Below are 288,358 nucleotides of genomic sequence, written 5' to 3'. Positions count from 1 at the left end.
CCAGAGTGTAATGTGTCAATCTGAACTACAAAAGAAAAAAGTTTGAGGTTCATAACACTTTTGTTTTCTGATGAAATGAGACCGTTAAGTTACAAACTGGCCGGACTGCTGGCCATCAAATATTGAAAATAGACTCCAAATAAGTCCTTCTTTGTTTCCTTTCCTGACTTACCCTCCAGGCTCCTGTTTCCCTGTACTCCTCCATCTCCAGCCTGTTCCCCTCACCCGTGCACATGCGCACCCACATGCACACGCATGTGCAGGTGCACGGGCATGCACACACACATTCCCTCCTGGCCCTCCTGCCCCACATGGCAGGGTGCCTCCACTTTGCCAGGCTACTCTGGGTGGCCGTAAATGGGACTGATTTCTGTCTGAGGTTAACTTTCACAGCTTTGATCCTGGGCTGGCCACCTCGTCCCTCTGCCTTGGCCTCCAAATCTCTGTTTCTTCCTGGGGACAACCTTTAGTACAGACACTGGCAGCTCTGCAATGCGGCAGCAGTTTCCAGCCTGAGGAGAGAGAGGCCCGAGGATGCAGTTCTGCGCTGCCTCCTCATTTAGTTCATTTCATCCAGATGGGTTGCTGAATTAAGCGTCTCCCACGTCCTCTCCAGCTCAGCGAGAAAGGCCACTCAGGGCAGTATGCACAGGGATGACCAAGAGTCTCGAGTGCCTGATGCAGCGTGTGATGGAGGAAGTGAGCTGACCCTTCCGGACCCTCTCCCGCTAAATAGGAAGAATGGCAGTGCATGCCTCCCCTGCAGGGGGCGCTGCAAGAGCAACCAGCTAAATGCATTCATCGGAGTGAACACCTGGAGCCAAAGGGCTAACCGGACCGTAAGAGTAGAAGGGCTCCATCGCAGTGTAAGCACCCAGTGTCACAGAACCTACTCTTCAGAGTATTTAAATAAGGAAAGTGAAGGACCACACACGAAGCTTCGCGCAGCAAGTGATCCATGATGCTTTCAACTGGGCAAGCCCGTGTGCACTGTCAGTACGGCTAGACGCACGTCTCGTCTCCTTGTCTGTCTCTAAATACCTGATTGCAGAGACACTGTGTTCTCCCGGGGGGACCTTCCTGCTCGCGTGTCTTCCCTCTGAGGTCTGCGCATCCTCTGGGGAACAGAAAGATCTCAGCATTTCATTGTTAGGAACGTCCCCGTGCGCTTCCTCCCAGGACAGGGGAACTGGAACACAGCCACGACCACACCAGGGGCAGAGCCTTGGAAAGGCAGCATCCTCTCCCCGCACAATCGTCAGAGTTTTAATAACTCTGCCGTTTTGGAGGTTACCTGGTTCAAAGGTGGCATTACAGACCAGCCTCCTTCTTCACAATAAAGATGCCCATGAGGTTATCCTGGGGTGTCTGTGGGTCCCACGCATACACATAGCTTTTGGAGACACTCTACACTTTCCTAGTTCCCTCTATGCAGTCCCTACCCCCAGCTTCCTCTGACTGCTCCTACAAAAGTGCATGGGCCACAGAATCATCCCACGTGGGGAGTTCTAGGTAGCCGGGACTTTGAGGCTCCAGGCCCTTTTCCCTTGTTGTTAGGGTGGGGAGGGTGGCCCTGCTCCAAAGAAGATTTGGACCTGCTTCAGCTCGCTTACGCTCCCTGGCCCATCCGGAGCATCCTGGCGATTCTGTGCATTACAGAAATCCTTCCTCAGCGCGAGGATTGAGACAAATTGGAGGGGGGCTGGATGTAGTGCAGACAGAAGAAGTGACCCTGGGCCACTGGGCAAAGCTCAAGACCTCTGCTCCCAACATCCCACCCGGGGGCACAGACTACTCATAATGTTCTCTGTGGGTGTTAACTCCTCAGGCTGGTGTTTTCTGCAGCCTGGGATTGGCTTCATATGCGTTGGCACAGGACAGGTGTGGGTCATCACTCAACACAGTGAGGTGAACATAGAGATATTGACATAACTGTGCTTCCATGTAGGTGGCACACATGGCTCTTGTTCCCTCCTAACACCTCCTGGCTCCATGGCCTTCGCCACTTCCAGCCAGCCTTGCGAGGACTGAAGCTACCTGGTCTCCATCTAGACTCACAGGTGCAATCTGGAGACCCCTTTCTTTAGCCTCCCTACCCCACTTCCCTTACACACAGCCCTTGCCCCTCTCCCAACCCCAGAATTTCCCTAGAGACATCGAGGCCCCCGCCAAACATGAACTAAAATTCCCAAGAGGAGAACCTTTGAGATGTGAGATGCACAGCTGAAATCCCCCTCCTCCAGGTTGGGAGCCCTGGAGATGCGGCAGTGTTATATGGGGGGAAATCCGCCCTCAACTCTGAGCGGCTGCCCCGCACTGGCTCTCCTTCGGCCTCTATCTCATGCCCCTCTGTCTTTCCTCCAACCTCCTTAGTAGTGCTTTTGACTGTGCCTCCCAGGCATAAGCCTGGGGGCAGAGTGGGCAGTGACGTCAGTATTACCTGCGTACTTGACTTTGAGTCTTACCTCCAAGAAATCTGGAACGAGATTATTCTACAACAAAATCCTTAGTTACTAAAAAGCCTTGCACTTTATTTCTACCACAATTCCAAGAGCTGAGACCATGAGGTTCAGATCAACGGTCATTCTTCCTTAATTCTCTTGGCAGAGTGTCTGACATCTCAGACCCCGAGGTGTCCAGATAGGAGCAAGTCGTGTGGAGGGAAGCACAGCGAGTTCTTCCTCTGGTTTGGGACTCAGACTTCGGTGAAAGAGGCTCGGGACTGTGTTCAGCTTGGGGATGGATACGGTCCCCTGGATTCTTGATGATTGCTTAAGTCCCTTGCTCTTTTTCCTAACTGTGCTTTTGCAGTTTCAGCTTATTTGTTTGTACCTATGCGTTTCGGTTTGTTAATGTTTGCATTAACCAATTATTCTTGAGTGGCTTTTATACCAACAAGCCCTTCTCCTATGGCCGGGGGTCTTAGGAAAAGAAAGAACAGAAATGTTCCTCCTTCACTGCAAGTTTTTGCCCTATAGTGTTTATCAGGGGTGTGGTGTTCCTCAGATATATAAGAAGAGAAAGCTTTCACTAAACTATTTTAGAATTCCGCATGATGCTAACAATCACTATCAAAAACGTGAAGATCTCATAGCTGAAAACTTCAAGCTGCATTTATTTCTATCTTATGGGTTCTTCACATTCATTAAGTCACCATTGTTCAATACCTTTATATTGTATTGATGTATTTCTCTAGAGGATTTGCAAATAATGCAATCCCAGCAACCTGGGCTTATGTGTTGGAGTAATCCAACACTGATCCTTCTGGCCCAATCTGACCGGTACATATATGTTAGTTATAGATACATATATATATATGTACAACATATGCATATAGTTCATGTACATTCTAAGCAAGATGTGTACACACATCTGCAGGGTGTGAACACTATGTGAATAAGATGTATGCACTGTATCAAAGACAGGCACAGAATCTGTATGACTTGTATACATAAAGTGAGTGCACCTGCCGTGTGCACACTCCCTCAGCAGCAACTTTGCCTATTGATTGCCCGAGGGTAACACCTGACTGCATGGATAACCATGTGCAGGGTTTTCTGAATGAATGAATCACCTTCATGAACCCAACCCCGAGATCAGCTGATCATGAATCCCATCAGATCCTCCCAGGAAAGAACCTAGAATTTTGGAAGGAAGGAGCCATGCACAGCAGGAGCCAAGCATGCTGCAGAGATGCCACCTCTGTCCAAGTCAAGTGTCTTCCGCCTTGCAGTCCTATAAGCTGTCCACCTGAGGATGGCCCCCCTCGGCAACCTTACATCGTGAAGTTGGAAGTAGGATGAATGTCTAACCACTGGGGTCAGGAAATTGTCAAAGACAATCTCACCGACCTGAGACCAAAGACAAGAAAATTAGTGTGTTCTGCTAATTGCATAAATAAGTTTTATCCTATTTTGCAAATAAAATAGAAGATTTATTCCATAAAAATACCGTATTCGTCCAGTATTATCAGGAAATGAAAGGTTTCCTGGGAATCGATTCTTCAGGTAACTGAAGGGCACCCCCTGATCTTTCTTTTCATCTCTTTTTGATATCTCTCTCCAAAAACGTAGTGTGTATTTTCCTGCCTTCTTAGGCAGAAGCTGTTGACCTGGCTTTAATCCCCTAATGCCGCAAGTCCTGCTGATGAAAGTGTTCAAGCAGCACCATGCTTGCTGCTGGGGTCCTTGGTCTCTCCTGCTCAGGCTGGGTGATCACTTACCCCTTCGCTGCCTGTCCTCATGCCTCATGATTTCCACTGCTTTGCTGCTTCTGGTCTGCTCTGAGCCAGGATTCCACACCAAGCTGCATATTAAGAATGGCATACTGAGTAAGACTTGATCAGAATCCGAGTGAGGACTCAGGGCTTGGAGAGCTGATTTAGGGACATCAGAGATCCCTTTGATAACGTTTTGATAATGAACATGCCCCACAGGGATGAGGCTGGGAAGATCTCTGGTTGACAGGATTAGTCTGAACTAGTGGCCATCAGCCTTCACTGTACATCTGAGAAACTTTAATACTTCAAGAAAAACCACCTTGCATGATCATCATTTAATTGGTTTAAGATGCAACCTGAGAATCAGGACTTTTTAAAGCCCATCAGGCAAATACAACATGCAGTCAATGTTGAGAACCTCATTTCTAAAACATGTCTTATGTGGAAACCAGGCTCTGCTAATGGCAGTCAATTTGGCCTAAGGAAGTGGCTGTTCTTCATAGGTATTATGAGTTGAGTTGTGTCCCCCACCCCGACAAATACGTAGAAATTTTAATACCTAGGGCTTCAGAATGTGACCTTATTTGGACATGGTGTTGCTGCAGATGTAATTAGTTGAGATACGGTTGTAATGGAGTGGATGGGCCTCTAATCCAATGATTGGCATCCTAATAAAAAGGGGAAGTTTGAACACAGATACACAGGGAGAATGAAGGGTGAGGTTGAAGGCAGAGATTGGGTGATGCTTCCACAAGCCAAGGAAAGCCAAGGATGGCCAGCAGATCCCTGGGAGCCAGGAAAGTGGCCTGGAGCTGACTGTGTCTCCCAGCCTCAGAAGGAACCAGCCCTGCCGACACCTTGACCTTGTCCTTCTAGCCTCCAGAGCTGTGAGACAATAAATTTCTGTTGTTGAAGGACCCGGTTTGTAGTACTTTGTTATGGTAACCCTAAAACATAGAATATGAGACATGACTATAAATTCTCAGAACTTCCATCTTGAGTGTGCTTGAGAAAAACCCTTCCCCAGCATCTGCTATAGATCAGACCCAATGAGGTATTGAGAGAAGATGCTGGGCATTCAGGAATAAGAGAGGGAGCTTTGCTCTTAAGCCTACCTGGTAATTTTTGTCTTACATTATCAAGTCACATTGCTCTGCAGAGAGGCAGGCAACTCACACTGAGATCAGGGGCCCCAAACGCAGGATCCCTGTAGGAACATTCCTCTCTCTGATTTGCATGTGCAAATAGCATGGGGATCTGTATGTTTAACTGATTCAGAGGCATAAATGTAAAATGTACAAAAATTTGCATTGCAAAATATTCTTGCTCCAGATGCTGAGTTTACAAGAATTTCCCTTGCTTTATAAATTATAACAGTACAACGATTTTATGAGATCAAATACTTTGGGGATTTTTTAAGGATCAATTCAAAATAGGATTTCTTATCTATGAAAGAAAGATAATTGTGTGTAGTTTCTAATATAACCACTGGCCTTTAGTAAAATGCATTTTGCATGGATGCCTCTACTTATTAATCTTTTCTGGAAGTCAGTTTATAGATGCAATTCTCAAGGGTCTTTGAAAACAGGAACTGCTTTGGGCAAATTAAAATAAAATATCTTTTCTCAAGAAAAGAAAAAAAATGACATTTCATAGGCAGTGATACTTTTACTACTTTCTCTAGACATTTTATTATATCAGAGATATAAAATAAACAAAATATGTTGCTGAAATCCAAATGACTTTATTTTATAATAGTTGCTGCTGAAGCTTTTCCAGACCATACTGTTTGAATGAAGGAAGATACTCAGCTTATTAAGAAAAGGCAAGATGAGGAAACTTTTTGATACGCTGATCCCTGGGCTGGTCTCTGGAGACTGAGACGGTCTGGACAGTGGGGACAGAGGAGAGGGAGGAGATGGTGACGGGGCGCTGCAGGAAGTCACAGGGAATGGGCCTTAAGTTGTTGTGAAGTAGAGAGAAGACGCATCCTTGGACTTGGAGTCAGGTGTGAGAGTGAAGCTGGCCACGTGGTGCCACGGAGAGAAAGCAGACTCTGAGGTCCGACCCACCCACTTCAATGGCTGGTCCTGCTACCACCTACCACGTGCACTTGAGCACAAATCTCTATTTGCTTCTCTCACTGATGGGGATAGAGCCCCACATACATAGCCCCTGAGATTTACGGAGAGACAGCAAATGCCAGCATGCTTTCTAGAGAGTAAATGCTCAGTGAACATTAGTTCCTATCTTTCCATTTGTCTGTCTGTCTTTCTTGTCTTCCTTCTTTCAACATTCATTTCCTCTCCCTTCTTAACTTTTCCTCCCCTCTTTTCTTCCTCCTTCCACAGAAAGTAAAGGTTTGGGACAGACACTGTGGGGAATATCAGAGAGAATCAGCGTTCTCCTTTATGTGTCTTCCCACAAGCCCTGCCCTCCCAACCAAAGCCCCAGGGCTACTGAGCTGTCCCACCTCCCGTGCCTTTATATTTCCCATGTATTCATCCACAGCCTTCCTGCTAGCTCAGTTTCATAAAGAAAATTCCAGCATCTAAAGGATTCGTTAAGTACGCACTTATGTAAATGAGCTTAGCTATGCCATTGCAGGCACCCTGTTGCCTTTGGGAAGAATCTCAATAAAATGTTCCAAGCAAATTAAAATCTATTCTCCTTTTAAAGATGTCCCGAAAATCTTAATTAAGAATTTATCCTGGTGTTTAATAACTGTATATGTGAAGAAATCTTCCCAGTAAATTCTAACTCCCATTGCTGAGGTGGGCGTGGGGACTTCTGAGGAGTTGTCCATTACCCAGAGCATCAGCTTCTACTGAGATCCCTTTGGCCGTGTTATCAAATGTGTGATCGAGATACACGTATCAAGTTAATGAGTCCCCTTCTGCATTTTGTTTCTCCTCTTCGACAAAAGAAAATGAGACAGCTTCCCACAAGGCATCCCAGCGCTGTGCAGGTCTTCATGACATTCGTACACACACCTCAACCTTGAACTCTGCCCACTGTGGAGGAAAATTCCCTGAGTTTTTTGAGAGTAAACAGCTCAGTGGTATCATCCCACATGAAAAAAAGTCAAAATGTGAGTGTTTTAGATTTACTTGACATGGACTCTGCCAAGCCTTCTACTCTGCATTTGGGCCATACTGTAGGCCCATCTCCACATATCAGGCAGTGACTCCAACAAGGACATGAATCATTCCATAAAAAGCAGCCCCGCCTGGGACAGCATCAATTCATGGTTCAGAAGGTGATGCATTCAAGGTATGTTTCTTTAACTTTGTCAGTTATCTCAAGCTACCATCCAAGGGAATGGGGGACACAGGCAGGATGAAAAGCGGCCCAGTATGTGGTGAGCAGGTCAGGAGGAACTCCAACCAAATCTGGGCTTTTTGCTTGGGTCTTCCACAGTGAACAAGCATTGGGTTTGAGTTGGCCAGTCTCGTACTTTGAAACACGTTCGGAAACACCAGCCACACGCTCCCATTCTTGGAAGCACCACAGCAACAAAGTCCAAGTCCAGAACCCCCTCAATGTTCTCCTGAACACACCCTGTCTACTGTGTGCCATGCTGTCCTGCAAATGAGGCTCTCAGGGTTGCCTATGTGCGGGCCTCGCCAGCCCTACTGGGTTCACCATCCTCTTCAGATTCTGCATTCTCTTTTCTTTTCTTTGTCTCTCTCTCTCTCTCTTTTTTTGGCATGAGGAAACATTTTAATAGAATTATTTACATTAGTAGACAAAGGGAGAAAATTTGAAATGATCAAAGGATTTTTTGTTTCTGATGAACTCCCAGGTGATGGTGATGCTGTTAGGTTTGGTCCACAAGCTGAATAGCCAGGCTCTAGATGCTCCAATTAGACCAAACAACATGGAAAATGCATTTATGATACAGGCCTTTGAAACATGTTTTTAGGGAATACCAGACATGTTCATATAAAATTTGGCTTTCGTGCTGCAAAGCTAGCATCAAATAAACCATGGTTGTATGAACACCATAGCAATGCTAGCTGACCGGTACAGGCACTGGAGGGTTGCTGGGAAGAGAGGGGAGACTTCTGAAAGCAAAGATGCCCCGGCCACCCTCCTAGACAAATTCAGGTAGAATACCTGGGGGTGGGACACAGGTTTCAGCCTGGTGGAAGCTTCCTAGGTGACCTCGATGTGCAGCCAAGGTGCTGATCCCTGGGCATGACCTGGCACGTGTTACCACTATACACTCCACATGAGATATTAAGACCAAAGTAACTTCCCAGCGTTAGTTCCCCAAAACACTCAGAAACTGGTCAACTTTTTCTTAATAATTCCCAATGGCCACTATTTCTGAAAAGTCTGTCCCTATTAATAGCTGAAGGAGAAATCTTGCCTAGAAGTCCCAATATCTAGTTTTGGCCGTGAAACATAGGATAAAATAAATCAACTGAGTTGCAATTTGCAGGCACATGTCCTTATTTTAATCTTGCAATTTTCTATTTCCTAACATCATTTGAATATTCTTTCCTCTACTTGGAAGTGAGACGCTCATTTTAAAAGGACCTCATTGGTAATGAGCTTGAGTCTATCCATCAACGACTTCTCTAAGTGGTCCCAGGAGAAAGTATGATGGATGACTAAGTGCATCGATCCCTGCAATCTTCAGAAGTTCAGCCAGGATCGACTGAAAGCGAAACGTGGCCCCGACAAGTACAGTTCAAACAAAAGGATGAGTCACCATTAAGCTGCCAGAGCTTTGGAGCAAGAGCACCATGTTGGTTTTTTGAAGGAAGGAACAAAGGTAGCCGGAGAAGCGGAGAGCTGATGGACAGAAGCTCTCAATTCCACTCCTACTTGCACACCCCAGAGAAATGAAACCCCAAGCAGGTGTACCCGCACACTTATAACAGCACTTTTCACAAAAGCCAAAACATGGAAACAACCCAAATGTCCAACAATCTATGAATGAATAAACAAATTTTGGGCTCACCACACGATGGAATGCTCTTCAGCTTTAAGAAGGAATAAAGTCCTGGTCACGTGACAACATGGATGAAACTCAAAGCCATTATATTAAAATGTGAAAGAAACCAGAATCAAAAGCCATGTATGGATGGTCCCATGTATAGGAAATACCCAGAATAAAGAACCTCATAGAGACAGAATGTACCCTGGAGCCTGCCAAGAGCAGGAGAGGAGGATGAAATGGGGGAAACCTGCTTAGCGGGGAAGGGGTCTTACTCGGGAGTGATGGAAATGCTTTGAAATGACATAGAGGTAGTGGTTGAGCATTGCGAGTGCACTAAATGCCACTGAATTGTTCGTTGTAAAAGCGTTGATTTTATTAAGTGAGTGGTGATAGGTTATTTTTTAACTATGGAAAACATTTGGTTTACCTGATGGCAGTATGGCTATGGAGAAAAACAAAGCTAGAAAAAAGCAGATGGGGAATGGCGGTGAGGGCGACATTTTTTAAATGCAGTCCCTGGGGAGGCATCTCTAAAACCTGAATTTGGGCAGATCCTAAGGGACGAGGGCATGAACCCCATGCATGTGTCTGAAAAGACCCCTCGAGGCAGGAAACCCCCCAGCAGAGGGTCCCGGAGCGCGGAAGGCAGGGCAGCTGGGTCGGCTGGGCACACACGCCTGGAGTCGGATCCTAAGAGGCTCAAAGGGAGTTACAAGGGCTGCTGGGAACCGCAAGAAGTCCAGAAGGAATCAGACAGAGGCCGGAGACAGTGGGGAGATGAGAAATACAGCAAATATGTAAAGCGTTGAATTTAAGCCTTGTTTTTAAAAGCCTTGTTCTTTAAGTGGGTTACAATGCTTTCACAGCTTGATTAAAACTTATTACCTACTTTAATAACGACCTAATAATTATAGAAACGGCTTAATTAGGTTATAAGCACTTTAATATATGTTGTTAACTTACTGTGTTTATTAGGAATCAGTCTGTTAGGGCTCGGCCCCCCCCCCCCGCCAGGCAGTGACGTCCCCAAAACCCGGGCTCTATGGGGCCAGCGCACAGCACAGCGGGACAGACAGAGCAGCCCGCGGGGCAGAGGGGGTGGCTCAGTGTGCAGCCCTGGGGGTGTATGGGGCCAGGCTTTCCTAGAGAAGCCTGACCGGCTTCCCAGGGGAGGGGCGTGGGCTTCAAAGCCATGAGTCCGGGTTCAACAACGGGGCGTGGCATCCGCCGCCTGAGCAGCCCTCGCAGGGGGCCCCACCTCACTGAGCCCCAGACATCTTACCTGTGAAATAAAGCCATTTCCACGTGTGCAGATTGTGCAGTAAACCTCCTGCAGGCTGAGCACCATCCTCTCTCACCTGCCCCCACCAGCTTCTCTATTCCTGCTCCTTCCCTCACCTTAGCTCCTCTGCCAAGGTCATCCTCCATCACCTCAAGACCTGCCCCTGCATTTCCAGCCGCTCCCACTCCACTCCTGTTTCAGGTGCACGCCCCCGCCTCGGCCCCTCTTGGGGAGCTGCTCCTCTCTGCCCACCGTGCCCAGATCCTCAGTCCCTCTTCCATAGACCTCTCTTGTTCTCCCGGCTGCTCCCTGTGCCAGGGACCAGTTCTGTGTGGAGGCGTTTCTCCTGCTGCCCTGCTTACTTTGCAGACTCGGAGAAGCCGGGAGTGGGTCGGCTGGAATGCTGGGACGGCCGACAACTGGTCTGATTCCACCCCTGATGGTCCAGGGAGGTGAGATGTATTCAGGCAACGGTCAGATTCAAGATAGCTTTAAAAACCGAAAACCGGTATTTTATTTTTCAAAAACAACACAAAATAAAATAAAAAGCAAATTACATGGTACTTCCTACTGTTAGCCAGATATATTTTTTTTTTTTGTCTTTACCTATTTATCACTTTGCATACTTTTCTCAGAGCCATGTGTCCCCTACTGCTCTGATGGTAAGCATGTGTAAGCTCTATACCCACAGAACTTTTGACAGCCGGGGACCTAAGGGATTTACTGGGCAGGTGTCCGGCACCTCGGGGCTTCCCCTGTGTGCCTCAGAGGGGGACCCTGCTGGCCTGTCCCTGAAGACCATCCTGTGAACCCAAATCCCGACTGCAGGCTCGCTCCCTGCAGTCTGGGTCCACAGAGAATACTCCACTGAGCCTCCAAGAAACTTGCTCTTTGTACAAAAACAGCATCACAGAGCAACGTGCAGAAACTACCCTACCAGCCTCCATCTTTGGAGATGGTGAGCACACTCCGTCTCCAGCCCTGTCCACTGCCAGAAATGCCCTTCCCACAGCTATCTCCAGGGCTCCTCCTTCTCTGCCCTCAGGCTTGTTGGCAACAAAACGGACGGACTCTTCCGCCCCTCACCTGGCCTTGCTCAGATCACAGCATTTGGCACCACGGGACATGCAATGCCATCGATGTCTGCTTAAACCTACACCTGTGTGTGCGTCCAGGTCTTTGTCTGTGTGACCCACACATGCACGTACATTTACTCCACTATACAGTTGAGCCCTGAACAACCTGGGGACAGCGGCACCGACCCCCACCCCCCGCACAGTCAAAAATCCACATGCAATTTTGGCTTCCCAAAAGTAAAGTAAAACGATGTCAAGTAAAAAGGTAAAAAGAATACAGTAAAAAAGTATTGCACTCTTATAATAAAGTAAGCTAAAGAAAATTATTAAGAAAATTATAAGGAAGAGGAATACACTCACAGCACTGTCCTGCATTGATTGGAAAAATTCTGCATGGTCCTGGATCTGCACAGTTCCAACCAGTGTTGTTCAAGGATCGACTGTTAGACAATGTTACATATATGACATATAACATGTATACACATAGAGGTACATTTATTACACTATGTGTACCTATACATGTATATTAGGTGGACTATGTATACACATATATTTATTTATTGATTTTCTCCCTCCTTTAAAATGCAAGCTCCATGAGGAAATCTTGTTTTGCTCATTGCCAAGGTCCCAACACTTAGAATAGGTTCTGAGACACAGCAGACCCTCAGTCAATATTTGAAGAAAGAAAGAGAGAAAGGAGGAAGGGATGAGAGGCAAGGAAGGAGGGGGAGAGGGAGGGAGGGAGAAAGAGAGAGAGAGAGAGAGAGAGATTGGCTCTGGTTTGCAGCCTGAGGTACGTTGGCTCCCCAGTGATTAGCACCAAAACTCATTTCTGTAATGTCAGAAAAAAGGTTATCTCTGACAGACAGCCAAGATAAAAAGATACCTCAAATGGATAGCCTGGCTTCTAAATGGTGACAACCGGGGGAACAGTTAGGAAGTAATTCGGAGGGGTTTTCAATTGGATGGGAGAGATTTTAGTTAGAACAGATGGATGTGAAATGTCTGAAGCTACAAACCACAGAAGACCGAGGAACAATTAACAAGTGCGTAAGTGGTAAATGGCTTGAAACCCCATGATAGACGTTCATAAATGGGCACGCGTGAAAAATAAAGAACGCCCTGGAAAGAGAGTGAAAACAGCCCCTTGCACCACTCCTATTAAAAGCCATCGTCCAAAGCCGGTGATGACGCTGTTGTGTTAAGACAGGCCGCTGTAATTGCCTGATTGTGTACAGCCCATTGAAAAGCTTCTGGAGCAGAGGAAGGAGGCTAATTTGGAGCAGCGAGTGGGTTAGCATTCATTTCACAAAGTCTTCTCCCAGACCCACACGCTACATCAAAATGGACAGCCTTGTTCTAGCCCCACTATTCTCTTAGATAAATTGCTCACATTTGCATATGTGCTTTTTAGCTCCAGGCAGAGAAATATTTGCAAGTAGCACCTGGTGCCCTGAAAGATACACACTGCCTACTCTATCCTACGAACTTTATATTTTCTTTGCTTCCAAGTTCAATTAAAACACTCCCTAGTGAGGCTTCATTGATTTACTGTAATATATGCCTAAAACACAGCCAGGGCATAACTGATTTCTAAAGCACAATATCCTGTTGATGAACAAAAGATGCCATAAAGTAACTGTCAAGTTCTGCTGACAAATCATTTTGCTCATATTCTGGGAGATTTTTCTTTTTTGTAGTTTTCTCCCCAAGTGTCTTCAAGATTGCTGGTATTGTGGGATAATCGATCATGTAATGTGTGCCATCAAAAGAATTGGGGAAAAATACATCCTTTTAAGAAATCACGTTGAAATTTAAAATCTGTACAATTTTTCTTCAAAGAAACTAATAGGTCTATCCTTCCAAGATAAAGTTCTTTCTACGAGCTGTGGGGGGTGCGGGATGGGGGTGGAATGTGTCCCTTACAGATCCGGTCATATCAGAGAGAACATCAGAGTTCCCTTCCTTTGACCCACAGCTCCAGAACCATGGACAGAACCTCCACTTCCGGGGAGCCCTGAGCCCTGACAGGCAGGTGATGAACACCACCTGCCCTCCACAGGCAGGGGGCAGGGGGCGGGGGGCGGGGGGGAGGGGCGCTGTTACATCCAAGTGCAGAACCCACAGCTAATATCTTATGGAGGCCTTTATGGTCAACGCACCACATGGGCATTCCATCCAACCAATGGGATTTTTTTTTCTTTTAAAGAAATCAGGAAGTCAGAGGACTTTCAGGACAAATCCTGAACTAAATGATTCTGAGAACTTTGCATTGGTTCAGAGCCTTGCTGGGTTTTTGGTTTTGATAAGCACACACAGACACCAGCCTTCCAGGAAGGTCAACCACTCACACTGGAAGTTAGAAGGAATCCAGGGGAGATCAGCCACCAATTGTGAATGTCATGGGAAAAGCAGAAAGGATGGACCACTCATATTAAGGAAAAGCCCAAGAAGAAGCTTCTCAGGCCCCCATGGACAGACGCTTTCCTCCCCTTTAGAGATGGACCACATGGACTTCTGACAATGTGGGTCTGCCATCACTATAGCCACAAAATGACTATGATGCCCCTAGAAATGTGGATGCCCTTTGCCAACCTTCCTCAGTTCACACCTTGTGTGCTGCCCCTCCCCCGCCCAAGGTGGCTGGCGGGCCATGCTTGCGTCAAGTCGACGCTGTGCCAACATTCACCGTAAGGTGTCCAACACGGCATTGCCACCTTGTGCTTTGTGGTCATCTCTCCACCTGGGCTGGAGTTAATTGGAAGGCAGCACGTGGATCTTCACAGCTTTGTGCCCATGGATTGATCAAAGAGCGAGGCCACTGGTTGGCTTACAATGAACAAACAGTCCCTTAACATTTTTCCACACTGCCCGTGTGTTTGCTCTATCCCATGATCTCGCAGGACTATCATGCCAACTAACATGATAATGCGGTTGTATGCTGTGGACTGTGTGAGGCAGCATACACCACGCACTTTTCTTGCAGGAGTCAGTGTGGGTCCTGGGGAGAAGACATCCTCTCCCGAGGCAGGCTGTCCAGGCTGGTGGAAGGAGCGCATGCACACTCAGTTTGGTTCTTTGAGAGGGGCCTGATGAGAATGGGCAGCAACACTGTTCCTGCTTCTGTCCTGGATACCCCAGCCAGGACAAGAAGTCCTGCCACGCCCAGCTCCGGCCCTGATGGGGCCAGGAGATCAAGAGGCTCCAGCACAGCTTGCTCTGCTGATTTCTGTGTGTGATCTCGCATCCCCCCTTGGAAAACGGGCTCCTGCCTGCCCCAAGTCTTAAGCATCTCCTTGAGCCAGATTGGTTCCCAGGCTTCCGTCTGCTCCGTGAGACTGAATTTCCAGTTCGGTTCACGAGCATTCTCCAGTTTCCTCTTCAGCAGCTGGGGCTCTGTGTCTCACCACTCACCCAGTGGTGGGGGTCCCCAGCCCATCATCTGACAGCCACTTCCCTGGAGCTGACCATAGCCCTGGATTTCTGTCAGAGTCACCCACCACCATCTGATCTCAGACACTCTCAGTTGACCTGGTGTGCACCCCATAATTGTTACCATGCTCCCCTGACCATCTATGGATCTCCAGGCCCCTTTCTCATTTTTCTGGGTAAACCTCATTGGTTTGCGCTTTCTCCAGCTAATTCCCACATAGGACACAAGACTCAAAACACTTAGAATTTCTGTGTCAAATGTGAAAAAAAAAACAAAACAAGCAAATAGAAATAAATAAAATAATCCAAATGCTTGCCCTGGTGATCTTCCAGTGGACAACGGGACCTGCTTATACAGATTGGGCTGAACCCTGTGGGCCATGGATACACTGGACCCTTTGCCCACACCAAGATGACCAAAAGCCTTTGCTGTTAGAATCACACTAGATAAAAAAGTATATTATTTTAATGTATTATGTTATTTCATTTATAACCATTTATATTAACATTTTACCAAATGTCATTTTTAGCTACAGATCTTATTTATTGCAAAATTATAAAATCTCTCCTTGTCCAAGTCCTTCACACTCTGCACGCCTTTCCTGTCTTCTGTCACCTGACTTACTTGCACACACGCGCGCACACACAGCACACACTTCCCTTGTCCTGTGCACTCCTCATTCTTTATAAAAGAGACATCTGGAGGCAGTGCTCAGACACGGCCTCTGTACCATGGTGGACGTGGCAACAAATGATATGGTCGCAGAAAGGACACTGGACAAAAAAAGACAACTCAGTACAAGAAGTTAAGGGAGAATAAAAATCCAACTCAGACACAATCCAAGAATGAACAGGGGAGTTGCACAAAGTGAACGTCCGCTCCTGAAGGAAAGAAAGGATAATTCTTTGGAGATCCAAGCAAGAACTTGCAAGGCCACTGGGAAGCCCACGCAGGACTAGGTGTTTTGCCGTGAGAAAGCCCAGGGGCTGGGGGAACCTTCATGGGGCGAGGGTTCCATTCACCACCTCCGAAATTAGATGTGGACGGGCCAGAGCAGCAGGTACCCGAGGAACCCCCCCTCCACCAGGTCTGGCATGATGGGCAGGGCAGCTGGATGAGGCCCATCCTGCAGGGGGACTCCAAGGGCTCTGGTCCAGGGCTGCCCCTCACTATCTACGTGCAACCCACCGCCTCAGGGGAGGTGTCACCTTTGTTTTTGGAATCCTCAGAAACTGTATAGAAAGAGCCCTAATAAATGCATCTCACACAGCATTTAAATGCCACGTGTTTCTATTTCATGACTTTTTGGAGCGACATTACAGAAGGATTAAAACGAGTCCTTTTAAATCACAAGCATGACTCTTGAATATAGAGCAGAATTCCCGACATAGCCCGTTTCCACATGGACTCCACTATTCCACCGTCAACCTGTGACCTCTGCAACACTCTTTGCCTTGATCCTGTTTCCCGATGCCCGGTTTATACAGGGTTTGATGTGAGGAGCATGTCTAACTTTAACAAAACCTGGTATCTATAGAAATATTCTATTGAAACGAAGACAGAGCATACATATCCTTAATATGGGCTGCCGTATCTATACGAAAATAAGATAAAGAGAAAATAGTCGGGCACCCTCTGCGTAGCCAAGCTCAAAATTCAGAAAGCATAAACGGAAGCTAAAATTTGGAACTGCCCTTCCCTAATGACTGTCTGTCCTCCGTGCCTGGGACTCAGAGCACCTTCTGGCAATGACAATACAGTTGTCCCATCACAGGAAGTGATGGGGTGTTAGATTATATTCTATCAGCTGGTGCCGCTGTCTCTGTTCTACCCTCCCCTTTCCATCTGGGTGTGGAGTGAAGCAAGGAGACACCGCTCTCAAGAAACTGGGCTCTGGTGGGAACCATCAGTGATTGATATTAATTAGCCCCCTTTCTCCACATCCACAGAGGAGAGAACTTACAATTCCCTTCATCTCTGTCCCCTTCACTTGTCCCCACAAAGGAGGGTGACCTGTCCAGGCAGCTGATCTGGAGTTGTTATTGCAATGCCTGACCCTGTCATGTTAGCACAGACTCCCTCCGGGGCCACATGCCTGAGAGAGACCAGCATTCTCCTCTCCATCTCCAGCGACCTCGGGGCATGCCCTGCCGAGTTCAGGGAGACCTGCCTCCCGCAGCTGCTCTGCCCAGGGCTGGCTCGGCCAGAGCGGTGGAGAGATAAAGGAAGACAACAAACCCTGACCTTTAGATCCAGGGTCATTCTGCACCTGTGTGGCCTTGTGTGGGCCACTCACCTGTCCACACCTGGGTATATCCACATTGGCAAAATGGGTTCCATAACCATATCGACTCTGTGCAACCAGTGACTTCTCCATGCCCTGGTGTTCCCATCGGTGAGATGGGGAGAGTGCCCATATCTAATTCACGGATGGCTGTTGTATGGACAATGAGTCTGTAAGCCCGTCAGGAATGCCTGGCCTTTACGAGCTCTGCATAAGTGCTTGCAATTATTATTATCTTACATAACGATATGTTTTGTGTTCTTTCTGGCTCCTGAGGCCATCAGTAAGTTCATAACACAGTGGGGAAGGGACACTGGTGCTGAAGCCCCTGGCACCCAGCTGGCATGGTTAATAACCATGGGCATGTCAGCCATGCCTGGGCAAGGAAGTCAATAAGGGAAGGCTGTAGTGTACACAGAGACGGGAAGGGACCAGGGTTCAAGGAGTCAAAACTGAAGGGTGAGTAGTTGCAACACTGTGGGGTCTGCAAAGCCTCAACTGTTTATTGTCTGGCCCTTTGCAGAGAGTCTGCTGACTCCCGCTCTAACTAGGCAACACCTTGTAGGCCCCTGTACTCCTCAGAAGACTTCCCGCCCCATCTATCTACCCAGATGTGCTCTCCTTCAAGGCCTGGGTCTAACAACCGCCTTCCCTCTGAACCCTTGGCTTCACTGATGCCCCTTCTGTACCTAGCACAGTGTCTGCCTGACCTCTGCCAGCTCACAGCAAATGTCTCCTAGCTGCAAAAAGTGCACAAGTGAATGCAACACACTGGACAATTACTTCAGATCTTCATTCAAGTGGAACTTTCTGAAACGTATTACCCCTGTTATTAGTGATCTAATTCCAGCTAGCATTTCAGCAGAAATATAAAAGAACTACAATATGCCAACTCTTCCTTAAGCAGAAAGTCTGGTCTCTCTTGGTGCATGAATTGCCAGCCTTGTATGCGTTGACCACACTGATACGTGTGCATAAATGGTGTGCACTTCAGGGGAGCCTGGGAACATCTGACTCTCTCGGTTTCAGCTCAGGTCCTGATCTCATGGCGTGTGAGATGGAGCCCAGCATTGGGCTCCATGCTCAGTGGGAATCTGCTTGGATATTCTCCCTCTGCCCCTTCCCTTGCTTGTGTGCATGCTGTCTCTCAAATATATATATATATATATATTTTAAATGGTGTGTACTTCAGGTAGACAGGAGAAGGAGACGGTTGGGGCTTCTAGAACCTTCCTCAGCACTTCTATGTTCAGTTACTGTCTCCATAGACCTGGTCCCTGAGAAGAATACTATATAGTTTTCCAGATCTTCTGACAGATGACTATAATGTACACAAATAAGATGGAATTTGGTGTTTCCCTATCTCAACTTTATCTGCAATCCACAGACAGACTTAAAAGCTAGTAGGTGGTAATCGGACTTAAGTCAAAAAAGGGATGAATCCATGACAACAACAAAACAACAATAAACCAGTCTGGGCACATTTCAAAGCCTTCACAAATCAGTGGGAGAAAAAGATTAACCCAGCCACAGATGATCCTCGCAAGATCTGACTCCCATTTGTAACCTAAAAGACAAGCTTCCGGAAGTGACAGCAGACATTCCAAGACATCCTCAGTTCTACTGGTTTTTCATTTTGATCATAAAGATGTGGTATTTAGTAACAAATAATCCTGCTACCTCTTGAAGCCATCCCTTCAATGATTATATATAGCGTGGATCTACCTGTCATTTTACCTCATATAAAATGTACCCTGGGCTTCCGCAAAGGCTTAATTCATCACTATTTTCCCTGAATCCAAGTGATTACAAGTTGTGGTGACTGATCTCCAAAGACGAACCCAGATCAACCAGTTTCCCGACATGGGGACCGTTGTATAGTCTTCCCCCCGCGAGTCTGGGCTGGCCTATAATTCATTTCATCCAAAATAATGTTTTGTAAGTGATGTCACAAATCTGTGCCTAAATCTTAGGGAGGCCTGGTAGCTGTTGCTTTTCTGCTCCTGGGAGTTCTGAAAGTCATATAGGAAGTTTGACTACCTGGCTGGCACTGTAGAGGGACCATGGGCTGCATGGAGGAAACCTGGGGCTACACAGTGACACCTTGGGGCTGCATGCAGGACCCTGAGGCTCATGCTGGGACCCTGCGGCTGCATGCAGGGACCCGGGGGCTGCATGCAGGGATCCTGGGGCTGCATGCAGGGATCCTGGGGCTACATGCAGGGATCCTGGGGCTACATGCAGGGACCCTGGGGCTACATGCAGGGATCCTGCGGCTGCATGCAGGGACCCTGCGGCTGCATGCAGGGATCCTGGGGCTGCATGAAGAGCTTGAAAGGCCCACCAGTCCCAGCATCAGAGGTGAGCTTCCCTATGACTCCAGCCCTGGCCACTCCCAAACTGCAACTACGTGAAAGACTGAAGTGAGACCAACAGCAGAACCAGCCCCTAGTCAATGTGTAGAACCACAAGAGATAATCAAATAGCTGTGGTTTTCGTGTTTGCACTAAAAGTTTGTTACACAGCAGGATGATCAAAACAGCAGCAGGTGACCACAATAGTGTGGATAGCTAGTTTGCACCCGATAAAGTGTTTTTTCCTGGATTCTCTGAAAAAGAAACTCCCCTGAATGCTCCATGAGAGCATGGAATTACTACCTGCAAACACTTTTCTGCTTGTGGGAATTAAGATAAGAAAGACATTTAGTGAGCAATGAGTAAAGATAAGATAACTACAGAGCCAGTTTCTGTGAAGGTTATGGTTCTCGTTCTCTCAGGCCAGCCTCTCAGGGACAGGTCCCCCAGTAGGACCCCTATAGCCCAAAGTTGGTCCTCAGCTTTGACAGCTTGTCTCCCCACTGTTAAGGCACGTGTAAAATCCCAAGTAAACTGGTAAGCACAGGATCAGAAAACAGATCTAATGATGTAATTGAAGGCTTCTCAAGCCTGCATATCTAGAAACTTTTGGATCACATTCCACATGGATGAGACATGTTTGTGTATCACTAATGCATGTGTGTGTGTGTTTGTGTTGGCACTAGTGCATTAATGTGTTACATATACTACAAATAAATATTAAAATGAATGTTTTCCTCACACACTCCGCCATATTGTTGTGCATCCTTGCTGTGGAGCTCTGCCCCAGACCAGAGGATCCTTCTGCTCCAGGCACAAGCACTGTGCATGTTTCAAGTGACCAAGACATCCATCAACATCAACAGTAGGCTTCTTTTCACCAGCTTGATGAAAAATGATAAAGTTTGACTTCTAAATTCCTTTTTCCAAATCCCTTCTTTATTAACATCAGAATATTCAGCCCATTATTTGGGATTCCATGGGCTTTGCTCCAGCTGAGCTGATGGTATTTGCTCCTTCCCCATGACTGGCTCCACACCATAGCAGTCAGGTCTCAACATTGTGGAACCCCAAATCACACTCCCCAGAGGAGTCCTGGGATCGAGCCTGGAGGGGTGGGTGCCACATTCATGCCTAGGGCGGGACAGTGCTATCTACCATACATGCAATGCCTCAGATGGTACACAAAACTTCCTACTGTTGGGAATCAGGATGGACTCAGAATGTGAGTCGGGTCCTTCTGTTTGCTACTCCTGCCTGTCACCTCCCTGCCCTCACTTCCCTGTTCTATGCCCCTCATGCTGACTGGGTGCGGAACAAAGGAAGCAAGGAGAGACTTCTCTTTAAAGAAACTGCTCTGATCTGAATAATCAGTTATTGAGACTTGTTAGCAGAATGTTAATTAACCCCATTCCTCCTACGTCCATAGAAGGGAGAGAACTCACTGCCCCCTCCCAGGAACCCTGAGGTTTAGCATCCTGAAACAAAGATGTTCTTAGTAAAGAAAAAGACAAAACACTACCAAATAAATCATCATCATCCAAACCAAAAAATCATTATTCAACAATGTAAAATGATCTCATATTTATTTTTTTTATTTTTTTATTTTATTTTTTTTAAAGATTTTATTTATTTATTTGAGAGAGAGAGAGAATGAGAGATAGAAAGCACGAGAGGGAAGAGGGTCAGAGGGAGAAGCAGACTCCCTGCTGAGCAGGGAGCCCGATGCAGGACTCGATCCCGGGACTCCAGGATCATGACCTGAGCCGAAGGCAGTCGCTTAACCAACTGAGCCACCCAGGCGCCCAAAATGATCTCATATTTAAAAAATTTTAATTAACCTACCAAATAAGGTTGTAGGATAAATGAATATACTTTAAAAGTCAATTGAATGTTGTATACTAGCCCCGAAAACTTGGATACAGAAATTAATATAATAATATCAATTACAAGGTCATCCAAATATGTAATGCATGAGGATAAATCTCATAAAACTTTTATAAAATCTTTAAACTGAAAAGTACAAAATACCACTGAGAAAAATAAAGAAGCCCTCAATAAATAGAGCTATATTCCATGTTCATGGATCAGAAAGGCTCGAAATGTTACCACCTCAATTATCCAGAAGTTGATCTACAGATTCAATGTAACTCCAATCAAAAAACAACATGATGCTTTGTAAAGTTGACAACCTGACTGTAAAATTGATATGGAAAAGCAAATAGCCTAGAAGATCTAAAACAATTTTGAGAAAAACACAATTGAATTTCCCACAGCACTTGATTTAAACACTTATTATAAAATGACATTAGTCAAGACAGTTACTGGCATAAATATAGACATATAGAACAGTGAAACAGAAGATAAACTTGAGAAACAGAACATATACATATGACCACTTAATTTTCAACAACATACTAGGGCAATTCCATGAGAGAGAACATAATCTTTTCAATGAATGGTGCTAAGAGACTTGGACATTCGTATAAAATAAATAAATAAACCTGGTCCTTAACTCATAAAAAATGAAGGCAAAAGGATAATAGGCCTAGTTATAATAGCTACATTTATGAAATCTGTAGAAGAAAACACAGGGAAAAAATCTTTGTACCTTTGGGTAAGGCAAGGATTTTATTTTTTTATTTATTTTTTTAAAGATTTTATTTATTAATTTGACAGAGAGAGACACAGTGAGAGAGGGAACACAAGCAGGGGGAGAGGGAGAGGGAGAAACAGGCTTCCCGCTGAGCAGGGAGCCCGATGCGGGGCTCGATCCCAGGACCCTGGGATCATGACCTGAGCCGAAGGTAGATGCTTAACGACTGAGCCACCCAGGGGCCCCAAGGCAAGGATTTTAAATAGAATACAGAACACACAAACTGTAAAGGAAAATGATATATGTTAGACTTTTATAAAAACTAACAACTTTTGCACTTCAAAAAACACCATTAAGAAAACAAAAAGGTAAGACACAGACTAGGAGAACATGTTTGAAAAATATATATTCAGGGGCGCCTGGGTGGCTCAGTTGGTTAAGCATCCAACTTGATTTCGGCTTGGGTCATGATCTCAGGGTCATGAGATCTAGCCCCATGCTTGGCTCTGTGATGGGCATGGAGCCGGCTTGGGATTCTGCCTCTCCCTGTCTCTCTCCCTCCCTCTTGCTTGCATGCACTGTGCTCTCACTCTCTAAAATATACATATATTTTATATATTTTATTTATATATTCAATGAAGTATTTCTATGCAGATCTCTCTCTCTCTCTCTCACACACACACACACACAATTTCAAAAATTAGGGGGAAAATCTAAATTTTTTAATTGGATAAAAGATTTGGACATTTTGACAAAGAATATATACAGATAGCAACTACAAACATGAAAAGATTCCTATCGTTTTGATTCATTAAGGAAATGTATATTAAACCACAGAACTAACAATTAAAAAAAAAAAACCACAGAACGGTTAAAATTTAAAACACTGACAATACCAAGTGGTGTCAAGGATTTGGAACATTTGGAACTCTGCTACTGGTGGATGGAGAATGGCATAGCCATTTTGGTGAACAGTCTGGAAGTATCTTACCAAGTTAAATATACACTTACCATAAGACACAGAAATTCCACTACTAGGTAATTCCCCAAGAGAAATAAAGCACAGGTCTGCATAAAACTTTGTATATCTTCCTACTAGTTTTATTCATTATAGGCAAAACCTTAGAAGAATCCAAATGTCCATTAACCAGTGAATAGATAAACATGTAGACCATCCATACAATGATATACTCCTCGGTAATAATGAATACATTACTGATGCACTACAACATGTTTGAATCTCCAGAGTAGTATGCTAAGTGAAAAAAGACAGGCACAAGGCTACATACTAGAAGATACAATTTACCTGAAAATCTAGAAAAAGCAAAACCATAGAGATAAAATCCAGATCACTGTTTACCACGTGTTGGAGGTCGGAGAGGGATTGATTGATCACTAAAGGCCGCTGAGAAACATTTCGGGGGGAAAAATGTTTTCCATACCATGATTGTGGCAGTAGCTGAACAATTGCATACTTTCGTCAAAACTCACCAAATTGTACACTCAACACTGGTAATTTTATGATATATACTTCTCCTAAGCTGACAATAATAATAATAACAATAGTAATAAGGCAGCAAGTGGAATTTGATCTATTTTATTATCACATTTTAAAGAATCTGGAAAATAAACTTCAGACTGTCAACAGTAATTCTCTCTCCCACCCCAGTGGATTTTTGTTTGTTCTTGGTTTTCTTTTTTGTTTTTGTCTTTTGGCTAAATGTATTTCCCCCCCAGATTTCCAAATAATACTTAATCTTAAATATTATTATGGTTTTTCATTTATCATAAATCTTAATTAATTATATTTTGGATTGAAAGTGGGCAAGAAGGTTGCTCCCATTTTCCTTGACCATCTTTCTCTGTCAGTAAATATGTCCCCTAGTGACCAGGATAATGGAAACAGCACAACTCCGCCCTCCCACCTTCTGCGTGTTAGCAGGCCCCTGCCAAAACCTTCTTTCTTTCTCTGTGGCTCCTTGCCTGGAGCTTTAGAAAATACCAAAAATTAGAGAGAGTGTCAGCAAAGGATCACCCCATTCATGACCTTCCTACCACATAAACCACTCCATCCATGGACCATTCCACCCTAAGGACTCTCTACCATATAAACCTCCCCACCACGTGGACTGCCCTGCTCTGTGGACAACCCCTACCATATGGACCTGCCCAACCATGGATCACTCCCACCGCATGGACCTCCCCACCCCATGGACCTCCCCACCTCATGGACCTCCCCACTCTATGAACAGCTCCCACCAAATGGACCTGCCCAACCATGGATCACTCCCACCGCATGGACCTTCTCACCCCATGGACCACCCCCACCCCTTGGGCCTCCCCACTGATGGACCTCCCTTCTACGTGTGTGACCCCACACCATGGACCACCCCACACCATGGACCACCCCACTGATGGACCTCCCTTCTACGTGTGTGACCCCACTCCATGGACCACCCCACACCATGGACCACCCCACACCATGGACCGCCCCACTGATGGACCTCCCTTCTACATGTGTGACCCCACTCCATGGACCACCCCACACCATGGACCACCCCACACCATGGACCACCCCACTGATGGACCTCCCTTCTACGTGTGTGACCCCACTCCATGGACCCCCCCACTCTATGAACAGCTCCCACCAAATGAACCTCCCCAACCATGGATCACTCCCACCGTATGGACCTTCCTACCCCAAGGACCTCCCCATCCAAGGACCTCCCTGCTGCTTTGGCCATTTGAAGCCTCAGTCCGTTTAGGATCTGTGTTCTCTTAAGTCTTCATGAGTTTTGCCTCTCCCTTGATGTTCCAAATGCTAACACGTAAAGGCTAATCCTCGGGACAAAGCAGTAGTCCAATTTATTACTCTTTATGTTGTGAACAATACCACATAGAAAGTTATTTCACAGAAACCTATTTAGGAAAATAAGGTTGGCGGTGAGCAGAGAGAGATTTCTCTCATGAGGCAGCAGGGAGACAGTATAAAAGGGCACCCAGGGGTGTGGGGTTTGCAGTGGAACTGGTGGCCCCACTAATGAGCTCCATGCTTGATCTGAGTTGACATCTCCGTGGTCTGATGCCACATTACCCTGGGAGCTGAAGCCACCGAGAGAAGTGAGGAGGTAACCCAGATATGAAGGTTCAAAGTTATTTTCTTCCTGGACTTTCATCCAGACCTAAAATTATTCTGTGGAACCATGGGACTCCAAGTGGTGGTTTCCCCCATCCTGTCTGGGTTCTTCAGGAAGTGCCTTTCACCCAATCCAAGATTTATATTTCTCATCTCATACTTAAAGCAGAAAATGCTATTATCTTCACTTGAAATATAGAAAATCTATGGCTGTGATGAATTATAGAACTAGCCTCTTCATACAATAATGAATTAATTTTGATTCAGCATTCACTGTGTACTCTTTATGTGAAATATGGCCTACTATTGAAGGTGTGGAGAATTTAGAAGGAGCGGAGAGACTCTCAGAGCACACACTCACAGACACACACACAGATGCAAACTCACTCACAGACACACTCACACACAGACACACTTCACAGAAACACGCCCACTCACAGATGCACACTCACTCACAGACACACACAGATACTCATACAGACACACTCACACATGGATGCATACTCACACACACATGCACCCTCACCGATGCACACTCCCTCACAAATGCACGCAGCCACAGACTCACACCCACTCACAGACACACACTCATAGGTTCACGCATAGATGCACACTCACTCAGACACACTCACACACAAACATACTTCAACAGATACATACTCACAGATGCATACACTCACAGACCTACATCTACGCACAGACACACACTCACAGGTGCATACATAGATGCACACTCACTCAGACACGCTCACACACAGACACACTTCACAGAAACACACTCACTCCCAAATGCACACAGTCACAGATTCAAACCCACTCATAGGCACTCACTCACAGGTGCACACATAGATGCACACTCACTTAGACACACTCACACAGAGACACACTCACTCGCAGAGGCACACACTCGCAGAGGCACGCGTGGAGGCACACACTCGCAGAGGCATACACTCGCAGAGGCACGCGTGGAGGCACACACTCGCAGAGGCACACGTGGAGGCACACACTCGCAGAGGCACGCGTGGAGGCACACACTCGCAGAGGCACACACTCGCAGAGGCACGCGTGGAGGCACACACTCGCAGAGGCACACACTCGCAGAGGCACACACTCGCAGAGGCACGCGTGGAGGCACACTCATTCATCAGAGGCAAACATGAGGCTCTGTCCTAATCCCCTGCAGACTTGGGAGGAGAGGGTAGGAGTTGTGGGCTCAAGGGCTGGCCACCTGGGGTTGCAGCCCGGGTCACCTACTTATTGGCTCTGCAACTCACCCAGAGAAAACTTCCTGAGCTCCCTGGACCTCTGCTTTCTCATCTGTCAAGTGGGGCAATGGATTTGGGCAGACTGCAGTTAGAGACGCCAACCCCGCAGACCTGGCCTGAGAGCCCCTGGGTGTAACCATGCAGAGACGAGGCTCTGGACACTCTTCGCGGGACACACGCTCAGTAACTGTCACGGGAAGTCAAATTCAAGAGCTGGAGGAATGGCTGGGCCCTTGCAGGTGCAAATCCGGGAGCCGGCGCTGGGATCGCCAGCTGTCCCCGCACTGAACCCTGCACTGCTCTGAGCCATTCTCCCATCTCCCCTCCAGACACCAGAAAGCCGCCGACAGAGAGCATGGAGCCTTCCACACGGGACCAGTTCACAACCGTCTTCCTCCCCGCTCCGGTCTTCAGGCCTCAGTTGTAGGGCAGAAGGAACCGGGCCCCATGCATTTTGTACTACGGACCTCCAGAGCTGTGAGAGAATACAGATCTGTTGCGTGTTGTCACCACCTCCGTGGTTATTTGTTACGGTGGCCCCTGGAGGAAATGCTCCAGGGGACATGCTGTGCTTCCCAGTGCGGCCCATTTGGGGCAAGGACACTGCAGCCTAACCTAAACGCAGGCGGGAGCCGCTGTGTTTCTGAACTATAGCACATGCTCTCAGTCCCTGGGAAATCATGGGCACTGCGGCCGCCTTTGTTCCTGGAGGTGGGAAGAGCTACTGCCCTCCATGCCTGCCACGTCACGTGGCCTTTGCGCCCTCAGAGGTGGCATCCCCACGGTGCAGGAGGAGGGAGGGGGCTTTTGAGTGGGAGCCACACCAGGGTGGTCAGAACCCTGCCTCTGTAGTCTCCTGAGTGTGGGCTCTGTGTGTATGTTAGTGCGCTGTCAACCATCCCATTATCCTGTTTCCAAATCACTCCCTGCCCCTTTCCTGTCACCCAAACCTTGTGGCTCTCACGTCCAGGCATCACCTTCTCTTCTAGGGTGTGTTCTCTTAGCTTCTCAGCCTGGGTTACTGCTTTCCGCCCTGGCAACTGCAGTGCCCACGCGTGCCATCGAGCAGATGCAGATAAAAACCACAGGCTGAGCAGGGACATCATTACTTTGCCAAAGGAGACCCACGGTGGCCCCAGACTTCCTAGTTCCTTGCTGGCTGTGAATCTCTGCAAACCAACAACATCTCTGAGGGGATCTTCTGTTAACAGTCTCATCTCCCAGCCTGGTCCACCTCCACCTCATCCGTACCTGCAGCCCTCCTGAAGATAATGGCTAATCTCTGCAAAAACTGACTGTGAGAGTCAGGCGTGTTGAACCGGTTCAGGGATAGAAACACGCCGTCCAAACCCGCAGCACAGCCTGGATTCAGTTCACCCATGTCAGGGTCAGTGTTCCCTCAGCATGGCTACTAATTAGGTAACCAATCTGTAGAAGCAACAAGGGAGTAATACTTAAATTGCTGGCAGGTGATTCTAATGAAATAACGCAGAAGTTAAAGAAATAAAGTAGCAAACAAATCTAATGGTTTTGGGGAACTAGGTTTCAGAACGGTTGCGTGCCCTTCTAGTGCTGTGGCCACACCAGAGCCTAAGAGCACCTCGCCACCCTTGCAGGACTTGGTTTGTCCACCCATACAATGGGCACACTCATGGCCACCATCTCAGACCAAAGTTGGGCTAAGAAAGTTGCTTGGGCAATAACTATAAAAAGTTTAGAAAACCAAAATGCTCTGATAAAGGAATCATAATAATCTGTTAAATATTTTCAAATCACCAAAAATAAATCCAAGTGCTGCTTTTAAAGTCCCATTGACAGGAGTGCTGGATCCATGGAAACGGGGCATTTTCAGGAAGAGGGGTATACTATGGCTTCATCCCACCACCAACATTAACCCACACATACACTTAAAGTGTTGGTTGACAACTGGACATGATTTTACCCTAGGGGACAACATCTGGAAACATTTTTTTAACGATTTTATTCATTGATTGATTGATAGATATGGAGGGTGGGGGATGGGCTGGGGCTGAGGGGGAGAGAAAATCCCAAGCGGACTCCATGCTGAGTGTGTAGCCCAATGCAGGGCCCAATCCCTGGGCCCTAAGATCAATACCTGGGCCAAAATTGGGAGTTGGCTGCTTAACTGATGGAGTCACCTAGGCTCCCCTGGAGACCTTTTTGATTGTCATTTGCTTTGGTGGGGGGGCTGCTAGTAGCCTGGACTGGTGGAGACGAGGGATGTTGCTAAGCATTCTACAACACACAGGACAGTCCCACAGCAAAGATTTATCTGGCTCACAACGGCAATAGTGCCACAGTGGAGAAAGTCTGACTAGAGTGATCTTACATTCCATTAGCCTTTTGCTCCTCAAGGGTCCTGCTCAATCCTTGGGTTGTGCTGGAGGCCAGGCTCCCGAGCTGGACCAAGAGAAACACCAGACCCACCCAGTACCAGAGAGATGACATCCTGCCAGTCTTTGAACTTAAGAGATTCCATATTCATGCTACATCAGCTGTAAACTATAGAGAAATGTCTTGGGAAATACCAAATAAGCAGTGGAGTAGAATGGAATATTCTTTCCAAACACGAACTGTCTCCCATTCTGGAACTCTGCTCTACCAAGTAACACCCGCTCCATCTGTGTGCTCATGCAGATGAGGGGAGGAGGGGATTGGAGACAGGAACCTCTGTGACCCCAACAAGATGGCGGCCAAGGTAGGGTCTGGAGTTTTGCAGAGGACTTGGAACACCCCTTACTCAGCCTTCATTTATCAAGCACCAACTATGCGTGACCTAGGTCCTGAGGAAGAACCAGACATGGTTCCCCTCTGTCAGGGAGCTTGCAGGCTAGTGGGGAGAGATCATAAACCTCGAGTGTACCATAATGGCCCCGAGAAACCAAGCTGGGTGAGGGGTCCTGGGAGGGACGTGTGTGGTTATGCAGTCTCCTCAGATACGGTGAGATTCAGTCTGCTAGGGACAGGGGCATCGATTTACGAGGTCAGCCTGAAGGAAGGTCCGATGTCGCAGGCTACTGGCATGAAGCACCCCATTATTCAATTAACCTGAGTCCACTTCCCACCCTAGTTGCGCCCACCTCCACGTCGTGTAAAGCCGATACATACCCATACTATCTCCCAACCTTCTGCTCAGTGCTGAAGCATCTGCAAACCCAGCCGCCAGGGCCCGGTGGGCTTCACTCCATTGTGAGGACCCAGTCTACAGTCACCCAGCAGCCACCCAGCAGGTCCCCGCCAGCTCTTTGCCAATGGCGGCATTTAGCTCATGGCTTTTCCTGCTCCCCAAAAGCAACACTGAACTTGGAGCCTGGCCAGATCACTTCACTAGGGGGGAAAAAAAAAAAACACACACAGCTAAAAGAAAAGAAAAGAATTAAAAATTGAGAAGAGTTTAAATAGGCAGCCATCCATGGGGCTGTGTATGTTTCAAGACAGCTTTATCTCTGCAGTTCACGCCCTTTGGTTGTGAGCAATTTCAAGGTTGATGGGGTAGCAACTGCCAGACATTCTTCCCGGCTGGTGTTGATCACTCCCTCTGTTGTAACAGGTCCGCACCGGTGCTTTGGGAGGGAGACAGCTCACGTTCTTCTCCCTCCTCATTAGGTCAAATCAAGCTTTTCCAGGGCCAGGGCCTGGATCCCAGCTAGAAAGTAAGCACGTCCTCCACGCCACTGTGCCATTCTGATGCACGATGCTCATGTTTCCGAGGAACCCGCCAGAACAGAAAGTCTCTGTTAGGGGGAGAGAGAGAGCTGAAACCGCCAGGTGGTCCCCAAAACTCGCCCACCTTGCTAGAATGTGATAGATTCGTGGCATTGCTTCTTCCTGCCTCTGTACTGTCACCTTTCCAAACCTTCAGCCCTGGGACTAAAAGGTGTCGGTGACCTAGGCAGGGAGAGCGGTGGGTGGGCCCTGGCTGTCTCTGCCCCGGGGGTGGGGCCCCACATGAGCTCCCAGCCTCCCTGGTCCCCACTTCCCTAGCTGCCAGCCCGAGGTGATCAATTGGGAGGACTCAGGTCGGTCCCAGAACTCTGTAGATACGTAAAGTCCTTTCATCATATACACCAATTCCTCCCTCAAAGCCAGCGGTGAGGGCTCCTCTATGTGAGGGCCTGCCCCCTCGGTCCCTGAGCCCAGATTGACAACGACTGCGTGTTTCTGACTTCCACCATGACCCGCTCTCTGTGATAACCCTGTGCCCATACTGAGTCCTATTGCACACAAACCTCAGACGTCACTGGTGTCCTTATAATAATATATGGTGATCTGCCGTTTACTGGGCACTTCCTGTGATAGTGAAGTTTTTATTGAGAGGAATTCCAAGCGACAGAAATTGTACACATAGAGAGAAAGGTCTCTGAGGAGGTACGAGTGGAGGACAGTTTTCCTCGGGGCCTCAGGCTGGGGACAAAGAGCAGTTTTCACTCTCTATCTCCTTGCAGGGTGGATTTTTAGGAAGAAGACAGGGCTCATGTATCATTATGTATGTGTCTCATATGCACACATAGAAACACACACACACGTGTATATTCTATATATCATCTCATGTATGGCATGGCCATTTAAAAGAAAGTAGCTCTGCCACATTCTGACTGCTCCACCAATAGAAATAAGTGAGGAGACAGCCCCTCATCCCAGGAAGTGACAATGACAAGATGTCAGAGGCAGCCTTTCCCACTTAGGTACACAGTACAAGGGATCATTTCCTTGGCTTCCCCTTGGATCCTCCAGGGGAATCAGGGGATGGGCAGTGGCCGGTGCTCTGCCGCCTGCTGGACAGCTGGACCCCGGGACCTCAGTGAGGGGGAGTCAGCTCCACGGGGGCCCGGCTCGTGGACCCCACCCCGAGCTCCCACAGCGGGTGCTCCGCTGCATCCTGTGTGCAGGACTCTGAGTCCCTGACAACCTGCTGGGTGCTCGGCCTTTCCCTTCTCCCTGAACCCAAGGCCTGTTCCCTCTGCCTGCCCTCCAGGCTCCGGGGGGACCTTCTCTGGGGGACCTTGTCCGACCTCAGCACGGTGCATTCCATGCCTGTCTTTGCCACCAGCTGGCTGGGAGCCTCAGGCCAACCAAGCGACCTCTCTGAGCCACATCCCATGGTGAGAAACGGCAGCCATGTACCACGTCCTCTGCCTCCCACAGCAACAGCTAACAGCCAAGAGCTGACCAGGCGAAGGCAGTTCCAGAACCCTCGGGAGGATGGCAAGGAGCCATAGATAATCATCGCCCACATTTGTCTACACCTCACTTTTCAAAGGACATCTACGATCTCTCCTTAATCCTACTACGTGCTTGTCCCCTGGGTGGGATCACAGTGACTCATCTCCTCGTCGTCTGTCTGCCCCCAACCACCATGGGCGCCAACTGGAAAAGCCCCTTCCCCGTTCTTTTTCAAGGACAAAATAAATGCAGACCAGGGCTTAAGCTAGCCCCAAATCCCAAAGGAGATGATAAATATTTGTGGAAGGAACCAATTAATAAGAGAGTGAGTCAAAGTGCCCAATACTGGCTGAGCTGTGTTTTATCATCAAGCTGCTGGGGGCACAAGGGCTCTGGAACTGATCAGGACAGACCTCGGGGGACACTTGGAATTCCAGACCAAGTCTAGACTTCATTGTCCACTTGAGAATATGAAACAGCCCTCACCTGGGGACTCAAGCACAAGCCCATACTCATCTGATATTTACCGAATCCCTTCTGTGCTGGACGCTGGAAACACAGCGCAGACGCAGATAAAGGCAGAAGCATGGACAGATAAAGGCAGACAGTGCATTTCATGCCAGGTAACGTTGAAGAGCCTGTGGGCATCGATTGATTGATTGATTGAATGATCATTCATTCATCAGAGTTCTCATTCGGAGCCTATGGACCAAGCATCAGCTCCCCTTTTATTCTGCTGTATTTCTGTCTTTTTCCATAGGACAGATCATCTTCTAAAATACAGACTAATTTTTTTTTTTAACCAATGAGCCACCCAGGTGCCCCTGAGCCATATATATTTTTTTTTGATGTAGTGTTCCATGATTCATTGTTTGTGCATAACACCCAGTGCTCCACGCAGAACGTGCCCTCTTTAATACCCATCACCAGGCTAACCCATTCCCCCAACCCCTCCCCTCTAGAACCCTCAGTTTGTTTCTCAGAGTCCATCGTCTCTCATGGTTCATCTCCCCCTCCGATTTAATCACAGATCTGTACTTCTGAAACAAATAATGCAACATATGTTAAGAAAAAAGGAAAAGAAGAAGATAGCAGGAGAGGAAGAATGAAGGGGAGTAAATCAGACTAATTTTTTTCATTTATTGTGTCTCCTTCAACTGTCCGTGTTTCTCTGCTGGAGCCTAAGACCCCAGAAGATAGGAGCCTTTGTCTGATTCACTCACTGATGTTCCCCCAGAACCTAGAGTGTGGCACATAGAAGGTGCGGGTAAATATTTCCTAACAAATTCAGTCCCTCTCCAAGGCTACAACCACAGACACATTCTTCAACACACCTGTATTGCAGGGGTCTCTTCCTTTCCACCCTGGCCAGGTCTCTTTGACGCAGGGGATTTGCTCCTGAGTTCTGCAACTCTGCTCAGCCCTTTTGGACGGACACATAGGGAGGACACCTCCTGAACGGGATCCATCCTCATGGTGCCGCCTCTGTCTGTGGTCTCCTGGGGCCAGCATTCCGCACTGCCAGTCTGAGACGAGCATGCACATGCCTCCCTGGTGTGTCTTTCTAAACCTCCCCTCCACTTCCTGCCAGCTTCCCTGGAGGCTTTGAGCCCCTGGAGGAGAGGAAACGGGCAGGGAAGTGGAGAGAAAGGTAATGGGAGAACCAAGGAGCGGCATTTGTGGGAAGTCTGCCCGGTCGTGGGCAGGCAGTGAAATGTGGGCTTACAGAGGGCAGGAACTCCTCCTGGCTCCCAACTGCATGTTGCCGAGGAGCTCCCCTCTCCCCCCGTCTTTGAAGGCACGTAGAACACAAGGCCACTTTGTCTCCTGTCACCAGCCCCTTGCCGACTTGTTCTTTGGTCCGTATTTCTGCCTTGCTGATTAGCCAGTGTATGCTAAGCTCTGGTCGGGGAAGAGAGTTGCACAAATACAAGGCATCGGCTGTGCTACTCTGACTCCAGGTCTAGGAAGGGCCACAGGCAAAAACCGACAGGTACACCTGGGAGGAAGGCGCAGAAAGCAGCCTTGCTCTGGCCAGGCACCTGCCCAGAATGGAGGGTGGGGAAGAGCCGTGTGTTGATGACTGAAGAGAAGAGAACGAAGGCCACTCATGGTGGAGAAAAGAAGGACCCAGGTCTCGGTCCGCGCCCAGAGCCCCACCGAGCTGAGCACGTCTGAGATGAAGCTCCCAAGCAGACCAGGGAGAGACGAGCCTCCCAGAGGCCAGGGGAGCCGGGCATGAAGAGTGCCCTCACTGAGGAATTTGGATGTTATCCTGGAAAGGCTTTCATGTTTAGAGGCACGTGATCGGAGTGGGCACAGAGGCCTGGAGCAGGGATGCCTCAGGCGAAGGAGATCTCGTGTCTTGTCACCTTCCTGCCCATAGATAGAGGGAGAAATGAAAGACCTTCTGCCTACTTTCAGGACCGGGAGGCACTGGTTATGCGTTGTGTGTAGTGTTGCAGGAAAAGGGGAGGGATGTACAAATATATTCTAGTCTCCTGTCTCACGATGTTAAGCACAATTCATAAAGAACTGTTTTATTTATTTATCTGAGGGAGAAGGAGCAGACTGAGAGCAAGCGAGCACGAGCGGGGAAGGAGGGGCAGAGGGAGAGGGAGAAGCAGGGGCCCCGACGCGGGACTCGATCCCAGGACCCCAAGATCATGACCCAAGCCCAAGGCAGACACTTAACCATCTGAGTTGCCCAAGCACCCCATAAAGAACATTTTTGATAAATGAAAAAAGAATTGTGCTTTTGGGACCAGAGGCAGCTACCCGCTCAGGATGAGCCAGGTACATCTGACGCCTGAGAGCCAAAAAATGGCCTGGACCCTCAGTGGCCTCTTCAGATGTATCTCCCCACCTCATTGCCACACACATGGATTCGGAAAACTTTACATTATGCAAGAAGTAAGCCACTTACTTAATAAAACCCTGTATCTTGTGGACTGATATACTATGATTGCACCTTTGGATTGTCTTAGATGTTTGTTTGTTTGTTTGTTTGTTTGTTTCCCCTTAATGCAGCTCAAGTTCTACCAAAAGGTTCTGCTATCAGACTGTTATTCTAAAACCTACCCTTGAGGCAGTAAAGACAAAAAAATCTACAAATTAAATCCTAGCATGGACCGTTCACACTAACCTGCCTGCTCTCCTTTCAAATAACAACAACAACAAAAATGTAAAACCCACCACAAGCGTCACTTATATGCAGTACCTTATGTTATAAACTCCCAGGGTGATTCATTTAATCCTCTCAGAAACTTGGCCTGTAGTAGTATACACTACTGGGATGAATGAAAGTCCTTTGTTAATATTTGCTGGGTCTGATTTGGGGGCCTGATACCAAGAGCTGACCAATGTCTCCAGCGGATCGGTGGCTCCATTTGGTAACATAGACTCTTATTCCCTTAATCAATGCATTCTGTTAAATTCATATTTATTAAGGTGTATACATATTTCAACCATTCTTTCTCCTTCTCTTATCATTTATATCACATAATTTTGAAACGAGATTTTACAGAGGGGACTTGGATGGAAGATGACTTCTTCGTAATGGGCTTCAGGTCCAGCATTCAGGAAAAAAAAAATATATTCAGGGGCACCTGGGTGACTCAGCTGGTTAAGCGTCTGCCTTTGGCTCAGGTCATGATCCCAAAGTCCTGGGATCAAGCCCCACATCATCGGGTTCCCTGCTCAGCGGGGAGTCTGCTTCTACCTCTCCCTCTGTCTGCTGGGTCATGCTCTCACTCTCTCTCTGTCTCAAATAAATAAATAAAATCTTTCAAAAAGAGAAAATATATTCAGCATCACAAGGGAAATTCAAAAACAACTTGTCTGTAATTTGGTACAAAGAAAGTGGTGGTACCTAGAGCATTTCGACTCAACCAGACACCTCCTCTATTAGGTTTCCGAGCATTCTGGGAATGAGGCTGAGGCGGATTTGCTCCACCATATGCTTATCCTATGAGCAGATGGATCTGAGGTGGGGGAGGGTCACCTCGGCTGAGAGCAGCCTCAGAAATCTTGCTCCCCATACAGCCGTAGAGTTGAAGACTAAGAGGAAGGGTTCATCAATCAACAACAACAACATGATGTTGCTCATAACAAATCAGCCTTGACTGGTTGTCAAGGGCCATCTGAAGGCCAGCTGGGTGGAAGGCCTTTCTAGAGGTCCCGGGTGTGAGTCATAATGACAGTGCTATGGAGCCCTAATTCAAAACCTTACCTCAACATCCTTGAATTTGTTTGTGTGTTCGGTGTGTGCTCAGGTGACATGACGTGGAGGACCAGGTGTTGTTAATGTCAGGAGCATGACCCCTGCAGTTAGACTGCCCAGGGCAAGTCCCTGTGTGACCACTGCCCTGTGACCTCAGGCAAGTTGTTACTTCACCTCCATTTGCCTTATTTTCTCATCTATAAAATGGGAACATGACAGCACCTACTTCCTAGGTTGCTTTGAGGATTAGAGTTTACGACAATGTTGGGCACACAGCAAACACTGTCCACATCTGCAGTTCTTAGGATGAAGGAAACTTGGGAAGACATTTTGAGAAGTCCTTTATTTTTTGAAAGTATATTATTAAAAAAAAAAAACAAGATGGATGCTGAGAAGGTGATAAGGAATCAGGTAATGACAGAATAATGTCCACGGGATCAGATGTTTAACCCTGCATAATACTGAGATTTTCTGGATTCCCCCTGAAGAACCTAGCCTCGTGTTAATGAGCTAGCACGTCAGCAATTGAAAATGATCAATCACAGTTGATTGATTGTCTCAAGAAGTCAAGCCTGGGAAAATTCTGCTTTGGAGAAACAATTGGGTCTTGGGGTTACAAATCACTAACAACGGTGCGAGCTGAAGTGCCTTACGAGGACAGTGGCTCCCCTGCCCCCTCCTGCTTCATGGGCTTTGCCTTCACCTTCCAACATCCAGCCATACAATAGTCACATACAATCTTCACCCAACATTCTATTTTCAGGGTCTTCACCCTTGCCAGCCCTCCTGTTGGGGAACTGCTGCCCTGTATTGTTTGTCTAGCTAAGACACCCATATGTAAGTCTCAGAAATGGCATCACTTTGTCTAAAAAGAGCTCTCACAGACCAGCTCAGTCCCATTGCTGCCACCTCTTCTGCCCCTCTGCTTGTCCCCTTTGCAGATACTTTTCAGTAGACTGTGAACCAACAATGATGGGATTGTGTCTCGCCAAGATGGTACACTCGACACAACATGTGAATATTTGTGAAATAAACTGTGAGTGCTCTCCAGCCAAAATTCACCAGGAATGAGCAGAGTTGAGTTACTGACTTGTTTCAACAAGGAAGAACATGCACCGTGGGGAGCAGTGGGGTTTCTCAGAAAGAGGGGATTAGGAAGGATTTATAGGATTTGAGCTTTTGTTGGGTGATTCTGGGGAAGTTTCAAGAAGGTTGGATTTTGCTCTAGACTGAATGCTGTCAGGATGGAGTAATTCTATGATGGGTGACTTAATAAAGCTTGTGCAGATGGTAGAAGGGATTCAACACAGCTAGCCCTATAATTGTCAAGCTCAGTCACACCTATCAGCCGGGGATGGGGGCTCTGTGGTCACATCCATGGTTGGACAGTGTTCATGCTGGTGTCTGTGCTCAGACGTGGTTATGGAGTGATCTTGTTTTTTCTGGCACCGCCGTGGTCACAAAGCAGCCTTTTCTAATGCTGCCGTTCTGGAAGATTCGTATCCAGCAAGGGAATACCAATGCCTGGCTGGTGGATCAGGCCAGCTTCCTGGGCACGGTCTTCCTCTCTCTTTCTCAGAATAAAGCACCAAAGGTCTGTGCTGTCTTTCTTGTTCTGTTTCCTCCCTATCTTCAGTTCGCTGCGAGCTCATCCGCAGACCTCGGACCGCTGATGCTGCTTTGAGTTTCTGAATTCTGGCTCCAGTGGACACTGAGCTTTCTACTCCACTCCCTTGTGGGGGCTGAGCTTACCTTCCACTGTTCTGACCTTTTCGCTCCTTCGGTCACTGCCTTTTGCTGTGTGGAAACCAACCTCATTGGTGTCAAAGGGTAAATTGTAGAGCTCTTCCTTGTGAACAATTCCACCACCTCTTAATTGATGTGACACAATAGTCCTCACTTTAGGTAAAGCCAGGCTCTCCTCAACCATCTAGGGTGGGTTTTCTAATGCGGAAAGGGCACAGCAGGACCTCTGTGGGCACAGTGGTGTTGCACCAGCTTTCACCGCGCTTGTTTGCTCTTTATCTCTTATACAAGTTCATTGAATTCGAGAAAAGTAATTTATTTCTTAAGAATGAAGGGAAAAACAGCTGCCCCATCCACCCCACCCCTGGCTGGCTAAGGCTGAATCGAGCAGCTTGCTCCACACCCAGGGCCCGAAGTCACACACGGAGATGTCAGCGATGCTGGTGTGACTGGCGTAAGCACGCAGTCCCGAGTACAGGGGGAGATGGTCGAAGGAGCAGAAATCCCAACAGAGTGTGGGCTGCTCACAAAGGTGCACTGCAAACCGTCCCACGCCACACACTACCTTCTCCGCCAGACACCTAACAACAGACCCGAGCCCTCCAGCTACTATCTGCTAGAGAGCTGGCGAGTCCATGCTAGGGTCACCCTGTCGGGGCCAGGCCAGTGTGTGTGTGTATCAAATGAGGGGAGGCCGGGGAGGATTTCACTGGGTGTTCTTCCTCCACAGCAGTCACACACGCCCCACAAACCTGGGCCCCTGGAAGGGGTGCTTTCATGGCTCCAAACACCCCGTGTCTAACGTCCCCTCGTTGCCACCGACAATGATCTTATGAATGGGCGAAGAAGTTAAGAAGACACCCCTAGTGGCCCAGGGGGACAGCTTCCTCCATGTCACCAACCAGGGTTGTCGAGTATTAGCAAATGCTTTCCACGGAAGGCAGGAAGGATGGCGCAAGGAAAGCAGGAGAGATGGCACGGGGAAGGCAGGGGCCTGCTCACTTTGGACGCAAACTTGGATTTGCTGCTTGGAGGCAAGCTCCATCCTGGAAGTGCAGGCGGGTGAAGGTACATCCTCCCTCCTCTGGACAGGTTTAATTGGAATGTCACTCCTTTGTGAGGGGCAGGACACGTGGGAGCAGGCTGACTCCTCCTTCAACCTCGCTGTTCTCCGTCCAGACCAGGGGAGGCTGGAGAGGGTGGGGGAGGCCAAGCAGAGCTGCGGGGAGCAGGGGCCCCACGTGTGTCCTAGACCCTCTCCTCCTCAGCTCGAGCCCACAGCAATCCACTAGGGACCCTGCACATACCGCCTTCCCCAAGGACTTGAGGGCATGGCCCCGAGGGGGTGTCTGTGGAGTGGGGCCCTGGCCAGGGCAGAGAAGGCCACAAAACGGACTGCCGCTACCTAAAGAAAGAGCTGGACAGGCAGCTCTGGCTTCGCTGGGACCATCCAGAAGGAAAGACCACTACAGCAATGATACTACGCCCATTTGGAATCCAAGTGTGGGTCAAGCACATTCATTTGAGGTTGTCCCTCTCCAATTTTCTGAATTTTACAAGCAAGAGTGAACTACTTTAAAGAATCTGAATAACTTCACGATTTGCAAGAGAATAGAGTACCTTAACAACAGCACTCTGAGACACAGGGAAGGCTCCTCTTCCCAGATTCATTACGATGTCAGATGAGGTTCTCTGCACAGTAGCACCCTGCACACTGCAATGACAAGATAAAATTAATTTATGGAGGTTTGTCCCCACTCTTGAAATTCAGAGCAGCTGCGTTTCTCTGTAAGCCTTCCAGAAGGCCTTCGCTGATTCAGGTTGGAAACCACCTTTGATGTGGCTGGTGCCTGACCCAGAGTGGAGGGAAGTGATTTGGCTCCAGTCTAAGATGAGCTCTGGGTATAGGAGAGAGAAAGCTCACTTAAAGTCACGAGTCCCATATGCTGTTCCTTCCAAGCTACTCGCTTCAAATGTAAAAGATGGAATTTCCCGATATGCTGACCGGGCGTGATGCTTCTGCTTCTGTTCAGTATTAAACTGCTTGGTGCTGAACTTCACAGAAAACAAAACAAACAAAACCGCTTCCTGTAATCAGATGAGACTCGCATCCTGCTCATCCCTCAAGGGGCAGAGTTGTTTTCACTGAAATTTCTGTTCATCAGATTGGCTTCAGCAAAATATCTTGGTTTCAATAACCACAACGCAGTTAGTTACACTTCGGCAAACTAATGCACACACCATTCACGTGTTCTATCAATTTTTATTATCGATTACTCCACTCATTGTGTAGGAAAAGTAAAGTGATGAGACCAGCATTGTGTTACCCTAGTGATACTCAAATATGATGGGATGTTTCCAGTGAAGTGGACATTTCAGTAACCTGGAATGTGCCCTCCAGTGTTTTGTTCTGTTTTGTTCTTTGATTTGGAGACAGGTCTTTGAATTCTCAAGCGAGCATACGGCACCTGTCCTGCCCACATCAGTGCAGCTGACCTTGTGTGCTTTTCAGGAAGGAGCTAGCCTTCTGTTATTTGGTTCACAACCATTTTCATTAATTAAACACACCAGGCTCTGGGGAGAAATCCACATCCTTTTCATAAAAAAACAGTCCAAAAGGTCAAGACAGAAGGACTTTGGATTTATGCCCTAACTATCCACTCAAGCAAAACAGAGCATCCTCATTAAATAAATCCGTTGAGATGATTAAAAAACATTTAACATGAAAAGTCTATGATGTTAAGCAAAACCAAACAAAAAAAAATAGACATTCTGTTGTAAACTAAAGTCAAACTCTATTCATAAGTATTGATTTATACACAGTTCTCGCTGTAACACTTTTTAAATGTAAGTAATGCACCACTGTTTTCTTGCTAACTGGAGATACTCATATTTTGAAATAGATGTTGCATAAGGGCTGCTTCAAGAACATAGAAAAAAAAAAGGAGATACATCTCCCCTCACAGACTATCTGTATTTTTATCCTATTTCTTCAAGAAAACCCATTTCTCCTTATATGCTCAGAACTCCAATCCCAAACCCCAGGGCTTTCCCAAGCCTGAGGCAGAAGAAACGTGCACTGTCCCTCAATGTCTTCAGGATGGAGCCCGTCTTCCTGTTCTCTGATTTGTTCTGTGATCCTGCATCCCAGCTTTCAGAAGACAGAACAGAATATCTCCTTGGCTCTGCCCGGCCATGGGATCTCTGACCCACACTCGAGAGCACACTTTGGGAGGAACGCAGTGACTTACTAGCTATTGACATGACCACGTGCAGGGAAAGTTCCCAATATCTTCATCTCATAGAGTCTGGTCATCTTTATGGAAAGATTTAATCCAATTTGGTGAAGGAAGCTGGAAATTCAATCTATCCAGCATCTTCTATTGCTTAACTGAGAGAACTCAAGAGGAATTTGGGGTGATGTGAGGGTATGCCCTGGGGTACAGTACCTGTTCTGCCTGGGAAAGCTAAGGTCATTTATGGGTTGGAGGATGGGGCTGGATGAGAAATGCATCTCTTTGGAGAAAAAGACAAGGCAATAATCCAAGGCCTGAAGGCAGAAGTGGCCAGCGAGGCGTCCCCTGAGGTCATAAGGGCCAAAGCTGCTTTGAGGCCTGTGGAACTTGTTTGCTGGACTTTGGAGTCTTTCTTCCTCTTATTAAGTCTAACATTGATTTCATTTCTACAAAAAAATTCACATGCTTGTAAGATTCAGGGGATGTGTTTCCAGCTACATGAACAATTGAGGGTACACAAGCAAACACAGGAACGCCCTGCATACAACATAGTGGACACACACACACTCACAACCATACAACACTCTCATGCACACTCACTCACATATCACATAAGCACAACCACACACATACACCCTCACAAGTCACACTCATTCTCACACTCAGACACGCACATGCTCAGACACACACCCAACAGCATTCACACACACACACACACACATACACACACACACACACACACCCCAGCTACTATCATCGTCACATCGTCTTAACCGTATACAAAACCCCTGGAGCCCTGGTCGTGCGCGTCAAGAGCCCATCCTACAGGCCGGGAGCTTGAGACCACGGGGGAGGGAAAGTCTCACGTGAGTTTAGGCAGCAGGTCAAGGGGGATCTGGAACCAGTCCCTTGTCCTGCTCCACCCAACACAGCCTGCCCTCAAATCACAGGTCAGGGAAGTGTGATTGTGTTGTGTGAGCATACACCTAATATAGAGTCAGAGATCAGAGATGGCACTGTGACTGCCACCAAGGAAAGAGAAGGCTGCTAGCCAATTTTCGAATGTTTGGTGGCAGGGATGCCCTGTTTTGCACCTCACCTCTCCTCAGAGACAAAGAACTCTGTGCCTGGGAATGAGGGTCAAAGGGCAAAGTCAGTGGGGTCCAGGGGCTGAGCGATACCTGAGATCACATGAGAGCAGCAACTTCCCAAGAGAATCCAGACAGTCAGCCCTGAGGTGCGTGCACAACTCACAGCGACAATCTGCCACCCCGGAGCCCCCAGAGTCTCCTTCCTACACGAGGCAGTCTCTGGTGCACCTGGGAACAAGCAAGCACCTGGAGGAGCCAATGATGATGGGCAGCTCTGCCCTCCCGCCTCCCCCCCACCCCAACCCCCATCTCCACCCTCACACCCCCACATCCCTACACCGCCATCCCCAACTCCCCCAACATCCCCCCACCCCTACACCGCCACCCAACTCCCCCAACCCCCCACAGCTCCAACTCCCCACACCCCCTACACCCCGGCCCCCTACACTCCACCTCCCCACCCAGACTGCTGGCCTCGCTGGGTCCTTGCTGGATGTTCGGAGCCTGCATCAACACGCCAAGGCACAAGCCGTCCATCCTACTGCCTCAAATTAAAGATGAGAAGATTAGCGAGTCTCTGCCCATAATTACCTGTAAATCACTTTTATTCCTCTGGTTCTCATTACCTTAATATCATGCAGGATAAATCCAGAGTGATCAATAACTATAGGCACAGCCCTGCTTTTCCTGCACCGCTGAGAGGCCCTGACTTTCGAATTCATCACTGTTGCTCCATGATTGTCTTTCACTTCTCACTGCCTCGTCAGGGAGGGAAGAAACCATGGTCCCCTATCCATCACCTGCTCATGGTCCCCTATCCATCACCTGCTCAGTCACCTCGTGAGCCCCCCAGATGCTCCCCTCCAGAAGCTGAGAGTCTCTCTGACAGTGTCTCTCTGGCATTCGGTCAGACGCCTGATCTCCTCCGGTCCAAACCTCTCCGTCACCTGCAGGTGTGAAAGCAGAGCTACCTGCGTGGCCTCTCCAAGGAGGGATGAGGACCAGAGCCTGTCCATAAAGTGCCAGGTGCCTGCGATGGTGGCATCATTGCTCCCACTCCCAGACTCAGAGAGGGCGAGTCATCGCCCCCAGGTCACACAGAGGTGTGATTTGATGCCTGTCTATGTAACTGCAGTTTGCTCCCTAGCAACGCTTCCTGGACCCCCATTCCTTCGGTGACACTGCTTCCAAAGCAGCTGAGAGGAAGCATGCGTGGACCAGAGCCCCGGCTTGGTTCTCTGGGCAGCCTCCTGCATTTATGATTTATGATTTATGATTTATGATTTATGATGAGCAGCTGCTCAGAAGCACACTCACGCCAGTGGGCAGACGTCTTAGAGCTCCGGGCCACCTTTCCCCACCAGCTGTCCGCCTCAGGGAAGCAACGCTCCGGGGAGGACGGGGCTCCCTTATTCAAAGTCACTGTCACAGGCACACGGCCCAGGTTACGGCAGCAGCAGAACAAAAGTGCACAATAATGGCAAGAATCTCTCTTTTCAAAATGTTACAATAAGACTCAATAAATTTCTAGTGCAGTTCTGTCACGATGGACACCCCTTGGGAGAACGGCAGGAGTCTTTTGTTAATACTTGCAAAAGGTCTAGCTCAGCAAGAAGAAGTTCAGCCTTGTCTGAGAGATAGCAAGTTTGTGATGTATTTTCAGAGCGGAAAGGAAATGTGAGTCCGTTTTCACCATGACTAGATAGTTTATGTGGAGCAGCTAACTTCCAATCCAACCTCACTGTTCTGAATGAAGAAACAAATTCAAGAGATCATAGCCAGCGAGACCATGCCCTGGGTGGTCTTCCAGACCCAACTACGCATTGCTCACAGGCGCTGAGGCTTGCAAGTTGGACCCAAAACAGGTATGTACATGTGTGTGATTGTGTAGGTGTGTGTGTGAGAGAGAGAGGCAGAGAGACAGTGAGGTGTGTGTGTGGGGTGGGGGGGAGGTTGCTCCTTAACTCTTCAACTTTCCATTAGACTCAATAGCTTATTAGACTGATTCTCCTAGACACCTTCCCTGGGACCCAACTCAGGAGCTCCTGCAGACGCAGACTGTCAGGTGTGTTAGCATTCACTCAGTACCTATGGTGTTCCATGCAGCAGGCTAGGTTCTGGAGACACGACAGGAGCGAGACCGCACCTGTGTTCTCAGGAGGTCCAAAGCATGCAAACTGAAAAATGCTCTAATACCTAGAGTTTTTGGAATTAGATTCTTAACAAATCAGAGACCTTTTTGATATAAAGCTTAAGAGAAAAAAATCAGATGCTCTTATAATAGCTTTTAATTCAAGATTCAATAGAATAATTTTGTTGGTATCGTTTTGTCCAAAACTTGCTCCTTTAGCAGTCAAGATCATAACTCCTCTGCTCCATGCTGCTAGTGAAGGCCTTGTTTCTGGAGGCAAATTACTATCCTGTCTGCCGCGAGTCCCTCTGCGCTCCAGGGTGTGGGGGCGGTCCCTGGTTGTCCACTACCTGGCCTCAGGGGTGATTCAGCAGAGGAATATTGCCTCCTGAGTATAAACCTCAGAGAGAGAGAGAACGTAATTAGGACTATGGGCTCTGGATTGTGTAGTTTGCACATGAAAAACATGCTGCCAAGGGAGTCATTTGCTATTTCTAAGAATTGGCAAACCCTGGGAAGGGTTTCTCTCCCTCGCCAGCCAGGTCCCCTAAAAAAGCATCATAAAAAACAAAACCATGGTTAGTAGAGCTAAGAATTGAATGTGTGGGGAGCTACACGATGAACTGGCTGGGAGACATTATTGAACTCTTCCTGGAGGACACAGTATTTAAGCTGAGTCTCAAAGACTGAGTCAGCCTCGAGAAGGCAAACACTGGGAGGAAAGGAATTCTAGATTTAGGGAACAGCTGATAGGATTTCCAGGGTAGACTGGAGAGGGTAAAGAGGTTGTGTGATGGGGCCACAGGCTAGTTGCTCCTGGAGGACTTGGGGCAGGTGAATGTTCCTCACACGTTTTATTTGCTTCTATTTTTGTGTCATTTCTTTGTGCTTATTTATAACAATTTGACTGAAGTACAAAGTACATGCTGAAAAGTGAGATCATAGGTGTACACTGGACAAGCATTTACACAGTGACCGTACCCACCGTGACCACCACCCCAGTCAAAATACTCAACAAGGCCAGCACCCCAAAAGCCTCCTAGGTGTCCCTGCCATGACTTACTCCCCTTAAGGTTCACCAACCGCTGCCTTCCAGCCCATAGATTCACTTTACTTGCTTTTTTTTTTTTTTAATTAGCACAAATCAGTTCATGCACTATGCGTACTTTCGTGTCCAATTGTGTCATCCAAAGTTCTGTGTATGCCTGGAGCAGTGCTTTTCCCCTTTGCTTTGCTGTTTCAGATTGCATTGTGTGGATATGCACCAATTTAGCCAATCTGTTGTTGATGGACTTGTAAGGTGTCTCCAGTTTTTAGCTGGTGGAGACAAGGCCGCTATGAACATTCTTTTATATGTCTTCTGTGCACGTAGATTCTCATTTCTGCTGTGTTGATTTCCCGACAGTTCAGATGTTTCTGGGTCATGAGGCATGTGCAGGTAGATGCCCTAACGGCATTTGAAAGATGCTGCCAAGGAACCAGTGTTCAAATTCTTGCGACACTTTCCACTCCCATCAGCAGTATCTCAGGAAGGATGTATTTTTCTACATGCTTGCCAACACTTAGTGTTGTCTCATTGGTTTATTTTTAGTCATTTCAGGGGGGTGTGGTGCAGGACCATATTGTGGGTATATGTTCAATTTCCCAAATGGATTGATCTGTTCAAGGGTCATTTAGATATGCTTCACCCATTTATAAAGTGCCTGTGCAAGACTTGAACCCAATAACTTGAGTTATTGGTCTTTGGCTTATTACTTTGTAAGATTTCTTTATATATTCTGGCTCTGAGTCTTATCAATATCTTCTCCCTGTATCTTTCTTTCTTACTCTCTCTGGGGTGTCTTTTGGTGAAAAAAATTTCTTAATCTTTACTTAGCACCATCTCTGGATCTTTCATGTATTGGTTAATATTTATAGTATCCTGTTTAGGAAACCTTGCCTGCCCTAAGGACAGCTGTTTCCTTATATTATTTCTCATGATTTATTATTTTACCTTTCACATTTAAGTCTTTGAACCATATGTAATTTTTTTCTTCTATAAGATTTGATTTAGGGGTCAGGTTTCATTGTTGTTTTCCATATGGATCCCCAGTGGATCCACACCACTTATTGAGAAGTCTATTCTTTCCCAGACCATATTTCATGGACACCTTTGCCATAAAGCAAGTCTGTTCATACCTGTGGGTCTGTCTCGTGCTCTCTCCAGTCTGGTCCATTGTACCACATTGTCTGAATTACTCAAGCTTTAAAATAGTTCTTACCATGCAGTACATGGTGCTTCACTCTTCTTCCAGATGGTTTTCTCTGGAATCAGTCCTTTGCGTGTGTTTCTCAAGTACTACCAACAAATTAAAACACACACGTCAATAAAATATGCATATTAGCTTTCAAGCACAACTGGAACATTTATCGGAGTTGGCCCTATATTGAATCATAAGGCAGGTTTCAATAAATTTCAAAGGAGGGAATCCAGAATCTGTTTGCTGATGACTTTGGAATACAACCGGAATATAACGACAGAAATATAGCTAGAATTTCTCATGTCTGTAATTTGAGCAATGCGCTGATATACTCCACAAGTCAAAAAAGAAATTGAAATGGAAAATGGAAATATTTTTGACAAAATGATATTAAATTCACAACATACCACAACTTGGGAGATGCATAAAAGGTTGTATGTAGAGGGAAATTTATGGGCTTAAATGCATGGTTTGGAAAATAAAGTCAGATGAAGACCAGTTATGTAATTATCTATTTCAATATGTGAAAAATGAACACATTAAATGTCCAAACATAGAAGCAAATTAGTATTTAGATAAGATAAGATAAGATAAAACATAAATCAATATGATGGAATCACAAAGCAAAAGTTGATTCATTTTAGAACAATAAAAGTTAATTTCTGGGAAGAATATTAAGAAAAAGAAAGACTATGTGAGAGCAAACCTATTTGGTTTAGGTAACCCATGCACTTTGATATCAAACTCTGACCAGGACATGGCAATTACAGAACAATTGTTCTTGAACATAAATGCAAAAGTCCTAAATAAAATATCAACAAATAAATGATAGTGATGTATTAAAAGCTTAATACATCACAACGAAGTTTGGGTTATTCCAAGATTCCTGGATTAATTTAGCCTAAGAAAATGTGTTTGGTGAATTTCACAAAATTAATAGAATACAGTGAAAAAAAGAACTATGAGCTCAGTGGTTGCAGGAAAAAATATTTGTTAAAAATTGATGTATGTTTATGATAAACTACTAGCATTCTAAAAATAGAAGACTATTTCCTTAACTTGATAAGATTTATCTACAACAAGCCTCCAGCAAACACCCATTCTTTGTGGTAAAAAGATGTATCCTTGCGGTCAGAAATAGGACAATCATTAAATTAATAAATTAAATTAAATTAAATATTTTATTATAATTTTAACTAGTTAAATTAAAAATAAATAAATATAAGGTTTGAAGAAGAACTAACCTGTCATTTCATTAATCAAAGAGGATGTGTTTTTTTTTAAATAGAAAGTCTAAAAGGGGCTATAGAAAATTAGTGTCAAAATTAGTAAACAAATTCAGTAAATTTGCTGGATACTATACCAGCAGCAGATGATTAGAAAAAAAAATGAAGATATTATTTACAATTATCTCAAAAACATAAGACCTCAAGGCAGAAAACTACAAAATTGCTACTGAAAAAAAAAAAAGAAAGAAAACTTAAATAGTAGGCTATACCTTCTCACAGACTCAAAGACTTGGTATATTATGATGTCAACTTTCCCCCAAAATCTAAGAATTTGATGTAAATCCAATTATGATTAAATAAGTATATATTTTATTATTTATTTATCCTGCTGATTTTTTTTTATTATATAGTAAACCATTTTATTTTGTTTTGCAGCCTGATTTTCCTGTTTGGGGGGATACTTTAGAATTTCAATTAAAAAATATTTTTTTAATTATTATGTTGTTAGTCACCATACAGTACTTCATTTGTTTTTGATGTAGTGTTCCATGATTCATTGTTTGCATATAACACCCAGTGCTCATTGCAATATGTGCCCTCCTTAATACCCATCACTGAGCTAACCCATCCCCCCACCCCCTTCCCCTCTGAAACCTTCAGTTTATTTCCCGGAGTCCATAGTCTCTCATGGTTCATCTCCCCCTCTGATTTCCCCCCTTTCATGTTTCCCTTCCTTCTCCTAATGTCCTCCATGCTATTGCTTATGTTCCACATATAAGTGAAACCATATGATAATTGTCTTTCTCCGCCTGACTTATTTCACTTAGCAAAATCCCCTCCAGTTCCATCCATGTCAATGCAAATGGTGGGTATTCATCCTTTCTGATGGCTGAGTAATATTCCACTGTATATATAAGACCACATCTTCTTTATCCATTCATCTGTTGAAGGGCATCTCAGCTCTTTCCACGGTTTGGCTACTGTGGACATGGCTGCTATGAACATTGGGGTGCATGTGCCCCTTCTTTTCACTACATCTGTGTCTTTGGGGTAAATACCTAGTAGTGCAATTGCTGGGTCATAGGGTAGCTCTATTTTAAATTTTTGAGGAACCTCCATACTGTTTTCCAGTAGCAACCTGCATTCCCACCAACAGTATAAGAGGGTTCCCCTTTCTCTGCATCCTCTCCAACATTTGTTGTTTCCTGTCTTGTTAATTTTTGCCATTCTGACTGGTGTAAGGTGGTATCTCAATGTGGTTTTGATTTGAATTTCCCTGATAGCTAATGATGTTGAACAAAATTTTGATTGAGATACTACAAACTTAATAAATCAGTTTGGAGAGAACATCTTAGCAATGTTTAATTTCGTGCCCACAAATCTAGTTTACATCTTCATTGACTATCAGTTACCTTTAATTTCTTTCAGCAAATGTTTTAGGGGTTTTTAGTATACAGATCCTCCACATATTTGTTAAACTTGTCCCTAGATCTTTCACATCTTTCTATGCTATTTTAAATGTTATTGTGTATTTTTTTAAATTTTCTAGAAGAAAGTGAAAAGCTGAATTAATAACAAAATTACCCACACCTGGTCAATGAAGAAATTCTTTACTACCTGAGAAGACTTGCTAAAAAATTTCTTTTGTGTTGGCAAAAAAAAAAAAAAAATGCACAAAATTTATTTCACTCAATTTAATTATTATTGTTATTATTTTTATTATTATCCTTTATAAAAATTAGATCTCTAAAATTGACCTTGGCAGAAATAATGGCCACAAAAAATAACTCTCAATGACAGAAGGCTAATTGGGTAAATATCATACGTGCAATAAATTATTGATGGATCAAACCTTAAACATAAAATTTTCACAGAACAAAATTTATTGGAGCATAATTCTGTAAAAAAATTATACAGTTTTATAAAAAGACAACATACAATTGGAAAAATTCATAAATTGCAGTATGACAGATCTGATCAAGGTTTCGGAAGTAAACTCTAGGGAACACCTCACCAATAAGACTTCTTCAGTGTTGGTGAGAACCTGATAAGAATTTCTTATCCTGAACATGAAGTCCACATACTCTTAAGAGGAAAACCTTGGGTTGGAAGTGTCTGTAATCCTCCTCCTGACGCCATTGCTGATTCCATGAAGGAGCTGCAACCACAAGCCAGCAAGCAAGGAAAGCAGAGACAGTTGACCTTATTCTACAACGGGGAAATCACACCTCTAACTCAAATGAGGTGCAATTTTGATGGTCAAATGCATACACAGAGCAGAGAGGAAATCAGAGAAATAGAACACAAGACCGTGGGTTCCCAGAGGAGGTCTAAAATGAGCCGGCAGGGAGGGATGATTAATGGCCTCATCAATGACCACCAGCCAAGCCAAGGAATTGTGGGCTGAGGACCCTCCTGGGGACCAGGCGCTGGCCATTACTGCCACATGGACAGACACTTCCTTGGTTAATTGAATGTTCACAGGAGTCCTGATCCCTGCTGGTATTCTCATTAGTTATCCTGGGGCAGAGAGGAGGGCAGTCAGCAGTTTATTCACACAGCAGGTGAAAAGAGCTCTTCGGCATTGGAAAATTGCTGCATGCAAAAGGCCATGCACCTGAAACTTCGAAGAGACCACGGGAGGCCACACTGAAAAGAACAGATCTGGTCAAGCCAGCACTCTGTGTTGCAGGGGAGGAAGAAGCAACAACTGAAAGGTGGAATTGCCCAAGTCCCCTGCCTCACCAGTGAGTGAGAGCCAGGGCAGGGGACAGCCATGGTCCCTCCTCCTTTGCCATCCTGAGGCCTCAGAATCCCAGGGCAGCACTGGAGTTCCTGTGTCACCAATGCATTTGCAGTGACCTGAATAAACACACACACACAAACACACACACACACATGCTCTATTTCTCAACTATATAGATGCTACTATGATTCATAAAATACAAAGTCATTTCACGGTGTTACTGAATTCGTATCTTTTATCATAATGCATTTCCTCAATCAATGTTTATTAAAAGTACAACCATCTCTGGAATTCCCCCCAAATCGGTGATATTACAAAAGGGTTCTGCTGCAAAGGTGCAGGAACCACTACCCTGCACGATGCTTCTAAGTCTTACACATTTCGAGCTAGAAATGTGAAAGAAACAAGACAAAGCTGGGTGATAAGCACAAATATTTGAGAATCCCTCGCTTTTCTCAGTCTTGGATGATAAGAATGTCTGTGGATTCTGTTCACTAGCCCATCTGTATGGTAAACCACGAATGCCCCACACTTCTTCCTGAAAGGTAGCAATTGCTACATTGACTTGTAAGCACTAGCATTGTCCCTGTGAATTACAGTATAAATGAGCACAAAGATGCACAGGGGAAAGCAGTCATTCTATTAGGGAGGAAATCTGGCACTCCAAACCATTCAAATGCTTTTTCAAATCACAAATTACTTTAAATGCATCTTTAAAATAGAACAAACTAAAGAACAAAATCATGGGTGTTTTAATCATTTGCCGCTTAGACTCTATTGTCCTCTACTCCAACCAGAACGACACCCGTGTCCAGATAGAACGTCCTCTGTATTTTCAGCGAACAGCATTTAGTCCTATTGTATCAGGCATTCTCCTTGGATTGTGCAGTCTTAGATGGGTGGGTATGTATGCTAGCTGAGTCCATCCCCAGGCAAGTTTACAACTGAGAACATAACCTTTAAATCCGCCAAAACCACAGACCGAGAATCTGCTGTTTCTTAAATAGAATTAAAATGCTTCTGAAGTCGGGGCCAGGCAGACAATGAAAGCAGCAAGTTGCTCACATTGCTGAACAAACAGTGTGGAGCCATCAGGTGAACGAATCATTATATAAAATCACAAGAATATCTGTAGGGTCAGTTCTCCCCCCATGGACCCCATACTTGTGCAAATTTCACTTTGAAAAACCTAACTGCAGGCTTCATGTGTACTTTAAGGGACCAGATGCACCAGGGAGATGGACTTGGAGACAGGGTGTGTGTGCAGTGGTTTTGGGGAGCACACCTGGGAGGGTGAGGGATGAGGGACTGTGCAGAGACAGACGGTGAACTGCCAGTGTCACTGTCACGGGGCCTCAACAGAACCTCGGGAAGCACCGGAGCAGGGATGGCCCTTCAGAGAGGTCCCTCTGCTTAGGTATCATTAAGGAGCAGCCCACAGGTAACCCCCAAAGCCTGCTCCTGCTGCAAGGCTCCTCAGCAGCTGAATCAAAGACAAAGAGCAAGCCAAGCACAGTCTGCAAGAATGAGCTGTAATAGTCACATTCATGGTGATGGGAATAGATGCCTTTCGGTGAGAATGGTCCCATGTTAGGCACTGAGCCTGGCACTCTCCTGTGGTTATTTATTCTCCACAAGCATCCTGTAAGGTAGCATACTCCCAGGACTGATGTAACCAAGGACCACTAACTGGAGGGGGGAGCTTAAAACAACAGAAGTTTATCATCTCACGGATCTGGAGGCTGGAAGTCCAAAATCAGGGTGTCAGTAGGACTAGTTCCTTGTGAGCACTCGAGGAAGAATTGCTCCACACTGCTCTCCTGCTTCTGCTGACATCTGGCAATGCTTGGCGGGTCTTGCCTTGTAGACACATCACTCCAGTCTCTGCTCTGTTGTCAGTTGATGTCCTAATCTCCTTTTCATATAAGGACACCAGTGATATTGGATTAGGGCCCACACAACTCCAGCATGACCTCACTTAGCTTAGCTGAGTACATCTGCAGTGATCTTATTTCTAAATACGTCCACATTCTGAGGTACTGGGGGTTAGGACCTTGTGTGAATTTGGAGGTGACACAATTCAACCCACAGCAATAGGTATTCATTCTTATTGCCATTCTATATATAAAGAGCTTGACATAATTAGCTGGGGTTCATTCAGGAATATAGAAACCACATCAGTTATTTTAACGAGAGAATTTAACACAGAGAATGAGTTAAGTAGGTGTTCATCCTTGAAAAGGTACAAAAAGATCCTATCACAGAGAAGGAATCACAGAACCCATGCAGGAAACTGCTACCTCCCCGGGGGATGGGGAAACAAGGGCACTCTATAAGACCATTACAATTTAGAGACTGGGATGCCCGGGTGGCCCAGTCTGTTAAGCGTCTGCCTTCGGCTCAGGTCATGATCCCAGGGTCCTGGGATCCAGCCCCACATCAGGCTCCTTGCTTAGCAGGGAGTCGGCTTCTCCCTTGGCCTGCTGCTCCCCCTGCTTGTGCTCTCGCTCTCTCTGACAAATAAACAAAACAAAACAAAATAAAATAAAATAAATAAAATAAAAAGAAATTTAGAGACTCAGATGAGGATGTGGAGAACCTGGACCCACAGTTGAGCATAGCTCTGGAGTTTGAAGGTGGGGCCTCATGACTGACACTTAAAGCTTAGAAGTGGGGTGCTTCTCTCTCTGGGGGGGGGGTGCACTGGGTCTGGCTTGGGGAAAGGAGGTAGAAACCAGAAACTGGAATGAACAGGCAGAGTCGTGGTCAAGGTGTGTTGCCAGGATGGGCACACTGCAAGGCCTTGGCCCCCACATCTTACAGCCTGCACGACCCCTCCCACCATTGTCTTTGGCAGAACATCACAGGGAGAAACCAGCAGAGCAGAAGGGTGGTTTGCAGAGCTCTGGCTTGCAAAGTCCAGAGCATGAGACAACAGCTTGATCACAACAACCCACCGAGATTCAAAAAGTCTCAGCAGGTGGGGAGGGCCAAGGTCTACACCCAGGTCTACACCCAGGTCTGAGCCACTCCAAACTCAGATCCTGGCCCTTTGATTTACTTCCCCTTCAGACAGATATTTAAGAATGGGTAAATGTGAACTGCTTTCATTAATTACATCATAATCCAAGAAATAATCCTAGAAGGACAGCAATTTATTAAACAGAAAAGCAAAGCCATCTACTCAGTGACCAGGCTTATTAACCAACCTTGGATCAGAAATGAAAAGTCGGCTGTGGTCTGTAATATCGATTACGTTCAATGGCAGGGCTGAGGGGAAGAAATTCACTAACAGAAGAACAGCAGCTAGAAACCTGCCTGCTGGCCTCAGAATTAGGGGAGGCATAGAGCCCCAGTAAAGTCAATTCACTGTTCTCAGTCAAATAAAGATCAGAAAAATGGGATTTAGATGGCAATATGTGAAATTAAGTTAATAATCTAGGAGAAGGTGAACTGTTCTTCTGATAGGAAGCCAACTAAATGAGTCCTTTTGTAAAAACTGAGGGGACATCAGCATTCCAAATCACAAGAGGGGCTTCTTAATGTCGGTTACACCGCTATCTTTCTAGGACAGACTTACCTTTGATCCATTAGCAGATATTTTCTTGAAATGGTGAAGCTGAATGTTCGTAAATCAAATCATCTTTTGCTTTCACTTCTGTTCTGTCTCCTGAGCTCTCTATAGTAAATGAATGAGAAATAAGGCCATCCTTAGTGTCTTTGCAAGCATGTTTAAAGAATCACTAGAATTATTTACTCTTTCTGTATTGGTGACCTTAAAACAGGACTTTTGTGTGACTGCCACAATTTCCCATTGTTTCCTGCATGTTGTAAGTCTTAGAGACACTTCATTCTTCTTTTCTGAGTTTGCAGGACCATGACAGAGTCTATCCGGAACCTACTCATTTATATCATTTAAACCACAACAGCAAAACAGCACTATCTTTGTGCACAGGAGATGAGAGGCACTAATAGAGGGGGGCAAGAAAACGGGCCCTCTGCTTGATTTCCCGCCTTCTGAGTGTGGTGAACCCTCAGTCTTGACAATCCACAGAATTTCCAACTTCTGCTTATTTCTGTCTCAAGACATAAACCCAGACCATCAACCACTCATGTGTGGCCAACAGGGTCCATAAACCCAGACACTCTCTAGGTCATCTCTGGGCCCCTGACTCCACCAGCCTCCTCCACAGAGAGCTCACCCCTACACACCCTTCCTCTCTTCTGAGCCCCTGACGCCATTACCTTCTTCCTCGGGGGGTACTCTGCTGCATTCTTCCTTCCCGTGGCATGCTGACTTGGTACTCTGAGCATACTTGAGAAGAAGGAACATTGGTTCCAGAGTTGGGTAGAACAGGGCTCAAACTCTTGCTCTATCACTTTCTCCCCATGAGGCCTCTCTTCGCTGCATCCATCTGCACCGAGAGACTTGGATCACACCTGCCTTGGAGGGTTTTTGTTTAGGTGGAGGGCTGCAGACTTCTCACTGTCCTCAGGTGGTGAGAAGAGCTGAGTGAGAGCCTCTGCTCTCCTCTCCCCTAATCAGGGCACTAATCCCACTCACAGGGGCCCAGCCTTGTGACCCGATCACCTCCTAGAGGCCCTGCCCCCTGATAGTAATCCTACCATCACATTGGGATTCGGGGGTCGACATATGAATTTAAGGGACACAATTAGTCCATTGCACCATGAGCTGGGCAAGTGCTGATCATAAATGATCTTATTTAGTTCTTGCAGCTACTCCAAAAAGGAAGAATCATCCCCAGAGTACATGTGGTAAAACTGTGCTCTGGATCATCCAACCAGTCAGTAGCAAAACCAGGACCAATGTGGTCCAGGGCTCTTTCCCCCTTATTGCACTGAATCCTTCAAGACTTCTGTGAGCTCCAGACAGAGCTGCCCTCATCATTATTTTCCATGGCTAGAAATGGAGTACCTAAGCCTGCCTGGTGTTTCTGGTCATCTAACAGAGGATCAGATGACAATGTGAGGCTACTCCTATGCACATCAGCTGCCTGACTGCAAAACAGACAGCCAGACAAATGCATGTGTGCCAGATGCACACAAGCATACACACATACATATATACACAGTCACATGCACGCATGCACACAAGCAGACACACATATACACACATTCACATGCACGCATGCACACAAGCAGACACACATATACACACATTCACATGCACACATGCACACAAGCAGACACACATATACACACATTCCCATGCACACATGCACATATTTATATGCATGCATATACACATACATTAGAGATAAATCTGTGTCAGTTGTAAACCTGTGGGTGGCTGATCCTGTGGAATACCCTTGTGGCAAGAAAGCCTTAAAATGTGGTTCCTGGTGGGTTTGGGTCTACACAAGCCTTCTTTGTCTGCCAGTATCAGGGACTTGAGATTGACATCCTCTCTGACAGCAAGTATAGTTTCAGGAGAAAGAGATCAATCCAAGGAAGAGCAAGAAAGACAGGAAGAAAGGATGCTGCAAGCCTGGTTAGCTGAGCCAGCCTTGGGGTCTACGGGGTGAAAGGGTCACCAAGCTCCCCCTCTCTGATGGAGAATGAGCTGTGAGAACATTTGTCTGTCTGAGAGCTAATGGTTTCAGTGAATTTTAGTGGCCTGGGAAATATAAGTGAATGAAGAGATAAGGATAGTAGACAGGGAGAAACTTGACAGACTGTGAAAGCCCCAAGGCTCTTATTTCTTCCAGATTAAATAGGAAAATAGTCAATCACCAGAGTGCAGACAAATGGAACACAGGTCAGAATGCCAACATTTTGGGAAATCAAATACGGGTTGGCTGCAACAACAGGGTGTGTATGGATTGATGTATTAAAATTGCTCCCCATGGGTACATTTTCACCGCCTTGTATACATCCCGGAAATCGATGGCACTATACCACTCACCAGGCTGTCTTTAAGCATAATTAATTAACCAGAGCAGTAAGCTACTGGAATGAAATCTACTTTTCATTACTTGTGCTCTTAAAAAAAATTATGACTCAAAGGTATTTAACAATCATAAGGTGACTATATTTTATATGAAGAAGAATTGATTTCATCTATTTGAGGTTCTCATTTTTATACTAATTTCCAAAAAACATGCTCAGATCATATGATAAACCTGAAAAGCCAATTTTTTTTAATTTCAGAAAAAATTCAGGTTTCAATTGTGATGTCACAGGTTTATTCTTCAGAGTTCTGACCATGGTTATAAACTTTTAAGAATTATATTAGAAATCTTATGCTATAGGGTTCTCCTTTTTAACTTCTGTACTCAGCATTCACTGAGAGGTTGAAAAGAAAGGTCATTTACTCACATTTCATGGAGAGTCTGAGCTCCATTCAGGTGTGACCACCATCAGCCCCAAATCTACTCCCCTACACTGCCACACTCACCAAGGCTCCTCTTCTAAGCATCGGGCCCTGAAAGCATGTTTCCATCTTCTGCCTCTCCCTCCCACACCTTCTGAATCTGCTCCTTTCTTTGTGACGTCATTTCCCATAACTCTCCCTAGCTTCACAATTGGTTTGATCATAACTTTTCTATCTATTCAGGCTCAAAAGTGTCATCAATTTCAAGCAGGAAAAATAGATATAAATCCACACTAAGATTATAATAAAAACTTTAAAATCCCCAAAGAGGTAAATCCTAAAACAGATAGAAAAAAATACATCTACATATATACACAGCATGTGTAGAAAGAGAGACAGAGAGAGTCCTTCCAGTGAGTGAGAATAATAGTTGACTTCCTGTTAATAGCCACAAAATCTAGAAGACATAAAACTGACATCTGCGATGAGGGAGAGAAATAATTCTACACCCAGTGAACATATCTTTCAAGAATAAGGGCTAAATAAATACTCTTTACACAACAACAGAAAGTGAAAGCACTGGGAACAGCACAGTAAAAGAAATTAAGTGTGAATTCAGGTAGAGTCAAAATTTTCCCAGATAGTAGGTTTGAAATACAAGGAGAAAGTAAGTGCAAAAAAATAAAAAGAAAAGAAAGTAAGTGCAGATAATGCAGCAATATATGTATAAACCTACTAAAATTTACTGTACAAATCTAATATCTCTGAAGAATTAAAACAAAATAAAATCTTAAAAAGCAACAGTGATAGTAAATATATCGGGAGAGGATAAAAGAGTTAAAGTGCTCTCAGTTCCTGCCGTTGTTCAAAAAGAGGGTAACATAATTATTTTAGAAGTGGTAAGTTGAGCACGTATGGTACAATTTCTGGGATAAGTATTAAGAGCGCAGAAGCAAAGTGCACGACTTTAAACCAATGAACAGGAAGGACAGGTTTGAAAAACAGTTAATCTAAAGGAAGTAATAAAAAGAGAGAAAAATATATAGAACTGATGGGGAAAATCCAAATCACAAAGTAAGATGTTACATTTAAACTCAAGTATGCCAGTAAACCCAGTAAATGAATTAAATGTCAACAGAATTTTTCCATAATAAAGAACTCAAAAATCTCTTCCTAAGGAAAACATTAGGTCCAAGTGTCTTAACTCACATTTCTTTTCTCTAACATTCAAAAAAAAAATCAAGGGGCGCCTGGGTGGCTCAGTCGTTAAGCGTCTGCCTTCGGCTCAGGTCGTGATCCCAAGGTCCTGGGATCGAGCCCCGCATCGGGCTCCCTGCTCTGCGGGAAGCCTGCTTCTCCCTCTCCCACTCCCCCTGCTTGTGTTCCCTCTCTCGCTGTGTCTCTCTCTGTCAAATAAATAAAATCTTTAAAAAAAATCAAAATATAAATAAATTCATTTGGAGAACAGGAAATGTCTCATGTCATTTTCTGAAATGAGTATAACATTAATGAAAAATCTGACAAGAACAATAGGCAAAAGAAAATCACATGCCAGTCTCTCTTGAACATATATGCAAAAAGTCTAAACAGAATAGGGACAAACTGAATCCAGCTAAAAGTACAGATATCATTACTAAATTAGGTTTAACTCCACAATGCAAGGTTGGTTTGATGGTGGAAAATCAGTGTAATCCAAAATGTTAACAAGTGAAAAGTCACAGATGCAGAAATAGCACTTGATAAAGCTTTTTGTAATAAAAATGACAAACTATCTAATAAATTAAGAATAGAAGAGATCTCCCTCGGGCTAATAAAGAGAGTCTACCAAAATTATGCAAAGCATATTTAATGGTTAAAAAGTTGAAATCTTTTGATATCAGGAACAAAACAAAAATGTCTTATACTGCACATTTCTTTCAACATTGTAGCAGAGGGCTCGCCACCAGTAAGACAAGAATTACAAAGAAAGGGAAAATACAAGACCTGGAAATGGAAGTGATGTGATTTTGGAGAGGATATGAATTTTTTTTTATGTAAAAAGAATCCATAAAATTTTATTAGAATTAAAAGGAAAATTTAGCAAAATTGAAAGATTATTAAAATTCAACATATAAAAATAAATTTCATTTTTATATGTCAATAATAAAAGTCTACAAAACAAATATTAAAAAATGCCAATTATAATAGCATTAGGAAAACTGGACAGCTACTTGAAAAATAATGAATCTGGACCACTTTCTTACACCATACACAAAAATAAACTCAAGATGGATTAAAGAAAGACCCACATATAAGACCTGAAACCATAAAACTCCTCAAAGAACACATCAGCAGTAAACTATTAGACATTAGTCTTAGCAATAAGCAAAAATGAAACACAGTTGTCCCCCAAAAAACCTTAAAAATATGTAAGGGTTTTATAGAGAAAATATAAAATGTCAATAGGAGATATTAAAGAAGACTCTAATGGATGGCATTGGTTGATAGACCCAATTTTGTAAAGATTTCAATTCTTCTCAGATGTACAGTTAATGAAATCTCAACTAACAATACAGCAGGGTTTGGGAAAACCTGACAAACTGGTTGCAAAATTTATTTGGAAATACAGAGGGACTTGGATACCCAAGTCATTCTTTTTTTTTTTTTTTTAAGATTTTATTTATTTATTTGAGAGAGAGCACAGCAGGGGGAGCAGAGACAGAGGGAGAGGGAGAAGCTGGCTTGCCAAGCAGGGAGCCTGATGTGGGGCTCCATCCCAGGACCTTGGGACCATGACCCAAGTCGAAGGCAGACACTTGACCGACGGAGCCACCCGGGTGCCCCTATCCAAGTCATTCTTGAATAATAATTGGAAATGGGAAAATTGTTCACTATGTCTGAAGCATATTATCAAGTGTAGCAACCAAGACTGTATGATACTTGTTTGTGCAGAGACTAATGGATGAAAGGGAACAAGGTAGGGCCTAGAAGCAAATCTCTACCTGCATGAACTCTTTAGAAAAATTATGGCTCCATTTCCTTTAAGTTTTTAACTTGATGGGTGGAAGTATCTTTTTTTTTTTAATTCAAGTATAATTAACATACAGTGTTAATTAGTTTCAGGTGTACAATATAACAATTCAACAATTTTATACATTACTCAGTGCCCTTGATGATAGTCCTTAATTCCCATCACCTATGTCACCCATTCCCACCAGCACCCCCTTCTGGTAAACCATCAGTTTGTTCTCTGTGTAAGAGTCTGTTTTCTAGTTTGTCTCTTTTTTACTTTGTTTGTTTTGTTTCTTCAGTTTCACGTACGAGAGAAATCGTGTGGCGCTCGTCTTTCTCTTACTGACTTATTTAACTTAGTATTGGTAGTAGAATCTCTAGGTTCATCCATGTTCTTATAGGGTTATGTTCTTTGTGGGAATGCAAACTGGTGCAGCCACTGTGGAAAACATTGTGGAGGTTCTTCATAATGTTAAAAATAGAATTCCATATGAACCAATAATGCCACCAGTAGGTATTTACCGAAAGAAAAGAAAAACCCTAGTTTGAAAAGATGTATACACACCCATATTTACTGCAACAATTTACAATAGCTAAGATATGGAAGTAACCCAAGTGTCCCGATATATATATATTACTCGGCCATAAAAAAATAATGAAATCTTGTACATGCATGAGCGTCTTGGCATAAATCCAGAGGGACACTTAAGACTAGTGGAGGTGTCCTTTTGATAAATACTGTTGAGAGAGTTATCCATATGGAAAAAGCATAGATGAAATCAGAGTACTACTTCATATACCACGTATCAGAAACATTTGCAGGTAGATTAATGCCATGAATGTTAAAGTTAAAGGATAAAGCATGTAAACAATTATATAGAAGAACATATGCAGGACTTTAGGTAGAGTTATTTAACAAGACCAAAAAAAGCCCCGCTAGTCCTAAATTTAACTATATTACATTTAAGTACTCACAATTTACTAAAAGACAGGATGAAGACAGTGAAAAGAGGGTTTCCAAGGTTTCCCATTTGCTTGCTGACTTGCTATTGGCACCACAACGGAGATAAGGCCAGAGGGTGACCAAAAAGAGGAGGCCAAGTGGACACGATGAATTTGGTTTGAACATATTGAACTGGAGGTGACATGAGATGCCCAAGTGGAGCCCAAACTCTTGTAACTCTTACAACAGGAAGAGTTCACTCATGGGCCTCCCATCGCCTTTGGAGTAAAAGCTTTCCCAAAGTTGTTACTTTTCGCCAACTTCCTTCCCATGATCTCACTCACGCTTGTAGCTTTCACTACACCTGCAAAAGGGCAACTCCCTAAATCCACTTTTGCTATTACCCATCTCTCACTATGCACACTTTGCATCCGCTTATTGGAACTTTAGCTCCTGGAATTCATCACCTGTAAACACACACAGTAATTTTCTCTCTCAAACCACATCCTCCTCCTGACTTCATGTTTAATCACATTTCCAATCATGCAGACATAAAACCCTCAAGTTCTTTTCGGTTCTTTCCTCTCCTTTCCTGCCTCCCTCGGTAGCCAATCGATCAATCAATCAATCACCAAGTCCTAGGAGGTTTTCTTTGTAAGGTTAAGTTTGCATTTTCTATCCCCTCCTTTCTATTCCTGCCATACCCACTGGACTGCCACATCTTCAATCTCTCATTCTTAAACTCCCGTAAGATGCTTCTAAGCCATCACTCTGCCTCCGGTTCATCCATTCTCAATCATTTCTCCCATGACTGTATCACTTCAGTGCTCAGAAATGATGAAGGGCAGCCATTGCCCGGAGCAGACTCTGGGGAGTCTGGCCACAGCCTGCCATGCTCCTAGTGTGTTCTGTGTTTTGTGCTGTCATCAGTCATCATTGGATGCTGGTCCCTCCTTTTGCCGCCCCTCCACTTTTCCACATATACACCTCCTGAATGTTCTCCCTCATTTCTGCTTTCTTAAATTCCGTTATTTTTTTTTTTACAATCTCATTTAAATGTGACCTGCACTTGAATGACCCAAGCTAAATTAGCCCACATCTGAAATGCTAGTCTATGTCATCTCTGCTTACAAGACTGGTGTCACAGTGATTTGGTCACAGTTTCTTGTGCATGTTTTAATCTTGACTCACTAGATAATGAGATGGCTGTGATCAGAGACACAAGGTCATGTTACTTTGTATCCTTGGTGATACTTAACAAGGTATTTTCCACATAATAGATGATAGGTAATTATTTAGTGAAGAGTCCATGCTTTTAACTACTATCTCATACAAAATACTCACTTAATCTGGAAGGGTAACTTTTTCTAAAGGTTCAGCGGCAATTTGCCTTCCATGGAAAAGAAAGAGGGTAAATATGTTACGAGTTCCTGTGAGCACCATATTTGACACATATGGAGATGACTAGTTTTAAAGCATCTTTATTATGGATTTCCCCATCTTGGACATGTATATATGTCACTGATAGCATATGTCCTCCCCTACATAATTAAAGGTTTTAAGAAATTATTTAAGAAAATCCAACTTACTCTCAATGTGCAGAGAGGTTCAAAATTGAGGTATTTGTTGCCAAAAAAATTACTAAGTCCAACAAGAAAATATGATTTACAGTGGTTTTGAGGCTATTCATTTTTTGATTTTCTATAGTTGAGGATAATACCTACTTTGAAAATTAGGAAATAAAGTATTATTTGGTACAACCAAGAAGAAGAGGAGGGAAGAAGGAGCAGCAGGGGGAGGGAACAGGGAAGGTGGAGAGGATGAAGCCCTGAAAGGTGAGTTCTAACTACACCTTACATCAAATTTTGCCTTCATTCTTCCTTCTTTGAAACAAAATGCTTCCTGCAGCAGAGCAGGCTTTGCAATGACAGGCAACTTGAGATGTCCCTGTTTAATTATCTGAGGAATCAGGATAGGGAGATAACAAACAGAAAGTCATAGCTTATCCAGAACACTCATTTCAGTTGGTAGCTTGGATTTGATCACATCTCAGACCGTCACCTGGCAACAGCCAAGTGTCTACGTGTCTATGATCAGTTCAGCAGAAGTTACCTCTTACACAGTGAACAAAACCAGGTACAGAAGTCATATTCTTACATTTTTAAGCTCCCCTTGTCTATTCCCAAGCAAGGGGCCCATGCGTACCCACTTTTACATCTAGAAATCAGTGCATAACTGGGTCATCTTGGGGTTTCAGACTCTCCTACCACAGTAGTGAACTCAGCACTCTCTGAGGCCTCTAGGGCCTTGAGGGGAGGCTCCAAGAGCAGTAAGACAGTCGGGACACCTCAAGATTCTTCTGGAAGAGTTCACATGTCCTGGGTTATTTACCAGGGAAACCCCACAGCCCAACCGAGAACAACTCTACATTGTTCACTACATCAAGAACAGGTTCTTGAGCTTCCGGGCAGTCCAGACTCGCCAGTACTCACAGCATGACATGGCTGCTCTCAGAAGGCACACTGCTGGCTGCATGAGTCTAGTCTTGCCCCAGCAACCCAGCATCACCCGGGGTACTATTCCCAGTCTCCAGGGAGAAGACCAACATCCCGGCCTTGAAGTTCTGGAGTTTCTCAGAACAGTCCTGCAACCTAGCTGTCCTGGGCTTGGATGTGGCTTGAGAGACCATTGCCAACTGGGGTTGGTTGATCATGAATGGATGCACCAGATCCAATCCCACTAGATGCAGACCGTCTTATGCCCAGTCCTCAGTGGACACGCTATAAAGACATCTGGGTCTCTTATTCTAGCATCCTTTTGTGTTAGGCTCTTACTAAAGCCTTCTGAGGATCCTGGGCTACAAAGTACACGAATGACTAACTCCATTATCTGTTCCCACCAATGGTCCCCAACCACTCTCTTCCTAGAGGAAAAAAAACAAGTGAGACATCCAATAATGGAGTCTGTAGAAGTTACCGGAGAGAGAGAAGGGACAAAAGCACTTCACCTCTGAGGAAGATAAAAGGAGCCAACCCATAAGCCCTGTCCCTTAAGAAATCCCCAGTCTCATGGCCCCTTAGACCAAGTCTGCATGGACAGATATTAGAGGTGAAGGTTCACGGCATTGTACGTGATTTCAGTTCATAGACACTGTAGGATAATTCAGAACAAAAATAAAGTTTTGTCATTATAGAAACGAGGCACTTTGGAGCCCTGCATAAAGTGACAGCTACTGTCTAGAGTTTATACATACACTTATCCATTGGCCTCTCTCTTAAGAATTTTTCTAACTAAGAATAGCAAAAAGACCCAGTTGCTAACTGAATAAAAAAAAAAAAAAAAAGACCTAATTAAACCATAGCACCCTCTCCACCAGTGTAGTGCAGATTTGGGGTCAGTGTCTCCAGGACAGTGTAGAGCATACTCCTAGGGCTACTCGTTGGCCCTGATTGCTCATCTTGCTGTACTAGTCAGTCACCTAGAATGGCTACACCTTCAAATCCCACTGGGCCACCTTTCTCACTGGGCTGGCTGTTCCCAGCTTCCTCGAAGGCCATTTCACCTTAACCTGCCTTATACTGCTTGTCCACCTCATGGTGGTCCCAGGGCCCTTCATCACTCACCTGACTTGCTGTTTGCAGCCTTCAAGGGACCCACATGTCTGATTCTAAATATAGCTAGGTTGGTCCTGACCTCTGATTTTCTCCCTTAAGTCACCTAGCTTCTACACTAGCATCATTTCCAACACTTTGGGAAAATACTCTTTTTCCTGATTCCAACCTAGCTGTCCAGGGCCTAGCCCAGGGATCTGACAGAAAGTAACCCCAACTCCATGAATGCCACCCATATGTGACCAGGGACACATAGCAAAATAAAACCATCAGGAAGTTATTCTAACAAAGCACATACATCACTTCTTTTAGATGAAGAGACACACAAATGTCAAGGAGTCAGTAGGTGTCAAATCCACGCTGGTGGACAATACCAAGCTAGACTTTGCAATGGAATAAAAAGAGGTCTTTAAGACATTGTCAGCATAGAACCCTCAAATCAAGTTGGAGGAAGTAAGATTTACGTTGGTATTCCAAGTATTTATCCAGTGCCAGTGACGTGTATTATGTGAACATAAAAGCAAGCCAGGACTGGCAGATCGAAACCCAGCTATAAACCCATACCATATGATTAAGCAATAAGTTGTGTAAACTGAACAACTGTTGGAAATGTTCTGAGGCACTGTTAGCAGTCTGAGGTCCCAGACTGCCCAGGGAGGGAATAATAAAACCACTGGTGCCTTTATATTCAATCTGTAAAGGTTTAGCTGAGAAAGATCACGTATGGCCTAAGGAAGTAGAGAATGTCTCTGGGCTGGACAGGGTCTGGAGTTCCCAAGGAGATTAACTCACACAGACAGTGGGCTCAAGTCTCTTTCCCAACCTCACCTAAGTTTAGGTAAAGAGCGATAGCTCTGACCTCATTTCTGCATTCTCAGTGAAAATGGGGTGCCAGGTGCTCCCCAAGAGAACAATTGATTGTTGGAGGAAAATAAATATTTTTTTAAAGATTTTATTTACTTACTTGAGAGAGTGAGAGAGAAAGAGAGCACAGAGGCAGAGGGAGAAGCAGACTCCCCGCTGAGCAGGGAGCCCGATGCGGGACTCGATCCCAGGACCCCAAGATCATGATGTGAGCTGAAGGCAGACACTTAACTAACTGAGCCGCCCAGGTGCCCCTGAAGGAAAATAAATCTTATATGTTGCAGTGGTTTGTGGCCCTTCAAAGCTCGATGCTATTTGACAAAATTCACTCCTTAATATTTAATTTATCTCATTAAAAAAATTAGAATTTACTTCTTAGGGGTTTGATATTGAAAACAAGTTTAGAAACACAGACCTAAGTCTTTTGATTAACATCAACTAAGGTTTCATCAAAATTAAAAACTTACATACATCAAAAGACACTACAAAGGAAGTAAAAAAATAATCTAGAGGACGGGAGGAAAATATTTGCAAATCATGTGTCTGGGTCAAATCATGATATGGGTCTTGTATCCAACATATATAAAGAACATGTAAAACTCCATGATAAAAAAGACAAATGGCCCAATTAAAACGTGGGCAAAATTTTTGAATAGACATTTTTCCAAAGGAGACATTTGTCCAAAATGGCCAACAAGTACACACACACACACACACACACACACACACACACACACACACACATATGTTCAACATCATTAATAGTTGAGTAACTGCAAATCAAAACTGAAATGAGGTATGATTCCACACCTGCTTAGGATGGTCATCATCCGAGAAGGGAAAAGACAAGTATTGGCAAGGATGTAGAGAAAGGAGAACACTCCCGACCGCTGTTAGGAATGTGGAGTGTCGTACACACTGTGGAAAGCATCAGGCAGTTCTTCTGAAATTAAATGCAGAATTACCATACGATCCAGCAATTCTACTCTTAAGTAATACATCTGAGAGAATTGAAAATGTGTCATGCAAAAACTTGTATATATAAGGTCAAAACCATATTATTCAAACAAAACAATGGTGGTAAACCCAAATTTCCATGAATTGGTGAATGGATAAACAAAATGTGCTCTATCCGTAAAATGGAGTGTTACTCAGACATAAAAAGCTTGAAGGCATTACGCTAACTGAAAGATGCCAGACACAAAAAGGTTATCTATTGTATGATTGTGCTTGCGTGAAATGCCTTGAGTAGGTAGATCTACAGAGATAGCATATGGATCAGTGATTGCCGGGGGCTGGGGAGGAAGGAAGTGGAGAGCGACCGTGAAGGGGTATTGGATCGTTCTGGAGTGGTGACAACATTCTGGAATTAAATAACAGTTATGGTTGTACAACCACGCAAATACACTTGCTGGCCATATTTACTCTCTGCCCATCCTCAGCAAAGGTCCAGTAAGTGAAGTTTCATTTTGCATGATATTGCTCCAAAACAAGCAGTACTCAGACAAGAAAAGTGCTGGGAGAATGCAGTAGCTCTCAAGACCCAGGAGGACCCTCCGCGGATCCCAGCCTCTCTGAGGCAGCAACTTTGCAGCGTTGCATGAGCTGGATTTATAGCCTCTGTTCTCAAAAGATTTGAGAGAGATTATTCCAACTATAATCAGCAGCCATCACCTCTAGAATCTGAGAACTCCACACTTGTTCCTTCAAAAGTGATCCTGAAAATGGGTCTGCGGCTCCATTTTTTTTCCACTCTAACGACGGTATTTGTTTGTTTTGTGGAGGTTGCTGACATTGCAGACTTACTAGGAAGTGTGTTCCAGGGAGCTGGGCTGGTAGAAACAGGCGGTGTGAATTGAAAAGGACCTTGTCTTAGAAGCGGGGTGGGAAGGAGGTGGAAACACAGGTGAAAACCCCAGTGTTAGGTCTGGGCTTCACCTGCAGTGGGACATGGGGAGGTCTGTGCTGTGCCTCCCGCTGCCACAGTTGTGCCGGCCCTGGGGGCTCTGAGAGCCACCCCCCGGGGTCCTGCGTCCTGAGAGCAGTGGAGGCCTTGAACCCTAGTGGGTGCCCTGCCCCCCTGCCATGAGCCTCCATTTTCCCCAGTGAGCCTTCCTGGAGGGCGCTGGTCAGGTGTTTGCTAAGATCAGTCAGGCTATTTTGCAGGTCCACGCTGAGAACTACCTCCAGGGCGCACGGCTTTTATAGCTGCCATGTTCACCCCCGCAGTTCCCGCCCCCTGTCCCCCACACGCCACCCCCTCTTGCTGGCCCCTCCTCTCCCTGCCTTTGTTCCTGCCTCACTGGAAAGAAGGGACAGCTGGTCACCATCCTCAGCATAGCAGCCCCTTTTATTCTCGAAAGTCGTTATTCCATCACTTGACTAAATCTTCCTATTCCATCTTTCCCTCAAATTCTCAGTTCAAGTGCTAAAGCCTTGTAACTGCTCTCTGCAGGACCCTCCCCATCTAAATTGCCCCTCGAACTCTATTTGTGGACTCTCGGGTGGGGCGTTTCTATTTGTTGGCCTCTCATTATGGGCATGAGTATAATGATTTAGCTGAAGCCTGTCTGCATTTTAATAACGATTCGTCACTAATTCCTTGTTTCTTCCCTTTAAAGGGGCTGCTGCCTGCTCAGCTTCCCGGCAGACGCCCCTCACCACTAATGAGCTGGCTCTTTGTGCTAATTAAGCCCCACCTGCTCCTTCCCTGCCATCTGACTCCCGGCCTGAGAGATGTTGGCGGGTCCCTACAGATGCGCGGAGGCTGTTGCCTCTTCACCCAGGGGAGTCAGCTGGCCACCTCACCGAGATCCCTAGACAGAATGACAGCTAAAGGTGACAGCAAACTCTCAGCTTCAAACCGCACACCCAAAAATCTCCCAAGAGAGAAGAAAAGCGAAAAATCAGCAAGAACTATCCATCCATATTTCAAAAGTAGTTTAACAATAATAATAGACGTACAAGAGTTGTAAGGGGCAAGAAAAAGTCTTGATTTCTTTTACAATCATTAGAATTATTTCTCCTGGTATTATCGAGAGAGTGTGTGCCATCTACTCTCGGCCCCCTTACACTCAACAGAGTCATCTGAGAAGCTGCCTGGTTCATTCTATCCACCATGATGCACCGAGGATTCTGCACCCGCTACGAGTGTCCTGTTTTGACCATTGCCTCTTCTTCCTCAGCGTGATTTCCAGCACATATTCCTTACGACACACAAGGAGCCTCTTCACACTCAGTCTATACTGATATTCTGTCTTATAATCTAATGCTTTTCCCAATGATGTATTGTTCAATTTCAGGCTCATGACTTTTTTCTAATGTTTACCTAAATCTATGTAACGACAGATCTGTAATGTGACCAATCTATGTAATGTGTCTTTAGATAGCCAATGCTCTTCAGCCTTCAGAAGAACATTCCCTACCTTTTCTTTATTTTCTCAATTCCCAATAAGAGCTGCAAGCTGGTATGTCCAATCAGCACCTATTTTTCCAAAGACTTGAGGATTGCAACCTCTTTCTTCCTAAAGACTTCTGCTCAGGGCTTTCCTCTGTATACAGATAAGATCACCAGGATGATACATCCATCATTCACAAGGACAAAGCCCTGGGGTAAGGTCTGCCTGAAAGGGATAGTTAATTTGGGCTGGTTTATATACCTTCTCTTGCTTTACTGAAACTGAACACATCGACTGACAATCAACAGACCAGGGGTGAAGAGCTTTCTTTGGACTGAAGGCAAAAAGAAAATATAACTGACCCCAAAAGGTTGGTACTGGATGGCCCACACTCCAGCCAATTAGCAGAACTGGCACTGAGCCCGGCTTTGTCTCAGATGCTAAAAAAGGCGTTACAATTAGATTTCCCTGTCCTTGTGGAAAAATAAGGGTCAATTGTCTTGCATGCCCAATCATGAGCGTGCCACCCTTATTGCAGGCTTAATCCATATGCCAAGAAATTATATGGGGATCAAATGCATGCTGGCATTGGAGAATGACTCCAGATTGTTCTCAATAGTAGGATTTCATCTGAAAATAAGTGCTGATTTACATGAATTTACATCTAAAATGCAAATTACAGGATTCCCCAATGGAGAGCAGAAGGAAAGTTGAAGGCAGCAAGCTTCCCCCTTTATCTCAAAAGCAGAGGTCCCATTGGTCTTTAGAGTGGAAAACCCCCAAAGATGTCTCCAGAGGCAGCCCCATACACAAAGTGTAAAATACCTGATTATGTGCCCTTGGGCCCCTTTCCGTTCCCCAGTGGTGATTCTGAGCCTCTTTCTTCCATCTGCACTGATTTCCATGGCAGATGCAGTTGGTGCTTTCTCCATTGCCTGGTAACCGTGCAAGAGAGAGAGCAGGGCCGGTACTGCCTGCTCCATTTTCAAAGAAAGAATGAGAGCTATGGGGGCGATGTTAACAGTTGGCCGGGGGCAGCTGGTCACTTCTGGGAGAGGAGCAGGCAATGTGTGTTGGGTGTCTTTAGTTCAACACTCACAGAACAGCGTAGGAAGAGGCTACGGTGTCTGGAGTCGGAATTGACATGCAAAGTAAGGGAAGGATGAGTGTGTGTGTGTGTGTGTGTGTGTGTGTGTGTGTGTGTGAGACTGTATGTATATATGTGTACACATGTGACAGTCTGCTGTGTATTAAGTAACATGCTGAACTTTCCGTGCCAATTGAAAAGAAAATCTAATTATTAAAAAAAATCTGCTTTTTGGGGCGCCGGGGTGGCTCAGTCAGTTAAGCGTCTGCCTTCGGCTCGGGTCATGATCCCAGGGTCCCGGGATTGAGCCCCGCATCGGGCTCCCTGCTCGGCGGGGAGTCAGCTTGAGATTCTCTCTCTGCCTCTCCTTCTGCTCCCCTGCTCCTGCTCTCTCACTGGCTCTCTCTCTCTCTCAAATAAATAAATAAAATCTTTGAAAAAAAGGTAGTCCATACATATGAATAGGTAGCAAGTTATATTCACACCTCCTGCCTTGGGCCTATTGTTATGGCCCTCTGGACATGGAACACGGGCTCACTCGAGAAGTCAGCTAAGCCTTGCTGGGTGATACGGGAAGCAGAAATGGGGGGTGCAAGGGTGCCTTATTATTCCAGCAACCACACAGGGGAAGGGGAGGCGCCTTATTAGTTAGGCACCATTTCTTCTTCAGTACAAATTTAATTTTAGACAGAATATCTATAACTGACCTTGAAAGGTTGTGTATGGGCTTGTTCCTACAGGCTGCAGAGGTACAAGCGGATGGGCTCTGGTCTCCAGCAACGGGAATTGTCCCGTGGCAGCACCAAGAGCTGTGTGAACAGGTAGGGCTGCCCTTCTCACGTCATCCCTCTCAGGACTGTGTCTACCCTGGTGTCTCCAGAGCTGGGATGCCGGGAGTTCTTCCTGCTTCGCCCAAATTTCAGAGACAGCCACCCGCTAAGAAGAGGAGGAATCCGATGTTTGGAATGCACGTGCCTAAGAAAAGGATAGGATGACCTATAGCAAAATTTCTTTTTTTAGGAGTTACAGCATCGCCACGATTTTCTGGCCAGAGCTGCTGTTATTAAAAAGTAAACATATCATTAAAAATACCGATGTTCTTCTGGCACTTTAAGTAATCGGAAGCATATCATCTTCCTTCCCACATGCTCTAGGATACCAGCCTGACCCAGCACGTGTTCATTTCAGCCCTCAGCATCCCGGAGGACCAGCTCTTCTTCTAAGTTGGTGCCTTTCTCTGGCGAGTGAGCCTCCGTACTTTCTGCTCAGTTGCCTGGAGTTCACGGGTCCTATCCTGAGCCTGGCGAGACCAGACAGCCTACCACAGCCGTGCAGCGTAGGGCTCAGGGCTCTGCAGTCACAGGGTCACACAGGGCTTCCTTCTGGGGGAAGACCAAAATCGCGGGCTTTGGCCAGGGGAGCCCTGGGGGTGTCTATCTGCGGTTATCCAAGATCACCAAGGGGCGTTTGACTGAGGGACAGGAGCTGATTCATGGGGGACATTTTATGGGTATGATTTTGAAATGCAGGTGTTGACCTTTTCCTTTCTTTTGAAATGTATCTTTCAGTTTTGAAATTACAGAGTGGATGTTCCTGTATTCCCAGTGGAATAAAACAATGAAAAGCTGTTGTTCTGCCTCATCTGCCCTCACCTAGTCTGGGGGCACCAGCCTCCAGGCTCCACCCCAGCAGATGCACACACGGATAGGGAAGTGGTGTTTCTTGTTAACAAAATATGATCCTGTATGTGTGTTCATCCACACCACGTGGTTTATTCCCTTATCGTGGGCATCCCTTGTGGTCAGCGCCCGGAAAAGGGGCTAGATAGAGATCTAACACTATGTTTGTACATTTCTTCACAGACTCACAGGTTTACTTTACATAAATTGGATACATTATTATTCTATTTTGAAGCTGCATGCAGCCTCTTTCTTTTTCCTTGCATTTTACTCTTCTTATCTTTCCTCCCCTCCCCATTCCAGGGCATGGAAGCCTTCTCCCCGCCTCCCACCTAAGGAGCCCTGTCGCAACAGTGTACACATTCTCACTGAGTCACGCAAACATGTGCACATACACACGGTTCCTTTTACAGGAATAAAGGCGCCGTGGGTGCTACTCTGCAGCTCACCTTCCAGCTCAGCAGTACTATGTAGAAATCTTCCCAGCCATCCAATGGGGCTTCTGCTGCATTCAGTGGATAACTGCATGCTCATTTGTGCACCAGGTGCATCATGGGTTACCCAGCCTTCCAGCAGTTTCCCTGCTGATGGGCAATTAAATGGTTATCATTTTTGCCATCTGGAAATTATGTATTTGTCCAGATGTGCCTGCAAAAGTCTTGCGCTCCTCTCAGTGAAATGGGTTCCCACCCGGGAAATGGCTAGGGAGACCAACATGGTATTGCCGACTGTAATAGCCGTTGCCCAAGGAGATCCCAGTTCCCATCCTGCCAGAAGTGTCGCTTCCTGCATTCTCCTGAACAGCCCTGAAGCCTGTGCCTGCCTGCCTCCCTGAGGCTCCCAGGCAAAGTTGGTCCCTTTCCCTTAATTTGCATTCCCTGATGCTCCTGAATTTGATCTTCCAAATGTTTATGAATCATTTGGATTTACTCTTCCCTGGATTTGCTATTCAAATTTTTGCCATTTCTGTTTTGAATTGTCTTTCTTCAGTGATTTATAAAGCTCGTTATTTTTTGAACACTGTACTGGTTAAACTCCCAGTTCAGGAGCCCCACCGGGAGGGTGTGGATCTCAGCTCTGCTGCTCGGTAGCCAATAGCCTAACAACAGCCTACCTCCCCAGTCCTCGATTTTCTCATCTGTTGGCTGGGGATAGGTATCCCTGTGTCACAGGGATATGGAAAGACATTTTAGGTAAAAAAAAAAAAATATTTATAGCACGGGGGTTGATTAGTTAAAACCATCCTTTCTATTTATTTGGTTTGTGATTCTTAGAATTGGCATAGGTTTTTAATTTTGCGTTAAAAATGTGTGTTCATTTTGAATGTTAAAAGCTTTCATTGTTTCTGCCACGGTTAGAGAAATGCCCATCTCCGTTCAATCTGTAATGCACCTGTCCCAGCAGGGCCACAGACGTCTTAACCCCAGAAGTGCGGTTTCCTCTTAAAGGTGGGAGTCCCCTCCAGTTCCCTCCTGCTTGTGGTTCTGCCCTACAGTCAGTTTCCATACTTTGTCCAGAGATGACCACACTTTCTTGTGGCTGGGTTCACGGAACCCAGTCTACCCCTTCGCAGCCAGGGTCCTGGGGCACGATGAACCCCTGAGAGCCTAAGGCCCTCTTCATGTGCAACACAGTAAATTCCTTCCTATGATGTGGGCAGCTTACAGTATAAAGTGTCTGCAATTGGAAGTAATTTAAATGATAGTTTTGATTTGTTTAATACTGCCAATAGTTTGCTCTTGGTTTAAAGTTTTGCTTTCAAAAACAGTAAATGATCACTGTTACTTTTTCAAGTATTTGAATGGAAGATTGCATTTGTACAGAGCTTTCCAATTATTATCACGAGCTCTCCTTTCTAGTATTTGCATGAGATAGGCAGTATGAAGAACCCTTGTTTTGCCATAAAAATAAATTACCTAAATGTTAATATCATTGATTTGCCTTTTAGCAAGGCCTTTGTCACGTCCTTCCTCACCGCCACTCATACTTTGATTTGTATCAATTTCTGACTAGTCTTTGTAATTAACTGCTTTGGTAAGTAAAAGCAATGCAAATTAATGGAGTTTCTTTGTATTTAATTGCTGAATTACTGTTTTCACTGAGATTGCAAATCGTTTTGGCAAATATACATTGTTATGCTTTTTATTGCCAATGACTCAAGAAATTAATGATTTAATTGATTAACTCTAATTAATGATGGTAATTGATATTGGCTGCCCCAGTCTACAGATGAATGGAAAGCACATCTTTCCATTTCATTGGGTTTCATCATATTCTTTTCCATATTCAACGTGAAAAATAAAAAATACCCTGTCTCCAAAACAAAAGCCACTAATCGGTCATTCTGCCAAGACTGTGTTGCCAACTCTTTTTAGACCAGACATATTTATCTGCAATCCACACCTATTTTGTATATAGTTCTTCATGACTTCAGGAGATACAGTGAAAACACTTTATAAAATGGCATTTTCTGTCAAGGCCAGCGTCTATAATACATTCTTTAGTACCCTCACGGCACTCAAGCAGAGTCTTAAAAAGCACTTGCTGATCTGTCATTGGAGTGGGGCTAGAGCTTTCTGACGGGCTAGATGGCTCTGACAGGTGTTGACGCTCCCACCCCCATTTTCGGTCACGCTCTTTTGTGGCACCCCAGATCCCAAAACCGAAACCAGTGCTCCTTGGGGAATCAAATATTAACTCCAAACTGCTCAGTCTGGCACTTGAGATGCTCTGCCACGGAGTGCCCTCCCCCCTGACCCAGTCGGTCCAGCTCTGTTTTACCCTGTTTAAAGAGGCAGACTTCTCACCTGGGCTTCCGGAACCACCAGGTAGCTGGTCTCTCTACCTCTCCCCTCTCCAAGGGCTGAGGCTCAGCTCTGCTCACACCATTTCAGCCTGAGTTAATGAGATATATCCATAGTTTTGAGAAAGAAGTCCGAAAGCTGAGCCAACCTTTCATGCCTCTCTGTAACCTGGTCTCAGCCTGGTGTCTCTCACCTGGTCTCAACGCCTCTCCATAACCTGGTCTGAGCCACGGAGATGACTATCTCTTCACCTCCACTTTCCCGACAGACAGAACTGCTCCTCACTTTTACCCAAACTTGTCCCATATGCCTTCGAGGCTCTGACATCTCCAGATGATCAGGCACCCCCAGTGCATATAATGTATAAGATAATTTCCACGGTCCTGAGCCCATTTCAGAAGCTAGGCCTCATTGAGCCTTCCCTGGGAAATTCTTTTCTGGGTGGGAGGTCCCCTAGAGCTTCTCCTGTAGATCCTATGGTACTCAGGTGTACGTGCACCGTAATGGCATGCACAGCCGTGAACAGCTCAGCCCTCACCCCCGAGCTGTCGGCAACCGGCGGCTCTCAGCTCAGTACCACTTTGGAATTTGCTCTTGGTTGAAGAGAGCTGCCTAGCCAAAGGTCCTTTGCCATTCAAAGGCCCAGCCCCCTCACATCAGTAGGGGAACACTCAGAGGGACGGTCTTAGCTCTAGAGCCACCCCCCCTCCAGGGATCAGCTGAGGCCTTTCTTGTGCCAGCACAATAGCTCAGCTCCCTATTCTGCCCCACCCTGCTGCCCTCCCGCCCAGTCGGGTGTGGTGCATCCCGAGAGCACTTCCCAATTAACTTTTTGCACACAAATCTCCTTCTCAGAACTGCTTCCTGGGAAACTCAACCTGGAACATGGGACTGAGTGTAGCCCCTCGGGGTCAGGGACCATCTCATGGTCCATGTTACATGCTATAGAGAAAGTTTTGCCTTAGGTGTTGGAATTGTCTATTGATGTCTGTTAAATTGAGTAGATTCATTGTGTAGTGAACAAAGATGGAGTACTTTATGAAGCAAACACAGACTGTGTTCTCTCTTTACACCGAAAAACCAACAGAGTCAACAAAGAGCTGGAAAGATCTAGCGACGCTAAATGATGGCACTTGAGAGGCTCTGCCACGGAGTGCCCTCCCCCCGACCCGGTTGGCCTCCACCTCCCACAAGCCAAGACTCAGAGTGTTTATAGTTGACAGCTTTTCCAATGTCACCATAAAGCAAGGTGGCTTCCTCAAAATTCACAGATAAGCCAGAAACCCTCATTAAGAGATAGAGCCCATGCACTGACTGTTGCACGCTCATCTCCTTTTCTGTTTTTATGTCTGAAAGACGGTAGGTGGCCTATACAAGTTCATTTTCATCTCAGCCTGAGAGACAGGCTGGACCGGATCACAGTGTTCCCCGGGGCTAACTACCCTCCAGGTTACAGGACTAAAAAAAAAATGCATGCTGGCTCCAGAGTCCTATAATGAAATATGGTATATGCAGGATCCAAAGGCAATTGTGGAATTCCCCACTTGCACTGACATGTCTCTGGGGGTTCAGGAGAACATGCCCTAGACAGAGCTGCCATCACACAAGAAAACACTGGAGGTCTCCAATGCACAGAGGACAAGGAACTGTTTAGACAAAAGTACCTACCCCTCTTTGGCCTCAGCGACAACAGGTACCAGTCTCCCTCCTTTCCACAAAGTGGGCAGGTGAACACACTCAGCTGGTGCCCCTCCTCCAGCAGCAATATGTTCTGTTGTAATTATTTACCACTGCCGTGCCCAGCACTTTCTGAGGGCCAGGAACGGTGCTGAGTGCTACGTGCATCTACCTTGGCTCATTTAATTCTCACAAAAGCCCCATGAGATTAGTATAATTATTGCTACTTTACAGAAAAGAAAATTGGGGCTTAGAGATATCAAGTAATTGACTCCAGCCCACACTGCCAACAGGTGGAACAAGGTGATGCCCGTGATACCTGGAAGCTCGGCGGCACTGCCTCCCTGCTACTAAGTCCCCCTTCAACCCCAGATCCTAACATCCAGCAAGATTGTATTCCTTGTGCCAGGTCGTTTTCATGACAGCTCCTCCATATCAGGTGCCTAACCCAGTGGGAGAAAGCCAGGGTCATGTAGGGGTGAGGAAGGAGTGAAGGAAAGGAAGATGATGAGGGGTTTCTGTCTGTGTCCTAGTCTAGTTTTAGGAGAAAGCCCCATTGAGGGTAGATATTATCAGGCATCTATGGTCATCATAATACTGTGCAACCAGCACAAAAATCAGAGCTCATATGACAATAAGCATTTATTTAGCTTACACACCTGTGGGTCCCAGCTGGGCATGGTGCAGGTGTCTGCTCCATGTGTCTCTCCCCTCCTCCTGACCCAGATGTTCCTCTCACAGCGATGGTGGAAGGGGCAGGGAGCCAGCGCCATGGCATGGCACAGGCATTTTCCAAGTCTTTGTCCATATTGGTTCTACCAGTGTTCCACTGGTCAAGAGAAAAGTCCAGGGGTGTGAGGCCAAGGGGGGGTGGGAGGCAGGTGGGAGGTGTGGTTCTGGATGGTACTCAGATCTGCCAAGATGGGTCAGCTGTGTCCAAGCACGTTGACAACGGGGCTGCTGTCAGTCCCAGACGCACATTATTCATCCACCAGACTACTCCCACAACCTCCTTGGGCTGCCCCTACCTTCTGGCATCTTTAGTCACAGTGGGGTCAATACTCCACTTTAAATAGAGCAGCGTGAGAAACATGCTCTGATTGCAAATGCAAAATAAGTATTTCAATTTTTTTTTAAAGATTTTATTTATTTATTCATGAGAGAGAGAGAGACAGAGGCAGAGGGAGAAGCAGGCTCCCAAGGAGCAGGGAGCCCGGTGCGGGACTCGATCCCAGGACTCCGGGATCATGACCTGAGCCGAAGGCGGACGCTTAACCATCTGAGCCACCCAGGCACCCAAGTATTTCAATTTAAAGCATAAAATCATTTTTATTATTTACTGTTTTAAACCATCCATGCTTCTGCTCCCCCTTTATTTATACGATTAGTCAAGATCTGTCCTAGTTTTGAATTATGCCTTTGTTACATTTGAAAGGCCAGTCCCCTCTCATACATTTGGTTATCATCATCCTTGCCAGACTGAACTAATAAAAATCGATGGGGCTTATTTATAGTGTCATTTTTACAGCATCAAACTCTCCCTATTTTGACAGGTCTAAAATGTTAATGATGGATACACAGTGAACATAGAGAAAAGAATTATTAAGTGCCATAGAGAATAGACCATGATATTTGTGTAGATTTGTTAGCATGGTTACTTTTATAAATATTTTAGTGTCTTGAGTTTACATAAGGGAAATGTTTATGACACACCTAGTAAAGAAGAGGAAAAAATATAACCCTGCTACCTTAGGGCCAGAACCACAGAAAGTAGCAAATGACTTCCTGGGAGGTTCTTTCAAAATACTCTTATGTCAGCTGGTAACTTCAGTCCGCGTCGGTAAGAAAGACGGCCCATTTCTCACAAGGCAAGGAGGTCATGAGTGAGAGCCAGACAGACAAAAGACAAACCTGGGACCTAAGAGGACCACCTCGCGAGCTAGTGCAGCCAGGAAACAGAACATGCTCGCAAAGGCAGGGCCAGGCTGACTCCGGGGCTCACGGAAGGGGGACCCGAGGAGGGACCGCGAGCCTACCTGCCAAGAGAGGGTCGGGAGCCCTGGAGCTAGGCTGGAGGCAGCTGTGTGGTCCTGTCACCTGACTGCAGCCCAGATTCCCAGAGGACAAACCCCCTGGGTTCGAACTTGAGATTGTGAAGGTTTGGGGAGCAACAGAGAGCTATTTGGGATTTTCTGAAGTGAAGTAGCAGGGAGTTACTGCAACACTGCGGTGGTCATGGGTGATGTCCAGTCTCCTTTTACCTTCCTCTACCTGCAAAGGCATAGTTGTGCGGGTGTTTGCTTTTGTTCTATTTGTGACGCTTCCTTACACAACATTGCAGAAAAGAAAATGCCCCTCCGTTCCTCTGCCCCACCACACCTCCCTCAACCATGAGGGATCCATTTTTTAGTATTTTCCTTTTTTTTTTAAGATTTTATTTATTTATTTGAGACAAAGAGAGAGACCCGAGGGGGGGTGCGGTGAGGAGCAGAAGGAGAGGGAGAAGCAGACTCCCCGCTGAGCAGGGACCCTGACGTGGGGCTCGATCCCAGGACCCCGAGATCATGACCTGAGCCTAAGGCACTTAACCGACTGAGCCACCCAGGCCCCCATAGTTATTTTCTATTTTATAGTAATGACTTATGCTTTTCTGGAGCACCATTAACCAGGGTCTCTAGATCTCTGGGCAAAGAGAGGCGAAGATCCAAGAAGTGAGTGAGTGTGATCAGGCATTTGTCTGTGAGGAAAGCCTCACGGCCCCCAGGAGAGCCAGAGAGTTATTTGCATAGCATCTGAAGCCATGGCCCAGGATTGCCAACCCCACACACACATCTCTAGCAGGGGGACACAGGAGGCTATTGGAACGAACGTGGACAAAAGCATGAATCGTTGCCATTGCCAGGAAGGCAAGAGGAGAGAGGCTGGAAGCACGGCTCTGCTGGTCCCACATTCACACTGCAACATGACGAGATGCAGCGCAAACCAGCTACTCCCCAGTCCCCGTGTGCAGAAGTTTGAGTCTGTGCAACAAATAAGATGGGTACAGGATCTCTGGGGCAAAATGATGTCTTGCACAAATACAAGGTAGTAGGCATGCATGTGATCTTAAGATGGAAAGAAATTTGGATGGGAGAGAGAACAGATGAGGAGACACTTGATCCTGCAATGTTTTGGGATATAAATTCTGGGCAATGAAATCCGATATGCCAGTTTCACGAAGGGGTGAGCCTGGGGGCCCACGTGTAAGCACGATGCTGGGACCCCTTCCTCAGGAGACCCCAAGCCTCCACACTGAAGGCTGGCAGGGCTCGGCGGCATCCGATGATTTGTGACTCCTACCCCGAAACTCATCTAAGCAACATTGACAGGGGCCATTTCTTATCTGGTAACAAAACAGATAAATCTAAATTTCAGACATGGACAGATACAAAGGAGAGAAGATTTGATGTGGATAAATATGTGGCAAAATAGCCAGAGGGAAATGATCAGCCTTGGTATAGAAAGAGGCCCTGCCATTTGGAAGAAAACAACACAGAAGACGCCCTGGCAGGTCGGGAGGGTAATGAATTGTGTGGGAATACAGCTCAGCTCCACCACCACGGATGATGAATTCCCTCCCGAGGCAGAGGAGGGAAGGCATTTAGAATTAATGTGCAGTGCGAGCCCCTTATTGGGTCTTGGTAAGTCCATTTTGAAATGGTTTGTTCTCTCTTGAATCTCCCATTATCAAAGGGAGCTTCAAACATTAGCGGGAAGGCCAGTATCATAGGAGATTATGTGATTCTTGGATCCGGCTGGAACAAAGTTTCCCCAGAAAAAGGCTCAATCAAGGGGGAAGACACAGAGGTGGACAGGAACGAAATTGCTCTTTTGGAGCAAAGATAATGTAAGGTGGCCAGGGACCCCGGTCTGGTTTAATTAGGACCTGAGTCTTAGCTGTTGCACAACAGAGTCTGGCCGTCAGCTTGGTGGCATCCTATGCCTTGAGGAATATTGAGAAATGAGGTTAGCAGGTTTCAGGGCACCAGAGAAACACAGTCCTAGCAAACACTTAAGGACATACTCCACATTGGCTCTTTGCTCTGCTCTAACAAACCACCTAGAGCAATTGTTCCCACGCCGGCTTGCACACTGGAGTCACCGGAGGAGCTTCAAAACCACTGATGTTTGAGTCCCAAACCCAGAGACTGAGATTTCATTGGTGGGGGGACTAGCCAAGCTCTGGAACTTTCAGAAGATTTACAAGAGATTCCAAGGTGCAGAAAACTTGGGAACCACTGCCCTAGACCCATCCTTTCTTTCTTCCTTTATTCCCCGCAGTTTGCTAGGTGTAGGCAGCAGGACGTCTCCGGAAGGAGTGGTGAGAGCAGGCGTAGCAGTGGGGACAGCAGGAGGACCAGCAGCAACAGTGAGACCATTGTTGAGGGAATGACTCACACCGGCCAGGTGCTCCTGCTGGATCTCTACCTATTTAGACAGTTATTGTAGTGTTCTTATTAATAATCCTCAAGTTACAGGTGAGCAGACTGAGGCAGAGGATGGTCTGCCACCTGTCAGAGATCACCGAGCCAGGAAACGGCAGAGCTGGGTTCCCTTCCCACCTGGATGCTGATCCCCAGATGGTTCTATTCCCTCAGCAGGGCAAGCTGGAGCCAGGCACCCTGCTTGCTGGAAGGCAGCTCCAGCACAACCTCTCCTTAGTTACACTCCACTTGTAGCCACCATCGTCTCTTCCAGGGTGACCCACACCCTACCCTGGCTTTGCTTCCTCCATGCTCCCCTTCTCCTTCCCCTACTGAGGGAGGTCTGCGCAGCCCTGCTCTTAGGTGAGCACAGAGGATGTGGCTCTGTGCAGCTCCTGCGGAGACCAGGCCCTTCCCATCTGCTGCCTCTGCTTCTCTTGAGGAGGGTGGGACCCTGAGGTCTCAGCTGCCTAATCTACTGGCCATGCCTCCTGTTTCCATTTGTTTAAACCACCTCTGCCTCCATCTCTGGGCCCCACGTGGGCTCCGGGGCTGTGGTCTCTGGCCTGTGCCCAGTGGCATCTGTGGGCAGCGAGGTGATGCTCGCTCCATATCCCAGGGCTAGAGCCACCGGGGCCTGACCATGAGCATTCTCTACACACCAGGACCGCTCTTCCTCCACTGGGATGGAGCACCTGCCCTAACAAGAGCCTCTTTACTTGTGGGGGTCCTTTTGTCTAACCGGAGGAGAGAATCTTTTAGTCTTTGATGAATTACTATTCAGGGCTGGATTACGTCATTTTGTGGTTGCATAGCCCATTAGAAAATTGAAATCCGGCCCTTGCATTTGGCATGCTGTCCTCCCTGCTGGAAGCAATTTACGCTCCTTGAAGCTCCATCTACTACACGACAGAACCTTGTGAGGAGCACAAGGTGTGGAGCCCCCGTGGCTTCCCCAGCAGTGGGGATGGACAGAGCCAACAATCCAGAGCAGCGGGTGGGTGGCATCCTGGCACAGAGCGTGCAATGGTGACCAGCTCACTTTGAAAAGTGCAGATGCCATCTTTGGAACAGAAACCCACCCCACATCTGGGACTGGATTCCAGAACTGGAGAAGACCCTAGAAGGAGGTGTTCATCTACTAACTGAACACAGTGTGTGTGCTAGCATTTCACAAGCTTCTTCCACATTGAAGTTTCTCTGATTTTCTGAGGCTGGAGGGTGGTATGGACCATGCTGGTGGGAGAGAGAAGGAGCATAGAACCCCCCGGGATACCCAGAAGCTTGCTCAGAATGAGCTGTGAAATCTGACCAAATGCCAAACCCCACTCTCCTTAAAGCCACCTCCTCCATGTAGCAAACACCTGGGCACTCCTGCCCCAGCCCACCGCCCACTCTGCCCCCTGCCCCTCCTCCTGGCCTTTCCCCTAGGCTCAAGTGCCTGGGGAGGAAAGAGTGGTAGGCAGGCCCGGCCACATCCCCCTGAACAGGAAGCATGCAATGCTCTCCCAGGCTTCGAGAAGACCCCGAGTGCTTATGTCTGGCCACTGACAGCGACGTGCCTGAACCCTATGTCAGGCTCAGGTGGTAGAGCAAGGCCAGCTGGGCCTGTGTCTCAGATGGTGAAGGATGCCCACATTCCAGAGCCTGGAGGAAATGCCAGGCGTGCAGCTCTTCTTTTCTCTCTGAAAAAATGCACGTCTCTGCCTTCAGAGCGCAGAAGTGTGTTTGGGGCGAACAGCTGGAAAAGGAGGAATAGGTGGGGTCCACGTGCTCCCCTCCAGGGAGTCTCCCCTGGTTCCGTTTTCACCCCTTCCCACTGCTCCGAGAGGACACGGAAGAAAAGATGAGACCCCGAGCCTCAGGTCTACTGTTCTCTCACCTCTGAGGTCTCAATCCTAAAAAAATAAAAATAAAGAAAAGCTAAAGCACGTCATGAAGTGTTGCAACAGTAATTGTGTGGAAAATTCACTGTAACCAAGAAGTACCATGTGTCCTTTAGCAGTTACTCCATAAATCACGTAGAAAATAATAAGACTCTGCATGTGCTTGTATGCAAGCATGATGTGAGAATTTTCTTTTCTTCTTTTTTTTCGCCTTTTATTAATGTGACAGAAACAAATATTCAGTGTTCTTTCTTCTCAGTTTCCAATTTGGAGCTGAAATCTAGGATCAGCCCGCCTGCATTGCCCTGATCTCACTGGTGTCACGGCCCAGCAGTGGGTGCACGTGGGCACAGCCCGGACAAGGTGGGCCAGCCCTGATGTCACCCTGGGAAGGGGGGGATGGCATCAGAAAACAAACTTATCTTTCCCTTCATCTCATAATGTACAGTAGGAGATTGGTCAAGAGCAGAAAACTATGAGCAGATTTGGTCACTGGAAACCAATGTGCTGGTTGCTTCTCTTCATGAGAAGGCTGCACAGTTAGATCCCGCAGCAGAGCTCTGGGCTAGCTCTGCTTCTACTTACAGTTCAGGAATTGCTCTGGGATGGGGAGATCCCTGGTGCAGAAAGTGCTGCATTAAATAGCTCAAGCCAAAGGAAGAGGTTCTCTCTCACCTGGAGAGCTGATCGAATCCCCCAACCCCTGGATTGGAAATGGAAGCTTCCTACAAGGTGGAAGGAGGCTCAGAGCTTCCAGGACAGTTCCACCAAGGACATGCCCCTTAGCCAGCGACCAAAGGCATGCATCCCTCCTGTAACCTGGAGGAACAGGAGCCGAAGGAGCTAGCCTTTCCAGGCATGCCCTTTAGGGTTCCACCTGGGAGGGAGCCCCCACGCAAGGGTCTCCACTAGGCAGCAAGGCCCCCCTCAAGGCTGGAGACTGGAATCCCCATCCCACCACACTCTTGACTTTCCCTGTCAAAATCAGAGGCTGTCCCTTAACTCCGGGATGGAAGGTAGCCCAGGCCATCTCTCAGTGCTTCTCCTCTGGGATAGGTTGACAATGACCTGGCACAACCCATGGACCCAGCTTTCTGGAAGGGAGTCACTAGGTACCCACCAGCCATCCATGGCCAACCAGCGAAAGTGCTGCCTGTCCCCGCTCTGGTCACAGAGGACATCCTGCGTTGCCTTCTGTTCTCCTTCTCCCTCTTGGAACCCTGCCCCCTCCCCAACGGCAAGCCCCCCCTGCAACCTTGCAGCTCTTCCAGTCCCCTCGCAATGACCTCTCCCCTGCGCTCCCACTCCAGCAAAGCCCCAGGGCTCCGGCCCAGGACACATCAACCCAGAGAGCCTTGGTGATTTCTGGAACCACAGGCTGGGAGTAGGGGTTAAGAAGGGCTCGAGCTTCAGGTATCATAACTACACAGCGTAGTTCCAAGCAGTTGCTTTCCCAACGGCCCCTGGAGTCCATGCCCCGTCCGTCATGGGCCCCTGGCTGAGCTGTGCAGACAGGGGACAGCAGGTGTCCATCCTGTGGAAACAGGGACATAGGCCATAGGACCAACTTCATTCTTGCCAGGATTGTTCGTTTTTCATTCCACTGATACCCAGAGAGCAAGAGGAAGCCGTTTTTAGTCAACACCTTGAGAGTATCTGGATCAACCCAGAGTGTTGTAAAGTACAGTCCTCTACGAAGTATGTTGAAATTGTACCCAGGCTGTGTGTTCACATGGGGTACTTCTGTTGTCTCCTGGGATGCCCCCCGGCTTTCCTGCCAGCTACTGAGATGAAGCTTTTCACCTTGACTTTAGAGAAGCTGACGCCGATCCAGGGAGCTTCCTAAAGTCACTCCAATAGCACAGGGAGCCACGTCGTCTAGGGAGGCTGGGGGTCCAAGGGGAGGGATAGAAGACCAAGGCATATGCTGTTCTGACAAACAGCAGAGAGCAATGCCTTTTTAAAGAAAATTGGATTATTTGTTCTTTGGGTGTTGAGTTTGATAAGTTCTTTATAGATTTTGGATACTAGCCCTTTATCTGATACGTCAGAGAAAGACATGTATCATATGACCTCACTGATATGAGGAATTCTTAATCTCAGGAAACAAACTGAGGGTTGCTGGAGTGGTGGGGGGTGGGAGGGATGGGGTGGCTGGGTGATAGACATTGGGGAGGGTATGTGCTACGGTGAGCGCTGTGAATTGTGCAAGACTGTTGAATCACAGATCTGTACCTCTGAAACAAATAATGCAATATATGTTAAGAAAAGAAAAGAAGAAGAAGAAGACAGCAGGAGGGGAAGAATGAAGGGGGGGAAATCAGAGGGGGAGACGAACCATGAGAGACGATGGACTCTGAGAAACAAACTGAGGGTTCTAGAGGGGAGGGGGGTGGGGGGGTGGGTTAGCCTGGTGATGGGTATTAAAGAGGGCATGTTCTGCGTGGAGCACTGGGTGTTATGCACAAACAATGAATCATGGAACACTACATCAAAAACTAATGATGTAATGTATTGTGATAACATAACAATAAAAAATTAAAGAAAAAATAAAGAAAATTGGCCTTTGTCAATAAAAAGGAGAAAAGATCTCAAGGTAAGTGGATTGTATTTCCTAAAATGACTGCAGTAATATTTCCAGTTCTTTCAGAACCTCCTGCTTCATTGAGAGTTGGAGTCTATTCTCCCTTCTCTCTGTACCTGGGTGTGTTTTCCCAAATGCATCAGAAAATAAAACGTGGCAGGAAACGCCTGGGTGACTTCCGGGGCTGGGTCACAAAAAGTGATAAGGGTTGCACTGGACTCCCTCTCCCTCTCTCTCCTTCTCTCGCTCTCTCCCCTTCATGAGAGGTGCTTTGGAGTCCTAACCCCACACTCAGGGAATCAGCTAAACCGTGCTAGAAAGACCATGTGGAGAGACCACGGACACCCGAGGCCCCCAGCTGTTGGGGTGTCCCCGGCCCAGGCAGCACACACAGGATCAAAGAAGCCTTGGAGATGACTCCACCACAGAAACTCGAACTATAATCTCTTGAGGGACCCCAAGCCCAGAATTCCCTGGACTATCCTGAATTCCTGACCCAAGGAACCAGGGGAGATGATGAATAGTCACTGTTGTTTTGAATCACTTTGTCATTCAGGAATAGATAACAAACGCAAGGCAGAAGTCCACACACACTCTCTGCTGATTCATTCCTTGTCTGTTGAGGGAAAGCAAAACATTCAGCTCCTCAGCACCATCCTTCCCCTTTAACCACCCCACTCATGGAAGAAGGCCATTCTCCCAACAGAAGTTCATCACCGTACAATAAACAGTTTTTACATAGAAGTATCATGGATGGGGGTTCAGAGGAACCATGCACACGGACAGACATCCTGCTGCCGACACACAGGGCAAGATCCTGACCTGGTAACTACGGGCCTCACCACAGGGAGAGCTCAAGCAGCTATATCTGCTGGGCGCTGGGTGCTGGTGAGGTCCTTGCGCGGGGCTGAGGGACGGAGCACCGCTGGGGAAGCGGCCATGATGCGGTGGTTGAGGAGAGGCACTCAGCCATTATCAGAGAATGAAGTGCGTTTCATTCACGTATTTCTGTATCCAGTGTGGTTATGGTGTGATGCTAAGCACCCGGGGATCCTAACCTGCCTTTCTTTTAGGAAATCTCACCAAGACTCAGCAAATCAGTAGTAAGAATGATCATTTTTCCTTCTCAGCTAAAAGTTACGGAATAAGGAATGGGTTGCTGCCACGAAATCCCTTACCCTGTGAATGGGAGTCGTGATGTGCGGAGCAAGTGACCACCTGTTACTTGCCACCATTTCGTGCAGAGTTATTATTTGTAGCGGGCAGTTAGTATTGTAATTTAGCCTTCAAGTTAGTAATGAAAAAGCTATACTGTAGAAAATGCTTTGGGCTCCCGGAGAGACACTAACATAAGTTTCAGTGATCTGTGGGCCCAGGAGAAACAGCTGACACCAGGTGATAGCTGCCCTGAAGCTCAGACACGCAGAGCGAGGGGCACTTATTGAACTGTTGAGTCAGGATTCTGTTGTTAAAGAGCTCAGTGCCCTGGGCATCAAACCGCCTCAAAGGAAAGCTACTTTGTCTTTTAAATAGAATGGACCCCATCATCTTAGGTGATTTGGAAACTCTCAAAAACAAGAAGAGAAAAGGTGACCTAGCACGCACCTTTGTCTCTCCTCTTCCTGCTGAGACACCAATGGAGTTAGAGTAAAATGATTACTAGAGAGAGAACAGAGAGGATGGAGGAATGAATTCATAATGGCAAAAAGAACAGGAAGAGATTCATCAACAAGTGAGAAATTTAACAAATTTCAGGAAGCTTAAAAAGTGGTAACTTAGAACAAAACATCGTGATCTGAAATGCACAGAAAGAGGGTAAGGACCACGACGGCACTAATGACGGTGATGGCAAAGACCGTATCAATGACATGCATCCAGTGAGGGTCATGTCTATGCCCAGTGGGACCTCTGACGCATTGTCTCACATCCGGAGCTCACAACAACCCTGAAAGATAAGCACAGTTACTATCTCCATTTATAGTTGAGAAGATGGAGGCACAGAGGGGTTACATAACTTGCCAAAAGTCATAGGGCATAGGAAGCATGGAAGCCAGGATGGGTGCCCAGAAGGTCTGGCTTCCATGCTCATGTTATACCCATAAGAGGAAAATAAACTGTCATGCTCAGAACCTAAGAGAAGCTCTAGATCCAGAGGTGACAGGCATTGTGGGTAGGTATGGAAGGAAAAATGACAACAGAAAAAAGGATGGAAGATGGAGGAATCGAAAGTCCAGCTGTGAAATGTCTGCCTGAGTTGGCCCTCCAATTCCCTGCCCCCAACCCCAGATTTTGGTGAAAACAGAGCTCCAACATTCCAGAGTCCTCCAGGCAAAGTAGATAAGACAGATGCTTGGATGGATGGATGGATGGATGGATGGATGGATGGATGGATGGATAGATAGATAATGAACAGACAGACAGGTGAATTAAACCTTACCCCAAATCAGCCATCCACTCATTTACCAAAAGTAAGCTCTCTTTGTCAAAAAGCCTCCCCCACATACACAGAACTCTGGAAGTTTTCAAATTCAGAAGCCAGATTTCTACACATAATAGCAAAGGAAACTTATACCAGCTATCTGGATGGATTAACCCATCCTGCCATCCTTAAAATATCAGACTGTAAAGATTATGAGGCATATAAAGAAAACCTTCAGAAGGAAAGAAAAGGGACAGACAAGAGAGCCTAATAATTCAACTGACATTTCAGGAGAGGTGTGGGGGAACATGATATTTCAGAGAACATTTTCCCCAAAATAAAGCCCCTCTAAATTTCTCAGAGTGATTTGAAAAGTCATTGCACGCATCAAATATGCTGTCCCAGCTCGCTCCCTCCTTTCCTTCGGTTCTGTGTTCCAATGTCACCATATGAGCAAGGCACAAGAGGTCAAGATCGTGAAACGTAGGGAAAAAGCAGAGTGATAGGCAGATCCTAAAGGCCATTTGAAACTAGCACTAAGGAGGTTGGTTGTGACTCTCATAAGGGTGATTTCCAGAAGCCTTGAAGTTCTACCACAAACCCAGGCAAGATCTAAACCCAAAGCACAGTCTGTTGACTCTCCCTTTGAAATGCATGTCACCTGTCCCTTCCCTCCGTGCCTCCTGCCACAACTGTCATGCAGAACCCTTACCTCTTCCTCTGCTGGGTGGCCTCAGGATACCCCCAGCCCCAGGCTCTGCCCTTCCTCTGCCAGTCCCCTCTTTGGCCAGAAGGAGATCCCATCCCCTCCACAGCCCCGACCTTCCCTCCCCAGGTCGTCACCATTGCCACTCCCCTCACAGGGTCCCAGAGGCTGAAATGTCCTCCCTCCTTCCTGCCCCGTGCATGTCCCTGGATGCCTGCAGCCCACACAAGTTGAGCCACCCCACCGACGGTTCTCCCATGTGTGCAGCGCAGTACTCTCTAACTGTGCATGCCTGTGAGGTGCTGGTAGAGATTTAGTCTCACACACTTGGTATGCAGGCAGTTATCCAATTAAGATTTGTTAACCAGAGGAGCAACAGAAATAGAAAAGATGAAGTATTTCATCTTTATGTTTCAGTTTAATCATGTGTCAATACATTAGATGAATGTATATTTTCTATTTTAATTACAGGTTCCACCACTAATTTCTACGATTTTGCATTCCTGCGATTTTTATAGCCATACTTAGATGTTATTCAGGTGTTACTAAATTACTAAGTCCCCTAAAATGATACAACTTATTTAAGTGTTTTTAGATGGTCAGGAAACACACAGTAGCCGGGGGGAAATGGAAGGGAAATTCAGGCGGCCCAGAGAGGCTCGCCTGGCTGGGTCTGGCCAGCAGGTGCGCGAGGGGAAGTGCTGTGTGAGGAGCATGGCAGAGTGATTCTGAGATTCAAATGTCAGCCTCATGATTTTCCCCATTAGTGCAAGCTGAGCAGGCTCTCTGTGGCCCCCGCTTGTAAGTCTTACATCAAAGATGTTGACAGCAGTCGGTTCCTCCCCGGGTCTAATGAGCAGCTCTGGGAACGGGAAAGGGAAGTCCTGGTAATTCTCACCATCGCCTCCAGGGCTTTTAATCAGTGCTAAGAAGCTTCCTGTGAAAATTGGCACTAATTACACATCCCTCAGAAAGGGGATTGGGTTTACTGCAGCTCTGCACCAACCAGGCTGTAAACAAGAGTGTTACTTCCTTCTGCACAGAGAGGATACCTGCCTTAGAAGTTGAACAAAGCAGGGGTGTGAGGGTCGCACAGGAGAGGACTCTAACCAAGCTGAGAAGCCAGAGGTCATCAGGCAATGCAGTGCAGCAACGCTGGGGGGCAGCTCTCACAACCCCACTGTGCCCCCCCAAAACAGCCCAGCCTCGCCAATCACCAGAACCAAACGCAACCCCATGACAGAGTCTTCTTGGGGGCCCAGCCCTACAAACTACTGTAGCTTTTCCCTGCCCCTGAAGCTTACATCTGAGAGACAAAACTCTCTGCTTCTGATGTCAGTGGAACTTTTCATGTGCTGGCCTGCCTCCCAGAGACCCTGGGTCACCCTTTAGAGCAGTTGGCTCTCCAGTTCCTTGCCCGGACAGTCGCTGGGTGCATCCTAGAGGCTGGCATGGTCGCGAGACCCCGTTCGAGACTGTTCTGTAGTCCCAGCAGCAGGGCGTGCCAACCTGGAAGATTAGCTCTGCCAACCTCACCTGAACCTGGGTGACTTCCAGTCCAGCAACACTGCATGGAAGACAAGACAGAGGCATCTCCCGACCTCTTTGTCATTTCAGACCCTCCTCATTTCGTGCCATTTACAACTGACTCACTAATTATCCCAGGGACCAAGTCTCAATACAACTGCTTGTTGAGATACAGACCAACTCCTCCCTGAGAGGGCCAATGACCTCTAGATGGGGACCCCAATTACATCATGTTTTGGACTGAATTGCGTTCCCCAATTGTGTTCACATGTCAAAGCCCTGACTCCGAGTACCTCAGAATGTGAATGTATTTGGAGATAGGGTCTTGAACGAGGCAATTAGTTGGGGCTCTAGGCCAGCATGACAGACAGGTGTCCTCGAAAGGAGAGGAGATTAGGGCATGCAGAGGAGATGCCAGGGGCCAGAGCACACAGAGACAGGACCCTGTGGGGAGGCAACAAGAGGGTGTCCCTCTGCATACCCTGGAGGGGGCCTCAGGAGAAGCCAGCCCGGACAACACCTCTACCCAGGACTTGCAGCCTTCAGGAGAGAGGCTGAGAGAACGGAATGGTCTGTGTTGAAGCCGCCCAGCCTCGCTGCTTCGTGATGGCTGTCAGCAGACTGGGACACGTCCTTGCACATACACACCCGAACGCCAGCAAACCAGGCTGTGTGTCCTTTCCAGGTGACGTCAGACTTCTCTCCTCCTCTCACCCTTTCTTGAACCATTAATCCCTATCGATGGCCCTCTTCTCTGCTAGAACCTCTGTCCCCAAAGTGTGTCACAGTTGTTGCTTCATGTTGTCCAATCGTCCCAGGAGCTGTCTCACCCCCACGCAGGATGCCCTTGTAACCTGGAAGGATCTCACGCTAATGCATTCCTGGAACAAACGTATTTACTCACTCACTGGCGTGACAGGTGTTCATGGAGCCCACATCCGGGCTCGGATCCATGTCTTGGATTAAAGATATAAGTTATTGGTTCACGTGGTTCATGCCACCCCTCAGCTCTTACGTGGACCCTGGGCTTCACACTCCCTTCCACACAGCTGGTCCCCAGCACTGTGCTCTGCACCAAGGCGGGCATGCATGCAGTAGGCACCTATCATCTTCATCATCCAGGACCTCCTTCTTCTGAGAGCAGCATCCCCTTGAGGGATCTCTTCCTCCCATTTCCCCAGACAGTTCTTACAGGAATGGCCCTGTTTCCAAGTGCCCCTGTCCCACTCTCGCACCTACAAGTTACATCCTGGGCTTCTTGATCCAGGACCAGAGGTCACATCTAGATGGCCTCTCTCAGTGACTAAAACAGTAAAATGTGCAGGCCAGGTGCCCTCATCCGCCATGATGAGCAGAGGCAGAAGTCCTGGGAGAGAAGAAAGAAGAGGGAGGAGGAGGGGTCAGGGGAGGGAGAGACACGAGCCCCCCGGGCAAGCAGTGGAGGGGAGGGGCTGGAAGAGAACGTCCTGGAGGGTGCGATGCTCTCAGCCCACCACGTCCTCAGTTCCTGCTGCCTTTCTGCTTCTCCCACGTCTCCGTTTCTCCTCGGCATCTGAGACCTCATCCTTATACCCCCAAGGATTTGTTCTTTATCGTAAGCTAGTTGTGTGGGATTTCTATCATGTGTAGCCTTTCCTATGACAAAGCACTCGATATATTCTCTGAAGTGGATCTAATTATGGTTGTTTTAGAATACATGCAGTGGTGAATTTCAAAATAATGAAATGCAGTTGTGTTACTTTTACTTACGCACACAATTCTGCTAGCCAGAAGTCTCAGCATGTAGGTCCCACTAGGTGGCATCCATGAAAGTCTGATGCACCAACAATTTATATACAAACGGTGGTCCTAAAATGCTTGGAAGTCTGTAAATAGACACCTCACCCGTTTGATCTACACCATCAAATTGTTTAACAGCACCTCCCCGATGGGTGATACAAAGGCAAACTTCTAGCGCCCTAGACTTGTTACCCGCACCCTAGGCTTGGAATAGGAAGGCAGCTCATTTCTCCTTCCTCGTCCACTTCCTGCTCAGGCAAGCTGGAGTGGTCTTTTTTCCCAGCTCCCCACATTGCAGAGGAGTGGGCAAAACTGAACTCTTATCTGTGAACCATGTCAGAGCCCCTTGATAAAAAGTTAATAAATACATGTTGCTCTTTGTGTTTTGAATCCTCAGAGGGAAGTTGGATTCAAGGGACGCCCCTCACCTCTCCCGTGAGATCTGGAGTGGTTTCCCTAAAGCTGTGCCTGGTGGGGAGAATGCAGAGGAGGGGGCATGAGGAAAGTGGGCTGGGCAGCTCCTACAGACCCCGTGGATATAACAGCAGGCTGAGTCTCCTGCGTCTGGCCAGATGCCAATCCATTTAGAGCAAAGAGCAAAGATTTATTCCTCTGCTTGTATTATATCCATGCATAAAATTTGGCCCTGTAACTACAGATCAGTGCCAAAATCTGTTTAGTTCATTTAAATTTTTGTATTTATTTTAATTAAGCACTAGCAGAATGCCATTTGCAGTGGCATATTGAATACCTTTGTAATTAACAGTACCAAACCAGAGAGATGGGCTTCCTTCACATTCTTTTAATTAACTGAAATAGTTCAAGGACAGAATCAGCGATGATTTCTTTATGGATGCAGAATGTGGGGGTTAGAGAATATGCCACTTATTGGCAATAACTGTAATTTAAAAAATTCAAGGATCTATCAGAATATATTTCTGTTTTTATAGTCATTATCAGAAGAATGCTAAGCAGATGCAATGTGTTCAATATTTAGAGCAAAAAAAAAAATCCTCATTCTATGGCAAAAAGATAAGAGATTCAGATTTGCTTGATTGGGGTAAATGAGAGTAATGATTCAACCTGTTATAAGTCACATGGGTCCCGATAGCCACCTGAAACCCAAAATGCTGGTCCCAAGTCTATTCCGAAGGCTCCCTATAGCCTGACAAGAGGCATTCACAGCCTCATCCCTTTTCCCCTTGCCAATGTTCCTTTTTTGCTAACTTCCACCTCTACCACCCTCACAAAAAAAAAAGGCTCCCAACATTTTGAAGGAAATATGTATTTCTTTCTGTGGATCATCTGAGCTGGAATTCCTTCCCCTGTGCACACGGGATGCCGTTGCAAGTTAGTCCAAAGCTCAGCTCAGGCAGTTGGGAGGGCCCAGGCTGCTTTCCCTTTACTGGGGGCAGAGGCACATCTCCCGTGCTGCTGGTGGTCACAGGGAAGCAGTAAGTTCACATTAGCACACGGAACCTAAAGTGCAGTGGGACCCTTCTTCCCCGTCAAAGCATCCACTCAGGGCCCCAGCCCAGCCACACTGCCTCCTCATTTCACTTGGAAGACATAGGTACAGCCTTATTGAATATCATCAGCTGTGGCTGAACACAAAGAAACTAGCCTGTTCATCCGCTAAGCACAGCCTCCGCACCAGCAAGGCACCAGTGCATCAGCATTCCTGCTCTCTGGGAGGACCCATCGCTGGCTCCGGGGGGGGGGGGGCTCTGATTCATGCTGTCTGTGCTCCCCATAAACTCTTGAGATTCACTAAAATTCCTTTTTTCATTTGCTGAGTTGAATGACCCCGTCTTTTTCTCCCTTTGATGCACAACTCTGAACTGGCATTTCGCAGATGCGAGCTGCCAAGTAAGATCCCTTCAATATTAGATTCTTCGTCCATCGTAAGAAAGGGGAATCATCTGCTGTGCTAAGGAAATGATATATATTCTGCACCGAAAAGACTCATGAATATGCTGTCAAGTCCCAGACATTTAATAATAATAACAGATCTTGTCTTCTCATGGCCCCTCCCCCCAGTACAGACTGACCCGCTCAGAAGAGAAACGGAGAACAGGCTCACCCTATTTTATAAACAAGAGGAGGAAAACCATCTATCCACCTGAGACAGGCTGCAAGCACCACCAGTTTGTTCATTTGGGCTCTCAACATAACAGCGCCAAGGCTTTGTTTGCACGGAGGCAGCTTGCCCTGTTTAGTTTAGGAAGCACTTCCACCGGGCCTTGCTGATCTAATTTTCATGACCGCTGCCCTGGGAACAACAGAGTGTCTGCCGGGCGACCCGCAACCTGGCAATAAAGAAGCTACCATCACCTCTCCCAGGCCTCTTGCCAAGGATGGGACCAGGTCTCGGCTCAGCTCAGCAGACTACTCGGAGGGAAGACAGCCCCCACCCGCGTCCTCCACCCTCCTCCAGGCAGACCTCCTGGGTCTGGTGCACCCACACTGCTCGAATCTGAGCCAGAGGAAGTCACGGGGGCAGAAAGGGTAGAGCCATAGGCAGGAAAATTCAAAACAGAAAGGACTCAGTTAGCCCTAAAGAAAGGGCCTGGGGTAGTGCCAGGCCTAAGGCAGGTATTAGGCTGCTCCTGAGCCTCATTCCAGCATGACCTCACAGCCACCAGGATCACCCCAGAGGGCGGGGACGCGCTGCAGGACAGAAGCAGACCTTCTGGGAACAACCCTATGGGGTCTTCTTGGGCATGGTCTCTCTTCAATGGAAAAGTGTGTAGAATGAACAGAGTGAGTGAATGAATGAATGAATGAGTAGACCAGCCTGGAGGGATGCTCTAGCAGACTCTTCGGCTCATTGCCTCACTGAGGTTTCAAGAAGTCCTCAATTTCTGATGTCGGCAGAGCAGAAGCTACCATCTCTACTGGGGCCCCGGCTCCTGGCTAACTCCCGGGCACACACTCGGCTCTGGGTCCTCCCGTCACCCCCGCCTGCCCTCTGTGGAGGCAGAAACCCTCTGCCCATTGCCCCAGCTGCAAGACAGGAGGCGGTATTCACAACCAAGCCAGCAGAGTTCCACTGGTGATAATTCGTCAGCATGTCAATCTGCTTTTCATTTTGGGAAGAAAAGAGAAACCCAACTGAAGACGGCTGTGAGCTTTCCGGCAGGAGGACACACTTTGTGGTGTGACCTGTAACTGCATGTCACAATTTCCTCCCAAGCAGTTTGTACGTGATTGTACGGAAGCATGTGATTCAGAGACAGGAGGAGAGAGAAGCAGATGGAGAGAGATTATTACAGAGACAGAGCGATATTCCCAGGGTATTCCTCTCCGTTTCGTATTTCTTACCACCGAGATGGTCCAGGTCCAGAGTCGGCCATTTTGATGGCAGAAAGACAGAGGGGTTGCAGGACCGAAATCCTGCCATCTATGAAAATACCCCACCAGCTCTGAAGGTAGAGAGACAGGGGAACGGGTCTAATACCCCACCCGCGGGATGGTGGAAAGGTCCTGCCCTCGAGGCCGGAATCCTTTTGCCTTGAGGCCACTCTGCTCCTTCTCAGAAGCCCACAGCCTACAGTATAAAAACACGAGTGCAGAGCCTGGCCCTTCCCATGGCACGTCACTGTGGCTGATTTCTAACAAAGCCAGCCTGCCCTGCTCTCCCTTCTGACTCCTCCCTGGAGGCTTCGAGGCTGGCCTTTGTGCACGATGGGAGGGGACGGGCCACCCAGCACAGCCTGAGAGAGCTTACCTTCTCCTTTGGTTTCCGGCGGGGCCTCATTAAGAGCTCGGCACACCGCGGCAAATAACAGACATAGATGAACAGTTTTGCTTGAGCAGTGAGGATGTGCTGGGCATCTGGTGGGCCTGACAGATGCAGACGCCTTACAATACCCCAAATAAGGCCATTCAGGCCCCAGAAGGCAGCCTGTGCAATTAATGAGGCACATACCTCCTCCCCGGGCACACTTCATTCCCATTTGGTGCACCTCATTAGACCTATTCTGGGGTCACCATCAGTCACCACAGGGGTGTGCCAGGGTCGCCAGGGCAACGGATGCAAACATGACCCAGCTGTAGGAAGGGGCAGGGAGCAGGCGGGTACTGTGTGAGTGCTGGACATTTGTCTGGCACTGCACTGAGAGGTGTCCCTTGGAAACTAAGAAGCAGGCACCCCTGACCTTTCTGCCTAAAAAAACCAAGATCATTCATACTGCACATCTCATCAAAACTTCTCCTGCTGGTGTCATACATTTTAAAAGATGCGATTTATTTAGCAGATCCAGATATCCTCATTTCTAAGGGAGCAGCTTCACTGTGGCATTTTGGGGCTGCAGTGGACTCTAAAAGGGGGCCAGCTATAGGGGCCTCTGAGCCTCTGTCGCTAGCTGCCTTTCATGCACTGCTCCTCAGTCCACAGGCATGTGTGGCCTCATCACAGGGGCTGGAAGTATTTTGACCTTGGACAGTGGAACACCAGGGCCACCTGCAGGGTTACCTTGTGATGATTCTGGGATCTGACTGGTCCATCTGTGAAAGCGGATAAGGAAGCCTCCCGCCTCCGCGCTCACAGGCACAGCAGTGAGAAGGTTAACAAGCTCCTTGTCCAGCACCGAGTCAGAGGAGCGCCAGGTAACACGGGGCCCCCGGGCTCCCAGCAAAAAGGTTTCCTGTGTTAGAGCGAGCTATGGATAAACGGCCATCCTACTCGACTTCTTTTTTCATTACTCTTAATCCACTGCAATTTTGTGACAAAGGTTAGGAAGACATCTATTACTAGTTTTGCACAAACAAATCTCTGATTTTGTTCCACAGTCGCCCACTAAGTGTGCAGATTTGACTGCTGCTATCTATAGTCATTCACCATATTAGCATGTTCTTACACCACAGCAGAATGCCTTGGTCCTGATAGACAAGGAAAGGGTTGCTTCTTTTATTCTATTGCTTTTGCATCCTAAGACTTTATGTAAATTTGTAGCTCAGCTATAAGTAATTAGAAATACCAGTGTAAGTTCCAGAGCCAGGATCTGAGCTGCCTTACTTAAATAGAGGGTCATCTCAGATCCCGCCGATGACTTGCATAATTGCAACTCCAGCACAAGATGTGGCCTTAGGTTCTGTTCTTCCCTGGATTCTAGGAAGCTGAGACATGAGACATGGACTTAGGAGGGTGTCCTCAGGTGCTTTGTTCTGTGTTGAAGAAGAATCTAAGGTCTATCGGCTCATGGGCTCGTTCAAGATCAACATGCATTGAAGAGACTGATGAGCCCTCACAGCTGGTCTACAGCCTGCCCCTGGGGGGGGGGGGTGTCAGGAATGTTTACGGGAATAAACAGCATCTCCAAGGAGATCCTGAGTCCTCACAACTCAAGGGAGAAGCTGAGCCAACGGGGTTCTCCTGGAACAAATCTGGACCCCTTGAGTCAACTCTGGGCCATATTGAACTCCAAGCCTATTGAGAGCAGTAGTAAGGAGCATCTGGTCCTTTGGAATCTGATGATTCCAAACTGGCAGAACAAGCAAAGAAAATTTGAACATGGATAAAGCCTGATTACACTTCCCCTGTACCTCAGAAAACTTCCATACTTTCTCCCATATTCTTTTCCCATTCTCTGCAATGGGATATCAAGAGGCCATTGCTGGGAACCGATCCAAGAACCAAACCTTTTATCAAGGGAGCTCTCCTAAATTCTTAACTCTGATAGTACATAGTCAATGTTCTGGGAGACAGACTATGTCCAGAGCCATGGGTTCATGAAGCACGGCCACGACTGACTATTTTTCCCTCCCAGGTCTAAATTGTGACCTGAATTTTTGTTTTGGTTTGGTTTGCAGCTTGGCTTATTTTGCTTTGCTTTACCTTTTGCGTTAAGTTGTTTGTAAAAATAATAACTGTTACTGTTTTGCCTGTATCTCTGTGCTTTGCAATAGGATTTTTTAACCTCTTTCATCGATAGGTAGAATTTATTTCCCTAATCTTTGGATCTGAACTACCTTGTGATGTTTCTTGGGCAACAAAACGTGGCAGCTCCAAGCCTAGTACTCAGCCCCTTGTGTCTCTGTACAAACACTCTGTGAGCAAGCCCACACTCAACTGGCAAGGATGAGAGACCATGTGGAAGTCAGCTGCATTGGATAAGGCCATCCTGCACTGGTGAGTCTTTGGACCATGTACACGGGGAAGGCCAGCCAAGATCAGCCATGCCTGGCCCAAGCTAGAAAAATAGCCCAGACAAGCAAAATGGTTTGACTGAAGTCACCCCCTTAGTAGGTGAGATTGCCAGACACTGGAGCTCAAATTACTTTGATTCTGTGGTAAAATGGTTCTGCATCCAATTGCAAACATGGAGGCTCCCACACTAACAAACAATTCTCAGACACTAGCTAGGTGTCCTACTATTCAATTCAATTCTGAATTGGCATTCATAACCTGGAGAGATCATCAGGTTCCACAGGTTGAGGGCTCAGTCCTACAAAACTGCCTCCCCACACACACTTCAGGTGCCACTCACAAGCTCAGGCCACTCATGCTTCTGACCAACCTGTTATACAGATGGAGGTTCCCACAACCCGCTCCTTAAGTTCGGCTAATTTGCTGGAGCCACCCACAGAACTTAGAGAAACATTTTACTTACTAGAGTACTAGCTTATCATAAAAGTACACAACTCAGAAACAGACAAATGGAAGAGATTCATAGAGTAAGGCATGAGGACATGGTGCAGAGCTCCCATGCCCTCTCTGAGTGCCCACTGTCCCCAAATCTCCACATGCTCATTAACTCCGAAGGTCTCCCAGGTCCATCCTTTTGGGATTTTATGGAGGCTTCCTTCCCTCAGTATGGTTGATTGAATCATTGGCCATTGGTGATTGATGCAGCCTCTGCCACCTCTCCCTCCCGGGAGGTTGGGGCTGGGACCAAAACTTCCAACCCTCAGCACTTGGTTGGTTCCCCTGAGCAACCAGCCCCACCCTTGGGTGGGGTCCAAAAGTCACCTCATTAACATAACAAAAGACACCTTTATTGCTGGAATCACTTAGGAAATTCCAAGGGTTTTAAGAGCTCTGTGCTAGAACTGGGACAGAGACCAAATGTATATTTACTGTAAACCACAGCATCACACATGGGGTACATTCTTTCCTTTTACTACAAATTATAGACATCTGGACCTCAGTTCTACACATGAGTCGGATCTAGAGCTTTTACTGAATTACCAGATTCCAAAGACAATAATTTTAGTGAACCATCTTACTTCTAGAAATTGAAATAGGGACGTGTCCTAGGAAATCTTATTTCTGAATACTTCTCTTCGGATAAGCACCCCCCCATCTATACATCACATTTGTGTGTCTGTGGCTTATTTCAGTTCGGGTGAGATCCTCTTCTTTAAATTCTCTCTGCCAAAGTAATTTCCCGAATTACATGGAAACAATGGTAGTGTCTGATGGGACTCAAAGTGGTGACCTTGTGTTTTCCTGAAAATAGAGTTTAGCTACTATTTCAACAAAAGTAAAAGGCTTGGCCTTGGCAACAGTAAAACTAGAAGGAACCAGTGGACTTCTCAGCAAGGGGGTACTTTGAGAAACACCAGCACCTAAGAGTTTTCATTCCAAGAACTCATGGCTGTGCATTGAGACTGGGCTCCCTTTCCAGGTCTCCGGGGCCCACTGCTCTTCTAAAAGGTAAGACCTTGACGGAGCTACGGTCCTGGAGGTCTCCAGAGCAGGACACCCCTGCCTGTGCCAGTGTGCCCCTGGTAACCACGACAAGCATGGGTCTCTTCTGAGATGTAAACATCTGACATGACTCCAGCTCATGTTGATGGGAAGGGATGCTGTCACATAGGGATGGAGCCCAGAGAAGCTGTAACATAGGGATGGAGCCCAGAGAAGCTGTAACATAGGGATGGAGCCCAGAGAAGCTATAACATAGGGATGGAGCCCAGAGAAGCTGTAACATAGGGATGGAGCCCAGAGAAGCTGTAACATAGGGATGGAGCCCAGAGAAGCAGCAGGCGGTTTGGAGATGCAGTCCTGCCACAGGCGCGACCATCAAGCTCTGACTGAGAAAGTAAAATAGTACATTTGTCAAATTCTGAAGAGTTTATGAAACACCTTCTCAGAAATGTTCTCTTGGATCCTGCTAATGACCCTAAAGGTAAGTGTGATTACAATTACTCTCACATTACCTGGAAGAAAACAGCCTTAGTGAGGTCAGGCAACTTTGTTATGGCAAGAAAAGAGCAGAACCTGGGGCCACACACACACACACCCTGCAGATTCAGCGTTCTTTCTGGTAATATCACACTTAAAGCAGATTTCCTGTTGACACAACCTGAAATTAACTCCACAGAACAAAAAGTAAGGAACAGCCACATTTCTCTGTACCAGGAGTCCAACCCACCAGTGAGAAGGTGAGGAACAAATACGTTGGCAGGTAAGCACACGACTGGGAGATGTTTGAGAGCTTCTCCAAGGGAAAGGTGTGGCTTTCTCCAGTTGCTGAGCAGTGTGTTTGATTTGGTAAATGCCCTTGGCATGACAAGGCTGCTTCCATTTGTAAATCTGGCCACATAAATCCAAGTCACTGCAGGCCTCATGGTGAGCTACCAGCATCTGGCATCCACCTGCCATCATGAGTTTTAAAGCACTAACTCTATATCTACTATGTTCTTTTGTGTTCGAGAAAATCCCTCTTCTTACCATCTTTCTTTCAATCTTCTAGATCAACTGTAGGGGAAATACAGTCACAGAGTAATTGAGAATGATCCTTCTTTCATTCTCGTGAATCAGTCTTGCGAAGACTGAACGCCTTCTGTAATAGCTCACCGAGGAGTTGGCCAACAGCGGCCAGCTGGAGAAGACTGTGACTCTTTTACCCTATAATGACTGTTCTTCTTCTCCTGAGTGCCCCGGCCTGTCCCAATGCCCTTTGTGCCAACACTATCAAAATTGCAGCCACACTGCCATCAAAGGGATCAGGATCTCTAGCATCTTCATAGCCACCATTTATGTTGATCCAAAGGGAGCAGATATGAGGAGCCCTTCCTTCACCTTCTCCATGAGCTGGTTCCTCTGGGTCACAAAGCTCCCTTCGAAACCAACTTGCATCTAAAACGGAAACTCTGTATACGGTTCGTGTTCACAGCTGGATCTTTGAGCTCTTTCTCTGTGGAAGAAATTAAATCTCCCAAGGACTGTCATCGTTACCTGGCACAGCTGTTCTACTCATGCACCCGTGAGTCTTACATCATGTCAGTATCTGTAAGCCTCACACCTTTTCCCCTAAGATACAACCAGAATCCTTACTCCCAGTTGCTTTGAATGCATTCTGTTTTGAGTATCGATGCTCTAAATCCTCATACCACTCCAGAAGGGATAGCTCATCAAGCAGAGCATGTGTGTTTTAGGTTCCTGTTAGCTGCTAAGGCAGACCCACTAATATCACCGTAGCGTAGTAAGCAAAAGCTCCCCTCCATCCCAACCCATCTCTTATTCATGTTTCCCTTCTCCCATGGGCCCCGTGTGCTTCATGAGACATATGTTACCTTCAAAGAGTATTAATGGTGTCTGCCAGCTTTCAAGTCAGGCTTGTTCAGCATCCCAGGGTGGGGCAATTTGGGGTCACATCCACCTGCTCCCTAGCCACATGGGGGTGCACACCATCCTGCCCTTGGGCTCTGAGCTCCGTTGAGGGCAAGGGTGGGCTTCCTCATCCTACAGCCTCACCTTGCACAGCTCCCAGCCCAGAGCAGGTTTTCAAAAACATTTTCTGAATTGTCCCTGAATCAGCCACCCAACCTGGAACAGTTCTGAAGATCCAGGGGGCAACAAGAGGTCTCTATGGGGCCCCACGAGGTGATCATGCAGAGGACGTCTAGGAGGGCCTGGGGAGGACAGAAACACCATGCCATTCCAGCACAAGGAGTCCTGTTGCCACCACCTCCTGCCAGCCTGTGGCCCACTGCCCCAGGAGAGGCAGGAGCCCAAAGAGAGACGCGGTGGGACCTGCGCCTTCACAGCGGCAGTCTTGTGGCGTTCCGTCGCATTCCGTGACAGTCCATACCACCTGGATGTCACAGGCCCTGGGCGCCTCTGGGGACTAAGCCGTTCCCGGGACATGTCCGAGGCAGGGGTAGAAGACCAGGGGTGGTTTGATCTGTGAAGACAAGTCCGGCTCAGGGGTGGAGAAAACTGGCAACAACTGAATGCCTTAACATTTTTTTCTTTGACCTGTAATTACAATCTCACATTAAATTTTAAAAAAGAAAGGTTGGTTTCCTTCAATTTCACAAGTTCACTCCTGAGATAACTATACTGGCCACTTAAAATACCAAGGTGGAGAAGAAAAACTAGCACAAGGTAGTCCTACTGACAGCGTCGGCTGCCCCCCGCACACAAGCCAGGACACCCCAACAAGCCAGGTCCTCGGCTGGTCTCAGGCTCCTTCTCCCTCACCTGGGGCCCTGGCCACTGGTCTCCCCACAACGCCTTCATCAGATCGAATGGCCTGCCCGTGAACAATGCTTTGATGACAGTGAGGGGCCAAAGCAAGTTTGTATTACCGGCAGTGGACAGCTCCTTCCCCATGGCCAAGTTCGCATGGACTGATACACACTCGTAGGCGGTGTCAGGTCCTCCTGAAGCTGCCACACGAGGGGGCAGGGCAACAGAGCTGTGGGAACCGTGAGGCTTCCCGGTCTGCAAGGAGAACCACCCTACGTGCAGGGCTCACCCTGCCCCAGACTCACTGAGGTTTTAACCAGTGAGCAATCAGCAAACAGACACAGTCCTTGCATATTCTGCCAAGTACAGGCCGGAGTATAATTCCACTGGCATTCAACCCTTTAGAAGAGAGTAAGGAACTGGAATTGTGCATGAGAGTACAGGCTCTGCTCACTGGGAAAACACTATTTCGTAAAGTCACAACCTTGACCACAATAATAACAGTAATCAATGTGCCCCGAGCTCCGCTTTACAGACCAGGCCCGGGGCCAGGTGTCCAGTGTCACAGGGAGACTTCCGCTGTAGAGGACACGTGCTGCTGCTGGTGGGGAGCACGGTGAGGTGTGAGATTGAAGGTGGCCCCAGTCACAGTCGATGTGGGTCAGTGTCTCCCTCTTTCTTGTTTAAATATACAGAAGTACATGTTACTATCCTATCAGTAAACTGTATGAAGATGCTGACTACATGGATAATTTCATGCTTTGGGGAAAAACAGTATACTGACTATGTTTCTTGCTTTCATTCTGGAAAAGAGAGTCCTGGGAAAATTTGTGAAGGCCCTACTCCCTTCCACTAGCTCTTCTTTCATGTGTGGGCACCGGCAGCTGATCCCCTCACCCATACTCCCCTCAGGGCGTGCTCTCCCTGCGGTCCCCTCTTGCCACCTCAACAGAAACTACCTCTCCTAAGCCCACAATGACGGCCACACACCGTAGCTTTGATATCTTTGAATGATGTTCACAGGCCCTGTCGACTGCCGGTGACACGTCTCCGGCAACACCTGTCATTTATTATAGCTTTCTGGGCTTGGGGAGCCCCAGAAACTCCTTTCTTTGACCCAGATATTTGTTAAGTCAATGGAATGTTCCGAATAGGCAAAATCTGGCCAGGGGAGAGACATCAGATTCCTGGCAAAGAAGCATCGGTGACTTGGGGAGCACTGAGACCTGCTAACGCCCCCCCCCCAGGATGCGGCGTGAGCCCCCCTGTGTGCAGCACAGCTGTTGTGGAGTCGGGGTCCTGGTGAGCTGGAGCAAAGAGAGACCTCTGTCACGGTGAGCGTCACCGGTGGAGCTAGGACACGTTGAGGAGCACGATGGAGTGAACAGCACCAGCCGTGGGGACGGGCTTTTCCCACGTGCTGCTAGGTGATCACGTGTGAACGTCCCTCCAGTAAGTGCAGACCCCCAGTCTGCGTCCTGGCTCCCACGATGCCCATCCATATGCAATCAGAGACCAAAGGAGGGCAGAACATGCACTAGGTCCTCAGCAGGTGACAAGGCAGGGACTTGAACCCATGCCTCCAGCTCTTTGTCCAGTGCTCCTGTCACTGCATTGGATTATGATTCATTACTACATGGGCTTGGGGGATGTTTGCTAGCAAGGACTCTGTCTTCATCCTCACACAATGTTCCGGTTAACAAAGTCCTAGAATAGCTCTGTGTTAAGTGTGCTTCCTCAGAAAAGTTTACATGACAATGATCTGCATGGTAACAGTCAGCTGAGATTTTATCGAAGTAAAAAATCCACGTTTAAGGTAAAAATCATTTTTAGAGATGAGGTAAAAAATTGTTTTCTTGCATGTTTAAGAAAACTATAACATATATGACTTGAAATTTTATATTGTAAGATGCAAGAACAAAAAGTTATTCTCAAAGTCCAAATGGGGGGGGGTGCCTCGGTGGCTCAGTCAGTTAAGCTTCTGCTCAGGTCACGATCCCAGGTTCCTGGGATCGAGTCCCATGTCGGCCTCCCTGCTTGGTGGGAGAGCCTGCTTCTCCCTCTCCCCCTGCTTGTGCTCTCTCTCACGATCTCTCTCTCTCTCTCTCTCTCAAATAAATAAATCAAATCTAAAATAAATAAATACATAAATAAATAAAAGTCCAAATGGGGGAGGGAGACAAAAAGATGCAGGAATCCAAATAAACATAGAAATGACCAAGTTAATGTGCAGTTTTATGGTATATCTATTCTGGACGGGGGATAAATGTCAATAACACAGAGCGGCCCAACACAATTTATTTAATTGGACAAAGCTTCCAGCATCCAGCCAGTAATGAAAACTGAATTTAGACTAGTCAGGAGCTCTCTAAGCTTCTAGCAAAGCTAGGAAGATGGATATTTTGATGCCCTCCTTGAGGCCAGTACACCCCATCGCCCAGTTGCTAGGGATGGCACCTCCCGGTGAGTCACAGCTGTGACCTTCCTGGGTGCTCTGGGTTAAAGTGTGTTCTCTGCAAATTCATGAGTCAAAGTTCTAGCCCCTCAGGACCTCAGAATATGACTTTATTTGGAAATAGGGTTATTGCAGATGGAATTAGATCATACAATTTGGTTCGTGAGGGTGGGCCCCACCATCTGACTTCAACCCCAATGTGTGGTTTTTATCCCCACACACCCAAGCGATTCTGGGACACACCTGGGTGTCATACAATTCAACTCGATTCTGACACTATGTACCTGGAGCTTCCATCAGAGCCCAGAGGTACACGGCTCAGTCCGACAGACGGCCCCCTCCCTGCCCACCACAGACACCGATGCAAGCCTGGCTGTTGCCTGTGCCTCTGGCTGACCAGCTGTGGACTCTGCTATTCCTACAACTCCGTCCTTGGGGTTGGTAACGTGCTAGAGCGCCTCACAGAACTCGGGAAACCAGTCACTTATGAGATTACTGGTTTATTACAAAGGACAAAACTTAGGAGGGGCCAGATGGAAGTGAGGTGTGGGGCAAGTGTTAGAAGCACACTGTGAAAGCACACACACCAGTTGTGTCCTTCTCGGTCACGTAGCAAAGTTAACATAATCGTAAAGCAGGATTCCAAACCCAAGGACATCTCACCACGTGGTAACTTGGCTTCTCCTGTGGCCCACGAAACAGAACACGAGACAGGCCACACAACAAACGAGAGAACGGGGGGGGGGGGGAAGATAAGCAACTGAAAGCAAAGTCAGCCTGTGGGCTCACGGCTAAGATGAGGCTTCAGTCCGGTGCGGTCAGCTCTCAGCACTCACTGTGTTCAAGCAAGGAAGGATCGCAGTTCTGTGCAGAGGTCAGCTGGGCAGCGCCTTCAGCGGCAGCTGGCTTCTTGAAATGGTCACACATAGCAAAGAAGGGTCAGTGTCTGAGGAGTCTAACAGTTTGCTGCAAAAAGCCTCCCCTTTCAGAGAGATTTAATCAGTTGTGGGTCCCTGCGGACCTTCTCCGCTTCTGCTTGCCGTCAGTCCCGGGGTGTGGCCTGCTGGTGCTGAGATCTGATTGCGGTAGTGCCCTCACTGCTTTGCCCCATTGCACGACGCGGACCCCTGCTTGGCATGAGTGACTCCATCTTGCTCTCCACAGCAAGGTCTGGGGAAAGGGTATGGGGCCTCCATGATCCCTCTAGGCCATTACTCTCCCACATGTTCACCCACCCAGAAGCTCTTTGACCTCCATCCTTTTGGGTTTTATGGAGGATTCATTATACAGACATGACTGATTAAATCATTGGCCATTGGTGATTGATCCATTCAACCTCTAGCCCTCCTTCTCTCCCCAGAGGTCGGGGCATAGGGATGACACTTTAAGCACCTGCTTTTCTCCTGGCAACCAGCCCCATCTTTAGGTGCTTTCCAAAAGCCACATCATTAATATAGCAAAAAACAAAACAAAAAAATACTTTTAATGCTCTCAGCACTTAGGAAATTCCAAGGGATTTAGAAGTCCTGTGCCAGAACCAGAGACAAAAAGCAAATAAATATTTCTTATTATAAATCACAATAGCATAGCCCTAGTCCAATATGCCTGTGTCCTTATGAAAAGGAGAAATTTGGACTTGGAGACAGACACACAGGGAGGAAAGATGATGTGAGGAGACACAGGATGTCTACAAGCCAAGGAGTGAAACCTGGAACAGATTCTCCCAGACGCAGAAGGAACCAGCCTGATGACAACTTGACCTTGGGCTTCCAGCCTCCACACTCTGTGAGCCAAAAAGTGTCTGTTCAAGCCCCCAAGGTAGCTGGCAATTTAACGCACTGGGTGTTGCCCTTCGCCACAGAGAACAGCAGTTCTGCCCAAGGCTAGCATCCCCAGGGATGGCCAGTGGTGACAATGGGCCGCCGCAAGGAGGAAGAGGCTCAGGCACCCACCTCCCTGCCTCCCTCTGTGACAACTCAGAGGGACCACCCAGGGCTCAGTGGAACCCACCCTGAGAGTCAGCACCAGCTGCTTCCCCCAACCCCCCACGGCCAGGCCTGAGCCCTCACTTCCAAGAGCCTCACTCCCAGGGGCAGAGAGCTCTGCAGACAGCCCCCCCTTCAGCGTCTGTCTCCCAGAGCAGCTATAACACCACACTTGATCATTATGGATATTGGTCTCTACTGGGAGCTGGACTTATTAGATTTACATAGACACCACTGCCCTGAAGCAAAACTACACTGGAACAGGTCTGGCGCTAGGCGGGATGAGTCCCAAGGCTGCGTGGACACCCTCCCATGTCTGAACCCCGGAGGATTTGGCCGTGACTGGCACCCTAAGGACAGCCATGCATCAGCAGCTCAAGAAGCTGGAACACGAAGACTAATATTTCTGGCGGCTAATCGGGGGGGGGGGGGAGCGCCTCAGCTGGCGGGGCTGACACCATTGCTCCCCATTAGCAGAGGTTCTGTGAAGAAGGGATGCCCAGGCTCCCCCTGACCTAACACGAGCACGCAGGCAGCACAGAACTCCACCAGCATCACTCCCTGGGGAGAACTGGGGAGGGCAGCAGGGGGGCCAGGGACCCCCACGGGGAGCTGCTCCCACGCTGGGGCTTCGCCAGCTGGTCATTCACAGGAGGCCACTCAAACCATTGGTTTGCCTGCACCCAGCTCAGCACCCACCCTTGTGAAGGGACACTGGGTCCTCGTTTTGTGTCCTCACGCGCCGAGGAGCCACGCAGTGTCTTAGGGGTCGGGGGCGAGGGGCCAGAGGGATGAAGGAAGGACCGATGGAGGGTGGGTGACCTGACCAGGGACTGGCCCCCTCACACTCTTCTCTCCACACTGGAGCTCTGGAACCAAGCCCTCTGGTTCCCCAGTTCTAAGGCCCGTGTAGAAGGAAGAAAAGCACAGACGGGCGGATGTGAGAGGTTGGTGCCCTTGCTGATAACCATGGTTTTCTGGGGGTGCTGGCGATTCTGCCTTCGTAAGCAATGTTGCTTACTGTCTGTCTTTCATGACAAGCATGAATCAGCGATATTCCCAGAAAAGCAAAAGAAAGCCATTTCCTCACAGGGGAGAAGAAAGCATTCAGGGGCTCCAAGGCTACCGTCCCGTGGCTGCACAAAAGGGGCCATCAGATACTCTATACCCTGCCCAGGTGTGAGGGTTTTGTCCCCAAGGCCTGCCTCACACTCGTAGGTGGGGTGGGGGGGTGGTCAGGATTTAAAGCCAGAGGGGACCAGGGTGAGGGCACTGACCAGCCAGCCACATGGGGGGGGGGGGGGGCGGTGGGCAGGCACTGCAGAAAGCGCTTCCAAGCTGGGGGGCTATTCTGCGTGGGTGGGAGCTCCAAAACCCCACATACTCTCTGTGATTTGGAAGCCAACTCCCAGGGCCCCACGCAGGGCCCCAGGCGCTGTGCACTGTATAGGACACCTCTGGGGGGCTGCCCAGCAGGTGGCATCTGCTGCCTGCAGCAGAAGCAGACATGGGAGCGCTTCTGCCCGCTGCATCACTCCACAGGAATCACCACGGAAACACAGCGAAGCTCCAGGCACGGCTACACGGCGCTCACACAGGTGAGCCGGCAAGATCAGCCTCGGTGTGAGACTGGTCACCGGAGCTGGTAGGTCCCTCCTGCAGGCAATGCAGGACACCTGGCCTGCCTCACCTTCCCTGTGCCTCGGCAGCAGGGTCCGCATCCCCACCGACAGGGGACAGAGAGGGCAGTGAGGCTGGCCAGGTCCCATCTGGCCCACACACTTAGGCAGAGCGAGGCAGCAGACACGGAGTCGAAAGCAGGAAATACTCCCCCCGGCCACGGTGACAAGCCTGGCCCAGCTGTGAGGGCTCCATCTCATGATGACAAGTCTCCAGGCCTAAGGCTCATTCTAAGGTGGCCCAAGAGGGGGGTCTCGAGACTGAGCGAAGGAGACTGTCTCTCCCATTAAGGGCTTTTACCTTCATCGTGTCTCTGCAGCCTGCCCCCGACCCAGGACTGTACAAATACCCTCTCAGAGACAGGATCTCATCAGTCTGTTCCTGTGGAAAGGGCCCTGGGGGTGCTGTGCTGCTGGGTGGGGGGGGGCAAGTTCAGGTCCCCCAGGGTGCTTGGCACAGTGCCTGCCGAGAGCCATGTTCAAGCGCTGGGAGACATGAAGTGAGCGTAGGCCCGCACAGGCCTGCAGGTGGGAAGAAGGACAACCAGTTAGGTTGGTTGTGTTGCCCAGAAAGGGGCTGTTTGATTCAAAGGCACCCAGACCTCTAACACTGATGACGATTGGCTCACGGCTGGAAAGAGACAGGATGACAGTGGCTTTTGAGGAAAAGGACCCTCACCCAGAACCCGGGGTTCTGCCTGGCTCTTGACACACCTGTTGGCCTCCATCCCCTAGCCACCAGAGGCTTCCGAACATGTCTCGCAGTAGAGAGGATGAGCTACCGGCCAAAAGGCTTCCTCAGCGCTCTCTGTGGGCCTGCAGCCTCCCTGGCCTGGCCCGCACCCCTGGGCCCCTCTGGGGCCGACCTCCACCTGAGCTCCCGGGTGCCGCCATCACTGTGGTTGCTTTACCCCATTTCACTTCCTCTAAGCGCTGGCAGGGGGCCAATCTTCTCAAGTCCCGACCAGGCGGGCTGGGTGGGAAAGAGAAGACATGGGGAAACCTTCAACGCAGGCTTTCCACGCTCACATTTGCTACCACTGAGAATTCGGTTATTGGCGGTAGAAGCGTGGCTCGGAGGACCGGTGAGCCTGGCTGGCGGGCCACTTGCCGGGCAGCCAGCTGGCGTCCTGCGCATTCCTCATTGACAAAGCGCTTGAGCACAGCCCAGCTGTCTGCTGCCCTAAGCCGTCCCCGCTAGCACGGAGGGAAAGAACACGGGGGCAGCGAACAAATCAGCTCTGACACCAAGGAGATAGAAGATGAATTGAAATGATGACTTGCTGGTGTCGGCGCAAAATCAAGTAGGAGGGATCATTTATCACATTTCCAGCACAGCATACAGTGGGAAGATCTTTGAGGATTTCGGTTGGTTGATAGAGAAATCGAGACCTTAACCAAGGGTTAAGGGTTTAGATAAAAATCCAGTGCGAGGTGTTAATTTAGTAACCCATGCTTAAGGAGTGATTGAGCTGATTTGTTTCATCCAAGTGGTATTCCTTTATATTTGTGGTGCCACATAAACTGTTTATCACATTCCGGGACATGCTGACATGTCATTTGGTACAGCACAACCTGGCTTCCCAACAGGTGGAATTCGCTGTAAGCTACCAAGTGATGCCTGCCTCAGAGGGGCTATTTCCACGGCAGGTTGAGCACGTGGCGTGATGCTGGAAACTGGGATTGCAGAGGGGCTTGAGCGAGCCAGGCGGCCCGCCCACCCCTGTTCAGTGCCTGTCCCGACTCCACCCGGCAGCTGCCCACAGACTCCGGCGATCACACACCTGGGCTGCAGGTGTTGGGGGGACAGCCAAGGCGCTGGCATGCAGTTCTGCACAGCGGGGTCCCCACCACTGCGTGCCCCGGTAGGAGCATGCCCCTGCCCGGTCAGGACTCGGTCTTCCAGTCACAATTAACTGCCACCTGAGGACACAAAGATGTGTCTCTTGGTAGTGTGTCCAGAGCGCAGCTCAGAGAGCAACAAGCGTGTCATAAAACCATGCGATGTTACACGGGAAGTGGTCTGGTCATGTAGCTGGGTAAACCATGCCCAGCGAGGCCGTGTGATGTTTCCTGAGTTACGGGAGGCTCGTGGGCTGGAGCTCACGTCTCTGACTTTGGTCAACTCTCCGTTCCTAAAGGTCTCAAGACCTCACATGGTACAACCTTCCGTTAGTGTGTATTGGTGTCCAGCACTGGACGAACTCAATCCAATGCAGGCAGTCACCTCCCTGATGAACTCAAAATCCCCTGTATCTGACTTCAGAAAGAGAGAACAGGACATATGGAATCTGTACATTTGGCAAGTCACTTCCGTCTGTCTGCTCTGGGCTCTGGGAACCATGTAGCCCCTGCAAGGCCCCCCGGCGCCGCTTGGCTCCCCCTGAGTCTCGGGGCCCCAGTGCATCTGCAGGGACATTCGCTGTACAGCGTCGGGCCACCATGCCTCCTGCCACCCTTGTAGGGGCTCCCGTGAGACCTCAGGCTCCCTGACACTGCATTTGGCAGGAGCTGAATCGTGGTTTCCAGAGGAAAGCTAGAGCACCACTGAGGCCTGGCTCAGTGTCCACATGACCTCTTCCTCCTTGCCGGGCACGCCGGGCCCACGATGAGCTCCCCCCATGGCTGCTCCTCAGCCCGGACCCCGCCAGGTCCCCCAGAGTCTGGAAGTGCCTGGACACACCATCCCGCAGGCACAGGCCGGGGTCCTCATGCCCTGCCCATTGGGGATGACACACTTTCCCCCCTGCCCTGAAGCCTCGCTTGCCCTTCCCATGTCTTAGTCCCCTCGGGCTGCCTAGCCAAGCACCCATACTGAGCGGGTGAACACCAGAGTGTGCCCTCTCCCAGCTCCAGAGGACAGAGGTCGGAGACGGAGGGGTGGACACGGTCAGGTCCTCCTGAGGCCCCAAGGAGAGTGTGTTCCAAGATTCTCCCGGCTGCCCGTGCTCATCCAATCCTTGACATTGGCCTCTACATGCATCTCCCTGATCCCTGGCTTTACCTTCAAGTGACGTTCTTCCTGTGTGCACATCTGTGTTCAAATCACCCCTTTTCATAAGGATACGCATCGTATTGGATGAAGGCCACCTTACCGGCCTCATTTGAACTGGTTACCTTCGTACAGAACTGATCTCCAAATAAAGTCACACTGAGCTGAGGTACTGAGGATTAGGACTTTCAACATACTTTTTTGGGTGGAGGAGCACCATTCAATCCGTAACAGCTAGTATTAGCGGGAAGGGATAGAGACCCCCCACCCTCAGGGCGGTACCAGCACAGGTGGGCCCTGAGAAGGAAGCTGTCTCTTGTACTGGGTGTCTGGTCACCTCCCTGGCCTCACCCTAACCCGAGCCCTGCTGCTTGTTTTAATAAAAGAGCTCCTAGGAGCCCTGGGTAGCTCTGTTGTTAAGTGTCCAGCTCTTGATCTCAGCTCAGGTCTTAATCTCAGGATCGTGAGTTCAAGCCCCACGTTGGGCTCCATGCTGGGCATGGAACTTACTTAAAAAAAAAAAAAAAAAAAAAAATTAAAAAGAGCTCTTACTCATGAAGCAACCCCCACCCTCTCTTTAGACCCTGTCCATGGGGAAGGAGACTCAGGGCTTTTTGGAGGGACAAAGCAAGGTGGAGTCAGAGCTCCTGAACCCTCAAGGGACTGAGGCCTTCCTCCTGGAGCCCTCAGGCAGCCACACCCCTCATCCCTCAAGGCATTTTCTCTTTCAGGCGACACCACAGTCCTTTGGGCAGCCCTGGTGACTCCCTGCTGGCCAGGCCAGTGACCGCATACACAGCAGAGTCCACACTGTGGCAGCGTGGTCTCCAAGTGGAACCCTGCTGCCCTGGCTCAACCTCAGGACAAGCAAGTGTGAGATCAGTCATTGGTCATCAGAAAGGTGCCCCTGTTCCTTGGTGTGGTGAGCGGAGGAGGGATGTGTAGAAAAGTCCAAGGAGATCAAGTCATCCTTCCAGGCAGCCGAGAAAGGTCTTCATGGAGGCACGTCATTGTCCACATGACCAAGAGGAGAAGGAAAAGAAAAAAAAAAATACAAGCACAAAGAACTGTGGAAACACTTCAGTGAGTCTTTCCCCAGAAATTACCATAGAAGGAATGAGTAGGGATATCAGAGCGTGCTTGAGAAAAAAGATTATTTGGAGCATTCCATCAGCGTTCCCTGAGGATCATCACCTTGCCCAGCATCGTGAAGATCAAACAGGAGTCATTGCTGCGCTGATGTGTCAAGGAGCTGGTGCTCTGGAGCCAAATGGCCCCAAACTCCAGTTCTGCCTGTTACTCACGATGTGGTCTTACTCACAACCTGCCCCTTCTCTGGGCTCCAATTTCCTTAGCTTTGAAATCTGGGTGATAATAACTCCTGTCTCACTGGTTAGTTATGAGGGTCCCGTGACGTCAGTGCACTCCACGTGTAGAAATGCAATGTTCCTGTTTACTCTTCTTTAGCCCTCAAACAATTATAAAGGAGAAGATTTTTATGTTTCATTGTATTTTTAATATCACATACTCTATAGCCAATGTTCAACTCCTTCTGGAAAGAGAATCCACGCAGGGCAACCTGCAGGGACCCGGCAGTGAGATTCTGAGGACGTGCCTCCCGAGGAGCTTGGCCGGGGATCTGTCCAGACTCTGACGTTGCTGGGCTGATGTCCCTTTGTCTGAAGAACAGGTGGGGACAGGCAGTGCTGCCTTGCCCCGGGGACCAGGGAGATGGTGCCCTCCCCCAGCCATTCACTTCTCCATCTGCTCACCTGGGGGTTGTTTTTTAACACAAATCCACGAAAGCAAAACTTCCCACAAGAAGGCCACAAGGACATAAAGCGCTGGTATCCAAGATCTATAAAGGACTTCTCAAACACAACACCCAAAAATCAGATAATCAAGTCAAAATATGTGCAGAAGATATGAACAGACACTTCTCCGAAGAAGACATACAAATGGCTAACGGACACATGAAAAAATGTTCATCATCATTAGCCATCAGGGAAATTCAACACATTGAGATACCACCTTTCACCAGTTAGAATTGCAAAAGTTGACAAGGCAAGAAACAACAAATGTTGGAGAGGTTGCGGAGAAAGGGGAACCCTCTTACACTGTTGGAGGGAATGCAAGTTGGTACAGCCACTATGGAAAACAGTGTGGAGGTGCCTTAAAATATTAAAAATAGAGCTACCCTATGACTCAGCAATTGCACTCCTGGGTATTTACCACAAAGACACAGATGTAGTGAAAAGAAGGGCCATATGCACCCCAATGTTCATAGCAGCCATGTCCGCAATAGTCAAACTGTGGAAAGAGCTGAGATGCCCTTCAACACATGAATGGATAAAGAAGATGGGGCCATATATACGATGGAATATTACTCAGCCATCAGAAAGGATGAATACCCAACTTTTACATCAACTTGGATGGGACTGGAGGAGATGATGCCAAGTGAAATAAGTCAAGCAGAGAAAGTCAATTATCATATGGTTTCACTTCTTTGTGGAACATGAGGAATAGCAGGGAGGACGTTAGGAGAAGGAAGGGAAAAAATAACGGGGGGGGTATCAGAGGGGGAGATGAACCATGAGAGACTATGGGCTCTGAGAAACAAACAGGGTTCTAGAGGGGGGTGGGGGGATGGGTGAGCGCGGTGATGGGTATTAAGGAGGGCACGTACTGCACGGAGCACCGGGTGTTATACGAAAACAACGGATCGTGGATCAGCACATCAAAAACTAATGATGTGCTGTAGGGTGACTGACATGACATAATGAGCAGTATTAGCCATGCGCTCTTTCCCTCACCTGTCCTCCAGGAAGAAAGTCTCATGGCAAAATTTCCTCCGGGAAATCGTCCACTCCAAGTAAACATTTTGGATCCAGGATAAACTATCCTTAAATCACAGAAAAATACTGTACTGCCTCATTTCTTAGAATCCTCAAGAAAGAAGGATGGATTTATTTAGTGCATGAATTACCCATTTTTAAAAATAATTCTAACCCACTAACTAAAAGTTAGTTGAATAATGACCCCGGACAGAATAAAGGTATTAGCTTTTGAAATTATTTTCTGAACTTGCCTTTCAGGGGAATGGATTTCAGAATATTTCTAAAAAATCCTTTCCAACTCAAACACAATTTCTTAGATTAATACAATGCCTACCTGAAAGTTAAATATTTTGAATAAATAATAAGTAGCTTATGGTCTTAAAAAACAAAATGGAGAAAAAAAACTATGACTGCTAAATTTCAGTCTGTGCTTGGACAGAAGCCAACGCTCAGTCATTCACATTGACTTATTCATTGCATCCCCTGCTAGAAGCCACACACAAATGTGTATTTCTAAATTGGATGTTACCAAAACATCCATTTTGCATTTAGAGATTTGGTTTTACGTAAAATGAGGGGACACTCAGTCGTGTTAGAAGAACATGAAGGGTGGCTCTGCTAACCTCAGCTCTCAGCTGCAGGGTCTCTGGTTCTTGTTCTCATGAGGAGTCTGGTCAGCATCTCCCAGTGTCTCCCCTCCAGGTGCCCCAGGGTGCGGCCGGGCCCTCTGCAGCCTCGGGAGCCCTGCGGCCCTTTGCATCCTAAAGTGCCCTCGCCGCAGAAACAGCTGGAACTTAGATGCAGCCTGGCAGCAACAGCTGCCAATAAAGTCCGATCTCAGAGCAGGAGTAGCTCGTGTGTGCCCAGCGTACCAAGGCACGTGCATCCCATCATGAATGTTTCCAGACACCGTGACCAGGAACGAACCCATGAACTCCCATCTCAGGCTCTAAGCCTCCTTGTGGCCTCTCCCCATAGGTGCCGCACTGAGACCCTCATCCCAGGCCAGCAGGAACACAGATGGAATCAGTGCATAGTGATGGATGGATGAATGAAGGAATGGACCAAGTATGCGTTCCTGAAAACAACAGGATTTCCCATCACCTCTTATCTCAGCCTTCATAACGGTTTTCCAGAAACTCACTTAAAAATCCCAATACTCACACTCTCCAAATTTTAATCAGATATTTTGTCTAGCTCTGACCATTCTAGTGAAATACACAGACAGACACAAAACAAGCCTTAGAATTTATTGGTAGAGAACAAAAGTGATGTTGGGGACAAGTTCACAAGTAGCTGAAAACCACTTACGGTGACGATTCTGCATCCCCACCACACCCAGCAGACCCTTCCTCTGCCCAGCTCTGTGCCCTGGGGGCAGAAGTCCTTGGATTACATCTTCAAGGTTGCCTCAACTGACCTCTGGCTTGATAGTAGGTTCAGCCAGGGAGTTACTGACGGATTTGGGACTAGGAAAGAGAGAAAGGTCAAGGTGTTTCTTCTTCACTCTCTCCCTGCTCCACGCATATTGCCCCGCTGAGTGTGATCCTGCCACCTTCCACCCCTCTGCTCCCCTCTGTAGCTCCAGCCGCCAGCGAAACGGAGCAGAGCTTGGGAACTGCTCCAGTGTTCCTCCCCTCTAGGAGCCCGAGCAGCAGGTGCTGATTCTCTCAACCCGGCTGCACCTCTGTACTCTACTGACTAAGGGGTTCCTGATGGACGCAGATCCCTCTGTCTCTCCCATGATATCTACATGAACCCAAGATTTCAGTACGAAACTTTAGACTATGTGGTCTAAAATAAAACAAGTAACTGTTTGGGGATCTTAGGCATCAAGACTTTCAAGCTAGAACCGGAAACCATGAAGGAAAACAGAGCTATGTCTAAAAACAATTTGACTTCTGTAGTCTAAAAACGCCATATGCAACAAAGGTAACAAGAGCCTGTAGCAGACACTTCTGCCTTTTTACTCAGCGTCTATGTTCTATCCCTCTCTATTCTTGATTTTTAATTGAATATGTGTTCTTCGGGAATTAATTTAGCCAGATGTTCCTGGGGAAACAGCTCACTCCCAGTCCCTGGTATAGGCACTCATAGGTCTATACCCATTACCCTCCTCCATCACCCTGGCCAGCGCTTCGTTTCGACATGGCCCTGTACTTGGCCTATGAGAACTTTGGGAGGTTGGCCCCTCCTTGCCTCAAAGTTAGTTTCCTCTCTCTTAGTCCCTTTGCTCAAAATGATGCTGTTCATTCACTCTTCACTCACTCATTCATTTATTGATTCCATCTGTACCTATTATCAGGTCAACAAGGGCTTCATGTCTATATCCAAGACAAAATATATTGAGAACTGTTTAAGAGCAGATTTGACTTGAGACAAAGCCATTCTCCACTAACGGAAATCAGTCTTCTAAAAGGAAAGCAGCCTGAAACATCAGTGAAAATCCCTAGCATCTTTCTTGAGTGTGGTTGTCTGGGTCAGGGGATCCTCAAAATTATTTAACAAGATCAAAGTATAAAGAAAGGACGACCAGAAAACAAAGAGATGCTCAGATTCATGATGTCTGTTTAATACGATAAGAAAAAAGGAAGAGAGATATTTTCTATTATTTATTAGCATCCCTCAGGCAGCCAGATCAAAGCTCCAGCTTTCTTTAACGAGACCACATGTGTTAGCAGCAAACTTCCTGAGCCACAGAAGTGGCTGTGGACATTTGACTGCCAAACAACTTTTCACCTATGTTCAGTATGGAGGCATTGGGAATACCATGGTTTCCCCCATTGGTGGAAACACAGTCTGTCCTACTTAAGAGCACCTCTAGCTTTTGAACAGCAGAAACAAACAAAACAAAACAAAACAAAACACAAACAAAAAAAATCAGAGTGCCTCACTGATGTCAGATGATGGTAAGTCATACTCACCTACTGGCCAATCAGACCGAACGAAACCTGCCAACTGCACACCAAGTGTCCTATGGGAAAACACAGGGCTCTCCATTCTTTTCTTGCCTGCCCTTCTTCGGGTTGGCTTTTGTGGGTAAGGTCCCTCACCCACCCCCTTACCACTAACTCCCCGTCTTTCTGATCACTTCCCCATTGTCACCTAAAACATTAGCCCATCCTGGATTTACTGAAACTTCCTGCTTTCAACTTGCGTATCTATGGCATATACTTGGACAAAGAATTCAGAATAGTTTATAACTAGGAGACAATTTTATAAAAGCTGTAAATAATTAAAATAGATATATTTTCATAAATTATGAATCTGTGTGTCTTCACTCAACCATAGCAATTATTACTTATTTATTTTTATGTTATTAACATGTCTAGATATTTTAAATATTCATTTTAGGTTATTTTATTGAAAGATTGGTATTTGTGGTCTTGAGCTTACATCTACTGCTTTGCTTGTCTCTTCCTGGGAAGAGCATCCACCTCTTGGCAAACTTATCCCCAGCTCCACATGGTTCTATTGGAGATCATCAGAGTGAAGCAGAACACAGCACAATGGGTAGAGGGTGAGCTCTGAGGCAGACCTTACAAGGTTAGTACTATTATTATTAGTTAGTTAGTACTATTATTCTTTCCGTTAAACAGAGGAAGAAATTGAGACGTTGAGAGGCTCTTTGTCCCCTAAGTTCGGACAAATCCTTCCTATATTCATGAGAAATTAATACAGACCCTGCTTCTCCCAGTTTTCAATTATCAAGGTCCATTCAAAACATACCTCTCCATGCTCAATCAGAGGGGAAAAAAAAAAAAAAAAGCCTTACTTTTCTGTAATGCCGAGTTATTTTCCAAGACTGCCTTAACAAATTACCACAAAACCAGTGGCTTGATAAAACAGGTACTTATTTTCTTATATTCAGTTCTTGTGGACAGAAGTCGGAATGTAGGCATCAGCAGGGATATGTTCTGTGCAAAAGCACGAGGGAAGAATCTTCCATGCCTCTTCCAGCTGCTGGTGGCGTCCAGGGATCTGTGGCCTCTCTGGTTCTTGCAGATGCATCACTCGAAGCTCCGTCCCCATCTACACATCACCTTCTCTGCCTCCCTATGTGGTCTTTCCTGTTATTATAAGGACAACAGTCATTGGATTTAGGGCCCACCCTCAATCCAAGATAAGCTTCTCTCAAGATCCTTACGTTCACCTATAAACACCGTATTTCCAGTAAAGTCATATTCTGACGTTCCAGGAGGATGTGACTTCTAGGGGAACAGTATTCAACCCACTACAAATGCTTACAGCTAAAAGAGAGATTTCACATTCACTTATTTGCTACAGCTCACCAAACTCAGCTGCAGTGACATGCCACTTCCTTGAACTCAAGTCAACTTTTGGGGCCCTTCTATGACCCACATTGTTTCATGTGTACCCCAATATTTGTCTAATTTTGCCAATCTGACTGTGCCTGATGTCAGTCCCCCACAGGGAAGATGAGGCATTCTTAGCTGTGTAGACCTGTGTAACTTCTTCAATTGCATACTGAGTTGAATCATCTATGTCTTTGTACATCTCAGTGTAATACACAGAATTCTCCCTTAGGTTAAGAATCAAACTACAGGTAATAAAAACAGTGGAGGGTGCAAAGAATATATGGAGGCTGTCAGTCTACCTATCTACCTATCTCACCTACTTACCAATCTACATATTTATTTGTCCATCCAACCATCCATGTGCCCCTTTCTCCATCCATCTATTCATCCATTCACACACACACACATTTATCTGTCTATGTGTCTAAGCTGTGTACCACTTACCTTTCTATGAAAGAAATGAATGAATTATTTTGTAGGAAAAAAACTATAAGCTCCACGCGAGCAGGGATTTCTGTTTATAACAGTGCCTGGATCACAGAAGTTGCTTAATAAATGTTGATTGCATGAGCATGATATTTCAGATTTGTACATTTTATAAACCTTTTTTTTTAGCTACTCTATCTAACCCACACCCCCCAATATAAATATTAATGTCCATTAAAAGTCAAATGAAAAAAAGCCTTAGATAGGGATAAAAATCATAATTGTATATCAAAGTTAATGACTTCATTATTTAAAAAAATTTAAAACACCTCTAAATAAAACATAAAAGCTTGAAGTGGTTGTTTAAGAAATTATTTTAAAAGAAACAAATACATCCAAAAACATTATTCATCTGGAAGAGTCCCTTTGAAAGTAGACTGGCTTCAGATGGCATTATTTAATTTCATGGGAATTAAACTGAAGAGGAGAAAATAAACCCATTCTGTTTATTTTATTTTTGACATTCCGTTGAATGAAATGAGGCTCTGATTAACAATAAGCAATCAAAATCCATGAGTCAGGGATGGAACTAAGTAACACATTTTTTGAAAAGCTACTAACTGTAGGATGTCTGAAAATTACATGAGGATTGCAGGATCAGAACAGCCAGTCTTTCAGCTGATGATCCCGATTCTTGGAGGAGCCATTCTTTCTATTTATCCTGAGTTCTATGGGTGTAGTGACACTCCAGTCTCTTCCTAAAAGAACAGACAGCATCAGCCGGTTGAGGAATAAAGTCACGGTCTGTGTGTTTCTGCCCCATCACCTAACAAACTATCTATAACCCGGTGTTTTATTCCCTTAACCCCTTTTTACTGAGCCTCAGTATGCCGAGGCCCGGTTCTAAGCCTAGACGTCTATTAAATCATTTGAACTCCGTAATAGACCTATTAGGTGGATAACTTTCTAATTTCAGTTTTCAGACAAGGAAACCTAGACCAAGGGGGACTGAGACATTTGCTGGGAACTTGAAAAAGCCACAGGTGGAGACAGGGGTGGGAAGCGGCAGATAAGCAGAGGGAAGGCGTGGGAGCCAGAGGCTGGCCCTTACGGGGGACTCTTCAAGAACAGCAGACGGCCCAGCTGGGATGGACAGGGGCAGTAGGACGTGTGGCCACGGTGTCCGGGAGCTCCCCTGGGAGGGCTGCTGTGACTGCCTCCTCCCTGTCAGCCATAGTCTCTGGGTTTTATTTCTACCCATCCAGTCAGCTTGATAGAGTCTTCCTTAGCTAATTTCTCAGGAAAGAATTTTTCCATCTTGACTGTCTCTCTTACCTCAGCTCCTCATTTTAGTTGCAATAATCAACTAAATTGTTAGAGGTGAAATAGATGGACTTTGAGGTGGCTGCAGTTATGTTTCCATATTAAAGTGGTCTGAAGTGTCATTTCCTGCCATAGGTGAGATATTTTAGGGCAATATGAGCATCAATTGAGTGACTAGAGTGAGCTGGAGAGTTTCTAGTGCATGGAGATTTTGCAATTATGAAGGATTGCTTTATTAAAGGCATTTTAACTCCTAGTCTCTTTTTTCTATTAAAAACTGTCCAAAACAGTATTTTTTTTTTATTTTGCAAGTTTGCATGGACTGTCATTCTGATATTGTTTAGGATTAGTGTACTGTGTAATAAAATACTTGAAATAGCACCTCTTAGAGATCCGAGGCCCATCCCACATCTTCTCTCCTTCTCTGTGAAGCAGAAAAGGACACCCAATGAAAACGACCCTGGGGGGGGGGGCGGTCAAGGCACTTACTCTGGCCACAACAAATGTCACAGTAAAACCATTCACTGAGCCTAGGAATTCTGACTTTAGGCCAGTAAAACACTAATGTGTTCTAAAATTCTAAATGTCTAATGTCTTCTAAAATTCAGTGCAACAATTTGCCCTTTAGAACTCTTGAGCAATTTCAAAATCATACAGAGCCAATCAGTTGATAGAAATTAAAAAATGTATTGTTTAAAGAATCCTCATATACATACACACACGCACTTGCTCATAAGCTGCGGGGCCACTTCCTCAACACCCAGCACAACACTGGCCACGCAGTTGGCATTCAAAATATCAATGCCTGAATGAATACATGAGTAGGGGCTCAAAGTTTTAGAAGCTCAAAGTTTTAGTTGCTTAAATATTACATTTTTTTACCCAAAATGCAAGTTTGTGGGATGACAAATTACAGAACACACTAAGGAATACATATGAAAAGAATTCACTAGAACATATAGGATTGTGTTTCTTTCATCAACTTGTCAAAATATGTACCCAGCTTATTCCCCAAATAAGGTTAAAACCAAAATGAAATACTGTGTTCAGTCCAGACCAGACAGATTTACTCCTGAGTCTCCAAAAATATCTTCAAAAACAGAGAAAGGGAAAAGCCGAAAGCAAAAGTAGTTCAATCTATTTTCACCCTAAATGTTAACCAGGTCTTTGGTTTGGTTTGGAGAAGCTTTCAGGAGGCCAGCATTATAAACAGTATGCGAACCACGGAGCCATATACTTATCCATTCAACAGACCTTATCAAGCAGCCACCATGTGCACAGCAGTGTCCTAGGCACTTGAACACATCAGCAAACATTGGGAAATTCTTGCTTGTGGAGTTCCTATCCTCCCAGGGTGAGATACAATATGTGAGAATTTATATGAAATATTAGGAAGGCGAAAAATGCAATGGAATAATGAAAAGTGTAGACATTTAAGAGACCTGAGTACAATTTTAGGAGGGTGGTCAGGGTACACTTCATTGAGAAGGTAGTGTTTAAGCAAACCCTTGACAGAAGGAAGGGAATCAGACACACAGCTAGGCTGACTCATGAAAGGGCATAATACATTCAGGAAGCACATGGAGAGAACTGCTTTGTACTGTGAAATCATCTCTTCAGGAGAATTTTAGACCTTACCCCATTAACAACCCAGAAGAGGGGATATCTGCTTCCACCAAAAGTTGATGTATAGTCAGCGATCCCCAAGTATCATGCAGTGAATTGATTTCATTAATTTCCCTAAGGGACCTTTTTAGAAAGACTTTTGGTACCTACACTGTGAAATTCAGAAGTCTGGACATCAGTCCTGGAATCTGTTTTTTTTTTTTTAAGCACCAGAGGTTGCAGATACAGAACAAGTTTGGGAGGTGACTGGACCCAGTGACTTCTGAAGGCTCCTTCATGTTGCATGGATCTTCTTCCTTAAAACTCAATGGCTTCACACAAGTAAAGTTTACTTCTTGCTGTTATCACATCCATGAAGTAGGAGCAGAGGGGTTCCATGCAGTCAGGGACAGGCATTCCTTCTACAAAATGTTATACCAACTTATAGGACCTCATCCTCCTTAGCATTCCCCTGGTGAGTGGGGAAAGGGGGCCCCTGGAGAAAGCACATCCACATATACTGGCCTTGACCTGGATATTTCACATCTCATTTTGTCTCACAAAGTCATGTGGCCCCACTTAGATGCAACATCTGGAAAATATTTGTGGACCTAGAAAGAGAACATGGATGCTGGTAAGTACACAGGGAGAGTTGTAAGGAGGGTCTCCTCCCAGTGTTTGAGAGCTGATTGATAATCATCACCATCATCACTGTCATCATCATCATTTGCTAATACTTACTGAGCATCATCATGCTGAGGCACTGTTTTAAGCCTAAAGTTCTGTTAATTCATTTGAACTGCACAATAGCCCTATGAAGTAGATACCTTTCTAATTTCAATTTCCAAATTAGGAAACAAGACCAAGAGGCACTGAGACATGGCCAGAGGTGGTGGAGCTGGAGGATGAAGCCAGACAGGGTTCACAATGTCATCCCACAAACTGATCTCTGGCTTTTCCATGGGTTGTCTCTGAAACTCCCAATAATATGCATTCAACTTAACTTCCTGTTCATTGACCACCACTAGAAAATAATATTTGCATTAACTTAGGAGATGGAAAAAAAAAAAACAGGTAACATATAGGAAATAAACAGGAAGGTTAGAAAAAACAGACAGAAATATAGAAAAGAGCATGCAATCAAAACCTGATGTATTAAAGATTATTAAGATAGGCCACTGGCAAACTGATCCAGTGTAAAAATTAAAAGATGCAAAATTTTACAAAGTGTGGAACAGTGAAGGGGACATGATCACGGATACAAGAGAGATTTAAAACAACAATAATAACATAGAATAGTGTCAGTGTCAGCACTTATGCAGTAACAAACTTGAAAACCTAGTTATGCAATAAAAACTTAAAAACTTAATTCAAATTTTTACATCCCTAGAAATATATGAAATGCCAATTGGCACAAGAAAAATAGGTATCTTGTATATATCCATAAATTTTAAGCAAACTGGCCTCTCTTTTAAAAAAATGAGCACAACAAACCAAAATAGGCTTAGCTTTCTTTCTAAGTGTTCTCCACCACACCTGGAAACAGTTGTTACAGAACAAATAGAAAGCTCTAAACATGCATATATTCACTCCAAAACTAAGGAGACCAATGTTAAGTTATAAAATGTATAGTCTCATTCACTCATGAATGTAGATACAAAGATCCCTAAATAAAATAATGGCTAACCAAATCCAATAGTATATTAATGAAAATAAAAAATCATTAGCAGGGGGATGGGTTAGGCCGGTGATGGGTATTAAAGAGGGCACGTTCTACATGGAGCACTGGGTGTTATACGCAAACAATGAATCATGGATCACTACATCAAAAACTAATGATGTAATGTATGGTGATTAACATAATAAAAAATTTAAGAATTATGTGTATACATACATGTGTGCATATATATTTTATATAAGTATGTATACAAAAAAAAAATCATTAGGGAGAATTGATCCTACAAATGCAAAAATGGTTCACTATTTTAAAAGTTACCAACATAACATCAATAGACTAAAAGAGAAAAAAAATCAAATGAGCACCCCAATCAAGAAAAGCATAATTATTGGGGCGCCCGGGTGGCTCAGTTGGTTACGCGACTGCCTTCGGCTCAGGTCATGATCCTGGAGTCCCGGGATCGAGTCCCACGTCAGGCTCCCTGCTCAACAGGGAGTCTGCTTCTCCCTCTGACCCTCCCCCCTCTCATGTGCTCTCTCTCTCTCATTCTCGCTCTCTCAAATAAATAAATAAAATCTTTAAAAAAATCTTTAAAAAAAAAGAAAAGCATAATTATAACTAGGTGTTAAAACATATCAAATAAAAATCTAACAAAAATATAAGACTAGAAAGGAAAAGTCTACAAGCATTCAATTTCAGATCAGGAAAAAAACCCCACTGTCATCTCTACAGTTGAACATACTTCCTGATAAGGAAGAAAAATAAATATAAAAATGGGGGAAGGACGGAATATCATTGTAATTATTTCAAGAAGCCATGAACATCTACCCACAGAAGCCAACATAATCAGCAATCTATTAGAACAAATCTATTAGAACAAGAGTGTTCAGGAAGGTGGAAAAAATAGGGTAAATCTAAAAAATTATGTAATTCATCTCCAAAAAAAATGTTAAAAACAAGTACCATTCATAAACCACAATTTTATAGAGCATCTAAGAAATATCTCAACCATTAAGGCATTCAAAAAGACCTAGTAATAACAACCATAAGTTATTGGTGCAATCAAAGGCAAAAGAAGACCAAGAAAAGAAAACAGAGAGGTCATATGTGGGAACTTATGTGATAGTAATGGTCCCAGGAACCCTGGAGAAACATTGTTCAGTAGGATTGTTGGTAACCCGTTCAATATATGGTGAAAAATAAAACTGGATCCATACTTCACCTCATACATGGACTAGAGACTCAAATGTGGCAGGTGAAACTAGCAAGTTACAAGAACAATGGTGAGAAGTACTCTTTGATCTAGAGATGGGAAAAGCTGCTTGAACAAAGCTGCAGCATCACCTGTTTGTCTTTTCCTCTACACAGTAGACAATTTCCTTGATTTCATTTAGTCATTCAACTGGAATTTTTATTTTAACAATTCACATTTTAGAAGAAGATAGAGTTAAAGGTAGACTGTGAAACTAGTTATGACAGAAAGACTACAACTCTGTGCCTCAGTTTTGTAATCTTTAATAAGTGAGGAGAGAAACTGTACCTACTTCTGATGATTGTCATGGGAATTAAATGAGGATGGATGGACGGATGGATGGGGGGATGGGTGGAGACAGACAGACAGACATGTGCCTGAAACAATGTCCAGCACATAGTAAGCATTATGAAAATACTATTATTTATTATTATTTTATATCCTAAAAGTGATTTACTACTCTTGAGTATTTCCATTGCAAGACTTTGGTTTGGTTTTATGGGTATAATATGTCTAGGATGATTTGAAGGGACTAATGAATGTCACTCTTTTTTCCTCACCCACATTCTAAACCATCTAGGAGAAAACACCAGGGGAAATTATTGATATGAAGATAGTGTTTTTACCATTAAGTCGACATTGAAGACCATGGTTTCAGTCATCTTGCCAGGTGGGTCTTAATTCCTAGCCTCAGAATTAGCCAGATTCACCTACCTCCCATCATTGGCAGGGCTGGGCCACACAGAGCTCCCCTGGAAAAGACAGAACCTGTGCCCTGAGCTTGGCCCATGACTAGGAGAGGAGAGGACACAGGTCTTCAAGCATTCTAATCTGAAAGAAGGGGGTGGGCCATACCTGCTCCACAGGGCCCTCAACCTCCTCAACCTGAGGAGTTGCTCCTCTGCCCCTGGCTGGCTTAACATAGCTCACATTTGTTTTTCACTCATTCTTACAATGTCCAGTGCAAGTCCAGGTAACCATCCAGTGTAACTCTCTTCTGCAGAGCCTCTGCCATCCTGTAATTGCCCCACCTGGAGCATGCAACTTCCATGGTAGACTTAGCAAAAGAGGGCACTAGAGGGCCTTGCACCCAACTAAGTGCCTCAGCTCAGAAATGACACACATTAATTCCACCTAAGCCCACTGTCAAGAACAAGATATGTGGCCTGTAGTGGGCTGAACATTATCCCTTCAAAATTAATGTCTCCAGGAACCTGTGAATTTGATCTTATTTGGAAAAAAAAGCCTTGGTCTATTTACAATTTTTTAAACATTTATTTATTTATTTGAGAGAGAGGGGGAGAGAGGGAGAGGGGGATAGAGACTGTGAGCAGCAGGGAGGAGCAGAGGGAGAGAGAGAATCCCAAGCAGACTCCCCACTGAGCGTGGAGCCCTACTCCGGACTTGATCTCACAACTTGAGATCATGACTTGAGCCGAAATCAAGAGTCAGATGCTCAGTGAGGCTGAATCACCCAGGTGCCGCCCCTCCCCCCGGTCTATTTATGATTTTGGTTAAAGTGAACAAGGTTAGCAAACCCTTAGCTTGACTTTGCTTGGCTCATAGGGTGTTTACATTTTCAACTTTTTGAGGAATCTCTGTATTCTTTTTCATGGCAGCTGCATAATTTGACGTTTCCACAAGCAGTGTACAATTTCTCTGCATCCTTGACAATTTTTATCTTCTTTTTGATAACATCTATCCTAACAGGTATGCTGTGACATTTTGTTGTAGTTTTGATTTGCATTTCCCTCATGATGAGTGATGTTGAGCATCTTTTCGTTCACACAGCTGTTCTGCTGTGTGTCTTCTTTGGCTATCTATTCAGGTCCTTTACCCATTTTCAAAATTAGATTTTGTTTTTGTTTTTGTTTTTGTTTCACTATTGAATTGTAGGAGTTCCTTGTATATTTTGGAAATTAATCCCTTATAAGGTATACAGGTTGTAAATATTTTCTCCCATTCTGTAGATTGCCTTTTTACTTTGTTGTTTCCTTTGCTGTTCAGAAGCTTTTTAGATTAACACAGTTCCACTTGTCTAATTTTTCTTTTATTGCTTGTGCTTTTGGTGTCATACTCCAGAAGTCATTGCCAAGCCCACTGTCATGAAACTTTCCCCTGTGTTTTCTCCTCGGCATTTTTAGTTTCAGGTCTTCCATTTACATCTTTAACCATTTTGAAGTGGGGTTTTGGGGTTTTTTGTTTTTGTTTTTTTTGTACAGAGTAAAATAAGGATCCAATTTCATTCTTTCACATTAGATATCTAGTTTTCCCAACACCATTTTTTGAACAGACTGTTCTTTCCCCATTATGTATTCTTGGCACCCTGGTTGAAAAGCAGTTGACCGTATATGCATCATTTATTTCTGGACTCTCTATTCTGTTCCACTGGTCTTCTGGGCATATACCCAACAGAACTGAAATCTGAATCTCAAAGAGATATCTGTGCTCCCATGGTCTTTGCAGCATTACTCACAATAGGCAAGATATGGAAACAACCCAAATGTCCCAAATTAACAGATGAATGGATAAAGAAAATGTGGTCTATACATACAAGGGGATATTATTCAGCCTTTAAAAGGGAAATCCCATCATTTGCAACAACATGGATGAACCTGAAAGACATCATGCTAAGTGAAATAAGCCAGTCACAGAAGACAAATCCTGCATGGTTCCATTCTATGAGATGTCTGGGGTAGTCAAACGCACAGAAGCAGAGAATAGAACGGTGGATATTAGGGACTGCAGGGAGAGAGGAAAATGGGGAATTATTCCATTGGTATAAAGTTTCAGTTACACAAGATGAATACACCCTAGAGATCTCCCGTACACATAGCACCTATAGTCAACAATGCTGTGTTGTACACTTAAACACTTGTTAAGAGAGTAGATCCCATGATAAGAGTTCTTACCACAAAAAAGGGAGGGGGCACAAGGAAAATTTTGGAGGTGATAGGTATGTATATGTTTTGTGTGGTGGTAACATGGGTGTTCATGTATTTCCAAAGTCATAATATGTGCAGTGTTTTACCTCAATTTTGCCTCAAAAATGCTGCTAAAAATTTGGGGGGGGGGAGTTTTAAAATTTCAACCGATAACATGAGTAGAAGCAGATGGTGATGGTGGATGTATCCGTGGGAGGGAGGGTCATTGTAATTTAGTTAAGATGAGGTCAGACTGAGTTAGTCCCTAACACAATGATTATTCCTAGAAAGCAGAAATTTGGGCACGCACGTACACACACACACATACACACACAAACACCATGTGAAGACTCAAGCAGAAATTGCAGTGATGTGACCCCAAGTAAGGACACCAAGTATCCCCAAGGATGGCTAGCAGCCCACAGTGGTGCTACTCTGTGTTATTTTGTATGGCGGCCACAGGAAACCAATCCGCATCTCTGTGGCTCTGCTCAGCTTTAAGGCACTTAGATGGGCGATATGCATGGAATCAGTTAGCCAGTTATCTCTAGCATTAGCCTTCTGTTGCACTCCTGGGGCAACCCATGTGATCCTGCCACTGTCCTTCTTCCTAGACTCACTGTAGTTCACCAAAACTCCCCTTCACAACCATGGGTCCATATCCGTGCAACATGAATGTATGTTCTAGGGTTCAAACTAGTGACAGCTGCAAATGTAGCTCATCTCCACAGGGAGAAACAAAAGCATCACAAGGGTGCCATGGAAACTGCACAGTCAAATTAAACATGAATCACAGGCTTGTCATGCACAGCACACGTGCACGCACGCACACACACACACACACACACACACACTCACCCACTTGACTTACCAATTGTCATACAGAGTTCAACTGCATTTACATAGGACGTGGCCATCATTTGGGTTCACAGCCCCCCTGAGCCAAGTTCAACAAATACGATATGGGCTAGTGGCCCAAGCCAAAGGCAACAGCCAACAGGTTGTCTGCAATTTGGGGCTTTGGGATTGCTGGATGCACACTATTACCACCCATTGATTCATGCCTTGCTGCAGCAAACTGTTTTGAATTGACGCTTAGTATAAAGGCTTTTAAGACTGCAATCCGTATTTCATTTCTTGCCATAAAATAATAATTTGAGAAATGCAGAGAAATACACTGTTAGCAATTTAACATTTACTTTCAATAAATAGGAAGTATTTTACAGGGAATTGCAGCCCATTATAGAAATCATAATTCATGCTCCGTACCAAGAAAATGTATTCTCAATCTCATTGCACCCTGTGTCCAGCTACAAAACCCAAAACTCCCTCTGCATTATAGATTCTCATTATGATAGGTTAACAAATCTAGGGTAAAAAGTCCTATGAACACAGCCTACACATTTCAAATGAAGACGCCAAAACATGTCAGCCTTTCCTGCAGGGATGGCAGAACTGAAATTGCCCTTCATTTATATGAGGCAACTATAAATGCTGAAATGCAGATTATCATACATGCAAAATGACCCTGCCTGTGTAGTTCCCCACTAATTTATGCATTCTGCAGTTCCAGTACAGCAAGCTTCTTTCCTTCCTCTGAACTTTTTAGAAAATACCAATATTTGAATCTTGAAATTAATTGCCTATAAGCAACACCACAAATTCTGCACTTAAGATCTTTTCCAGTGCACTTAAGATTTGCATTTATGATAATCTGCACCGATCCGTCATCATTCTGGAATTTGGACCTCCTAAGACATAAGCCTCCAATGGTACAAAGGCAGCAGCCTCATTCGTCTTAGAGTTAAAGCAGTAACAAAAAGATGTCAGGTGATACAAATACAGTATTTCAATGAATTACGATTAGAGAGGAGGAATGAGTTAGCTGTTTATTTTACTTATTAAAGAAAAAGCATTTTTCCTACATCCACATAAAAGGTGCTATTCATATACTAGATGGTCATCACCAGAAAAAAATGTGAATTTTACCTTTAAAAGTATCATTACACCTACAAAGAAATTCCCAGATCAAGTCATACTCTGTATGAATGAAGGGTCTAACGCATATGGAATTTTCCTATCTTCCAGATCACACTTGGAGAAAGAAAATAAAAAACATATTTTGAAAAAACAATGCATTCCCTGAAAAGAGAAATGGTTATTTCATATTTCTTCACAGTTGAGAAATAAAACAGGAAGAGTGAGAGAAGATGGGGCGCAGTCGGGCTTATTAGTTCCTGAGGCAATATACACATAGCATTTCTATACCTAGATATTAGAGCAAAAATACACTTGATTCGTTGAATGCCCTTAAAACTGTGAAACCAAGGTCGAGGCATCTTATGCATTCTTGCTAATATCTGTGTGAGTTAAATCAGCCTGTCCACTTTCTGCCTCTCAATATTGAGATTGTGTAATGGAACCCACCGGGATGCGAAGGGCAACAATAGAAAGTTAAGAAGTCAAACAGGCATGGAACTTAGGGAGAGTCTAGGCCAGCTGCGGGAGGCTGGAACAAGACCTCTCACATCTTGATTTAAGGATGAACTTGAATTTGGCTGTCTTGTACACATAGCCCCCCTCCCCTTACTCATCTTGTATATTCGGTGAGTTGAAATTATAGGACTCTAAGCAAGCTTGTGCAAACGGTACTTATCTGTGCTCACTGAAACTGAGTTCTTAATTCAAAGCTCAGTTAGGATGTTCACCTCAGCACATGAGACACAGCAGAGGACACCTGAGGAACATCTTGAACCTTATGGCCAAAAATCCATCTAACTGCTAGGTAGTGGAGAGCGGCATTATTCTGTGTGATTATAAAAGCAGAACAGCTATTAACGAGAGGAAATACCGGGAAGGGAGTTTCACCTGACCATAAAGGAAGAGCTTCCTCACACTTAGAGATGCTGAAAAGAAAGTGGGCTATTGAGGGACTGGGCTCTCTGGCTCCAGAAGTGAGATAGTGTTTCCATCTTCAGTGTGATGTGAGTTCCAAGATGCCAGCATCCTACAGGGGAATTTCTGCATGTTGACAAGTGCCGTGGGGGTTGTTATGAATCCCAGGATGTCCTGTAGCAGACATTCTTTTATCAAGTTGGGTGTAGCAGGTAATAGAGCTAGAATGTCCACTGGCGACAAACGCCATCTCTTAGGTGAAGGAAAAAGAGCTTTGACTTCAACATTTGGCTCTATCCTTGTTTGTGTCATCACCACAGAGACTTCTAATAGCTAAAGCAGGCCCTTCTGGAAGATGGTCAACAACATCTGCCAGGTGGTTTAAACAATACTGAGTGGCTGAGCTGGAATTTCCCCATGCTGAGTCAGAGCGGGGGGAAGACTATGGAAGGCGTGCTGAAAACCACATCGGCTTTGGAGTTCACCAGAGAGATGGAATCTCTACTTTATCCTCACTATACACAGCACCTTAGGAAAGTCACTTAGCCTCTGTGAGCCTCCCTTTCTCATTTGTAAGAGGGAGGATGGTACTTTCCCACTCAGTTTGATAAAAAATATCCCTGGTACGTAGGAGGCACTCAATAAATTATAGCCATTATAACCAGGTGAATTGAGGCTGCTATATATTGAATATAATTGAAAATTTTTCTACAGAAAAATTTCTTCAGCACTTTCTAGGTGTCTCTTGATTTAATGCTGGCCTCTCATGCCAATCACAGGAGAAACCATTCACTCTGCCCAGGGAACAGACGCCCAGAGATGATGTGGAAAGATGCTCTCCTTTCTTGAGTTTGAAACTTCCACAGTAATCTTTCTTCCAGATCTTGCTGACCAACAGAACCCAAGAGCACTTGAAAACTCCGTCATGATCTGGCCCAAGCCCTCAGCCAGCGTCGTGATTTTTCTAGCAGCCTCACAAGAAGTGAAAAGAAGCTGGCTCACCATTGGGTCCTCACCTGCGTATACACTCATCTTACATGATCAGTCCTGAGCCTTGGTCCGCTCTCTGCAAAGAGCCACAAACATGTAGCTATACACAACAAAAGGGGATGATTCTTCAGTAATCTTGAAGTCTCAATTGTAATTTTGTTCAGTTACATGCCTTTTCTCTTGTGTATTATTTTTTTGTAATTAGTAAGCCTTATTTTTATGAGTTTTAGGGTCGCAGAACAATTGTGTGGGAAGTATGGCGTTCCCACATAGCCCCTGCCCTGACACATGTATAACGCACCCCCCCCACCCCGATCAACATCCTGCACCAGAGCAGTCACATTTTTTGGAATGATGAACCTGCAGTGACTCACCACCATCATCAGGGGTCATAGTTTACATTAAGGTTCACTCTTAATGTTGCACCTCTATGGGTTTTTGCAGTGTGTAATGATGTGTATCCACCATTATAGCACCGTACAGGGTTGTTTCACTGTCCTAGACATTCTCTGTGCTTCTCTTATTCCCCCAGTCCGTGGCAACCATTGATTTTTATCGTCTCATAGTTTTGCCTTTTCCAGAATATCATATAGTTGGGAATCATACTGTATCTGGTCTTTTCAGATTGGCCTCTTTCACTCAGTAGTATCCATTTAGGGCTCCCCATGTCTTTTCATGGCTTGATAGTTCATTTTTTTTTTAAACACTGAATAATATTTCATTTTCTGGATGTATCACAGTTCACTTATCCATTCACCTACTGAAGGCATCTTGCTTGTTCCCAAGTTTTGGCAATTATGAATAAAGCTGCTATAAACATTTGTGTGCAGATTTTTGTGTGGACATAAATTTACAACTTCTTTGGGCAGATACCAAGGATCACAAATTCCAGAACATATGGTAAGAGTATGTTCAGTTTTGTAAGAAACTGCCAAAGTGTCTTCCAAAGTGGTTCTGCCATGCTGTATTCCCACTAGCGATGAGTGAGAGTTCCTGTTGCTCCACATCCTCGCCAGCATTTGGTGCTGTCAGGGCTCTGGATGTTGGCCCTTCTAATAGGTGTACAGTGGTATCTCATTGTTGCTTTGTTTGCATTTCCCTGATGATACATGATGTGGAGCATCTTTTCACATGCTTGTTAGCCATCTGTGTATCATCTTTGGTGAGGTGTCTTTTCAAGTCTTTGGCCCATTTTTTAATCAGGCTGTTCATTTTCTTATTGTTCAATTTTACGAGTTCTTTGTATATTTTGGATATATCATATGTGTCTTTTGCAAATATTTTCTTCTAATGTGTGGCTTGTCTTCTCATTCTCTTGACAGTTTCTTTCACAGAACGGGTGTTTTAAAATTTATCAGCTTTTCCCTTCAAGCAATACTAGCCTACTGGAAAATTTAAAATATGGCTTTGCTTTTCTACCTCCCACAGCCTTGACCAGCCATGGGCTTCCACTGTGACATTCACTGCGGAAGATGCTCCTGACCCTTCCATCCAGAGGCACTAGAAACAGCACCAGGATCAGCCGGCAGTGTCCCCCCTGAGACCTGGAGATACGCTTTGAGTGGCTCCCCGCAGGTGCCCTGCCAACACCCAGCCCACGTTCGTCTGGATCTGGAGGATCCAATGAGCTGATGGGAACGTGGCCTCCAGCTGTTAGACCACATCAGACTGAGAGAAAGAACGGCAGTGTGTCATTACCAGCACAGAGCTCAGTGATTATGTCTGTCCTCTAAATGACAGCACTGATTAAACAGAAATTAATTCCTTAACAGGTTGAATTAAATAATCAAGTAATCTGCAGGTAATGTAATTACAATAGTTACTTTATACTTAACGAAACACTCGTGTAAGTATTGATGTGGCAAGTCTTTTCAATCTATCTTGAAGCTCTCCCATTACTATGGAATGACTTTCCCATGAGGATCTAAGGACCCAACTGGCAATTTATGATTCCCTCATGGAACTAAATTTTCAGGTGAAAGGAAGCCCAGTTTCTCAGCCTCTGGCCCAGACTGCACTGGGCATCGGCACCAGTACTGCCCTGCCAACCAGCAGTGGGACCCACCAGCACCTGACAGCCCTCTAGGAATCCAAGACCCTAGTGACCAGAGGACAGAGAAAGGTTTTACCTGAATTTCCCTGTGACCAGTTGATGTTACTTCTCTTCTGGAACTATCTGAAAGATGAGCATCTGCAGTGTGTTGGAGGAGCAGATTTTTTTTCATAGACATAGCATCGACCCTCAGATTTGTTCATCCTGAAGTGTCCTCACAGGAAGGTATAAATATGTTCATAAGACCAGAGCAGCTTGAATGTGCCCATACTGCTCAGAAGACTATTAATTACACGTTGACTGGATCTCAACTTTTTAATCACATTCCCTTGTGACTCAGTATTATTAAACAAATAGATGGGCAAGACACTATTACAGTAATATTACTTGTCAATAAAGATAATCCCATATTCTTTCTACCTCCATGGAAATATTTGATATTAATAAAGAAGACAAGACACAACGGCTGAGGAATGTTCACACTTTCTGGGTGATTTTTTGAGTTTGGTACTTTTGCTTCTGTGTTTTAGCCTTAGAGTAAACAAGCTCCCTTTCTCTACCCCGCCCCCAGCACTGCATAATGCTGACCCCGAATCATAAAACTCATCGGCAATGCAGTTTTTAACCTCGCAGTCTTATCATGAATATTTACTATCTGGCTGGGAGCTGGCACAGGGCTGCCTGCCTCTCTGCTGCCCCTCTGCTGCCTGATCCATTGTTGGGAGAGTGTTGCCATAGCAACAGAAGGCCGCAGAAGGCAAAGAAACTGACAGTCACCCACACAAAGCGCGCCGGATCTGTGGGCTAATTAAAAGGTTCTGTGCTCAGGTCACCTTGTAAACCAGAAATGTCAGTCAGAAACCCGCGGTCACAAGCAGCTCTGCCAAGAAGCCCCTGGAACTCCCCACCACCCTGCAGGTGCCGGCTCTTCCCAGAGTCACGCCTGCTTCTCCTGAGTGAGGAACTCACAGGTCATGCTAACTCCTTGGCTGAGCCATCTTATTAAGCGGCCTGAATCTATTTTTTGCCAGTACGCGCATAAAGCAGTGAACTGGAGTGATTGATTAATAGCAGGCTGCTTTCCTCAGATCCTGATTTAGATCTGATGTCATTTGTAATTGAAACTGCTTTCAAAGCTTATGGGCTGGAAGGTGGGATGTGGGGGCAGTGGGCAACTTGGTGGTGGTAGAACATTATCATCTAAACAAGGCTAGAACACACTCTTCCCTTGGGCGTTAATCAGTAGGTGCCATCTTTACAGTGGGTTCTTGGAGCAAGCTGACTCTGAGCATCTCCGATGTCCCAACTAGCCTCAAGAAAATGGAGTGAGGATCTTGTCCCAAATGGCCCATTGCTGTCCATTAGGATTTCAGGGGCTCTCTGTTATCCAGCTCCTGTGGAACTCTGCAGTCACATCACTACACACCCCACATGGTGTACTCACCTCCAAGTAGCTCCACTACAAACAGAAGAGCCTGGATTCCTGAAGCTAAACTCTGACCCTTTAGATACCCATCCATGGGCACTTGGCAGAAACAGAAAGGGAAGCTTCCAGAGAAACAGAGATGGCCACAAGGAGAGGCCAGACGTTACACAAGAGCCTACTACCACTTACAAAGAAAGTCCACATCCACAGGGAAGCAACCAGACACAAGATGGAGAACTTCACTGTGGCCTGCCTGGGGCTCCCAAAAGACCAAAGTCGGGCGCTCCTGGTCCACTCACCTCGGTTAGCACATGCATATTGGAATATTGGCCTCTCAGAGCAAAGCAGTCCCATGTCTCAAGTCATCAAGGAGTAGTCAGTGGGGCACAGGATCCCCAGGGACAGGCTTGTCTTCCTGCCTCTCTTCTTCCTAATGGCCAGAGCTCCATTCTGAGAGATAGAAAAGACCACACAGTGCAGGTTCTGGATACACACACAAGGGCTCACCTCTAGTCTGTGTGACCTGGAGCATTACTTCATACTTCTGCACCCCTGTTTCATTACCCTATGTAGGGGCAGCAAGAGTATTTCCTTCATGAAGTCACCATGATAACGAAATAAGGTAATCTGTATAAGTGCTCAGAGAGATGCCTGGAGCACCATAAGGCCTCAGTAAACACACCTCAGGTGTGTGTGATGGGCTGAACTGTGTCTCCCAAAAGAAATGTAGGAGTCCCAACCCCCAGTACCTCAGAATGTGACCGTATTTGGAGATGGGGTCTTTACAGAGGTAATCAAGTAAAGATGAAGTCATTAGGATGGGCTCCAAACCAATACAACTGGTGCCTTTAACAAAATGGGAAATTTGGGCACAGAGGCCAACATGTATAGAGCGAAGACAATGTGAGGACACAGGGAAAGCACCAGGTGAAGATGGAGGTCATGCATCTACAAGCCAAGGAGCACCAAAGACTGCCAGGGGCCCCCCAGAACCTGAGAGGAAAGGAAGACTTCCCTTTCCCGGCCATGACCTTCTGCGGGGGAGATTTCAGAAGGTCATGGCCATGCTGACACCTTGATTTTGCCTTTTGCCTCTAAAACTATGGTAACAAATTTCTGTTGTATAAGCCCCCCAGTTTGTGGTGCTTTGTCACAGAACCCTTAGGAACTGATTCAGTGTGTTCATTAGAGTACATGTGAATAAGTTCTAGCCTGAGAAACCCCAAATGCAGTACCTTCAAAAGGAAGTTCCTTATGAGCCCACCATGTTGTGTCCATCCCTGGGCAGATGGAACCGTTCTGCTCCACAGGCTCCTGCGGGAATCCAGGTTTGTTCCACCTTGTGGCTCCATCAGCTACATTCCAATCAGTGGGAAGGGATGGGAGAGAGTCTGGGACACATGATGTCGGGGCTTCTAAGTTCATGAAGGACAAAACCTAGAGGGGCAGCCTCACTTCCCATCAGCACAGCCTGTCATATGGCCACTCCTGGCTGCATGTAGGGTAGAAAGTGGAGTCTTCCGTTTTCCTAGTTGTGATTTTTTATTAATACTATTTAGTGGGGAGTGCTGAGGTGCCACGATCAGTTAAGCATCCAACTCTTGGTTTCTGCTCAGGTCATGATCTCAGGGTCCTAGGATCGAGACCCGCATGGGGCTCCACACTCAGCATAGAGCTGCTTGATATTCTCTCTCTCTCCCTCTCCCCCTGCCCCTCCTACTCATGCTGTCTCTCCCTCTCTAAAATAAATAAATAAAATCTTTAAAAAAAATACTATTTAGGGGCGCCTGAGTGGCTCAGTTGGTTAAGCAACTGCCTTCGGCTCGGGTCATGATCCTGGAGTCTCTGGATCGAGTCCCGCTTCGGGCTCCCTGCTCAGTGGGGGGTCTGCTTCTCCCTCTGACCCACCCCCATCTTGTGCTCTCAATCTCTCTCTCAAACAAATAAACAAAATCTTTATAAAATACTAAATAGTATTTAGTAAGTGGGAAACCTGATACTACATTTGAAGAGAAAAGAATGCAGGGATTAGTTCATGCCAAAACCAAGAACATAAGCATGTACCTTGTACCTTGCAATGGTTAAGGTTTGACAGTCAGTGCATTCAGAAGAAGCAGTCTTCCTATAGTATCCCGGGCAGAGTCTCCCAAGAGAGACTCACTGGGGACACTCCCAAATGAGCCCACTATAGCTGCCCTGCACTTCCAGGCTCTTTATTGGAGAAGTAAGCCTCCCAGCAACCAGGTTAATTGTTCCATGAATTGTCATTTCTTTAATGGCTACAAGGTTTGGGTCATCTGTCCGGTGGCTTTCAATTTTTACTAATAAATATGACAAATTGGCAAGTGTTTCATGACTGATGTAAGCTTCTTTGTTAAAGGTAGCCATTCATCACTAACCACCTTAGAAATTGCAGGCAACCCATGCACCTTCTGAAATAATCTGAAACATAAAGATGCAAGTATTTATCAATTAATTTAAACTCTAGTGAGAGTTTTGCATACGCAGGGACTTTAGGATTTGGCTTAATGAATTGAATTTAGACTACTCCACAAATGAATTCTGAGATTGGGTTATATATATTCACAAAGCTGAGACTTTGTGAAGTTTTCTTGGCAGAAGGAAAGAATATATTAAAATCTGGACTCCTTATGCGTTTCCCAGAAGAAATCAGCAGTCAGTTTCTTCCACCATAAAATTAATCCAGAAAGTAAATGAACATAATGTAAGAAATAATTCTGTTGGGCCACGCAGGTACTTTACTGGCAACAATATCCAAAAAGTTTTGGTCCTGTCATTCTGAGGCCCTTTGAAAATTATGTCAAAGATGCTGGTGAGGATGCGGAGAAAGGGGAACCCTCCTACACTGTTGGTGGGAATGCAAGCTGGTGTAGCCACTCTGGAAAACAATATGAAAGTTCCTCAAAAAGTTGAAAATAGAGCTACCCCATGACCCAGCAATTGCATTACTCACATGTCCCACCCAGAGATAGAGGGAGGGGGCTTCACCAGAAGCAATCAGAGACCACCCAGCCCAGAGCCCGAAGGCTGCAGGCTCTTCAAATCCTGGAGGGAAAAATGCCTGACCTTGATGACCACACTCTAGGTCTACCCCAGGATCCCTGCACCTGAGCAATGAGGCCTCTTGCACTGACCACACAAGGAAGACTTCTTTAATCTATAGGTGCCCAGCTCATGGTTTGTTCCATTCTTTTCAAAAGGAGACATTGGATCTGGCCTCAGCCCAACTGGCAAGTTTTCTGGACTGGAAATTATCAACCACTTGCTGGGACCGTATACTATCTAATATGTCTTTGTGTGGTGTAGAACAAACCCAGCTTGGCTCCCTGCAGGAGGCGTCAATACAGCCAGCCCTCCAGGGAAGTTACATCATGACTCTAGAGAAATGTGACATCCGGGAACCCAACCAATTAAAACACAGCTGATCAGGAGGTCACAGGCCACTCCTGCCATCTCTACATCCTGATTATCATGAGAGCTAAGAGATATTTTACAATAAGCACGGGTCACAAATTTACAAGTAACTACATTTTTACCCAACACAGAGAACCTCTTGATCCAGAAAGATCAGACAGAACATGTGCATTAAGGTCCATGAAAAGAGAAGAGAAACAGCCTAGGGAAACACATTGGCCACCTCTATGAACTTTCCGTAAAGCCCCTCACCTCTCATGGGTCCTGTGGGGAAAATCCAGAGTTCTGGGACAGAATCAAGCTGGTTGTTAGGACAGTATGAGTGGTTGAGTTGGGATGTCCATACAGAGAGTAGAATATTTCTTGAGGTAATGGCAAGAAGACTCTGAAAAGCAGCTGGCCACAGCAGCCAACAGGCAGACTGTTTAAGGTACAGAAAGAGTGATTCGGACTGTGTCTTTATCAGCTCCAAGATTTCCCAAAGATCAAGCAGCTCTTTAATCAGTTAAATAAGGCCACTTGGCAGGGCCATGCTCAGAGCTTTGGTAGAACGTTTTCACTCCCCGCTGGGCAGAGGCTTATGACAAGGCCAGTCCTTTCTGGCCCTTGGCCTCCCTGTCAGATAACTTAGAAGGACAAGGGATGAAGGAACTAACAGTATTAATGGAAACATTCAAGTCTGCTTTGGCCTTCTTTTCAACTTCATTTATCTGAATAATCATGTGTGCATGGAGCCAGGAAGAAAGGGAGAGAGACCTAAGACTGGAGACCCATACCTCTCTTCCCAGTCCCAAAGTCAGCATCTCAGAGGACAGGGAGTCACCAACAACTATAATCCCAATTGTCAACACCCTCTCCTTCCTTCAGATGTCCCTTGTGTCCTGAGTTACCCAAGAAGCCAGTCATTCCTCCTCAGGAACAGACTCCAAAAGCCAGCCTTCTCCTTGACACTCCCACTTGATGTAAACATGGGTGTCTCAAACATGGCACACACCTTCCCAAACCTGCTGCCCTTCCAGTCTCCCCCATCTGTGTGCCCTGGAGCACCATAGTCCTAGTTGCTCAGATAAAACATCTAAGAACTATTATTGATTTCTGTCTTTTTCTCACATCCTATATCCTACCCATAAGCAAATCCTATTAGCTCCACCTGCAAAACATAACCAAAGCCACCCTGCTCCCTCTCCCCGCCCTCACCAGGAATCCCCAACTACAACATCTCTCATTCAGATTATCAGAACAGCATCATACTTGGGCTCCCCACTTGCACTGGCACTCCTCTTCTCCACCTCCTCGTGGCAGAGTGGTCTTTAAGAAACACAAATCCTATCATATTCCTCTCCTCCTCAGGCCCTCATTCATAGAAATGCTGGGTCCAGTGGATCTGGTAACTAAAACAATGAACGTGATGATGATAAATGATGCAGACTCTGGAGGCAACTTTAAGCATGGCAGCAATACCCCCCCAAAGATTCCCAAGTGAACCTTCCAGGCATAGACCTGCCTATGGAGCTCTAGACCCCCATGCCTAAGTGCTTACTCAGTGTCTTCACTAGGATGTCTCAAGGAGATCTCAAACTCAACACAACACACACCAGACACAATGCATCACCTCCAGCCCTACCCCTCCCACCATGAGCATGGCCCCAAATGTTTCCCTCCTCAGTGAATGGCACCACCATCCACCAACTGCCCAAGCCACAGCCTAGGCATGACACTTAGCATCTCCCTCTTCTCTCCCAGTTGTCAACTCAGCACCAATTCCTGTCTGTTTCAGCTGCCAAATACCTGTCAAATCAATCCACTGCTCACCATTGCCACACACACCTCACTGTTCTACAAGAGCATATCTTTCACTTAATTGGTCTTCTCAGGTCCAGTGTGGTCTCCCAGCCCATCTATTCCCAGAGTCTAGGCATCTCAACAAGTGGACCTTCCCCTATTTACAGGAAATTCCAGTTCTGGGCTACATGTTCTCAGTATAGTGTCTTCTCTTTCTCCAAAGAGCACATCTAATATATTCTTCAATGTGATTGATTAGTGAGTATTTCCTCACCAAAGTGTGAGCTCCAAGATGGTGGGACCAACCCCAATTTCCCCCACCCTTGTACCCAATGGTACCAATAACCAATTTTTGAATGAATGTCTCTTCACTGGCAACATATTTTCATAGAGAATCAAAAGTCTGAACCCAATAACTCATGCTGCCCTTGGAGGGCTAGCAGCTTGGCAGAGTAGATATTTTGGTGCAGGTATGCCCTGCCCTTGTGAGAACAGCTTTGGGCACTGACATCAACAGCATCTGATAAAGTTCCTTGCTAGACTTAAGGAGATGACCAGGACCAATGAAAACAGTAGTAATAATAATTATTGCTGGTATTATTCTGGAACTTTTGAGTTCCCAAGGCATTTTACATACATTCCTGAATGCTGCAAAGATGTTTGTGGGAAGTCACAGCCACCAAGCCTAGTTGACACAGATATCCTCCCTAATCGATTTGTAATCTTGATTGGAAAAGGAGTAGAAATGTTCCATGGAACGCACTGAGCCAACTCAGGTCCAACACACAGCCTCAGACAAGCAGAGTGAATTGTAAGAGTTGTATGGTTCAGCAAAAGATGACACTACCTTCCAAAGATGGATTAGAACTGGTCCAGAGAAAGACAATAGCTTCTCCTTCACACGTTTCTACCCACCTTTCCATGGTCCTGAGTCCTACAACATCCTAGACGTCACTGTCAGGACCCTCCTTCCATCATTGCTTGAGCCCTGATTACCATCCCCTTATAAATAGCCCCTGGAGAGAACACACATCATAGATGCACATGTCTCAGGTCTGTGAGGAAGCAAGACCAGTGGAGGCAATGTATTGCCAAGTAACATGTAAGGTGCTGTGCGTTGTGAGTGATGCACTCTGTATCCTGAACAGCCCTCACCCAAACATGGTCACCTAAACAGGAGGCCCAGTAATGAGGGCTACATCCTCAACAAAGTCAGAAGGGATCTTGTTCCACCTGAAATTGGCCCCTGCCCACAAGAGAGCTGCCTATCTTCCTCACGGTGAATTGTGCCTTACATGCCTGATTTTGACCTTAGAGGGCTACAGATTAGCCCTGCTCAATGTCTTGTTAATCCAAACTGCTTCTGCTCTTCTGATCCTTTTATTTGAGCTGTTCTGGTTTGCTTCCTTTTGCTTCCCCAGGGAAACAGTCTTGGTTTCATTTAGCAGATGCTCAAGGGTTTCATAGGAAATAGTCTTATGCACACACATTTTTATAGCTAGGGAATACTACCTTGCAAAATAACCAAGATGTTGCTCTACTTAGAATAAGGTCAAAAATAACAAAGAGAAAAAGAGAGACAGGGCAGGGAAAGTCTTTGCTAGCAACTTCTTCGTTACTCCTCCAGACACCTGATCAATGATTCTTAATCCCCGGTGTGTCTCCAAATTGCTTAGAGAGCTTGTTAAAAATTTAGATTCCTGGCTTCTACCCCAGGAAGTCTGATTTAGTAGGTCTCGCGTGTGGCTACAAATCCAATTTTTAGCCACTGCCTTGCTTGATTCAGAAGCTGTTGGTCCATGGAGCAAACTGGAATCTGACCCTGAACGTGACATTCTGCGGCTCAGCACCTTCAGTCACGCTCCGAGGAGAAAGATTAAAATCCCCAGGCCGAGCCAGGGTGCTCTGGGCCCAACTCCCCAGGTGCATCTCAGGCTCCACTCACAGGGTCTGCTGCCTTCACAACACAGCCGAGCTCATTCCTCCTGACCCTGTAGCGTAGCTCAAGCTAGAAGTCCTCCCACCACCCACCCTCTCAGACCAGCTTGCAAATCTGCTCAGCTATGTCCCTGATTTCCTGGACCTTCTCCTGCCTCCAGGGTGGCCCTGCCAGGTCAACTTCATGGCTACCCCAGCGCTGTCCTTTCTCACCCCAGCACTGCTGCTTATTTGGGGTTGACCCCCACCCAAGTGGAACCAATCCAAGTCCTGCCCTAGGGGACTCTGAAACTCAGGCTGGGTGGAGGACACTGGTGTTCTCTCTGGATATAGCTAGAGCTCCACCTGTGAAACATGGGACTTCCCAAAGGCATGTTTTGCGCTGCATGACAGAGATAAGAGAAGGGGGTGAGATAAGCAACCAAAGAGATGGATACCAGCTAGACTCTCCTTCCTCCCCACCTTCTCCTCTCCCTGCACGCCTTTCCTGAGGCCAGCTCATTCCTGTCTTCATGTCTCCATCATGCATCATGCATTAGCTTCCCAGGGCCGCCATAATAAGATATCAAGTCTCAGTGGCTTAAACAACAGAAATGTACTTATTTTCTCACAATTCTGAAGACTAGAAGTCCAAGATCCAGATGTTGACAGTGTTGCTTCTTTCTGACGCCTCCTCCTGGGCTGCAGATGGAGCCCTCACGTGGTCCTCCCTGTCTACCTCTGGGTCCTGATCCCCTCTTCGGCATGACACCAGTCATACTGGAGTAGAGCCCACCTAGATGACTTCACTTTAACTTAATCCCCTCTATAAAAACACTCCCTACAAACACAGTCACATTCTGGGACACTGGGGGATTAGAACTTCAACATACGCTTTTATGGGCACTGTTCAGCCCATAGAACACCTCACTATTGTCATAATAGATTGCTTTGTTTGGTCAAAAGGTCTCCTGAAAACCATGGGCATCCTCACCTTCTCTGTGTCCTAGGCAGGTCACCAGGCAGGACAGCACAGGAACTGCTGATTTGGTGCTTTTTGCCCCCCAGGGGTCTGGGAACACCTCATCTACTGGATCCAGTCTCCGCAGGGAGGGCATGGCCCCCAACCCACACTTCATAATATCCTTCAAGCACATGAGTAGGCGTCACACACCCACTCCACTGACACAGGCCATTCAGGGAAAGGAGCCCCTTTAGAAATCCTCACAGAGATTTGTAGAACATTTACTTTTGTGCCTGGTATTCTTCAGCCAAAAAAGGAAGTATTGTTAAGAATTATTACTTAGATATTTGGAGTTTTTATTGGAGTTCTAGGAAGCCAGGGATTTCTGACTAGTGTATGAGTCACAGGAAGAAACCCTGATTATTTTTTTACCCAGAAACTGGCAGTATTTGATGATGGATAAACGTAATAGATCATGAAGTGTAACTTCCTTTGATGCTGTTTCAGTGTTACCCAGAGCATCCCTGCCAGAGATGGAAATGGGTGGGGAGGACAGCCCCTGCCCTGTCTCTTCTGTCTGTCCTGAGCCTGCACAGGCTGCTTCCAGCAGTTCTGAGTCCTTGCTCTGTTCGTTCCTGACTCCCCAGGTATACATATCCCTCACTCATGGTAATTAAGGGCCCCCCGCCTTTTCGTTCTAATCAGATCAGTAAAAAAGCCTGACAGTGCCAAGCCTTGGTGAGCGGGGAAGGAAATGAGTGCTCAAGACGCATTCTGGTGGAATCATAAGGTAGGCACAGTTTGGAACGTACTGTGGTTGCACCCAGCAAAGTTGAAGACATGCACACACTACAGTCCAGAGATGCGTGCATAGATGTCCAAGAAGACATTTAAAAGGATGGTTGTTGCATATTATTTGCAACTCTGAAAAAATAGGGAATAATTTAAATGTTCATCAGTAAAATACTGTAAAAATTCAATAAGCTAACCAGAATTAATGTATCAACTAGATGAATCTTAAAACCATAATGCTGAATTTAAAAAAAAAAAAAGCTGGGGTGCCTGGGTGGCTCGGTCATTAAGCATCTGCCTTCGGCTCAGGTCATGATCCCAGGGTCCTGGGATTGAGCCCCGAGTCGGGCTCCCTGCTCAGCAGGAAGCCTACTTCTCCCTCTCCCACTCCCCCTGCTTCTGTTCCCTCTCTCACTGTGTCTCTCTGTCAAATAAATAAAATCTTAAAAAAAAAAAAGTTGCCACAATATGGATACTATGCAAAAAAGCATCAACACAGCCAATCTGGGCCTGTTGTCCTTAGAAAGACCCACCTGCATCTGGAAACTCAGATTTCCAGAGGGTTCCCGCCATTCCCTAAGGACAACAAAGGCTCAGTATGACAAAACTATCTGTGCAAACAATGCAGTTTATTCTGGAAACTGCTTCCTTTGGGGAGTCTGGAGTCTAGGTACCATGCCAGGCAGGAGTACTGATGTGAGTAGCCCCCAAAGAAGACCCTGGGTCCTGACGCGTTCCCAGCAGACAACACTCCCCACATGGAGGAACTGAGCGTGTTCTGCGTGACTGCTGGGGGAAGACTGGTGCAAGCTTGTGCCCAGCTTCCTCCTGACTGCACCCCCATGCCTTTCCCTTTGCTGACTGCACTCTGCATCTCTGACTGTAACAAATCACAGCAGCGAGCAGGACCACATGCCAAATCCTTGGGGAAGCGCTGAAACTTGGGTGGTCTGGGAACCCTCAAAGTGAACACAAACAGAATGATATCACTTGTTTTAAGAACATGCAAAACAAGATTATTCATTGTTTATGGAGACACATGTTTGATATGAAAAGATAAAAAAATGTCCAGGAGGGGTGCCTGGCTGGCTCAGTTGGAAGAGCAAGTGATTCTTGATCTCGGTGTTGTGAGTTCAAGCCCCAAAGCCCCACGTTGGGTGCAGAGATTACTTAAAAAAATAAAATAAAATTTTTAAAAAATTAAAAAATAAAAGTGCCCAGGAGTAGTAAGCGAGCGGAGGGGATCAGGAATGTTCACAAGATTCCCCTGCAATACTTTGTACCTTTAAAGGGATGAAGAGAAGTTGGTGAAGTACTAAGATTTGACACAGCTGTGTCACGGTTTGTGGTGGACTCTCATATTGTTGTCTATATTTTTCTATGTGTTTCCTCACTCTTAAAGTGACTACCTTGAAAAGGGATGAACTACAAGGGAGACACCCCTGAGGTGACTCAGGGGAGTGTATTTCAAGTATAGCTCTCCTTCCCCGGTGCTCTCCTACCAGACGGCAAACAGCCCTGGGAGAGGAAGCCCAGAGGTTGGAATCCCAGGAGGTGGCCACATAAGTCTGATGTCCAATTTTTTCTTGAGTAGGGATTTTATTGGGGGAGTGAAACCCTTCATACCCGCAGACTGTTGGAGGCAAATGGCAGGAATAATGGAAAAAGCCCAAGTCAGCAAGCAAGGAGATCCAGGCGAAGGGAAGAGATCTGTCCTCTATTTCATTACATGTGGCCAGCCATTATTTTACAAATTACACTGAGCCGTGAGCGGCCCTTCCATGAGGCAGTGATTCTCTTGTTCCCTAAAAGGATTCCCTGGGAGAGATGATATGGAATGGAGATGGGGTTTGGGACAACCGTGATGGTGATCATGATAATGATGTATCACTGTCTTGAAATTTTGCTCATCGACAATGAGAACAAATCTATAAAGTGCCTACAAGGCACTGCGCATGGGAATGCAGAGAAACTACATTATCATCTCTGTCTTCGAAGAGCTTGCAATCTAGCAAAGGCACCATGGGTGGACAGATTCGAAGGCCCCAGAGTTTGTGTGTGGGAAGGCTGGCAGGGATGGCCCTCCATCTGTCTCGGTCACTCAGCCCCACACCGTGTTCCTTGGTGCTGGGACACTATGTGCCCTCAACAAGCATACACTGAATTGAACGAACACACTGGATCCTGCCAATAATAATCATGTGCTACTGTACCAAGTAAGTTTTTTATTCGTCAAGTATTTGTTCCCAAAGCCATGAAAATGGTTATTTCCCACTTGCCTACACAGGCACCCTGGACATGCCCCCAAGGAAGTGACCATACTCCGTATCCCAACCATGCTGTAAGTTTCTTGAAATAGAAGACTGGGTCCTGGTGCAGGTTGTTTGGCCCCCATGCTAATGCACTGCTATGCTAACCCGCTGGGGGGAGCAATACTGACTAAGGACGCAGCGGGTGGCCCTCTGCATCCGTCACTGCCTTCACACCAAGGCCATGTTTCCCAGGGATTCTCTCAGTCTCTGCCTGCCCACTCCTGACAAACCAGGGACTCTCCCAAAGGGCAGTGTGAGCTAGAGAATACCTCATCAATCTGGTCCTTCTCTGACCTGCATGGTGGTGCAAAGCTTTTCTGCTCAACCTTTCTTTCCCCTCTCTGTTCACTGGTGTCAGGCCTGCCTCACAGTCGGAAGGCTGTCCCTGCCTCCTTGTGCCCCCCACTATTCTCTTTTATGGGAATTGTCCTGATAACCTCTTACATGTCTAATCCCATCTAGTGTCTCCTTCTCAGCATGGTTGTATTTCCAACACTAACACAGGACAAAAATACAATAGAAGCTAAATAGTTACCGTTCAGTGAATATAAGTAATACACTGAGAAAAAAATAATGATGGTGAAAATTAAGATCTCTACAAGGAAAATAGAAACTATTCACTGATTATAATTAAAGAACAACATTAGTCTAAATATCTTGTGTGATCAGTGCATTGTTTGTAAATTCAATATTTGTCAACATTTCTATATTTATGATTAGAAATCAATATGATATCATGCTCAAAACTACCAAACTATAGAAATAATTTACAAGTTAACTTTTGCTTTGTTAACTGAGTCATTCTGGATGCACAGGGGTCCCAAACTCAGCAGCAGCTAAGGACTACTCTAAAAAAGAGACGGGCCAAATCTGTGTCAACTTATGCTCATAGTGGCATTATTTGGGAGCTAAACTTCTTTATATTTGCAATCATCAGCATATGGATTCCTAGTTTTTATTCTGATAGTCATATGTATGAACTTTCTAACCTCTGAACAGTTGTTGAAGACAAGCATACTAGATCAGTCCAGAGTCGATGATGCTTGATGTAACTGGAGGGTAGGAGCTCAAACTTGCTCCCTAGAAAATCCCAAGTGAAGAACCAGTGGCAGCAGGCAGCTACTTGCGGTCCTGCAAATGGGTGATGTGATTCTGATTCTGTATTAGCCCGGTTTACCAGCTGTGCACTGTGCTAAGACACAACAGTGAACGTGTTTCTTCAGTAATCTTAAATACATTGTCCAGCACGTTTGTTTGAATCTAGGATTGTTCTCCTTATCTACCTTAAGCAAGAAATGACAATTACTACCAAAAATATCTATTGAGTATTTGTTATATGCTAATGTTAACTTTTTAAGTTCTTAAAGCAACCCAAGGAGGCAAGAACTACTACCATTGCCATTCTCAGATGAGAAAACAAGACTCAGAGAAGTTACATAATTTGCGCAAGGCCGCACAGCAAAACTAGCCAGGGCAGGGTATGAAACTAAGCCATCAAACTCAACTATCTTGACACTCTTCTGTATTTCGACTTTATTTTTTTAAAAGCAATAACTTAAAGTGAATTTTTAAAATATTCTTCATAATTCAAATGGAAGGAAAAAATCATTTGAGGTATAATTCTAATCTGAATGATGTCATCATGGGAAAAAAAGCTGCCAACACACGCCTTTCTGAGGAAGTCGATGCCTTCCCAGTAACGTTCTCTTCCTTTGACAAAGAGATTTTTTTCTAAAAGCAGACAGCCTGCTGCTCAGAATTTATTAAAAACATGTTTATGTTCTGCTCAAATCCTTTTTCTGAATCCAAATGTGAAAATATTTTTCTTGTCCGCAAGATCACCAGACTGATAACCAAGCTTGGAGTCAGGAAGGAGTGGTCAAGGTTTACTCTCTTGGCAGCAAGAAGTGACATTTGGAAAGCTTAGAAAGGCTAATAGACTGTATAAGTCAAGGTAGGACATGTAAAATGTGATAAAGATAGTCATCAATCAACTCCTTATATCACAAATTTTAATTGGAGGGGTAGTAATATTTTTCAGCATTTAAGGTTTTTTTTTTTTTTTTTAATTAGATTACTTGGCAATACAACCATTAGTCATGGCATATTTGCTCACCATGCCTAAGGGTCCTGAGCTCTTCCTGCAGCTAGAGAGGAGTTCATAGCAAGAGGCAGTGGGAAACAGAGGACTGCATCTCTCAGAAAGCTCTAGCTTCATTTAACCTTGGATTTCATTTTTTTTTATTTAAGTAATCAGGCCTCTGAGAATCATGCACAGCAGATACCACATGTACAGCATCAAACTCAAACATCTCCATGTCTTGTCCCCATATTCTCAGTCCAGTGACTGATCTGGACCTTATGAGTAGAGTCCTGGCAGGTCTCTTAAGTTCTAGGAAAAAGCATTTTCCTCTTCTATAAAATGGAATAACTGAACCCTGAGGGCTTAAAATAGATAACAGGTGTCAAGTGCCTATCAAGAAGCCCAGAAAAGAGAGTGATGCTCAACATCACCGATCATCAGGGAAATACAAATAAAAACTACAATGAGATATCACCTCACACCTGTCAAAGTGTCAACACCATAAGAAACAACAGGTGTTGGTGAGGATGTGGAGAAAGGGGAACCCTCTAGCATTGTCGGTGGGAATGCAAACTGTTGCAGCCACTCTAGAAAACAGTACAGAGTTTCCTCAAAAAGTGAAAAATAGAACTAACCTACAATCCAGCAATTGCATTACTAGGTATTTATCCAAAAGATACAGAAATAGTGATTCAAAAGGGTACATGCATCCCAATGTTTATAGCAGCATATCAACAATAGCCAAATTATGGAAACAGCCTAAGTGTCCTTCAACTGATGAATGGATCAAGAAGATACGGTGTGTATGTGTGTACGTGTATTGTGTGTGTGTGTGTGTGTGTGTGTGTGTGTGTGTGTGTATCACACAATGGTATGGATACGGTATATATACACACAATAGACTATTACTCAGCCATAAAAAGGAATGAAATCTTGCCATTTGTAATGACATGGATGGAGCTAGAGGGTATTATGCTAAGTGAAATAAGTCAGAAAAAGACAAATACCATATGATTTCACTCATAAGTGGAATTTAATAAATGAAAGAAATGAGCAAATGGTAAAAAGAGAGAGAGAGAGAGAGAGAGAAACCAAGAAACAGACTCTTAACCTTAGAGAACACACTGATGGTTACCAGAGGGGAGGGGGATAGGGGAGGGGTGACCTAGGTGATGGGGATGAAGGAGTGCACCTGTCGTGATGAGCACTGGATGTTGTATGGACATGTTGAATCTCTATGTTGTACACCCGAAACTAATATTACACTGTATGTTAACTAACTGGAATTTAAATAAAAACTTAAAAAAATAAAAGACTTTCAGTTGGAACGCTGATTGGAACTTAATCTGGAAGGTGTGAATGGCACAGGGAAGGGCTGTTTTTGTTTCCTATTTCTGAGTAAGCTGGCATTTCACATTTTTCACATAAATGGGAGAAAGACTGTCCACTGGTAATTATTTTGTTCTCAGTGTTTTAGAAGAGGAGTGCCTTGGTGAGTAAATCTATGTCTTCCCCAAAATTGTAGCTAAAAGCAAAGATGAGAATTTGATAGGAGAAACAAAGATTCAACAGAGCTCGTGAGGACAGTGGTTACTGGGCCAGGGCTCCACGATATTTCTGATGACCCTAGACAGGGACTGTGTGACATTTTCTGAGGAGCATGCTCAGCATTTAGTACTCATAGTGGAGTTGGTAAAGAGAATCACTCAGTCTTGTGCTGAAGGAATCATGAGTTCAAACACAATCTTCTTTATGGTTGAAGAAGCCAAAGTCCAGAGAAATTTTTAAGAAATGTTTCTAGGTCATGCAGCCATTCAGAAAGGAACATGCAAGTCTCATGCCCTCCATCTAAGGCTTCCCCGCTGGACACCATTAGTGACTTTATCGGAATTTCCTGTGCACGTTGGGGGTGGAACTCCTACACTGCTATGTTATCCTAACCTAGATGTATTTTTTTTTAATTCTAAATACGTCCAATTGGAAGAAGGAAAAGTTATGATTTTAGCTAACAAAATTGTGTAAAACAGAATCATTATGTTGCTAAGATCAGATGTATTTAATTACATATGAATTCAATGTAGAAAAATGTAAGCATGTTAACTTCATTGGCAAACTTTATGTGCGGTATTAAAGCTGAGTCCAGAGGTAGCGTTTAAAATATAGTGTCAGGAGAAAGCACAAAAGGCTTTGAAGTGAGCAAATATGACTGCTCCCAAGTGATCTCTGCCTGAGCAATTGCACAACTATGTAGGTGACAGAGGAGTGACAGTAACGCCAGTGATTCTTGCCCATATGAAGCAAGTTGTATCAGGTAGAGATGCACTTGATTACTGCCAGTTGATTACTTACCAATTATAACATCATACTGATTTCCTCATTAATTAAAGAGTGAAAGAAAATCTTTGATGTGTGTTAATTTTATGTTTATGAGAATCATTATTTTACCGTTTCCTAAAATTATCATTTAAGAGCACATACAACAGATAATGGCCAGTTGTCATCCAAAAGGCTCGAATCCAAGCCTTATGTCCAATTAATAAATGAAACACTATCTCCCCCCAGAGCCAATAGAGCCTAAAGTTAATTCAGGTACAGGTGTGCTCACCTCCCAAGCAATGACCGCAGACTTGCACAGGTGCAGGGCAGAGGCAATGGACAACAAGGGCATTTCTGCAATGGCATAGTTTTAACATTCTAACTGGAGGAATCTGGAATTGAAATATAACACAGTGCAACATAAAGGAAGCCCTGGGCAGAGGGGGGAGTGGTTGAGTCCACCCATGGGCCCTGCTGTCTGGCACCAGGGAAACCCAAGACCCTAAACTGGGCACTTGCTGTTTTCTCCCCATTATTGCCTCCATGCACAACACGAAATGCTATCTTCACCACCGAAAAGGAATCTACTGCACGTAAAATGATTATAAAACTGGTGAGCATAGAGTCGTGAGGTGTTGGTAACTTTAAACTCCAAGGTCCTTATTTCGTCCGTTTGTTAAAGTAATCTCAAATAAAATAACCTCAACTCTAACTACTCACAATTAATTCTATGGTTATATATAAATGGCCATGGTCATGCACGTTTTATTTGGTTTTTAAATCTGTTTAAAAAAATATCTGATGTGAACGAGGATTAATCCGATTTCATTATAGTGCACAGAGAAATCATTTCTAACGAGTAGTTACAGATGCACTTCTGCATGGAAGCTCCATGAAACACTTACCAATCTGAAGTTCATGTTAGAGAATATCTTCAATGGAAATAGAAAGTTAAGCTGGAGTAATAAAATCCAGAGGATGGAAGTAATATCACTCCTGATTGACATTTCCATGGAGCGTCACATCACCCTGGGAGGCAACTGCAATTCCTCTTTCATCCACGTGTTTAAGGTTGTAAATGTCACTCATTCTGGCAGAGGCAACAGGAAGTTGACAGCAGAAGCCCCCTGAGAACTGGCATAGATAATGACTGTCTCAAACTCTGTTAATACACAGTGTCAGCTCTGTGTTTAAACAATTAGAGAATCATTTTGACCTCCCTTGGAATCTTACTGATAAGTTTTATTTGGAATATGAAAATGCTTTCTGGTTTTACCTTAGTCTCTTTAAATGTGACTTGATGCACTAAGCAGAATGGATCAAGTCTGACAGCAAATTGCCTATTTGAATCTCAAGGAGGCTGGATGTTCTCAGAAACATCTCAAGGACAGAGCTTCCAAAGACCTTTACTCTCGGGTTTCTGAGTTGGGATGCTTAGGATTATTGAAAAAAAAACCCCAAAACGACCCTACCCCCAAAATATCTCCAATCCCCGTATCAGAGGTCTGAACCTCAGAGCCACCAGAAGGGGCTAACCTACCAAAGTCACTTTTCCTGGACAAGTGGGGGCCTAAAACTGGTGGGGGTCCCCCCTGTATCTTCCCAGGGGGGGCACCATTTCCTAGCTCATATATGGTGGACATGAAGGTCTCTACTGAACCTCCCCACCCAAGATCATGCCTTCCCCAGAGCAGGACCACATCTAACGCCTGGTGGAGGCAGGGGTATAAAGGACCCTGGCTACTTCAGCTAATTCAGGACAAATTTGAAGGGGCATTTTTGCTTCAGAGCTCTCGTGGAGTTGGCCAAGGCCATCCTCAGGCTGCCACTCAGCCCAGCTTCTCCCTCTGCCCAATCCTGCTTCCTCCTTTACCCTTCCAAGGACTACTGATCCCAGGGGGCTCCCTTAATAAATGTCCTTCACACTAAACTCTTACTCGGAGTCTGCTTCTGGAGAGCCCAACCTGCAAAAGGAGTAGGAGAGGTGGGAGCACACATGCCCAGACCTCAACCTTGGGACACTGGGGGAATTGGCCTGAACAAGAGCCAGGCCAAGCTCTCGTTTCTTGCAGATCCCCCACTTGTCATCACTCTAGGGGTGACCTGGAACAACTTTCCACTCAGCACAGGCTCTGGCGCACAAAGATATTCTTTTTGGCAGAAAATATCTTGGCATCACTGCTCCAGTTTCTTCCTGATAATGGAGCTGGGCTAGGAGAGATCCCTCTTCGCCGTCATGGCCCTGAAATGGGAGTAACTGTTATGGTGGCTGGCAACAGGCTCTCTTAGATTCTCCAACATAGGTAACTAATGTGGCAACTTAGGCAGGTTCTACAGATTTGTTTTTCATTCTTTATCAAACAGAGATGTAGAGAAAAAAATTAATCTTTAATTCCGATAACATTAGTCAATAATATAAGGGAAAAACCAATTTCTCCTTAATTAAAGACCACAAAGGGTCATCGGTCTCAAGAGCCATGCTATTCATTGAGTAACACTAATAAATGGAAGCCATGGGTTTCTTCTATCTCAAATGTAAACAGCCATGGTCAAAGATACATTCATTTCAGAAAAAAATATATGTTGAGTAAAGGCTCACGCATCATGTGGCACACACACGGATTTTGTATGTGTGTAGATCTGTTAGCCATGGTTAGTAAAAAACAAACAGTAAACATCCATGATATTGTATGTTGTTTGTGTTATTTATGATGCATAATAAGGAAGGCTTTATAATCCCATCAATGTTAGGGCTGTAGGAAACTGATTACTACAAATGCTATTCCTACATATTATTCACATTTACACAAATCTCACAGGACAGTATTAAGAGCATCAAACAAAAGAGCTTCGGCTAAAACGCCTTAGTGACCATAAAACACAGCAAATGTGGATTCTAACTGAGAGCATGTGTGAGGGTGAATAGCCCTATGTCGTGTGAGAAAGCACAGCATAATTATAACCCGGCAAGACTAGGGGAGTGCTGACACTTGAATATATCAGTCTGTTGATGCCATGATGTCTCAGGTCCTATTTTCAAAGCCCCAAGAGAAGCAAAGAACCTCTCCTGTCCTTGGTGACACGCAACATTCAGAGACCTATGGCAACTCCCTAATGACTCCAATTCAACAAATACTTACTAAATATGGGCACAGAAAAGGCACAGGAGTGCTACCTGGTGGGAGTCAGACCATATGGAAACATAAAGTAGGGGAAGGAAGTCTCTCTCCACCTTAACAGGGAAAAAATTATGTCTCTTTAGGAAAAATTTCAAAAGTTTTGTGAACCACAAATGATCTAGCAAGGTGCTTATAGGATGAGTTCTATTTCAGTGGACAGAGATGGGGGAAGCAATTTAGGAAGAAAACTTGGATTAAACATAGTAAAGATGAAAGCAAGCTCAGAAGGGGCGACTGGGTGGCTCAGTCGTTAAGCGTCTGCCTTCGGCTTGGGTCATGATCCCAGGGTCCTGGGATCGAGCCCCACATCAGGCTCCTTGCTCGCAGGAAGACTGTTTCTCCCTCTCCCACTCCCCCTGCTTGTGTTTCCTCTCTCACTGTGTCTCTCTCCATCAAATAAATAAATAAAATCTTTTTTTTTTTTAAAGCAAGCTCAGGGAATCCGATCCTTCTGAAAGGGCAGTGGGCTGGGAGTTGGGGATCAGACATGAAAGGTGGTTTGGAACCATGCTGGAGAAGGCTGGTTCTTGCCCACTAGGATTTTGAACCACAGAAGGCACAGGAGAAATACTAAAGGGTTTTGATCAATAACCTGACATTATTACTTAAAATTATCAGAATGCAGAATTAACTGGAGTAGGCCTAGCCTGGGAGACAGAATCCAAATAAGCCAAAAAGGCAAGTCTTAAGCCAGAGGTAATTAGGATGGTGGCTGGCACGTGGTATAAAGTCAAGAAATAGTCGTTGGTAGAGTGGACTGTGAAGTGGCAGTAGAAAAGGGGAAACAGATCCAAGAGAGAAGAAAGGAAAATCTATAGGGCTCATCAATGAATTGGATTAGGAGGACCCCCCAAAAAATAATGCAGTCAGAGCTATTTTGACTTGGGGAGTGATCAGCCTATCCAAATACCACATCAATCTTGCAGAACCCAGTATTGACAGTGATGTGATGGGTTTAATTTTCATCAAGCAGCCACAGAAAAACTCTTCTAGAATCATTTTCTCTTCCAAAGCCTAAGCCCCAGCCCTCTGTTATTGATGTCATTTAAAAGATGCTTTTTTTTTCCCCCTTGGGTTCCCAGAGTCCACTTATATGCTATCTAAAAATGGTCACTTCATACAAAGACAGGTAAAAATTTTGCCTAAAGCATAACCTGGAAGTATTCTGGAGGCAGACGGAATGTAATTATAATTCAGTAAAAAGAAATCTAATCTATGGTATAGTGTTCTCTCTTGAGAAACCATGTGGTCAGGAGCAATTATTGTGCAGGACTCTCCCTCATATCATGAGTGTGTCCTGCAGCTCTGGCCAAAGCCGGCCAAGTTGCTGGTAGCTCCCTCAGAAGTGAGGAAAATAAAAATCACCCCTCTATTTTCCAAATACCTCCTAAGACAGCAATAACTCTCCAAATAAGAATCAGGAGCACTCAAGAGGTGCCTGGGTGGCTCAGTTGTTTGTGCGACTGCCTTCGGCTCAGGTCATGATCCTGGAGTCCCGGAATCGAGTCCCACATCGGGCTCCCTGCTCAGCAGGGAGTCTGCTTCTCCCTCTGATCCTCTCCCCTCTCATGCTCTCTCTCTCTCTCTCTCTCTCTCTCATTCTCTCAAATAAATAAATAAAATCTTTAAAAAAAAAAAGAATCAGGAGCACTCCAAAGCTAGGACAAAGATTCAGAAGGTAACAGGGTTTATCCATAGTTTTCCAAGGAAAAGACTCGAAATCCAAGGGATACATATATTATTGTTACTGGAGAAATGAGCAGTTCATGATCCATCAAGACTCATCAAGTCTGTGGTGTGCAGATTTCTAAAATGACCCAGTAATGGCTCACAAACACCCTACAGAACCCCGTCCTCTTGAGTTGGGAGGGCCCTATGACCACAGTGGAACATCACCCAAAAAATTTTACTAAGGACAAAAATACTTTAAAGAAAAATTTAAGTTTAAAGAAATTAAAATGGAAAAGGGTTGGCGTTTGTAATGGCACAGTTAACCTAATCAGATAAGCCATTAAAACGGATACGTTTCTTCCTGGAGAAGGATGTTCAAAGCTGAGCTGGATTTGATGCAAGAGGTATTCTTTACTGCCGACTTTGAAGATGGAGAGGGTCACATGCGCTGCTTCTGAGCCAGTAACCCCCAGCTGACAGTCTGCAAAAGAATGGAGACCTCAGTCCCACAACCACGAAGAACTGGATTCTGCCATCACTCAGAATGAGCTTGGAAGGAGGTCTTGCCCACCTGCTGGCATGTGTCAACAGCTCTTTTTTTCCGTGATGACCCAGCTGAGCCTGGAATTCGGACTTACAGAACTATGATGTAATAAATGGGTGTTGTTCTAAAGTGCCAAGTTTAGTTTGCCATGCAACAATGGAAAACTAAAACAAAGCTCCTCAAGACAATTCACCTCATTTTGCTGTAATTATTATTGTTATTTTTAAAAGATTTTGTTTTTTTGAGAAAGAGAAAGAAAGGGAAAATGACTGGGGGGGAGAGGGAGAAGCAGACTCCCCGCTGAGCTGGGAGCCAGACATAACTCGGGGCTAGATCCCAGAACCCTTAGATCTTGACCTAAGCCAAAGTCAGATGCTTAACTGACTGAGCCACCCAGGCACCACTGTAACTATTATTATTATTATTAGGCTTCTCAAATATCTTGGTCTGGGTCCCAACAAGAAGCAGCATGTCAACGAGTACCCTAAGGAAAGTTGGTAGGGAGGTGTTTGCAGAGATGTGGACAGAGGTAAGAAAAGCCAACAAGGAAAAGATACAGCCCCTTGCAGGTGGTAGCACCAGGATGCCCTAATGACTAGACCCACAGGCAAAGGGGTGGGGGACTTCCAGAACCCAGAGAGAAGTTAGCCGAGATTCTGAGACCTCCTAAATGGGAACCAGAAGATCATCTGCCAGTGCCACCAACCAAATCCATTGGGAAGACAGAGCAGAGCTGGCCTATGCGGGTCCGTCTTCTATAGCACACAGCAGGTGGAGAAGGGTGGAGAGAGGACACGGAAAAGCAAGTAATCGTCACCAACAGAGCAGAGACGTCGCTGCCCAAAAAGGGACCTGAACAGAAGCAGTCAGAGGATGTCCGGCCCCCGAAGAGAGAGGCGACTCATTATAAACTAAGAAATCAGCAATGCCTGTGATAGACGTTATTCCTCTTGAGCTCAGACAACCTTGGCCAAGGGCAGAGTTGAAGGCCAGGCCCCAAGAAGGACAAGGCCAAGGGCATGCGGGGCTGCGGGGTCACAGTAGACACCTCACAGCAGGACTCCCCATTTCCGCATATGGGGGAGGTGTGCAAGAGTGGCTGAGAGAGGAGAGGAGCGGTGAGTCACAGGAGAGAAGTGATATTTTCGATGAGCCTCGAGTTTGCAAGACAGAGGAGGAGGGCAAGGTCCTCCAGAGAGAGGGGGCGGTGTGGGCCAGGGCACGCGGTAGGCCTCTTCAGGCAACGTGGGGTCCAGGGTGACGGGAGCAGAGAACATGTGTGTGTGAGTGTGTGTGCCCCTCAGTGGAGAGGACCACGACGTCAGAACAGGGGGAGGCCTGATGGCGCGGAGAGCTGAAGTGACAATGAAAACAATCAAATAATAAAATGCCTGCAGTCCACAGATGCCTCCAATTTGAATATAAACCCTCTCATGGAACAACTTCTCAGGATTAACTTCTCTAGAGATGAAATTCTCTTTTACTCATCAGTTAAAACCCAGAGAAATGAAAGTGAAAAATGTCTAAACCAAAGGAATTAAAATCCAAAATCTACTATCTAAGAAAAATTTTACTAAGGACAAAAGCACTAGAAAGAAAAATTTAAGTTTAAAGAAATTAAAATGGAAAAAAAAAGTACTGTAATTTGCTGCATTCCCTCCCAAATGCAAGCATCGTGAGGCTCCTTCAGAAGCTGGGCCGGAGTCGTCTGCCCTCTAAGTTACCACGGGTCCCGCAAGACCTCAGAGATCTGGTTCGTTCAACATCAACGTGCTCATAATCCTCACTCTTTAGAGAATCTAAAGACTTAACCAAAACTAGACGACAATCTCAGCCCTGGAGGCACACCACAAAATTTAGAAAATTCAGATCCCACACGCAGAGAGCCCATGGGAATTCTGGGCTCGCGGGGCTCGCCAACACCACATGGGATTAAGGTGGTAGGGATGGTGGCCCTGCTCATTGCTCGGATCTTCTCTGTTCATATGCATGCTTCATCATCCCACCAGACTTCATGCACAAAGCACGCATTCAAAGATAAATTTATTAATAATTTCAAACTGGTGACCACACGGAGCATGAGAACGAGTATGGGGCCCTGCTGAGTGCGGGGCATGTAGCCAGCCCTGCATGTGGTCTGCAGCCTGTGACGTGAGCCCGCATGAATCCAGCCTCCCATCGTGCCTGCTCTTGGCACTCCTCTTACCAAATGTAGGGGGAAAATGTGTCCCAGCCCTTCATTTCAGAGAGTCATATTTCAGACACTGTCCCTCCAGCAAAGATTAGAAATTTGCAGCAGCGGGGTGCTGTTCTCCGGGTCTCATTGAGAGGCTCCTTCCCTTTCCACGTATACAAATGCTTTCCATCTCCCATTTCTTCCTGACTTCCCTCTCTCCTTCCTGTCCCAGGGCTCCTGGGACCATGGGCTCTTTCCAATGTTTAATGGTTTCTCTTATGAGTCCAGCTGGGCCATGGTGATGGCCACTGTCCCTTCCTGCTGTGGAATTAAGAGGACTGCCAGACACGCCCCATTGGACACCTTCCCCTGGTTCCCACCTGTCTTCCCCCTGAAGCACCATCCCCAGCAGTCTCATGAACAAGTTACCATCCGTACCTCCGGAGTCCGTCACCTGTAAGCCTGTAGACGCCCTGCGCTTCTAGAGACGCATCTTCAGCTCACCTGTGTTCCAGGCTCTGCTTGTCTCTGTTACAGCCGTCTTCTTCCTGAAATGGGGGAGTATGCGTCTTGTGTTTTCTTTCCAGCTTCTCTTTGCCACTACTTCCAGGAAGGCTCAGCCGAGTTCTAACACTTCAACCTGCTTCTTATTTTGTGCCTTCTCCATGAAATGGAAAGTCAGCCCGATTTGCTGGAATTCCAAATCTTCCTTCCTTTCATCTTCTTTTAGCGTTCCAACCACTAACATTTGTTTTTCAAGCATATCCCACCAGATTTCATCTAGTGAAGTACTCCACAGTGGCAGAGATGAAATCAGGAAGTTCAGAATATGCCAAAGGCAGAGGCCGCTCAGAGGAATACTGCCTATGTGTTCTTGCGTTGGATAATCCTACCTGGGGACAGTACCCATCAGAGCCAATCCAATCCATTCCTAATGTCGTGTTACACATCCTGGCGCACCTTGAACGGCTCATGTTCAGTGTGCCTTCTCTTGGGGTCCTAATTCCATCACTGCCTGGCATATGCTATTGTGGAGTAAACTCCCGCCGAGACCTTCTCAGAGATTCTGTGCATACTTTGTTCTGACCTCCCCAGGCTCGCCCTCTTCAATGCCCACTTTCTGGTCTCCCAGGCTGACCCAGTCCTCAGCAGCCATCACCCGAGCGGCTCTGCCAGGACCTCCCCGCGGTGCCTCTGAGACCTTGGCCCAGGTCCCCAGTGTCTCCTGGGGGTTTCCCCAGGCTATTTCCTGAGACCCTCTGCCTCCCTTCCTCTGTCAGATTTCTCTGGTCCCCTGTCACCCTTACTGATCTAACAAAAGCAAGAAATCTTATTTTAAATATTCTCCTTAAGAGAAGTTAGATGGAAGGCATCTTGTTTTCCCTTTTCCTGCCTCACATGGCTCTGCTTCTGTCCCCCGCTGCTCTTCTTCTGAATGCAAGTCCCAGGGACAGGCCCAGTGTCACTGCGGGTCCTCCTTGGTCCCAGAGACAAGGGACTATGGGCATGTCAGCTACTTCTTAGCCTTTGGTTTTGCAATAATTTTATTCCATTTTTTGTCTCCATCTTAACCCGGGTAGATGGGATGACTATCGGGAGGTGGGAATTTAGTTCTTTATTGGATAATTGTTAGCCTTTTTTCAAAAGTTGTCTGAGAGAGTTTTAAGAAGTTTATAAATAAGTTTAAAAATAAGAATTAAAAAATAAGTCTAAATAATATATAGAATGGGACTTATTCCAAAAAATTATAGTTTTCTATTCAATTACAGAAATACATAATATCGATTATAAAATACGTGTGTGTGAGTGTGTGTGTGTGTGTGTACTGCACAGAGAGATCGTGTTTTCTCTGTTGGCTTAGCATTTTAAATCCACTTTAGTTTTTTAACATGTATGCCTAGAAGACCCATATTCAATACGCATGCTTTTTCGATATGGGCCCATGTTCGGGTGTCTGTTTGAAGGGTTTTGTTTTGTTTGTTTCTCCTCTGACTGGCTGCACAGGAAGCTCCGTCCTGCATTGTGAGTTTAGCTTTTCCTTCGTTGTGTCCCACGCATCCCATTGTCTGTGCCCTCACAGCACGGCCAGCACCACATCTGCCCCCGTTACCGTGCCACCACTCCGCACTCACAGAGCAGCATGAAACCTGCATTGGATGCTGTAACAGAAGAGGACACACGTGGGAAACTGATGAAATCTTACTCGTCTGTAGTTGAGTTAGTAATATTACATCAGTGTTAATTTCTGATTTTGTCTAATGTGCCAGAGTCGCATATATATTAACATTGGAGGAAGTCAGAGGAAGGGTGTGCAGGAACTCTGTGTGCTATCTTGGCAACTCTCTTGTTAAGTCCAAAATTATTTCAAGTAAAAAGTTAAAAAAAAATGTTAAAGGCCATTAGCCAGCTTGCCAAGGTCATTAGAATAGAGTCTAAATTGTTTGCTGTGGCACTGAAGCCCCCCGGGGTCTCAGCTTCTGCTGCTGTCTGTCTGGTTCCACACATCACGATCGCTGAGGAAACACCCCTCCCCCTCACACACATGCACGCGCCATCCCTGCCCAACCACACTACACTAGTCCCAGGCTCCCAAGGCAGCACATGCTTCCTACCCACCACGGCCCTGGACCTTCATCGTTGCTTCATCTTGGGTCCTGTTTCTCAACGAACTCCTTTATCATAATTCAAACCGAAAGTCACTTCTGTGTAACTTTCCCAAGCCTCACTTCCATCAAAGGCAGAATTGACTACTCGTCCCCATGGCCCCCATCCCCATAGACCCCGTGCTTACTTCTGCCATGGCCCCTACTGCATCATCTGCACAAGCCCCCCCCCCCCCTCCGCCCCACAACCCCGCCGCCTCCACCAACTAGACTCTTGGTGCCGGCGGACAGGACTGTTGTATATCTATCTCTAGAGTCCTCAATCAATGCTAACTGTATATGTGGGGTTAATTGGGAAGGAGGGTCTTCTGGGAGCTGGATAAACCTGTCAGGTTAATCAGCATCTGCAGACAGGCCTTCAGGGGGTTTCTGACGGTGTGTCCTGGGAGCTGGTGCCCATCCATCACTGTCCTCTCCATCCAGAACACGGGACATTCTAGCAGCCATCTTCAAAGGGCCAGTGCAAAAGTCACGTCCTTGCAATCTGAAAAACCAGTGTCTAAGCTAGAATGTGTAAATTATGAAGAAAAGCTTACTAGTCAAGACAATAACTTGTTTTTAGACATATCTGAACAGATCCTGCATGTAAACAGGGTTACCGAAATATGAACAAGAATTAAAATGATTCCTTATTAAGGCAAGCCCTTTAAATGGGTAGCCCTTTTAACCCTAGCCAGGATTAGTCCATATATTTAAAAGTAATAAAACTGAATTATTTTTATCAAAGTCTAAAGTTCACTTTTCCCCCCAATTTTGCTACACCTGCTCCTTCATGCTCCCATGAACGCCAACAACTGGGGATTCTGGACTGACAAGGCTTATGCCCATAGCGGGCTTGGAGGATCTGAAAGGAGGATGGGCATCTCGTGGCTCAGGGTGGATAGTGGCACTGTGCCTGAACCACACACTAACAGGGAGGAGGCCTTCAAGTCTGGCTTTTTGAGGTGAGTGAAGACATTTTTTTCAAAGTTGCTCCTAGCATATATACGTTTTCATGTTGATTTCTCACAATTCCAAAATAGATTCAAGTAGAAGCGGATCTGGGATTGTGAAGCCTGCTCGTGATTTGAGGTGCAGAATGTTTCATTCCTGTGGCCCATAGGGGACTCTGTGGTTCCACCTGGGCATCAGTTGCCTCAAGTGCACTTTCAATATTTGATCACAGGGATGTGGACAACTGTATCTATCACTGTAGCCTTGGGCACGAGGCTCAACCTTAATTCTGTTTCCTGTTAGTGCAGGGAAAGGAAGGAAAGAAGGAAGGGAGGGAGGAAAAAAGAAAGAAAGAAAGAAAAGAAAGAAAGAAAGAAAGAAAAGAAAGAAAGAAAGAAAGAAAGAAAGAAAGAAAGAAAGAAAGAAAGAAAGAAAGAAAGAAAGAAAGAAAGAAAGAAAGGAGAGAAAGAAAAAAAAAGAAAGAAAAAGAAAGAAAGAAACATTTATTTCTCAGAAGAGAAGCCTACTGTTTTTTGAAAATGAAGCTTTTATTGAGTTTCTTTTCATAGCAAAGCACTGCAAGGAGATCTATGAGCAACTTTGTTGTTTGCTTCCATCTCCTGCTTGGCCTCAGCACTGGCCCATCCCCTCTGGGTCTCCGTCAAGGAGAAGGGAGACAGGAGAAGTCTGGCATCTACCTGCCCGCAATATATGTCCCAACGACCTGCCACCACGGGTCCTTTTTACACCCTCCTGAGGTCTCCCTGTAAAAGCACAGATGTGATCACAGCAATTCTTCTGCTTCGGGTGCAACAGCTGGCTTGACTTTCCCATCATCGTGGGAATATCTATCTATTTATTAGATATGTTCAGGGCATACCTAACCAGTGATTAATCCACCCAGTCACACAGCCTAAAATTGCGCTATCCTTTCTCCTACCTCTTCCTCCACCCCCTCACCCGCATCCCACCCCGCTGGTCACCAAGGCCCATGGTGGTCCCTCAGAAAGACCTCTGTGCTGTATCCCCTTTTCCCATTTTCAATCCACTGATGCAGGATCAGCTTTGCTTTTTCTACCCTGGAACTGCAGTTAAGAATGGCTTTTACATCCCTTTCCAGAAGGCTACAAGGGAGAGGGGACTAGGGAGAGGAAACAGACGGGCCCCAGCCCCAGAAGCAAAAGGAAGCTAATGAAGGAGTAAAGACAAGGAGAAATGGGAGAGAAACAGGTGCAGGCTGGTCTCATTTGCATCACACCTGAAATCCAGAGTAAAAAGTGGCCCAAATTTGGTGCAACTGTGCAGCTTTCTCCTTTGCTGAAAATCAAAAACTTTTCTTGGACCTCACAGAAAAATTGAGCTTGAAGGGCAGACCAACACCCCCAAATCTGGAGAGATGCACACAACCAGCAAGATAGGCAACCAAGATCTGCTTGCCAGGAGCAGAAGTCCCTGGAGACGTCAACTGGTAGCAACACTTACACAGCAATTTGAACTGCTGGAGGCTAAGGGTGGACTAGCAAGAGAATAAGAAATTCCTGGGAACCGCACCTCTGGGCGCGGGTGCGCACATTCTCATGGGGTTACAACCAGGAGCCACACCGGGTTTTCATGAAGACCTAAGAAAGATCCCCTCATGGCCACGGCAGGGAGAAGGCAAGAATAATCATCAAGAAATATGCCCAGGCCCTCTCCATAACAAAGGCTTACGCCTCGGGGAGAAACAGATGGCCAGAACCTTATCCCAGGTGGGTCAGGGGCTTTCATCCTGCTCCAGCCCCTGCCAGCCTTTCTGTCTCGCCTAAGGAGAAAAACAGTCAACAGAGCCAGCCTTCAAGGAAATAAAAGGAGGGAAGCAAAGAAGGGCTATGGGGGTAACCTGGGCCAATGGAGAGACACTGGTGAAAGTCACAGCCCCAAGACCCAGGCTCCAATCACTGCAATCAGATTACAGAACACTGGAACGCTCCCCGGCCCCTACGCCTTGTCACCAACTCCACCAGGACTCCAGTATAAGCATGGGACAGAGCCAAGACCACCGCAAAGCACACTCTAAGAAGAGCTCTAAGGGAAGTTAAAGACTACAGGAGAGACAAAAACACTGAAACCAGAGGAATTGTAAGCCCCTTCCATCTACAGTTTATAGCAAACATTAAAACAAACAAGTCCACAAAAAACAGCCCAACTCCTACCCTGATTAACATAAATCTTTAGCTCCATTCTTCTTACTCAGCCTTCAAAACACAGATAACGTATGCAAAGGGGCAAGAGAGAAATAGTCTATAAACAGGCAGTGCAGCATCAGGATCAGACTCAGATGTGACAAAGATGTTGGAATTAGCAGCCAGAGAAATTTAAATAACTATGATTAGTATGTTAAGTATTAGCATGTTTAAATAACCATGATTAGTATGTTAAGTGGGTAAAGAGGCAACATGCAAAAACAGATGGTTCTATGGACTGAATGTGTTCTCTCAAAAATCCTATGTTGACATCTTAACCCTCAGTGTGATGGTGTTTGGAGAAGGGGCCTCTGGAATGTGATCAGGTCTTTAGGACAGAGCCCTCATAAGGGGTAGTTGTGCCCTGATAAAAAATACCTTAAAAATCTCCCTTGCTCCTTCCACTATATGAGGTCATAGCAAAAAGACAGCCATCTAGGGGGCAGGCTCTCATCAGACCCCAAATCTGCTGGTGCCTTGATCTCAGACGCCTAGCTTCCACAACTGTGAGCAATACATTTCTATTGTTTAAAAGCCACCCAGTCTGTGGCATTTTGGCATAACAGCCTGAAAAGACTAAGACAAATGGCTAACGTAAGCAGGGAGATGGAAACACTCAGAAAGAACTGAAAGGAAATGCTAGAAATCAGAAACACGGTAACAGAAATGAAAAACACTTTCGATGTCTCATCAGTAAACTAGACACAGCCAAGGAAAGAGTCAGAGAGCTTGAGGATATGCCAACAGCAAAAGGAGAAGATAGAAGTGGGCACAAGAAATATAGAAAGCAATAATGGCTCAGACTTTTTCAAAATTAATGACAACACCAACCCACACATCTAGAAAGCTCAGAAAACACCAAGCAGTATTACTAACCAAAACACACGTTTACACACACATATACATGCACACTCACTTAGACCCATCACATCCAATGTGTGGAAAACCAAAGACAAAGAGAAAATCTTGAAAGAAGTCAGGGAAGAACATCTTGTCTATACAAAAACATGGATAAGAATTTCAGTGTTTTTCATCAGAAAACAGAACTGAAATATTTCAAAAAAAAAAAACAACCTAGAATTCTATCCCTCAAGGAAATAATCCTCCAAAAATGAAGGAAAAATAAAGACTTCCTTAGACAAACAAAAATCGAGGGAATTCATTGTCAGTGGATCAGCCCTGGAAGAAATGCTAAAAGGAGTTCTCTCTCCTGGAAGAAGGAAAACAATAGAGATTAGAAACTTGGGTCTACCTTTTTTAAAAAGGACGAGTGTCAGAGAAGGAATAAAGGAAAGTAAAATATTTGTATTGTTCTGATTTTTGATTGATCTGGAAGATAATTATTTGCTTAAGGGAATAACAGTAATGTGGTGTTGTGTGATTACAGCACATAAATGACAGGGATGTATCGAGGGAGAGAAGAGAGGAATTGCACTACACATAAAAAGTACCTGCCCTACACATATAAAATACTTGCACTATACATGGTAGGATATAGTGCTATTAGAAGATTGATTTAGTTTACTTAAAAATGTATATTGTAAATGCTAAGGCAGCCACTAAAAATTCTTAAAAGAGGTAAAATTGACATGCTCAGAAATAAAATGGAATTACATAAAATGCTCAATGAAAACCAGAGATGGCAGGAAAGGAGAGAAATAAAATGAATAATTAATGAATATAAATTGGTTAAGAACAGTAGATATCAATCCAAATATATCAATAATCACTTTAAAGTGTATAGCCTCAGAAACTCCTTAAATCATAGAGATTCTCATGTGGTATTAAAAAAAAATCAACACTATATTGTCTACAAAAAAAAAAACCCACATGAAATATAAAGAAAGACTCAGACAAAATTGAAGGGATGGGAGCAAGTTATATTGTGCTAACACTAATGGGTGAAAAAAGCTGGAGTAGCTATAATAATTTCAGAGAAAGTAGATTTCAGAACAAAGAAGATTAACAGAAATAAAGAGGGACATTAAATAATGATAAAGGAGTTAATTCTCCAGGAAGACATAATGATCAACATGAATGTGCCACATGACGGAGCATCAAAATATGTGAGAAGAGAAAGAAATGAAAGGAGGAATAGACAACTTCACTATTATATTTGGAGACTTGAACAACCTCTGCCAGTAACTGATACATCAAGTGGGCAGAAAATCAGTAAATATATAGATAACCTGAACAGCACCATCAATCAACTTGATCTAATTGACACATTCTAGAATACTTCATTCAGTGATAATAGAACACACATTCTTCTCAAGCTCACGTGGAACATGCACCAAGATAAACCATGTTCTGAGCCATGAAAAATACCTTAACAAGTTTAAAAGAATAGAAATCATACAAAGTATATTCTTAGACCACAACAAAATGAAATTAGAAATCAGCAACAGAAAGATAGCTGGAAAACCCCCAAATATTTGGAAATTAAACAGCATACTTCCAAAAACCCATAGGCCAAAAGGAAGTTCAGCAAATGTTTTAAATATTTAGAACTAAATAACAATGAGAATACAACTCAGCAAAATTTGTGGGATTCAGAGAAAGTATAAAAGAACGAAAATCAAAGGACTGAAAAGCTAGTTCTTGAAAAGATAAATAAAATTGATAAATCTTTAGTCAGAATGAGAGAGAGAGACAGAGAGAGAGAGAGAAAGGGAGGGAAGGAGAAAAGATAGAATTCAAGTCACCAATATAAGAAATGAAAGAGAGGTCAACATTACTGATTCCTTGGGCATTAAAAGGATAATAAAGGAATGCTATTAACAACTCTGCCCCAAAATTTGATAATGTGGATGAAATTAATGAATTTCTTGAGAGGAACAAAATAACAAAACTCACACAAAGAGAAGTAGGCAACATAATTATCCCTATATCTACTAAAGAAATTGAATCAATAATTAATAACCTTCCAAAAAAGAAAGCCCTGGGTCCAGATGGTTTCATTGGTAAATTCTACCAAACATTTAAGGTAGAAATAATATTAATTCTCCATAATATCTTTTAGAAAATAAAATCAGAAGGAACATTTCCTAACTTGTCTATGAGGTCAGCATTACTTTAATATTCAAACCAGGTAAAAGACATTTTTAAAAAAGAAAATTATAGATGAATATCTCTTATGCATTTAGATGCAAAAATCCTCAACAAAATGTTAGTGAATCAAATCCATCAATGTATAAAAAGAACTACTTACCAAAACCAAGTGGGATTTATTCCAAGCATATGAGGCTTGTTCAACTTTCAAAAATCTATCAATGAGTTGATATAATTCTCATATCAACAAGCTAAAGAAGAAAAACCATTTAATCATAATTTAACAAACTCCAATGCCTATTTATGACAAAATTCTCAGCAAACTAGGAAGAGAGAGGAATATCCTCAAATTGATAAAGGACATCTACTAAAAACCTAAAGCTCACATCCTACTTAAGGATGAGAGACTAGACACTTCCCCCCAAGATCAGGAACCAGGCAGTGATGTCCTCTCTCACCACTCCTATTCAGCATGGCACTGGAAATTTTAGCTAGTGCAATAATGAAAGAAATAGAAATAGTTACATTCACAATGGGAAGAAATAAGTAAAACTGTCTTTTTTCACAGATAATAATTGTGTATGAAGAAAAGCCCAACAAAAAACAGTCCTAGAACTAATAAGCAAGTTAAACAAAGTCCCACAGTACATGCTTAAAACACAAAAGTCAATTGCTTTCTTATAAACCGTCAATAAACGATTGGAATCTGAAGCTTAAAAATACTCTGATAGTTAATCCTATGTGTCCACTTGACTGGGCCACAGTGTTTATATATTTGGTCAAACATTATACTGGATGTTTCTGTGAAGGTGTTTTTTGGATGACATTAGCACTTAAGTCATTGCACTTTATGAAAAGCAGATTAGGGCGCCTGGGTGGCTCAGTTGGTTGAGCGACTGCCTTCGGCTCAGGTCATGATCCTGGAGTCCCGGGATTGAGTCCCACATCGGGCTCCCTGCTCAGCAGGGAGTCTGCTTCTCCCTCTGACCCTCTTCCCTCTCGTGCTCTCTATCTCTCATTCTCTCTCTCTCAAATAAATAAAATCTTTTAAAATAAAAAAAAAAAAACAGATTACCCCCCATAAGATGGGTGGGTCTCATCCAATTAGCTGCAGATTTTAATAGAACAAAGTCTAGGCTTCTCTAAGGAAAAAGGAATTCTAGAAGCAGACTGTCTTTGGACTCAAACTACAACTCTTCCCTGGGTTCCCAGCCTGCCAGCCTACCCTTCAGAATTTGGACTTAACAAGCCTCCACAATCATGTGAGCCAATTCCTTAAAATAAACCTCTCTCAATAGATGATAGAAAAATAGGTAGATGATAGATAGATGGACAGATGATAGATCGATCGATAGATCGATAGATAGGTAGATGATAGATAGATAGATAGATAGATAGATAGATAGATAGATAGATATAGACACACACATTCTGTTGGTTCTATTCCTCTGCAGAACTCTGACTAGTACAAATACCAACTAATACAATACCAACATAAAATGAAATTATCATGTATAAATTTAACAAAAATATATACAGGGTCTGCATGTAAAAAGCTACAAAATACTGATGAAGGGAATCAAAGAAGATCAAAATAAATGGAGAGATATCCCATGTTCATGGATAGGAGGTCTCAATATTGTTGTCAATTCTTCCCAAATCAATCCATAGATTGAAGGTACTTTCAGTCAAAGTCCCACAAGACTCTTTCATGAATATCAACAAACTAATTGTAAAGTACATATAAAAAGGCAAAAAACCTAGAATGGGCAATACAATACTGAAGAAGAAGAAGAATGAAGTTGGAGGACTCATGCTATTTGATTTCAAGGTTTACTATAAAACCACACAAATTAAGACAGCATAGTATTGACAAAAAAGCAGACAAACAGGTCAATGGAACAGAATAGAGAGACCATAAATAGAGCACAAAAATATAGTTACCTGATTTTTGACAAAAAAGAAAGGGAAATTCAATATTAAAAAAATAGCTTTTTTTTTCAAAAATGATGCTAGAACAATTAAATGTCAATATGAAAAAAAAGATCTAGACGCAGAACTTACACCTTTAACAATAATTAACTCAAATTAGCTCTAAATGTAAAATGCAAAACCATAAAACTTCTAGAAGAGATTTTAGGAGGAAAACCATGAAAACTTGAATTTGATGATTAGGTTTTAGATTCAACTGGAAAAGTATGATCCATGAAAGAAAAAGCTGAATTCATAATTTGCATTTATTAAAACTAAAATCTTCTGCTGTGTAAAAAACACTGTTAAGAGAATAGAAATACAATGCACAGGCTGGGAGGAAATATTTCAAGACACATATCTAATAAAGGATTTATATTGAAAATCCACAAAGAAGCTTAAAACTCAAAAATTAGAAAATAAAGAACCCAATTTTTAAAATGGATAAAAGATGCAGACACTTCCCCAAGAAAGATTTACAGATGGCAAGTAAGCATATGAAAAATCCTCAACATCATTTTTCATTAGGGAAATGCAAATCCAAACAATAATGAGATATCCTGACATACCTATTAGAATGGCTAAGATGGCTAGAATTGGTTAAAATACGAAACAAAAAACTGATAATATCAAATGCTGACAAAAATGTGGAGCAACGGTAATTCCCATTTATTATTACTGAGAATGAGAAGCGGTACAGACACTTTGGTAGACAGTTTCACAGCTTCATATATAGCTAAACTGTTTGGACCACATGATTCAGCAACCATGTTCCTAGGTATTTACCCAACCATTTGAAAACTTTGGTCCACACAAAAACCTGCATTGAAACTCTAGCCATAATCATCCCAAACTGGAAGCAACCAAGATGTCCTTCAATAGGTGAGTGAATAACCAAACTGTGGCACTTCCATACAATGTGATTCCATTCTGCAATTAAAATAAATGAAATCTCAAGTCACACAAATGCATGGATAAAACTTAAATGCATACTGTTAAATTAAAGATACGAATCTGAAAAGGATAGATAGATACTTTATGATTCTGATTATATGATATTCTGGAAAAGGAAAAATTTACATAAAGACATTAAACAAATTAGTGGCTGCCAAAGGTTTAAACTGGGAGTGGGGGAATGTATGTGAAGCAAAGGGTTTTTTATAGTAGCAAAAGTATTCTGTATGATACTGTAATGGTGTATACATGATGCTTTACAGTTCTCAAAACCCATAGAATTTGTGTAAATAGGGAGCTTTAATGAATACAAAAAATATTAATCACTTAAGAGGTCATGGGATCCCAGGATGGAATGCAGACTGTGACAGAAGAATCTAACTGTATTACAGGTGAAACATCTTCACTTAAGAGGCAAGAGGAAAGGGGCTGAAATCAGCCACTCCAGAAATGAGTGGGGCCTGTAAGACTGAGGACAATGGAAACTGTACATAAGCACTGTGCTCTAGTTGATAACGTGTTTCCCACCAGGGTACACATTACCAGTTCTGAAACCACTGGACATCTAGCCTGGAACAGAATAATTAAGGAAATGGGTGGGGATGGTAGCAGCCAGGTTTCTCACTGTTGGAGTGGGAGGCTGGAGATAAGCACAGGGAAGAGGCTAGAATGACCCAGGTAGTAACAGATTAGAGCTGAGATACAAACCCATGTTTGTTTGTTTGTTTTAATATTTTATTTATTTATTTGAGAGAGAGAGAGAGAGAGTGAGAGCGAGAAAGAGAGAGAGAGAGCATGAGCTGGGGGAGTGGCGGAGGGAGAGGGAGAAGCAGTCTCCCCATTGGGCAGGGAGCCCCATGCGGGGCTCGATCCCAGGACTCTGGGACCATGACCTGAGCTGAAGGCAGACACTTAACTGACTGAGCTAACCAAGTGCCCTCATAAACCCATATTTAGCTTAATATAGATACAGATGGCTTCATCAAGAAATATTTATAGCCAAATGTTTATGCATAAGTTAATATTCTCATATATATTTCCTTGTTCCATCAGATGAGAGCACCTAAGAACAACACCACCCTGTAGCAATAAACACATCTAGCACTCACATCCTGGTTTCTAATACTGCTCTGCAATGAGAGGATGCACAAGAGGGGCCTTGAGCATCTGGTAGAGTACAAGAGGCAAGGAAGTGCTAAATAATAATATAATATAATATAATTAATTAATTAATTAAACACTATGACCAGGGAATATATCAAAAAGTCAAGGGAGACAATTAAAAGAGCTCCCAATGGTCAAAGCTGAACCAATTTGAGCAAAAAGTGAGTAAAGTCTTACTAGATTATGACCCAAAGTATAAAATAAATATCCATGACTCCATAGTGAAATAAATGATTGAATACCTAAATTAATGGGAGAGAATAGACAAGTGTCGCATGCAGAAGAATTTCAAATAACTTATAGGGATACTCTCTTCTCAAAGAGATGGAGCATGACTCAGCACTCTAAAGCAAGTGACTTCCTTCCAAGAGAACAGTATGAAGGGGTGGGAGTAACTTTACAGTAAAGAAATTCAATTATGACCTCCCCAGGTATTCAAAGTTACTGTCTGCTGTGACAAGTCACGTTGACAGTGTGTCCCCTTGATATGATATGGTGCAAATGGTACTTAACACCTGTGGTCTGTCTCCCCAGAACCTATAACCCCAGTCTGATCACGAGAAAAACATCAGACAAATCCCAGTTGAAAGACATTCTGCAAAATACCCAACTAGCATCCCTCAAAACTGTCAAGGTCATCAAAAACAAGGAAAGTCTGAAAAGACAGTACTGCCTAGCAGAGCCTAAGGAGGTAAGACAACTAAATGAAATGCAATATCCTGAACAGGATCCTGGAACGGAAAAGGGGCATTTGGTAAAAACTAAGAAAATCTGAATAAAGTTTGGGCTTCAGCTAACAATAACATATCAATATTGGTTTGCTTAAATAAGCTATAAAAATATACAATCAATGAATGCCTTAATCTGTCATTTGCTTTATTTACTTAATTCTTACTGAAGTGAATCGTGTAAGTTCTTCTTTTAAAGAAGAAAATTCTTCCCGAATCCAGAAAATTCTGGAACATTATAAAGAACACCCAACTGATAGAAAGCTGCCCAACTTACTCACAAGTCTCTTCATTTGAGACTGTGTCCTAAGTCACAATGGGTATAATTCATTTCAGAATCATTAATACACACTCTTCTTCATAGGCATGCAGACATTTTCATTTCCTGGTTCTAAGTTTTCAAGGTTCATTGGAATGGCACCTTCAGTGCATATTCTACATGAGCAAAATCCCCTTTTTTTAAACAAAAACATTTCAAATTATTTTAATCCTATTTTGGGTTGGCTTTTGTGTAAGCTTTTTGCTACATAGCCTTAGCAAACAAGAGTTCATACCCCATGACTGTGAATAGTACAGACTCAACATTTATTTCATTTGTATGCTAAGGACCATATTAAATTTTATTTGAGGGTCATCTGTTGTTTCACGTAATTCTCCCAGTAAATATTTCTCTTTTGTCAAAATAAGATCTGATTTCTCTAACAGCAACTATCTGCTATTCCCTTCCAGTATTTGAGAATGATTGAAAGGTCCAGTTTGATAGGATATTCCATCTTCGGGAAGATCCAGAAAACAGTGTGCATAATTATTGCTTCCATTGCTCCAAAAAATGTCACTATGGGTATAATTGAGCCATGACTCCCAGTTTGGACTTTCACCCAAAATTCTGGTTTGTAAGCTCTCCTCTTTACTAATACAGAATTATGAGTGCCTTTACCATAGGCCCTCAACTATCATTTAAATCAATGTCTAAAATTGAAAGTGGCTTATCTTGTCTTTTCTGTAAGTCAAAACCCATACATATTACGATGGATTTAAACCAATGACATAGCCACTTCTTTTGATGTCCCTGTTTTCTTTTGTATGGTAGTTAACACCACATATAATAAATGTTAGTTTTCAACAGAGAATTAGTCCTAGGTACAATGTAGTTTGAGTAATATTTACTTTTGTAAACATTTATGTATGATTCTTCCTCTCACTTTATTAGTCATTAAAATATGGATCTCACTTGAATTTTCCATCCTTGATAATGTTCATATGCTTCAATTTTGGTCTATATTCCATGTTCAACCATTCTATCATTTAATTTTGAAATCACATCTACAAAAGTAGGACATTTCTATTGTTTTCTTTAAATATTATACTAGTGGCATCATGCTAACAAAACACATGATCATGCTTGCTAAGTATTGAACTTAATATGCTTTAAGAACATTACCTCAATGTATTTCAATGTTCACATAGCTTTCTTGAACACTGCTGGTTGTTTGCTCTTTATGCAGACTTCTTTACATGGTAATAATTACACTTGTGGGGCGCCTGGGTGGCTCAGTCCTTAAGCGTCTGCCTTTGGCTCAGGTCATGGTCCCAGGGTCCTGGGATTGAGCCCCACATTGGGCTCCCTGCTCAGCGGGGAAGCCTGCTTCTCCCTCTCCTACTCCCCCCTGCTTGTGTTCCCTGTCTCGCTGTGTCTCTCTCTGTCAAATAAATAAAATCTTAAAAAAAAAAATAATTACACTTGTGTGATTTTTATGTGCAAGGGACGTTTTGTGTTCTTATAATTAAGAACTTGGATGTTTCCAGGCACAGATAGCATCTTGGCCAAAGCTAAGTCACAAAATATAGAAAAGTTACAAAACAAAATTTGCCTTCTTTTTTTTTAGTTTTTATTTAAATTCCAGTTAGTTAACATAATATTAGTTTCAGGTGTACAATTTAGTGATTCAACACTGTCACAGTACTAGAGTCCTAGCCACAGCAGTCTGACAAAAATAAAAAGAAATACAGGGCATCCAAATCAGTAAGGAAGAAGTCAAACTTCCACTATTTATAGATGACATGATATTCTATATTGAAAATCTAAAAGACTCCACCAAAAAATTGCTAGAACTGATACACAAATTTGGTAAAGTCACAGGATACAAAATCAATCTACAGAAATCTGTTGCATTTCTCTACACCAAGAATGAAGCAGCAGAAAGAGATACCAAGGAATCATCCCATTTACAATTGTGCCAAACCATAAAATACCTAGGAATAAACCTAAACAAAGAGGTGAAAGAGGTACTCTGAAAACTATAAAACACTGATGAAAGAAATTGAAGAGGACACAAAGAAATGGAAACATAATTCCATGCTCATGGACTGGAAGAACAAATACTGTAAAATGTCTATGCTACCCAAAGCCATCTAGAGATTTAATGCAATCCCTATCAAAATACCAACAGCATTTTTCACAGAGTTAGAACAAATAATCCAAAAATTTATATGGAACCAAAAATGACCTTGAATAGCCAAAGCAGTCTTGAAAAAGAAAAGCAAAGCTGGCGGCATCACAATTCCGGACTTCCAGCTCTATTACAAAGCTGTCATCATCAAGACAGTATGGTACTGGCACAAAAACAGACACATTGATCAATGGAACAGAATAGAGACCCAGAAACAGACCCTCAACTCTATGGTCAACTGATCTTCGACAAAGCAGGAAAGAATATCCAATGGAAAAAAGACAGTCTCTTCAACAAATGGTGTTGGGAAAACTGGACAGCTATACACAGAAGAATGAAACTGGACCACTTCTTTACACCATCCACAAAAATAAAATACTTTGCCTTTAAACCTGAAGTATAAAAGTTGGTTTCTGTACTTTCTTTTTCCACTTGAAATAATTTTGATGTAAAATACTGAGTTTTCTGTCACAGACTTACCAAAGGGAAAATCAGAATCATCAGTTTGATCAGACTGCGTTTGCTAGAAACACTTGCACACTGTCAAGACAACGTGCTGAGGTCACCACCTTCTTGCCCAGTTTACTAATGTCACAAAATGTCACTCTGTCTTCTAGCAGCAGGCTGGGGTCCATCTGTGGCTTCTAGTTGTGGATGCGATAAGAATTGGTCCTTTCTATTTTCAGTATTTGATCAAAACCACAATCTTCCCTTAATATGAATATAAAGAGATTCTATCTGACCTCTTTAAGTTTTCTATTTGCTGGGAAATAATTTTCTTGCTCATTTTCATTATTTTTTCAGTAATTAAATCTGACTATAAAATTTATAATATCCTGTTTGCAAATTTCATGGGAGTCACAGTTGACAAAAGTCTGTTTAATTTCCCTGTTTCCAGATTATTTTTTAATCTAAGCAGAGCTCCCTCTTTGAAAAATTTATTTCTTTTTAAGCTCTTCATTTCTGAGCCCCACTTATGTATTTTCTGTTTCCACACACACACATACACACACACACACACACACACAAATTAACTTACATTTACTCTGCATGATCTAAAGTAACCCACTACTTTATAATACATATTTCAGATTAAAATACACAATGAAATGTTATCTGAATGTGTACATTTGAATAAACTTCCATCAAAATATAAATTAAATAATGAAATGTGGAAGTCTATAAATGTATTGAAATAATATTAAGAATTTACAATTCTAAAATACTTGTATTCTCTCAAAAAAAGTTATTTTTCTTCTGTTTACACCAATTTTTTAATTAAAGGTCAAACACAAGTCATAATAAATTCAAGAATTTTATATCAAAGTTATATAAATAAAGCTATAATTATGTCAATTTTTAAAACTATAATTTAATTGTATTAAATGTTTTTTTCTTTTCTTATTAACATATAATGTATTATTTGTTTCAGGGGTACAGGTCTGTGATTCATCAGTCTTACACAATTCACAGCGCTCACCATAGTACATACCCTCCCCAATGTCCATCACCCAGCCACCCCATCCCTCCCACCCCCCTCTAGGTTTTACAGATATCTAGAAAGTTACTCACAATCTTGCCATTTGCAACGACGTGGATGGAACTGGAGGGTGTTATGCTGAGTGAAATAAGTCAATCAGAGAAAGACATGTATCCTATGACCTCACTGATATGAGGAATTCTTAATCTCAGGAAACAAACTGAGTGTTGCTGGAGTGGTGGGGGGTGGGAGGGATGAGGTGGCTGGGTGATAGACATTGGGGAGGGTATGTGCTATGGTGAGCGCTGTGAATTGTGCAAGACTGTTGAATCACAGACCTGTACCTCTGAAACAAATAATGCAATATATGTTAAGAAAAAAAAAAGAAGAAGAAGACAGCAGGAGGGGAAGAATGAAGGAGGGGAAATTGGAGGGGGAGACCAATCATGAGAGAGGATGGACTCTGAAAAACAAGCTGAGGGCTCTAGAGGGGAGGAGGGTGGGGGGATGGGTTAGCCTGGTGATGGGTATTAAAGAGGGCACGTTCTGCGTGGAGCACTGGGTGTTACGCACAAACAATGAATCATGGAACACTACATCAAAAACTAATGGTGTAATATATGGTGATTAACATAACAATAAAAAAATTTAAAAAAAAAGAAAGATACTCACAGTTCTAATGTTGAAATCGTTCTAGATGCCAATGAGAAGACTTGCCATCATGCTTCCCATCATGGCCCAGTATACTCCTACACTTCCCTAACTCCTCAACCCCAACTAGCTCCCACACTGCAAAGTCTGGGGCAACTCAAACCCCTCTTTTGGCACTCAGAGACTCCTTTGCTCTGAAAACACACAGCCGATGTGGAGAAGCTTATTTAGGGGCCTGATGGTGTCAGCCACCAGGTAAGAGGTCCAGGGTTAAGGGCCAAGCTGTGCAGAGCCAAGGGACAGGTGCTGAATGGGAGAGGTGCCATGTGTGTCTGTCTGTGGTTGTTCCATGCACAGCCCAGCATAGGGCACTCTTGCCCTGGTCCAGGTGCAGCACTCTCTAGGTGTACCCCCTACAGAGCCACATGCACAGGTGACGAGGGGCCATGCACAGTGATGCTCAGGGAGGGATCTTTATAAGAGCCAAAGCCATGATGTCCACAGCCCAGATGTCTATTGAGAGTAGGATAGCCTAAGAATTTGTTGTGCATAGAACAGAATACCAAGAAGCCAAGGAAATTCAAGAACCACTGGCAACAATGCAGCGACCATCACTCACGTAAGGGGAACAGAAGAAGCCAGACACAGAGGGAAACATACTGATGGACTCCATTTACCAAGAACAGTGCTTGGGCTTAGGATGCTGCCTGTCAGGTGGAACTGTAAAGAGAAGCCAGGAAGGGGTCTCCACAAAGGTCAGCATGTTGATGGTCTTTATGGGGAGGGGAAGGCAGTGATTTGGAGGGGACATGGGGGCTTTCAGAGGGCTGGAAATGTTCTTGCTGTGGTCTGCACATTTGCGATCCGCCCAAATTCATATGTTAGAAATGAACAAGGTGATGTTATTAGGGGGTGGGGCATTTGGAAGGTGATTAAGTTCCTAAGGTGGAGCTTGTAAGTCACCCGGTTGGTACTTTGTTATAGCGGCCTGAGCAGACGAAGACACTCTCTTTTTGAATTCACTGGGCAGTGACCAGGTGTTTCATGGGCCTGTTTCACAGTGTAATTTCGTAAACACCACATTTATGCTTGTGCACTTCTCTGTGCATAATACTTCAAGAGAAAATGTTTTTTTAAGTGAACGGAGGGTTAAAAAAAAAAGGAGAGACGCTCTAGACAATTGATTTAATCATTCATTCAGCAAATATTTATCGACACTGTGTGCCAGGCTCTTTGCAAAATGTTCAGAAGCAAATTCAGCATCAGAGGCTCTACTCTGTCTGGTAAGCCGATGTCCCTGGACAGTCCCTCATCTCTTCCCAGCTGTGGCCAGAAACACAGCCAAGGCAAGACACCCGAATCCACACCTTGCGACCCAGAGCCTGCCCTTCCTGAGAGTGGCCAGGATCTGTGTTCTTTCTAATCAGACCCTAAACAGAAAATGCAGGCATGCGTCAGTCACCCTGTCAGCATCCTTCATTAAGTAACCTGCAGCCTCATGGCCCTCATTCCCCACAGGGGCAGGGGATGTGAGGAACACACGGCCGCCATCTAGAACTGGCCTGGTGCAGAACCCCCTAGAATGAGGTGAGGAACGCTGGATTTCTCAGATCTCCCTTGTTCTTAAAAATCTGTCAGTTTTGGGTGGAGTTTCTACCATCTTAATTTTGAATTTATTATTTAAGCAAGTGATCTTGGTGATGAAATTTATTCTTTATTGTTTTTAAAGATCTTATTTATGTATTTGAGAGAAAGAGAGCAAGCACGGGGTGGGGGGGGGGGCGGAGAGTGACAGAGGGAGAAGGAGAAGCAGACTGCCCACTGAGCACGGAGCCTGCCTTGGGGCCCGACCCCAGGACCCTGAGATCATGACCTGAGCCGAAGGCAGACTCTCAACCAACTGAGCCACCCAGGTGCCCCCAAATTTAAAATACAATATAAGAAATCATTGCTCATACTTCCAGTGGGACAAAACACCACACATCACTACTCTTCTTAAATCAATATGACGGACAACTTACTTTCTAATGGAACAAGCTTCTTGATAATCCCAAATGGACACCAAAAGCCAGGTTTATATCACAATCCCCACAATCCTATTATATTCAGGAAATACAGAAAGACTGTAGGCTGTGTGTAGCTGAAATTCCAGATCCAGTGCAGGAGATCAGTTTGCCCTCTGCCAGAGAGGCAGATGAGATGAATTCAAATCCTCTAAAACACCATGGATGGGTAAATTTCATAAAGCAGCTCAATTGTAAACAATCACTTTTTGACTCTAGCACTGAAACATCCTGCAAATTCCTTCTGCTCAGGAAAGTCCAAATACAAAGAAAACTTACTAAAAAATGAACCATACTTGAATCTTTGTAGACTATCTGGTATTATTAATTTTTTTTTCTTCTAATTCTCAATATCTTTCTCCATTTCTCAATATCTTTCTACAGCATTTAGAGAATGCTTCAAAACCCCCTTGTAGCTAATTTAATACCTACGAATACCCCCACGGACATTATAAAAAGATTGTGCACTTTAGGGGGTTAAGTACATTTTATTACAAAGATACAGGCTCAAATGTCTATAAAGGTCTATTATCTGAAGAACACTTGCCCTGTTTAAAACTCTGCACCTATAACAGGTGATTTTAAAAGAGCACATTATTAAGTTAAAGCCTGCCACCATCAATAAAATAATGTTTAAGTACAATTCAAAGATTTAAAAGTCAAGAGAATTAGAAAGAAAGCTCTAATTTCAGATTTGTATTTATAGAAAGCCCCTTTTAATGGAATTATTATTCACATAATCTCAGATTTCTTTCATTGCCGTTCACTAATATTATCCCAATTAGAAGTCCTGTTCTTGCTCTTTTGTATAAGTTAAAACCACTCCTCGGAGGAACTCAAAGTAAATAAGATTAGTTAAAACTAATCTTCGCAATCCCCACTGAAGTCAAACTGAAGCGGACATTTTGCTTCTTTGCATGTAAGAATGCGAATCATGACAGGAACCTCAGGGGAAGACGGTGACCTGAACAAGGCGAACCTGTCAAGGTGTTTGTGGCTCACGTGTTCCTGGGTGTTTCCCACTCGCTGTGTCAGCGCTCCTTGGCTGTGTGTTGGCAGGTCGCTGGCAAGTAGGCTTTAACCCCAGTGCGAGGGTCCCCCCCTGGTCAGAGGTCTCTCAGAAGCTTGCATATCACCCCCTAAAGCCATGCACTAGACCAGCCCTGCTCACTGGCATCCTGGCGTCCGGGCAGGAGGAGGGCAGGGAAGGGAAGGTGAGTAGGAGGGGAAAAGAAACAGAAAAAGGAGCAGAGCCGCAGGGGGAGGGGAGAGATGGGAGTGTGCAAGAGGAGGGGGGAGGGGAGAAGCCCTCAGCACCCTGCCCATTCCCAGCGAAGTTCCGGAAGCCTAATCCCAGAGAACAGTTTGCTTAATGGGCAGCCAGCCTGTCTCAGTGGCTTATATGTAGTGATTTAAAAAAATGTATACATCATCAACCTGGTCATCCTTATTATAAATTCTAACAATCCATTTATGTACACAATCATGTTATCTGGAAAGAAATTCCTATTTTCCTATTTTCACATCTTTGTAATTTTAAAATTCTCATTACTATGACTACTTTTAGTATCATCGTTACTGAAATTCAAGTGCAATAGTGTATATAAAATCCCGAATGCAGCACCTTGAATAAGAAGGCATTCACTTATGTGAATTAATGGATCACCAGTGAGGGGCAGGTTCATTCGGCCAGTGCTGTTCTCACAGACCAGTCACTGGTACCATGCCCATGAGCCCGAGGAGAGTCTTGGTGTTCCAGAGCCAACAGTTGTTCCACCAACCCCAGGAAGTTACAAAGCAAAAGATGATCCTCAGAGGACCAGGTCATCATTGGGAGCACTCACCCAACATTATGTGGTTACTTGGTACGTTATCATTTGAGAAGACTCCACAAAAGGTACCATCCCTGTCACTCAAAGGAGGCTCCACGTCACACCACTAGCAGGATTTGGTGCCACAGGAAATAGGGTTTATTGGAAAATCTCAAAGGTGGAAGTGATGGAGCATGTGTGATGCTTTGAGTTCATCACATGCAGAGGTGTGTGTTTCCCATGCAGTAGGCAGGGACCTCACCCCTAGAAAGCTCCATGCTTTCACCAAACAGGGACCAAGGGACATCTATGCCACCCTAACAGTGGAAGCAACCTGGCTGGGGAAGGGTGGACCTCTGAGCGCTCGGGACCTAATAGCTTGTTCATCCATTCAGCTGCCGGACCTGCTAGAGCCGCTCTCTCCAAAAGCATGAGGAAATGAGTGTCCAAGTTGCCCAGATTTGATGGGGGAGAATGGTGAGCAGGCACAACAACAGAAATTTCCATCAACTAAGCCTTCTTCTAACTAGAGTTTCTTTCTGTATCACAAGACATAATATCGCCTAATGTCTTGTTTTGAAAAATAAATACTCCTTAGAAGCACTGACATGGTAGCCAGGAGGCAGGGCTACCATTGGAAACACTTTGAAAAGACCCTTTCTAGGATGCCGTCCCAGGAAAATAGTCAAAAACACAGACAAACATTTGTGTACAAAATGATCACAATGGGATGGCTCCTGAAAGGGAAAATGAGACAGTTTGAACGTATAACCCTGGGTTGGAAGCCCTGCAGTTTGCCCTCAAGATGAAGACCGTGTGGCCGTGGCATTTCCAAACAGTACTGAAGAATGTAACCATGCTCAGAACAAACTGCAAAGTGGGAGAGAGGATGAAAGATAAGCTTAATATGAAATGACCTTGTATATACTTTGGAAAGATATAATAGGACATCTAGAAGAAAATTAAGGATTTCAAGATTAATAATGATTTTTTTGTGTGATGGGAAAAGCGTTGGTGTTTGTGTTCTTTTTGCACCCTTACATATCTTCCGACTTTTCAATAATGAACATTTATAATTTTATCACCAAGGAAATGATATTTCTAAAAGGCTCTGTGGATTAATGAGATGTTCTGTGTGAGGGGAGAGAGCACCTGCCCTGGATCCAGTCTCTGCTCACATCGCGGCTCAGCCCCTTACCAGGATTGTCTTGCCCACAGGCTTGCCCCACTGCACTGTCAACTACAAAGCAGGGATGAAAAGCATTCCACCTCATGGGGTGCTCAGGAGGCACAAAAGAATATACACGGAAGTATGAGGGAAAGGGTGGTCATTCAGCTGTATACCCTGAATAGGAGTGCATTATTCTAACAGAGATGAAGAAGTCCTTTTTTTCAGCAAGAGTCTCACAATGGAATCGAACCAGTAATTCTAAACACATGTCTCACTGCACGTGCACAGGACCATGAAGATTTCCTGAAGACGTGAAGAGGAGCAGGTGAGCCATGTGCTGGGGTGTGGGCGCATCATGGAAAGGAGAGAGAAGAGGAAAGTGGCAAACCCAGGTGGCCCCAAGTCAGACCCAAAATGGGCTCTGAGCCTTTCTAGGAGCATTGAGGGTGTGATGGTGAGTGCTGTGTCTCCTGCCCCCTGGCTTCCCCATCTGCATGGCTCAATCAACATAAATCTATTTTCTATTCGTTCTGGAAACCAGGTGTCCAAAATCCATGTGTCAACAAGGTGTGTTCCTTTCTGAGGGGTCTGAAGGAGAGTCTGTTCCACACTGTCCTGCAGCTTCTGGTGTCTCCAGCAGTCTTTGGGGGGGCCTTGGTTTCCAGATGCATCATTCTCGTCTCTGCCTGTCTTCTCAGGGCCTCCTCCTCCCTGTTTATGTCTCTTGCTCTTCTCTGTTCAAAGGACACTGCCATTGGATGCAGGGTCGACTTGAATCCAGGGCGATCTCATCTTGAGATCTTAGCTACACCTGCAAAGACTTTTAGTCCAAATAAGGTCACATTCTGAGGTTTCCAGTTGGCCATGAATTTTTAGGGGGGATAAGGGGGCACCATCCCACCCACTGTGCTGAAAAGCACCCATGCTTCAAGAGGAGGCAGAGAAGCGGCACACAAGCAGTGGCCCCAGCCCCTGACCTCAGCATCCCCAACCCCCCAACAGCTGCCCTCTTCTGGGCTCAGTGAGAACATTCTGCTGATCCCTTCCCTTTTGGGTCCAGCCTTCTGGAAGCCCCTTGCAAATCATTCCCCCAGGGCAGCTTCCAGGCCCTAAATTTGCCCCAGCGCAGAAGCCAGTGAGGAGAGAAGAGGAAGGATGGAGACAGGAAATGCCTTGCCTTCTGTGCAGCAGTGCATGCTCTCCCTTGGTCCCCCTCCTCTGTCACACAGGCTGAATACCACTGACCAGAGCTGATGCTGGCTTGAATCGTCAAACTGCATTCACTGGAAATGCAATGGCATGGTTGATTTCATGCTGAGTGAAAATTCACCGTAACTCTATCTACTGTGCTGCCAAACTGGGAGTTACACAGCCTCCCTAATTAAAGAAATTTACCCCATAAAGGCCTTATTTATAACTTTTCTAGAGTCCTTTGGCATTAACCCTAAGCACAATGTTAGAATCCAATTCTTCAATGTCAAAATATTAGAGTAATAATGAAGTTTGGAAAACTCTGTTGACCCAAAGGTATATCCACTTACAGTTGTAAGTGTAATTATTTTTCTTGGATACACTTCTGCAAGGTGGGGGATGGTTCCAAGGTGTCAAAATGAGTGATTTTAATGCTAGAGCCTTAAGAACATCCCTTGGCTTAGAGAGCGTGTGCTGTGGGGAGCGAAAATCATCCAAACAGATCGATAGGGCTCAGCGCCAGCATCCTGAAGCCTCACTGCTCCTGTAGAAGCAAATCCAATCTCCAACAATAATGCTGACATGTGAGCCCCGGAACTAAATCACAGGAAAGTTTCCAGGCAGCCTATTCAGCTGCCACTTAGTGCAGGGAAGTCCATTCCTTGAGTCTGGTTCCTCAGCCAGCACACATTTAAATCTTTCCATTTTCCCAACTTTGTCTTGAGAAGGATTTTTGATGGGATTCTTTCTTATCATTGCTTTTCATGCATTCAGTGCAAATAAAAATGTATGATGACAATTAGATACGTTAGAGACAATGCAGTGTTGATAACTGGACTAAGCATGTTCGGGAAAGATGCTTCTGGAATCTTATTTTAAGAGGCTACTCACTTCCTGGGATGAACGTGACTCTGTTCCACATGTTGAAAGCAAAAGTTAAATAGAATAATTATTTCAGACAAAAAGGGAGAAGGTACTTTAAAAGAAGTCAGCTCAAGCTCTTCCCTGCACCTTTCAAACTAACTGTAGCTGAGTAAAACTTTTATCATTTGGGTAGCTGGCACCAGACTCTTTTAGAAACGAAAGTGTGTTTAGGAAAACATTTTGATAAGCTACTTGGAAGAAATGTAAGGCTTTGAGAGAGAAGTCTTTAGGAGATGCAGCAGAAATGAACAGGAATTTGAGACCCAGAGTGAGAAAAAGAAAGAAAGAAGAAAAGGTGACTATCGGAGACGGTATGGCGGAAGAGTGCGGGACGAGTTGAAAGAGTGGAGAGGAGCTTTGTGAATAGAACTATGGAAAATTCAGTTTGCATTGATACAATATTAACTCTCAATACTCCCCAAGTTTCTATAAAGTCATCTACATATTGAAATGCTCCAGTGAGTGATGAATTTCACGTCAAGATCAAAGCTACACAGATGGAGGATCCCATATGCTAACCGGTAAGGTAATTGCTACACTCAACTTAGTCAGGGGAAGCAGGTTCCTGCTGGACCAAAGGCAGCCCTGAGAAGATATGCCTCTAGAGAATTTATCAAAATGTTGGCAAAAGCACTGTACTCCCACAACAGTGAAATAAGGATTTAAACAACTCAATCCAGGTTCTAAGAGGCAGGTGGCAGGAAAGGGGGGCTGAGGGAATGGAGGCATATGGGTAATATGGGTATCTATGAGTAGTATGGGTAAAACGATGATGATGGCGATGATAATGAACATGATTTTACAATGATGATGGTGATGATGGTTATGACAGTGATGACAATGGTGGTGATGATGATAATGATGATGCTGGGATGGTGTTGGTGATGGTGGGACGGTGATGATGATGGTGATAATGGAGGTGACGGTGATGATGATGGGGATGTTAATGATGATGCTGCTGATGATGGTGATACTGGATACAATGGTGGTGATGACAGGAATGATGATGATGGTAGTGGGATGGTGTTGGTGATGGTGGGATGGTGATGGTGATAATGGAGGTGATGGCAATGATGATGGGGATGTTGATGATGATGCTGCTGATGACGGTGATATTGGATATGATGGTGGTGATGACAGGAATGATGATGATGGTGGTGGGGTGGTGATGGTGATAATGGAGGTGATGGTGATGATGATGGGGATGTTGATGATGATGATGGTAATATTAGAGATGATGGTTGTGTTGATGGGAATGATGGTGATGGTGGGGTGGTGATATTGGAGATGATGGTGGTGGTGTTGGGAATGATGGCGATGGTGGGATGGTGATGACAGTGATGTTAATGATAATGGAGATGGTGGTGATGATGATAACCATAGCTAATATCTTTAAACGCTGATTATGTGTTAGATCCATGGCACCTTAATTCAGCTATTGGATTTAATGCTCACAATGTATGAGATTTGTCTATTGTTATTGCCATTTTGTAGATGAGAATTATAATAGGCCTAAGTCACCTAGCTAGGAAGAGACAGAGAGGATATTCAGATCCAGATGAGCCTTGAGTCTGGAGAATTTGCAGTCTTCCACCACCAGTGAGAGGTCAGTACCCGTGGGCACACGCCCTGGAGGTCACAAGTGAGCACGGGGCCTCTGATGGGAGGCCAGCTACATGCCAAGCAGAAAACCCTACAACTGTTCAGGCAGTACCCAGTGTAAGCCCTATATAGGCCCACACTGCTTACTGTCTAAGGAAGACCATCACCTTAGAGGAAACAGGGAAGAGGCAGAAGGGGGAGACATGGGACAAAGGAGAGGGGAAGGTGGTGAGTGAGAAGGTGCTCCCGAGCTGTCTGTACCCAGCGAGGAGGAGCCTGATATGGCAGAACTCAGCCACAGCAGATCGACCTGGAGCTCGGCCCTCCTTGCCTCTCCTCACTCAGAGTCCTCATCCTCTGCCTTCCTACTCTGATTTCCAGAGGAATCTCCTGCAATTTTCAAAAATCTAATGCACCACCTAGATGGCAACCACAGCAGGGCTGCCAGACCAAACACAAGGTCCCCAGTGAAGTTTGGATTTCAAATAGATGTTGAATACTTTTAGTAGAAGTAGGTCTTACACAATATTTGGGAAACTCACACTTAACTGGGCAGCCTACATTTTTATCTGCTAAATCTGCCAAGCCTACCCTTTACCAGGACCAAACTCTTTCTCTGTACCTTTCGTTAATCCGGGGGTGAGGAGAAAAGAGCAAATTCACTGCGTTTTCCCACAAGTTCAGATTCTCAAACATCGGGACTGGAAAAAAAAGGCAGGATAGATTGGGTGATCTGCCTGATTCTTGTGTGGTTGGGGCTGTCTCAAGATACCTGTGAGCAGTTGTTGCTTCAAGGCTGCCACATGTGCCTGTGGGCAGTGGGGGTGATCCTAGAGAATCAGCTTTCATTCATTCTTTCTTAAATCATACATTCAGCAATAGCTATTAGGCACTCCCCCTGTGCCAGACAGGATGCTAGGCTCAGAGGCTACCCTGAAAGTAACAACAAACAAGTTCCCTGCCTTCATGGAGGCAACACACTATCGGCTGACTTCTGTCCCCTAAAAATTCCTATGTTGACATCCTAACATCCAGTACCTAGAATGTGACCTGATTTGGAAATAGGGTCTCTGTGAGATAGACAACTTAAGATAAGTCCATTAGGTTTGGGCCCTAATTCACTATGACTGGTGACCTTATAAAATGGGAGATTTGGACACAGACAGACAAGCACACAGAGAGGACAAGGTGAAGCGCCCTATGAAGAGGGTGGAGTGATGCATCTACATGCCAAGGAACACCCGAGGCCACTGGAAGCCAGGAGAGAGGCCTGGACCAGTCCCCTCCTTGGTGCCTTCAGAGGGAGCACAGCCCTGCTGCCACCTTCATCTCAGACTTCTGGCCTCCGTAACCGTGAAACAATACATTTTTGTTGTTCTAAGCCACACAGTTTGTGGTACTTTGTTACAACAGCCCTAGGAGACTAATACACACATTAACCAAATAAAACCAAATGTGGGTAAAATTATCACTGCTGAGCACTCTGATGGGGAGCAGGGGACAATGCTGTATAGGTCAAATCAGAGGGTCTTTCCTGGTCAGAAGACTCAGGGACCACCTCTCTGAGGAAGCCACACTTGTCTTGGGAGCTAACAGGCAGAGGGGCAGGGGCAGGGCCCGTGATCCCAAGGGGAACAGACCACCTGTCCCCCTCCAGGTTGTGAACTTGGGTTAGCAAGTGTCACTCTCCATTGGGAAATCCAGGACTTGACACTGGGGATCAGATTCACTCATCAGCAAAAATCTTTGCAGAAGCAACCCGCTGAATGACAAGATCTGTGAATGCATCACTAATGCGATTAAGGCTCCTCCTCAAGATGTCATGCCAAGGGGAAGAAGTGAGGTCCTAAACCTGTAATTTGAACTCTGTAACTGCCATGGTCCTGGGGTCAACGCTGGAATATTGTAAAAGGAGGCGGGAGAGGGAGGTGTTCATTCACGCTCTTCTGGCCCTATTAGGGAGGATGGATGCCCCAATTTCAGATGTCCCTTCCCAGGCCTTCTTTTGCTAATAGCCCCAGAGGTGGAAAGGGCACTGTATCTTACTACCACAGCACATTGGACACATCCCTTAAGAATATCCAGCTCTCTCAGCTCCAATTTTATGCTCACTAAGCAACTTTGTGAGTTGTTCTGTTGGGGTTCTGACTCGATGATTTTTTTCCAGGCCCTGAGCCAGGATTATTGTCAGAACCAGCGTTCAGGCTGCAAAGGAACAGAGTGGATGGGAGGCCAGCGCTTTGACACCAGACAGGGCCATGCAAGCCAGAAAAGGGCAAGAAGAAAGCACTGAGTCAATTAGGAAGAGCAGGGGAGCCTAGAGTATCCCCCAGAACACAGAGGTCCAGCCAGCCCAACTGGCAGCCAAGGGGAGGGCTTAGCTGACATCCCCAGGTGTGTGAATGGGACCAAAGCCGACCACGGGAAGCAGGTAGAGCAGCCCTGGGGAGGGGTGGGTAGCTAGCAGGAGACAAGGCCACTGTCTTCAATCAATAAGGATGGGGCCCTGTGGTTGGTGGGGCCCTGAAGGCAAAGGGGGCGTCTGTCAAGCCTGCAGGGCTGCTTCCAGAAGACTAGTGGCCGTCCCCACTCTCCACAGCCAAAGCCCTCTGGTACTCGAACGTCTGCCTCGGACACCACAGACGTGTGTTGCTACAGCTTGGTTAGTGCCACACAGCCACTGAGAGTCACGCTTGCTTTTCCTTGAGCCGAGCACCACTGATGTCCACGGTGAGTACGCTTGAGGCAAACGTATCCTACATCAAACTAATCGATAATTCTCCCGCAAGACTCAACTGGAAGACTCTAGTGTCGATTGAAAATTTTGTCCGATGGCAGATAAAGTAGTTGTGTGTCAATTCATAATGCAGTAAGTTCAATATTTGTGGTCACAAACTTGGAAGCTCAAAAGTGAATGGTTCTGGCTCCATCATGGACTTCCACTGACTTTACACTCTGTCCAGAGCACCTGTGTAGTCCACCCCCCATCCACCTCATTCCACCCACATCCCTTTCCTTCCCATGTGAGTGACACCTGGGCTCAGATGAACTTATGGAATGACATCATGGTGCCAAGGAAGAAGGATAATTTGTTTGGTCTGTGACTATTTTGTTTCCTGGCAGGTGTCCGTAGCAGAGTGCCTTCTGCACCGTGGTGGGAGCATCCAGTGATGCTCCCGTGCCCTCCACAGCTCCCTCTCCTGTGCTCCTGCTTCAGCAGGTGTTCCCTCATGGGTGCTCCCATGGCCTCTGGTCCTGAGGCCCGAATGCCTGATCCTGGCCATTCTCCATCAGTACCTGTGTCTCTCCCGAGGTGACAGATGTTTGTGGGTAAACTTCAAGCTCTCCTCTGTGCCCATTTGAGGTCTTGAGAGCTGAGTCAGGGGTAGGGGGCATGATGTCACCTGTTTCTGCTTAGATCTGCCTTGCTCAGTGGTGGTTGTGCCACATCAATGAGAGGCTCTTGGAGCCCTTCTCCAACGGGGACTTCCCCTTCAGGGGGTGGGGTCAGGTGCTCTCGTCAGGTCCAGCTCCCTCCGCTGTGCCTGCCAATGTCCCTTAGGCCTTAAGGTCTGGGCCTTCTCCATGCAGGGGAACTGCTCTCACACCCCCTGACTCCTGCCGTCTTTATGGTAGATGGCACAGCCTTGACGCTCTGAGTCTTCTCGACGTCACTCTTAATAGTGACAGCCAAGATTTGGCGTCCAAAACCCAAAACCCAATAAACAAGTAAACACATAAAATACGTCCCTGTCCTTGCAACCTCTTGCAATCTAAAGCTAGAATTCCCCGAGACCATTTCTGAGCACAAAGCCACAAATGTAAATCTATGTGTCCTCTGTTCCCGAGACCATGAGCCTTGGTCTCACTGTCCAGACTAATGGCAGAAGAATCACAGGGTGAGAGAGAATTACAAGGAAAAAACGTGTCAGGTAAGATTTCCAAATACTATTCCGCTTGTCTCACCTGCCCCGGTCGGAGGGTGAACGTCCGTGTTTAATGAGGTATGAGTTTTACTCTACTGGACAGGATGGTGACCCACCAAGAGGCCTGAGCCTGAGATGGCCCGGATTTGCTCTGATGGGCATTGTCCCCATCCCCCCCCCTTCTTTGTTCCCCCAGGACGGGAAAAGTAGACACCTTGAGGACGGAGCTCCAGGAAGGCTGGCTACCATGGCCTCCCTCAACCCGGAAACAGACCCAGGGACACAGCTGGACCACCTCAGCCCACACCTGCCCCTAAGTGTTCCCTTTACCAGCATCTGTCACCCACTCCAGCAGCAGCAAGAAGCGTGAACTAGATTTCCCTCGCCCCCGTGCTTGAAAACAGGTTCTCAACCAGGGCACCTCCCTGACAGACAGCTCATTACTCGCCTTTCCTTCCCACTGCCCATTGCTTCAGATGCTATTTCCAAAACAAAACAAAACATAACAAAACAGCCTGACCTGCTCTGTAGTTAAAAATAACAAGAAAATCTTATAAAGAGACAAGGGACAGTTCAATTTGAAATGATGAAATCACCCGGAGCACTTTGGCTGATCAGAACTCGCACCACCTGAAGCCCCAGGAAGGGATTATGCTCGATCAAATGGCATGAAAATGGCTCAGTGCCTCGGCATGCTGGGGCTCCCAGCCACCACCCTCACGGGCTCATCTACCTGGGCAGCCACTTTCCTAAATCAAAAGGTGACCGCTCTGCGGCGAGTCAACTGGAGGTTTGTAGAACTCAAGCGCGTCTCTCTGGGATTCTGTTCCCCTCTGCTTGTGACCCGTAGATAGAAACTCATGGTGGGTCTTGAGGAAACGCCAAGCTAGCACTCGCACATTGACTCGCGGCTCTTCATTGGGAGCTTGGAGAAAACATCCTGTCACTTGAGCAGGCGGCCCACCACCCAGACGGGAAAGCCCACCACATGCCCCCCCCGGCCTCAGGCGCACATCTCTGGGAGCCCCAAAAATGACAATGCTGCTGGAGTCACAGCTATCCTGCCACTTTCCAAATTGACAACCTCGTGATTTATTCCTCCCGTATTCAGAGAAAGAATAAAGCTATTCCAGTGTTGCTGTAAATTATTTTGCTTACACAGAGGGGCTTTAATCTAGCCACTTCCATCTGCTCTTTCTCCCAAGATGCTAACAAAATCATTCTCTGCCTGAAAGAAATAACTTCAGAGGAAAGGAAAGTCCTGCGTAACATTCAAAAGCCATTTGAATGATTTTGTATTTTCCCAGGAAGATCTCAGAGTTGTGTTTAGCTGGTTTGAGGGATTGTGAGCAGTTCTTAATCCAATGTCCTGAGGGAGGGGCAGAGGCTCGCTGAGGGCCTGTCTCTCCTTTCCTTGCCAAGCTCAGAAGCTCACTCTACGCCAGATTTCATAATTCCTCCTAACGAGAGGGCGGTGCCTGTCAGGTATTTTAGGGAGCTCTGGGAGAAAGCTGCTGCATGAGACAGAAGACCAATGAAGCACAGAGAAATGAACCTCTCATCTCTGGAGCTCTCCACACACAGGCCAAGGAGACGTTTTGAGAAAGAGGGATGTCTGAGGAGTACCATGCATGGCACCTCCACACATCACCCTCAGTGCCTCAGCACCACCAACAGCACCCAATCACTCAGACGCAGGAATAAGGACAAAGGTGTTGGTAACTGTCCTTCAGGCAAATTGCATGGCAGTCCCAGACTCTAGTGAGGCTGTGTGTGTGTGTGTGTGTGTGTGTGTGTGCCTGGATTAAAGCTGTTCTCATTTCCCATTTTCCGCCCAGGACCCTGTATTTCCTTTTCTATTCAGTCAATAACCTGCGTTCACTTTTGTCCAAGAATATGTTAGCTTCACTTTGCCCCTCAACATTATTCATTATCTAAGCAATGATATTTTTCCAGTCAGCAGATACTGACCATTTAGTGGATGCTGAGCAATTGCATCTGTGCTGAAATGTTGGATCATGCCAGAAACACATGGTGCACATGGGCAGAGAATGACAAAGACCAAGACATACCAGAGCAAACACATCATGATGAAGACAGAAGGTTCCGGGAACCAGCTGAGTCTTCCGCATCTCCTTGTGTCTCCGGGACCTGGTGGCGTCAGATGTAGGTTGCTGGGACACTGGGAAGGAACGGAAGTGGGGAAGAGACTGTGACATGTTGCAGTGGTGGAAGGGGGAGTTCTCTTTCTTTTAGAAAGTGAAAGAATTCTTAAGAAAGAATTTCAGAATGTTCTTTTTGAAGCCAAACCAGAGATGAATTTTCCCAGCTCCTATGGAGTCCCAATAGACAAAATGCAATATTCTATTTATAAAGCTGGTACGTATTTTCCCTTAGTTACCCAGAATACACGGGGCCTCCTATGGCAGACGGTGGCATTGATGCAGGGTGGCATTTCCCGGGATGGGTGAGAGCAATAGAAGGAGAGGCTTACAAGGAGTCAGGGCACTGAAGGCAGAGAGGTATGGAAGCTTACAGTACTATTGCCACTCCCTTTGTACAGGACACCTGGTGCCCTCTGGGTGGAGACCCCGGGGTGACCCACTCCTTGCTGCATGATTATGGTCGCACGCCACTCGTTTCGGCTAAAGAACTGTGGAAAAATTTGCATTCCCCTTTCATTTTTTTTAAGATTTTATGTATTTATTTATTTGGGAGAGAGAGAGAGAGATAGCAAGATAGAGCATGAGCAGGGAGGAAAGGGAGAAGCAGGCGCCCCGCTGAGCAGGGAACCTGACGTGGGGCTCAATCCCAGGACCCTAGGATCATGACTCGAGCTGAAGGCAGACGCTTAACCGACTGAGCCACCCAGGTGCCCCTGCATCCCCGTTTCATTTGATGACACAGACAGACAACATAAGCAAGCACCTATGTCTAGCTCTTCAATGCAGAGGGTGTAACTCAGCCCCACAGGTAAGCAGCATACCCGGGGCGTTACATCCGGCCTTGCTACTGGTATCTGCTGATGGCCAACTTCTCTGCCTTCAGAATGGGTCAATTCCAATGGATTCGTGTGTGTGCCTTTGCTGATGGAGCTGTTCCTCCTCACCGACAGGTGCTTGAAAAATGTTCCAAGAGGGAGAGTGTTACACGATCATGCCCCCTATTAAAATAAGCCCTGTGCAGGGGAGGATGTCACACGAATGGTCTGGGAACTTAGTTTCCAAGAAAGTTTCTTCAGAGTCTAGAGGTCCCTGCCCCCTCCCCCCTCTTCCTTTCTTTTCTTTCTTTCTTTCTTTTCTTTTTTTTTTTTTTTTTCCAGCACAACAGCGTTTTACAGGCTCCCTTTGCTTAGGGAGAAAAAACATGGCCCATTTAACAAGTTGATTTCTTCCATGGCTGTGCAAGTTCTTTGTAGTTTATGAACAAATTTTGTCCACAGAGACGGCAGCAAATATTGGTTACAATGTAATCAGATGGATAGAGCTAGAGCAGAAAAAGAAATCCTTTGAATTATTGTCACAGCTTAATTACAGACCTTGTGATTCTGAGCAATTCGTGAGCCTGTGATGGCTAAAGGTCAAACTCGTCCACACAAAAGAAACATTAATAGGAAATTCAGAAACTGTGTCTCAGCACTATTGTTGCTTCCAAAATCTAATTGTGGGAATAAATGGCTTCCCCCCAAGTGCACGGAGCCCTCACTTGTTGAATGAACGTTGAATGATTTTTACCATGGATAGTATATTAGTCAGCTCAGGCAACCATAACAAATACCACAGACCAGAACAACAGAGATTTACCTCTCACAGTTCTGGAGGCTGGGAGTCTGAGACCAGGGTGCCGGCGTGGTTGGGTGTGGCCAGGGATCTCTTGTTGGCTTACAGATGGCCACCTCCTTACTGTGTCCTCACATGGCCTTTCCTTGGTGTATCGGTGTGGGGAGAGAAACAAAGAGCACTTTCTCCTCCTCTTCCTTTATTTTAAGATTTATTTGTTTATTTATTATTTGGGGGGGTGCAGAGGGAGAAGGAGAGAAATTAAGTGGACCATCCGCTGAGCTCAGAGCTCGATCCCACAACCCTGAGATCATGACCTGAGCCGAAACCAAGAGTTGGCCACTTAACCGACAGAGCCACCCAGGCCCCTCCTCCTCTTCTTATAAGGCCACCAATTTTATTGGATTAGGACCCCACCCTTATGACCTCATTTAAAGTTAATTGTGTCCTAAAAGCCCTATCTCCAAATACAATGACAGTGGTGGTTAAGGCTCCACCATATGAATTTGGGGAGGACACAATTCAGCCCATAACATATGGCCACTCTAGGTAATGTCCAGAGCTCTGAGCTCACAGACTTTGAAAAGTTACTCTATGCATATAATATCCTATACTATATACATACAATACATATATATGGGTAGACATAGATACAGATATGGATAAATAGATCCGGATGTACAAAATGGTAGGGAGGTGAGGAAATGCAACAAAATAACCATGGAGATTCCATGGAGAATGAGCTGGCCTAGTGTATATGGTGTGGCATCACTGGGGACGTATCGAAGAAGGCACTGAACGGACTCCCAGGGAATCAGTAGGATTCCACACCAGATTGAGGTGGCTGGAAGTGAGCACTGGGTGCTGTCCAAGGCACCCAGGTGGGTGAGGACACGCCCAGGTGTGTGAGGAAGTTCAGAGACCAAGTGGGTGGGAGCATGGGTGCCCTTGAGTTACAAGCTAAGGATTTTGGAAAGAACCATTGTAAATAAGTGAGCTATTATAATCCTGGGGAGGAACCACATGTGGTCAGAGGGGCACTTTGAGATCAGGGATCTCCCAGAAGCCTGGAGAATGAGCTGGAAGGGAGCATCTCAGCACTATTCCAACAACCCAGGGAAGAAGGAGGGTGGGGAAGGCAAGGGTGGCATGGGTGAGCATTTTAACTGCTATATTCTTATGCTTGAGCTCATAACTCTTACATTCCACACCAGGGTGTCGGATTCAGGAAGAAACACGTTCTTCGCGCATTAACACTGCTGATCCGTTCCAAAATCCTTCCAAACGATCAATAAAAAGATAGAACGGCAAATGGAAATAGAACTTATCTACCTGAAGTTTTCCCTTGTAGCAAACATCAGAGGTAATTAAATATTTATGTCTGGCCAATCCATGATAGGGATTCTTGGATCAAATAAGTTAATGGTTATGATTCTACATGAAATAAATATAATTTTCTATGCTAATGAAAATGGTTGGACGTTCAGAGTGCTTTGAAGGCTAAGTATAGCTACTATGATGTACTGATGTTTTTACATCAAAAGTAAAAGAGTGAAAACAGTTTTTATTCCTATGATCACAATGCTCAAAAAGCCATGTTATAGATCTTGAATATTATCATGATTCACCACTATAGAAATGAAAATAAGAGTAGATGTATACCCTCAGAACTTTTGGTCTATGTCAAAAGCTACTTTCTACTGAAATTTCAGAAGCAGAAAAGCTGGTTGAGAACTAGCCCTAGCCCCACCCCCACCCCAGTAATGGCGGCTCCATCACTCATCCTGCTGTTTGCAAAGCCAAGGCCTGTTACTGGGTTTTGTTTCATATGTTGGGGAGGGGGACAATGGGTGAAGGGGAAATTGATTTTTGCTAAGTTGAAGAAAAAGCGATGTTAAAAGAAAAGGCATATGCTCATTAAAGTGTTTATAGGGCAGGTACAAATGATTTAAAGAAAGAAACACTGAACTCTTAAAGTAAAACAATACAAAACAAAACAAAGTGGTGTCTGGCCTTGGGAACACACTCCTGGGGAGGTGAACCACACACCGTTTCACCTCTGCTATGGATGGCAAATGCTCCAGATGTCCAACAACCTATCAGAGACACTGTAATTAATAATAATGAGGACCAAGGATGTCAGTTGAGGTCACCCTGGAGAAATATCCCTGGGGATACTGAATAGAGGCATCTCCCTTAGAGCACAGTGAGCAAATTTCCTTTGCTCAGACAATTCAGAAGGAAAAAAAAAGTGTGTGAACCACTTTTTTAAATTGAAAATGAAAGGAGCTCTATGAAGGCATCCAAGGAGGGTAGAAATACATCCCCTTAAAGTCAGATTACCTCATCTACTGGATGGCAGAATATAAAGAAAAAATTAAAATGGGTTTTTAATCATGGAAAGCAAGTAACAGAACACTTTTGAGAAGCGCCAACATGGTCAACTTCCTCCAGGCTAATCCCGTCACACGGGCTCACTTGATGGCCGCTCCCGGCACCCTCGCTCCTCCGTCACCCAGCCTGAGCCGGGACTGGAGAGAAGCCCCTGGAGCTGCCTCCTGCAAGGCCTCCACCTCCTCGGTGAACCACTTTGTTCTGTTCCTCTGTAGTTCTGTGCTCTCCAGCCCTCTGACACATTAGGGCGCCCATGAATGCACTAGCAATACTCATGATTATTTTCAGACAGCAATGCACGGGAGGATGTGAACTCACCATGGCATCCACCTAGGAAAGAAATTTGTCAATGAATAAGCAGCACATGCACAAAGGCATTTCAACGCCGTGTGTTGTTTCGCTACTCACCGTTCCCTACTTCCTCAACCCCCAGGACTGGCGCACCTGTGCTGAGAGATCTTCATTTTAACTGAAGCATCCGCCAGTACCTGAGAACTAGACAGGCCCATGAGGTCTCACCACAAGGTCTGTAATGCCCGCAGTGAATAGAGCAGAGAGGCTGGAATCACCTTGAAGAGCAGAAGCTCCCAAGCCACGGGCCTCCTAGAGCCAACTGGGAGCAGGTGAGCAGATGTGAGAAGGATCGCAGCATGCCAGTCAGAAGGCAGGCAGGAAAGAGACCCAGAGAGAAGCTGGCCCACGTCAGTGAAAGGCCCCGGCAAGTTGTTTGGCCTCCCTCTCAGTGGTGAGGGGACTCCTGGTATAAAATGATGCTAAGCTTGGCACCATTAAACTACTCAGCCAACCAGCTTTGGATTCCACTGCCTGTGGATATAATGTGTGCTGACCTCAACTTCAAACCACCCACACCGTGCGCCTGCCGTGCCGGAGGTGCTGTAAATTAAACAAAGCAGCCTGCTGGTTCTACAGATCAGTCTTGCTAGCTTGGCTAACGCGAGTCTACCTCTGAAAGATGGAGCCACTCCCAGCATGGCTGAGCTGATCCTAGGAGCCACCCTTCTGATCCTAGGAGGTTTCTTGGGAGACTGAATAGCAAGACAGACCAAGAGGGAGACTGGTCAACTACATCCCCACGTGGCTGCAGGGACAAGAGCAGGGTGATCTCTTCTTGAGATGGTTACCACGGTTCTGATCTCAGACTTTGGAACAGGAGAAGATAGAGAACACACTGGGCCTCCACCTGGATAGTAAATGGGCCAAGGACACAGCTTTTGAGGGACCTCCACACTGTCTTCCATAGTCAAGCCCAGCTCTTTATTCAGTGGCAGCCAATCTGTGGGACTCTACACCCTGTATGTCTCTATTTTGGTTTTCCCACTGACCTTGGCCTCTGGGCCTAATTTGCATTTTGCCTGACCATTGTATATCCTTTGTTTCTTTGTGTGTGTGTTTGTTTTAATTTTACTTTATTATGTTATGTTAGTCACCATACAATACATCATTAGTTTTTGATGTAGTGATCCACGATTCATTGTTTTCGTATAACACCCAGTGCTCCATGCAGTACGTGCCCTCCTTAATCCCCATCACCGGGCTCACCCATCCCCCCACCCCCCTCCCCGCTAAAACCCTGTTTGTTTCTCAGAGTCCATCGTCTCTCATGGTTCGTCTCCCCCTCTGATTCCCCCCCCTTCATTTTTCCCTTCCTTCTCCTAACGCCCTTCATGGAATTCCTTATGTTCCACAAATAAATGAAACCATATGATAATTGACTTGTCCATGATCTCTGCAAACTGTTTCAGATTTCGATTTAGTCATGCATTTCCTGCTTACTCCCTAAAGATTGTCTGCCCTTCCCCCATGTCTTCACAAGTCTGTCCCAATCCCAGCCTGCACAGGTGACTCAGTGCACTGCCCCGTGAGTGTGGCCAATCTTACCAGCACTTGGGAGAGTCTCACTACACTAAAGAACGGGCGCTCCTCCTTGTCCCTTCTTGGAAAATGGGAATTGTGAACATCAGGAAGAACAGTGCCTGACATGAAGGAGCCACTCACTATTGAAGGGATGAGGAAGGAAGGCATGAGTGAGTGAACAAAGAGTGAAGGAAGGCCACCAACCTGCTCCAGGGCACAAGTGTCTGCCTCACTCCTCATGGAGGCACTGGTGAAACTGCTCAGGAATCCATCTCCTTCTGTGGACGAATTCTCCTGGGGCCCTGGACTGCCCCAGAGACAGCTGCGCGTAAATCAGGAAGAGAAATTCTGCCATAGGAAAGATTCCCATTCACCAACCGCCCCTCTGATCTCTGCCTGTCAAACAGACAACCATGTGGAAGTTTATGCAAACTTAAACTTCATCGTAGCAGTGGCAGTAAACCATAATAGTGATAGGGATAAAAATAATAACAATAATAACAGGCATCTAAATTTGAGTAGCACTTCATAGCTTTCAGAGTGCTTTCAAATGCATTTGCTGCTCCCCTCAGCACCTCCACTGACCCTGCCATATACAGGTAATCACTACAGTGGCCACATCTTTAAAAGCTCCTGTGATTTTAAATCAAGATTCATTGGCACAGGGAAAAGGAAGCTTTTATCAGCATATAGGAGATTTATACAATCCACTCACTGGATCACCCAAGGAAGGGCAGGCGCCATCCTTCGTGGCCAGTGGCCCTGGGTATAGGGATGACGATCAGGACTGCCACCCCCACCGTCCACAACTGCCACGGGTGCTCAGTGAGCACCTTGGTAACAATCAGCAAGTGAGACTTTATTGGCTCAGGACTACCAGGGAGCAAGTGACCTCCTAAGGCTGTGTCACAATCTCATTTCCATTCCCTCTCACTGGAACTTCAATCAGCCTGAGCATCAGTTAATGACTCTTTCTTATCCATTTGATTAAAACACAAAGACATTGAGGCAGCAGCAAATTGGATTTTTTCCCTGGCCCTCAATGCACTGCAGTAATGAAATCCATGACTTCCAACCTCCACTAGTGAAGAGCCAACATGTACAGTATGAAAAGCAGGAAGGCTCATTTGTCTCCTGGCTGATGTCCCTCCTGGAGGAAGGCCCTCTGGGAGCCATGCATCTCTAGAAGAGAGCACCTGTGCGGTAGGGCTGAAGACTGAACGTCATGTGCAATACAATTTCATTTCTTTAAAAGCAGCTGCAGCTTCTATTATGTGGATGAAATCATATCCCACGTACTAATTTAATAAGTTCTTTTAAGCTTACGCAGAGTCTTTTCTTGAGAAAGGCCGCATTCATATCCCACTGGCCTGTGCACTGAAAGATTTCCATCTATGACCCAAGGGAGAAAGAATAGTGAAGATTGAAAACAAGGCAAAGCTACTCCAATTCATATTCTGATTAACATTTACAGATGCTGATTATCACAAAAGTGGATTGTAAAAGTTAAATAGCAAGGTGAGCATCCAAACCCTTTTCACTCTAATATATAAAGAAAGTGGCTCCCCATTACCCTAGGTTAGGCCTTTCCAATGACCCCTCTTGTCCTGTATCTCAATGCCTCAGGTTCCAAGATCACCACCTGCAAAGACTGTCTTGTCAGAGCTCAGCACTAGTCCTGCTGGTGGGGATGGTTTAGAGTAGTTGCCCCAGGTGAGCACAAGAACCTGTGACGTATCTTTCCCACCTCTTTTCCTTTTCAGGAAGAAAAGAAATCCAGTGACAAAGAATTGGAGACAAACAAACTGTTGAAGTAGACTTCTTCTTAGCAATACATAGAAAAGCCTTATTATTTGCTTCATAAGAGAATAAATGTTAGTTCAAACCTCTGATTTTGTATCAACTCATTCAATAAAATTTATTGTTTTTTAAGTGTCAGGCACTGGAAACACATCCATAAACAAAAATTTTGTTTTTTGTCCTTGTCCTAACAGAGCTTCCCATTGTATTATAAAACCATGTGCTATAACTTTGAAGTAACCAGGTAGTTTATTAAACCTGTGTCATATAGATCCTCTGGACGGACAACCCACCACATCCTCCTGTGCCAGGAAACTTCAGCACCTTAGTGCTGGACAGCTCTTCATTTCATTACAGGTGCTCCCAGGCGAAGAGCACTAGCATCTCAGCATCTGACTTCTCTGCATCCCAAAGCTGCAGAAGGTGCTGAGCTACACGCAGACATAGCTTGGAAGTGGGGAAAAAAATCCATGTCCCAGGGGAAACCCTCGGGAGATGCAAATCCATGGATAAATGTCCTAGTGTCATTGTCCTCCTGTAAAACAAATGTAAAAACATGGTTCCTCAAGTCTCCAGCGGGCTGACGTTCAGCCTTTCTCAGTGGTAACCCACGTAGTAAGGAAACCTGTGTTGATGTTTCTACTTTCCCTAAAGGACATTTTCACTCTCTCACTTCTATTGCCCTGAGATGGTCCCTTTACTAGCCATGGTTCTCCAGAGGAACGGAACCAAATGGAGATATAGATAGAGATGATATTGATATAGCTATTTGTTTATAAAACAGTAACATGAGATAGAGATGGAGGAAAAGAGCAAGTGACAGAAAGAGATGGACTTATTATCAATCAATCTTCCATGTGATTATGGAAGCTGAGAAGTTCCATCATCTGTAGTCAAGAAGCTGGAGACCCAGGAGAGCCAGTGGCGTAAATTTCAATCCCAGGGCAGGAGAAAACTAATGTCCAGCTCAGTCAGGAAGGCAAAAATCCACCTTTTTCAACCATTTTGTGCTATTCATACCCTCAGTTGATTGGATAAGGTCCACCCACATTAGGGATGGCAAACTGACCTGTTTTATTCAGTCTACCCTATTGAAATGTTAATCTATCAAAAAACACCCTCACAGACACATTCAAAAAAATGCTTGATCAAAAAAGAAAAATCCTTGACCACGTCAGCATCCCATGGTCAGGAAAAGATTAGGGAATACCATTTAAACTGTAGTGCATGTGTCCTTAAGTTTCCATACTGGATTTTTTTTTTAAATAAGAATTATTTTTTATTATTTTTATTCTTATGTTAATCACCGTACATTACATCATTAGTTCTTGATGTAGTGTTCCATGATTCATTGTTTGTGCATGACACCCAGTGCTCCATGCAGAATGTGCCCTCTTTAATACCCATCACCAGGCTAACCCATCCCCTCATCCGCCTCCCCTCTAGAACCCTGAGTTTCTTTTTCAGAGTCCATCGTCTCTCAAGGTTCGTCTCCCCCTCCGACTTACTCCCCTTCATTCTTCCCATCCTGCTAGCTTCTTCTTTTTCTTTCTTCTTAACATATGTTGCATTATTTGTTTCAGAAGTACAGATCAGTGATTCAACAGTCTTGCACAATTCACAGCGCTCACCATAGCACATACGCTACCCAATGTCTATCACCCAGGCACCCCATCCCTCCCACCCCCCACCACTCCAGCAACCCTCAGTTTGTGTCCTGAGATTAAGAATTCCTCATATCAGTGAGGTCACATGACACATGTCTTCCTCTGACTGACTTATTTCACTCAGCATAACACCCTCCAGTTCCAACCACGTCGTTGCAAATGGCAAGATCCCATTCCCTTTGATGGCTGCATAATATTACTTTGTGTATATATACCACATCTTCTTTATCCATTCATCTTTCGATGGACATCTTGGCTCTTTCCACAGTTCAGCTATTGTGGACATTGCTGCTATAAACATTGGGGTGCACGTACCCCTTCGGATCCCTACATTTGTATCCTTGAGGTAAATACCCACTAGTGCAATTGCTGGATCGTATGGTAGCTCTATTTTCAACTGTTTGAGGAACCTCCATACTGTTTTACAGAGGGGTTGCACCAGCTTGCATTCCCACCAACAGTGTAGGAGGGTTCCCCTTTCTCCGCATCCCCGCCAACATCTGTCGTTTCCTGACTTGTTAATTTTAGCCATTCTGACGGGTGTGAGGTGGTATCTCATTGAGGTTTTGATTTGGATTTCCCTGATGCCGAGTGATGTTGAGCACTTTTTCATGTGTCTGTTGGCCATTTGGATGTCTTCTTTGGAAAAAGGTCTGTTCATGTCTTCTGCCCATTTCTTTATTGGATTATTTGTTCTTGGGGTGTTGACTTTGATAAGTACTTTATAGATTTTGGATACTAGTCCTTTATCTGATATGTCATTTGCAAATATTTTCTCCCATTCTGCCGGTTGTCTTTTGGTTTTGTGGACTGTTTCTTTTGCTGTGCAAAAGCTTTTTATCTTGATGAAATCCCAATAGTTCATTTTTGCCCTTGCTTCCCTTGCCTTTGGCGATGGTTCTAGGAAGAAGTTGCTTTGGCTGAGGTCGAAGAGGTTGCTGCCTGTGTTCTCCTTTAGGATTTTGATGGACTCCTGTCTCACGTTTAGGTCTTTCAACCATTTGGAGTCTATTTTTGTGTGTGGTGTAAGGAAATGGTCCAGATTCATTCTTCTGCATGTGGCTGTCCAATTTTCCCAACACCATTTGTTGAAGAGACTGTCTTTTGTCCATTGGACATTCTTTCCTGCTCTGTCAAAGATAAGTTGACCATAGAGTTGAGGGTCCATTTTTGGGCTCTCTATTCTGTTCCATTGATCTATGTGTCTGTTTTTGTGCCAGTACCATACTGTCTTGATGATGACAGCTTTGTAATAGAGCTGGAAGTCCGGAATTGTGATGCCACCAGCTTTGCTTTTCTTTTTCAAGATTCCTCTGGCTATTCGGGGTCTCTTCTGGTTCCATACAAATTTTAGGATTATTTGTTCCATTTCTTTGAAAAAAGTGCATGGTATTTTGATGGGGATTGCACTGAATGTGTAGATTGCTCTAGGTAGCATTGACATCTTCACAATGTTTGTTCTCCCAATACATGAGCATGGAACATTTTTCCATTTCTTTGTGTCTCCTTCAATTTCATTCATGAGTATTTTATAGTTTTCTGAGTACAGATCCTTTGCCTCTTTGGTTAAATTTATTCCTAGGTATCTTATGGTTTTGGGTGCAATTGTAAATGGGATCGATTCCTTGATTTGTCTCTCTTCTGTCTTGTTGCTGGTGTATAGGAATGCCACTGATTTCTGGGCATTGATTTTATATCCTGCTACTTGACTGAATTCCTGTATGAGTTCTAGCAGTTTTGGGGTGGAGTCTTTTGGGTTTTCCACATACAGTATCATATCATCTGCAAAGAGTGAGAGTTTGACTTCCTCTTTGCCGATTTGGATGCCTTTGATTTCTTTTTGTTGTCTGATTGCTGTGGCTAGGACTTCTGATACTATGTTGAATAGCAGTGGTGAGAGTGGACATCCCTGCCACGTTCCTGACCTTAGGGGAAAAGCTCTCAGCTTTTCCCCATTGAGAATGATATTGGCTGTAGGTTTTTCATAGATGGCTTTTATGATATTGAGGTATGTACCCTCTATCCCTATACTCTGAAGAGTTTTGATCAAGAAAGGAGGCTGTACTTTGTCAAATGCTTTTTCTGCATCTATTGAGAGGATCATATGATTCTTGTTCTTTCTTTTGTTAAGGTATTGTATCACGTTGATTGATTTGCGGATGTTGAACCAATCTTGCAGCCCAGGGATAAATCCCACTTGGTCATGGTGAATAATCTTTTAATGTACTCTTGGATCCTATTGGCTAGTATTTGGGTGAGAATTTTTGCATCCATGTTCATCAAGGATACTGGTCTGTAATTCTCCTTTTTGATGGGGTCTTTGTCTGGTTTGGGGATCAAGGTAATGGTGGCCTCATAAAAGAAGTTTGGAAGTTTTCCTTCCATTTCTATCTTTTTGAACAGTTTCAGGAGAATAGGTATTGATTCTTCTTTAAATGTCTGATAGAATTCCCCTGGGAAGCCATCTGGCCCTGGGCTTTTGTTTGTTGGGAGATTTTTGATGACTGCTTCAATTTCCTTAGTGGTTATAGGTCCGTTCAGGTTTTCTATTTCTTCCTGGTTCAATTTTGGTAGTTGATTCCTGGTAGTTGATACATCTCTAGGAATGCACCCATTTCTTCCAGGTTCTCTAATTTGCTGGCATAGAGTTGCTCATAATATGTTCTTATAATTGTTTGTATTTCTTTGGTGTTGGTTGTGGTCTCTCCTCTTTCATTCATGATTATGTTGATTTGGGTCATTTCTCTTTTCTTTTTGATAAGTCTGGCCAGGGGTTTATCAATCTTGTTAATTCTTTCAAAGAACCAGCTCCTAGTTTCGTTGATCTGTTCTACTGTTCTTTTGGTTTCTAGGTCATTGATTTCTGCTCTGATCTTTATTATTTCTCTTCTCCTGCTGGGTTTAGGCTTTATTTGCTGCTCTTTCTCCAGCTCCTTTAAGGTGTAGGGTTAAGTTGTGTATTTGAGACCTTTCTTATTTCTTGAGAAAGGCTTGTATTGCTATATACTTTCCTCTCAGGACTGCCTTTGCGGTATCCCAAAGATTTTGAACAGTTGTGTTTTCATTTTCATTGGTTTCCATGAATTTTTTTAATTCTTCTTTAATTTCCTGGTTGACCCATTCATTCTTTAGTCGGATGCTCTTTAGCCTCCATGTATCTGAGTTCTTTCCGACTTTCCTCTTGTGCTTGAGTTCTAGTTTCAAAGCATTGTGGTCTGAAAACATGCAGGGAATAATCCCAATCTTTTGGTACCGGTTCAGACCTGATTTGTGACCTAGGATGTGATCAATTCTGGAGAATGTTCCATGGGCACTAGAGAAGAATGTGTATTCCGTTGCTTTGGGATGGAATGTTCTGAATATGTCTGTGAAGTCCATTTAGTCCAGTGTGTCATTTAGTCTTTATTTCCTTGTTGATCTTTTGCTTCGATGATCTGTCCATTTCAGTCAGGGGGGTGTTAAAGTCCCCCACTATTATTGTATTGTTGTCAATGTGTTTCTTCGCTTTTGTTATGAATTGCCTTATATAATTGGCTGCTCCCATATTAGGGGCATAGATATTTACAATTGTTAGATTTTCTTGTTGGATAGGCCCTTTAAGTAGGATATAGTGTCCTTCCTCATCTCTTATTACAGACTTTGGTTTAAAATCTAATTTGTGTGATATAAGGATTGCCACCCCAGCTTTCTTTTGGTGTCCGTTAGCATGGTAAATGGTTTTCCACCCCCTCACTTTCAATCTGGGGGTGTCTTTGGGTCTAAAATGAGTCTCTTGCAGACAGCATATCGATGGGTCTTGTTTTTTTAATTCAATCTGATAGCCTGTGTCTTTTGATTGGGGCATTTAGCCCATTTACATGCAGGGTAACTATTGAAAGGTATGAATTTAGTGCCATTGTATTGCCTGTAAGGTGACTGTGACTGTCTATTGTCTGTGTTCCTTTGTGATCTATGCTGTTTTTAGGCTATCTCTTTGCTTAGAGGACCCCTTTCAATATTTCTTGGAGGGCTGATTTCGTGTTTGCAAATTCCTTTAGTTTTTGTTTGTCCTGGAAGCTTTTTATCTCTCCTTCAATTTTCAATGCGAGCCTAGCTGGATATAATATTCTTGGCTGCATATTTTTCTCGTTTAGTGCTCTGAAGATATCATGCCAGTCCTTTCTGGCCTGCCAGGTCTCTGTGGATAGGTCTGTTGCCAGTCTAATATTTCTACCATTGTAGGTTACATATCTCTTCTCCCGAGCTGCTTTCAGAATTTTCTCTTTGTCTCTGAGACTCGTAAGTTTTACTATTAGATGTCGGGGTGTTGACCTATTTTTGTTGATTTTGAGAGGGGTTCTCTGTGCCTCCTGGATTTTGATGCCTGTTTCCTTCCTCACATTAGGGAAGTTCTCTGCTATTATTTGCTCCAATATACCTTCTGCCCCTCTCTCTCTTTTTCTTCTTCTGGGATCCCAATTATTCTAATGTTGTTTCGTCTTATCGTATCACTTATCTCTCGAATTCTGCCCTCATGATCCCGTAGTTGTTTCTCTCTTTTTCTCAGCCTCTTTATTTTCCATCATTTTGTCTTCTATATCGCTGATTCTCTCTTCTGCCTCATTTATCCTAGCAGGTAGTGCCCCCATTTTTGATTGCACGTCATTAATGGCCTTTTTGATTTCGAATTGGTTAGATTTTCGTTCTTTTATTTCTCCAGAAAGGGTTTCTCTAATACCTTCCACGCTTTTTTCAAGCCCAGCTAGTATCTTTAAAGTCATGATTCTGAACTCTAGGTCCGACATCGTACTAATGTCCGTATTGAGTAGGTCCCTGGCTGACGGTACTATCTCTTGTTCTTTTTGCTGAGGTGATTTTTTTCATCTTGTCATTTTGTCCAGAGGAGAATAGATGAAGGAGAGAACAAAATGCTAACAGGTTAACTACGTCCCCAGCCAATATACTCTATACAAATCAGAAAAGACCTGAAACCAGGGGAAAAGAAAGGGAAAGAAAGAAAAAAGAAAGAGAAAAGAAAGAGAAAAAAAACAAAAAGAAAAAGATAAAAACAAAAACAGAACAATACAAAAAAAACCGAATATGATCAAATATGATCAGGCTAGTGCATAGATCAGTGCCACACACTAGATTTTGGGCGTATTTTGGTCTGTTAGAAAAAAGTGCCTCCTAAAATTTTAAAGGAAGACTTATATATGTACAAAATAAGTGTTGATACAATGAAGGGATGGAAGATGACTGTAAAGATGAAAATTATAAAAGATTTTATAAGAGAAATTGATAAGATAAGAAGTTGTTTGAAAAAAGAAAGAAGATTTAAAAAAAGAAAAAGGAAAAAAAAGGGAGAGAATGTGATCAGGCAGGAGACTAGAACAGAGCCATACACTAGTGATTTAGGGTATATTTTGATCTGTTAGAAGAAACTGTATCTCAAAATTTTAAAGAGAGAACAACTTATATATACATATATATATATATATGCCAAAAACAAGGGTAACTACTATGAAGGGATAAAATACGACTCTAAAAATGAAAAATAAAAAATGTTTTTTTTAAAAAAAGGGATTGATAAGATGTTGGTTGAAAAAGGGAAAAAGAAAAATTAAAAAAAAGTTAAAAAAATTAACTTTGAAAAACTAATGCATCATGGAAAAAAAGCCATGAATTCTATATGCAGTATTCGCCTAGCGCTGGAGTTCTCCCGTTCTCCTTGATCGGTAAACTTGGTCTTGGCTTGCTGGCTGTTCCTGCTGATCTTCTGGGGGAGGGGCCTGTTGCCGTGGTTCCCAAATGTCTTTGCCGGAGGCGGAATTGCCCCGCCCTTGTCGGTCCGGGCTAAGCAAGCTGCTCGGGTTTGCTCTCAGGAGCTTTTGCTCCCTGCAAGCTCTCGGTACAGCTTTGGAGGACCAGGGTTAAAATGGTGGCCTCCCAATCTCCACCCGGAGGAGCTGAGAACTCGGGGGCCCCGCTCCTCAGTGCGCCCCCAGAGAAAAGCAGTCACTCCCGTGTCCCCGGTCTCCGGCCGCACTCCGTGCTCACCTGGCCTGTGACCGAGCGTTTCTATCTCTGGCCCCCGACCCCGTGTGGAGTCTCCAAACCCAGCAGATCCCTGCGGTGCGCTCCCGCACCGCTCCTCCCGGGGGAGGAAGGGGAGTCTCCCCGGCTCTGCCGCTTGTTGGGTCCCTGCTGGAGGAGCAGTGGCCCGACTGGGCCGCGGATCACAGTTTATGGCCACCCCGAGCTGAGAGCCCGCGCCTCGGCTCCGTCTCTGCAGCCGGCTTCCCCGCTCCGATCCCTGGGAGCTCTGCCGCACTCAGGCACCCCCGGTCTTTCTGTGACCCCGAGGGTCCTGAGACCACACTGTCCTGGGAGGGTTCCACCCCCCGCTTAGCCACTGGAGCGACGTCCCTCCGCGGAGCCAACTTCTAAAAGGTCCGATTTTGTGCTCCGCGGCTCTAGCACTTGCCAGAAGCGGCCGACGGAGGCCCCCTCCCCGCCGTCTATCCTCCCGAATATCGCCTCGGATTCACTTCTCCGCACGTCCTACCTTCCAGTAAGTGGTCGCTTCTCTGTTCAGAGAGTTGTTGCTACTCTCCTCTTCGGTCTCCTGTTGAGTTCGTAGGTGTTCAGAATGGTTTGATCCCTATTCGGCTGAATTCCTGAGACCAGACGAAATCCAGGTCTCCTACTCCTCCGCCATCTTGCTCTGCCTCCCTCCATACTGGATTTTAAGGAAATAATATACATAATTAATTTTAACGGCAACACTACATACTGACAAGTTAACAAAAGGAGTTATGGAATAACACCTCTATTAATAAGGATAAATCTAAATAAATAGTATTTTATCATTGAAGTGGAGAAGAGTAGCCAGTAAAAACATTGAGCAGCTCAAGAGACATGAAAGAATGCACCATCGTCTTGAGCATTTCACCTGCAGAAGGAGATGGTCACGGTGCCCAGCTGTGTGGACCAGCCAGGTTTCTCACAGAACCTATATTAGTTGTCAGTAAACTAGGTAGAAGCCTCAGCATTTGGCCAAAATCTGCTATTTGACTCATGTTTGGCCTTTAGAAGGAAATTGGTCAAATGTCTGTGTCCAGGCCATTGCTGGATCCCAAATCTGTGAATGCTCGACAGTCACATGAGTCATAGGCCACCATCATATCCCGTCAGCAGTATGGACAAATCATATTACTTAGATTTATTGTCAATATCTGAATATCGTCTCTCAAAATCATGTATAATAGAGAAATCCTGGAGTTAAAATCTCCTAGTGGTTTTCATATGTTAAAATTCTGCCATTCATATGTTAAAATCTGCTGAGCTGTAAATTTACATTTGTAATCATAAAACACAACACAGGCAGCATCACCCTCAGCACAGGACCACCATACCACCTTCACCTCAGTGGTTGTGGTCAGCAGCACCTCATGCTGGTCACACTTACGCTCTGTCATTGTCAGCAGAGAGCAAGCAAGCCACTTCACATCACAAATGCACACTTTTAGAAGGATCGCAAAAGCAATCTATCAAACTTAAAACCTGACCACCAAGAAATAACAACGATCACATTTTTAACAAAATTCAGACTTATTCTTATATCCTAGAAATTTATTCTGTGATGGCAATACTCAGCAGATGGTTGAGATTCAACATTTGGTGTGTTGTCATTTGATGCCTCTCTGATTTAAACACCAGATTTTACTGGCCCTTAATAACTTAGTAGGGTACTAGCAAGCAGGCCTTAATCCCATGTAAAAGTAAAAGTCTACCAAATTACTTTCCCTTCATCCATAGCAGCAAAGAAACGTCGTGCGTTCAGGGATGGGTATACAGCTCATGAGCGTGTCTTATAGTCCATCTCTGGGCCATAGACCAGATGCTGAGCACCATGCCAACCTGTCCCACCCAGGTAACGTGACATTCACCTGCCCCTTGTTGGGAAATAGTTCTTTATGGGTCTTTCATGTTTCCACTTGCCTTATGATCAGAGACACTGACTTCCCTTTGTTCTAAGAATGCCCTTTCTTCTCAAGTATATTTAAATAGTGAGTATATGTTTGTACATAGTACAGAGCAGTGGTAAGCCATCAGGGGCAATTTTGCCCAGCAGTGGACATTTGGCAATGTCTGGAGACATTTTTGCTTGTCATAATTGGGATGAGGATGCTAATGGCACCTGGCACGTAGATGCCAGGAACGCTGCCAAGCAAACATCCTATGATGCACAGGAAAGTCCCCAACCACAAAGAATTATCCAGCCCAAAATGCTCAGGAAGCCTAGGTTGAGAAACTCTCTGCAGAAGTAGTCTCTCCCTCCAGAGCAAAGAGCAGGCATGCTTACTGCCATTACTAAAAGATTCAGGTCCCCGAAGCTCAAGTTCCTCAGCTGTAACACACTGGACTGTGTGAACAGGCATCCACCATCCCTCCAGACCTACTTGCCCCGAGCACATGGGACTTGCAGGCAAGGGCAACTGCTCTGCCACATTTCACAAACTCCTTTGTCCCTAAGCCAGGGGCGTTGCATCTTATACCAACTGTGCCAGGCTAACTTGTGAGCTTGCCAATAGGGTAAAACTCAGACCCTTCACATTCTTGACTATATTCTGGGGACAACTGTTGTTCTTTGGATCCAATCTATTGATGTCCACCAGCTGGGATTGCTTAGATGGGCTGAAGAGCAACTTCAGAACAAACCAGCCCCATGCAGGGTCAGCAGGGGCAACAAAAGAGCTTTGTGCCCCGTGTGTCTCCACCCTACCTCACATATACCATTCACTAGGGATGCAGAGGGTGACAGGCTCTCAGGGCCGAGAAGCAGTCCCTGGAGCAAGAAAGGATTCTGTGACAGCTCACTCCAAAGCTAATAAGCAGCTGGACAAAGTTGAGGCTGTGGCTGCCAGGTGTGGCTGTATCAGGCTTCGGAGTCTGTCAAAATAGTTCAATAGCTCAATACTATATTCCCAGTTTCAATTCATTTTCCAACAGGCATTGATTTCTATTTGGTCAGGCAGAGGGAATTAAGTAAGACAAGTTAGCACCAGGCACGGCAAGCTGCAGCAGCCAAGGGGCGAATCCGCACAGGAAGAGGTTGGGAGTGAGGGGGAAGGAAGCCAGGCTTTGAATCCATGTCAGAAGGTCAGGCACCGGAACTGCCTTCAGAGCCTGTCAAAGTCCATCTGTAATTTCCAGAACAAAGTCACCTGAAACCGTTGCTTGGTGACCCGCCCATGTCAGGGTACTGACCCCCTCACTCATGGTCTCCCAAATGAGCCACCACTGATTGACAGTCCGAAGTGTTAGAATACTGCATCCAAACCTCCCTATCCATGTCCACTCACTGGCCCTCAACAACCAGCCGGAAGCCAAGACCTTATACCTTAGGGTTTGAGTTCAGCCTCAGGTTCCAATCCTTGGGTGAAATAAATATGTAAATCAAGTTCTATAGCTTATTATCCAGCCTGTGGCTGGGAGGGAAAATAATAATTTGGTGAATGTTCAGATGCTCCAAGGGGACCCACGATACATCACAGAGCCAGGATAGGCAAACTATGGTGCTCAGGACAAATGTGGCCATGCCCACTCCTTTACCTACTGCCTGTGGTCCCTTCCCACTGCTGTAGCAGAGCTGAGTGGTTGCAATAGAGACCAGATGGCCATCAGAGCTGAAAATATGGACTATCTGGCCCTTTACAGAAAAAGACTCATAAATTCCCAAACCCTTGGGTCCAAGGAGAGAAAAGGTGAGCCTCCGGCTGCAGATCTTCAGTGGCTCCACATGGGTAGATTCCAGAATGCCGGAGCAGACACAGAGATACCAAAGTCCCCCCGCCACAATGGTGAGGGACATCTTTGAAGTCTTGGGGAGAAATCAGCAGGTGGAGTCAGGCTCTGAGGCAATGAGGTGTAAGGGAATAAATGTTTGATGGAGCAGTTGGTGAAGGGACAGGTCATTTGGGTTAGGGTCCTCCCAGCAGAGGAGAAACCTGAGCCAGGAGGAAGAGCACCCATGCCCAGGTAGCATGGAAAGAGGGGAGCAGGAGTCCCTGAGGCCAATTAGGAGAGCTGTGAAGGACAAAGAGGAGGTGAAAAATAAACCTGATGCTCTCTGTATTTTTTTTTTAATTTAATACCATCTCAGACCCTAGAGATTAGGGTTGCCCAACTGATAACCATGAGGCCCCCAGTCCTTCAAGTCATACCCAGAGATTGATCATGGAAATCTGGGTCAACATGAACATGATACACCACTGGATTTAAAGGCTCTGAAAAGTCCTGCAGCGAAGAGGGCCACAGGACCTGTCCACCTGGGAACTGCCCTCTACCCTCCGGCACTGGCGTTCCTGAGATTATCCTTTGGGGAATGTTGTATTCCAGCCCAACCCCAACCTTCACAGATCAGATAACTCCCTCCACACTTTGTATGGCCCTCGGTGTTCACAGCACACAGCCATTCATGAATGAGCGGGCACCCACTGGTAGGATGGGGGAGAGTTAGAAGCCAGCACTGGCACACACTCATGAGTCCCTCCCTATACCCTCTTGTTTGAAAGGTGGTGCAAATTGTTAACTGAAAAGTGTCCAAACTACAGAAGACTGTTCTCACCCAGGCCTGAACCCTATCCCTCCCCTTGCTCTTCTCTGAGACAATGACTCTCACCAGGGTACCTAACTAGGTCACTTCTGAAAACAAACCAAAAAATTAATCACTGATCACCTAGGGGTGGGAAATGGGGTTGGGCAGAAAAGAAGGAACCACCATTGTTGAGGAGTGCTCTCTGGTGAGGGCATTGCTCAACACTCTGTACATGGACCCTCATGCTCACAACATAAGCGGAAGATGGACAGCTCTCTCCACAGATAAGGAGACTGAGGTGCTAACCTCTGGTTGCATCTGACTACCGGGGGCCATGTAGCCTGTACTCCGGTAATAAAATATCTGTGAAAACTGCAGTTAAGCCACAGATCTAGATCATAACACTTTTTCCTATAGCATAAAACTTATTCATAAATCAGATTTAGTGATCTGTGGGTGCAGAACAAATTAGCCCAAAGCTTAGTATCTTAAAACAACACTTACTTAATTTTGTTCACTCTTTAGCTGAGCAGAGGCTTAGCCGGGGAGCTTGGTTCTGCTCCACGTGACATTGGTTGGGACAACTCAACAGGACCTGCTTCTGAGGTGACGCACCCCAGGGCCAGGGAGCGGGGATCCACTCCGTGTGGGTTTCTCCACAAGGTGGCTTGACTGCCTCACAGAACAGCGGCTGGGGTCCCACACGACGTGTCCCAAGTCCCAAGTGGGAAGTAGAAGTTACCACTTTCTGAGAAGTGAGACTGCCATCCCCACTGCTTGTCCAAGCAGAACAAACCCAGATCCAAGGGGCGGGGTCACCACCACCATCTCTGTCCGAAGTGTCGACAAGTCGAGGAATTTTCGGAAAATGTTCCAAGCTTCCGCAGTTACTTATTTGTTGTATCTTTTATCAGTTCATTTACTTATTCTCTAAGAGCTACTTTGAACATAAGTAAAACTGTCGTTCAGCTCAGGTACCACGCTTCGTTAGACCACCCTCAAATGTTTGCCAGAGCAGCTCTGCGTGTTTATCAGGAGACAGACGCAAATCGTCCCAAAAGCCTGCCCCTGAGGTTTGGGGGGTTCCCTTTCACATCATTGCCTCAGAGCCTGACAGAGAGGAGACCAAAGCTGGAGAAAATCGTTTCTTCTTCCGAAGACTAAGGAGGAGGGAGAATCCCGTGCGGTGGTGATGGTGGTGGAGCTCACTGCTGAGACACGGTCCCCGCGACGGGCTCTGAGCCTGATTCCTGGCGGCCCGGACCTCTGATTCAGCAGCTCCGAGCCCTTTGCCGTGTGACAAGTGGCTCTGCGCCCCTCTCTGCTCCCTGTCTAACCTCCTCCGGCACCCGGCACCCGGGAGTTTCCTTTCAGCCTTCCCGCCTACTTGACCTCCCCTCAGATGGTGTGTTAATGGTTGTTCCCTGTTCCCTGTTTCCTTCACTCTGACACACGGCTCAGCCTTTCTAACTTTAAGATACTATATACTACACACACACACGCACACACACACGAAGTGAGCTGGAATTAGATGAGCTGTGGAAAGAGGGGGTGCCACCTGGGAGGGGCTGCGGAGCCCCAGACCGCCCGCTCCAAAGACCAGCTGCCTCGAACTAGTAAACATTCAAGGACTGTTTTTGAGAATCACAGGCCTTTTGATCCAGCTGTCACCTTGCACCGATACCATTTACAAGCAGGTGATTGTCACAGGATCACAGGGCCATTATGCACACGGTGGCTGAAGGGAGCCCGGAAACCTTCTACGCTGAACCGCAGACTCAGACACAAGCACTTCCTAGAGCGCTGCCCGCACCCCAGCCCCAAGGGACGTTCCCACGGCTCCCCACCCAGAGCCCCCTCACCCTGAGCTCAGACCTCCTACTCTCCACTCACTCACTGATTCAGAACCGCGCCAGGGCTGCCGAAGCCCAGTCCTGGATGAGTCTGTGCACGCGTGTGCACGCGTGTGCCCGCGTGCACTTGGGTCTCAGCGCCTGCAGACACAGCAGCTGTGGGCCATGTGGGCCTGGAGCCTCGCTCTCCACAGCAGGTCGGGACTCTGCAACCCGCAGGGAGGGAGGGAGGGGCAGGGGCCAACAGGGAGAAGGGAAGCCTCAACAGAACGGAGCTGAGAGGATAGGGAAGTATCCAGAAACCCCCTCCTTACGGCCTCCCGACCCCAGGCCTTCCTGCTCGTGGGCACACACCCAGCATAGCCTGCGAGCAGCCGCGCCGCGCTCACGTGTATGTGCTCGCGCGTGTCTCTGGAAGGTGCTGCTCCTAAAGTTTTTTGAGTGCATGCTGTGATGGCCTGTGAGCAGCACGGAGGCAGCGGGGTCCAGGACCCCCCAACCGAGCACGGGCCGCCTGAGGCAGGGACTCGGCAGGGGTGCACTGAGGGAGTAAACGGGCAGCACCCATCGAGGGCTCTGCAGACCCTCTTCTTAGTCCTTGCCCCCGGCTTCGCGAGCACCCACCTGACCCGTGAGCTCAGCTCTTCGCTGCAGGTATATTCCCCTCTCCTGTCAACCCCGTCCCTGGCGCACGGCCCCCCGCGCGCTCCCACTTTCCAGGGTCCCCCACCTGCCACAGAAAACCTGCCCTCCCAGCCTTCCCTCCCACAGTGAGCCTGAGTCCTTCCTCCCCTCACTCCTACATCTGCTTGTATAGACTTCGGATCGTGAATGTGATGCTCTTCACTGCCTTCTATGCTCTCTCCCTCTCTCTCTTTGCAGCTGCCCACTGTGGCGTGCAGTCCCTGGGGAGCAGGCATGGTGCTTTCTCCAGCTTCACTGTCTCTCACAGTCCCTAGCAGAGAGCAGCACAATAGATACGCGCTTAAAGCTATTGCACTGGCAAGGGTAAGCAGCACGTGGACCGGAGAAAAGGGCAACGCCCAGCTGCTCCCTGAGCCTCAGCACTGCCACCAGATTCCTGGGACAGGCAGCGCCACGTCCTCTCCACCGGGGGTTCTTGCCCCCTTGTCCAACAGAGCTCTCTCCAGCAGCTCCGTGAGGCTGGTAACTCTGTGCAGAATGTTGTTTTAAAATGCATAAAACAAAACAGATTGCAAAGGACCCGATGGTACTGAAAATCAGATCTCTGCGTGGACCCCCACTCCAGCACTGTGTGTCCAATGGCTCTGCCCTGTAGCCCATCCGCCATATATGTGGTCACAACCCCCCCTTCAGTTTGATCCTCCCTCTGGCGGGACATACCCCGGAGGTGGTGGGATGAAGAGGGGGTGCAGTAGGGGAGTGAGCAAATTTTGGATAAGGCAATCTGACACAAAAGGCATGCTCACCAGGGATCTCTGAGAGGCTGTGGCTATGGCTGGGGTTAGTACAGAGAGATCTGAATCGTGATTTATGGTTCACAGAGCTTGGGCGGATGTGGAAGGGGAGAGAGAGAGAGAGCTGGTCTCATGGACACAGCACAAGAAATAGCTACCCTGGATTAAAGCTGATAAATAATGGCCCCTGCATAAGTGATGGCTTTTTTCAGCTGCAATCTGTGGGCTCTGGAAGTACTTTCTTTGCTTTTATGGTTGACTCTATTAGGCGCTATATATATTGAGCATTATGACCAGCAGGGACATAAGCAATATGAATTCAAGGATCACACTAGCTCGAAATAGAAAAAGCTTGTTATTTCCTTCAAAACCAGCAGCAAAGTGGAAGAAATCAAGTAAATTTTATATTATGAGATTTCAGGGTGTTTTTCATACTGTGTCTATTTCCTTTTTAATGACAGTTGTCAGAAGTCACTTTTAAGAAAGTACTTGGAAATTGAATAGAAAAATGTCTCACACATTTACTTTCCTTGTTTTTGTAAAATTCAAATAAGACGTGAGTGACAGGCACAGGGTGCTTGTCCCCCACGCTCCGCAGATGCTTGCTTTCTTCGAACCCTCTCTTCCGGGAAGTGGGACGGGAAACCGGGGGTCTGTCAGGAGGCACCCTGCCTGGGATTCAGCCCCCATAGGCCATGACTAAATGCACCAGGTGAGCATGTGTTTGCGGGGCAGGGGGGGGAGGGGGGGCTGGCACCTTTGAGTACCCTTGCTCGGCAGGGAAGCCGTTACAACGGAAGCAGAGTCAGCCCCTCTCGAGAAGCCAGATCCCAGGTCCCAGGCCTCCATACCACGCAGGATCATCCTAGGCTCTGCACTGAAACCTTGTTTCTGTCACAGGGAAGTGGGTGGGCAGGAGACGATCCAGCCAGAGTGGTGCCTCCTTACCCAGTTCCCTGAGACCCAGGGGCAGGGGTGTCAGGGACCAGGACCCAGCTTCAGTTGGTCCCTCAAACCACGTCTTCAGGGGGGCCGGGGGCGGGGACACAAAGCTCCTGTTCAGGGGCCCCGCAAGCCTCTTCGGAGATTCTGCTCATGACTGAAGAGCCATGCTGGCTAAAACTAGTTAGGGAGAAATGTTCTGTTGTTTCCACCAAGATCCTGGTGAATGCACCCATCTTTAACATGGAGGCAAAAATCCCGAGTTCAAATCATGGCTGGGCCAGCTATTAGCTCTACAATTCTGGGTAATCAGCGTAAGCCCTGTTTCTCAAAAGCAGTATGTGAGGACTTAGACCCTTTCATCGGATTGTGGAAGACTTCCCATGTTCACAGAAACATCATCAACTAAATGAACAAGAACCAGATACGGTCATGTTGGCTGGTACTCCGGAGCCCCCAGGCAGGGCTGTGTGCGAAACTCAGCTCAGCAGTGACCTGCCTGTCTCAGAAATCCTTCCATGAGGGCTTTGAACCCAGCCCAGTAGGGTCAGGAACCCCCTCAGAAGACGGGACCCTGGGACTGAGAGGGAAGAGAGGAGAAAGTGCACGTGTTGCTCCCAGCGGGGAAGCCCACCCCTCACCCAGCCCCGATGTCTGCCAGCCGAGCCCTCTCTTTTCTCTGTCCCTACTAGACCCTTGTACATCTAGACCGGGAAAGGTGCAGGGCATTAACTCGAGTCTGGTGGAGTCGTCTGCAGGGACCTCCTTGGGGGACACCCCCAACTGTAGAGTGGGACTCGAGCGGAGGAAACCAATTAACGCTCTGACCTGAGGTGCCACCTTCTAGAATAAGTCCTGTGGTCCCAGCAAAGGACAAGGGTCCAGGACCCCGGGGCCAGAAGGAGGGGACAGCCAGGCGTGTGTGGCCATTGCATCATGACCCCACAGGCCCTCACATGCCTAGAGCCTCGCTGAGGCTGATGCAAGCATTTTCATGCAGCCAGTCCTCTCAGGAGCTCACTACCTGCACGGGAGCCTTACGGACGAGACCTCCTGGGGGCCCAGTCAGCAGGGCAAGGAGGCAGAGTGGCTGAGCCCGCCGCGCAGACGGGGGAGGGACGCCCAGAGACAGCACCTCACAAGCACGCGCACGGAGCTCATGGGAAGGGGTGCCAGGCGCGGGGCCCGGCCAGCGGGTCCCGAGGACTATAGGCGAAGCCTCTGCCCCTGTTCCAGCGTGCTGGAATCCGCCTCCCCGCGCTGGTGGGCGGCAGGGCGTCCCCCTCCTGTGTCTGTTCAGCCCCCGCCAGAAGTGCCACAGACAGACATGGTGGGCACGGTGGGCCCCTCCAGACGTTCACTTCCTAATCCCTGGGGGCTGTGAATATGGTGGGGAACACAGCAAAGGGGACCCGAGCTCGTGGATGGAATTAATGCCGATGATCAACTGGCCTTAAAACAGGGAGGTCATCCCGAATCGCCTGGGCGCCTCAGTGGGGTCCTCCAGAGTGCAGGAGGCTCGCGGAGCCTGAGGGAGGTGTGACTACGGGAAATGCAGATGCAGCGAGGAACGGAGCCGGGGGTGTAGCCCGAGGAAGGTGGGCAGCCAAGCCCACGGTGTAGCCCGAGGAAGCACCCTGGAGCCAAGGGATGGGCTCTAGATGGGGAAAAGGCAAGACACCGATTCTCCCCTGGAACCTGCAGAAGGACACGGCCCTGATGACCTCTCAGAATGGTAAGATCGTACATGCGTGTTGGTGAGCTGCTAAATTTGCGGTGCTTTGTGACAGCAACCACAGGTAACTGATACAGACAACCAGCGTCAGAGTGTCCACTAGGGTCTCAAGTCCCGGCACCTGCACTTCCAGCCACTTGGAGGCTGTGTCCCCTGGGCAGCTTTGTCAACCGCTCTGAGTCTCTGTTTTCCCATTTCTAAAACGCATGCAGTCATGCCTCCAGGATGATTGTGAGTGCTTCATGAAGTCAGGCTAATTAACTGTAAACAGCAAGAAAAGTATGGATTATGTTATTGATGTGCAAGGGGCCTGAGGGGGGGAAATTGAAATTTTTTTTTAACTTGAGACAGAAATTGCTAATTGTTACCCAGACATTGCTTGAATGTCTGTAAACATTTGCTTTTCTTTTCAATAATCACCTATAGGGCTTTAAATTAATATAATGAGCCCCCGTGGGAAGGAGTTCTGGAAGCCAGTAAGAATTCCAGCGTAGGGCCATGGAGCCGGCCTGGCGGGTCTGGCCAAGTCCTAACACCGATTCACCAGCACCCCAGGAACGGAGCACAGATAACAGGATGGGTTCTGACCCCGCAAGTAACGAGATGGGGAGGACCTGCTCCTGGGTGGCCGGCCACGGGGCTGCATTACAGTGTAACCACAGTGTAAGGTAATACATGGTGTTACAACGACAGATACCCTGAGGGGAAGCCCTCCACAGAGCAGCACTTTTAGAATTTAGAAATTACCTGGTTTTTATTTCTGATTGTAGAGTTTTAGAATTCTAATACATCACATGTTTATAAAGGCATCTTACAGCAGAACTTAGAATTGTTTTCACAGGGGGCCAGCATTTACTCTACTTCATAAGGCTCCCAAGGATTCAGTTAAAGGGAACAAAATAACACAGCCAGAGACGCACATCTGGGAAGAAACAGAACTGGAATCGCCCCACTCTCCCTGGGTCTCACCCCATGCACCTCGTTGACTCCACCACACGGCACGGCCCCTCCTCATGGAAGGTGCTAGGTCTTTCCTCCCTGTGGATTTATTTCTCATCCTATCATTTGACCTGGCTTTTAATGCCACGGTGAGGCAAACATTGAACTGATGATACTCTACTCCCCACTCACACTGATTCACCCACAACAGTGTACTTTTTCAAAAAGTACATTAAGAGTAGGAGAAAATATTGTGCCGTGAACTCCATTAGGAGACTTTAAAATTCATTCAGAATATTCACCAAGTCCTGGGACGTTGCAGGAGGACTCCTAGGAACTGGGGACGCCAAAGGCCCAGCACTCCTAAGCGGGCATCGTGGGAGAGGGCAAACAGACCCCAAACAATCAACCAGGAAAACAGACAAGCTATCAAGCTGCTGTGAGTGCCACACAGGGAAGGTGCTAGGACCAGTGTCCAACGGAAGCTTCTCTAGAAAGGTCAGTGAGAAGTAAATGCTTCTCACTGTGAGCTACAGAGATTCCAGGATTATTTGTTGCAATGGCAGAGGCTACCCTCTACGAGAATATCATCTAGATCTTTGAGACCAGGAGGAATATGCTCCTGGCAGAGGGAGCAGCTGGTGTGAAGACCCCAAGGCAAGAATAAGTATGTACACTGGAGAAATGAAGAAGGTAGCCATGTAGGAGAGGGGAACTACCCAAGGTGAGTGACATCAGGGGAGGGGCAGAAACCAGATCTCATCAGGCTTTATAATCTGGAGCAGGAGCGTGGGTTTTTGTGAGAAGCCAAAGGATGGCATTAAGCAAGGGAGTATCGTGGCCTGTTCTGCATTTTGTTGGGTTGTTTTTAGATCACTCCAGCTGCTGTACGTGGAATGGACTGTGGGAGGTCAGGTGAAGAGCAGAAAGAGAAAGAGAGGGAGAGAATATGGTGGCTTGCTCTGGAGGGCAGGGGTGGAGGGGGAGAGAAGAGAGCAGGTGTAGGCTATGCTCTGGACAGACAGGCAACAGGACTTGAACGAGACCAGGGCTGTGGTTGACGGAATCATTTATCTTCAGTTAATCCATCCCACCAGAGCCTGGTCACCCTGCAGGGAGAATACAAATCTCTCCCCATTCACTTTGGACTTGGCTATGTGGCTTCGTTTGACCAACAAGATCTATATGGAAGTGTGCCAGATATGGCAGAGGGTTTAGGAGGTACCACTTATTTCTGCTGTCCTTCCTGAGCTTGTACTCTACACTGTAAATCAGGCACATCCCAGGGGGGGACTTCTCTGCCAGCCTGGGTCCTGGATGGGAATACATGTAGACCCCAAGTAGGCCTAATTGAGTCCAAGATGAAACAGACCCATGAGCAAGAAGTGAATGTTTCCCACTGTGAGCTACAGAGATTCCAGGATTAATTGTTGCTATGGCAGAAGTTACCCTCTACAAGAATATCATCTAGATCTTTGGCTTAAGCAACTGTGTACCTAGTAGCTCAGCTTACCAGTTTAGGGACTGACAAGTGAGGTGGAAGGTGGGAATTGAGATTTCAGTTTAGAACATGTTTAACGAATAAGAACACCAGCTATTTTATGGAAGACACACTCCTTGCATTTGTAGGAGAATCAAATTGTTTCAAATTGTTTGTTTGTAATTTAACATCCCAAATAAATTTTTAAATCCCTTATATGCAATCTGCTCACTGTCAAACATTTTATTCCCTGAAATTGTTTAGTTCACATTTATCCAAAAAGAAAGTGCATTTGAAGTTAAAACTAATTTCCCCAAAGAGGTTCTAAAGAGCTGAAAGATAGAAACAAGGTCATGAAAGGATGAAACCCACGCTCTGCCCATCTCACCACTGTCATTCAGTTGGGTGAGGCTGCTGGGGAACAGCCTACTAAGGTCAAGGTGGGGAAGGGATTGCCCTTACAATCATACCTGGCTCATTGCGAGAAACAAAATCCACATGGATAGGCCATTGTGAAGATGGCCAAGAGACTCTCTCCCAGGGAAGCAATTTCATTTTTTTTAAATCAAGACAAATCCATCTTATTTTTGTCTAAATTATTATTATTATTTATAATTTTGTTGAGAGGGAGAGAGAGGGAGTGCATGCGAGCAGGGGGTGGGGAGGGGCAGAAGGAGAGAGAGAGAGAATCTTAAGCAGGCTCCATGCCCAGCATAGAGCCCAACGTGGGGCTCCATCCAATGACCCCGAGATCATGACCTGAGCCAAAATCAAGAGCTGGACGCTTAACCGACTGAGCCACCCAGGGGCCCCAAGACAAATCCATCTTAAACAAGAAACATATTTTGTTTGAAAACCCCAGTTGGATATTTGGTTTATGAATAACTGTGTATCACATTTCATGTATTGACTATCGTATTTCCATGTAATCACATAATCTTGACAACTCACTGTCTCAAAAATTTTAATTCCAGTATAATTAATATACAGAATTATATTAGTCTCCGGTGTACAATACAGTAATTCAGTAATTCTACACGTTACTCAGTTCCCATCGAGTTAAGTGCCCTCAATCCCCTTCACCTATTTCACCCATCCCCCACCTACCACCCCTCTGGTGGCCTTCAGGTTTTTCTCTAGAGATAACGGTCTGATTTTTTTGGTCTCTTTTTTTTCTCTGTTCATTTGTTTTGTTTCCTAAATTCCACATATGAGTGAAATTATATGGTATTTGTCTTTCTGTGCCTGACTTATTTCACTAAGCATTATACTCTCTAGGTCCATCCATCCACGTTGTTGCAAATGCTGCAATAAACATAGGGGTGCATATATCTTTTCAAATTAGTGTTTTCATATTCTTTGGGTAAATACACAATCATGGAATTACTGGATCATATAGGAGTTCTATTTTTAATTTTTTGAAGAACCTCCATACTGTTTTCAGTAGTGGCTGCACCAGTTTGCATTCCCACCAACATGCACAAGTGTTTCTTTTTCTCCACATCCTCGCCAACACTTGGTGGTTCTTGTGGTGTTGATTTTTAGCCATTCTGACAGGTGTGAAGTGACATCTCATTGTTTTGATTTGCATTTCCCCGAGGATGAGTGATGATGCGCATCTTTTCATGTGTCTGTTAGCCATCTGTATGTCTTCTTTGGAGAAATGTCTGTTCATGTCCTCTGCCCATTTTTAATTGGATTACTCGGGTTTCATATATTTTGATTACTTACCCTTTATCAGATATGCCATTGGCAAATATTTCTTTCCATTTAGTAGATTGCCTTTAAGGATTGTTGATTATTTCCTTTGCTGTGCAGAACCTTTTTATTTTGATATAGTCTCAATAGTTTATTTCTGCTTTCGTTTCCCTTGCCTCGGGAGACCTGTCTAGAAACATGTTGCTACAGCCAATGTCAGAGAAGTTACCACTTGTGCTTTCCTCTAGGATTTTATGGTTTCATATCTCACATTTAGGTCTTTAATCCCTTTTGAATTTATTTTTGTGTATGGTGTAAGGAAGTGGTCCAGTTTCATTCTTCTTCATGTAGCTGTCCAGTTTTCCCAACACCATTTATTGAAGAGACCATCCTTTGTCCCATTGCGTATTCTTGCCTCCTTTGTCAAAGATTAGTTGATCATATAATCAGGTTTATTTCTGGATTTTCTGTTCTGTTCCATTGATCTATGTGTCTATTTCTGGGCCAGTGCCATACTATTTTGATCGCTACAGCTTTGTAGTATATCTTGAAATCTGGGACAATTCACATTTTAATGGCTGCCCAACGAATATCGTAATGTGTTTTTACCTAATCTTTTGTAACATAGTTTTTCTATTAAAAATAATATACATTCATAGAACGTTGTTAAATATGCACTATTAGGTGAAAAAAGCCAGAGATATAAAATAATATCTTAGTATGATATAATTAAAATTAAATTTAATAATATATGTTATATACATAAAGATATCTGCATAGGTTAATTTAAATTACAAATAAGAAATAAACCCATGCGAATTTCTAATTATTCATTTCTTTTTCTTTAAATATAGAAGGCTTCATAAATTTGTGTGTCATCCTTGCACATCCGTGCTCATCTTCTCTGTATCGTTCCAATTTTATATCTGCTGAAATGAGCACCTATTACTCATTTCTACATCACTTAAATCCTTAAAGATAAACATATAGATTTTTCGTAATTAAAAAACAACAGCAACAAAGATATTCACGAAGGAGTAAAAGAGGAAATCATTCATACAGAAAAGCCTGAGGAAAACATCTCAACACCAAAGTAAAGGCCTCAAAGAGACTAAATACCATCCTTGGTGAGGCTCTTGGTCCACGGGATAATGAAGAATCCGGCCCCAACTTACATTGTACAATCCAACATGCCTCCTGACAGCTTAACACATGCTTACTACTGCTTATGATACTTTAATACCGATACAGAATTAATATTTGATGTTCTTCTGTTGTTTCCCTGTTTACGAGTATCTACAGCCTGAATAAGCAAGTCGCAGGCTAGAGACATAAAAGCACGCAGCTAAATCCACATTTCTCCTTAATGTCAGAAACCACCGCTACATTAAAAAGGATCATCAGGGATGCAGGTACACTCTGATGTTTTGATCTAACCCATTTTCACATTCAAAGGGTGTGTTGAGTGTTATTCAGAAGTACATAATTGTTCTCAGAGCAGAAAGCACTTAGCGTCAGCTTCACAGTACCTCCAAGTCTCAACTGGAGATTTACGGGAATGTGTCAGCAGACACAGGACTGGGGATGGTTCTGAGCTCTGTGGAGCACGTGGCATGGAGCCTGCTGCCTGGGTGAGCTTTGATGGGGTCTGTGTGTGGCTCCTAGCTCTCCTTGACCCTTCTCTGAGGGCCTCTGCTCCCGCCTCCACCCCTCCCGCCCCAGTAATGGGAGAGGAAGACCCTGGGGCAAAGGAGATGTCATTTGGTTCTACCGTGGATGAATGGATCTCAGCATCTCAGATGTACGATCTTCACTCAGGAGTTTGAGAATCCATCCCCTCTCCCTTTGCCTTCGGTGTTTGAGCCTGAATGAAGCCAAAGGTCACTGAAAGCTTCAAGAGAAAATGCTGAATTTCACTGATGGCTGAGTCAAAATCTCCAAATCAAGCCTGGATGCATCTTCAAATGCTGATTCACCAGATTCTGATGCTTGATGATTCCAAGGCTGGCTGGCCATGGGAAGTTTGAATAGAATCTCAAACCTTGCAAGTTTTTGCCTATTTCAAGCCTTGCCCTTTCTGGAGCTTCTGCTTAATAACCAAATGGAAGTGCTAGTATTGGACGAGGCCCAACACCATATTTTGATAGCATCTCCAAGACCAGTTCATGCCCAAAATAGCCCATGCGGGTGCATGCCAGCCAGTCAGCCTGGAACCAATGATTGATGCTCTACAGTTTGCTTCTAAATTTCCAGGCTGTCACAAGACTGTGCTCATCTCGTGACTCGCTACTTTAAAAAGGAGTTTTTTTAAAGGTTGATTCAAAAAATCAATCTTCTACTTTTGACCATAACACTTAAAGTTAATATATGCTGGAAATTTACTATATATCTCTCCTCTAGAGCACGGACCAACCGAAAGAGATTTTTTATTAAGGACAGGAAGACCTGGCCACCATACTGCTTCCTCCATGGCATGGCCAAGGCCACTGGGTCTTGAGGAAGATTTCATAATGAGTCTCTGTCAGCTTCATCATCGTTGATGGTGAGCCGCTACTGCCTTGGTAAGATGGAGGAGCCGGGTGTCCACAGCCCACCGCAGAGGTGTATTTGTAACCACTGCAGAATCTCACGACCCCCACTGGAATCACCTGAGGCCTTTAATGAAGTACTGATCCTGGGGCCAAACCCAGATCCACCACATCAGAGGCTCTGTAAGTGACAGTAATGCGCAGCCAGGTTAGGACCACTGCCTCAGGACACCGGTCTGCAGCAACTTCACTGCTCCCATCCATCAACGCCATGCTTGTCCTGGTTCTGATCCTCCACTGTAGGATTTGAGGAGGTGGGCAGCTCAGCCAAGAAAGCAGGGGATGGATCTCAACCTCACAGACTTTGTAACCTCATCAGAGAGACAAATTCCGAAGTATCAATTAGAGAAAGCAGGGTATAAAAGGAATGCCAAAGTGTGGAGTGCAGAGGATTAGGGACCAAGATGAGACATTTAACAGGAGGGTGATGATGTAACTCAGACCAGCTGTGCCAATCGCTGGGCCCCCGACTCCGTCGCAGAGAAAAACCAGAGCTCAGAGAAGCCACTTGGGTTTCCCAGAATCTGACAATGAGTTCGCCTCTCAGCCGAGTCTGGCACACAAAGCGCCCGATTCACGCTCTCTCTGACCCACTCAAAGTTAAGTGGAACACTCAGCCCGTTGTCTGGGTAATTATACATTTTTTTAACTCACATCTGATAAATCCACATAATTAAGCCCCCCCCACCCAAAAAGTGCTTCTTTTTTTTCCTCTTTTTGAATTACCTACATAATTGCCTTCATTTTCCACTTCATTTTGCTTATGTAACTATGACTTCACCCCTCCTTTGGCAGAGTCAGCATGAAGCAAGCTTTTCCCCGGATAATCCACACATGTTGAACCATTATCATCTATAAAGCAGTATGACTGGTGTGATGAGGAATTGTGAACACAAATTGTAAATGACCATATACAAGTGCCCTGCCTTTCTAAGCTCACGGTCTGTTCTACACATGGTCTTGGGAGAAGATAGCTCACCAGATGAGGCAAGGCGTAATGGCCAGGAGGGGCGGGAGGCACGGTGTAGTGCCGCATGGAGGAGAGGAGGAGAGAGGAAAAAGCATGCGAACAATAGGGGCAGAGATGGAAAGTGCCCGCTGGGGCTGGAGCATCCTCTGGGAGCTCTGCTGCAGTGAGGAAGAAAGGGAGCAATCGAAGGGCATCAGATGCTTGGTTGTTTGAACCCAGGTTTGACTGGGCTCTACCACTTACCAGCTGGGTGATTCGGGCAAGTCACATAGCCTCTCTGGGCCTCAGTTTCCTATTTGTAAAATGGGTTTAATAATGACTTGTCTTTTTTAAGAGTATCATGTCCATCATTTTGGTCTGGTAGAATGAAACTACCATAGACCAGGTGGCTTAAACAACAAGCCTTTATTTCCCACATTTCTGGAGGCTGGGTCCAAGGTCAAGAAGCTAGTGGAGCTGGCGTCTGGTGAAGGGCCACTTCCTGGCTTGCAGGCAGCTGCCTCTGGCTGTAACCTCACAGGGCCAGGAAAGCAAGCTCTGGTCCCTTGTCTTCTTACAGGAGCTCTAATCCCATCATGGGGGTTCCCTCTCATAATCCAACCTGATTCTTATTTCCTCCCCAAGCCCTCACTTCCCAAAACCATGACAATGGGGATAGGGCCTGAACGTATTAATTTGGGGAGGCCGCAAATATTCCGTCCATAGCACTTATTTTGAGGATTATCTGAGTTGAAATCTGCAAATCATTTTTAAAAGCTCCAGGAGCATCATCAGCACCACATGCTTATTGGTTATTATGCTTAGATCCTAGAGGCTGGAAGGTGATAGTCATTCTAGGCACTGAGTAGGAGTGTGTTGTTATGACTCAACATCAACTCCATCGTCCCTTAAAAAGAGAGAAGTCACTGGAGACAAAAAGCCACACCATGCCAGGGGTGGATTCAGGGAGCCCTGACCTGGCACTGGAGCCTGAGAACATCATCAAGTCACAAACAAGAAAGACATGGCAAGAATGAAGAAACTGGATGCCCTGACTGGCGTGCTACCAAAGAGGAAGAGAGGGCACACAGATGGCCGTACAGTCCCTTAGAACTGGTTCTAGCAGAGGAATAGGAATGCCCTGGGTTCTGCTGAGCAAAGGGTCTCGAGTGGCCCTCTGGTAGGAAACCCAGAGGCCAATGGTGGGGAGCAACCAGATGTGGTTTGGGGAGTTGGGAGGAAGACACTTATGGGAAATGGATGCTCCAGGGAGGGAACTGGGAAAGAGGAGAATGGGTGCTAAGGCCTGGAGAGCCAGGAGCGGGGCTTTGTCACATTGCAGAGACTGATTCTGGGGACAGTGGATGTGGCAACCAGCCAGGATCCCTGGGTCCTACACTGTGTCTATCTACGTGTGATACACTGAAACCAGTTCGGAGTTCAAGGTGGCCTGTACCTAGAAGGATTCCCAATCTGATGCTCTAAAGTGGCACAAGACAGAGGGTGTGATGATGAATCAGCGAGGACAAGGGAGGAATCATCTGATGCTGGCTGGTCTTACAGGCATCTTTGAACTTTTTTTCATCTTTGAATATTTTTAATGCTTTTGGTTTTGACCATTTTTTCAATTTCAAATCCACAGGAGAGACCATGTCTTTGTAGATCTATTAGCAACTCAGAACAGCATACATGTTAAATTTTTTCAATTATAGCCAAACTGCCACCCAGGAACCTGAAATATTTTGGCTTTCTGAACAGAAGCTGCTAGTTCTGTCAGGTGAAATGCTGTTTCCCTGAGGTTTTGTTTTGTTTGTTTTTACTTCAGAAACCACAAAAGATACATGCAAACCTTTTAAATGTTTTTGTTAATTTTCCAGTAAGTATGAAAGTAGATGATGGTGGGAAGGTGAGTATTTGGATGGATGAATGGATGGATGGATGGACGGACAGATGGATGGATGGATGGATGGATGGATGGATGAACTGAGGGATAGATGGATGGATGGACAGTTGGGAAGGTGAATGGATAAATGGGCAGATGGAGAGACACTCCATAATAAACTTTCCAACTAAATTGAACCTAAAACTAACAATACCCTCACTTACCCACCTGTGAAATGGAAGCGTTTCTTTCTATAGTCTTTCTTTTTGCATCGTAGAATTTAGTTTCGATAAATTAGGCAGCACCTCTGATGTCATACCACAAAATGCTGCACAAAACTCTTCCAATGTTCTTTTGTTCCACCACTCTGTGTCCTGCCTCTGTATTCCCATTGAACTCTCGGAGAGCAGGGCTTGTGCACGGCTGCAGTCCAGAGTCACTCACCTCACCACACCCATCAGCGCCCACCAAGAGGCTCCATGCCCACTGGACACCCAAGTTTGCTTTTCCCACTCCAGTTTGGAGTGATGTCAAGACCAGAGCACAGTGGCTGGAGAACAGCTGTTCCTGAATGTGTCTCTTAACCTTCTGATCATGCTGAGTCACTCCACAGACGTGGAGCCAGGTCCTTGCTTGAAGCTGGCCGCACATCTGCACTGTGTTTATTGCTGCTTGCCAAAGGAATGAATGAGTGGACAAATGAACCAACTCCTGGCCCTCTCCTACACCATCAGAAGATAGGCCCCCGGCTTTCAATGCTGCATTCAGACTCTAGAAAAATAAGCTCCTGAAAATAGGGGAATTAGACTGAGAATAACACCCCCTAATGTCCGAGGAATATAATACGCTTAGTTTCCTAAATCTAGCACGTGTCCCCTCTCAAGCTAGAAAAAGCATCTCAAAACACATGCTGAGGGGTTGTTCTACCCAGAATATGAACCGCATCTCTGTAAATAAGATAATGTGGGATCTATATTAATACTAAGGTATATTTTCAGTAGTTTTCAATGAAACTGATCTGATTCTAATGGAGATGTGACTACTACGATTAAGTTTATTTCTTTGAATTCCTAAGCTTCTCAATATGAGTTTCAATACCATTTCACTGGATTTTTAGTGAATGATGGGATGCCAGCGAGGCTGACTTTAGCATTTTTGTGTAAAAGTTTCTCAGTTCAGCACAAGTGTGTAGCACCGATTTATTTCTCCCTTGAGTTATAATCAGCATAGTTTAAAAAAAAAAAAAAAGCTTAAACCTAAAGGTCACTGATTTATTTTTATGAAATTCATCAAAACTCCAGTGTTCCAAGATGTGCAAAGCTCACGCAGACTGAACCTTCTCCCCAGTTCTCCTGACTTGTGCTTGTGCAGCAAGGCTAACCAGACCACTAGCACGAACGCTTACTGAGAGCTATGGCCTGGGGGGCCCCCGTGACCTGGGCTCAGACACCTCTGTGGAGGGCAGGCGGGTGGAGACAGGAGGACGCCATTCCCTCTGCCGTCAGCGTGGAGACAGGAACATGGTGCAGAGCAAGAAGGCAGCCCGCTGGGGCGTCTAAGCTCGGGCAGAGGTGTGCAACACGGCGAGGAGGGAGCAGCTCTCCAGCACGGAGACAGAGTGGACCTGCAGACTGAGTGGTGTGGGACAGCTGACACACGGACACAGGGGCCTGGGGGAGAGGAGGCTCACAGAGGGCAGGTGGCCACACTGCACCTTGTCGACTGCACCGCGGTGCCGGGGCATCCGAGGACTGCTGAGCAGAGGGGACAGAACCCCAGGTGTGCTTTGGTGAGCGGCTCTTGCAGCAGCGCGAGGAGGACGGATTTGGAAGGGGTGGGGAGGGGGTGGGGAGGGGGTGGGGAGGGGCACGCGTACAGGGAGGCGGGCAGGGGACGGCTGCGGTGTGGCCAGATGGCGGGCACAGAGGTGCTCAGTGCGGGGTGCCGTGCCAGTCCCTGGGCCTGCCGTGACAAACAGGCACCACCTGGGCAGCCGAACGCAGCCGAAGCGTCTTCTCTCAAGTTCTGGAGGCCAGAGTCTGACCTCAAGGTGGTGGCAATGGCCCTGCTCTGTCTGAGGCTCCAGGGGAGCGTCTGTCCTGTGCCTCTGGACGTTCCTCGGTTTGTAGACGCGTCGCTCCAATCTCTGCCTCTGGCGTCCTGTTGACAGCCTCCCTGCGGTGGTCCCCCCTGCGGCGGTCTCCCTGCGACGGTCTCCCCGCGGCGGTCTCCCTGCGGTGGTCCCCCCGCGACGGTCCCCCTGCAGCGGTCTCCCCGCGGCGGTCTCCCTGCGACGGTCCCCCCGCGACGGTCCCCCTGCAGCGGTCTCCCCGCGGCGGTCTCCCTGCGACGGTCCCCCCGTGGCGGTCTCCCCGTGGCGGTCTCCCCGCAGCGGTCTCCCCGCGACGGTCCCCCTGCGGCGGTCTCCCTGCGACGGTCTCCCCGCGGCGGTTCCCCCGCGGCGGTCCCCCTGCGGCGGTCTCCCTGCGACGGTCTCCCCGTGGCGGTTCCCCCGTGGCGGTCCCCCTGCGGCGGTCTCCCCGTGGCAGTCCCCCTGCGGCGGTCTCCTTGCGACGGTCTCCCTGCGACGGTCCCCCTGCGACGGTCCCCCCGCGGCGGTCCCCCTGCGTGACTTCACATCCTCTTCCCGCTCTGCTTGTCCCCGTGTTCCTCTCCTTACAAGGACACGGCTTGTGGTGGAGCGCCACCCTCCTCGACTATCGCCTCATCTAAACCTGATGACATCTGCAAAGACCATCTATCCAAATAAGGTCACGTGAATTCACCAGGGACCAGGACTTCAACATGGCTTTTGGGGGGACAAATTGGACCCATAACAGCCTCAGTGCTTGGCAGGCCGCAGGGGGCAAAGGCAGACGAGGGCTGTGGCTGACAGCCAGGCTGGCGGGCAGGAAGCCGGGGCTGGGGCCCCAGAGCAGGAGCCCCAGCTTCGGGGTGCTGTCCACGGGCATGGTGGGGGGGTGGGGGGGCTCGGCCTGCTCAGGGCAGGAAGCCTCAGATGACAGCCGATGTTCCACCTGACGCTGTCGCTACTTCCTTAGGATCATCAACACTCCCCACCACCCCCACCCCGAACCCACCCAAGAGCCTGGGGTGGGGGTGGCAGCCGTGAGACCCTGACTGAGGAACCCGTCTCTCTCTCCCAGGAAAGAGAGGCCGACGGTGTGGGGGGAAACCCCAGGGCTGGGAACCGGGCGCCTGGATTCCGGGCCCAAGCTCTGTGCCCCCTGAGCTGTTTCCTCTCGGGCCGGCCTTCTGATCTATAAGAGGAGGGCTGTGGTGTGAAACCTCTGTGGTGATTTCTGCTTTAAACCTCTCTGAATCCCATTTTCCTGCTGACTAATGTAACTCCACAGCAGCCTGATCTTCCCTCGGGGATGACCTTCTGCCCCAGCGGCACTGCCATCCTGGCCAGAGGCCCCTGACCTTCCTACCACTAGCTCATAGACACCCTCCACCCAAGGAGCAGAGGCCTCAGACGGGCCCCCCAGGGCGCAGGAAAGCCGCTTGCATGGCTCCAGCCTGGACCAGGAGCCCCGCTCCAGCTTCTAATTGTGGCTTAGCCAAAGCTGCGGCAAGAGCAGGTGGGTGGGTGGTCAGCAGAGGGGCCCTGATCCCTAACATACGTTGCCTGCTTCACTTTTATCTCCAGAAGCGCATGTCCCCGAGAGAAACCACATGGTACTGTCACCCACAGAGGAGGCTGGAATGTGGCCCAAAGGGCCCCACACCCGGAGTTCAGCCTCATCCTGGTGCCCTGCGAGGGTCCCACGCTGGATACCACGCCTCCTCACACCCTGGAAGGCGGGGGCACGCCTGGCTGTCCCCATTGGCAGGCCAGCAAGCAGTGCACACCAGCTTTGAGACAGGACGGGCCTGATGTTAAAAATGTGCCATCAGACAGAGGCGCACAGTGGCGAAACACACCCTCTGGCTAGCTCGTGGCTATATCTGTCTTGCATTCGTGTTTGGGAATCCTATTATCAATTGGCCATTAACGTACAACAGGTTGCGAGAGACAGGAAGTAGTACATAGTCATGTTAAAACAACAGAAAAACAAAGTGTGCAAGGGAACGAGCCAGTCTGGAATCACTTACCTGGAATCTGCACATACTTGTCAGATTCGTCAAAAGTGCTAGGAAAACCCATGACCTTTCTTTCTCCGACGTTATGCAAGTATATATGGGATATTGCCTCTCTCTCTAGCTTCAAAATCACCACCCTCGTCAAACGGGGCAGCTAATAAAAGCGGAATAGTATGCAATTAGTGAACGGCTTAATAAGACGGTGCATTTCATTGACCTTCGTTTTTGGTCCCAGGATGATTCTGACAATATTATCTGCCACCCCCCAAAGCAATATTGTACTGTAAATGCAATATGCCTGGGGCCTGGACAGTCATCTCTAAATTAAAGAATTTTCTTTTTATGGCTGGAACCCTAAAATCACGTCGGCCACTGGTTGAGGGCAGGGAAGGGGAGGTGGAAAAGACACAGGATCTGAAACCTTCTGATAAAGAGGCAAAGTAGACCTGCTGTAGGGGGTCACTGTTGCTCTTGTTCTGTCTGTGCCTCATTTTAGAAGAACTATGGAAGGGCATCCGTTTGCTAATACCAGAGAGCCCTCACTGCAGCCATACCCAGGCTCAGTAAACACATCTAAGCACAAATGCTCATAAGTGGGCTGTCAATCACCCTCACCCACATGGCAGACTTCTGGGCTCCAGAACTGTGAGCCAATATATTTCTGTTTTTTCAAGCCCCTCCCTGTGTGGTCATTTGTCACAGCAGGCACAGGAAAGTAATACTCCAATGAAGTGGAAAAAGAAAGAAAAAGTGAGACCTAATGATGCCTGAGCACCCCCAGGGAAAAAAAAAAAAAAAACAAGGCAGAGTGGCTGAGCCCATGGAAAGGCCCCTGGAGAGGGGGTGCAGGCCAGGCCAAGGCGGCAGACCGCAGCTGCATGGGGGCTCTTCTGAGCCTGGAGGGCAGGAATCTCCAGAGCGGGTGTTGGCCGGTGGTGCAACCTTCTCCTGGGATGCCCGGACCCCGGCGGGGGGCAGATGGATGGGTTTAATCAGGCTATGATGTTTCTGACTGCGTCCCAGTCAGAGGGAAGAGGGCAAGAGACTTGAGAGTGCTTAAGAGGAGTGCTCCTGGGGAGAGCCACGGAGTCCAGTGGCACAAGAAGGGGTGCAGGGATGGGGAGCCGCAGAGCAGACACGTGGTTGGATGAAGGAATCAGAAGGAAGCCTCCAAAAGGGTAGGCAGGCGCCACAGTGAGGGAACACCAGGGCACTGGGCGGGTGGAGGAAGGCATCAGAGGGGGCAGTCCGCACGGAGATTTTGGAGGCCAGGGCATTGCGGAGAGGACAGGCCCAGAGCATGGCCCCGGAGGATGTGGTCCAGGTGGGTGGGGGGGCCATAGCCAGAGCTTTAAGGAGGTCACAGAACTGAGAGCAGGCATCCCATGCCTTATCCTCAAGGAGCCCAATGACATAAAATGGGGACGGAGGGAACATGGAGGGGACACAGGTGGGGATGGGGAGAGGCCCGCAGGCCAGGCATGGGGGCGGGGGGCACCTGCCGGGAGGGGCTGCGGACTTTGAGGACGAGACGACGTAGGGAAGAAGCGATGGGGAGCCAGGAGGGTCCCCACTCCTCCGGGGACCACACACATGAGAGACGGAACGCCCTGCCTTTGAGAAGCTTCAGATGGAGGCTAATTCTGCCAAGCAAGCCTTCCGTTCCCTGACGAGGCTTCTGCACAGGTCTCTGGAGTTTGAAACGAAATGCATTAGGGAGAAAATGGGCACTGATCCTCACCCACGGAAATTCTAATACCCCCACAAATGTATGACTCAGCAAGAGAGAAGCAGCTTCCCAATCTCTCACTCCATGGCATATTCCAGAAGCTTTCAAGAAGCTTCTCTTAAGGCTCCCCCTTATAGATGACCTAGAGCTAGGAGTCTGTCCCATTCCAAGGGATGTCTCCTGGGTCCCTATTGTGTGACATTAGCTAGGGAGGCAAGTGAGGTGCAGAGCCCCTCTGTGGGAGACCCCTCGCCTGTGGCTGCTCTCTGCAGGGCGAGCAGGTGGGCCCGCGCTCCAGGTGCCTGGAGGGTCTCCCATGCTGCTTCCTGCTGGGCTGCTCCTGGAGAGGGCTGCCCCTGCTGCCCAGAAGCGCGGCTCAGCCCCAGGCCCAGCTCCTGCAAGGGCAGGGCCCTCCTGCTGCCCTTCAGCTGAAGCCCTCCCCTTCCTTCCTTCTTGCCCCATGGCTGTCCTGGAAGGCACTCACCGATGGAAAGTTCCAGAAAGAGTCTAGAAAGGGCTGGATCCTGCTGCTCTGTATGAGCTCTAGGGTACCACGAGAATAAGATCCCACCCCTCTGTGGAAGCCAAGATGGTCCTGGCTGGTGGGAAATGAATGACCTCGGCGGGGGAGACTCTTCCAGGCAACCGCAACTTACTACAATCTTAGCAGTTTCAACAACACAAATTTATCTTCAGGTGCCATTGGTTAGAACTCCAGAAAAGGTCTCACTGGGTGGAACTCAGGGTGAGAGCAGGATGCATTCCTGTCTGGAGGCTCTGGAGCAGAATCCGTCTCCTGGCCCTTCCACAGCGTCTCCAGGCTGCCCGCATTCCTCGGCTCGTGGCCCCTTCCTCCATCTTCAGTGAAGCAACACTGCATCTCTGTGTCCTGTCTCCTCTACACTCAGTGTCTCCCTCCAACTTTCTTCTTCTGTCCCCTATCCACTTTTAAACTCGTGTGATTGCATTGGACCCATCCAGATAATCCAGGCTAACTCCCTATGTTAAAGCCAGTCCACTAGCACCTTAATTCCATCTGCACCCCTGATGCCCGCTCATCACTAACCTAACACAGTCATAGGTTCCAGGGATTAGGGTGTGCCCATCTCTGCTGGGCCGTTATTCTGCCACACACCCCAGAGGCAAGCTCTTCCCTTCTCCAAGCCTCTGCTATTCCATTTGGTTCCTGGAACAGCAAGGAAAGAGGGGCTTCCCCAGCATCACCTGCATAAGTCTAACATCATCATCGAGAGTCCCTCCCCATGACACTTGCACAGCTTGGTACAGAAGGCAGCATCATCAACAAGTCATGAGAGCTCTAGAAACACAGTTGCCAAAAAGCCTGAAATTCTAAAATTCACAATTAAAGACTGGAAGGTTTCTGCAATTTGTGCCTGGGTCCCAAGTTGACTCACAACCAGGAGAACAAAACCCCACCAGGATTGGAGCGGCTTGTGCTCCAAGGCAGAGACTGTGGAGGAGCAAGAAGGGCAGGGCACAGCAGACCCCAGAGCAGAAGCAGGATGAAGATGTGGCCGACATTCCTGCCAAAGGGCTTTCCTCGTAAGAGAAGGAGAACAGCTGAGGGCCAGCCTGCACCCCCTCAAGAGCCACTCGGGACAACTGTTAGATGCGAGGTCATTGCTTCCTAATGTACCGTGTTCACCTCGTCCTCAGCCAAAACTCTTATTTTCTTCCCAGCAGAGGGGAATGAACTAACGCATATTAAGCACCTATTAACGGTGCTTTGCTTACTTTGCTCCTCCTCCTCCTAATATTTTGCTCCTACTACTCCAGGTGCTTTGCCTACTTTGCCTTCAGGCATTGCTAAAAATGCAGACCTGGGTCCAAGAACCAACTGGTAACCGGGTGTAAAATCTTAGCAGCCAATTCTTCCACGATTCGACATGCCCCCACCCCGCCCTGCCACCATGATTTTCAACCAGGGGCAATGAGTGCACCAAAGAGACAAAAAGCATCAGGATAAACACGGAGTGCTTTCCATGCCAACAATTTTGCTCAATGCAAATAAATTGTAACTTCTCTTATTTATAATAAATGCAAGCCTAATAAGCTATAGAGTATTCATATTTTTTAAATGAGGCAAGAAATCTTGTTTTGTTTTTGTTTTTAATCTGCTGAAGCAGGTCTTTTATCCCTGCTTCCAGACTATGAATCCGGGCCAGAATCCTTCTCTGATGGGAAGAGATGTTTTGGTGAAAAGGTCTGAAGACACTGAGCAGTTGCCCGTGCCCCACTCCTGCCCAGCCACAGTGGTCCGACACGCTGAAAGCCGTGTCCATCTGTGGCCTGTGAGCCTCTCCCCTGTATAACTGGAAATGCCCACAGGACTGGGCTCAGGCTACCTACGATTACGTTTAATTTCCTCTCAGAATATAGTCCAGTGTTTGTGCTCATAGGGACCCGAGGCCAGCTCGAGAAGTCTTCCTCGGTGACATCTGGCTTGGATCAGTGGGGCTCGCTCATGGATCTGAGCTCAGTTGCCGGGTGAGGGGGGCTGGCCGGTCCCGGATGGCCTCAGCTGGCTATCTCGGTCTGTTCCACGAGGTCTCTGATCCTCCAGCACACGAGCCCTGAGCTGTTCACAGTGGCGACTGGGCAGGGTTCTCAGGAGACAGCAGAAGCACAGGCAGGCCCATGTACACTACGCTTGGCAGAGCATCACCTCTGCCACCTTCTATTGGTCAAAGCAAGTCATGAGATCAGCCCAGATTCAAGGAGCAAAAATACAGACTGCAACCTCTTGATGGAAGAGCATCGAAGTCACATCGCAGACAGGGAGGGATCATTGCAGCCATTTTCTGCAACCATGCAGTTTTTGCTCTTCGTCCATGCTTCAGTCCAGAATCTCTAGATTAGAGCTTCCTCATAACGGTTCCCAAGGAAGCGCAGTTGAAGGCTCCTTAGACTTATGCGTGTGTGTGTGTGTGTGTGTGTGTGTGTGTGTGTGTTTGTGTGTGCACGAATGTTTGCTTAAGGAAGAGCGTAGGGATTTTAGCACTATTTGCAAGAATGAAGCATTTGTCAACCGCAGTTCCCTGACTGGAGATTCCATGCATTCCTTACATTCCCTGCCACCACCAAAACACATCTTCATGCTGGGTCCTGTGTCCTTTGTCAACAGCTGCCAGCCTTTCTCTTTTCTTTTTAATTCGCTCACTAGATATTCTAGCTCTATCTAGCCAGAAAAAAAAAAAAAGGACCATACCAGACAGTTCAAGAGACAGCATTTAATATGGAAAACTGGTTGCAAAGGTGTTAGAAGAGATGGAAAACCAAACCATGAGGACTGGCCAAAGCAGGAGAACCCTCCCCCAGGGATGGAGGGGTGCCAGAAAGAGAAAGAGGTAGGTGTTAGCAGAGCCCAGAGGCCAGGCCATCTGTAGGAGCTGGGTCCTCAGGAGGGGCTGCATGGGGAAAGCTGGAACCACAGCCAATACTCAGCGGCTGCCAGAGATACCTCCTGGAGCCCAAGAGAGGAGACAGGGTCCAGGGACACCTCCCGGAGCTGACAGCAGAAGAGAGACTCCCTGGCTGGTGCAACCCTCCTGCCAATGTCCACCGTGGGCCAACCCAGGCGAGGAGCCAAGCTGTGTGCAGGGACAACCTATCTCCGTAGCTAACAAGGAAGGGCTGTTTCTCACTCTGCTCCACCTCACCTGCCCATCATTCCTGGGTCTGAGCTGAAGAGCAGGTGTGCTGTCCTCACGGCGGACAAGGGTAGCGACAGCTCGCCAAGGACCACCACGTGGGGCTTTGCTGGGCCCTGCAAGTGCCCCACATCCCCTCTGCCCCACTTTGTGGGATAAGGCAAGTCACATGGCCGGCCCAACATGGACGAGAGAGAGAGCTCCGCCTCCCCAGAGGGGCACGGTCAGCCCCATGGCCACAGGCAGAAAGGGCAGTTGTCTTCCTTTCCTGTGGCTGCAGTAAGAAAACACCACAAACCTATTTTCTTACAGTGCTGGAGGCCAGAATTGTGCAATCAGTCTCACTGGGCTACAGTCAAGGAGTTGCAGGGGCGGAAGGGGGGGCTCCTTCTAGAGGTGCGAGGGGAGCATCCTTTTCAGCCATTTTCTGCTTCTGGGGCTCCCCACATTCCCTGGTTCACAGCCCTCCCTCCTATCAACCCAACCTCTTCCTTCCATTGCCACTTGCCAACCTCCTCCTCTGATCTCCTGCCTGTCTTTTCCCCACAAGGACACGTATTCTGGGCCTGTCTAGATCATCCAGATACTCTCCCCATCTCAAGATACTTAACTTCAGCCCATCTGCTGAGTCTCATTTGCCATGAGACTAGCATTCCCTGGTTCTGGGGGTTGGGGCATGGACATTCAACCTCCACAGGAGCAATGGCTCGCTCCACCAGCAAGGGCTGTGGAGCAATGCTGTGTGGAGGGCGAGACTCCTGCACCAGAGAGCAGAGAGGAGGAAGGGTGGTAAGGTCTTCCAAAGCCTCCTCCAGCCCTCTTCTTCATCAAGATCACAACTGCTGTGATGCAGAAATACAGGCCTTGTGTGCAGAGGGACCCCCATGCCACCCATGAAGCGAAGAAATTCACAGGTCCTTGCCTGCCACATGAGCTCATGGAGAGTCTATTGCTACAGCTTGTGCACTCTGATGGATGACATGAACACTGGTCATCACTCAGGTCTCCTACCTCTGAACGTGTTGTGTTTATGCCACACTGGCCAAGAGCTCCAGCTCCAGAATCCATCTGCTGGAGCGCTATGACTGAGGGCCTGACTTCCTACAGGCAGTTCACAACATGGCTGCTTGCATCTTCAAGGCCAGTGGAAGGGAGACGGAGTCTTAGATAACATAACGTGGTCTTGAGAGGTACATGCCCTCTCCTTGGTTATATTCTATTGGTTAGGACTCCAAGGTTCCACCTACACTCAAGGGGGAGGGCAATTCACTGAGGATCATCTTAGGGTATATCTGCCAGACATGGAGATAGAGATAGACAGGTAGGTAGGTAGGTAGGTAGGTAGGTAGGTAGGTAGGTAGATAGATGATAGATAGATAGATAGATAGATAGATAGATAGATAGATAGTTCATTCAAATGAAAAGTTAATGAGAAGACCCCAAAATATATTATATTGGAACTAGCAGCAGACATGAGATAACTTGTTCCTCATAGAGCAAAATTAAAACCAACAGAGGAAAGCTGCAGGCAAACACACTTTGCTCACTACATAAGAGAAGGTTCTGACAATCCAGCGTCCAGAGGTGGAAGGAGGTGGTGGCCTGAGGAGGGACCAGGTCCCTTCCCTTGGCGTTCACAGAAAGGCCATGTGGACATCAATGCTACTCGGCAGGATCTCAGCAAGCATTTGCGGTGCGACCTGAAGGCCTAGGTCTCTTCCAGCTCTAGGTGCCAATAAGTCGAACTTTCTATCTCCAAAGTCTTGAGAATGGATTCCTTCCAAATAAAGAGACACCGGCCCATCAAAGATACCGAGTTGAGAAGCAATCATGGCTTTGCAGGATCCCGGCAGGGGTGACTATCTCTAACGTGCTAACCTCGGCCGGTAAGACAGCAACCAGGCGACGAGTCAGTGTTTGGGTGGGAGATAAAGGTGGAGGGGTGATCCACACCGGGGTCACTGATACCGGAAACCAAAGAGAAAGACAAATCTAACATTTGCTCTACAATTGAAACCAAACAAACATTTAAGGGACTGATAGGGGGTGCTCTGAATAAGACAAGTAGTCGGAGTGGCTAAGAGAGGAACCTCAAAGCATCTCAGAGAAGGTCATTAACACAAGCCACGAAAGAGCCACGGAGCTGAGAAGCTTGCTCCTGCTGGGCCGGGCAGAAGCATGTCTGATGTTTCTTGCCCCACAGAAGCCTGGGAACGTAAGTGCAGAATCTTGCCTCTGATAAGGCCCTAGCCTGGGACTGGGAGCAGCCTGCCCCCACCCCCCTGCAGCCCGCTCTCTTGCCCTCCTTTCTTGCTGCTGGAATCGCTCACCTCTGGGTGGATTTTAAAAACACCTCTTTGTGCCATCTTGAGAGACAACCTTCTGCACCCACCCCAGAGCTCTTCTTGCCAAGTCCGCCTGGACCTCGGCCTCTTCCGACTGAGTGAGGGGTCCCGGGCACTACACCCGCTGCGGCCCCCAGCCTGGGGTCGGAGCCGCGTGCAGTGGGCATGGACTGGGGCCCAATGAGGCCACGGGCCTGCGCCCTCAGAGGACATCTCCGGAGGCGGGCGGCCGTCTGCTCAGAGGAGGGGTCACGATAGGGCAGTTTTCCCTTTCCCAGGGGGAGGTTACAGAGCAGTGCCGCTTCGCTCCCACTATAAGAAACCGGGACCGCTCCTGGCTCCTTGGTCCCAGGGGCCCCCTCCGCTGTGGCGAGGCCACGAGCACAGGCGTGTTTCTGGGCGACCCCGCGGCCCAGGCTTCACCCACAGCCTGACGAGCACGCGCTAGATGGCCCGAGCCGCGGCACCAGCCGCAGAGGACGGTGGGTTCTGCTGGCCCAGGGCCTCGGCCGGGCCCTTCAGCCTTCCTGGACTCGCTTCCACAGGCGAGTGGGGTGAGCAGCGCCTCCCACTCGGGGCTGTTGTGACAGTAACCCTCCTCAGTGTTAGTTCCCTTCTGCCCCACCCCCCGCCCCCCGCCACCCTTCCTGGAAGGTTTCTACATGCATTGACATCTCTTCTCCTCCACTGTGGGTGATTGTCTGACCTACGGCCCACCCCTCGCAGACATCACACACGGGGGGAGGGAAGCAGCCAGAAGGTCCAAGAGCAGCCCTCCGAGCCCACGGCCTCCTTCGTGTCAGACCCGTGCAAGGCTGCTGGCCATGGGTCATCCGAGGCCAGCTGGCTGGAGGAAGGCCAGACGGTGGGGGGGGAGGGGGGCATGGGTAAGGACAGAGAAATGAGAACAGAGCTGTGAGATCTGGCCACTTAGATCGACACGGCTCCTTTGATCCCAAGAGCACCATGGGAGCTCAAGGTTACTTCCCACGAGCCGGTAGCAGCCCTCGGTGGGCTGTGTCCCCAGCTTAGTGGATCACCATAACTTCCAGGAGGAGGGGGAGGAGAACAGGGGCAGGTTGGGACAGGTCAAGGTTCACATGTATGGCCAAAGCAGGTATTATTTTGTGAAACCTTGGGTATATGGTCCTGGATGGGGATGCAAACTTTATTCCTTTCCATTCACAAGAGTGAAACTATTTGAAAGCAGAAAAGGAGGTATTGGCACTCGCCCCCACCTGACCTTGGCATGAGCCAGCCAAGTACACACAGAGCCATCCTTCACCTTGTTCCAACCACTGCTCCGAGCCCCACGGAGTCCAGCGCCGGCTTGGTCAGCCTCTCCGTCCCTCCTTCCCGGCACACCTGCTGTGCTGGGCAGCAGGAATCTGGGCTCCGGTGTTTGGAAGGCAAGAGGTGGTACATGTCTCTGTTTCCCTCGGCTAGCTGCAGCCCTCGCTCTTCCCCAAGCACTCCCAGGGCTCTCGGGGACCCCCAGAGCAAGTCCCAGTTTGGGGAAATTTTCACGACTATTCGGGAGAACTAAGAAAGTAAGCATGCCTATGGTCCCAGCATGCATACACAATCACTGGAAGGACACCCAGATAATTTTAGTCTTAGTGGTTGGCTTGCTTCAACAGAGGGGCCTGAGCTCAGTGACACGGCGGTCAGCCTGGGCTCAGGGCTTCCAAGCTCGATTCTGGGAGAGCTCCTTGGGGCCCCTCTTTGGATAGGAATTCGGCAATAGTTATCAAAATGTATATTACATGTAATTCCCCTTCAAGAAATTAATCTCAAGGGACAGCCTCAGATGCTGTTGATCCTGAACAAAGGTGCATCCTGGGGCACTGTGGCTAGAGCAAAGAGAGGAGGGCCCGAAGGCCACTGAACTGAGAAAGAGTGGGTACTGGGGACGGGGCGCTGCCTGCTAGCCGGAGGGAGCCCTACACATGCTGATAAGGGGTGGTCTCCAGAGATGCCGTAATTAAAAAAAAAAAAAAAAAAAGGAAATGCTGAATCGTGTGTATAATGTGATCCTATTGGTATTTTTATAAGCATAAACGTGAATATATGCACAGGGAATTTCCAGTTTGCTGGAAGGTATATGTCTTTAATAAGGAAGACACTGGGGCTGAAATGCACTGTACACACCGTACCGTTTGCATTTTTCAGTGTGGAAAACGAGCATACGAAATAACGGGGCACTAAGTGTGCTATCTGCTTTTGCTCACTGTATAACATTTGTACAAACAAGACTATTGAAGCTTAACAAGAGACGCAATAAGAAAAACTGGTCCAAATCGATACTGTTTAACCGCCTTATGTATGTGGGAAGGCTGCAGGACTCTGTGCTGAGAGAGACTCAGGATCCACGCTGCAGACAGTGAATAAATGGTCATCAGTAATCACAGTGATAATGGCCTCCATTTGCTCCTGCAGCACAACTGCTTTCACAGTGGGGCATGATAGTCTTCTCAAGATGGGCATTCGATGCTCTCTCACATCCTGAACTGAAAGGGTTCAGACAACAGTTTACATAAAAGGCCCATCTTCTATTTGCTCTGTGCCTTAATTTCCTAACTCACCCTCACCCGGGGCCCCAGCTGCTTCTTTCGATTAAATCCGTAGACAACTGTGTTAGCATCCCTTTGGGACGCAGACGCTCCAGTCTGTGCACACTTGCAAATTAATAAACAGGCTGCCCAGCGGGTGCCTTAAAATATGTGCATCATCCCTTAATATAGTGCCACGTTAACCGAAGGGTCCTGCAGTGTCGCCTGGGGTGCACATGGAGAGAGCGGGAAAGAGAGGGCAGGCGCCAAGGGGATCAGTCTCTTCTTTATCCCGAGCTCATCTCACACTCAGTCCCTCCCTGGCAGGGCAGCTGAGAGCGTCTGGACAGAGCTCAGGGCCTTCTCCAGGGGAAGGGTGGGAGGCAGGGGAGAAGGAAAAGGCAGGGTGGGAGGGCTGCAGACGCTGGGAGTGCCCAGCGTGCAGAAGGGAAAGCACGAGGAGTAGGAAGGTAGGAAGGGATGATGGCAGAAGAAGGGGAGAAGCTGAGAATGCAGGGGCAGCAGGCTCTGAAGAGGCAGACGGCTGTCTCCTGGGCCCCTCCTCCTCCCCACCTCGCTGCAGGAAGCATTTAGAACCACTGAGCGTGGGAGGCTCTTGCAGCCCGGGACCCAGGAGTCCTCTGCCTGGCCTCAGAGGGCCAAAGCCAGCACCCTCCCCGCTTTCCCCTCCTGCGAGTGCACTTGGGCCGCAGCAGCATCTGAAGCCACTGACTTCGGACTACATGCGCTGGGGCCACGGTGAGTCCAGAAGCAGAGGTGTGGCATGGACCTCAGGCAAGGCACTGCCCCTGCCACTCAACTCCCGGACACCAGGAGGGATGGGCCGCAGGCTCCACCTCCGCTCTTAGTCTCTGCCGTCCATACTCTTCCCCAGCACCGCAGCATGAGCCTGGGGAGGGCCCTGTGTCCTGACCTCCTTCCACATGCCGTCGCTGGAGGGGGGCATCATGTAGCTTTGTACCTTTGGCTCTTGATGCAAAAGACCCCACGTATTTGCCAAGTACACTAAACTGGAAAAACTCACAGCCCCGCATCTGGGATCTAAATTTACTTACAAGAAATTTAAAGTTTGGCCTTAAGTTACCCCTTCAAGTAAGTTTCTGTGGGAAAGAGCCCACATCGGCGCCAGGGATGTAGAATCCAGGTCTCTGTCTTGAATGTGCCGAACAGGCCCCGGAGGTCACCTGACAGCTCCCTTTCCCAGGCCCCTCCCCTCTGGTCTGTCTGTGCTCCACAGGCCGCGAAAGCTAAGATCTAGCTCATCTCGCCTCCCTTGCAAATGGGTGGCCAAGAGACCCCATCGTGGCCAACGAGATGTGGGTAGAAGACCCTAAGGGAGACGGTCCCTCCAGAAGGAAATGGCAAAGCATCTACAGCAGAAGACTTTCTGCCTATCACCCTTTGCCATCCTCTTCTACGTTCTCCCAGCCTGGAATGCAGACGTTGTAGCCGGAGAGACAGCACCCATGTTGTGATGTGAGGGCAAAACCACTTGCTGAAAGTGGCAGACAGAAAAGCAAATCAGCGTGGAGCCTGGTTGATGCTTGGGAACAGCCACAGCTGTTCTGGGCAGACACCTGGAATTGCCGTCACGGGAGAAAATCTAACCCCTATCTTTTTTCACTTATTGTTAGTTGAACCTTCCCTAATTTGCTGCCTACCCACATGAAACACTAGATAAAGGCTGATAATGACTGTAATTAAATAAAACTGTAATGAAATACACATGCACATACATGCATATATAATCATTTTCAATGTATATTTAAATTATCAAATGGGATATGTTATATAAAATTGTCTTTCAATTTTAAAGTATTACTGATGTTGGTATCCTGCGTAAGACGGCTCACCCCTAAGAGCCTTTGAAACGTCAAAGGTAGTGGGAAAAGTGCTTCTGGATCCTTGTGAGAAATCCTGGCCTGGGGGCCGGGGCGGGGGGCGGCGGGGGACTGCTATTCCCCAACAGAAACGAAGAGGTGGAAAAGTCCTCTGGAAACGGAGATTCTCACAATCATGCTTGTCTCGCACACAGGCACCAAAAGGCCTCGCAGAACATCACTGGGTCACATCCCACCAGGGTCTGATGGCAGGAGCCCAAGAACAACTGACAAAATCTCGAGCAGAACAAGGGGCAGGGACAGAGCGGAAAACAAAGGGCCGTGCGTGGCGAGTCCGAGCTCCGGGAAAGCCGCTGCAGCCCCGGGCCCCATGAGGGATGGGCCCACCTATCTGCCGCTTAGCTGATTTCGGATTCTGCACCAGATGATGCTATAAATAAAGCCAGGGATAAATATTCCATCGGCACATCCCTTGTCTCCACAGCCTGCGTGTTCAGCTGCAGTGAGGCCGGACCCCCTTCCCACCCTCGTTATCCCTGTGGCTCCTCCATAAGAACGGCCAGGAAGGGGGCTCCTGTGACCCCCACTGGTCTGTGCCCGACCTCGGGGTCGCAGCCAGCCTGTCTCCTCCCTTCTGCCCAGGACTGCGAGTTGAGGCTAGAGAAGTTCCAAGAAGATAACAAAGGACCTGAGCCTTGGCTTCTCTAAGCGGGCTGTTGCCCACCACGGAGATGCCGCAGGACCACCCTCCCCGCCCCCCTCCCTCTCCTCCCCCTCCCCCTCCTCAGGCCAGGACTAAGCACCGCACTAGGCAGATGAGCTGGGCGTAATGGACAAAATAATCAGACAGTTGCTCTGGGAACCGAGACCAGCAATCAGACTGCATCAAATTAACAGAGAAATAAGAAAAGGGCGTGACTCTTTGGTCATTATCGGTTGACTGATTATGAGCATGTGCCACGCACTCAGAGTGAACAGGTGTGCCCTGGCGTGGCCTCCGTCAACACTGCACCACAGACGGGCCGCCTCAACACCCGGTACCCAGTCCTCAGTTCTGGAGGCTGTAAGTCAGCCATCGGGGTGCTGGCAAGGTCGGGCCGTGGTGAGAGCCCTCGTCCGGGTTGTAGACAGCCAGCCCCACCCCCTGCCACCATGCCCGCACGGGGACTTTCCTTAGCGCGTGCGTGCAGGCAGACCAAGCCCTCCGGCGCCATCCATCCCGCTTGTTAGGGTCCTACCTGGGACCTCACTCCCCGCCCTCCCCACAGGCCCCATCCTGCAACACCATCACGTCGGCGGTGAGGCCGCGCGCGCGAGGGGGGTCACAACTCAGCGCGAGCACGTGTGTACGTGTGCGTACATGTGTGTGTGCACACAGCGCTCACGACACGTTCTCCAGGGTACAAATACGTGTGCATATGTCTGTGTGGCTCTGCTGTACTGACAGGAATCACATTGTTTTGTCCCCTCTACCGCTTCGAGGCCACCATCGAGAGCTAGAGACCTGGGCCTGGAACAACCCCACGAGGGGCTCCCTGAGGTCCCCGCGATCTGCGTGGCTCTGCCCCAGGCAGGACCGGTGCCATCCTCCGGACGGCTGACTGCCACTGGCACCTGCGACCCTGCCCCCGCCCCGCCCGGCCATCGTGGAACATCCCCTGCCACGCCAGCAGCAGGAGCAGCCCCGGCCCCCTGGAGCAGGAATCAGCTTCGGGGCGGAGCTGCTGCCCACGCGGTCCCTACCGCAGGCGGCTGTCCCCCCAGCCCCACTGAGCAGGCTGCAGGCTGCACGCGCGCACAGAAGGCAGGCGTGCGGTCCCCGTGAGATCCGTACTCGCAGCTGAAGACGGCCCTCGAGTAAGGTATGTCCTCAGCCTCTACTTCCAACACGTTTTACAATGAAATGCACATGTGCGTCCCACATCTCTGTGTTCGCGGTACACTTACCAAAAAACAAGAACCCACTATAAATGTTCACTTTCAGAGACCGTGTTGATAAAAACGACCAGCAGTAGCTTGTGTGTCATGTGACACCGGAGAACGTGTATCCTTGCGGCAGGACAATAGTGGGGAGGCTCAGCATCCAAAGGAGGAAGTGCGGCTCTGGTCACTTCTCATCCCCTTTGCTCCATCCTACGTGAGCCTATGCAGCAGTGCCGCGGAGGCCATGAAGGCCCTCCCTGAACTCCCTCCCCGAGCTCCCCAAGCTGCCTGAGCTCCCCCAACACTGCAGCCAGACTCAAGCTGCCTGGCTCTGCCAATTCTCTTAGGGACCCGGCCTCAGCACACCTGCAGCGATGAGGTGATGCTGCTGTGTCTGTGCATCTAAGCCTTCAGCTTCGAAACTTCACTGTCACCCACGATGCTTCTTCCTTATCACCAAACCAGAAGGTGTCTTTTTTCTCTTCTTTGCATCATGTTTTTCTTTAAAAAAATAAGAAAAAATGATCTTATGGGAGAGGGAAGACAACAAATAGCCTTCTGTCTCTACCTGGACACACAGTTTCACTGTCTTCACCAGCCCTTGGTATTCTTTTTTTAAAGATTTTATTTATTTATTTATTTATTTGACAGAGAAAGACACAATGAGAGAGGAAACACAAGCAAGGGGAGTGGGAGAGGGAGAAGCAGACTCCCCGCAGAGCAGGAAGCCTGACGTGGGGCTCAATCCCAGGACCCTGAGATCATGACCTGAGCGGAAGGCAGACGCTTAACGACTGAGCCACCCAGGCACCCACAGCCCTTGGTCTTAAACTCTCAACTCATGGCCAGCGTCCCCTGAGAAGAGGGGGCTCAGTCACATGGGCATTAGTCGAGCTTTACAAGGATCTGGGGGTACAGACATGGCAGCCCCCCAGCAGCAAAGCCTGGACACTGGACAGCTGAACCTGCCAAAAAGGGGACAGTGGTGGGGGGGGAATGGTGCCTCCCCAAAAGCTGTGTCCATGCAGACCCTGTAACTGTCACCTTCCTTTGAAAGAGTCTTTGCAGATGCAATTGAGACTCTTGAGATGAGATCATCCTGGATGGTCAAGGGGGGACTAAGTCCAGCAATAAACATCACGGTGAGAGACACAGTGGTGAGACACGTGGAGAACAGAAAGCCATATGAAGACAGGCCGAGATCAGAGGGAGGCGGCCCCACAGAACACCTGAAGCCAGCAGAACCTAGAGGAGGCAGACGGACCCTCCCAAGCCTCCAGAGAGTGTGCAGCCGTGCCAACACCTTCATTTCTGGTCTCCGGAACCATCAGCCAAATTTCCATTGGTTCAAGCCGGCCAGTTTGTGGCGCTTTGCACAGGCAGCCACAAAGCTCCCTGGGGCAGCAGGTGCCGTGGAGCGGGGACGTGCGCTGGCAGCCCTTCCCACTCCAAGGACCCTCCTCACGGCCTGCTCCCATCCCTGGAGAATCCTCAGCTCTCCCTGGACCTCTGCAGAGGGACTGATGAAAATTCTGACATTAAGACAGAAATTAGGTCTTGGACACGTCTGTTTCACAAGCTTACCACGTTTCATCGTGTTTTGCTTTATCATGCATCACAGATTTTGCGTTTTTACAAAGGGAAGGTGGGGACAACCCTCTGTCCAGCACGTCTATCGGCCCCATTTTTCCAAAAGCATTTGTTCACTTTGTGTTCCTGTGTCACATTTTGGTCATCCTCACAGTACTTGAAACGACTTTTTTATTATTCTGTTTATTACAGGGATTGGAGATCAGTGATTATGACTTGCTGGAAGCTCAGATGATGGTCAACATTTTTCAGCAATAAAGGATCTTTTCATGGTCCGTACATTGTTTTTTTTAGACAGAATGCTACTGTACACTTAACAAACTAGAGTATAGTGCAAACATAATTTATACGCACCGGGAAACCAAGAAACTTCCTTGGCTCTCTTTGCTGCAGCGGTCTGGAACCCAACCCACCATATCCGAGGTGCGCCTGTGCCCCCCAAAAAGATGAAGGACATTCTATCTCTGCATAAAAGTGGGCTTAAGGTTTTTTGTGTTTTGTTTTCTTAACCACAGAGACAGCACAGGTGACCAGAATGGGGGTTTGAAGCCCCGGTCCCACACATGAACCAGGGCCAGCCTCGTGCTGGTACAGAGATTCAGGCACGTACCATCACAGGTGACTGGGCTTTTGGGTTGGTTGGCTGATCTGTTCTGGGAAGCAGTGGGGAGAAGAGCTTAAAATCGAAGAAGGACCTGGCAATTCGAGGGGCGGGGGGCAGGTGGCCCATGGGTAGGCATGACAGAAAAGGCAATCACAAAATGGTCAATCCTGCATCTGGAGGAGCCCACTGGTTATGGTCTGAACTGACCGGAAGCCCTGGGGAGCGGCCTAAGGCCACGGGAGAGTGAGTTCAGGTGCGTGCCTCCTGAGTCTGAGGTGGGGTCTTGGACCTTCCGGTGGAGAAGTCCAGGGGACAGTGTGCAGGAGATCCAGGTCACGCCTCCATGGCGAGACTACAGGACAGCCGCCTGCGGAGCCCCCAAGGCTCCTCTGACCTCACGAGAGCGACAGATGGGGGTTCTCGGGGAGGGACGGCCCAGCAGCTGGCAGAAGATGTGAGCGCGCCCGGCTCTCACGAGGACCACAGCGCCCACCCAGCCACGAACCCAGGGACACAGCAAGGCGACGTTGCAGCATCCCGAGCTGCGATGCCGACGCACTCGGGATCCGCTGCAGTGCTGATCCTGTGGTGTCACAAACAGGCGAGAGTTAAAGGTTCCCAGGCAGCCCGGCCACACACCCAAGAGGGAAAGATGATCCCAGAAAGAAGACTGGTGAACAACCCAGTGAGCTGCCCCCGCGGGGCCTGGGGAAGCAGCCCCACCACCTGTGGGGCGGTACACTCCCCCTGCCCCTCCTCCAGACAACACCCCCCCCCCCGCCACCCCAGCTGATGGAGACACATTCGGCCCAAGGTTCAGACATCAGTATTAAAGGGCCCAAGGCCACAATGCTTCCCAGGCCCGGTATGTGAAGAGCGCCCCACCACCAGTTATGTCCTGTGAGCCTCAGAGCCAGGGGCGGGAACTCCGAGGCCTCTGGCCACACCAGGCAGCACTGCAGAGGGGATGGGAACACAGCTCTCACGGAGGCCGGGACAAGACCACCAGCACCCAGGAGTCATGGTGCCATGTTCTGACATGGACAGTCCAGGGCATCTGCCTACTAATGTCCCAGCGGCAGGGGAGTGCTGTGGCTCACCCGCTCGGCAGGTGGCCTGAATCGCAGCTCTGCCACTCGGCCTCCCGGTGCCCTAGTCCCTGCTCTGAAATCCGCAGCTCAGGGACCATGGTGAGGGTGACTGAGGGACTCATGGGGACAGGGTTCGGGAAGCGCTCATGAGCCATGCCCCCGGGGCCCTCATGTGGCAGCTGTTAGTCAAGGGTGGCCGCAGGCCGGAAAACCAATGCAGGAGGGGGCTGGTGGCTCCGGGACCTCCCGGCCTGGGAGCACCCCTTATCTAAAAGACCTGTCCCCAGGGTGCGGCTGCCTTCCTGGTGTAGTTTCGGAGAACCAAACTGCTAACAATGCAGTAGCAGCTTCCTAAGGAGTCTGGCCCCTGACTCTGGGCAAGACTGCCTTGGGGAGGGATGCCTGGGCTCAGTCGTTAAGCGTCTGCCTTCAGCTCAGGTCATGGTCCCAGGGTCCTGGGATTGAGCCCTACATCGGGCTCCCTGCTCCGCGGAAAGCCTGCTTCTCCCTCTCCCACTCCCCCTGCTCGTGTTCCCTCTCCTGCTGTGTCTCTCTCTGTCAAATAAATAAAATCTTTAAAAAAGAAAAAAAAAAAAAAAGACTGCCCTGGGGAGCAACGGCATGCCCAAGTGCCCCCAATTCCAGAAGTGAGTCAGTGAAGGATGGTGAAAGGTGGGCTCTGACACCCCCAGCCCCGACTACCCCACTCACGGGACACAGCCCACTGGAGCCCACACCACGCTACACCCTTATACTGCACACAGGTGGGGCGGCGGGCGGGCAGAGTCCTCAGTGCAGTGGTTGTCGGATCCAGACAAGGCCAGGGTGCACACTGACAATGCAGGTTCCTGGGCCCCAGCCTAGAGCCTCGATTCCATAGGACCCAATTTCCTTCTTTCTTTTCTTGAGAGAGCGAGCCTGACACAGGGCTGAGATCACCACCTGAGCCAAAATCAGAGTCTGATGCTTAACTGACTGAGCCACCCAGGCGCTCCAGGGCCCACTTTCTAACAAAGAAGTCCAGGTCACCCGGATGCAGGTGGGCTGCAGGTCACTCTTGAGAAATGCTGGCTGCCGCCCTCCGTAGGCCTGTGACTCAGAACACAGCCGGATCACAGCCAGCGTTGCCCCAAGTTTACCAGGAACACAGGCTCCCAGGGCCATCGGGACAGGCCTAGACAGAGTGTGCAACTGACCCACAGGATGTGTGCGCCCTCTGCAGTGAACACGCAGCCCTGGGGGGCAGGTCCCTAGCGTCCATGCATCCACCTCCCTCAGTGTTTGTCCCGCCCTCCAGGAGACTGGCTGCGGGGGACCAGAGTTCTGCCTAAATGCCTGGAGGACAAATTTTATGAATATTATTCACACTTTGGGGAAGTAATAATTGACTGTTTACAAGATACACTGTACTATACTATAAAATGTTATAAAAATAATTACATGGAATAAATCATAAATACTTAAAGGCTTTATTGTATGCTTATGTCTAATTGAAATCCATGTAAACAGTTACACTGAACACATTCTTTATGCATCATACTTGAAAATATAAGACACCAACTTAAAGTACTTCTTAGATTAAGCCAATTTTTCTTTTTCTTTTTTTAGCTTTCTTTGACACCATAATAAAATGGAAAAGAAACAGTACATAAAAGGAAAACCATTAGGAAGTTTTAAAAACTTAATGTACCTAGCATAGTTAATATTCTCAAGACTACTCTGCCAGGAAGAATCAAATGCATCGCACTCAAAGACGTGCACTCCGGGCCGTTTGAGAACTTTCGGACCGAACAGACGCACATCAGGGACAGAGGGGCAGCCAGGGCACAACTCTGCAAGCCCTCCAGGCCCCGCTGGCCCTCAAGGCCGAGGACAAGGACAGGGCAGCTGGAGGACATGGGTGCCACTGTCAGTCACAGCCTGCCTGAAGGTCACGGCGACTCACACTAGACCAGGAGGGTCTTCAGGCGGCAGGACGATGAAGTTAGGAAGGGGGGTGGTCCTCCCCTCGGATGCTTCGATACTTAGCCATGTCTTCAGGAAATACTTTAGAAAGTTCTTGAATCAACAGACTTTTAAATTTCTGAGAAGAAAAACATACAACATCTTTGTTTGTGACCCATCACTCAAGTGAAAGACACTCCCCACCCCCCAAAGCCTCCAACTCAGCAGAGGGCAGAGCGTGCTTTCCCTCCGGGCAAGCAGCCGTTCCCACACGGCCGGCTCATCTCCACGGAGGCACTCGGGACCCTGGCTGCCAACAGATGCCTCCGAGCTTGGAACTGCATCAGAGCTACGTGATGAACTATGTGAAAGAGAAACGCTCAGTCCAACATAAAATAAATCCCCCAAATAGAGAAAGCCCCTCTCGTAAGGCGCCAGCCACGCACACAGCTGAAAATGACTTTTGTAGACAATACACATAACAGGAATCAAGTAATATTTAATTAAGCAATTATTAGCTCAAACGATATCAAACTCACTGTGTGCAAACAGCTGATCAAAGCTTTCAGAGCACCTGGAAACCTGTCTACTCCACATGCTGCGGCTTCTTGATCCTATTTAACAGCATAACATGTGTTTGAATCCGATCTTAAGAGCAGCTAAGTATTGTCTCAAAAGCTCTTCGTCTAAGTCACACTGAAATGCAGCACTACAGATACGAACAAAAACACAGCACGTAAGAAAACATCCTCCAGGGACACCACACCTCCGCATACAACCACCGTGTAAGCTGCGACTTTCAGAAGTTTGAATACATGGTCCACAGACCAACCAAGGCCACAGAACTGTGCCACAAGACCTGCACAGATCCCAGGTGACGCAGACTGCCAGCGAGCGCAACAGAAGCCCACTGAAGGCGACTGTCCCGTGCGTCACCACCAGCAGGCGCCCCCACACCACAGCAGGCAGCACGGGGAGCCCAGGCACAGGGAGCCCAAGCAGAGGGCCCACGGCCCGCGACAGGGGGATGTCTGCTCACTCGCATGACAGCACAGTCAGCCGGCTAGCGATCAAGGCAGCATCCCGTCCCGAGGGTGACGCTGAGCTCAACAGCATCTAGGTCCCAAAGTGACCAAACAGAAAGGAAGCTGCGGGTGCCCCACTGACAACCACCGAATCACCACGGGAGGGCCTGCTACTGAGCATCGGTATGGATCACCCGGGGGGACAGAAGCCCTGCGACCCCAGGGCAGCCTGTGACAGACACGGCACTGTCACCCTGACAGAGCCTCTCTGCTCATTCTCCACACTGGGCCAGAGTGCCCCAAGCCCGGAGGTCAGTGCGCAGCCATCCCTGCACACCTCGGCCACCGGCGAGGAGTTCTCCGGGCACGGTGCATCTGAGGGAACACCACACTCGTGCCGAGGGGTCCTGGAGCCTATGCGGCTGTGGACAAGCCGAAACAGAGGGAAGAGGAGAGGGCATCTTCATCAGGATTTAGGAAAGGCTGGTCTGCAAGGCCTCTCTGAGAGGCGACACACGCTGAGCCCGAAGGACAGTTGGTGTGCAGAGAACACGCCAGAGTTCCACACAAAGAAATGGAAGGAGAGGGGTCCGGGGGATTCCCGGCAGCAGACAGGAGGCCCGGGAGGCAGGAGGGCGCTCAGTGCGAGGCCAACACACGCGGGGTCGCTACAGGGATGGCACCGGCCAGAGGAAAAAACCACACACACACCCCAATTGAACCACAGTGCAGTCAATTTAAGACAAAAACAAAACCAAAACCAAAAACCCTACATATTTCATGTTCACAATGCATGGAGTTTTCTAGTCCTCATCAAAGCAAAGAAACACACAGGAAGTTCTCTGTGGAGAACTGCAGGACGGGGGACAGGGTCCGAAGGGGTCTGTACTCAGGCGCGGGAGCCAAGCACCGGACAAACAGGAGGGAATGATCCAAATGCGAACAGTGAGCCAGCGCCAACAACAATCATGGGAATCAGCCCGGACTTCCCTCCGAGGATGGCTACACTCTGCTGCCCTGTGTTTGCCCCCACAAGGCTCCCGGACAGCTGACCTCATTCACGGCCCGTTACACCCAGAAATCTCAGCTGTGTAACCATGTGAGACAGTTTACATTTTACCAAGTATGGAGAAAAACAACAAGGTCTATTAGCCAAATTTGCTCTGTGAGTGTTTATGTTCTGACCCTATTGTCTGCTTCTAAGAGACTTACCTTCATTGTGTCAATCTTGCCTTTGACTTGTTCATTCTTGGCCAGAGCCCTCTCCAGGCACTCTTTGGTGTAGAGCTGGGGGTTTCGTCCTTGATCTATGTATCTGGAAACATGAAACATCTCAATTAACATTCTCATGGCCAATACTTATTCTCAACGTTTTCTGACGGGGAAAAAAGTCAGCTCTGTATAACTGCACGTGGCCCTTTTTAGACGAAACTGTGTCCAGGAACCACGTGAATTAGGATTCTTCCATTTATGCAAGTACAGATGATTTGATTTCGTATGACTTCTAATCACGAAATCAAGGAACGATCACTTATAACCAAGCAAGTTCGTGGCCCTACGACTTTACAGTTTTAGCATTTGTGATTTTCCAACGGTTTCAGAGCCACTACCCCTGATCTTCACAATAACCTGTAAGGTCAGGCAGTTCTTGACAGGGTTTCAGGGCCGGGGTTTCAGGCTGAGCAACAGCGGGGAGCCGGCCAAGACACAGCCTCGGCTCCAGGTGCACCCCATCGGTCCCTGGGGGTACCCTTCAGAGAGGAGCCTCAGGGCTGCGGGAGGGGGTGGGGAGCTACCGGCAGGACAGCCCCAGCCCTGCCAGCCCCAAGATCATTTACAAACTGGTCCACCACTTTTTGGGGGTGGGGGTCCTGATTTACTACTTTCCTAAATACACCCAAGTAACATGTATTTAACAGAGATTCTATCCACTTATTTCTAAACTACAAAACTGTTTTTGAAATTTTTGACACTTGTCCCCAAAATGCCTTCATTAATCCATAGACTACATCAAGGATACTACCTAGATGAATATCCACATTTACCACCAGTGGGCCACCTGCTTGCTTCTGTACCTTATAGACCTTCACATCCTTCAGCTGAATTGAATTATTCATTATAAAGAAAAAGAAATCACCACCACCAAAGTCCAATTTACACTCCAGTAGGAAAAAAGAAAATAGTCACTTCAGATCAAAAACACTTAATACCATTAATGGCATAAAAACGCCTTTAATTAGGACAGGTAACAAAAAAATCAGTAAGTCACATGTTCTAGAAATTCCATTTTACTGCAAAGTTTTTGAAATGATGGAATGAAAGAAGCAAAATTATGGTTCATTCTAAATAAAATACATCCATTTCTGAAGGAAACACCTGACAGGCTCGAGTGTCCTAAACAAATAACCATCTCAACAGCAACAGTGTTCGGACAAGGCTCTTTTTCTAAGGCCCAAAGGCTGAGGGCCACTCTGACAACACATAAGCCCCAAGTTCTGAACAGAAGGTTCAAACTACAAAAGGTGTAGTTTTATCTTTGCTACAATGTGTCCGAAAGTGTGCGCTGAAAAGGCCACTGGGGACCCGGAAATGTCTCCTGCACCATGCACATCGATGGACAGTTTGCATCTGCAGCTTATCAGAGCTCAGAAGCCAGCTCAGCCTCAATCCCCAGATGAATCTCAACCACCCCTTCTGCCCACCGGCTGTGGCTGTGCCTGCGGCTGTGGCTTTGGTGGCCCAGGCTTCACTGCCTGTGGCCCCTGAGCAGTCTTTCCCCAACCCCCTTGCCCTCATTTGCCCTTGAGTCACTGGGCATCTGTCAGTACATCCATCCCACAAGTTCAAGGCCAGAGCAGCACTACTGAGGATACTGCGAGGAAGACCAAGCGGCCTCCAGCTGCACACACTTCTCAGGCAGGCGGCCACCGAGTCAGGAGCTACACCACATGCACAAGACCTTCACTCCCACCTGCACCCGGAGAGCTCGGTGGGCGCACGCGACACCATAGCCAGCAGGTAAGGACAGAGCCGAGACCAGGAAGAGTACAGCCCTGTGTCCTGGGGGGGGGGGGGGAGCTACTGAGCTGAGCTGTAACTAGGCCTCGTACCTCTGACCCTCTGCTACATAAGAAGGTCACCTTTCCCTTTACTGTTCCAGGAAATCTGGTGACTTACATTTGTGGTCGGGGGGGTGGGGTGGGGTGGGGAACGACTGTTTGGCACAGAAATCCGGGCTGGCCAAGAAGGGACAAGTCCAGAATTTCAGTCTTAACTCTGACACTTAGTAGCTAAACAGCCTATTGCAGTTACTTACCAGTTCTTCACCCTTGAAATCAGTATGATAAAACCTGAATGAAACCAACCTGAAAAGTTTATTTCCTGAAGGCGTTCTCTGGGCCACAATGGTGAAAGGCACACACCACTCTCCAGCAAAAAGCAGTGACCAGCCTTCCCAAATTTACTTGGCCTAAGAACCACCCCCTTTTGATCTGCCCAAAAGAGCAGATATTTACCATCTCCTAGAATTAGCACTCCCAGGGCAGTTTGGAAGACACCACACCAAATTACTTCTCAGGTTGTTTCTGCCTAGATTTTTTAAATTTATAATAGAGCCCATATAAGACTTCCTACCTCTCAAGAAAAAAGTGATATGGCTGCCATTTTGTCTAAGCAGGGCTCTGAGAGCCTATGATGTTTTTCATATATTTAATAACCCTTTATTCACATGTAACTCTTTTTCAACAATACGATATTGAGGGTTGTTTTTTTTTTAATTTTTAATCCTATTAAAACATAAGCTCCCTGAGAGCTGGTGTTTTTGTCTATTTTCTTCACTGGCTTATCACCAGCACCTAGGCTGTGCCTGCCACAGAGCAGGCACTTAAATGCCAGTGTTGAAGAACTTCTGTCATTATAGCACAATAAAACAAGAATTACACTCAAATGAATATCAAGAATGATACTTACTCAAAAACTTCTAAAGGCACGGTAATGTCATGAAGCTGCTGCCTGCACTTATCAATATCCTGTAAGCCAGTAACGATAAAATTCCTACGGGGAAAAGCAAAAATGGGGCACGTGGTTAATGCAGATGATAGCAGGACCACCACCCGGCTGGCCATTGAGAGCTCCACACAAGTTCCTTACACAAGCAAGGCGAGTAGCTCTTTGGTTAGCTACAGAATTCCTAGGAAAGTTTTGGGGTTAGAGAATACGCTCAGATATCAGATCTTCTTTCTGAAGTAGAAGTGTCAATATTGGGGGATAGAAACCAACCTTTCTGAGAATCTGATGAAAATTATCGATCTTCTCTCAAAAACAATTACCCTGATATGCAGCTGGTTTTGTGTGCGGTTATCAAGGAACACCTGGGGCAGTGGACCCCCACCTGACCCATCCTCCAAACCTCAGAGGAGGAAAGCCTTCCCTGCCTGGTTTAATTGCAGCTCCACTCTGGAGCCTAACGAGACCTAGGTTTGTAACACAGGGTGGCAATCATGTTTGATGTCCGAACCTGCTGTAAAGCTGGGAGACCTTCTTCAGCGCATTCATTCTGTGCGTGTTTGCCGCTTGTCCATCCCAGCACTAGCCCCAGCGCCAAGGCCAGCATCAGGCTGTTGCCAAAAAAATTACTAAACGTTCTGCACCCTTTCTCACCACCATCCCCCTTCCGGTTCCTCCACATCCAGGACTCCTCAGCAGGTAGTTCCACAACCTTCTCCTTCGGGGCCCCAGTTTAGCGCACGCCCCGTGAAGTCGGCCTCCTCTGGGGACATGGACTGAACTCCCCAAAAGGACCCAAGAGAAAACTCTGGGAGTCACGCGCGCGCGAGGGAGGGCTTTATCAGGCCCAGAAGATGAACCATCTGACCATGACAACGTCGCCAAATGGGCCCTCAAGCAAAAGTCCCAGCAAAGCAAAGCGGGAGGGAAGAGGCCCGGCCCGCCATCTGTGCGCAGCCTGGGGCGGGCCCAGGCCCAGAGGAGGGCGGCGGAGAGGCGCGGCTCTCGGCCAAGCCCCAGGCCCGCCCCCCACCCCAGCTCCACTGCCCTGGCTCCCCAACCCACCCCACCCCTCCCCCCGGCTCCGGCCCCGGCTCCCCACCCCACCCCACCCCACCCCACCCCCGTCCACCCCTCCGGCTGCCCGGCCCCGGCTCCCCGGCCCCACCCCCGGCACCCTGGCCTGGCAGCCCACCACACCACTCCCTAGGCTCCCGGGCTCCCCGGCCCGGCTCCCCCGCCCAGCGCCCGGCCCGGGCTCCCGGCAGACGCCGACGGACTCAAGCCGCCACTCACAGCTTCTGGTTGAGCCCGGCCTGGCTGCTGGGCTGGAAGTCACTGACAATGATGCCTAGCTGCCGGATGTTCTCCACAAACTTCTCCAGGTGCTCCTCCAGGTGGTCGAACTTCTCAGCCATGGCCCTGCAGCAAACACCGACCCGAGCGTGGTCCTGCTCCGCCGCTTCCTGCTTCCGCCCGGGCCCGCCGCCACTTCCGTTTCCTCTGGCGGCAGGAGGCGGGGCCGGGGGCGGGCAGGCCTGGGGCGGGGCCTAGGCGCTGGACGGGGTGGGCCCGTGGGGGCGGGGTCCGGACCCTGGACAGGCGTGGGGGGCGGGGCTTGAACCCGGGGCGAGGCGGACGTCATCCCGGCCCCGCCCCAGCCCTGAGCCGCCCAGGTGAGTGGGGTCTTTCGGGTGTTAGTCCACAGGAGTGCCCTGCATGCTTTGAGGGCCACCAAGAGCCAGCGGTGGGGATCTGCGAGACCTCGTTCTGCCTCCACTGGCCCTGGGCAAGTCCCCTAGCCACTGAGCCTTCGTTCTTGTCCATAAAATTAGAATAATGCGTGCGGACGGCTACTTGAGCTTGGACTGGTAACAACTGAAGTACAGCAGGCAGTGCTTGGAAAGAGTAGCGTATGCCCACGAGGAAAATCACCTCTTTTTTCCTGAATATACAAATTACAGGTACTCACTGTAAATAATTAAGATACAGGAAAAAATATAATGAAGAATGGGGAAGAGAAACCTGAAATCCTGCCCTCTGACATAAGCCATCTTTGAGATCTTAAAGACCCACCATTCCTGCATTTCTTGATGCTCAGGGTCCAGCCAGGCCTCTGCCTGCTCCCCTGGAGGCTGGCCTCCCTCAGTCGGGCCCAGGCCCTCTTGGAGCCACCCAGCCTTGGTCCTGACCCGAAAGGAAGCTCAAGCGGGGCTTCAGACCTGTGACTTTCCCGTTAGTGATCTATCTGCCTTCCCCAAATGAGTACATTAGCAGCCGGGACAGCTCATGGTGACTAAAGCCTCCTGTCAGGATTGAGGCCTTCTAGCACTAACTGCTGCCAGTCCCACCAGAGACCTCAGTCACCAACACGCACTGTACAATGCAGCACCTTCACAAACACCCGCAGAGATGGAAATCCTAAAGTTTGCATGAACAGCCCAACAAAGGTACTTTCCCTGCCCCCCAGTTGGAGCCGGAGAGGTCAGCAGTGGCCCCCCCTTCCTTCGTCTGGTGTGTACCTAGCACCCACCTCCTCTAACTCCTCCTTCTAACCACCTCCCACTTAGCTCTTACTTCCCTAAGTACTGCCACCTACAGAAGTCAGGCCTTCTCCTGCCAGCTCAAATAAAACAGCGCCCTAATGGGGCTTCCTGTCTCTAAAGAATAAGCGCCCTACTGCACGGAGACTGTAGTAAACAGCTCTTCCTTGATCTCACTAGAATTCCATCTTGGTCACATCACTCTTGTTCCTAAGGAACTTTCCTGCCCATTCTTCTAGGGCTAACCTATGTTTGCTCCTACAATAGCCTCTCTGGACTCCTCAGGCGACAGTGATTTCTTCCTTTACTGAATATCATAATACACATCGTCCTCACTATTCAGTTCCTAGAGTCTTAGGCAAGATGAGGGAGCTCTTTTTCTAGATGATCTCTCCCAGATGTGACCAAAAATGGGAACCCAGTGAAGGTAATTGATTTGTCAGACTTACTGAAATCAGGGACTCCAATCGATGTGGTATACTAAACTGATATGGAAAGCCTCTGTTCTGCTCTGAATACACAAAAATGTTAGGTAAAATACCTCCCTCCCTGTTTACCAACAGCTAACTTCAGGGGAGTTGTAAAACAAGGCAGAAATATTTGCCAAAGAAGAAAAAGATGACTGGGGAGACATCAGGATAAGAAGTTAACAGTCCTCCATTTCATAAGAAGGAGATAGATATTGATGGAATGGAGGGTTTGTTCAGTCTTTATTTTAAAAAATTTAAGGTTATGTCTTTAATAGAATATATAATGTTTGACTCGGGTGGAAGGGCAAAAGGAAAACAATAAATTCAATAGAAGGCAAGAAATAGAATGTATGAAGTAAAGAACAAACATGGAAAATAAGCACAAAATAAGATGAAAGAATTAAGGACGAACACGTTGGTGATCACAATAAATATAAGCAGATTTAAGTACTTACTTTAAAAAAGACTCTCAGGTTGGAAGTATTGTATGTTGCTGATGTCATGGTTGTTATTTTAGTTTATTTTAAATACTACCATACTCTATTTGGCTCTCAAACCTGGAGTGTGGGCTCTGTATGGCATTCACAGCTTACATCAGCAGAGTTGATTTACCTGGGATGGAGGAATCTGCTTTCAAGAAGCTCACTCACGTGGCCACCACGTTGGTAGTGGCTGGGAGCGGGGAGCTCAGCTGGACTGTAGGCTAGAGACCACCACTCACCTCCATGTCTCCTCACTTCATGGTGGTGTGTTCCAGGAGCACAGAGGGCAGGAGAAGCGGGCAGAAGCTGTACTACCTTTTATGTCCTAGCCTCAGAAGTCCCACTATATCACTTCCGCCATAACCATGGCACACCTAGATTCCCAAGGAGGGAACGTGAAGCCAGTCATCGGTGGAAGAGGTAAGACATCATATTGTGGGAAGAGCAGGTGCCACAGGAGATCTTGCTGAAGCCATTCTTGGAAAATACAACCCGTCACACATCACACTGAAAGCAATAATGACCTACTGGGCCTTTTCTGGGACTGCATGAAAGATTCACTATCATAAAATCTATTACGTAACTAAGTCCATTAAAGATTGAAGTAGAAAAACATCTCAGGTAGATTTAAAAAAAAATAGATCTTTGATAAAATTCAACCAGATTCATGATAAAGGAAAAAAAAAAAAAAAAAACCTCTGGGAAAAATGAGAATGAAAGAAACTTTCTAAAGCTATTAAAGGACAGCCAGCCACTAAACACTTCCAGAAGGCACTGACATAAAGAGGAAACGTCAGAAACATTTTCGTCAGAGTCACGGACGAGCCAGAACATCCACGGTCACCCCAATTACTAAGCACCCCCCCGGAGTTCAGCCTCCCCATCATCAGCCTTTGTTTTTTTTTTGTTTGTTTGTTTTGGGGGTTTTTTTAACATGGAAACCTTCACGAATTTGCTCATCCTTGCAAAGGGGCCATGCTGATCATCTCCGTCTGGCTCCTCTGACATAGAACTTCTATGTGCCCCCTGACCTGTCCTTAAAATTCCTGGGTGTTTTATGCCTTAGCATCCCAGACGTATTTAGGCATTCTAAACATACACATCCCCCAGGGTCCCAAACATAGGCGAACTAGCTCGAGAATGATTTTTGATCATTCGAAGGCCAGGGGAAAAGAAGACAAAGAAGCAACATAAGGAAACCAAATGCTTACTTTCCTGTTATGGCTGTGATCCCCCCAGGAAGCTGTCCTTTCCTGTTGGGTAGACCCTAGCAGCAACTCGCTTCCCAAATAATTAAGAGAAATGGGTGCTTCTGAGGTTTTCGCTTCTGGCCCCATGCACCACGCCCCTGTCCGGTGTTGGTGCTGCTGCGTTTTCCAGCCTCACTGAGTTGTCTCTGCTGCCTCCTGTATTTGCATATATAGTCCCCAGTCAAGGCCCGTTTCTGAGAGCAGCTTTGTCCTGAGAGAGGTTACCTGTTCTGCTCTTCTGCTTTCGTCCCGCCTGATGGTGTGCCCTGGGTTTGTGATCATGTTACCCTTTGTATTAGTTCCCTAGTGCTGCTGGAACAAAATATCACTGACTGGGAACTTAAACAATAAAAATGTATTGTCTCATAGTTCTGGAGACTAGGAGGCCAAGATCAAGGTGTTGGTTCCTGAGGCTGTGAGGGGAATCTACTCCATGTCTGTCTCCTGGCTTCTGGTGGTTCTGGCCACCTTTGGTGTTCCTTGGCGTACAAAAGGATCACCCCCATCTCTGCCTTCGTGTTCACATGATGTTTTCCCTGTGTGTCTGTGTTCAAATTTCCCCCTTTTGTAAGGACACTAGTCATACCAGGTTAGGGCTCACTCTAACGAACTTATTCGAACTTGATTACACCTGAAAGGTCTCTATTTCCAAATAAAGTCACACTCTGAGTTACTGGGTATTAGATATCTTTTGGGATAGGGAGAGATACAATTCAACCCCTAACACTTTCCTCTTCTGTTCAGGAACACTAGACCTTGCTTTCTGGATTGTGACCATAGGGTGGTTAACTCAGGGCCAGATCCTAATGACTGCAACTACGCTATCAGTCCCTACATTTTTGAGATCTGTGATTAGTCTACCAGCTCCCATTTTTGTCTTCGTAGACTTTCTCTTTCCCCTCTACTCTTATTTGCATCAGCTAGAGTGAGAGCAAAAATGGAAGGTTGTAAAGTCAGACTTTTAAACCATCCCAAATGGAGCAGTTGAAGTCCGCTGAGTACAGGAGAATTAAAAAGTATTTTTAGATCAATTATCTCCCTGTTGTCCAAAATTATGGCTCCACAGACTACTGTTCTCTGCTGAAACCAAAAGCATTTCCAACTACTGAAACCTGCACTGAAATTCTCCCTTTTCTCCTTAAACAGCTACACAGTGGCTGCTTTTTCTTTACTTAACATTCTAAGTACTGTTGATTTGTTGTAAGAAGTGTTTTCAAATAGAAGCACACCAGGCTCCCAATGTAAATGGAATTAAGCTGGAAAATCCCAGCAAGTCAGAGGGTGTACCTGTTAGGACACAGCCTACAGAAACCCACAGAGCTCTGCTGACTGTAGACTTTGCTGCTTATTTTCCCTCTGAAGTGGACTTAACCTGCCCCTGGGAAATTTCCTAACTTCTAATACTTCATGACCTTGAAATCTGGAAGCTGTTTTTCTTTCTTTCTTTCTTTCTTTCTTTCTTTCTTTCTTTCTTTCTTTCTTTCTTTCTTTCTTTCTTTCTTTCTTTCTTTCTTTCTTCTTTCTTTCTTTCTTTCTTTCTTTTTTTCTTTCTTTCTTCTTCTTCTTCTTCTTCTTCTTCTTCTTCTTCTTCTTCTTCTTCTTCTTCTTCTTCTTCTTTTCATTCACATTACTGCTCTATCAGCACTCATGACCCTTAGTGATGCCATTTGGAACATTTTTTCCATTCATTGTAATTTATTCTGAAACCCAGATTCAGCTTAAATTTAAAAAAAGGGGGGGGCTGCTATTCTAACTAGAGGGCAAAACAGCTGGTTTATGCTTTTTCATTTTGCAAATTTCAGCACATTAGCAGTTCTGGCAGAAGAGAAGATTTGCAACTCTATTATTTTGATGGTGATGATGATGGTGATGGTGGTGATGATGATGGTCATGATGGTAGGGATGATGGTAATGATGATGGTGATGCTCATGATGATGATGATGGTGATTATGGTGATGGTGATGATGATGATGATGGTCATGATGGTGATGGTGATGATGGTGGTCATGATCATACCGAAGGCAATATCTAGCATTCTATTGAGCATTTTACATAGATCATTTCATTTATTCTTCGTAACCCTAGGGGGAGGCTACTAGAATTTGCACCATACATGGTCAAATATAAGCCAAAAAATTTTCCCTAAATACAGAATTGGGAGGCAAAATAATTCCAGCTGGTAGAGGATGCTGATATTGCTTTCCCCCGAGCAATGCATTGACAAATGAATGTTCAAATAAATTAGATGCTCCATTCATTCTATCCGGTTCATATGTCAAAAAGAGAGCATGCCTTGTGCAATAAAAAATAGAAATTGTACCATGTTTTGTTTTTACACTAAAAACTATTGATAAACCATAAGAAAGCTCTTCTATTTGCTTTTATATGTAACATTTGTGGTTCTACCTAGAATTCTGTGCAATGAGCCTGTGACCAAGATTTAAAAAACAACAAGGTCAGATTATACTCGTATGGCCTAAGGATTGGCATGTGAGCCAATCAGGAAGTATAAGCATGCAATTAACTTACACTATCAACTTTTTATGAAAAATGTGTTGTCAATTCAACAGAGGGCAAGATAGCATTATAGAAATAAGGATGTATAGGATGAGCCCTCTAACTCTTTAGCAAGTCATACAAACAGAGGAACATAAACTTTTTAGACTCCGTACCTTTTTTCACCCTGTCAGCTCTTTCAGCACATCATGTAAGGCCTGATGTCGCATAGCTCTGGGTAAAAATTAATGACATTCAGCTGATGTCTAAGTTTGTCTTAAACACTCCAAAGAGAAATGAGCTGTGCTCAAGTATGCTCTTCTAATTGTGAGGATCCAGAAAACAAAGTCTTACCTTGCAGGAAATCACAGGGCATGTGGTCCTGGAACACCTGCTTCTGGTTCTGATCGAGAAAGACAGGCAACTGGGATGCTGTCCAGCAAAGAGCATCTGAAATAAGCAAATACGAAGCCAATTTTGTCAGGAACCTGAGTAAAAATATATTAAAATTCTCTGATATGAAAGATGGAGCTAAGAAGGAGACAGGGTCCGGGTCTATGCCACTTTGAACAGACATGGTAAATTAATGCCAGGGACACCAGAACCACTGTTAAACTCCTTGACCTTCTAACAAGTGGTGATAATTCTGCTCATCCAGTTCTTCTGAGAAGCAGATCCCAAGAGGGGATTAAACGTGCAAGAAATTTTTTGAAGCGGAAATATCTGTAAGAGAAAATGAGGAGAGAACCAGAAAAGGCTGGAAGAAACATCCAGACAAAGTTCTGACACCAAGAGAAAGAAGGTGGAAAGGAAGTGAGTTCTAGATCCATGCTGTCCATTGTGGTGAACACTGGACACTTGAAATCTCACTAGTGCATCTGAGGAACTGGATTTACCGTATTTTAATCCATTTAAGTGAATTGAACTGAAAATAGCCTCATGCCGCCAGTAGCTCTGGTATCAGATATTAGGGCCCTTGAGGATGGAGGAGCAATGACTTAGAAGTCATTGAAGTCTTGGAATGATCAGTGGAGCAGAGTTGCTCCACCCAAATGGACTACTCACCTTGGAACTCTTGAGTAAGAGAAAGAAAAAAGTCCATTTTTTTAGGACAGTTAGGGTAGTGTGGCATAATATTTATAGCAGTGATCTGGAGGCTCACTTTCAGAGTTCAAATTCCAGCTCTGCCACTCAGTTGCTGTATGACCTTGGGCGAGTCACCTAACCTGCTGTGCCTCAGATTTCTTATCACTACACCAGGTAGATTAAGGGTACATGTGACACCTCAGATTGTTGTGAGTATCAACTGAAGCTATAAATGTAAAACATCTAGAATATCATATCCACTAGATAATTCTCAGCTGTTGTATGAAATTTGGGGTATTTTTATTATAGCATCTTAATTTTGTACTAACTAAGGCAAATGGGTTAGAATCATGGCTCTACCACTGGCCACTCATGTGATATTGAGCAAGTCATTTCACCTCTCTGTGCCTGTTTTCTCATCTAAAGAATGAGGGTTGTAGCGTTCCCAGGAGTCATAAATAAGATAATGGAAGTACAGTGCTTAACACAGTGTCTAGCCCCTGTTAAGCACTCAAGATCTGTAACTATTATCATAGAATCATGTTATAGTATAGACAGCCATTGGGGTGTCTCCCTTGTGAGTGTTTCTAGGACAGAGAGTCATTTTTCTTCTAGTTCTTCAATGAGGAGCACTGCGAAGATGTTCAACAAATGTTTAATAAATGAATGAATGGATGAATGAATGACTCCTCAAGTACGAGTTTACCTGAAAATGCAACATTTTGGCTGTCGAAACGCTGCTTCTGAGGCTTCCCTCAGACGTCACATCCTGATGGCCCTCTAATAGCACATCCAAACAAAACAAAGGTATTCTATCCCGTCCACCCAGATCAGCTCCAGGGACAGCAGCCCTTCCATCACTAATGAAAGAGTTTCTCAGTAGCCTCAGCCCAGCACAAAGACTGGCCAGGATATCTCATCTGAGTGGACCATTGGCAGAGACACCTTCAGGATCACTCTCATCAATTCCTGTTCATTAAATGCATGCCCCTGATGGGCTGGGGATAAGTGGTGACATGTGGCTGGAATCTCAGAGCCTTGACAAAAGCAACATGTATCTTGACTCCCACCAATACCTTGTTCTAAGCAGGGGACTGGCAGGAATGCTTTGTTCAAGTCCTTGCTGGAAGGGAGACAGAGCTGGAATTTTACCTGTAGGTAGGGCCAAAGGAGGGGGAGCTGGGCAGTCCTGATGGCCAGAGACCCAACCTGCACAGCTCCCAGGCAGTGAGCCCTAGGGCGAAGCGATTATATCAGTTACTGCTCTCCAGAGAAACAGAACCAATGGGATATGTATAGACATATAGAGAGAGATTCATTATAGGGAACTGGCTCATGCAATTATGGAGGCTGAACACTCCCATGTTGTTCCATCTGCAAGCTGGACGCCTGGCTGGTGGGGTAAGTCAGTCCTAGTCTGAAAGCCTGAGAATCAGAAGAGCCACAAATGTGAGTCCTGGTTGGAGTCTGAACGCTCAAGGATCAGAGGTGTCGATGTCATGGGGCAAAAGATGGTTGTCTCAGCTCAAGCAGAGAACAATTTTGCTCTTGTTCTACATTTTTGGTCTATTTAGGCCCTCAACAAATTGGGTGATACCCACCCACATTGATGAGGGTGATCTTTCCTCAGGCTTCCCACTCATATGCTGGTCTCTTCTGGAGACACAGCCACAGACGCACCAAGTAATAATGTTTTACCAGCTATCTGGGCACTCCTAGCCGTCAGGTTAACACATAAAATTAACCATCTTGGGCAGGGAGATATGGAATCTTTTATTCAATTTTACCATATTCTCCTCTCTCATCCTAGGGCAAGGGAGAAAATTTTGGGGGGAAAATGTCTACCAAAGTTCCTGCCCTCTGATAACTTACCTTCCGGTGGGGAAGACTTGTAAGTAGCACCATCCATACTCAGAGCAGAAGGGTCAAGTAGCATCTTGGCTTTCTCAGTGCACATGAAATACTCTTTAGAAATCCCAGAAATATACTGGGGTCGGGTAGGAACCCCAAGAAGGCGGTCTGAGATCCAGCGTCAGTGCAGGCAACTAACCAGGTAGTGGGCTAGCATATGGGGAGCACACCACCCCGCTGTCTTCTCCAGGTGAGGTTTGGAGGCCGGCAGGGTGCCTGTGTCAGCATGTGCAGGCCTAGCAAATAGTGGGCACACAGTACATATTTGTTGCTTGAGCTTATGCTGCTGGTCATCTCTCTCAAGTCTTGGAATGGAAGTGTAGAGAGTCAGAAGGAGCAGTTACAACCAAACATTGCACCAGCTTTCAGAGTCTTCGCATTCATTATTCCCATCCATTTCCCCAGAATAACGCTTTAAAGGACAAGGAGCCTTGTCTTTGGTGTAGTGGGGAAGCAGAGGCACCTGGTCTGGAGGAGAAAAGTCTCCCAGAGGGGGGTGGGGGGGATGATGTGTGCATGCTCAGGAAGAGAGAAAGGCAGGCTCCGGGGAGGGGGAAGGCAACTTGAAACCTTCTGCTGACTCTTTACCTTCTCAACACTGAATAAAATGACTCCTTGCAAGGGCTGCTAGTCACCCAGGGACGGTTGGGAAATGTGATGGGGCATGTGGTTGTCACTGCACCTGGGGAATAATTGTAGTCTCCTGTTGCTGCAAATGCAGTGGCTCGAAACAACGCAGACTTCTCTTAAATTCTGGAGGTCAAGTGTTCTGACATGAATCTTATGGGGTCAAAAGCAAAGTGTAAGCGGAACTGCGTTCCTTCTCGGAACTTGAAGCCTTGCCCTTTCCAGCTCCCAGAGGCTGCCCACATTCTTGAGCCTCTGGCTTAAATGCATGCCCCTGATGGGCTGGGGATAAGTGGTGACATGTGGCTGGAATCTCAGACGTGGCCAGCAGCCACGTCACACTGACCTCTCCTTCTGTGCTCACACTCTTCCCCACCTCTGAGCCTCCTGCCTCCCACTCTCACATTCCAGGACCCAGTGATGACACTGAGCCCGCCTGGAGAATCTGAGCTACTGGCCTCTATGGTGAGGTCCACTGATTAGCAACCTTAATCCCACCTGCTATCTCAATTCCCCCTTGCCATGCAACCTAACATACAAGTTCCAAGGATTGGGGTATCTTTGCAGGGAAGCAGTATTCTGTTATCAGAAGAACACCGTGGGCACACTATAGGTGGGGGACTAGGGCTGCTAATCACCGGGAGACTGTCCCACACAATGAGGGGTTTTCCCCCAGAAAACCAACAATGCCCTCTTGAGAAACACAGCTAGAGTCTTGCTAATCCAAGATGCTTGGTATATAGCAGTGCAGAGAAGGAGGGGTAGCTTAGCTTTGTATGTCAAGGTGCCTTCTCCATTAGCAATGACAGCATCAGAGAAAGAATGAGAGTAGAAGAGGAAGAGACACCCAGAGAAAGAGAAACAAGGGGGACCTCTGTGCAGACAGTCTGCCACCCTCTCACGCAGAGACTGGAAAGCTGGAGTTGCAATTCCCAGACTCCCTGAAGGAGAATACATTCCATCCATGAAAAGCACTCACATGAGATATCAATTTCAAATTGAGTCCAGTAGGGAGAAAGTCGGCGTGCCTGTGGCATCCACGCTGCTGGGCAGCCCTGAGTGGAAGTAGAGCAGTAGAGCTGTGGACAGCTTCCCACACCATACCGTGCCTGCTGTAGGGGCCGAGCCTTCCAGAGAAAGACAGAGCAGGGCCCTCTGGGCTTGGGAGCTGGCTCTGGGACTTCTGCCTAGAGGCTCCTTCCAGTAGCTCTGCCATAGATTCTATGCACCACACTCCCTGCATTCAATCACTTTCCCTGCTCACCAGCTGGAGGACTTTCATGGTCGAACCCTAACAGGGGGGAGGTCTCCAGCAGAGGACCTCACTAAGATGGTACCTACCTTTGCATCTGTACCCACTAGCATGTGTAAGACACACAAAATGTAGAATCTGAGGATGCGAGAGTATGGTACATGACATCAGTCAGCCCCTCATTAGTCATAGGAGATAACTGACAAAGTTTGTCCTGGAAAAAGAACAGCTAACAACCAGGAGAAAACAAGACCTTCAACAAAATTATTTGTATTTGTCAGCCTTTGCTGTGGCAATAAGCAGCCTCAACATCTCAATGGCTTGCACCAGAAACTTATTTCCTGCTCATGAGACACGAGGTGGCGACAGGGCAGCCATGACTTAGCCTCACCTGGCTCTCTTGGGCTCAGCTTGGCGCAATTTGGATCTTCTCCTTCCAGAACTCAGACTAAAAACGTAGTGCATTCTGGAACATGCTGTTCCTAAGGTGGAAGGCAGGAGCTGCAGGAGCTGCAGGGCCTGGGCCAAACCACGGGCTCATATGCAGAGCCTCTGCTCAGCAATTGCAAATGTTTGGCTGTTCACATCCCAGTGACTGGAGCACCTTACATGGCCTACCAAGCCCAGTGAGGGGAGTGCACGCTCCTCCCAGGGGCCTGCTCTGGTAGGAAATGTGGCAGTGAGGGGGATGCATCATTCTTTATAGAGATGAGCTAAGGGTTAGCAACAATAATCCAGTCATTATTGCAAAATCTACCTGGGTACCATCCGCACCACGGCCCTACATGCCAGTTAGTTCCCCCTAAGTTAGAAGAAGTGCAACTTCCCATTGGTCCAGGAGAGCCCCACTTGCCCTGCTTGTACCCCAGTCTCATTCCATTGTGTGTTGGTCCCAGACAGAAGTGCCTCAAGTTGAAGTGTACATGATAGAGTCTCTCCCTCCCCAAATTTGTGGCAGTGGAATGCAAGATACATGGATGCCAGAGTCTTCTGGCACACTCAATACCCCTTACCTCTTAGCTATGGACCCTTCTCATCAGCAGGGCTGGGGGTGGGGGGTCTCTACGAGGTGATATCCAAACTGTGGGAGGACATCCTTGCCGCAGATCTGATGCAGCAGAGCACAAGGGGAGGCCACAGCCCTGGAGCCTCCCTCTGTCCCTTCTAGTTAGGACCCAAGGCAGGGAGCTCAGCCTCTCTGACCCTCAGTTCTCTCCTCTGAAAACTGGCACAAGGCCACATGGCAAAGATGTCCTGAGGATCACCTGTGAACTAGGAATGCAGCTCCACATTCTTCCTGCACAGTTCCAAATCCCAATGTGCCTGGATCACTAAGGGTGTGGTCATCTCGTTTAGCAGCAGAATCTGAACCAATAGAGGGACAGTTATAGTCTATTTCAATATGAACGAACTTGTGTGTCATTTATACATCTCTCTTAAAAAGTACAAATGAATTTGACACCCAGGTGCTGCACCAGACCTAACATAATATCCTATGCTTACAGCATTGTAACCATTGTATTTGTCAGGGTTCTCCAGAGAAATAGAACTGATAGGATGGGTGGATAGAGTGAGAGATGATGATGGACAGATACACGAGTAGATAGCGTTTATTCTAAGGAATTGGCTCACATGATTGAGGAAGCTAGCAAGTCCAAAATCTGCAGGTAGACCAGTAGGCTGGAGACCAGGGAAGAGCTGGTGCCGTTAAAGTCTAAATGCCATTTGCTAACAGAATTCCTTCTTTTTCTGAAAACAGTCTTTTTCTCTTAAGGATTTCAATGAATTAGATCAGGCCCACCCACATTATGGACTCGAACTGGTGTGCTCAAAGTCTACTGAATCAAATGTTAGTCTCATCTAAAAATACTTTCACAGAAGCACCCAAAATAGTGTTTGACCAAGTATCTGGGTACCATGGCCCAGCTGAGGTGACACATAAAATTAACCATCACAACCATGTTACTTTTATGAAAGCAGAAAAATTGAATGCGGACACAGGCCCGTCCCCATCCCCCCAAGGTCGGTGAGTTCTGTTAAGCAGAGCAGACCTCGGGTGAGTGCCGTGAGGGGAGAAGACTAACACATTCATATCAAAACCAATTAGGATGTCCCGGGATCTGTCCTGAGTTCATACCCTGCTCACCCGAGACCTGAACATCACTGCTCTTGTTCCCACTCCTGGAATTCTAGGAGGAAATGGGGCCTCCAGAAAGTATTTAAAACTCCACAGGCAGGAATCCCAAACTGAAATATCCAACCTGGAACACCTCTGTAGGAGCGTTGAGTGTTTGGGCATCTGACAATTGCTCCAACAACTATTAGATTTTAAGGAACCCACAAGAGGTGGGGTTTCGTGTCAACTTGTCCATTAGCAAGGATGGCCAGGCCATGACGGAGTGCAGGAATTGGTGAGGTTCAAATGTTAACTAATTTTGTTTATATTGTACAACTTTTATTCCCATCACTTAAACCCACTCTTATCATGTGAAATAGCTCTGCCATATGGCAGGAGAAGTGATTGGAAATGGGTAGCCTTCAAGGAGACGGTCCGTCCTACTGTCCTCTCTGTGCTCTACTGCCTGCCTCCCACCAGTGGGCCCTGAAGCGTCCCCCAGGCACTGGGGCTGGGTCACAGCACTCCCTCCCCGCATGGGACAGGGCCCTCTCCCCACATGAGACAGGGCCCTCTCCCCACATGAGACAGGACGCCTTACCAGATGGGACATGACCCCTTCCCACTGGGATAGGACCCCTTCTGATGGGACCCAGGACCTCTCCCCACATGGGACAGTGTCCCCTCCCCACTAACACAACATTCCCAGTGCCTTGTAAACTTTCTGCAGTAGCTACCTTGGTAGTTAAGTGTTGGGCATTGGCTCATTTTAATACCTTTTCCAAATCTTAGATAAAGATCTAATAATTTGTTAACCATGTAAAATTGCTTTAAAAAACCATCATAAAAATAGAGTTATGGGCCTATTTGTGGTGTCTGCTCTGCTGAATTATGTATATGAATTCACAGCGAGAACATCATCACCCAGGAGCTGTGATTTCTTAGCCTTTACTCTTTACATGTTAATCTCCAGTCTGTTGATCTGAATAGAATATATTTCACAAGCATTATCATTGCAGAAATTATCCAGCTTTAGCTCTGATTAAAAGTATAAATAACATTTTTTGCATCATCATGACAGTAAATTGAACGAAGAATTGCCTGGCCCCTAAATTCTCAAAGGACTTTTGTACTTAACTCATAAACCACTCTGATCAATAATCTCTTCTAAGGTATATATTTTATTTTGGCTTCTGTAATCATTGCTGGCTTTTAAAAGTCCATATTTTTTGAATAGCATATGAATTCCCATTCCTTAAGAGGGTGAATTAACACTTCTCAAAGCTTAGCACTATTTATAGATTCTAAATTGGGGACAGGGACTTTTTTTTAAGTTAAGAGTATTAAGGAACCCACTGTATGACAGGCATTTTTACATATGCTACTGTAATTAATTTTAGAAAGCTGTTTTTCTTTTTATTATTACTTGGTGCAGTGTCTTGGCCTCATGTATAGATATGATGTGTGAGTGTGTGTGAACGTGTGTATGTGTGAATGTGTGAATATGCATATGTGTGTTTGTGAATCTGTGTGAGAGAGTATAAGGGAGTGTGTATGTATATAGATGGGAATGTGTGTGTGTGTGTGTGTGTGTGTGTGTGTGTGTGTAGGAATGTTGAGAATAGAGAAAGCCACAAAACACTTGCATGAGAAATAATCTTTAAGGTTAGTTTTCCCCTCACTCAGAAGCCAGGTTGATGAGCCCAGTCAGACACTAAAAATCAAAGCCTATGAGGCCCACGTCCCCAGGGTGGCCTGTGGTGAGATATGAAGGTCAGAGTCCAGGACCTGGGGGATTAATAGTCTCCTGCAAAACTGAAACAGCCTTCATCCCTGGGTCATGGCCTGGAGATGCTGGGCATCCCCTAGTGAGGGGAGAGGAGGGGGCAAGAGACAGAAAGGGTGTGAAATTCAGACCAAAACTCAGATCACAATGGAATCTTTAGTGTAGAGCAGAGGATCTCTCATCTGCTCCCCTACCCGGCCCAGGGTAACCTGGTAAAGGTCTCCTAGTTGTTTTTTTAATTTATTGAATACATTTTTACAATTATTATCCAATAATGCACTACACAGATAAAATACTTGAATAGTGCAGGAAGACTTATAAAGAGAAGCAGCCCCCCGCCCCATGGTTCCCAAACCCCTTCCCTGTCATTCCCTCTTCTGGCAGTTACCACCATATCTCTAGGAAATGTCCATAGTACTTCAGTTGTCGGTTTCCATATTATGTATCAATTTCATGCCTTGCAATCAGAGGGTTTGGCTTAAGTACGCCACCACTGCTCCCAACCAAGTACATTGCTGTTTCTAGTTTTCCTATTGTTTCCTTTGCAACTCTGAGGAATGTACAGCCCTTCTTACCCCATCTGGAATAAACCACACATTCTGACTCTCTGATGTGGGAGCCGCTCACCTGCTAGTCCAGGAGCCCTTTGGGGCTTCCTCTGTGGAGTTGGTTCCAAATGTCACAAGGCAGCAGCCATGATTATCTGCCCCAGACTACAAAATCATGTTTACGTGCAGCCAGGTAGTTTGCTTTGACTTGCTTCCTTTTATTCTATTTTTCATTGCTCTCTCTGCAGTTTCAAATGCCTTTCAAGGATTTGCTTTCTTCATATCTTTTTTCTTCTTTCTTCCCTCAAACTCTCTAGTAGTTGGGCTCTGAGGTCAAGTCCTCCTTACCTCTCGCACACCCTCCAGGAGCTCTCCAGCCTCCCACTCCTCGACTCTGCTCTCGGGCTGCAACGCCAGGTCATCTGTCTCACAGGGCAGGACCCTCTGTGTCCCAGACCTTCCTTCCTTGCTTGAATACAAATGTAAGGAGCTCCCTGTGAAAGAAGACTGTTAGATAAGATTTTGGAATCCTTACACATCTGAAACATTTTCCATCCTAACTTCGTTCTTTATACTTTGATAGTTTTGCTGGGTAGAGAAATTTCGGTTCAAGTCATCTTCTGTCAGAACTGGGAGTGTTTTGGCATCCACTGTGGATAAGAAGAGATCTTATTTCAAACCTGTTCTTATTCCTAGGAAGAGGCTTTCTGCAGCCTCAGTTTTCTGAAATTCCTCAAGAATGTATCTGAGCATAGGTCTTCCTACTCGTGGCACTGAGAAATCAGTGTGCTGCTTCAATCTGAACACATTTGTCCTTTAATCCTGGAAAATTCTCAGTCTTTCTTTTTTACATAATGACTTCACTCTTTTTTTTTATAGACTCCTACTAGTCACATACTGAACCTCACACATTCTCCCTTCAAGTCTTTTGTTTTTTCTCTTATATATTGTGTCTCTTTTTTCTTATTCTCTTGAAGAGATGGTCTCTACTTTATCCCCCTACCCTTCCCTGATTTTTGAATAATTTAAACAATTATTTTGTATTTTAAAAGCTTTTTCTTATTTTCTGATTGCTCCCTCTTCTTGTAAAACCTTTTTCTTGCTTAGCAGAAGCAATATATATAGAATCTCTGAGAATACAAAATAGTGGGGGTTTTATTTTCACAAAAAAGTGTTCTTTTTTTTCCTGTATTAGCTTTATTTGCTTTAATATATTTCTTTGGTTTTCCTGTCTCTTCTTGTTCCTATGGCTTGGTCTTTCTAGCCACTGGCAGGGATTTCCACATCACCTGGATGTGGAAAACCCTATTCTCCCATTCCCAATTAAGTACAAAGCCGCCTCTAAGTTCAGTGCATGTGGGGGTAGCTTGCTCACTCTGCTTAGCTGGGAGTTGCCCTGCAAGGTGAGAAGGCAGAGTACATTGCTTGGGAAACCAGTTCCTACAACTAACTAGCTGGGCTTCTCTTTGGAAGTTTCACTGTCTTCTGAAAATAATTGTACTTTGAAGAAGGGAAGTTGATGAGGTTATAGGGACTGTTTGTGTGCTGTTCTTATTGTTGTTAACTAGGAAATAAGTTCTTTTTGTGATGGGATAGTCTTCCTGGGAGATATAGGAGCATCTGACCCTCACAGAAATACAGTGTCTCCTGCGACCATGTCAAAATCCCTTACAGTAAGGAACAAGGAAATTGAATCAGATATTTCTGTGACGTCAACAACACCAGGGGAGCTCAAGCCTAGAGTGCAGGCTGGTGTGGCTTTACTAGCTCACGATGAACGTGAGACCTCACTGGCGTCCCTGATGGGGGATGCTCCTAGCGTGAAAAGATTTGAACCCAAATGAAACAGAACTCTTTCATCACATCAATATGGGGATGTAGTCTGTCCTCAAATGTGTTCTCTGCTACCTACAGCTTTCCTTTGCTTCTTTATATCAACATTCCTAAAGCTATGAATAAAAGCAGATCGCTTTCCTTGCTAGTGTGCAATCTTAGACATGGAAGTGACTTAGTAGTCACCGATTTAAGCTCTAATCTTAGAGACAAAGAAACTGAAGCCCAAGGTAGTTTTCAAAGTGCAGTATCAGAGATCACGCCACCAGCTGGTGGGAGATGATCATAATTAATGATTTTTGATACTATTCTGGTAGCGATAAGCTCCTTTGAGTGCTTCTTAAAATCTTAAAGATGGGAATTTCCTCAAATCCGCTGCTTTGAGAAATTATTATTTTCATACCCTTTTCTCAGAAATGTACTCCAGGTTTCAAAGCTTTAAGTATAATTTAAAAAAAATACTTCTATTACTAACTTTCCTCTATTTGGGTTTCAGTGAAATACAGTAGGGGAAAAAAGATGATGTTTCCAGGATTTGATTTAATTGAATTGAATTTGGGGCGATCACCTTTCCTTTGGAGTGTTTTCATGGATCTACATGGTGCACATTAACAGGAAGCACTCGTTCCACAAATGACTTTAATGTTCTGTTCGTTTTAAAAATCTGTTCATCGGGATGCAGAATCTCAATAACAAATATTTGTTTGCCACACCATCTGGTACACACACAAGAGGTCCCATTTCCATCAAGCGGGCACCTTGCCATTGTCCCATTTTGATACAGGTGGTTTGGGAGCAGGACTGCATTAGCTAAATGTAATGATCAAGACTGCTTGTGATAACAGATCTCTTGACGGATTTATTTCTGCCCAGCACTCTTAGGAGGTAGCTGGATATTGACAGAAGTAGCTGGATATTGAAAACTGTAAGAGAGAAATTTCTAGGTATGAGAAAAGGATCTTTGAGTATAACAGGGTTTGGGAGGGGAGGTAGGGGTCCAAACCATCCAGATGCTATTCCTGAGGCCAGCAGAGGTCTGCATCTCCCCGTACAAAAGGTGATCCCACGGCCATGCCTTCTGCACCCTCATTAGTGGTGGCCTCCGTGAGTCACCTGCCCTCCTCTGGACGTCGGGTCATGCACTTGTGAAATGAGGCATGGGGGAAGCCCCCCAGGGATTGTTGCAGCCCCAACATTCCGTGCTTCTATGTCACGAATAAAACAAGAAGTTTCTGGAATGTAGTTCAAGAACAAGCCATTGAAAGTCTCTCTGGCTCTGACTACAGAGCATTTAAACAGAAGCCTACAGGGTTCTTTACCAACGTCACACCGAAGTTGAAAATCCAACATGCCTTGGTGAGAAGTGCCTTAGAGATCTTTTAAAAGCATTCACGTCCACTTCAGAGTTTCTCCAGCCCAGGGTCATATTTTATCTTGAGTTATGATGTTGACATTGAATTATAAACACTGGAAGTGCAAATACGCACTTTCAGTTGCATAATACAGTTGGATAATATTGTTTAAATAAGTAAGTTTGATTTAAAAAAAAGTCCTGCATGACCCATAGACATTGTTCTCAGCATTTGCAGCTGACATGTGACTTTTGTTTGTGGCACAGGCACTGAGAACGGTGAAGTAAACCCGATTCCTCCACCGCCGGCACAGTTGACCGTGACCGCTGACTTGCACAGAGATTCGGACACACTCCTACTCTGCTCCCTGGAGGCTGGGCCCGGCCCCCAGAAGTCACATAGCTGTGGTCACCTTGCTCCTCATCAAGGACACTGGCAAGGAGGCAATCTGATCCCAGCCTCCTGGCCCCTCACAATGCCAGCGGCTGCAGGAATGCCTGTTCTAAGCCAGAGCTTCCTTGGAAAAACAGTTTCAACCAAAGCCAGCTGCTGTTTGGGCAGTGACCTGGTTGCACACGACCACAGACAGCAAAGGCAGGTGGGAGCCGTGACACCAGAGTGACTGCCTCCCCACTTTCTCTGCATCCTGTAACCCTCCCGGGCCTTCATTTCGACCTGTGTTCACAGGATTCTGTTTTAAAGAAAGACTTGGGTCTAGAAAGAAAAGAGTATTTACTTCAATGTCAGCCGAGAAAACTCTTCGGAATGAGCCGGTGGTCATGCGGAAGAAGGGCTTGTGTTTCCAGGTGGCAGAATGAATAAAATCCAAGGCACAGATCTCGGAGCCCGCACGTCCAGCCCCGCCCCCTCCCGCCCCCGTGGATGCGGCCTTTCTGCTCCCTCTCCCAGAACAAAGCGGACAGGGCAATGGGAGGGAGGCAGGGGAACACAACAGCTCCCTGATAAAATGGAAAACACAGTAATGACGTCCCAGAGATGAAATAAGCCAACCCCTCCAACTCTGGACTCTGTAACTGCAGACATTTGGCAGATCTTACAGAGAGTTGTGTTTCTTCTCACCGTCAGGGTGGCCCCTTTGAGGATTGCACAACACTGTGCCTCACAGGGACTCCTCTCAATGTGCCAATTCCAGAGCAAGCTGATCTGAAAAACAAATTAGCCCAGACTGGCAGTATTGATCAAGCAGGGCGAACAGAGCCACTGTGTAGGTTTCTTTACAGTTATGATTTGACAACAGAATGTCCAAATGGTGGGACGCCTGGGTGGCACGGTGGGTTGAGTGTCCGCCTCCTGGTTTTGGCTCAGGCCATGGTCTCGGGGTCCTGGGATGGAGCCCCACATGGGGCTCCACGCTCTGCATGGAGTCCGCTTGAGGTTCTCTCTCTCCCTCCCCCTCCGCCCCTCTCCCACTGGTGCTGTCCCTCTCTCTCTCTAAAATAAATAAATAAAATCTTAAAAAAAAAAGAATGTCTAAATGTTGCCAGCCCCCGAGTACCATCAAGGCACAAACCCTGCCTCCTGACCTCAAGGCATCACCATCTTGCCACAAAGAAGAACAAGAGCAAATGGCAGGTCAGTCCTTGGCTGATCCTCCCAATTAAGTACCGACCTTGCTTTCCTTTCCCCTTCAAGAGAGTATGGGCACACACATGGCCATGTGGACCCCATGAAGGTGAAAAGTGCTGCATCAAGAGATCTTAAATCAGAGTGACAAAGTCCAGAGTAACAAAGGCTCCCTGGGCAGAGCTCAGTTAATAACTTCCAGCACTGTGGATATTCCCATGCAAAATCCTAATAGGAAAAAATGCACCTGATAAGGTTGGGTTTCTATGAGATTATTCCCAACATGTATAACTGAAACAATTGATGAAGACGTCGAAGTGAGTTTGAACTGTCACCCCCACACACCCAGGACCTGGACAGCCCTTTAAAGACATAAGACTCTGCTAGGAAGAGCACTCAAGAGTTAAGACATAATAAATGACCTGTGCAAGCAGGTGTTTGAAAGTGACGACCAAGACCTAAGAGGAGTTTAACAATGTGTTTGTGACAGATTAGTTTGAGTATGTGGATTGGGAAGATAATGTTTCTCAGCTGCTTCTTTAATTATAGCTTTGAAAAAGAAGGTTGTCAGTTCCACCTCCATGCAGGAAGCTGTCTGGCGATGTCTCTGTTAATTATGGCTGTCTGTGTATCAATTCCATGGTCTTGTGGTAGGTCCCGGGCTGGAGCACCTTATCCATGGGTTGTCAGTGCAGGTCTCCAGAAAGGGGTGAGGCCAAAAGGCCATCCACTTGGCTCATGCAGCCCCCTCTAGCCTGGAGGAGAAGCCACATCAGCAGGAGTGACACGCATCTCCACAGCGCTGGCTCCCTGAGCGCCGACAGCAACACCCATCATCGTCATTAACATTATTGATGGAGAGCTGCGAGAGTCACCAATGTTTCTGTCATCTGTTCTTTGCAAAAGGGTAAGTTCAGGGAACAGTTGGACCCACCTGTCGGAAAAGCTCTGGCTAGGAAGAATTCCAAATGATGATATGCAAAATGATATGATATGAGATGAACACCACCTCTGCTCCCCTTGGATGTGGGTTCGACCTTGTGACTCACTTCCAAAGGACCGAATATAGAAAGGAGAGAGTAACATTATGTTGGAGAAACCTGGCAGACTCCACCCGCACTGAACGGTAAAGATGATCATGCCCAGCGATGTCACATCCATAGCATGTGCCCCGATAAGATGCCATCCAAGGGAACCTCACCTTCCTGGTATTCTCCCTGAGCCTCAGGGTCAAAATGAGAAAAACCTCAGAGAAGCCGAATTGAGGGGCATTCCACAAAATAGACCAACACTCCTCAAAACTGTCAAAAACAGCAAAGAAATATCAAGAAGCTGTCACAGACCAGAGGAGCCAGAGGAGAGAGGACAAATAAATGTCGTGTGTGTCCCTGGATGGGATCCTGAGTCAAGAAAGGTCATGAGTGGGGAGATTAGAGAAATCTAAACCAAGTTTGATGTCTGGTCAGTAGGAACGTGGCCACATGAATCTCTTGGTCCTGGCACATGCACATGGTGATGCAGGACGGTAGGATCGGGGCAGACTGGGCGAGGGGGACGTGGGAATCGGGCTGGGATCCAGTGCAGGTGAGAGAGGCATCTGGATGCAAATTCAGGGAGACACTCATTCTCAGGGTCTGGTTCATGCTGGCCCGGCATGACCCTGGGTAGGGATTCTCTGTGCTACATTTGCAACCTTTCTGTAAATCTAAAATTATTCCAAAATAAAACATTTATGAAAGAAAAACATTCCAGTTGGAAACTTGCAATATCCTCATTAGCACATGGAACTGTGGTTTTCCTGGCAAAGGAAGGGGAGAATCTGGCACGACGACCAGCTGGCACGAGGACCAGGCAGGGTCCCATGAGTGTAAGGGTCAGCCTGCTACACCTGCTCACCCTGCAGGGACCTGCAGCACCATGTGCAGCACAGACAGCGTCACTAGGCAGTCTCAGCAAACCAACCTGGGTATGACAATCAAGCAGGAGCAACCCAGGTAAGGTACCCATGTTTAACAAAACCCAAAGGGACTCCTTACCTTGGGGCCTTGTAAACCCAATCAAAGTACCTGTTGAGGATGTTGGCCCACGTGTCCTCGCAAGTGTATTGATGGGCCATACTCACTGCTTACAGCCAAATGGGGATGATACAGTACGGATTCAGGTAAGAATCCCTGAAGAAGTCACACCAGCCCAAATCAAGGTGGACAGCGTCTAGTTGGATCTTGACCTGGATGAGACCTGTGTTATCCTGGCCACACCCGATCTGGACCGGCTGGGAGGGCACTCCTGCCTAGCCGCCCCATGCCTGCTGACCACAGAGACTCTCAGCCTTCACTCAGAACCCCAATAAGGAGCCACATAGCCTTACAAGCCTCTCTCCCTCCCGGGGCATTCTATGCCTGCAGTCTTCTTGAAAGATGAACATTTTCACTGGCTGTGTCCTTGACAGATTGCAGCCAGGCACGGGGCAGGATGGAGAAAGGGAGGAAGGAGATTTCAATTCTTTGAGGGAGAAGAGTCACCTCCTCCTTGAATTGAGAGCTAAAATAAGTTCTCCCCTTCTTGCAGTGCTACGTCATTTCCGGTGCAAAGCCACGGACCACCCACGCGCAGAGCACTCACGTTCCTGCTCATTCTCCTCATGCACTGAGCTGCTGGCCAAAGGGCGAGCCCAGGGGAGCCAGCTGCCCCTGGAAGCAGCAGATGCTCATGTGCATGTGGACATAACAACAAACAAACAAGCTTTTTCTTTTTTTTAATTGACAAGGTGGGAAAAGTTTCAAGATTGGGGAATCTTGCCTGAGGAAGAGCTGAATGTCCATGATGGAAAAGAACACTGAATAAACCCAAAATATGTTTTAAGGAAACCCCAAAATGCCTTCTGCATAATATTATCTCCCACTGCTAGAACTGCCAATTTTGAGTTTCTCGCTATTTTTATTTGCTTGAGAAATAATCATTCTTATAAATAGCTTTTTAAATGTCAAACTAACCGGCTGACTAATTTATCTCTACTTATCCAGAGTAACTAATTAACCCTTGCTTAATTTGGGGGGCGGGGCATGTCTAAAGGGTTGGGGGAAGGCATCATCAGCAATAAGCATCCAGAGGAAATCATTCTGGCTTCAAAAGCCTTGACTTTTGGGGGCGCCTGGGTGGTCCAGTGGGATGAGCCTTTGACTCTTGATTTTGGCTCAAGTCATGATCTCAGGGTGATGGGATGAGCCCTGAGTGGGGAACCCCAACTCAGCGGGGAGTTTCCTTGGGATTCTCTCCCTCTACCTCTGTCCCTCCCCCTGTGCACAGGCTCTCACTCTAAAAAAAATAAATAAAATAAATCTTAAAAAAAAGTAAAAAGAAGGCAGGCTTGACCTTCTCTCACCCTGGCAGTGCCAATTCCAATGGCTGGAAGGTAGTCTGTTTGATATCCTGTTGGCTCTGGCCACCAATCAATCATAGCCCACAACCAAGGTCAGATAAGGCCGATTAAAACCACTGAGGAGCCACTAACCAGGGGCCATGGGACTGCTTCCCCTGCAGCCACAGAAAGACCTTGACCCACTCCTCCAGCAGTAGGAGGCCACCACCTATACATCCCCCCGGTCTGAGGCACGTGGACAACTACCCACTTGGATGGTTCTGGGCTCCTTTGTGGTGCCAGTCAGAACCAGCTTGAAGCTGGGCTCAAGGGACCAGGAGGTCAAGCATGACCCAGGACTTAGTTCTCTAAGGGCACGCTGCAACATCAGGATTCCCTGAGAAGCTCAGGAAATGCACATTCTCGCCCCTCCCCCGGACCCGCACAACAGGAGCTGGGAGCCAGAGTGGGGACGGTGACCTGTGAGGTAACACGCCTTCTGGGTCACTCTGATGCATGATCAAGTGCCAGAAACCCTGGTCTACAACCCTGGTCCTCAAATAGGCTGTATGTTAAAACAAAACAAAAAACACATTTTAATCACCAGTGTTTATAATTCTGTTAATATGGGCTATGGTGTGGACACTGAGGTCTTCAAAACTCCTCCAGGCGATTCTCTGAGCCTCTGTCCTTCTTTGACTCCCTGCACTGGGAGGCTGCTTCTTTGTTGTCCAGCTCCAAAATACCCATTTGTCTCCGAAGGTCAGTCTAGTGCAGGGTTCACTGTTCTGGCTCCACTTTAAATCATTTAGTGAGGTCTCCAATACTCTCGCTAAATCGCTTATTATTATTATTATTATTATTATTATTATTATATTATTTCTCAGGTAATTTGTATGTGCAGTCTGGGTTAAGAACCAAGGAATAAGAAGCCATACTATTCTCAAATGGGTAGAGCTGCTCTCCCAGCCAGGCCTTGAATGATCTCACAGGTGGGATTGGGGTGGTGTGATTTTATGATTTATAACAGGAAATAAATATTTGGTCTTTCTATCTTCCTGGCATAGAGCTCAGAAAACCCTTGGAATTCCCTGAAACGCTGAGAGCAGTTAAGGTGTCTTTTTTTATGTTAATGATGCGATTTTTGCAAAGCACCGAAGGCTGGGGCTGGTTCTCCCTAGAGCCAGCCGCGCTGGGATTCCAGGGTTGGAACTTTCAGTCCCATCCCCTGGCCTCTGGGAAGCGGAGAAGGGCTGGACACTGAGTTCAATCACCAATGGCCAACGATTTGACCAACTGTGCCTATGTAATGAAGCCTTCGTAAAAACCCCAAAAGGACAGGGTTCAGAGGGCACCCAGATTGGTGAACACTTGGAGATTTGGTGCGAGGACGCACCTGGACGGGACGGGGAATCTTCACACGCTTCCCCCCCACCACCACCTTGTCCTCTGCATCTCTTCAGCATACCTGGCTGTTCCAGAGTTAGGTCTTTTTATAATACGCCAGGAATCTAGTAAGTAAAATGTTCCTCTGAGTTCTATGTGCCATGCTAGCAGGGGAACCCAGGGAGGCAGTCAGGGGACCTCCAATCCGCAGTGGGTTGATCAGAAGCGCAGGCAATGACCTGCGCTGTGATTGGTGTCTGCAGGTAGACAGTGTCAGAATTGAGTTGCAGGACCCCCAGCTGGTGGCCCAGATGGCTTGGTGGTGGGGCGCCCTCCCATGTTGGAATTGGTGACCACAATGGTCAGGTGGGAACTCACTCCAGGGTTGAAGGTGAGTTAACTCTTCCTAGGAGTTTGGGATGGCTTGGGTCTTTGCTGCTCACAGACCACCCCTCTTGAGTGACACTTGAGATGAGCCTTGGGCTCTTGCACCTATTCTGCCTTTGGGTCACAGCAAACCAATGACCCCCCCCCCCATGAGAAATGCCTTCCCAGTGTCAACCCCCTGCCCAGCCTCTCTTCAAAGCTCATTCATTGGTGGCATCTGCACTTCTACAAAAAGGAGGAGAAAGACCATCTTTTCCCTTTTGATGTTCCCTCTTTGTGTTCAGGGGCATTCATAATTAGAGCAATTTTATTAGATCTTTAAAATAAATAATCCCAAATTACATTTTAACATAGCCTGTTTCCCTGTAATTAAAGTGCCCTGGTAAATATGAATCACCCAGAGGAAATCAAGGCCTCCATTTACATTTCTAAAACAAGTGTGCAAATTCTTGCATAAAAGCATGTCAGCTCAGGGCACCTGGGTGGCTCAGTTGGTTAAGCGACTGCCTTCGGCTCAGGTCATGATCCTGGAGTCCCGGGATCGAGTCCCACATCGGGCTCCCCGCTTGGCGGGGAGTCTGCTTCTCCCTCTGACCCTCTTCCCTCTCATGCTCTCTCTCTCTCATTCTCTCTCCCTCTCAAATAAATAAATAAAAAGTCTTTAAAAAAAAAAAAAGCATGTCAGCTCAACTGTCCCTTCCTCCAGGGAGCTCTCTGTGACTTCCCCCAAAGTAAATGATACCCCTGGTCAAGGGCCTTCTGGCTCCGTAAAACTTTTCTCCTTGTCACTCAAGAGTCTGCAGCTCTTGATCCCTGGCTGATCTGATTCCTCTCTGTCCAGCGAGGACTCGGCCAGCTAGGTGGCTCCCTCTGGCTTGGCCCAGAGGCTGACATAGTCACTGAATGAGCGGTGCTACTCCTCCTACTCAAGAGAGCAGAGCATGTGTCCCTGCTCCCTCCTTAACAGCCTTCTCTGAAAAGGGGGGACACGCTGCCCCTGAAATCAGGGGGACCTGTGGGCAGTTGGACACCCACGTGCATGTTGCTATTTCAGGAGCATTGGTTGTGCAGCACCCGTGGGGCTATTTGATTTTGGTTTGTTCCATTTGGGATTGCTCACGATGATCAAACACAAAGCAGGGGACGTGCTACAGTTGAAGGGGTCAGAAAGCGCCCCACAAGATATTAATAAATGCTGCCATGATGGGGAGGGGCTAGAAAGAGCAGACCTTATTTAAAGAGGGTGGGGCTTTTTCTCCTGATTCCCTAGGATTGATTGGAAATTTCTGGACAGAATTACAATCTTAGGGCTTGTTTTGGTCTGAATTGTGTCTCCCAAAATTCGTATGTTGATACCCTAATCTTCAGTGTTTGGAGATGGGGCTTTTAAGGAGGTAATCAAGGCTAAATGGGGGTCTAGCGGTGGGTCCTCAACCAATAGGACTGGTGTCCTTATAGGAAGAGGAAGAGACACTAGAGCTCTCTCTCCACACACAGGGAAAGGCCACAACAGGACAGTGGACATCAGCAAGCTGAGGAAGGAGGTCTCTGCAGAAACCTACTCTGACCTCAGACTTCCAGCCTCCAGCACCATGAGAACATAAATCTCTGTTGTTTACGCTGCCCTGTCTGTGAAACTTTGCTCTGGCAGCCCCGAGCAGACTAATTCAGCACTCGTCTCTGCTTTATCAATAACTCTGTGTTTGATTTTGTCAAGTAAACCTGGGAAAATAAACAAGATGATTGACTTCTGAAAGTGGGACTGTTCGGACATAAAACGTGGAGTTAATGTCCCTCACACTGCAGCATTGAGAGGAGGTGTTAGCAGCCAAGACTTCACTCACGTTGGACCTCACCTCTTCTGACCTTGGGTAATCCTTTCGGCCCTCCCTGTAACTCAGGGGTTCTCAGCTGGGAGCACTGTTGTCCCCTACCGAGCAAGGGTCATTTGGCAATATCTGGAGACACTTTTGGTTGTCACGGGGCACGTTGCTGCTGGCTTCTGCTCGGTGGGGACAGGGGGGCCGCTAAATGCACAGGACAGCCCCCCACCCCACGTCCACACAGAGTGACCCCCACCCCAAGTCTGGGCTGAGAAACCTGCTTAAATTCCACAGATTCAAGTTGTAAGTCGCTATGATGTTTTCAAACCCCAGCTTCCCTCAACTAAACCAATCATTAGCTGAAGCCTGTGAATAATTCTATTGTAGAGACCAGAAGAAAGTCACGGAAGAAAATAGGAAGGAAAGAAGGAATCATTAGCTTTCCAGTGGGGCTTATTAAAATCAAACGATTAATCTCATCACATCATCGTGCAAATAAAACATCAGCTACCAAATAAGATGAGTGTTCTTTTTGATGCTGGCTTTGTCACCTTGGCATGTGTTCGGGACGGGTCTCCCATTACAACGACAGCAAGAGAGAGCCCGCCCGACATTCTCTTCTGTAAATACAATGTCACCCAGCAGAGAGGCTGGTGATTACAGCTGCGGGAGACCAAGCTTCCCAAGCACATGCTTTTCCTGCTTCACATTTTACAATTTAATAATATCTCATATAATTATACATTGTTACAGGCTGTGATGTCAGAGATACACTCCCAACTCTGCTTTGGGGAGGGATTTTTCAGTGGCTGTGCTGCATCCAAACGCTTTCCCGATCTTCAAGATGTTCTAGTCTTTTTATAGATCTAACTAATAGAAACAGAGAAAGCAACAGCAGGGCAACTGCTAAAAGGGCCTCTCTGCGTTGAATGCCCATGCTCTCCGTGGTGCTCGGGCACCATGGTGTTCAGGGAGGTGATGCTCAGTTTGTGGGGGGCACCCCGTGGCTCCAACTGGGCAAACAGCCCGAACCTGAGAGACGCCTGCCTAAACCTCCAGTGTGATGAAATGAGGCGGGGTGGGGGGCCTTTGGGAAGTGCTTAGGTCATGAGGGTGGAGCAAAATTCTCTGTGCACAGCCTAAGATGTAAAGGTTCCCCAACCTGACACAGGTTGCATTTACTCCCCTTTGTACGAAGTAGCAGGTAGGACATTTAAACAATTTGCCCTCACAGTGGGGTGCTGGAGGTCTGACCAGTTCCAAAGTTCCACTTTCCCAGCCCAGCCTGCTACTGCCAGTCACCTCTCTTTATCCTTGTAATTACAGTAGATTAGCCTGACCTTAAGTTCTTTTAAGTCTCTAAGAGCTCTACCGTTACCCCTAGAGAAAACCAGAAAGCCCTGGTGGGTTACAAACATGTCATTGGGAAACTTGCTTTCACGTACGGTTTTATATTTTCAATTAAGGGACAAGCACAGCCCTTCGGCTTTGTAGTGATTTTTCTGAGTGTTGTTATTATGGTATTGGAGATCCTGTATCTGATTATTTGTGTTCTATTTTTTCGCAATACAGAATTTCTTGTCTTTGAAGCAGGCAGTGACCCTGCACAACTCGCACGGGTAAATTGACCCTGTCATCTCGGTGAAAACAGCTTCGAGGGCAGTGAGCCCCGTCACACGAGCCTCAGATGAATGAGGACCCAGAGGACACGTGTGCTATCAGGACCCTGATTCAGAAGCTTGTGGCTGAGTCAAAACTCCTGATGAAGTCATCACTCTCCCTCCTCATTTTTCGGCTTGCTCACCTTGACCTGTGTCCACCTCCCAGTCTAGCCAAAACTCTTCATGTAAGACAGACTGTGTGCTTTGCCCTACAAATCAAGACATGCATATTCTGTCGATTTAAATGATGTCCATGACTTAATACCATCTTAACAAATGCAAAAGCAGTCTCATGGCAATTGGATTGTGTTTCATGGAACAACAATGGTAGGCAGAGGCTTGTGATCATCAGCGAATTAGTAAGAGTAGAGGGTCGGCTCGTGGGCTCCCAGGATGGCGTTCACCATCAGTACCATCCCCTTCTTACTATTTCATTCAGTGTCTGACGCCTTCCACACAAGCATTCGAACTTATTTTCTCTCACCTTCTGTTACAGGTTGAATTGTGACTCCCCAAAAAAGATAGATTGAAGTCCTGCCCCCTGGTACCTGTGAATGTGACCTTATTTGTGGATAGGCTCTTTTGAGATGTGATGGAGCTAACAGGAAGCCCTGAGGGTGAGTGCTAATCAGAAGAGTAGCATCCCTGTAAGAAGAGGGAATGCCATGTGAAGACAAGACACCAGGGAGGTCACTGTGTGATGTTGGCGGAGCCAGGAGCCCAGCAGCTGCAAACTGAGCAATGCCTGGACAGCCGGAGCCCCGCAGCCAGAGGGAGGCACGGAAGGATCAGGCTTCGGAGCCCTGCCAACACCTTGATGCCGTATGTCCGCCATCCAGAACCAGGAGAGAATAAGTCCTGTTGCTTCAAGCCACCCGGATTGTGGCACTTTGTTCCAGCAGCCCGGGGACACTGAGCCTGAGCCGCCTCCTCTTAGCCAGGCATCTTCCGAGCTGTGATTCAGCTGGGGTGCCATGGTGAGGCACAGCCCATTTAGCTAAAACCCATCCCAGCAAAATTTTGCTGACGATAAGAAGCTGAATTCATTTTAGGCCAAAAAACAAAACAAACAAACAAAACTCCTCTGAGAATGGATGAGCTCCTCAGTTTTACGGGCGGGCCAGATGACACGCCTCCTTCTGCCTGCCCGCCTGATTTGCCCACGAGTGAGGACTTAAGAGTGAGCAGCTGGAGCGCAGGCTGGAGGGTCACTGCGGGAGACCAGGCTACGGCACAGGGCGACACCAGGCCCCGTGCCACCTGGCCGGCTTTGGGACGAGCGAGGGCGCCAGGCTAGCAGGTCCAGCCTGGGGTGTTTGTATCACCACCGGCCGGCTGTCTCCTCTCTCCTCAGCACCTCCCTGAACTACTGCTCATCTGCCTGGCTCGACTCCTTCCATTACAGAAAGCCCTCACCAGGGAGAGGTAACAGGCGTGGGCCATGAGACAATTGAGGACACATACTTGGAGGGCCAAGGAGGGGAAGACCCCAGAGGAAAGAGACAAAACCCCGACACGCAGCCATCTACCACCCCACTTAGGACTACTTTGGATCCTCCCGGGAGCTAGAAAGGGTGAGTTTTATGAAGCAGTTGTGTCCCCATCAATCTGCTTTAATAATGGCCATTAATGGCCCAAGCCTTTCAATCTAGAGGATTGAAACAAACCAGAAGAGAAAGAAGTTGGGATTAGCTTTGCTTCTAAGCAAACTTCTCAAGGGTGACAGGGACCCACCATCTCCGCAGCCCTGGCTCTCAGTGGAGTTCCCGTCGGGAGTCCATGACCAGGGGCAGTGGTGGTCAGCTTGCTGCCTGTCCCAGCCAGGTGTGTGAGTCCTGCAGGAGACCCACTGACACCCTCCAGGATGACAATGGCTGTCTTACCACCAAGCCAAGTCTAGCCTGGGAGTGACCCCTGGTGACTCCACCACGGCCCACATTTCCCAGGATTATTGCACCAAGCCACCCAGGTCAGCCCTCTCTCAGAACATGCCCCGTGCCCAGAAAGGTACCCTTGGGTTGCAAGAGCCAGCGCAGGGACCTGGAGCAGAGCACTGTCCACACTGGGCCATGCTCTGCTCCAGCCACTCAGTCGGCCGCACGGGCCACCTTGGGCACTGTCCACAGCACCACCGTGGATGGGCCACTGAACAGGAGGACAGGCAGGCTGTGTGGAAAGGCCGCTCATTAGGAGGATGATGAGTTCATGCCCGCTGCCAGGGAGAGTGTCTCTCTGAGCTCCCAGGCAGGGTCTGGGCCCCCTTGACCAGGCCAGCATGCTCCACCTGAGTTAGGATGCTTGGCACAGCGGCGGCTGTTTACCACCTGTCTACCCAGGCCAGCAAGCCCAGCCTGGCTGCACAGTACACCTGGGGAGATTTTCAGCCACCCATGGCTGAGCATTACCCAAGAGGTTCTGTTTAATTTTCCCTCAGGAAGTGGACATCTGATTTTCCCAAGACAGACCCACACCCCCCCCAGATGAGTCTGTGTGTCACCAGGTTGAGAAGAGCTGAACGAGAATATAAACCTCTGAATTCCCAGTATTACACCGTAGTCTTTTCTTTCTCTCTTTCAATTATAAATCCTAGCATAGTCTATCCCGTTTAATAAATGTCCCTTGAATGAATGAATGAGTGAGCGAATGGAGGAGTGAGTGAACAAACCTTTATGCGGCTTCCTCAGGTTGAGGGGAAGAGTTTTTTTTTAATTTTCTATTGTTATGTTAATCACCATACATTACATCATTAGCTTTTGATGCAGTGTTCCATGATTCATTGTTTGTGCATAACACCCAGTGCTCCATGCAGAACGTGCCCTCTTTAATACCCATCACCAGGCTAACCCATCCCCCCACCCCCCTCCCCTCTAGAGCCCTCAGTGTGTTTTTCAGAGTCCATCGTCTCTCATGGTTCATCTCCCCCTCCGACTTACTCCCCTTCATTCTTCCTCTCCTGCTGTCTTCTTCTTTTTCTTTTTTCTTAAAATATGTTGCGTTATTTGTTTCAGAAGTACAGATCTGTGATTCAACAGTCTTGCACAATTCACACACAGTCTGCTAATCCCAAGGATGTAAGGTGGTTACTTTCTGTTACATTTTAATTCCTTGGAATTTGTCATTTGATAAGAAAGGGGAAAGGCTGTATGAAAAGTGAACAAGGTATTTTTCACACTTGCAAAACTGACTAACAGCAAACCTGTCTGACTCAAATTAAGCAGGAGTAATTTGACTTCAGAATTAGACTATGGAGGGTGGTAGACAAAAGCCACAACTCTGGTAAACGGGAAGCAAGCCGAACCGGTGAGTGAAAGGGGATCCAGCGAAACCGTTTGTAGGGGTAGCTGTGACCCTGGGTGTGTCTTCATTCAGTAAAAACCCCAGCATCTGATCAAACTCAACCCACTGGACTCACACCTTTATACAGTAGGGAAAAACCCTTCAGACAAGCGAGAGATTAAGAAATAATTTTGAAAATGTCTAAGGAAAGAAAGAAAGTAGGTAAAGTTAGGTGAAACCAACCAGTGTAGGATTCTTCATGGAATGGGATCTAGAGAAACCTCCGGTCACAGGTAGAGATGAAAGCGTTTTCTCAGAGGGTAAACAGTACAATGAGGGGCGCCTGGGTGGCTCAGTCATTAAGCATCAACCTTCGGCTCAGGTCATGATCCCGGGGTCCTGGGATCGAGCCCCGCATCGGGCTCCCTGCTCAGCGGGAAGCCTGCTTCTCCCTCGCCCACTCCCCCTGCTTGTGTTCCCTCTCTCGCTGTCTCTCTCTTTGTCAAATAAATAAATAAGATC

The 288,358-nt window shown here is 46.6% G+C and overlaps 1 protein-coding gene and 1 pseudogene across 4 annotated transcripts; both read right to left on the bottom strand.

The window, feature by feature from the left end:
- Positions 1-120,169: 120,169 nt before the first annotated feature.
- MED10 (mediator complex subunit 10) lies at positions 120,170-256,079 on the bottom strand. 4 transcript variants are annotated; one of them, XR_003612213.2, is made up of 9 exons: positions 255,905-256,079; positions 254,573-254,656; positions 251,816-251,918; positions 206,621-206,794; positions 196,814-198,944; positions 194,819-195,064; positions 191,548-191,679; positions 190,634-190,743; positions 120,170-121,828 (listed from the first exon to the last, which is right to left on the bottom strand). XR_003612213.2 is itself a non-coding variant. In XM_028122674.2 (4 exons), the coding sequence occupies exons 1-4, from the start codon at positions 256,024-256,026 to the stop codon at positions 249,619-249,621; spliced, it is 408 nt and encodes a 135-aa protein (XP_027978475.1). In that variant the 5' UTR covers positions 256,027-256,041; the 3' UTR covers positions 249,088-249,618. The 4 variants fall into 4 exon arrangements, 1 of the variants encoding a protein (XP_027978475.1); XR_003612215.2 differs by lacking the exon at positions 120,170-121,828 and adding an exon at positions 169,258-169,376; XR_003612214.2 differs by lacking the exon at positions 120,170-121,828 and adding an exon at positions 182,102-182,201.
- Positions 221,586-221,683, bottom strand: LOC114223694 (U6 spliceosomal RNA; annotated as a pseudogene).
- Positions 256,080-288,358: the final 32,279 nt, after the last annotated feature.

The sequence above is a fragment of the Eumetopias jubatus genome, unplaced genomic scaffold (genome assembly GCF_037043125.1).
Source record: "Eumetopias jubatus isolate StellerSeaLion01/CBP00866 unplaced genomic scaffold, mEumJub1_p1.0 scaffold_5, whole genome shotgun sequence".
In the NCBI taxonomy this organism is placed as follows: domain Eukaryota; kingdom Metazoa; phylum Chordata; class Mammalia; order Carnivora; family Otariidae; genus Eumetopias; species Eumetopias jubatus.
Note: the sequence above shows the minus strand (reverse complement) of the source record. Positions and strands in the feature narration are given on the sequence as shown.

Excerpts from the sequence above, each read along its gene's own strand:
- MED10 (XM_028122674.2), bottom strand. The coding sequence starts at position 256,026 with ATGGCTGAGAAGTTCGACCACCTGGAGGAGCACCTGGAGAAGTTTGTG. Across the intron at positions 254,657-255,904 it reads GCCGGGCTCAACCAGAAGCT|GAATTTTATCGTTACTGGCT; the intron begins GTGAGTGGCGGC and ends TTTTCCCCGTAG. Across the intron at positions 251,919-254,572 it reads GTGCCTTTAGAAGTTTTTGA|ATACATAGATCAAGGACGAA; the intron begins GTAAGTATCATT and ends TCATGTTTCCAG.